The sequence below is a fragment of the Dasypus novemcinctus genome, chromosome 18 (genome assembly GCF_030445035.2).
Source record: "Dasypus novemcinctus isolate mDasNov1 chromosome 18, mDasNov1.1.hap2, whole genome shotgun sequence".
NCBI lineage: Eukaryota > Metazoa > Chordata > Mammalia > Cingulata > Dasypodidae > Dasypus > Dasypus novemcinctus.
The window spans coordinates 57052038-57340395 of NC_080690.1; the positions used below are offsets into that span (position 1 = coordinate 57052038).

Consider the following 288358-nt stretch of genomic DNA (forward strand, 5'->3'; position numbering starts at 1 on the left):
TCTGAAATATTGTGAGAATTATCAAAAAACACAGAGACATGGAGTGATGTTGGAAAATGGCATCAATAGATTTGTTTGATGCAGGGTTGCCACAAACCTTCAATTTGTAAAAAATGTTATATCTGCAGAGCACACACACAAAAAAGAAACACAATCAAGCAAGGTATGCCTTTATTAATAAAATTTCAATGACTTTTGCTATTTTTAAACCTTTAGGCTCTCTATAATTTATTTCTGTAAGATTTTTGCAAGTTGGGGATCTACTTCTTTTACACTTGGATAATTAGTGGTCACCTGATAATTTTATATGCCACATCCTAATACCATGGTTTTAATATGGTGCCCTTCCTGAGAGCCTCCATGTTGCTCAAATGTGGTCACTCTCTAATCCAAACTCAGCATGTAAATGCATTACCTTCCCCCCGCCCCCAGCATGGGACATAACTCCCAGGAAAGAGCCTCCCTGGTGCCAAGGGATTACTACCAACCACTAACAGGTGATTCAACTAGAAAAAGACCTTGAATAAAATAAATGGTAAAAACAAATGAGTTTATATGGCTAACAGTCTTCAAAAAAGAGTTGGGAGGTCATCAGAGGGGTTGCACTTATGCACACCTCAGCAGGATCCCAGAGACAGCCAAAGTAGATGCAACCACAGGTACTAGTGCTCCTGAGGGGTATGGAGACACACAGGTTCTTGGGTCATGGCTGATGGCTCTAGAGTACAGTGCCTTGTCAGTGGGTCCTACTTTGTGACATCTGTTCCTGAGTATGATGTAGTTGGACTCAGATATGGCCTTTCTACACATGCCTCTTCTGTCACTTTTACTGGTTGGCACTGGGGTTGGAGTGTATTCAGGAGACTTGAATCTCTGGAGTGGCCATGTGCCAGCTGGGCCCTGAGCCTCTGGAGAGTTGCAACTCCTACTCTCTGGTTCGTTAGACCTACCCAGGTCAGCTAATAAGGAGGCGAAGATGGTCAACCACCACACCAGGGAAGATCTGAGAGTGCCTGCAACTCCAAGCAGGAGAATTGCATCCATCAACCATGTGGAATCTAAGCCCCTTCTCCATATAGAGGTGGAGTGGACATCACCATCCCAGGGTCCTCAGGATGGAGGAATAAAATATGGATTAGAGTGGACTTGCTGATAATCTACTATAGAACTATTGTGACTAGTATGGAAGAGACTGTAACATTGATGTGGAGAAAGTGGCCATGGTAGTTGCTGAGAGCAGGGAGAGGGAAAAAGAGATGTGATGTGGGGGCATTTTTGGGACTTGGAGTTGTCCTAAATGATATTGCAGGGACAGATGCTGGACATTATATATCCTGCCATAATCCACTGAATGTACTGGGGGAGAGTGTAAACTACAATGTAAACTATTATCCATGCAGTGCAGCAGTGCTCCAAAATTTATTTCCAAATGGAATGAATGTGCCATAATGATGAAAGAGGTTGTTGATGTGGGAGAAGTGGGGTGAGGGAGGGGTCTACGGGAACCTCTTATATTTTTTAATGTAACATTTTTTTGTGATCTATGTATCTTCAAAAAATAAAAATAAAAATAATTTTTAAAGAACTAATTTTTAAAAAGTGGGGGGTGTGGGGGTGGGGCATATGGGAGTCTCATATTTTTTAATTTAACATTTTGTGTGATCTATGTATCTTTTAAAAATACATTAAAAATTCATTAAAATTAAAAAAATAATAATGATGATATCATGCCACGGAGGCCACCATGAAGAAACAAAGGAAGAAAAGAAAATTTTAATAATGGGTGAACACAAAACTTCACCACTGGTTTAGGGCCGTGATGGCCACTGTAAATATTGTGGTTCACCTCCCATTTAACGCAAGTACTGGATGCCATGGGTACCTGCTTCCGTTTGCCAAATTCCACTTCATTCTATCTAAAATTTAACTCTTCTCCCTTCTTTTTTAAAAATTTTTATCAAATTTTTATTTTTTAAAGGATGCTTAGATTACATAAATGTTACATAAAATCGTAGGGTATTCTATGGAGAAGCATGGGAAAAATACAACTGGAGTGACCTGTGGACTGTGGTTAACAGTAATAATGTAATAATCATGTATCTATGCCAAAGATTTACTGTGTTGATAATGGGGAAGTATGGAAAAAGTATGCCAAATGTGTGCTATGGACCTGGTAATAGTCTTATGATATCATCTCATAATCTTAACCTGTTCTATCACAGTGTGGTGCATTGATAGGGGGGTGTTGTTTAGGAATCCTGCACATGTACATAATTATTTTATAAGTTTACAACTTCTGTCATAAAAATATATTTAAAAAATAATAACAGGGTGGGTTGGGGGAAAATACACCAAATGTAGAATAAGGACTATAATTAGTAGTAAGATTTTGACAATATTCTTTGATAATTTGTTTTTATTTATTTATTTATTTAATTTCCCCCCCTCCCCTGGTTGTCTGTTCTTGGTGTCTATTTGCTGCGTCTTGTTTCTTTGTCCACTTCTGCTGTCGTCAGCGGCACGGGAAGTGTGGGCGGCGCCATTCTTTTCACGCTGGGTGGCTTTCCTCATGGGCGCACTCCTTGCGGTGGGGCTCCCCCACGCGGGGGACACCCTTGCGTGGCACGGCACTCCTTGCGCGCATCAGCACTGCGCATGGCCAGCTCCACACGGGTCAAGGAGGCCCAGGGTTTGAACAGCGGACCTCCCATATGGTAGACGGACGCCCTAACCACTGGGCCAAAGTCCGTTTCCCTCTTTGATAATTTGTAACAAATGTCTCACAACAATGCAAGGTGTAGGTGGTGGGCTGATGTATGGGACCCCTGTATTATGTTATGCGTGTTTGCTTTTCAGTTCACAACTTTTACTTTATACTTATTATTTATGCATGTTCATCTATAAATGATATAGTAGTAATAATAATAATAATAATAGGCTAGGTAGAGGGAAAAAATCCACCAAATGTAAGATACTTTGATTAGTAGTAATATTTTGAGGATGCTCTTTAATCATTGGTTAAAAATGTTTCACAACAATGCAAGGTATTGGTGGTAGGGTGAGGTGAGGTAGTGAGAACCTATATGATGTTATGTATATTTGTTCACAACTATTACTGTACATTTATTGTTTATGTGTGAGTGATATACTTCAATAAATTTTTTAAAAATGAAAAAAATATATAGGGGATTCCCACATGTCCCACTCCCCACATCTCTCATGCTTTCCCACATTAACAACATCCCACATTAGTGTGGTATATTCATTGCAATCGATGAACACATTTGGAGCATTGCCACTAAGCAAGGGATTACAATTTACATTGTAGTTTATACTCTCTCATACACAATTTTGTAAGTTATAACAAGATTTATAATGGCCTATATCTGTCATTGCAATGTCATTCAGGACAATTCCCAAGTCCCAAAAATTACCCTGTATTACACCTGTTTTTCCCTCTCACTGTCTTCAGAACCTCCAGTGGCCACTGCCTCCACATCAGTGATATAGTATTTCCATTGCTAGAATCACAATAAGTCAATAGTAGAATACAGTAAGTCTACTTTAGTCCATAGTTCATTCCCCAATCCTGAGGGTTCTGGGCTGGTGATATCCACTCCACCACTAATTGAGAGGGGGCTTTGATCCCATAGGGCCAATGGATGGGACTCTCTTGCTTGCAGTTGTAGACTCTCTCAGTTCCTTGGTATGGTGGTTGTCTATCATCACTTCTTGTTAGTTGTCCTGGGTGAGACCAGTGAACTGGAGAGTAGGTGTTGAAACTCTGTTGAGATTCAGGGCCTATCTGGCACATGGACAGCCCCAAAATTTAAGTCTCTTGAATGTACATCTACCAATTCTAGTACTAATTATAGGTCCAAATAGGACAGAAGAGCCATGTGTAGGGAAACCACAACTGAGTCCAACTCTGTCACACTAGGATTTTCTCCCTTATTGGTACCCTTGTATCCTTGGAAATAGTAGAAGAGAAAATAATTTTTTGGACAGTGTAAATTTGATCTGAGCAGGATGAACAATTTCTAAAAATGAAAATATTCCCTACCTAAAATTAGGGACTTGGCAAAATGTTGCATCAGTAAATAGAACCTCTAGGGTTGTAGATAAATATGGATATGTACAGGCATATGAATTCTTTTTTTTTTTAAGATTTATTTTTTATTTATTTTTCTCCCCTTCTCTGCCCTTCCCCCCCCCCCCCCCCCCCCCAGTTGTCTGCTCTCTATGTCCTTTCACTGTGTGTTCTTCTATGTTCACTTGTATTCTTGTCAGTGGCACTGGGAATCTGTGTCTCTTTTTGTTGCATCATCTTGCTGCATCAGCTCTCTGTGTGTGCAGCGCCACTCCTGGGCAGGCTGTGCTTTTTTCACGCTGGGAGGCTCTCCTTACGGGGCGCACTCCTTGTGCGTGGTGCTCCCCTACATGGGGGATATCCCTGCCTGGTACGGCACTCCTTGCATGCATCAGCACTGCGCATGGGCCAGCTCATCACACAGGTCAGGAGGCCCTGGGTTTGAACCCTGAACCTCCCATGTGGTAGGTGGATGCTCTATCCGTTGAGCCAAATCCACTTCCCAAATTCTTTGCACTATAGTTGTGGCATCTCAAAAGGGAGCAGGAGATGGACCTGGTGAAATATTTAGCAAATCAATAGAGTGAGGTGATCCCCAGAAATACTGTATTTGTCTGCAGTGGTGTTGGGCCATTTTGGGATCCCTGGATCTCATTCTCTAAGTCTGCTGTCTTGAAATGTGTTAATTATTTTGTATAATCAATGTATAATCTCTTAATTGGCCCAAACATTTTTTTATACCTACTGATTCGTATACTGAAGACCATCAGGCTAAGAAGAAAAAAACAAACAAAAAACTAGCTATTGTATGCTGCAAGTACCAGGACATGCAATTCCCTAATCAGCACAGGAGATAACCTTAAATTCTGTTTCTCAACTCTTTTCCCATCATTTTTTCCAGAGATCTCTCTCACCTTTTCCCCAAAGACAAGCACAACCAGTTTGCACCTTAAACCATGGATATTTTTCCTCGGGGGCTTCAAATACTTTGCTATGCAACATGTCTTGTAGCACAAATCAAATCGTAAAAAGAGTTGGAGTAAGGTTTATTTGGATATTTAAACCTGTTAAGTATGTATGTATGTTTTCTGTACCTTACTAAACTTTAAATAAAACAAAAATGAAACCTAAATAATAATAATAATAGGAAAGCAAAAAAATATTTTCTTCCTAAGTAACTCCTGAACAGTTTCCTAACATTTGAACTCAGGGGTGATCCTTTGGTCATTAAAGATGACAAAGATTTAGGAAATTGACCATTCTCTGATTAATACATAGTGACAATAGCCATCAAATACTTAGCCCATTTTTCAGTAGTATTAATATTATCTGACCAGTAATTATTTTCATTTATATTTGTGGAGCCTAACTGTCCTGCTTTATCTTCTTTTGTACATATTCTTTTTTCTTTATAATTCAGAATAAATTCAACAAATAGTTATTATAATTTATAGGTATTACTATAAATTTTTCATTATTCTTTTTCAGAATAAAGCAGGGTAATATATATAGAAATGCTATATTAAAGTTGAGAACAGATCTTTTAGGTATGTAGCAGTATTCTAGAAAAGTGTGTGTGGTGGCTAGAATGAGCTGTGTTTCCAAGAATCCATGTGCTGTATGTTCCTATCTTGTGTGAGATTTGGAGAGCAGAAACAAAACAGTAGCTATTCTGTACCTCAAATATATTGCTGCTTATCTGTTGACTCACCTTGATGATGTTGACCTTCCCTGCATCCTCCTTCCAGTTCCCTAACTTCTCTAACTTCTGGACCAGGTGTGTGTGTGTTTAGCTTTGTGATAAAAGAGCCCTGGCTTCTGTAGGGCATCCATACCGTCAAGATTAGAGGCAAGAACATCTGTCACAGGTTTTGGCTCTTTCTTGTGAATTCCAGCTCCTGCTTGTAGGTTCCAACTTGTTCTTGCACTTCCTTACTTTATGCACATTTCCCCTTCCTGACTGCCTCTCCTATGACCTTCAAGCTCCAGGATCAGAAGCAAAAACAATAGCCTTATGTAGACTGCTTAACCAGCTACCACAATTGTGTAAAATCAAACCCCTGTAACAAATCCCTTTATATGTATAAATGAGTATTTTATATATATATATGTATGTATGTATGTGTGAGTGTGTGTGTATGTTAGTGTTTGTGTGTTTCTGCATTTCTACTGAATTCTTATGGTATTGGAGTTTATAAATAAGTCAGATCACCAAGATTTGTAAGTCTGCTTAGGCTAACACAACTTTCTTTTTTTTTTTTTAAGATTTATTTATTTATTTATTTATTCATTTATTTATTTCTCTGCCCTTCCCTCCCCCACCCCGGTTGTCTGTTCTCTGTGTCTATTTGCTGCTTATTCTTTGTCCGCTTCTGTTGTTGTCAGCAGCACTGGGAATCTGTGTTTCTTTTTGGTGCATCATCTTGTTGTGTCAGTTCTCCGTGTGTGTGGCACCATTCCTGGGCAGGCTACACTTTCTTTTGTGCTGGGTGGCTTCTCCTTACGAGGCACACTCCTTGGTGGGGGTGGGGGGGCTCCCCTACGCGGGGGGACACCCCTGCGTGGCAGGGCACTCCTTGTGCACATCAGCACTGCGCGTGGGCCAGCTCCACATGGGTCAAGGAGGCCCGGGGTTTGAACCGCGGACATCCCATGTGATAGACAGACGCCCTAACCACTGGGCCAAGTCCACCGTCAGCACAACTTTCTTAAAAAGTTCCCTCTGACTCTAATAATTAGAGTTCTCTTCATGCCTCCAAAGCCACATTTACAATTTTTTTTTACTCAGACTTCTTTTTAATTTGGACGGAATGTCAGGGTGCTTTGGAAACACACCTTTAAGATTCTCAGAAGCTCTTTTATCTAGATGGTTTAAATACTTCTGAAGTCATAAAGAATCTTCTTAGACCCATCTGCTTCTTTAATCTTTACCCTGATGCTCTTATCTTACTTTGAAAGGTTTTTCTACATTTCCTCTAAAATATCCTTTAAACTAAATAGTTCTATCTTTAGCCTATCTCTTTTACTGTGTGTGATCAAAATAAGCCAATTGTCACTTATTCTGCCTATAAATGTTGTTAGCCAGACTTACAGGTAATTAAGTATATTTTCTATTTTCCAAGTTACTGCAGATGACAATTTGCCAATTTTTTCACTACTATAAAATCCTTATCACCATCATTCCAGTTTCCAAAAGCAGTTTCTTCACCATTCCCCCTGCCTTCATCAACACAGTTTTTTTCCCACTTTTATATCCTTTCTTTGCCAACCATCCAGTCTCAAAGCCAATGCCACATATTTTAAAATTTTTGTAATGGCAATGCCCTATGTGTAAGTACCAATTATCTATTGCTGCATAACCACCTTAAAACTTAGTGATTTAAATAACTACCACTTATTTGTTTAAGGTTATATATAACAATTTGGACTGGACTTAGCTGGTCTCGCCTGGGATAATGCATATGATTATAATCACCTGACAGCTGACACAGGCTGGATGGTATCACCCAAAGAGGGTATCAAAGAGGTATCACTCTTTGTTCCTGTGATACCTCTGTTCTGCCTGCCTCTCACCTTTCAGAAGAGTAGATGTGGCTTCTTCATGTGGTAGCAGATGCAATTCAAGAGGGAACCCCAATAGGTAATGTTTTATTTTGCTACAGGGCTGCTAAGACAATATACCAGAAATGGGTTGGCTTTTATAATGGGAATTTATTTGGGGTAGAATCTTACAATTCCAAGGCTGTGAAAATGTCCATATCAAGGCATCATCAAACATGCTGTCTTACCAAAAGGTCATTTGCTGGATCCTGGACTCTTTCCACATGGCAAGGCAAAATGGTGGGTCTGCTAGTCTCTCTCTGCCTTCTCCTCCAGTTTCACCTTCTCTTTCAGCTTTAAACTACAACATGGGCCTAACTTTTTGGTACCTGTTTGCTTTAGCTTCTCCACTGATTCCAGTTTCTGAATCTCTCTCAGCCTTTCAGGGTTTCTCTGTCTCTCTGCAGTTATTTGTGATCCTGGAGTCCGCTCTCATATGGCAGGGTAAAATGGCAGCTGTCTTTCTCTGTGCATTTCTGCCTTCATTTCTCCACTTATATAAATACACAGCAAGAAGTCAGAGACCCAACCTGGGTTACACATCTCTGACATAGTCCAATCAAAGGCCCTAGAGCAATCTAATCAAAAGTTCCCTTAACTGAATCTAATGCAGTCAAAGGGTTCCACACTCACAGGAATGGATTAGTTCCAAGAACATGATCTTTTCTGGGATCCACAAAACTTCAAACTGTCACAAGGAAGTGTTTTTCAAACCTCCAATTGCACCGTGTTTACTGAAATACTCTTAGCCAGAAGAAAACAAAAGCTAAGCCCAGCGACAAAAATGTAGATCCCAAAAGGCGTAATTCAGTGGGACCCATTAATGTACCAGTCTACCACACTGGACATATGGGTAGTTTCTGTTTTAGTGCCATCATTAATTTTGCTGTCATGGACATTACAGAACATTTTTTGGATGAACATTGTATAATATCTGTAGGATATATAAATGTAATTTTTGACTCACGTGGTCACATACTACATTTCTTTTTTTTTTTCAATATTTTTTTAATTAATTAATTATTTATTTTTTTTAATTACATTATGAAAATTATGAGGTCCCATTCAACCCCACCGCCCCCGCCCCCCACTCCCCCCACAGCAACACTCTCTCCCATCATCATGACACATCCATTGCACCTGGTAAGTTCATCTCTGAGCATCATTGCACCCCATAGTCAATGGTCCACATCATAGCCCAGACTCTCTCACGTTCCATCCAGTGGGCCCTGGGGGGATCTATAATGTCCCGTAATTGTCCGTGAAGCACTATCCAGGACAACTCCACGTCCCGAAAACGCCTCCACATCTCATCTCTTCCTCCCGTTCCCCACACCCAGCAGCCACCATGGCTACCGTTCCCACACCCATTCCACATTTTCTCTGTGGACATTGGATTGGTTGTGTCCATTGCACATCTATGTCAAGTGAGGGCTTAGATTCCATATGGGTACTGGATGCACTCCTCCCGCTTCCAGTTGTAGACACTCTAGGCTCCATGTTGTGGTGGCTGACCTTCTTCAACTCCATGTTAGCTGAGTGGAGTAAGTCCAATAAATCAAAGTGTAGGAGCTGAAGTCTGTTGAGGCTCTGGGCCTGGGTGTCATATTATCAGTCCAGAGATTCGAGTCCCCTACATATATCTTAAACCCAGCACCGACTACAATTCCAATAAAGTAGCATGCAAGTCTTGTGAAAAGAGATCCCCTCTGAGTCCAATTCCATCACACAGAAACACCAGCTCCAAAGAAGGGCTATCTGTCATGGCAGTGAACCCCTTCTGCCATGACCATAGAACCCGTGGGTCTCTTTATCCCTCAAAAGAACCAATACATACTACATTTCATTAGATATTGCCAATTTTCCAGAGTGTTTCTACCAATTTGAATTCCTACCAATATATGAGGACTCTGGTTCTTTACATCTTTGCCAGCATTTTATATTTTCTACCCCCCCCCCCCATTTTGGCATATGTGATAGCTGTATGGTATTACAACAGATTGGTTTTAATTTGCATTCCCTCAATATCTAAAGTTAATTAACTTTACATACTTATTGTTAAGTGCTTTTCAATTTTTGCTCATTTATCTTGGGTTGATTCTTCTTTTCTTATTGATTTGAGGGAGATATATATTCTGGATGAGGGCTCTTTGCTTGATGTATGTATTATTACTATATCGTCCCTTATTGGAGGTTGCTTTTTCACTCTCTTAATGGTGTCTTTTGATAATCAGAAAACCTTAATTGTATAATGGTCCAATTTATTGACCTTTCCTTTATACTAATTATTTTGTTTCCTGTTTAAGAAATCTTTGCATTCACCAAGGTTCAAAGATTTCCTCATTTTACCTTTCTAATTTAGATATCCAATCTGTGTGAAATTAATTTTTGTTTATGGTATGAAGTATGGATTAATACACATACTTTTCTATTAGGATATCCATTTACTCAACACCATTTACTGAAAAGACCATAATTTCCTTATCATACTATATAAAGTTGTCTGTGTCATAAATTAGGTATATATTTGGCAGATTTCTAATATGGTCCCCATGATCACTTCCTGATGCTGCTCCTGTGATAATGTTATGTTACATGGCAAAAGGGATTTTGCAGATGTAAATAAGGTGTTATTAATGAGTTGACCATATGATAGGGAGATTATGTGGGTGAGCCTAACCTAGTCACATGAGCCCTTTAAAAGCTGGCTGGTGGCAGAAGAGTAGTCACATATTTGAAGCATGAAGGGCATTTGACATACCGTGGGGGGAGGGAGATGAAGGGCCACATGGGAAAGGACCTAAATGTGATGCAGGGGAGCTGAGAGAAGCCTCTTAGCTGACAGCTAGCAAGAAAATAGTGACCTAGTCCTATAACCGTAAGCAACTATACTCTTCCCCACAACCTGAATGAGATTGGAAGCAGACCTTTGCCCAGAGCTTCCAAATAAAAGTCCAGCTTAGTGGACATTTTGATTTCCAGCTCTATGAAACTCTAGGAGACTATAAACAAGCTCATTGCTTCTGACTTAAAGAATTATAAGTTTGTGGTGATTTGTTATAAGCAGTAGAAAACTAATACATCATATGAGTGTCATCTACTTCTGGATTCTATTGTTTCATTTCTAGTTAGTCTATATTTGCACAAATACCACACAGTCTTAATTATAATCTATTTATATAATAGCTCTTCCTACCTGGTAGTGTAAGTATTCTGACTTGCTCTTCAAAATTGTCTTGACTACTCCCAGCACTCTGAATTTCCATATGAATTTTGGAATCTACTTCTCAATTTTCACTGATAAATATATTTTTATAAACTGCTAAAATTTTTATTGGGTAGAGATTATTTGGGAATATTTAACCTCTTTACAACATTGACTCTTCCAAATCATTAACATGGTATATTCCTCCATTTATTATTTTTAATTTCTCTTAATATTACTTTGTGGTTTTCAACATGGAACTCTTGCACGTCTTTTGTTAAATATACCCTAGGTATTTGACCTTTTTATTGCTTTTAAAATAGTATAATTTAAATTTTTTGTTTTCTGATTGTTTAATACTTATATATATACACGTTCAGTTGATTTTAAAAATTTTTATTTGAGAAGTTGTGGTTTTCTAGACCAACCACGCATAAAATACAGAATTCTCATACATTACCCCAACAACAGAATCTTGTGTTGGTGTGGAACATTTGTTACAATTGTTGCTAGCACTTTTTTTAAATTGCACTAATTTTTTTGAGGTACAGGGGCAGGAATTGTAACCCAGACCTCATATATGGAAAGCCAGCACTCAATCACTGAGCTACACAGGCTCCCCTGAGTTGGTTTTTCATTTGTTTTCCTTGTTTGTTTCATTTTTGTCTTTAGGAGGTACTGGGGATCGAACCCAGGACCTCATATTTGGGAAGCATGTGCTCAACCACTTGAGCTATGTCTGTTCCCTGTACTAATTTTTAACAGTGGTTTCCTTTGTTACAATTGATGAAAATTATTAAAAATGGTACTATTAACTATTGTCCATATTTTACATTGTCTTTTTCCATATACCACCCTATTATTAACAACTGGTATTAGTGACATACATTTGTTAAAATTCATGAACGAACATTCTTATAATTGTACTGTTAACTATAGTGCATCGTATACAATAGGGTTCACTGTATTATACAGTCTTGTTCTATCTTTTAATTTTTATTCTAGTAACATATAGAACTTAAACATATTCACCCATTTAATTCAGAGCTGTTAATTACACTCACAATAATGTGCTACCATCATCACCATCCATTTCCCAACCTTTACAAACAGCTTAAATAGAAATTCTGTACAAATTAAGCATTGACTCTACCTTCTCTAGCCCCACTCTATGCCCTGATAGACTATATTCTAGATTCTAACTCTAGGAGTTTGCTTATTATAATTAGTTTATATCAGTGAGATAGTAAAATATTTGCCCTTTTGTGTCTGGTTTCTGTGACTCAGCATAATGTCATCAAAGTTCAACCACGTCGTTATTCCTTTTTATGAATAATATACCATTATATGTATATACTACTCTTTATTTATCCATTTATTGGTTGATGAACACTTGGGTTGCTTCCATCTCCTGGCAATCGTGAATAATGCCACAGTGAGCATTGGTATGTAAATATCTGTTCAGGTCCGTGCTTTTAAATCTTCTGGGTATGGTCATAGCAGTGGGACTGCCAGGTCATATTCTATACTTAGCTTCCTGAGGAACTGCCAAACTGTCTTCCACAGGGCTGCACCATTTTACATTCCCACCTGCAATGAACGAGTGTTCCCTATTTCTCCACATCTTCTCCAACACTTGTAGTTACTGTTGTTTTCTTTTTAAAATAGTAACCATTCTAGTGAGTGTGAAGTGGTATCTCATTGTGGTTTTGATTTGCATTCCCTAACAGCTAGTGATATTGAACATCCTTTCAAGTGTGTTATAGCCATTTGAATATCCTCTTCGGGGAAACGTGTGTTCAAGTCTTTTGCCCATTTTTTAAAAATTGGATTATTTGTTTTTTTATTGTTGGATTGTATTATTTCTTTTTTAAAATATACTTTCTATTTCTTTTAAATAAGATACTTAGATTACATAAATGTTACATAAAAAATAGAGGGGATTCTCATATGTCCTGCTCCCAACCCCTCCCACATTTTTCCACATTAACAACATCCTTCATTAGTGAGCTACATTTGTTACAATTGATGAACACATTTTGGAGCATTGCCACTAAGCATGGATTATAGTTTACATTGTGGTTTACACTCTTTCCTGCACAATTTTTAAAGTTATGACAAGATATTTAATGGTTTGTATCTGTCATTGCAATATCATTCAGAACAATTCCCAAGTCCTGAGTATGCCCCCATATTACACCTGTTTTACCCTCTCCTTCCCCTCAGAACCACCAGTGGCCACCATCTCCACATCAATGATAAAAGTTCTTCCATTGCTAGAATCACAATAAGTTTATACTAGAATACCAGTAAATCTACTCTAGTCCATCCCCAATTCTAGTTCATTCCCCAAATCTGATAATTCTGGGATGGTGATGCCCACTCCACCTCTAATTGAAAGGTGGCTTAAATCCAATGGGACAGATGCATGGAACTATCTTGCTTGCAGTTGCAGACTCTTTCCATTCTTTGGGATGGTCGTTGTCCATCATCATCTCCTTGTTAGTTGTCCTGGGTGAGTCCAATGAACTGGAAAGTAAGTGTTGAAACTCTGTTGAGATTTAGGGCCCAGCTAGCACAGGGATATATTTGGATATTAAACCCTGATCAGGTATATCAAGTAAATTTGATAATTGGCTTCTCTGTTTCTGCAAAGTAGGCTGTAGGAATTTTGGTTGGGATTGTGTTGAATCTGTAAATAATTTTGGGCAGAATTGACATCTTAACCATATTAGGGCTCCCAATCCGTGAACATGGAATGTCCTTCCATTTATTTAGATATTCTTTGATTTCTTTTAGCAATGTTTTATAGTTTTCTGTGTACAAGTCCTATACATCCTTGATTAAATTTATTCCTAGATATTTGATCCTCTTAGTTGCTATTGCAAATGCAATTCCTTCTTGATTTCCTCCTCTTCTTGCTCATTACTAGCATATAGAAAAACTACTGATTTTTGCACATTGATTTGTACCCACCACTTTGTAGAATTTGTTTATTAGCTATAGTAGTATTTTTTTGTTTTGTTTTTAAAGATTTATTTATTTTATTTTTTTCTCTCCCCTTCCCCCTTTCCACCCCAGTTGTCTGTTCTCTGTGTCTATTTGCTGTGTCTTCTTTGACCGCTTCTGTTGTTGTCAGCGGCATGGGAATCTGTGTCTCTTTTTGTTGCATCATCTTGTTGTGTCAGCTCTTCGTGTGTGCAGCACCATTCTTGGGCAGAGTGCACCTTCTTTCGCGCTGGGCGGCTCTCCTTACAGGGCGCACTCCTTGTGCGTGGGGCTCACCTACGCGGGGGACACCCCTGTGTGCATGGCACGGCACTCCTTGCGTGCATCAGCACTGTGCAGGGGCCAGCTCCACATGGGTCAAGGAGACCCGGGGTTTGAACCGTGGACCTCCCATGTGGTAGACGGATGCCCTAACCACTGGGCCAAGTCTGCTTCCCAGCTCTAGTAGTTTTGTTGTCCATTTTTTCAGGGCTTTCTATATATAGGATCATGTCATTTGCAAATAGTGAAAGTTTTATTTCTTCCTTTCTAATTTGGATGCCTTTCATTTCTTATTCTTGCCTAACTGCTCTGGTTGGAACTTCCAGTGCAATGTTGAATAAGAAAGGTGACAGTGGGCATCCTTGTCTTGTTCTGGATCTTAGAGGGAAAACTTCAGTTTTTTTACCATTAAATATGATGTTAGATGTGAGTGTTTCATATATGCTCTGCATCATATTGAGGAAAGTTTCTGGTATTCCTATTTTTTGAAGTGTTTTTATCAAGAAAGGATGCTGAATTTTGTCAAATGCCTTTTCTGTATCAATAGAGATGATCTTGTGGTTTTTTCCCTTTATTTTGTTGATGTGATATATTAAGTTAATTGATTTTCTTGTGTTGAAAACCCTTGCATAGCTTTGATAAAATCCATTTGATCATGGTGTATAATTCTTTTGATGTGTTGTTGGAATCAATTTACACATATTTTATAAAGGGTTTTTGCATCTATATTCATAAGATAAATTGATCAGTAATTTTCCTTTCTTGTATCTTTATCTCGCTTTGTTATTAGGGTGATGTTGGCCTTATAGAATCATTTAGGTAGTGGTCTCTCCTCTTCAATTTTCTGGAAAAGTTTGAGCAGGTTTGGTATTAATTTGTCTTGGAATGATTGGTAGAATTCACCTATGAAGCCATCTGGTCCTGGGCTTTTCTTAGTTGGGAGGTTTTAATGACTGATTCAATCTCTTTACTTGTAATTGGTCTGTTGAGATCTTCTGTTTCTTGTTGAGTCAATGTAGGTTGTTTGTGTGTTTCTAGGAATTTGTCCATTTCATCTAGGTTCTCTAATTTGTTGGTATGCAAGTGTTCATAGTATCCTCTTATGACCCTTTATATTTTGGTTGAATCAGTAGAAATATCCCCCTCTCACTTCTGATTTTACTTATTTGCATCTTCCTTTTTTGTCAGTATAGCTAAAGCTTTTTCAACTTTACTATCTTTTAAAAGAATGAACTTTGATTTTGTTAAATTTCTCTGTTTTTAATTCTCAGCTACATTTATTTCTACTCTGATCTTTGTTATTTCTTTCCTTCTGCTTGCTTTGGGGTTGTTTCCTGTTCTTTTTCTAGTTCCTCCAGGTGTGCGGTTAGGTCTTCGATTTCAGCTTTTTCTTCTTTTTTTAATGTGTTTAGGGCTATAAACCCACACTGCTTTCACTGCATCTCACAAATGTTGATATATTTTGTCCTCATTTTCATTCAAGATATTTACTGATTCCCCTTACCATTTATTCTCTGACCCTCTGATTGTTCGAGTGTGTTATTTATCTTCCAAATATTTGTGGATTTTCCAGTTCTCTGTTATTGATTTCCAGCTTCACTCCATTATGATCAGAGAAGATGCTTTGTATAATTTCAATCTTTCTAAATTTATTGAGACTACTTTTGTGACCCAACATGTGGTCTATTCAGGAGAATGATCAACGTGCACTTGAGAAGAATGTATGTCCTGCTGTTCTGGGGTACAATGTTCTGTATATGTCTGTTAGTTCTAGTTCACTTATCATATTTTCAAGTTTTCTTATTCCTTATTGATCTTCTGTCTATATATTCTATCTATTGATGAGACTGGTATATTGAAATCTTCAAATATTACTGTAGAGTTATCTACTTCTCCCTTCAATTTGGCCAGTGTTTGCCTCATGTATTTTGGTGCACCATGGTTAGGTGCATAAATATTGATGATAGTTATTTTTTCTTGGTGGATTGCACCTTTCATGAATATATAGTTCCCTCCTTTGTCTCTTATAACAGCTTTTGACTTAAAATCTCTTTTGTCTGACAGTGGTATAGGTACCCCAGGTCTTTTATTCTTTACTTTTTATTTTTGTGGTTACTATTTGTATGGAATATCTTTTTCCATCCTTTCACTTTCAACCTATTTGTGTCTTTGTGCCCAAGGTGGGTCTCTTTTAAACAACAAGCAATTGGATTGTGCATTTTATCCATTCTGCCAATCTGTGTTTTTTGGTTGGGAGTTTAAGCCATTAACATTCAGCATTATTAGTGTAAAGGCAGTACTTACTCCAGCCGTTTTGTCCTTTGGTATTTTTTTAAAGACTTATTTTTATTTATTTATTTATTTCTCTCCCCTTCTCTCCCCTCTCCACCCCCGCCCCCAGTTGTCTGCTCTCTGTGTCCATTAGCTGTGTGTTCTTCTGTGACCACTTCTATCCTTAGCAGCAGCACTGGGAATCTGTGTTTCTTTTTGTTGCATCATCTTGTTGTGTCAGCTGTCCGTGTGTGTGGCACCATTCTTGGACAGGCTGCATTTTCTTTTGCACTGGGTGGCTTTCCTTATGGGGCACACTCCTTGTGCGTGGGGCTCCCCTATGCGGGGGACAACCCTGAGTGGCAAGGCACTCCTTGCACACATCAGCAGTGCGCATGGGCCAGCTCCACACGGGTCAAGGAGGCCCTGGGTTTGAACCACAGACCTCCCATGTGGTAGGTGGACACCCTATCCATTGGGCCAAGTCTGCTTCCCTTGGTTTTTGTGTCATATCTTTGTGCATATGTTTCTTTTTCTTTACTGTAACTTTCATTTCTGTGTAGTTGATCTATTGTGATATATCTGATCCCTTTCTCATTTCTGTTTCTGTATATTCTTAAAATGCTTTCTTTGTGCTTACCTTGGGGTTTATATTACAAAACCTACATCTATAACCTAATAATTTGAAAAGCTACAATGCCCTATACATTCTATGCTCCCATATCCTTCTGTTTCCATTATTTATTTTGTTTTTGTCCCACTTTAGTACTTTATATTTTGCACATCTGTTACAATGAAATATTTCTTTTTTCTTGTTCAACTGTGTTCTGATTCTTATAGGAGGTAAAGAGTAGAGTTGTATATTGAGGATAGAATGCTATTGGTTTTCGCATTTACCCTTTTAGTTGCCCTTACTGAGGATCCTTATTTCTACACATTACTCCAAGCAACTTTCTCTTGTCTTTGCCTTTCAACCTGCAGAAATACCTTTCATAAATCTTACAGGAAAGGCCTCTTGTTCATGAACTCTCTCAGTTTTGGTTTATCTATGAATATTTTAAACGCTCCCTTATTTGGAAAGACATTTTTGCCAGATAAGTCTTTTTTGCTGGCAATGTTTCTCTTCTAGAGACATTTTTGCCAGATAAGTCTTTTTTGCTGGCAATGTTTCTCTTCTAGTACCTTAAATATATCATGCTGTTGCCTTCTCACCTCCATGGTTTCTGATGGGAAAGTAGGACTTTGTGTTATTGAGGACCCCATGTATGTGATAAATCATTTTTCTCTTGCTGCTTTCAGAATTCTCTGTTTATCTTCAGCATTTGCCATTCTTATTAGTATGTTTCTTGAGTAGGTGTACTAGGATTTATTCTGTTTGGAGTTCACTGCACATCTTGGACTTCTATATTTTTGTCTCTCATAAGAGTTGAGAAGGTTTTGACCATTATTTCTTCAAATATTCTTTCTATCCCCTTTCCCTTCTTTTCTTCTTCTGGGACACCCATGATGCAAATGTTTGTACACTTTGTGCTGTCCCTCAAATCCCTGAGTCCCTGCTCAACTTTTTCTATTCTGTTTCTCTGTCCTGACTGAATTATTTTGATTTCCTATCTTCTAGTTCACTTATTCTTTCTTCTACCTATTCAGATCTACTGGTGCATACATTTAGTGTATTTTTTCATCTCTTATTGTGCCTCTCAACACCATAATTTCAGTTATATTTTTTGTGTACTTTCAAATTCTTTATGCTCACACACTGTCTTCTTAATATCCTTCATCTCATTATACATAGTTTCCTTCATCTCCTTGAATTGATTTAGGGGATTTGTTTGAACTACATTGATTAGTTGTTACTAATTCTGTGTCTCCTCTGAAGTTTTAATTTGACCTCTTGAATGAGCCATGTCTTCCTGTTTCTTACTATGGCTTATAATTTTTTTAAACTGATGTCTAGACATCTGATTATTTTGATGAGTTAATTCTGAAAGTCTGTTTCTACCTCTTTTCCAGTGTTTTATTGTTGAATGTCTTTGTATAAAAGCTTTTCTTTGGTGCTTGGTCCACTTATTCTAGACCTTTACAATAGCCTGTGTTTGTTCATATTTTCTCAGCCTTTCTTCATCTAATTCTTCCCTGGATATATTATACAAACTTTTTTCTTAGCTGTATTTTTTTACATCCCTGTTTATTTTGATATATAGCCAAGTGAATTTGAAGTTATAGTTATCTCAAAGTACCCAGAAATTACTTAGATTAGCCTATAAATGAAACACCAATAAAAGAATATCTAACATATTATTTAAGGACTTCAACATAATAGAATTCTCTTTCTCCAGCTTTTAAAACTATTTTTCTCATCTAAGCCACTATATATTTGATATTTGGGTTATATGTACATATAAAAACAAATCTGTTTGCTGAAGTTTGCAGAAGATAAAACAGCATTCAGTGTCCTTTCTGGACATAATTAAATTTTCAGAGGTAAAGTGGTCAACATGGGAGCTAAAAGCTGACTTCCTTATTAAATAGACTAGATAAACATAAAAATTAAGAATAATCAAAGATGCTAAATATTAATTCCATAAGTCTTTCTCTCTTTCCTAGCCTTTTAACATACAAATGTGCACTAAAGGTGTGTGTGAATTAGAATACTTCCAATCAAGACTCTGAACTCCTATGACTAGGGGTATGTAATTCAATAAAGTGCCCTGGGATAAAAAGAGGTAGTATAAGTGCATAGAGGACATTTGTCCATCAAGTTGCCATCTCAGCTTACTGAGGTGGCAGATTATTTAAAAGTCTCAATGGGCTCAGATATTGACTTGGGCCTTAAAGTGATGTTTTATTTAATTATTTGTTAAGCTCATAATTAATCATATTAGAATGCTAGCTGCCACTGGATTGGTACCTTAAGATTAAACACTGTAAAGAAATTACTGTATTGCAAAACACATACAAAACATTATATTTTGTGGTTCTACTATTTGTCTATTATTATTTTTAATTGGGACAAGATAAGAGGTTCAATGGGATCTAAGCCCTCTCTCAATCAGAAACAGAGTGGGCATTACTGTCCTAAAATCCTCAATATTGAGGAATGAACAAACATAAGGGGGAATGAAACTATGGACTCAAGTAGACATTTTTATTCTAGCAATGGAAGTACTTGTAGCATTGATACAAAGGCAGTGGCCACCTGAGGTTCTGAGGGGAGGGAGAGGGAATAATAGGTGTAACATTGGACATTGCGTTGTTGGGACATTGGAATTGTCCTGCATGACATTGCAGTGATGGATACAGGCCATTATACATTTTTTAAAAACCTATGGAATTGTGCTGTGCAAAGTGTAAACTATAAACTATTGACCATGGTTAGTAGCAATGCTTCAATATGTGTTCATGAGTTGTAACTAATTACCACACTAATGAAAGATGTTGTAAATGGAGGAAAGTGGGGGGAGTGGGGAGGGTAGGAAATATGAGAATCACCTATATTTTTGATGTAACATTTATGTAATCAAAAGCTTATTTAAAAATAAAAAAAATATTTTAAAAAGAACATTTAATGTACCCCAGACTGTCCGAATCAAGTATTTTTATTAATTCTTCTGCCAAACACAACATTGATTTCCATCGCAATTATGTAATAAGATGAGAAATAGTAGGTCATTTGAAGAAAAACAGTTGTGGCCTTGAGCTACAATTTTAACACAGCAATTGACTGAAAACTCTAGAACATCTCTGTAAAAATGTTAATCATTGTTGGCCTTCAGCAATGAATGGATGCAGCTTTACTGTGACTTCTCCAAAAATGCTTTGCAGCACTTAACATACTGCTGGTACATGGTCTCAAAGTCTGAGTCATTCTAATAATAGGGATCTTCAATAATAAGCTGTGTTTGTGGATCATAGCTTCCAAGTAGTTCAATTTTGTCTTTGCGGTTTTTAACTTGATTACCTTTGTTTTTCAAATCTCTCAAGTTGTTTTCATCCATATTTAGTATATAATCAAATGTGACAAAGTCTTCTATGGTAACCTGCCAGTCAACATGATTCATAAGAATATCACGCTTCTTCATGCAATTTTGCCCTCAATAATCAGGAAGGTTTTCTTTCTCAAATGTGGATGTTGCAGGACTCTCTATCCTCCAATTATCTGAAATATTTTGATCAGTTACATGTTTTCTGAAAACTGCTTCTGCAATGGCTGATTAACAAATGTTTTCTAGACATACAAACAGCATCAACCTGGATGCCTGCTCTGCCGTCTTCTCAGATGCAAAGAGAGGTACAGAGTCTGTGGTACAATTTTTATGATTGCATTTTTCATATAATTGTTTCACCTCCAGGAGAAAGTTTTCTTTCCTCTGTTCCTTCTCTGGAAATTTTGATCTATTCTGTTTGTGTTTGTGCAGAATTCTTCCCCAGGTCCTATGATTTGTTTAAATTTTCTCTCTTATTCAGTGCTCTGCTTTCCTTCTTCTTCTCAGTTCTGGGTCCCTCCTGTCTTACAGTTCAATTTAGCCCCCTCCTCTTTGTAACCTTCCTCCCTCCCTCCCTCCCTCCCTCCTTCCCTCCCTCCCTCCCTTCCTTCCTTCCTTCTACCATTAGGGTATCCTGCTCTGGAGGAGCCAGATGAGTTCAATTCAGAAAGTTTATGTGTCACTCCAGAAAAATCCATTTTGAGTTTAGGTAGTCCAGTCAACAGAAACTGGATTGAATACTGCAGTTTTACTGAGATCTCTCTCTTTTTATTCCCCTTGTCCCCCAAAGGCCCTTTGGAATACACCTTTCCTCAATGGCTTGTGTTTCTTCCTGGATCTCTGTGGACTTGGGTCCCTATGCCTGGATATGTGTGGGGTTCTAACTTCCTGCTCTGGGCTCTAAAGTCAATGGCCCCAGTGGCAGTTGGGAGGGATCTGGGCCACCCTGTCTGGGCACCTCCCCAGCTGTGCAGGACCAAGTGAAGGAGAGGGAATGGACCTCTGGGTCTGGGATGGAAGTTTCTCAGCTTATATTTTTCTCTTTCTTTGATTCAGTTTGTGGAGTCCTTCTCCAGTTTCTACCATCCTCCTGAGTTCTAAGCAAGTGGGATTTTTCCTTTTATTCCCTGTATCTCTGAGGAGGTTTTTCAGGGGGATGGCTTATGTCACCACATTAATGACATCACTCCCATTCAGTTGATTTTTGTGTACTCTTATTTCCATGACTTTGCTAAATTCAATGACTAATTTATTATTTTTGAACACAATCATTTCACCCCAGAAATCAAGACAGATTTATTTCTTCCTAGTCAAACGTTATACCTTTTCTATCTTCACCTTGCCTTTTTTTTTTTGCCCTGGCTGCATTCTCTAATACAGTGTTGAATAGAAACATTGTTTGAATAGTAAGCATCCTTTTCTCAGTCCCAATCTCTAAGAAAAACATTTTCATTATTTTCCTGTTGAATAAATGTCTAACCTATGATTTTTGCAGAATCTTTTTTTTTTTCAGGTTTAGGAAGTTTCATTCTATTACTGGTTTTGCTAAGGATTTTTGTTTTAATCATGAAAGAGTTTCGCAGTTTTAATTGTTTTTTCTTCATCTATCAAAATATTTTTAGTTTCGTTTTTTGTCTGTTAATAAGATAGATGGCATTAATTAATTTTCAAGTACTAAATCATCTATCCATACCTAAAATTAATCACATTTGGTCATGATGTATATTACCCTTTTTGTATATCACTAGGTTTGTTTTGCTAATATTTTATTAAGGATTTTTGCATTTATCTTCAAAAGACAGATTTGTCTGTTATGTATTAGATATTCCTTAGATATTCCTTTCTAGGTTTTGGATTCAAGATTATGGTGCCTCATTAAAATGGGATTATAAGTATTTTCTGTATTTCTATTCTTGAAAAAATATGTGCAATATTGACATTATTGCTACCTTATATTGCTACCTCATATATTTGTACTAATTTGCAGATAAAGCCCAGTGGTTATTAGCCTTTCTTTATCAATAAGGTTTTTTAAAAATAATAGATTCAATTACTTTACTATATATCAGATTTTTTATATGTCTGTAAATTTTGGTAAGTTGTATTTTTCCAAAAATTTCTATTTTTATCTAATTTGTCAAATTAACTTGTGTAAAGTTCATAATTTCCTCTTATTCTTTTCAATATCTATATGATCTATGGTGGGTGTTGGCAGTTTTAAAATTATTGATACAGCTAATGCTTTGTCACCTCTATTAATCTTTTTAATCTTTTTCAATTCTCTAGATTTTAGCTTGTTTTTGTTGTTGTTGTTGCGTTTGTTTGTTTTTACCATTGTAAAGGCTTTTATTTACTTTCTTTTATGATCAATAGCATACACTTGGTATATTTTTTCAATACATCCCCTGTTATTGTCACTATGTATTAGTATTGTGTATTTGCCATAGTTAATGAGAGAACATACTCATATTTATGCTGTTAACCACACAGTTCATCTTCCACCACATGGTTCATTGTGTTACACAGTCCCATGCCTTGTGCAGTCTATCCAAAGTATACAGTCAGTGGCTCTCACTTTCATCACCGAGTTCTGCAGTCATGGCCCCAGTAAACCTTTGAATGTTTCCCTCAGTCCAAAAGAAAAAATCTCCACCCCCCCCCTATTATTGATATAGTGTTAATATAGTACCTTCTTTGACATTGGTGCAAGAATATTACAATATTGCTGTTAACTACAGACCATAAGTTAAATTAATTGTATTTTTCCCATGCATCGCTATATTCTTACCACATTGTAATAGTGACATACATTTGCTCTAGTTCATAGAGCATTCTTTTCTTTGTATTAACCAGAATCCTCACCCACCTCTGGGTTCACTATGATATTCAGTCCCTAGAGTATTCTCTAGCTTTCTTTCAACCAACATTTACATTCCTAGACTACCCCCTTCAGCCACAATCCCATTTATAAACCAGCCATGTTAGTTATACTTACTATAATGTGTTACCATCAACTTTATCCATTTCCACACTTTTAAAGTCAAGTCAATTGAAAATTCTGCATACATTAATCATAAGTACCCCTTCTCAGTCCTCATCCTATCTCCTGTAATCTATAGTCTAGGTTTTAACACCGTGTGCTTAGTCTTCGTATTTAGTTCATGTTAGTGAAGCCATACAATATTTGTCCTTTTGTGTTTGGCTTATTTCATGTAACATAATGCTCTCAAGGTTCATCCATGTTATCATATGTGTCCCAATTTCATTTCTTCTTGCAGCAGAATAATATTTCATCATATGTATATACCACATTTTGTTTATCCATTCACTGGTTGATGGACATTTGGGTTATTCCCATTCTTTCGGCAATTGTGAATAATGCCACTTTGAACATCAGTGTGCAAATCTCTGTTCACATGATTTATTTCAGCTCCTCTGGATATTTTTCTAGTAGAGGGATTGCCATGTCATACAACAATTCTGTATTTAGTTTCCTAAGGAATCACCAAATTGTCTTCCACAGTGTCTGCACCATTCTACATTCCCACCGACAGTAAAGGAGTGTTCCTATTTCTCCACATCTGCACTTTAAAAAAAAAAAAAATGGCCATTCTGTGAGGCATGAGGTGATGTTTCAATGTAATTTTGATTTGCATTTCCCTAATAGCTAGTGTTATTGAATGTTTTTTTTCATGTACTTTTTTACTATTTGTATTTCCTCTTGGAAGAAATGTTTCTTTAAGTCTTTTTGCCTAATTTTTTTATTGGATTGCTTGCTTTTTTATTGTTGAGTTGTATGGTCTCTTTGTATAGCATGGAAGTCAAAACCTTATTGGATATGTGGTCCCCAAATATTTTCTCCCTTTGAATAGGTTACCTTTTCACCTTCTTGACAAAGTCCTTTGAATCACAAAAGTATTTAAGTTTCAGGAACACCCATTTATTCCTTTTTGGTGTTGCTCATGCTTTCAGTGTAAGGTTAAGAAACCATCACCTACTACCTGGTCTTGAAGATGTTTCCCTACATTTTCTTCTAAGAGTTTATGGTTCTCGCTTTTATATTTGGTCTTTTATCCATTTTGAGCTAATTTTATATAAAGTATGAGGTAGGAATCCTCTCTCTTTCTTTTAGCAATGGATATCCAGTTCTCCCAGCACCATTTGTTAAATAGACTGTTCTACCACAGCTGGGTGAGCTTGACAGCCTTGTCAAAAATCACTTGACCATAGATGTGAGGGTCTGTTTCAGAACCATCAATTCATTTGCATTGGTTTATATATCTATCTTTATGATAGTGCCATGCTGTTTGTTATCACTGTAGCTAGGTAATATGATTTAAAGTCCAAGTGAGTCCTCAAACTTCATTCTTCCTTTTTTAGATGTTTCTGGTTATTCCAGGCCCCTTACCCTTCCAAATAATTTTGATAAGTGGGTTTTCCATTGCTTTTTAAAAGGCTGTTGGAATTTTTATACAGATTGTATTGAATCTGTATATCAGTTTTGGTAGAATTGACATCTTAATGATATTTAATCTTCCCGTCCTTGAACATGAAATGTTTTACCATTTATTTAGGTTTTCTTTGATTTCTTTTAGCAATATACTGTAGTCTTCTCAATACAAGTGATTTATGCCCTTGGTTAAGTTTATTCCTAAATATTTGATTATTTTTATTACTATTGTAAATGGAATTTTTCCCCTGACTTCCTCATCAGATTGCTCATTACTAGTATATAGAAACACTACTGATTTTTGCATGTTAATCTTGTATCCTTCTCCTTTGCTGAGTTCATTTATTAGCTCTAGTACCTTTGTTGTAGAATTTTTGAGATTTTTCTAAGTATAGGATCTTATCTTCTGTGAATAGCGAAGGTTCTACTTATTCCTTTTCAATTTGGATGCATTTTATTTCTTTTCCTTGTCTGATTGTTCTAGCTAGAACCTCTGGCACCATATTGAACAAAAGTAGGGGCACTGGGCATCCTTGTCTTGTTCCCAAATACAACAGAAAAGCTTTCCGTCTTTCACCATTGAGAACAATGTTAGCTGTGGGTTTTTTCATATATGCCCTATATCATATTGAGAAAGTTTCCTTCAATTCCTATCTTTTGTAGTATTTTTATCAAGAAAGGATGCTGGATTTTGTCAAATACCTTTTCTACATCAATCTATAGGATCATGTGATTTTTCTTCTTTGATTAATAATGCGGTGTATAACTCTGATTGATTTTCTTGCATTGAACCACCCTTGCATGCCTGAGATAAAACCCACTTTATCATGATGATTAATTCTTTAAATGTATTATTGGATTTGATAAGCAAGTATCTTGCTGAGGATTTTCACATCCATATTCATTAGAGAAATGGGACTGTAATTTTCCTTTTTCATTATATCTCAACCTGGCTTTGATATTAGGGTGATATTGGCTTCATAGAATGAGTTTGGTAGTGTTCCTTCCTGTTCAATTTTTTGGAAGAGTTTGAGTAGCATTGGTATTAAATTTCTTTGAATGCTTGGTGGAATTCACCTGTGAAGCCATCTGGTTCTGGGCTATTTATTATTACAAGTTGTCTTTTTGACTCTTTCAACCTCTTTGCTTGTGATTGGTTTGCTGAGGTCTTCTATTTCTTCTAGGGTCAATGTAGGTTGTTTGTATGTTCCTAAGAATTTTTCCATTTCCTCTACATTGTCTAGTTTGTTGGCATACAGTTGCTCATTGTATCCTCTTATGATCTCTTTTATTTCTGTGGGGTCAGTAGTAATGTTCCATTTTCATTTCTGGTTTTATTTATTTCATCTTCTCTCTAGTTAAGGGTTTCTTAATTTTGTCGATCCTCTCAAAGAACAAATTTTGGTTTTATTAATTCTCTCTATTGTTTTGCTGTTGTTGTTGTTATTCTCAATTTCATTTATTTCTGCTCTGATCTTTGTTATTTCATTCCTTCTGCTTGCTTTGGGAACAGTTTGCTCTTCTTTTTCTAGTTCCTCCAGCTGTGTAATTAGGTCATTGATTTTAGCTCTTTTTTTTTTTTTAATGTATGTATTGAGGGCTATGAATTTCCCTCTCAGCACTGCTGATGCAAAATACCAGAAATTGGTTGTTTTTTTTAAAGATTTTTATTTTATTTTATTTTTAAAATTTTATTCCCTGCCCCTGTTTCCCCCATTGTCTGCTCTCTGTGTCCATTCACTGTGTGTTCTCCTGTGTCTGCTTGTATTCTCACTGTATTCTCATTAGGCAGCTCTGGGAACTGATCCTGGGATCTTCCAGAGTGGGAGAGAGGTGATTACTCTTTAGCACCACCTCAGCTCCCAGTTCTGCTCCATCTTCTTATTTTCTCTCCTTTGTGTCTCTTTTTGCATCATTTTGCTGTGCCAGCTCTCTGTGTTGGCTGGCATTCCTGCACAGGGCAGCTTTCCTGTGCAGGGTGGCATTCCCTTGTGGGGCAGCACTTCTGCATGGGGCCGTATTTCCATGTGGGCCAGCTCGCCATGCGGGCCACCTTGCCTTGACCAGAAGGCCCTGGCCTTTGAACTCTGTACCTCCTATATGGTAGACAGGAGCCCAATTGCTTGAGCCACATCCATTTCCCTGGTTGGTTTTTATAAAGGGCATTTATTTGGGGTAGAATCTTATAGTCACAAGGCCCTAAGGAGTCTAACTCAAGGTACCAGAAGAGGTACTTTCTCACCCAGAGTCTGTTGCCACATGTTGATGCAAGATGGTGGGCAATATCTGTGAAGGTTCAGTCTTCCTTCTCCTCCCAAGGCTCTGTGGCCCCAGCTTCTTCCAATCTCAGCCCCAGGCTGGTCAAGTCTTGTCTCTCTCACGGGAATGGTTTCTTTCTGGGCTCAGCTGTTCTGCTCTCTCCACAAGGCCAATTGTAAACTGTCAGGTGAATGGCTAGTCTCTCTTTCTGGGGCCTCTGTCATGTCTAATGGAGCCTTCTCTCATATCTGTTTCTCTGTGTGCTTACTTCCCAGGCTCCAGAATCAAAACTCCAACTGTCTCCTCTGTCATGTTGTTTTCTCTGTGAGTCTCCGCCCACCAAGGAGGTGGGGACTTAACATTCTACTGACCTGGCCCAATCAAAGCCTTAATCATAATTTAATCAAGTAAGACTTAATCCTCTGAATCCAATTCATTCTAATATGCCCAGAGGCCATTTTATAGACAGAACCCAATATCTATTTTTGGAATTCATAAACAATGCCAAACTACTACAGTTGTGTTCTGAATTTCATTTGTCTTGAGATATTTACTTATTTCTCTTGCTTTTTCTTCTTTGGCCCACTGATTATTTAGGAGTGTGTTGGTTAATATCCATAAATTTGTGAATTTTTCCTTTTTTGTTAGTCACTGATTTTCAGCTCTGTCCATTATGATCAGAGAAGTGCCTTGTATAATATCCATCTTTTAAATTTTATTGAGATCTAATTTGTGACACAACATATGGTCTATCCTGGAGAAAGATCCATGAGCACTTGGATTTTTCAGGAGTATGCTCTTTTGAGGTGCAGTGTTCTGTCCATGTCTCTCAGGTTTAATTCATTTACCATATTATTCAAACTCTCCGTTTCTTTCTTTTTTAAAAAATATTTATATATTTATTTATTTATTTACTCCCCCCCTTGCTGTTTTTGCTGTCTGTGTTGTCTTCTCTTTTCATTTTCTCTCCTCTAGGATTCACCAGGATTCTATCCTGTAGACCTCTGATGGGGAGAGAGGTTCCCTGTCAATTGTGTGCCACCTCCTGGTTTCTGCTGTGCTTCACTTTGACTCTCCCCTTATCTCCCTTTTGATGCATTGCGGTCACCCCTCGGGCTGAAGTGTGGTTTGCTGGCCTGGCGAGGGGAGTGGCCGCGGTAGGCCTAATTCCGCTGCCCCCATAATAGGGTGGTTGGTCGGGCCCACCGCCACCCCTGAAGGAAGCTCGGCATGGGCGCAGAGTGCCCTCGGGTCTCCCCTTCTCGGCAGCCATGCTTCCGCGGCCGCCCCTCTTCCCGGATGGCGCCACACGATGCCTTGTGGAGCGGCACCCTTCTTCTTCCTTTTCCCTGCGCAGGCGCAGGGCGGAAAATTCCAGTCTGCCCTTTTCCCCTCCCCCGACAGCAGCAACAGCCAGGCGTGGGCGGAAAAATCCAGTCTGCCCTTTTCCCTCCCCCCGACAGCAGCAACAGCCAGGCGTGGGCGGGAAACTCAAGTCTGCCCTCCACCCCAGCAACAGCAGCCACCAATCCCTAAACCCTGCCCCTTCCCCCAGCAACAGCGACAGCCAATCCCTAACCACCACCCCTCCCCCGTCCAGCACCGCCCACTGACCTTTCTCCGGCAACCAATCAGAACAGGGCGTGGCTTTGACCAATCAGCCTTCCCCAGCCCCTATAAAACTGTTGCCTCTCCCTCAATAAAGTGGACTTGCGTGTTTACCTTGTCTCCGCGGTAGTTCTTCTGCCGTGCGCCCTCCAGTCCTGAGAGCCCCCGACAAGGGCCTGGCCTCCCTTGTCCCCAGTTCGTCGCCTGCTTCGCCGGGCGACCCCGTCAGCCGAACCGCGCAACCCCTGTGAGACCGACCCCTCGTCTGCTGCCGGACCGACCCCTCATCCCAAGCGGGACCGACCCCTCTTCCTGAGCTGGACCGACCCTTCGTCCGCAGCCAGACCCCACCTCTACCGACCGAGCAAGCCGCCGCAATGCATCATCATCTTGCTGTGTGACTCACCTGCATGGGCACTGGTTCACCATGTGATACTCATGCGGGCATGGCTTCTTGCATGGGCACACTTTCTTTTCTTCTTTTTCACTAGGAGGCCCCAGGGATCAAACCCAGGTCCTCCCATATGGTAGGTGTAAGCTCTATCACTTGAGCCACATCCACTTCCCTCTGTTTCTTTATTGCTCCTCTGCCCAGATGACCTATCCAGTGATAAGACTAGTGTATTGAAGTCTCCAATTATTATTGTAGAGACATCTATTTCTCCCTTCAATTTTGCCAGTGTTTGCCTCATGCAATTTGGGACATCCTGGTAGGAGCATATATATTTATTATTGTTATTTCCTCCTAGTGAGTTGCCCACTTTATTAGTATATAGTGACTTTTCTTGTCTCTAATTAAAGCTTTGCTTTTAGGGTCTATTTCATCTGATAAAAGTATAGTTACTCTGGCTTTTTTCCCCCTTACTATATGTGTGGAATATATTTTTTTCTAAAAGACTTTCACTTTCTATCTATTTGTATACTTGGGTCTAAGGTGAGTCTCTTCTAGACAGCATATAGATGGTTCATATTTTCTTAGTCATTCTGCCAGTGTGTGTCTTTTGATTGGGGAGTTAATCATTAACGTTCAATGTTATTACTTTAAAGACAGTTTTGTCACCCATTTTGATCATTGGGTTTTATCTGATATATCTTATTTCCACCACTCCTTTTACACATTTAGTTACTTTTGGTGATATAATCTTCATTTCTAAACTTTCTTCCAATCCACTCTCTCCTGTCATTTCTTTTCAGGCTGTAGCACTACCTTTAGAATTCTTTGCAAAGCCAGTCTCTTCATTACCAACTCCCTGATTCTATTTATCTGTGAATATTCTAAATTTGCCCTCATTTTTGAAAATCTTGCCAGATATAAGATTCTTGGCTGGCAGTTTTTATCTTTCAGTATCTTAAATATATCATACTTTGCTTTCTTGCCTCCATTGTTTCTGATGAAAAAGCACTTAAACTTAATGGGCATTCCTTGGATGTGATGCATCGCTTTTTTCTTGCTGCTCCCAGAATTTTGCCTTTGTCTTTGCATTTGACATTCTGAGTAGTATGTATCTTGGAATAGGTCTATTTGGATTTATTCGGATGGGAGTACATTGTGCTTGTTGGGCATTCATGTCTTTGTCCTTCAATAGGGTTGGGAAATTTTCCACCATTATTTCCTCAAATATTCTTTCTGCCCCTTTTTCCTACTCTTCTCCTCATGGGACACCCATAATACATATGTTTGCATGTCTCTTGCTGTCATTTAATTCCCTGAGACCCTGTTCAATTTTTTCCCATTCTGTTCTTTACCTGATCTTTTGTGTTTGCTTTTGGCAGCCCTGTCTTCAAGCTCACTGATCTTCTCTTCTGCCTATTCAAATCTGCTGTTATATGCTTCCAGTGTGTGTTTTTAATTTCATTTATTGCACTGTTCATTCCCATAAGATCTGCTATTTTTCTGTTTATGCTTTCAAATTCTTCTTTGTTCTCAGCCAGTGTCTTCTTAATATCCTTAATTTCATTAGCCCTCTCACTGAATGTATTAAGGAGATTTGTTTGAACATCTATGATTTGTTGTCCTTAATTCCTTAATGTCATCTTTAGGCTTAGTTTGTTCCTTTGATTGGGTCATACCTTCCTGTTTCTTGGTATGGATTATACTTTTTTATTGGTGTCTTGGCATGTGATTTACTAGATGTATTTACTCTTGGCCCCTTTTCTCTCTTTAGTTTTCGGCTTTCTATCTTTGTGCTGTAGCCCCTCTTTAATACTTGGTTCAATTTAATTTGGAAATTTACAGTGGCTCATGTTTAACCAATCTGAAAATTTTCAGCTCATTTTTATCTGTTTTCCACCCTTTCTCTCTTGCTGGTTACAGAATAGGAGCCGAGAATGTGATTGGTATTGTAAGTCATGGAGGGTGAAGCTGCCTGTGTTGCCCCAGGAACTGATGAAATCTCTCCCATCTTTCTCCCCTGCCTGGTGTAGGGATGGAGCTTCAGCCATCTGTAATAATCCAAGCCATGCAGGCCAAGATGTCTGTAGTTGCCTAGCGAGACTGATGAAGCTAGTCACCCCTACCTCCCCTGTCTGGGCAGGGTTGAAGCCACAGGTGTGGGCAGCAAACTAAACCATGTGAGTCAAAACTGACCATAGGGTAGTGGAGTTGGCCCAGTGAATGGGGCATCCATCTACCACATGGGGGGTCCGTGGTTCAAACCCCAGGCCTCCTTGACCCGTGTGGAGTTGGCCCACGTGCAGTGATAATGCACAGCAAGAAGTGCCTTGCCACACAGGGGTGCCCCCGCATGAGGGAGCCCTACGGGCGGGGTATGCGCCCCATAGGGAAAGCCACCCAGTGCAAAAGAGGATTCATTCTGCCCAGGAATGGCGCTGTGCACACGGAGAGCTGACGCAGCAAGACGGATGCAACAAAAAGAAATACAGATTCCTGTGCCACTGACAACAACAGAAGCAGACAAAAGAGGAACTAGCAGCGGATGGACACAGAGAGCGGACGGCTGGGGTGGGGGTCGGGGAAGGGGAGAGAAACAAATAAAAAATAAATCTTTAAAAAAAAACAACAACAAAGAAACGGACCACAGTTGCCCAGGTAGACTGATGAAGCACTGCCCCTCTCCTCCCCTGCCAGCGGCACAAATGGAACCTCTGGTGCACCCAGTAATCTTGCAGGCTGAAAGTGACTGAAGTTGCACTGAGATTGTGAGGTAGCATTGTCCCTCTTCCTGCTTTGTCAGGGAAGGGTATGAAGCCACATATATGTCCAATAATCTAATTTTTGTGGGCTGAAAGTGTCAGCAGTTACCCTGAGAGGCTGAGGAAGCATGGTCCCATCATCTCCTATTGGTAGCAGAGATGCATCCACAGCTTTGCCTACCAATCTAGTTTGTGTATGGAAAAAGTGACTGCACTTGCCCAGAGAGGCTGAGGGTGCACTATTCCTCTTCCTGGCCTGTCAGGGGCAGGAATCAAGTCAGAGTTGTGTCCAACAGTCTAGTCCATGCAGATTGAAAGCAGCTGTAGTTGTCCAGAGAGAGTGAGGGAGCACTGTTCCTTCTGCCCTGTCAGGGTTGCAGGTGGAAACACAGGAATGCCCAACACTCTAGTTTGTGTGGTCTGAAAGCAACTGCAGTTGCCTGAAGAAGCTGGTGCAGATACCTGTATCTTCCTCCCTGCCAGAGGTGAGGCTGGAGCCTAGGTTAGGGCTGCAATTTGACCTGGGTGGAAAGAAGCTGGTCCCTATCTTCACTGTGATTTTCAATCAACCCTGCTTCCCCTCAAGTCAGGGACAGTTAAAATGGAAGCTACCCACCTTTAGCTTTGACAGTTTCAAACTTTAGCCATTCTTAGGATTGGACTTTAGTCAGCCAAATTTACTAATCAGTAGCTGAAATCAGTGTATGACCATCTCTTCCTCCCCCATTTTTTGGAGATGGAGCTTCCAACTCCAGCCAGTAAATAGCTCCTGAGGCAGCTTGAGTCACAGGGGGTGGGGGTGGGGTGGGGGGGATGGAGATGGGCTCTGGCCTCTATCCTGTGGAGTGCCCTATTCAAGAATCTTCACTTTAAATAGGTAGTCTCTTTCTTCTGTTTTTCCAAGGATGTTGCAGGATGCTATTTTCGTCTCCCAGGTTCCCCAAAATGGTGATTTAGATAGCTCTAGATGATTACTAACTGTACTTCAGGATGAGTTGAACTATTGGAGTCCCTTACTCTGTTGCCATCTTATCCCCTCCCAGCTTTTTAAAAACTATTTTTGTTTTCTGTTTTGTTGATTTCAGCTCTTATCATTGTGTGTGTGTTTTTTTTTTTAAAGATTTATTTATTTATTTAATTCCCCCCCCTCCCCTGGTTGTCTGTTCTTGGTGTCTATTTGCTGCGTCTTGTTTCTTTGTCCGCTTCTGTTGTCGTCAGCGTCACGGGAAGTGTGGGCGGTGCCATTCCTGGGCAGGCTGCTCTTTCTTTTCACGCTGGGCGGCTCTCCTCACGGGGCGCACTCCTTGCGCGTGGGGCTCCCCTACGCGGGGGACACCCTTGCGTGGCACGGCACTCCTTGCGTGCATCAGCGCTGCGCATGGCCAGCTCCACACGGGTCAAGAAGGCCCGGGGTTTGAACCGCGAACCTCCCATATGGTAGACGGACGCCCTAACCGCTGGGCCAAAGTCCGTTTCCCTCATTGTTAATTGTTCCTTGATTTTACTTGATTTTTCTTCCCCATTTCCCACTCCCATCCCAGCAGCTTGAAATGAAATCTTAAGTCATTAAGAATCATTTCTTACTTTCTAATCATTTCTTCTTTTCTAATATATGCATTTACAGTTATCACCCTTCTTGACATTGATTTAGCTGAATCCCATCAGTTTAGTATCCCATTTTTATTACCATGCAGTTCAACATATTTACATTTTTTCTGTTGTAACACTTTTCAGCCATAAATTATTTATAATTATATTGCTTGATTTCCAGACAGTTTTCTGTGTTTGAAAACTTATTTATTTCTAGACTAATTCTATTGTGTTCAAAGAACACTACAAATGTTTTCAATCTTTTGAAATTGATTAGGCTGTGTTTTCAAAATATTCTGTATTTTCTTGAACATGAATAGCATTATATTGTTGCATGTTCTGTATTAGTCAGTGAAGTTTAGTTGGTTAGTTGTGTTGTTCAAATCTTTTATGTCCTTGTTCAAATCTTTTATATCTTTTGTGATTTTTTTTTGGTGCTGTTTTTGTGCATGTATTAAGGTCACTTATTATAATTGAGATTTGTCTATCTTTCATATCTGTTAAGCTTTGCTTCACATGTGTTTTAAGTTTTCTTATTGGATGATATATATTTTAAATTGTGATAGCTTCCTATTGGAGTGACCCTGTTTCCTTATTAGATTTACCCATTATCTTTAGTGTTATTTCTTCCCTTAGTCTACTTTGATATTGCTATAGCATCGCCATCCATCTTTTGGCTATTACATGGTTTTATCTTTTTCTATCCTCTTACTTTCAACCTTTATCTCTTATTTTTTAATGTGTTTCTCTTATTAGCAGCATTGTTTATTTTAATACATTCTGAAAACTGTACCCCTTAATTTACCATAGTTGGTAAATTTGCCTTTAGTGTAGTTGGGTTTTGGTCTACTATCTCATTATTTGTGTATTTTTTTTTCCTTTTTTAAAATTAACTTTTAATTTTGAGGTAATTGTAGATTCACATGCAGCTGTAAGAAATAACAAAAATAAATGTACCCTTTACCCAGTTTCCCAGAATGGTAGCATCTTGTAAAATTATAGTACAGTATGACAACCAAGATATTTATATTGATACTGTCAAGATGCAGAATATTCCCATCACCACAAGGATCTTAATCTTGTCCTTTTATAGCCACACCCACTTACCTCCCATTCATCCCTCCCCCCCCTCCCTTTGTAACCTCTGGCAAACAATAATCTATTCTCCTTCTCTATAATTTTTACCTTTCACATGTTATATATTTGGAATCAGTATGTAATATTTTGGGATTGGCCTTTTCATCAGCATAATTCTCTGTAAATTCATCCAAGTCATTACATGAAACAGTAGTTCAGTTTTTTTATTGCTGAGTATCATTCCATGGTGGATGCACCACAGTTTGTTTAACATTCACCCACTGAAAGATAGGTGGGTTATTTCCAGTTATTGTCTATTGTGAATACATGTGTTATAAATATTCATGTACAGGTTTTTGTGTGAACATAAGTTTTTGTTTTTGTTGTATAAATACTAGGTGTGTTTTAGAAGGAATTTGTCTATTTGTACCAAAAATACCCTAACTGGAATTTTTGTTGTTTTTGTGTTGAGTGTATAGATCATTATGGAGAGGACTGACATCTTTAAAATGATGAATCTCATGATTCATCAACATGATATGTATCTCCATTTCGATTTGCTTCACTTTCTCTCAGCAATGTTTTGTAGTTTTTAATGTACAAGTCTTGAAATCTTTTGTCAGATTTATCCCTAAGTATTTCAGAGTTGAAATGGTTTCTCTTAAAATTTCAACTTCCAATTGTTCATTGTAGTATACAAAAATTACAATTGATTTTGTAATTAATTTTGCTCCCTTTAACTTTGCTAAACTCAGTATTTCTAGTAGATTTTTGGAGGTTCCATTGGATTTTCTACATAAACAATCATGTCATCTCTAAAAAAAAACCATGGTATTGATCTAGCCATCTTACAAGAACAGAATAGACGTACATTCCAAATTTGATTCAGATGTGGAAACTGATGACACCACATACACACACCAAGAAGTTATGAAAAGATTTGTTACTCATGCAGTGAAGCTTTCTGGGCAGGTTTCTCAATCAGGTCTGAAAATGGCTTGAGACAATAAGGAAAGGAGATTGGCTTGTGGTTTTTATGATGGTTATGGGATGGGGCTGGGGCGAGAGTTCCCACTCCAGTTGGTTTAAACCTCCAGCTGTCAGGGGAAGGAGTACATGGGCTTTCTTATCAGCTTGCTAAGATGTAGGGCACAAAGAGGGAGGGTGTAGGCTTAAAAACTGTCCACAATCAAACATGAAAAAATGGAGTTAGATTCTATTACACTATTAATCTGCATGCTGTTTATTTCTTTTTCTTTTCTGATTTCACTAGCTAAAACCTCCAGTATAAGACTGAATAGAAGTGGAAACAGTGAATATCTTTGCCTTGTCTCTGATCTTAGAGGGAAATTAATAAGTTTTACTCCATTAAGTGATATGGCAGTTGAAATTTTTCTGTATATACCCTTCATTGGGTTAGGGAGGTATTTTCTTTTCCTAGTTTTCTATGAGTTTTATAAGGAATGGATGTTGAATTTTGTCAGATGTTTTTCTACATCAATGAGATGGTTATACGGTTTTTCTCTTTTAGCTTGTTTATTGTTATTACATTGAGTTTCAAATCTTCAACAAACCTTGCCTTCCTGGGGTAAACACCACTAGGCCATGGTACATTACCCTTTTTAAAAAATACATACTTTTAAATTAAAAAAAAAATGCTTAGATTACATAAATGTTACATAAAAAATAGAGGGGATTCCCATATGCCCTGCTCCCTACCCCTCCCACATTTTCCCACATTAACAAAATCCTTCATTAGTGTGGTACATCTATTACAATTGATGAATGTATTTTGGAGCATTGCCACTGAGTATGGATTATAGTTTACATTGTGAGTTTACACTCTCTCCTGCACCATTTTGTAAGTTATGACAGGATATATAATGGCCTATAACTGTCATTGCAGTATCATTCAGGACAATTCCCAAGTCCCCAAAATGCTCCCATATTACACCTATTTTTCCTTCTCCCTTCTCTCAAAACCTCTGGTGGCCACTGCCTCCACATCAATGATACAAGTTCTTCCATTGTTAGAATCACAATAAGTCTAATGTATAATAACAGTATGTCTACTCTGGTCCATCATTCATCCCCCAATCCTGAGGATTCTGGGATGGTGATACCCACTCCACCTGTAATTGAGAGGTGGCTTAGATCCCACGGGGCAGATGAATGGGACTATCTTGCTTGCAGTTGCAGACTCTTCTCATTTCCTTGGGATGGTCATTATCTATCATTGTTTCCTTGTTAGTTGTCCTGGGTGAGTCCAATGAAATGGAGAGTAGGTGTGGCAACTCTGTTGAGATTCAGGGCCCAACTGGCACATGGACAGCCCAAAGATTTTAAGTGTCTTGGACATACATCTATCCACTCTAGTACTAGCTATAGGTTCAAATAGAAGGGGCAGAAGAACCATGTGTAGGGAAACCACAACTGAGTCCAACTCTGTCAAACTGGGGAGCATAAATTCCAAAATAGGGCCCACTGGCAGGGTTCCAAACTCCTGAGCTGTTTGCCCTGCCTAGAGTGTCTGGATATCTTGAGAGCCCTCAGGAGCCCTGCTATTTGAGACAATATTTGCTTTGGCAGTCAATGAGATCCTGCTGAGACATGCAGAAGCGCAATCTCTGGAATGACCTCCTGACTCACTTTGAAGTCTCTTAGCCATATAAACTCATTTGTGTTTTGGTTAAGGTCTTTTTCTGATTGCATTGCTAGTTGGTGCTTGGTAGTAATCCCTCTGTGCCAGGGAGGCTTATCCCTGAGAGTCATGTCATTGGGGGGAAGGTAATGCATTTATATACTGAGTTTGGCTTAGAAAGAGGCCACATTTGAGCAAAAAGGAGGCTCTCAGGAAATAACTCTTAGGCAACCTATACTACTAGGCTAAGTTTTAATATCAAAATTAAAGGTTCGTAAGTATAGTCATCAATATCAAGGGCCCATCAGTGGTCCATTGTCCTTCACTAGCCACTGCCCCTGTACTCAGGGGATTCTTGCTGTCCCATTAGTGATGTGGTAGAGTTCCCCAAGAATGGAATTCTATATTCTTAGGGTTACTGTGTGAATCTCCACCCACCATGACAATGCACCATGAACACTTGAACACATTCATATGCCTTATAGATATGCCCCAGTTGGACATCCTCCCATGCATCCCCCATCACTGACATGTCACACCAGTGATCCTCCCTTGCCACAGTAGTAACCCTTCTGTGCTCCAAAACTTCTTAAAAAATGACACCAACAAAATAACCAAATACAATTAATAAGAAAATGAAGTAATAATGATAGTTTTAAAAACATAAAATAAAATACAATTTTTTAAAAAAAATTTGAAATAAAAATCTTAAAAATATAAAATTTAAAAAGTTTTACATTATGTCTTTCATCACTGTAAGGTCTATTGTCTTGTATGTACAGAACCATTTTTTTCCCATTTATTCCCCCAGTGTACATCACTGAATTCAATTTGCTAACATTTTATTAAAAACTTTTGAAAAGAGATTAAGGAGGATACTGATCAATACTTTACTTTTTAAATAATGCCTTTGTCATAGATAACTCACAGAATGAATTGGGAAGTATTCCCCACTTTTCAGTTTTCTGGAGAGTTGTTATAGAGTTATTTTCATTTTTTCCTTAAGTGCTTAATAGAATTTACCAGGTGAGCCATTTGGGCCTGGTGTTTTCTTTGTAGAAAAGATTTTAAGTACAAACTCAATTTCTGCTGTACAGAGCTATTCAGGTTAACTACTTCTTTAGTAAGTTTTGATAATTGTTTCATTCAAAATACTTTCCAATTTCTCTTTGATTTCTTCTTTAACTCATGGAGTATTTAGAAATGTGTATGCTTCCAATAATGAGGAGTTTTCCACATATTGTTTAGTTATTAATTTCTAATTTAATTCCATTATGGAAAAAGGCTTGTTTTGTGATCCAGAATATGGTTTTTCTTTGTAAATGTTCCATGTGCACTTGAAAACAATGAATAGTCTGCTGTTGTTGATTGGAGTGATCTATAAATATCAATTAGATCAAATGACAGTATTTTTCAACTCTTCTATTTTCTAACTGGCTTTCTCTTTACTTGTTCTAGCAATTATTGAGAGAGTGGCATTGGAATCTTCAACTTATAATTGTGGATTTATCTCTCCTTATAGTTCTGCTGGTTTTTGTTTATATATTTTGATACTGTTATTAGTTGCATAAACATTTAGGATTGTTATTTCCTCTTGATAAATTCTAATTATCAATATGAATTGACCTTTATCCTATATGGCAGTTTGTGATTATTTATGTCTATTCCTCTGGGGGTTTTAACCTTTGACTGATTTAAATTCAAAGGCTTTAAGTTTACTTGATTAAATCAAGATTAGGGCTTGGATTTTACCACATCATTAGGGCATGCAAGGTTGAGTCCATGCCCTCTTGGTGGGCTATATAAACACTCAATCAAGGAGAACACAGAAGTACACAGAGGAAGAGAGACAGCACCATGGACACAGCAGAGGCCCCAGAAGAAAGATGAGCCATTTGCCTTATGTTTGCAGCACTGAGAAAGCCCTGGGGAGGTGGGGGTGGGGGGTGGGGAGAGGAGCCCTATGCTAGTTTACAGCTGAGATCGGAAGAAGCTGGGACCACAGAGCCTTGAGGGGAAGAAGGAAAGCCAAACTCTTACAGACATTGGCAACCATCTTTGGTGAGAAAGTACCTCTTAAGATACCTGGAGATGAACTCTTTAGGGCCTTGAACTGTAAGGTTCTACCTGAAATAAATTCCCGTTATAAAAGCCAACAGATTTCTGGAATTTTGCATCAGTACCCCTTTGGCTGACTTATACATCCTGTAATATTCTTTGTTCTGAAATCTACTTTGTATGACATTAATAAGGTCACTCCAGCTTTCTCTTGATTAGCGTTAGCATGGTATAGCTTTTCCATCTTTTCACTTTTAACCTATTGGTATCTTTAAAGTGAATTTCTCATAGGCAGCATATGGTTGAATCTTGCTTTTTTCATCTAGTCAATACTCTTTTCCTCTTACTTGGGGTATTTAGATCACTGATATTTAATCTGATTATTGATATAAACCTTCCATCTTCCTATTTTTTTCCCCATCTATTCTTTCTTTCTTCTCTTTCTGACTTTTTTGGGATTCCATTTTATCTCCTTGGTTAGATTATTAGCTATAATTCTTTGTTTTGTTAGTTAAGTGGTTACTTCAGAGCTTAAAATATTCATCCTTTGTTTACCACAGTGCATATTTGAGTGATGTTATATTACTTCACATAGAGAGAAGTGCCTTACAATAGTTTGCCTGCATTTACTTTTCTCCTTCCAGCTTTTGTTGTGGTGTTGTCATACATTTTGCTTTTCTATATGTTATAAACCCTTCACTATACTGTTATTTTTTTTTAACAGTAATATTTCTTTTAGTGAAATTTAAGGAAAAAAACATGTTTACTCTGTAGTTACCATTTTTGTTGTTCTTCATTTCATTGTATAGATGAAGATTTCCATCAGGTATCCAATTACACGTATATTAAACTTCTCAAAGTTGTCCTTCAGCTCACTAACACTATTTTATTTACTTTTATTTTTTTAAAGATTTATTTCTTTCTGCCCCCTCCCCCATCCCCACCCCCACCCTCACCCCCACCCCCACCTCTGGTTGTTTGTACTTGCTGTTTGCTCCCCTTTTAGGAGGCACTGGGAACCAAACCCAGGACTTCCCATGTGGGAGGGAAGCGCCCAGTGGCTTGAGCCACCTCTGCTCCTACTTGTGTCTCTCATTGTGTTTCCTTCTTGTGTCTTTTCCTTGTGACATCTTGTTGCATAAGCTTGCCATGCTGGCCTGTCGCATCAGCTCCCTGTCTTGCTCGTTTCCTTTAGGAGGGACGGGGAAGAACCTGGGACCTCCCACGTGGGCGCCCAACTGCTCGAGCCACTTCTGCTTCCCTCTATTTACTTTTTTTTTTGGTCTTTTTTCACTGTGTCTAACTCAAGCACCTAAGACATCATCTGGCACACAGTAAAGGTACAGGGCAGAATTCCACACACAATCCCACATTCATTAATCTAATCCTATTAGTCACAGTTTGCTACACATACTATCATACCATATCCTACTCCACTCTCCTTCAATCAGCCCCTTTCTATCCTAACACAGTCTCACCAGTCAGAAAATGTCACACACATAGTCAGACATGGAACAAGTTCATTCCCAAGACACAAAGTTTTATACACACCCTCAGAAACACACACACAGAATTAAAAGATCATGAACCACTCACAAAATCCCAATGAGATGACAGAACCTTGTTGTGGGAGGACAATAAACAGCAAATTAAAACATAAATACTATGCGTCCTAAAGTGGTAAATGCGATGAAGGAAGGAGCCATGACATGCCAGGGGAGAGATGTGATCAAGAAAGGCCTGTTAGAAGTTGTGACATTTGTTTCTGAATGTAGGGAACAATGGAGCCTTGAAGATACCTGGTAGAAGGGTCATTTTTGGAAGGGGGCGCACATCCATACCCATCAACGCAAATTACAAATTCAAGAACCCCAGGCAAAGAGTGACACTCTCTATCCTAAACCCGCCTATCCTGTCTCTAAGGTAACCCTCAAGGGAGCAAGAGCCGGGCACTGGGCAGCAGCCTAGTGCGCCTGCGCACTCTACCCCCAACTTCTTTCGGGTACTCGGCGCTACGGTGGACACTCGCCCCTCATCCATTTTAAGTCCAAACGCGCGCGCACATAACAAACCCCATTCCCTGCGGGTAATCCTGCGGCTCTAAATTCCCTGCGGGAGTTGCTAAGGGAGGCTGGCAAAGCGCTGGTGCCTGCGCGTTTCGATCCTGCACTGTCTTGTGTAGGACTCTGGGTCGGTTCCCGTGGCGCGGGTCGGAGCTGAGTGGAATCCCAGATTCTGGACTCCATTCAGGAAGGCCGGAGCGAAGCGGGAGCGGGAGGACCCCGGGGGCGGAGCGGGAGGTGTTAGGAAGCCGGAGCGCAGCTAGGCCGCTGCAGCAGCTTTTCTGCCCCGGACTACATCTCCCACTGGTCCCCGCGGGCGCCCGGCCGGCCGCCCCTTTGTGTTCTCCGGGGTCCGAGGCAGCGGAGGCGCTTCTTTCCGCGTCCCCCGTGCCCCCCGGCCTGGTTCCGTCAGACTGGGAGGGCAGGGGTGAGGCCCGTTTGGAGATTTCTCGGAGCACTCGGGCGGGGACGGATCTTCCGGGAGTTCAGTTCTGAAGGTAATGTGTGGACTGAGGTGGGGCCTCTGGGTCACTAGGACGCCGGTCCCCGCTGCCTCTGTGGCTCTACATGTGAGAGGATGGTTGGTACGGCACCGTGTGAGGCTGTCACCCGAGGTGCCCGTACACGTAGCGTCTGTGTGACTGTGGGTGCGAGTGAGACGATGCTTTGTGCCATAGTGTGGGACTGAGAGGAGGGGCTATGTGTGTGTTGGTACTCTGCCACCCAGTGTGCCTGTACCCGCAGCCTCTTCGTGACTGGGTGTGTGAGTGAGGTGGTCGGTTGTGATACCTGAGTTTTTGAGGCTGGAGATATGGGAGAGGGTGACCGTGTGAGACAGTCTCTAGCCATGTCTTCTTACTGTGGCGTAAGACGGTGGTTGGCGCTGCAATTTTTAAGATTCTGTGGGTTTGTGAGGGGCCAAACGATGCCTGTGCTGCCAAGTTTCAGAACCACTGATCTAGAGGAGAGGAAGATGACTGGTGTCGAGCAGATCTTTATTTGATCTTTCTAAAAATATTTACTTTGTTTTCATTTTTTAACAAATCAGTTTCATTGATACGTGTTAATAAATCATACAATTTATCCATAATCAATGGTATTTGGTATGATGACATAATTGTGCATTCATCACCTTAGTCATCAGTAGTACATTAGTGCATTTTCATTATTTCAGTAATAATAATAAACAAACTAGCAAGAAAATTCTTCACCATTTGATCTCTCTATGCTCCTCCTGCAGTACATAGCTGCTATTTCTGGCTATTCTTGCACAATTATTTATTTTTTAAGCAGTTTTATTGAGATATATTCATACACCACATGATCTATCCAAAGCTTATAATCAGTGGCTTTTAGTATAATCACACTGTTGTGCATATACCACCACTAAATTTATTTGATCTTCCTGCTGTTATTTATTAGCTATGTGTCTTTATGTAAATGACTGTGTTCCTCAGAGCCTTTATCTGTAACATATAGATTAACTATATTGTTAAAATAATAAGTTAGAAAATGAGTTAGGCATGTTTAAGTTGCATGCAAGCAAACTCTTAGGTTTCTCTTATTCTGTTTGAGAGAAGTGTGGAACAGAAAGAAAGAGAAACCTAGAAATTCTAAGCTGGTAATTTGGATGCGGTAAAGAAGACCTAGTTTCCCATGTTCTCTTCCCCATCACAGTTATCTAAGGACACTGCCATTTCCCAGGAGAAGAGCTAGAAGGAGGAGAGAATGTCTGTTGGGCTTTTCAGAGCCATGTACCAGGTGAGTTGGTGTTTTCTTTCTCTTCCCTGAGATACGTTCCTGCTTTTCCAAACAAGTACACATTAACTTTACTTCTATCTTGCTAACTAATCCTGTTACTTCTCAAAACCCTCCAATGGCTTCCCACTTCATTCACGATAAATGCTGAAGTCCTTGTCTTGGCCTGTAGGGTCCTGCATAATCTGGTCCCTGATCATCCCTCTCACCTCATCTAATTCCTCCCATTCTACTACTTGTTCTACTTGGGGTAGCAGAGGACAAAAGTTGGAATATAGACAGGGGAGGTCAGAATAGGGTAATGAATATGGAGATTATGGAGGGTTTGGAACTTATTGGTAATGTCAAGGTCTAGGGCATGGTCATGGAAGTGAATCACTGAACAAGTGTGGAGAACAAGATTATTGGAAGAAAGAGGAGCAGAGAGCTGTGAGGCCAGGTTGTTGAGATCATTTAGATAGTATAGGCAGCGGACTTGGCCCAGCAGTTAGGGTGTCCGTCTACCACATGGGAGGTCCGTGGTTCAAACCCCGGGCCTCCTTGATCCGTGTGGAGCTGGCCCATGTGCAGTGCTGATGTGCGTAAGGAGTGCCCTGCCACGCAGGGGTGTCCCCCGCGTAGGGGAGCCCCATGTGCAAGGAGTGCACCCCATAAGGAGAGCCGCCCAGCACGAAAAGAAAAGTGCAGCCTGCCCAGGAATGGTGCTGCACACGTGGAGAGCTGACACAACAAGATGATGCAACAAAAAGAAACACAGATTCTCAAGCCGCTGACAACAGAAGTGGACAAAGAAGACGCAGCAAATAGACACAGAGAACAGACAACCGGGTGGGGGGGTGGTGGGGTGGGGGTGGGAGGGGAGAGAAAAAAAAAATCTTAAAAAAAAAAGATAGTATATTAGTCTGCCAAAGGGGTGCTGACACAAAGCACCAGAAATCTGTTGGCTTTTATAAAGAGTATTTATTTGGGGGTAAAAGCTTACAATTATAAGGCTCTAACGAGTCCAACTCAATGATGCTTTCTCACCAAAGTCAGTTGCCACGAGGTGAAGCAAGATGGTTGCTGATCTCCATGAGGGTTTAGCCTTTCCCTCTGGTTTCCTCTCTCTCAGCTGCAGGCTGATATGGGGCTTTTCATTCAGGATTTCCTCTCACTCCTGGCATAGGGCTTACTTCTTTCTGGGTCTTCTATAGCTTTCTCTTCCAAGGATCAGCTGCATGCTATCAGGCAAATAGCTCCTGTAGGGCCCCAGGATAAAAAATGACAGAGCTCTTTCTTTCAGCATCTTTTTGAGTGAGTGTCCATTTTTATCAGTTCACCAAGGGGGCAGGCACTCAACCTGAGTTATGCCTTACTGACATAGCCCAATCAGAAGCCCTAAATTTATTTTATCAAGTAAACTTAATCAGAGGCCTCTCACTGAATTTAATGTAACCAAAGGGTATCACAACCAGAGGAATAGATTAATTTACAAACATAATCTTTCTCTTTTTGGGATTCATATATATCTCAAACTGTCATAGATGGATATTGAAAAGACTGCAGAATTTGACAGAAATAGCATTGGGGAGAATGACAGTGAGCCAGGACTGTAGTGTTCAAGAAATGATAGAGAATTGATATTTACCAGGAATTGGTAGATAACTATAACAAGGATGGATAGCGATTGATAATAGGCTGATTTAATGAGATTTAAAACTAGGCACCTTTTAGGGAGAAGGGAGGGAAAATGGTATGGAAACAAACGTGAGGAGCAAAGAAATCACCTCTCTCACCTCCAGTTGCTGTGGTACAAGTGATGTGGGAAATTAAACAGTAATATGACAGGGCTTCAGTGAACGTAGTCTTTTCATTTGGGAACTGTATTTCTGTAAGGGTAAGAAGGGAACTGTTGCTATGCTTCAGACTGGTTTGGTTATAATTATGAATGGATTTTGAAATCACACATTATTGTTGTTTATTAGGGGTCAGATATTTTAAGATTAGAATTTAAGGTCTTTATATTGACATTGTAATTATTTTTGTTGTCTATATAAGTTAACTTAAATCAATGAATGAAAAAATATGTCTTATGGATATATATGTAAATGTTTATATAGTATATATTTTTATATTTATTCTATATACTTAAATATAGGAAAACATTTTGGAAAGCATATATACCATAAAAACCAAACTGGTAACAGGAGATCATTTCTGCAAATTTGAGGGGTGTTATTGTTGGGGCAAAGAAAGAGATATTCACTTAGTACTTCATATAATTAAATAAGAAAAAGGGTTACTGAGTGTTGAAAATCACTTGAAAAATTTTACTTCTATATAGTTTCTTTAACTATGACAAAATTGTATTAAATGAAAAAAAGAAATCTTGTCTTCTGTTGCCTTGACAGATTTCACCTCTTTTAATTTTGTAAAATAAAACACAAATACAAATACATAATGTTTGCTAGTTTTATCAGCAAGTGGACATGTTATAGAAACCTGGAATCCACCTGAATCCCAGTATTGCTCCAAGTTTTATAGGAGTCTTTGCCCTGCCACTGTGGGCTGAAGCAGCATTATAACTGAAGTACCCATTTCTTTACATAAAATTTTACGTACTCTGCATTAAACTGAGTTGTAATTGGAGTTGCTGATTTGCTCTTTTTCGTCTAGCACAATTTTCAGAGATACAGCAAGTACTTTCGGGTGTCATTTGAACCCCTTATAGCTCCTTGAATTTTTCAAACCACTCATTCATTAATTTAATTTATTCAATAAATATTTGAATGCCTCATTTATGCCAGATATTGTTCTGGTAACTATGGATGTAGCAGTAATTAACACAAAAAATCTGTCCTCATGGCACTTATATTTTAGTGCATGTGGTCGTGGGGCAGATAATAAATAACTAAATAAGTGCCGTGGGGGAAAAACAAAGCAGGGCTAGGGAAATAGGGACCAGGAGAAGGTGTATTGCTATTGTATATAGTATAAACTGAGAAGTTCAAAGACCCTGATAGGGAATTTGCTTGGCATATTTGAGGATGTAATATCAGGGAGAGAATAGTATGCTTGGGGCAGAGTGAGTGAGGTGAGCGTGTTAAGAGGTGAGATGATTTCATTTCACTTATTTATTTCATTTCAGGAGTTGGTAACCTTCAGAGATGTGGCCATAGATTTCTCCCAAGAGGAGTGGGATTGTCTGAATTCTTCTCAAAGGCATCTGTACAGTAATGTGATGATGGAAAACTACAGGATCTTGGTGTCACTAGGTAAGGCTGTCTTCCCCTTGCAAAATTCAGCATCTGCTTCCAAGGGGCCCTTTGCCTATCACATTGTGAATTTTGGGATAGCATTTGCAGTGCTTGGCTGAATGACTGAATGCCTGCTTCCTATGTCAAAGAAATGCTTTAATATTTGTGGAGTTGGCCGTAGATAGGTCTATTATTAATCTATGCCTAAAGCTTCATCTTCCCTATCCTTCTAATATATGTCCTTTACACAATTTTCTCTGGCGTACTATAAACTCCCTCTTCTTTGATAATCAAAAGATTGGATGTGAACTCTAGAATATCTAAAGCATGACTAAATTCTCTTTCTTTTCATGTATACAGGACTTTGCTTTTCTAAGCCAAGTGTCATATTAATGTTGGAGCAAGGGAAAGAGCCATGGATGGTGAAGAGAGAACTGACAAAAGGCCTGTGTTCAGGTGAGTGAAAAGGAAACAGGCAGGCAAAAACCTTTGCAGGTGACTGCTCATCTTGACTCAAAAGTATCACCTCTTCACTTTTCCTTTTTGGCATGTTCTTCTCAAATGTTCTAATAGAAACTTGGGGCCTTTTAGGATATTCTTCCCAATTTGCTGTTTCTCTCTGTCTCTCTCCTCACATTTTGCCCCATTCTTTCTAGTAATTCATTAATCTGTTATCTGAGTTCCTCTCCTTCTGAGTTTCATAAGCCTTTTGAGTCTTTAAAAAATCTTTTCCTAGTCTGATAAACTCTTTTTGAAACTTTTTTTTTCTTTTAGAGAAGTTGTGTGTTTATCTGATAAACTTTCGAGCCCTAAGAACAACTGCAACTGAATTACCAGGTTCAAATCTTGGCACTTACATGTAGTGGAATTTGGACAAGTCATTTTACCTCTCTGTGCTTATGGTTTATTATCTGTAAAATGGGACAATACTTATAAAGTGCTTTGAACAAATTCTCTTATATAATAAGATCTCTGCAGATGTTAGCTGCTATTATTATTGTTGCTATTGTTGTTATTTTTATTATTTTACCTTCAGATGCCTCAGTTTTCTTTGAGTCATCAGTTCATTCATTCTTCCATTCCTTTAACTAACATTTATTGAATCTGTACTTTGAACAAAGTACTTGCAGGATGCTGGTGTGTTATATATTTATATAAGTAATCAAAGAATTGTCAGATTGGTAGCAGAGAAACTATGTAGTTATAGATGGTATATATGAAGAAAAAGCTGACTTATAGGAACCTTGGAGAATATGAGAGGCAAAGAAGTCTGGGTAACTGGGAAAATAATGGTCTTTAACAACAGGAGTCAGAAGCAGGAAGACATTTGAAGGAGAAGAGGTGATTAGGAGATTAGTTTTGTGGTGTGAGATGGATTAAATGGAAGTCTAAAATTCAGAAAAATCAGTTAATATAAACATCTCTGTCAACACCACTCCCAGCTTACCACCACACCTCTGCCCATCTCTTCTCCCAGTCATTCATGTGCTTGTTCTTTTCCTAAAAAACATTTTTGGTGTGGAACTGTAATGTCAAAGGGTATATGGTTAGATTTTATTTATCTGTAGTAGTAAACAAATCACACACACATTATTAGGATAAGTATACAGTTAATAACAGAACAAATACTCATGTATCTACTTCTTAGCTTAAGAAGTAGAAAATTGTCAATGCCATTTGCCTAATGATACACCACTCCACCACCCCCTATCCATGTTTTACCCCTCACTCCTTACTGGCATAACCATTACCCTACAGTTTTGTTTATCATTTGCTGACTTTTCTTTATAATACAGTATCACATATATAGAGAACCCTAAACAAAATATTTATATTTGCATGTTTTCAACTTTATATGGATAGAAATATATTGTGTATGTATTCTATGACTTTTTCCATACAAACTTATGTTCCTGAGGTTCATCTAAGTTGATTTTCATAGATATGGATCATTGATTTTTCTTTCACTCCTGTTGTGTAGATCATAATTTATCCATTCTCCATTCAAATTGTTTAAATTTTTTGCTATTATAATTATTATTATGAACCTTCTTATATGTGACTGCTGGTACACATATGCTGGAATTCATGTAGAGAATAAAACTAGGAATTTACTAGTTAATGCTTGTATTATTTTGTAAAGTATTTGTGTAAAAGTACCCATTGCTCCACACTCAGAATTGACAGATTTAAAAAATTTTTGCTAGCCTGGTAGATATGAAATATTCTTTCCTTATAATTTTGATCTTTATTTCATGATTATTTAAAAAATTGAGATCTTTTCATATTTATGTTAGTTATTTGGGTTTGTTCTTTTGCCTTTTCAAGTCTTTTCCCCATTTGGGGGAGGTTGTCTTTTTCTTAATAAATAATAGGAATTCTGTGTATATATGTATATATGTGTATATATGTATTATATTATATTTTAATGGACTTGAATTTTTAAATTTTTTCCTTTGTAGTTTATGTTTTTTATACTCTGTTTTAATATATAATTTGAGGTCATATAGATATTCCCAAATTGCCTTTTATTCTGTTTTAATGTATACTCTGAGGTCATATAGATATTCTCAAACTGCCTTATAAAGATTTTAAAGATTTTCCTCCAATATTTAGGTCCATAATCCAACTGGAATTTATTTTGAGGATTATTTGAAGTAAGAATTTAAATTTCTTTAGACTTATTGAAAAACAAAAATACCATACATTTACTGAATGAACATAATCACTCTTTGCCCACTATTCTGAATTAAACCTCTAAATATATATAGGTTTAGTATATCCATGGGTCTGATTTTGAGCTCTATTCCATTCCATTGGTGTATATTTTATTTCCTCATACCAGCACCACATTGTCATAATAAAAATGCTTTATTATAAGACTGACTATTGTTAGGATAAGTCCCTATATCTTATTTATCTTCTTCAGAGTTACTTGTGTGCTCTTTGGCTTCTAAATAAGGTTTAGGGTCACCCTGACAAGTTCTACCAGAAAACATAAAAAGCTGGTGGCTTTTTAAAAATTTTTAATTTTATTGTAGTAACATACAGAACATAAAAATTGCCATTTTAACCATTTTTAAGTGAATATTCAATGGCATTAATGACATTGACAGTGTTGTGCTACCATCACCAAAACTTTTCACTCATCCCAAATAGAAATTCTGTACCCATTAAGTGAACAGTGAATAATGCTGTTATAAGCATTGGTGTAACCCATTCTTTCCTTCCCAAGCCCTTTGTAAACTCTAATCTACTTGCTGTTTTTATGAATTTTCTTTTTCTAGGGATTTCATATCAGTGAAATCATATAATATTTGTCCTTTTGTGTCTGGCTTATTTCATTTAGCATAATGTTCTTAAGGTCCATCTATTTCATAGCATCTATTAGTACTCCTTACCTATTTATGGTTGACTATTACTCCATTTTATTTATAATATCACATTTTGTTTATCCATTCATCTGTGGGAACATTTGGGTTGTTTCCACCATTTGGTCATTGTGAATAACGCTCTTATATATTGGTGTATGTGTAACTGTTCAAGTCCCTGTTTTCAATCCTTTTGGGCAGATACCTAGGAGTAGAATTGCCAGGTCATCTGGTAATTCTGTTTAACTTTAGGATGAAGCAAAAAACTGTTTTCCATAGTGACTGCGATTATTTTCTGTTCCCACCAGCAATACACAAGGTTCCAGTTTCTCTATATCCTCACCAACACTTGTTATTTTCCATTATTAAAATAGCCATCCTACTGAGGGCAAAATAGCATCTCACTGTGGATTTGATTTGTATTTTCTCAATGACTAATGATAGAGTATTTTTTCTTGTTTATTGGCCATTAATATTTTTCTTTGGAGAAATATCTATTAAAGCCCATGGGCCATTAACATTTTTTCCTCTTTTCATTGTTGTGTTGTAGCTCAGGTATCTGGTATACACCTTTACCAGCTATTTGATGTGCAACTATTTTTCCCATTCTGTAGGTTATCTTTTCACTTTCTTGCTAATGTTCTTTTTTCAAAAACAAATCAATTTTATTGATATGTTTTATTTTATTTTTTAAAAATTTCTTTCCCCTTCCCCCCCATTGTCTGCTCTCTGTGTCTATTCACTGTGTGTTCTTCTCTGTCCTCTTCTGTTGTTGTCAGCGGCATGGGAAAATGTGTTTCTTTTTGTTGCGTCATCATGTTGTGTCAGCTCTCTGTGTGTGCAGCGCTATTCCTGGGCAGGCTGAACTTTCTTTCCCGCTGGGTGGCTCTCCGCACGGAGACATTCCTTGTGCATGGAGCTCCCCTACATGGGGGACACCCCTGCGTGGAAGGCACTCCTTGCGTCACTGTGCTTGGGCCAGCTCCACACAGGTCAAGGAGGCCTGGGGTTTGAACCGTGGACCTCCTGTGTGGTGGACGGACACCCTATCCCCTGGGCCAAGTCCGCTTCCCCCTTGATCCATTTTGAACTAAGGTATATGTAGGGTGTGAGATAGGCTTCCTCTTTATTTCTTTTGGATATGGATCTCCAGGTCTCTTGGCACCATTAGTTGAAAAGACTGTTCTGTCCCAGCTGGGCAGGCTTGACAGCCTTGTCAAAAATCACTTGACTGTACATGTGTGGGTACATTTCTGAGTTCTCTGTTTGGTTCCATTAGTCAATCTGTCTATCTTTGTGCCAGTACCATGCTGTTTTTACCACTGTAGCTAAATTATATGCTTTAAAGTCAGGAAGTGAGAGTCCTCCAACTTTGTTCTTCTTTTTAAAGACATTTTTGGTATTTGGGGCCCTTTACCCTTCCAAGTAAATTTGATGATTGGCTTTAACATTTCTACACAAAAGACTATTGGGATTTTTATTGGGATTGCATTGAATCTCTAAATCAGTTTGGGTAGAAATGACATCTTAAATATACTTAGTTTTCCAATCCATGAACATGGAATATCCTTCCATTTCTTTGAGTCTTCTTTGGTTTCTTTTAGCAACGTTTTGTAGTTTTCTGAATACAGGTCCTTTATGTGCTTGGTTAAGTTTATTCCTAAATATTTGATTCTTTTAGCCGCTATCATAATTAGATTTTTTCTAATTTTCTCCTTTGATTGCACATCAGTAATGTATAGAAACACTGTTGATTTTTGCATATTAATCTTGTATCCCACCACTTTGCTGAACTTGTCTATTAGTTCTTGTAGCTTTGTTGTGGATTTTTCTGGAGATTCTAGGTATAGGATCATATCATAAGCAAATAGTGCAAGTTTTACTTCTTTCTTTCCTATTTGGGTGCCTTTTATTTCTTTAGTTAGCCTTATTGCTCTAGCTGGAACTTCTAGTACAATGTTGAATATCAGGGATGACAGTGGGCATCCTTGTCTTATTCTTTCACTGTTGAGTATAATGCTAACTGTAGGTTTTACCATATTGAGAAAGCTTCCTTTGATTTCTATCTTTTAGAGTGTTTTTATTAAGAAAGGATGCTGTATTTTGTCAAATGCGTTTTCTGCATCAATCGAGCTGATTGTGTGATTTTTTTTCTTCTTAAATTTTTCAGTGTGGTTTATTACACTAATTGATTTTCTTGTGAACTTACATACTTGGGATAAAACCCACTTGACTGTGGTGTGTAATTCTTTTAATGTGCTTTTGGATTCTGTTTTCAGACATTTTTCACTTCACTGATTTTCTCTAATTTATCTTTTGAAATTTTATGTACTTCTCTTTATTATTTCATTCAGTTTACATTTACTTATCCTATTCTTTTGTTTTTAACTTTTAAAGTTAGATACATAACTCATTGTTTCCAGGCTTTTTAAAATTATAATTATATAAGGATATATAAGGATATATTAGCAATATCCCAATTGTTCTGATATGTAGTATTTTTGTTACTATGTAGGGCTAGTCATTTCTGATTTTCTAACTGATTTCTTCTGGACCCATGAATTACTTGGAGAATTTTTGTTATTGAGTTATAATTTAATTGCATCATAGAGAAGGCAATATGTTTCATATGTCGTCTTTGCAGTTTTTTGAGACTCACTTTAAGTCTTGGTGGTCAATTTTGCTAAATATTCTATTTGTCCTTAAAAATAATATGTATTTTCTTGTTTTTGAGACCAATATTTGATACGTGATCCTTGGTTCATTAATTGTGTTAGTCAAATTGATACTGAGCAAAAGTGGGGTTCTTTGCCAGATGCACTTCAGTTGACCAATTCCTGAGACATTGAGGTTTCAAAGAGAGAGAGTTTATTGCTAGTGCATAGCAAGGTGCTCGGATGGCCCTAATGGCCTAAAATGTGTTAAAATAGGGTAGGGTGGAGTGGTTACCATCACAATAGCAGCTATATACAAGGGTGAGACTACGCTAGAGTTCCCATAATTTCAGGTATTAACTTTTGGCTATTCTATAATATATTGGAAGTATAAGAATAAAGCATCTATATAAGTCTCATTTGTTAATTTTTAACTCTTGGTTACAACTCTCCCCTTTTGTTTGTTCCTTTCCTAATCTTAAGGATCTCTGGATAACCACTGCTCTGATTTCTTCATGCTGAAAAGGTGCATTGACCCTAGGAGTTGGGGGAATGGGACTTCTTAGATTGTAGTTATACATATTATTTTTTGTTTGTATATTCTTTAACTTCAAGTTTTGCCTGGGGTATTAATGTTGTCTCAATAATTCTGTTATGACAAGGCTGGGTTAAGAGACAGAGACAAGTTTTAAAGATAAATATGCTTGCCATTATTAGTAGTAATATCATTAGTCCTGCTTGTAATATTGAATGACACCATGATCCTATTCCCGTGAGAAGCCAGCTAAATAAAGCAAATATACCAAAGTGGGTGGCTGGGGATGGTAAGCATCTATTGCATTAACTTGACTTTTCATATGTTCTAATATTTTAGTTACATTTTCAAATTCATTAGGCATATAGGAACAACACTCAGTTTTTATTTTAGCACATATCCCTCCTTGTGAAACTGTCAAGATATCTAAAGCCATTATGCATTAGAGTAATTTCTGTATATAAGAAAAATATACCGTTGAGGCTATTATTTAAAGCAAGTTGTGTAAAATTATTTAAGCCTTCTATCTTAAGTGTGATATCCTCTGTACCGAATGATGGCAGAAATATAGCCACTAGGTGATTGTACCAATGAAGTCCCATCAAACTCTTAATAAAGATAGATTTGCTCCTGATGGTAAAGTTTTATGAATAGTTTCTTGATGCCAGGGTAATTCTAAAGTGCAGCTGCCTATCCAACTTAGGGACATCCAGCTAATAATTTTATGCATTATTCTGTCTACTGGCTACAAGTGAAAGTATTCCACTCATTAGGCAACATACATCTATTAAAGTTTTGGTGTGTTCAACAGTACTCATGCAAAAATCAGTGCCCTAATAATTATCATTTCTTATCTGTTCTCCTGATCATGTATTTTAAATCTTTTAGAGGTTTACAATGATACCTGTCTGCTGGATGTTTGTCAGCTTCCTCTCCTTCTTTGAGATCTCTAACAGTTTGTTGATATTTGCTCTGTGAAGGAGTCTAGTAGTGCAGGATTGGTTAGAGGGTGCTATTTTTATTTTTATTTTAACCTACTGTGGTGTTTCCATAGTTTTACACCAATCAGTTTGACAGAGGTCATAACGACCTTCCCACTTAGGTTCCAGCTGGTCTATTGGATGCAGACTTTAAATTTCCTTAAAAGAACTCAGTCCCCAGGCTTAAAATGATATAAGGAAACATACTTAGTGTCTGAGGCCTAGTGGTGAATTGCCTCTAATATGGCCCCTAGTTTCTGAATACATTTTTTAGTTTCTAATTCTTGGATTTGTTCCGTCTAATATACATACTACCTTGTTTTAGGAATGGTCTCATATACCATTTCAAATGGGCTCAAAAGGTGCCTGTTTCTGGGTGCTACTCTTACCTGCATCAGAGATACTGGGTGTACCTTGTCCCATCAAAGTGTAGTCTCCTGACAGAGTTTAGCTACCATTTTCTTCAGAGTATGATTCATCTTCTCTGTTTTCCTGGTAAATTATGATCTCTATAATGCATGTAATTTCCAGTGTATGCTCAGTGCTCCAGAAAGTTCCTATGGAATTTTTCATGTGAAAGCCCCTCCCTGCCTTTTCACTTTGTATTGAAAATAGAGATCTAAATTATGAGATTATTTCCTTCAAAAACACCTTAATTTACTTCTGTGGCTTGTTCTGTCCTGCATAGCAAGGCTTCTCCCTATCCTGTAAACGTGTCTACAAAAAGAAGATATTTACAATTTCCAGGTGCTTTTTGCATAACAGTAAAGTCTATTTGCCACTCCTTACCTGGTGTTGTGCTCCTTGCTTGAATTCTTTTTATAGGGGGAGAAGGCCTGAGTTTTGGTTGTTTTTAGCACAAATTAAACAATTTTATGTTATTTTCTGAATGGTTGTTTTGGATTTTAGGTCCTATAGTATAATTCTTCAGCCACTAATACATGATGTCTCTTCCATAATGAGTGCTTTGATGTAAAAAAGAACTCTTTCCATTAAATGTTGACAAATAAGAATTACTCCATCTTTATTTTAAAACCATCCTTCCTCAATTCCTCTGTATGGAAGGTTTGATTGAGACTGACATCTGTTCTTCAAGTCAAAGCCCCATTCTCTTGCTCTGAATAGATGGTGAGCTGAATACTTAGAAAAAATTTTTTAGTCTTATATCCAGTATCAAAGAAAGTACTAATGGTGGGGATGGAGGTTTTAATTTGCTGCTTCTGTTTCTAAATTTGCTATTCAATTACCTTTTTTTGTGTGTCTTTATTTATTTTTTAATGTTACATTAAAAAATATGAGGTCCCCATATATCCCCCACCCCTCTCACCCCACTCCTCCCCCCATAACAACAACCTCCTCCGTCATCATGAGACATTCATTGCATTTGGTGAATACATCTCTGAGCACCGCTGCACCTCATGGTCAATGGTCCACATCATAGCCCACACTCTCCCACAGTCTACCCAGTGGGCCATGGGAGGACACACAATGTCGGGGAACTGTCCCTGCAGCACCACCCAGGACAACTCCAAGTCCCCAAAACGCCCCCACATCACATCCCTTCCTCCCACTCCCTAGCCCCAGCAGCCACCATGGCCACTTTCTCCACACCAATGCCACATTTTCTTTGATTACTAATCACAATAGTTCATGAATAGAATATCAGTAAGTCCACTCTAATCCATACTCTATTCCTCCATCCTGTGGACCTTGGAATGGTTGTGTCCACTCCACATCTATATCAAGAGGGGGCTTAGATTCCACATGGATGCTGGATGCAATTCCCCTGCTTTCAGTTGTAGGCACTCTTGGCTCCCTGGTGTGGTGGTTGACCTTCTTCACCTCCATGTTAGCTGAGTGGGTTAAGTCCAATAAACCAGAGTGTAGGAGTTGCAAGTCTGTTGAGGCTCAGGGCCTGGCTATCACACGGTCAGTCCAGAGACTCAGGTCCCCTGGGTATACATTAAACCTCAGCACCAACTACAGTTTCGGTAAAAGTACAGGAGAGACTTGTGGACAAAGATTACATCCAAGTCCAGCTCCATCACACAGAAACACAAATTCCAAAGTAGGGCCAACTGAGATGGCACTGAACTCCATCTGCCATGACCACAGAACCTCTGGGTCTCCGCAGCCCTCAGAAGAACCAATACCTGGGGTTGTATCTACTTTATCTGTGTCTGGGACTCTGCTCAGGTGTGCATGAGGGCAACCCCTCTGATAACCTCCCAGCTCTTTTTGGAGACTCATAGTCATATAAACTTATTATTATTATTATTTTTTAAAGATTTATTTTATTTATTTAATTTCCCCCCCTCCCCTGGTTGTCTGTTCTTGGTGTCTATTTGCTGCGTCTTGTTTCTTTGTCCGCTTCTGTTGTTGTCAGCGGCACGGGAAGTGTGGGCGGCGCCATTCCTGGGCAGGCTGCTCTTTCTTTTCACGCTGGGTGGCTTTCCTCACGGGCGCACTCCCTGCGCGTGGGGCTCCCCCACTCTTGGGACACCCCTGCGTGGCACGGCACTCCCTGCGCGCATCAGCACTGCGCATGGCCAGCTCCACACGGGTCAAGGAGGCCCGGCGTTTGAACCGCGGACCTCCCATATGGTAGACGGACGCCCTAACCACTGGGCCAAAGTCCGCTTCCCCATATAAACTTATTTGTCCTTTCCATTTCCCCCTTTTATTCAGGTCAAAAAGCATTTTTAACTCCTTCAATTACCTTTAATATAGTCTATTTTTCTTTTCTGATGACTGTAGCAATGTATTATGGCAACTTCTTTAGGTAACAGTACTGCTTCTAATAAGGCAAAGATTATGTATGCCTGCCTGTTTAATTTCTTTTTTATCAGATGTTAAGGCTCTCTTTCCCTCCAGATGGCTCCATGTGCATGAACTATATTAAAATCATACTTAAAGTCTGTATGTATGTTTATTCACTGCCCCTTTCCCAGATGTAAAGCTCTGGTGAGTGTAATAAGTTCTACCCATTGTGCGGATATACCTGGTGAATTACCACTGCATAACTGGGTTTTCAAAGTTCGTGGTCCATGAAGTTGCTTCCATAAGTATACATCTCAGCATCTGGATGTTCTAAAGACTGGTCGACTAAAGCTGGTTGGCTGGAACAAGCTTTATCAATTATTTGTATACAATCATGCATGGGTTTCCTTTTTTCACTTGGGAATAACATAGCTGGATTTAAACTAGAAGCTTTTAGGGTGGTGTTTGGATTATCTATTAATAGCAGAATAGCTTGATATTTACCTAATCATCCAGCGGTGAGCCGGTATCCACCTTTCTGTTCTAACAATGGCAGTACACAATGAGGCGTATGCACAGGGGTGGATTGTCCTAGTGTGAATTTTTCTGCTTCTTTGAGAATGTCACAAGTAGTGGCCATCCTTGGATAGTGTTGCCCAGTTGTTTAGAAAAATAGGCTACTGTATACATGGTATTTCCTAATTTTTGAGTAAGCATCCCTAATCTAATTCCTTGCCTTTCATGTATGGAAAGGTCAAAATGCTTTCTTGGGTCTGGGAGCCCTAGGGCTGGGGCTGTTAAAAGTTCCCTTTTTATTTTCTGGAAGGCATTTTTACATTCTGTGGTCCAATCTAGAGGTTTCTGCCTAGACCCTGTCAGGACTTTATAAAAGAGTTTTGCTAAGACTCAAAAATTAAGTATCCAGATTCTTCAGAATCCTGCCATTCCTAAGAATCCTTGAAGCTGCCTCCTTGTAAGTGGCTCTGCAATTGGGCTAAAGCTTCCCTCCAGTCTGGCAATAGATTTCTCTATCCTTTAGATATTGAAAGGCTAAATATTTTTACTGAGACTTTGTAACCTCAATCTGCCAAGAAATTCAGAGTTGGGATAGTGTTCTTGTCTGATGATTTTCTGGCTTGACTACTGGCAATTAAAATATCATCTACAAACTGTAATAATACTCCTTGTACATGTAATTCCCTTAAATCTTTAGCTAATGCTTCTCCAGATATTGTGGGAACATTCTTAAATCCTTGCAGACTAGTTCAACAATATTGTTGTTTTACGTTAGTAATAGGGTCTTCCCATTCAAAAGCAAAAAGTTCTTGAAATCCCTGGTAAAGGGGTGTGCAATAAAAAGTACCTTTAAAATCTAAGACCATGAACCAACAGAAATCTCCACATAATGTAGTGAATAACATATATGGATTTGGAACTACCAGGTAGATGTCTTCTGCAATTGGATTAATAGCTCAGAGATCTAGCATAAATCAAGTTCACTTAGGGTGCCTGATTCTGTACCAGTAATAATGGAGTGTTCTATGAATATCTCTATTAATGGAACAATTCTTTCTCTGAAATCTAGTTTAAGTGGGTATTGCTTAATATGACATATAGTACCTAGATTTCAGAGCTCCACTTGAACTGATTTCACCATTTTTGCAGGTTGGGGTTTTCTATTAGCTCACACCTCTCATTTTAGAGCTTTCAAGATTTCTAGTAGGATAGGTGTGATCTTCTCATCTCCCCCAGAAAACTGGAGTGCTGCTTGTAATACATAAGCTTGCCCTGGAGGCACTTCTATTTCTTGAAACTTTTCTTGTTTCTTGGCTTTTTTTCCATTTCCTAATTTGAAAGTTATGTTACTGGATTTTGTTGAGGTTCTTGGCTATGCTGCAGAAATGAATTTCAAGAGCACACTGGGTGAGTTAGGCCAGTAATTTATTCAGGTAGGGAGGGAAGAGAAATGGGAGAAAATAACAGAGCAGAGGTCCCACATAGAGAGGAAGGGGGTGAAAAGGGATAAAGAGGACTGATTTACAGATTACAGTTCCCCGTTATAGGTTATAAATGCCCAGGTTTACCTGTGTGGCCATTTGGCAGAGGAAAAATGGCAAGAGCGGTGCACAGAGGGCAGGACTGGGTCCAGAGGCAAGAGACCAGGATGAGAGCACTCAGGCCTCTCGGTCTGCTTTATAAACTATTAATTATTCCACCCCTTTGCTAATGGCAGGGGAGGGGTTTCAGCTTTTGCTGTTTTGATCAATTAACCCACCCATCAATCCCCCAGTGAGGACCCAATGATAAAGTTGTTGGGGAATACCCAGGGCTTTTCCTTGCTTCCAGAAGTCTTAGTTCTGGATAGCAGAATCTTGGGGGTTACTGATGTCCATGTGGACTCTCTGCCAGGTTCCAGATTTGTCTATTAATTCCCTATCTTACTAGCCTGCTTCAGTTATACAACTTATTTCTATTTTTGTGCTGGTTCCCTTAGAAAATTTAACATTTATAATCACCTTAAAATATAATAATGTTGGAATATTTTGACTCCACTTATTCTCATTTCAGTTTCCTTTTTTTAATCCCATAAACTATTACTTGTTTAATTAAGTTATAAAATTAGATTATTACTTTGTTTGGTCACTATTATTTAGATTTACCTACATGTCTATCATTTTATTTGCTCACCATTCTTTCCTGTATCTCAAAACTCTTTCTAGAGGAAAACGCTTTATAAATTCCTTGGGACTTTACTATTTGTATAAACTGTTTCGTTATTGTTATTGTCTTGTTCATTTGTTTTGCTTTCATGTATATAAGAACCTTTTCTGTGTATATAATCAGAGGTTGATGGTTATTACTTTTATTTGTCCTTTGAAAATATCATTTTATTCTTTTCTGGCTTCTCTAGTTGCTGTTGAGAAATAAGTTCTCATTAACATTTTCTTCCTTGCTACTTCAAAGAACTTCCTTCTCCTTGTCCTTGTTGTTTTGTATTTTCACTATGATGTATATGGATATGAAATTCCTTTTACTTGCTCTATTTGTGATTTATTGTGATTCTTGTGTCTGACCATTCTGGTCTTTAATGGTTTCTAGGTAATTTTCAGCCATTATCTTTTCACATACTGCCATCTCCCCCATTCTCTGTATTTTCTCTTCCAGAAACTCCGGTGTTTGTCTTATGTGTCTAAGACTTTATTTCTCAGAAATTGCCTGTCTGTGTTGTGGAGTCTTTTTGAACTCTGGGAGTTTAATTTCTTGCCAACTTGACAATGAATCTTAAAAAATAAAGAAATGTTTTCTATATTTTATACATTTTAAGTTGTTTTTTCGTTGTTTTTTTTTTTTTTTACCAGGCAGATTTGTCATTATATCTAGTCTACTATGTTGCTAAATGGGGATCCTCTGCACAGCTAAGACCTTTGGCTCCTCACTGCCAGTTGCTACCTTCAATAATATTCTCTGAATGAGAAAGAGTTCCTTTGCAACTTTTGATAATATGATACATTACATATAAGTTTTCAATACTTTCCCCACTTATATTTCTTTGAATATTTAAGAGGTTGAACACTTGCTAATCTACTTATTACCCAGTTCTTATTTTTAAAGTTGTCCCTTCCTATACTTTGCCTAATTTTAATGGACTTTTTGTCCTTTTTATTTATTTGAAAGGTCTCTTCCTTCCTTAAAAATTTTACTCCTTTATCTTATATTAGACAGATTTTTTAAAAATTTAACATATATAGAATTTTTAATAAGGTTTACTGTAAAAGTATGGAAATGAATAGTTGATGGTATATCTAATACTGCTGATTATAAATGTGATTTTGGCTGGAAGGAGTAGTCTGTAAATGTCAATTGAAAGGAAGCTAGAAAATAATTAATAACATTAATAAAAATGAATGTTCCTGTGAGCCTTATGGAGATCATATTTGAAATCTGGTTCTTACAGAGTTTTTCTTATTGTCATGCTCATAATCTTCATTTTACATTATAAATACATTTACCTATATGTATTCTTGTTTTGCTTTCTTCTGTGGCATTTTTTTCCTCTTTAAACCTTATATTTACCTGAAATTTATTTTGGAGTGAGGAAGAAAAACATGGTCCAGATTTTTACTCTTGGCAAATTAGTGTGCTTCTTTTTTATCTTTGTTCATGATTTACTGTATAATTTTTCTTTTAGACTTACTTTATTCTGATTACAAAGGAAATGTATGAATGTCAAAAATATTTTAAAAAGTACAAAAAGCAGGTAATATAGTAAATGAAAATACAACCCCTAGAAATAAGCACTATTAATAATTTTATATATAGTTCTCAGGTTTTTTTCTTAAATAAAATTTACTTAAGTATTCATACATGAACATACATAAACAATAAGTGTATAGTAAAAGTTATAAATTTATAAAACAAACACGCATGTCATCATACAGGGCTCCCATACTTCACCCCATCACCAACATCTTGCATTGTTGTGAAACATTTGTTAAAAACTATGAAAGTGGGAAGCAGATGTGGCTCAAATGATAGGACTTCTGCGTACCACATTGGAGGACCCAGGTTCTATCCCTGGGGCCTCCTAGTGAAAAAGAAGAGAAAGCGTGCCTGTGCGGTGAGCCAGTGCCTGCGCGGTGAGCTGAGTACCCACAAGTGCCTATGTGGTAAGCCAAGTGCCTGTGCAGTGAGCCGAGTGCCCACGCGGTGAGCTGAGTGCCTGTGTGGTGAGCTGAGTACCCGCGTGAGAGTGCCTGCATGGTGAGCCAGTGACTGTGCGGTGAGCCAGTGCCTGCGCGAGGGAGTCACGCAGCAAGATAATGATGCAACAAAAGAGAGACAAAGGGAAGAGTCAAGGTGAAGCGCAGCACATACCAGGAATTGAGGTGGCGCAGCTGACAGGGAGCCTTTCTCCACATCAGAGGTACCCAGGATCAAATCCTGGTGAATCCTAGAGGAGAAAAAAATGAGAAGAGAAGACGAAAAGAGAAATAGATACAGAAGATCACTCAGTGAATGGACAGATAGCAAAAATAGCAGGGTAGGGAGAAGGGGACAGGGAGAGAGAGAGGAATGGGGAAAATAAGTAAATAAATAAAATCTTTAAAAAAAAGAAAAACTATGAAATAGCATTGTCAAAATATTACTACCAACTATAGCCTGTATCTTATATTTGGTGTATTTTTCCCCAACCCACCTAATTAGTAATACTTGTATTAGTATTATATTTTTGTTACAGCCCTTGAGAGAACATTCTCATATTTGTTCTGTTAACCACAGTCCATCTTCCACCACAGGATTCCCTGCGTTATACAGTCCCATACCTCCTTATACCACCCATTGTTGTCCCTTAGTATTGAAAAATATCTTCTTGCCATTGCTGCAAAATATTACAATATTAACTGTCAACCATAAGTTACATTAGTTGTAATTTTCCCATGTATCGCCATATTCTTAACGCTTTGTAAAAGAAGAGCATTGTTATATTTATACAGTTATCCAAAATCTTCATCCACCACTGAAATCCCTATGCTATCCATTCCCTAGATTGTTCTCTAGCGTTCTTTCAATTGACATTCATATCCACAGACTAACCCTTTCAGCCACAATTGCATTAATAAATCAGCAGTGTTAGTTATTCTCACTATAATGTGTTACCATCAACTATTCATATCCATACTTTTAAAATAAACCTTACTAAAAATTTTACTTGTGTTAAGCATCAGCTCCCATTCAGTTCTGAGGTTTTTTATGATTATATGTTATTAGTAGCAGTCATATTGTTTTTATGCAACTGTGGTTTGCCTCTCCATGTTAGTATGTTTTAAATTACTGTATTATTTTAATAACTCTCTAGTGTCCCTTTATATGAATCTATAAAAAATTGTAAACAATTTCCTTTTTAATGGTTGGTAGAATATATGATAGATAAATATTCCCCAAAAAGTCATGTAATTATAAATTCTCACCCCCACTTCCCTTACTTATCATCACCAGCTCCCCTCTCAATCCTCTCCTTTGGTTATTGTTTTTAGTTTTTGCTTATGTACAGTGTGTATGTTTGAAATTTTTTATTATTCATTATTGTATATATTTAGTATATTTAATTATAAAAATAATATAATTATTTTACACATTAGTGGTAATTAGCTTTGTGTTTATGGTAGCTTTGCCAAATGGAAGTTTTCTTGAACATATTTATAGTCAAATATTTTAATCTTTTCCTCAATAATCAAATTGTGTCATACTAGGAAAGGCCATCCTCATATGATTATTCACTTATATATTCTTGCAGTATGATCCTGATTTCCTTTCAGAACCTTTCAATTATTAATTCATGATTTAATTACGAATTATGAGTTGTGTTAGTTTAAGGAGTGCTAAAGCAATGCAGCTTACTCTTTCCATATGCCTAGATTATTATATCAGTTTAATTCACTGAATAATATATTCTCACTGATTTTTAAGTGTTTTATTTTTTAAATAATTATAGATTCATAGGAATTTGTAATTGTTAAGTATAGAGAGATTCCATGTATCTTTCACCAAGTTTCCCCTAATGTTTACATCTATGTAACTACACCACAATATCAAAACCATGAAATTGACATTATACAATGAGTGCATCATTCTATGCCATGCTGTCAGGTGTATACGACCTTCACATCAAGATACAGAATTATTCTGTTACCCTAAAGATCTCCCTCATATCTTTCTCCCCTCCAATATCCTTAATTCCTGGCAACCACTAATCAGTTCTCCATTGCTACAATTTCATCACTTTAAGAATGTTATGTAAATGGAATCATACAGTGACTTTTGAAATAGATCTTTTCTTCATTTAACATAATGCCCATGAGATCCATCCAAGTAACTGCATGTATAAATAGTTTATTCCTTGTTATTGCTTATAATGTTCCATCATTTGGATGTACTACAGTTTGTTTAACCATTCACCTGTTGAAAAACATTTTGGTTGTTTCCGGTTTTCAGTTATTACAAATAAAGCTGCTGTGAGCATTTGTGTACAGGTTTTTGTATAGATGTAAGTTTTCATTCTCTAGGATAATTTCTGGGGTGCAGTGCAGTGTTATATGATAAATATATGGTTAGTTTTTAAAAATATTGCCAGATTCTTTTACAGAGTATTGGTACCATTGACATTATATTTTATTTTAGCTCTTCTAATAGGTATGTACTGATATCTCAATATGGTCCTGTTTTGCATTTCCATAATGGCTAATGATGTTGACCATTTTTTTCACATACTTATTTGCCATCTGTACATCCTCTTCAGTGAAATAATGTCTTTTGCCTATTTTCTAATTAATTTTTATTTGTTTTTGGTTTGTCTTACTGCTGAATTTTGAAAATTCTTTATATATTCTACATATGAATGCTTTGTAAAAGATGTGGATTAAAAATATTTTCTCCAACTCTGTAGCTTGTTTGTTCATCCCTTTAACAGGGTGTTTTGCTGAGCAAAATTTTTTATTGTTATGAAGTTCAATTAACCTATTTATTTCTTTTATGGATCTTGTTATTGGCATCTATCAAGAACTCATAACCAGCCCAAGGTCCTGAGGTTTTCCCCACTATTATTGTTTTTCTACAAGTTTTATAGTTGTACAATTATTTGCTCCATTTTGAGTTCTTTTTTGCATAAGGCTGGGGGATTAGATTGTGGTTCACTTATTTAGCCTTTGGATAGCCAGTTGTTCCAGCACCATATGCTGAAAAGTCGAGCTTTCTCCATTGAATTATTTTTGCCCCTTTGTCAAAAATCAGTTGGTGTCCTTGTATTGTCTATTTATGGGTTCTTTGTTCTGTTCCATTGATTTATGTGTCTGTCCCTTGGTCAAAACCATGATGTCTGGATGTTTTTTAGCTTTATAATAACTCTTTAAAAATTGAATGTGATTCCTCCAAATTTGTTCTTCATTTTCAAAGTTGTTTTACTTATTTTAGTTCCTTTGTCCTTCCATATAAACTTTATACTTGATGTCAAATTGTGCCCTGCTAGGATTTTTACTGAAATGGCATTGAATCTATAGATCACTTTAGAGAGTACTGACATCTTTACTATGTTGTTGGGTCTTCTAATCTATGAGCACAGTATTGTTTTCCATTTTTTAGGTCATCTTTGATTACTTTCATCAGCATTATGTACTTTTCTGCTCTCAGATTCTTTACATGCCTTGTTAGATACTTAACCTGTGGTGGTTTGAGTCTTTTGTGGACCCTAGAAAAATCCTGTTCTTAAAGCTAATCTGTTCCTGTCCATGTAAACCTGTTGTAAGTGGGGACTTATAATTAAATTACTTTAGTTAAGGGCCTTTGATTAGATTGAATGACCCAGGATGGGTCTTAATCCTTTTACTGGAGTCATTTATATAGAGAGGAAAAGAAAGCCACACACACAGAAAAGAGCTGCAGAGACAGAGAGAAATCCAGAAGCTTAGAGAAGCTGAAATCATTGGGAACAGCAAAGCTGAGATGAAGCCACTTTAGCCAGAAGCTGAAAGCAACTTGGCCTGGGGGAGAAGGGAGAGATGAGCAGACGCTGCTCTGTGCCTGATTGCCCACAGCTGCAGCTCAGTAAGAAAGCACCTCCTAATGATGCATTGACTTGGACATGGTCATGGCCTCAGAACTATAAACTCATAAGTTAATAAATCCCCATTGTAAAAGAAACTCATTTCTGGTGTATTGCTTTGGCAACATTTAGCAAACTAAAAAAATAACAAAACGTTTTGTGGGGGGGTGAATCGTAAGTGGTATTTTGTTTTATATTTCTGTTTCCAATTATTGGCTACTTACAATTTAAAAAATTGATTTTTGTTTGTTTACTCATATCCTATAACATTACTAAATTCACTTATTGACTTTTGAAGTTTTTTAAGGATTCCTTGGTATGTTTTATGTAGACAGACACACATCTGCAAATCTGGGCAGTTTTGTTTCTTCCTTACCAATTTCTTTTTCTTTCCTTATTGCACTGGAAAGGACTTCCAGTACTATATTGAATAGAAGTAGAGAAACTGGACATCTTTGTCTCATTCCCAGTCTTAGGGGTACAGCATTCACTCTTTCACCAGTAATTATGATTTCAGTTGTAGGTTTTTTGTAGGTGCCTCTTTATATATAGAACCTTCCCATGTATAGGAAGGTCCTATATATGAATGCTTGTAGCAGCTTTATTCATATAGCCAAAAACTGGAAGCAACCCATATCTCCTGCTCTGATTGAATGATTATACAAACTGTGGTGCATTAAAAATGAATGAATTATTGATATGTGCAAAAACCTGGATGAATATCCAGAGAATTATAATGAATGAAAAAGCCAACCCCAAAGGGTTACATATTCTATGATTTCATTTATATAACATTTAAAAAATGTCAATCATAGAAGTAGAGAGTGCATTAGTGCTGCTGGGATTAAGAAGCATGTGGGGGGCACATGAGAGGGTAATAGGTATAGCCATAAAAGGATAATAGGAAAGATCATTGCAATGGAAATGTTCTGTATCTTGACTGAACCGGAATCCTGGTTGTGATGTTTTATTGTAGTTTTGCAAGATGATGCCATTGTGGAAACTGGGTAAAAGGTACATGGGATCTCTTTGTGTTACTTTTGAGAACTCCATGTATATCTGCAATTATCTCAATATAAAAATTTTGATTAAAAAACTTTAGTTGACCCTCATTGTGGTGGTCTATTTCTAGGTCCTCTATTCTGTTCATTGATCTATGTGTCTATCCCTCTGCCAGAACTACTGACTTGATTACAATAGCTGTGTATCTTAAAAATTGGGTAAAGTGATCCTCCCACACTTTATTCTTTTTTAATATTATTTTAAAAATTTATTTATTTTTATTTATTTCTCTCTCCTTCTCTCCCTGCCCCACCATTGTCTGCTCTCTGTGTCCATTCACTGTGTGTTCTTCTGTGTCTACTTGTATTCTTATCAGTGGCACTGGGAATCTGTGTCTCTTTTTGTTGCATCATCTTGCTGCATCAACTCTCTGTGTGTGCTGCACCACACCTGGGCAGGCTGTGCTTTTTTGTGTATGCAGGGTGGCTCTCCTTACAGGCCACACTCCTTGTGCATGGGGCTCCCCTACGCAGGGGGCACCCCTGCACAGCAGGGCCTCCTTGCGCTTATCAGCACTGTGCATGGGCCAGTTCACCACACTGGTCAGAAGGCCCTGGATTTGAACCCTGGACCTCCCATGTGGTAGGTGGATGCTCTATCAGTTGAGCCAAATCCACTTCCCTTTAATATTGAGGATAATATTTAATATCCTCTACTTTTCTATGCAAATTTTATAATAAGCTTATTATATAGTTACAAAAAATCTTGCTGGTATTTTGATAGGGATTGTCTGAAACCTATTTTCCCCAAATTGACATCTTTATGTTGTGTCTTTCAAACCATGAACATAGTATGTCTCTCCATTTTTAAAATCTTCTTTGATTTCTTTCACTAGTATTTTGCAGTATTCAGCATACAAGCCCTGTACATGACTTGCTGGATTTATAACTAAATAATTTCTTTGGTCAATTGTAAACAGTTTCAATGTGCTCATTGCTTGCATATAAAAATAAAATTGAGTTTTCTATGTTGATCTTGTATCTATGACCTTGATAAATTCATGTATCAGTTCTAGGAGTTTTTCTCTTTACATTTTCTTTGTATTTTCTACACAGAATATCAATTCATCTTAAATAATATTTTTATTTCTTCTTTCTTATATTTATGCCTTTTATTTCCTTGTTTTAGTGCTCTGACTAGGACTTCCTGTACTATGTTGAATAAGAATGGTGAGAGCAGATATTCTTGCCTTAGGTAGAAAGTGTTTAGTCATTTATCATTTAGTATGATGTTAGCTCAGGGTTTTTGTAGCTGTTCTTTATAAAGTTCAGGAATTTTCCCTGTGCTGTAGTTTTCTGAGGGTTTTTAAAAATCATGAATGGGTGTTGAATTTTCTCATATAATTTTTCTGTGTTAATTTGTTGAAGTTTTTTTTCATGGCTTAGTATGTAGTCTATCTTGGTGGATGTGGGTGCTTGAAAAGAATGTTTTCTTCTGCTCTTGAGTAGAGTGTTCTATAAATGTAAATTAGATCCTGCTAGTGGATGGTATTGTTGAGTTCTTCTATATCCTTGCTGGTTTTCTGTCTACTTGTTCTGTCAATTGTTCAGAGAGGAATGTTGATATCTCCAACTATATTTGTGGATTTGTCTTTTTGTTTATTTCAGTTCTGTCAATATTTCACATATTTTTCAGATCTGTTGATTATTACATACACATTTAGGATTACTATGCCTTCTTCATGAAATGACCCTTTAATCATTATGTAATATCTTTCTCTGTCCTTGCTAATTTTCTTTGCTCTGAGGTTCGCTTCAGGTGATATTAATATAGCCATTCTTTCTATTTATCCCTTTTACCATGCTTTTACTTTCAGCCTACCTATATAATGATATTTAAAGTGAGCTTTTTATAGGTCACATATAGTTGGGTCTTTTTTTTTTTTTAATACATTTTGCCAATTTCTGTCTTTTAAATCATTGTATTTAGACCATTTACATTTAATGTAATTACTATATTGGGACTTAAATCAGCTATTTTATTTTTATTTTATTTTTTCCTGTTTCCTTATTTTCTTTTTCCTCCTTTCCTGTGAGTTACTTGAACATTTTTAAAAGACTCTCATTGTGATTTATCTGTAGTAATTTCTAGTGTATCTCTTTGTATAGATTTTTAATGATTGACCTACGTATTATATTGTACAAACATAACTCAACATAGTCTAATGGTGTCAACATTTTACCAGTTCAAATGTAGAAACCTTACCTTCCTTGAAGTCCCTTAACCCTTTTCCTTTTATAATTGTCTTAAATATTTCCTTTACATAATTGATAACCATATCATTTTGCTTTAACCATCAAACATAATTTAGAAACCTCAGGAGAAGTTAAGTCCTTTGTGTTTACCCATATATTTATTATTTCTGTTGTTCTTTCTTTTTTAAATATAATTCCCTTTCTGTTTCAAAAACCTCTTTTAGCTATTCTTTCAGGGTAGGTTTGCTGACAAAAAAATTCTCTTAATTTCCCCTTTTTTGATAATATCTTTATTTTTCCTTCATTCCTGAAGGATATTTTTACTAAATATAGAATTCTTGTTTGAAAGTACTTTACTTTCAAGTTTCTTTCTGCACTTGAAATCATGGCCTCCATGATTTCTAACAGGAGTGGATTCACTCCAATTAAATTGTGTTTCCCTTAGAGCAGGGGTTCTTAACAAGGGGACCATGAGCTTGAATTGAAATTCAGAAAAACATTATTCTTGTGGGGATGTGTTGGTGCAGGTGTGATATATATATATATATATATATATATATATTAAATAATACACAGTATAGTGTGGACTTAGTAAGGGGTCTGTGGTTTTCACCTGACTGGTAAAGATGTCCATGGAACAAAAAAGGTTAAGAACCCCTGTTTTAGTGTGTGTGTGTATGGGCATGTGTGTGTTTTATGAATTTGAGATATTTTCTTCATTTTAGTTTTAAGAATTTTAACAAGATTTGTCTTGGTGTGGATTTCTTTGAGTTTATCCAATTAGGGGTTAGCTTTGCTTCTTGAATCTAGGTTTATATCTGTGGTGGTTAGGCTAATGTGTCAATTGGCCAGATAATGGTGCCTAGTTGTTTGGTCAAGCAAGCACTGTGCTAATTGTACTGCAAGGACATTTTTTGGACTGTAATCATCAGTGAATTGATTGCATAGATGGCTGATTACATCTACAATCAACTGAGGATATTGTCTTCAGCAATGAGAGATGTCTCATCCAATCAGTTGAAGGCCTTAAAAGAAGAAGTAATTTCAGCATTCAGAGAGAGACTTCCCAACTCTACCTCAGACAGACAGCTTTTCCTGGGAATTCGTTGAGGACCTTCATAGGAATTCCTGGCTTGCAGCCTGCCCTACAGAATTTGGACTTGTGCAACCCCACAGTCACATGAGACAATTTTATAAAATCTCATAATATTTACTGATATGTCTTGTCAGTTCTGTTTCCCTAGAGAAACCTGACCAATACAGCTTGGTGCCTGGAATAGTTCTTGAGAAACAGAATCTTAAAAATGGGATTTATGAATTGGTTATTGGGAAATTGCAATTGGATCTGTACCCTGATTAGATTCAAAGGTACTAATGACTGTTTTTCCAATAATCAAGAGACCACTGATAGTCCATGTTGTGAGGTGGGAACAGAGATATGCAAAATATTACCACTGGATATGGCTACTTCCATGCTTATAAGAGACAAAGTTCTGGGTGAGAGTGTTTTTGATACCATAACAGAGTTTTATGGAGTTAAAAGGTACAGTGATGTTTACTAGTTTTTCCTAAATGTGCTGGATAAAGAAAGGGATGAGTTCAAATTTGGAACTTAAGCACTGCATGTATGCTGTGAAAGTTTCTATGTGTGCCCTGAATGAAAATCTTGTTTCGTGCAGCTGCAGACTTGAGATCTCTGAAAATAGACCCGTATTTTCATTGGGTGAGTAGCAGTGTTAATAATAGAAACTAAAATCTCAACCTTGCAGGGTGTCTGCTGTTAAAGTGAGGGCATTGATTGGAAAGGAATGGAATCCTGAAGATTGAGATGGAGACATATGCGTTGATAATGTTGGCAGCAGGGGCACTGAAATCCTAAGTTCTGCTGAATCTTTGCCAGATTAACCTGTAATGGTCTGCCCTGAGAAAACACCTTCCCGGCCTCCAGTCTGTCCTAAGGTACAGCTTCCACACCTTCAGTCTACCCTGAGGAAACACCGTCCCCACCTTCAGTCTGCCCTGATGAAACAGCCACCTGACCTCCACTTTGTCCCAAGGAGTCTGCCATCCAACTCCCACCTGAAGAGATTAATCCTCTCACCAGATGAAACTACAAGGGAATGCCCTGAGGTAACTAGCTTATGAGACACTTTTAATGTTTCTCCTTACCCACACACCCCCACCCCTCTTCTCTTCCAGAGACCTATAACTACATTAAAGTCACAACAACCCCCCAAAGATGAAGTACAAAGTGTGACCCATGAGGAAGTATGCTATACTGCAAAAGAACTGCATGAATTTTCTAATTTATATAGACAGAAATCAGGAGATTATGTGTGGGAATGGATATTAATGGTGTGGGATAATGATGGAAGGAATATAAAGTTGAATCAGGCTGAAGTTATTGATATGGCACACTAAGTACAGATTCTGGATTAATTGTTGTAGCTCAAGGGATTAGGAAGGGCTTTAACAATTTGTTTGGGTGGCTGACTGAAGCATGGATCAATAAGTGGACAATCTTATCTGAGGTTGAGATGGCAGAACTGTCCTGGTATATTATAGATGAGGGAATCCAAAGGCTTAGAGAGATTGGAATGTTAGATTGGATTTACCATGTAAGGTCTGCTTACCTACCCAAGGATTGCCCAGAGGGCACACCTTTCACCAGGACTGTTAGGAATAAAGTTGTGAGACTAATTATATCTTCCCTAAAGAACTCTATGGTTGCTCTTCTCTGTAGGTCATATATTACCTTGGGAAATGCTGTCATTGAACTAGGTTCCTTAAATACTATGCGGATGATCAGATCCCAGGATGGCTGAAGCCAAAGCTGAGGTGGATGTGGCTATCACAGTGAACAGCAAACTCAAAGCAGCAATCAGAATAGTCTGAGTCACAGAGACCTATGTCGCTGAGTAATATGTCATGGGGTACCTAGAAGTAAAATAGATGGGCAGTCTCCTAAATACCTACTTGATCTGCATAAGCAGCAGAGTTCTAGGTTGAGTGAACAAAAGTAACTTGAATTACAGAAAGAGAGTTACAGCCCCTTAATCAATTCCCAGACATGAAACAGTTTACAGACCCAGAGCCCCTTGAATGAGGGGAAGCCTGGGTCCCCTTGTAGAAGGACCTTGTTATACTGCTGTTAAGTTTGTACTGTTAAACTTCTTCCCTGCTTTCCCCAAAGAGACCTATAGCCTTTTACCAGAGTAACTGTACATTGGATAAAAGGAAATGATCAGACATTTTGGGGATTATTAGACACTGGATCAGAAGTGACATTAATTCCAGAAGACCCAAAATGTCACTGGAACACCTGTCAGAGAAAGGGCTTATATAGTTCAGATGATTGATGGAGTTTTGGCACAGGTCCGTCTCAACAGTAGATCAGGTGTAGCTGACCCACTACATTAACTCATTCTGTAGTTATTTCTCCAGTTGCAGAATGCATAATTTGAATAGACATTCTCAGCAACTGGCAGAATCACCACATTGGTTCCCTTACTTGTGGAGTGAGGGCTATTAGGAAAGGCCAAGTGAAAGCCACTAGAACTGCTTTTACCTAGCAAAATAGTGAATCAAAAGCAATGCTGGGGAACAGATGTGGCTCAAGTGATAGAACTTCTGCCTACCATATGGGAGGACCTGGATTTGATCCCTGGGGCCTCCTGGTTGAAAAAGAAGAGAAAGTGTGCCTGCATGGCAAGCCAGTGCCTGTATGAGGGCCTGCGTGGTAAGTCAGTGCCCTTCACAAGTGAGTCACACAGCAAGATGATGATACATCAAAAGAGAGACAAGGGGAGAGTCAAGGTGAAATGCAGCAGAGATTATAAGGAACTCCCCAAGAGGCCATAGCTGTGGGGTGGAAAAGAGAAGGTAATGTGGCAGGAGTGCTGGTCATTGGCATTTGGGCCACTTCCTCATGTAGTGATAAATATGAACTACAACCAGTGACCAGTTATAGAAATGAAGACTGTAATGGACATGAATACTTATTTGTTTTAATGAATATGTAGATATAAATACCTTCCCTATTTTAGCTCCTTATTATATGACATAAGTTGTATTAGTTTCATACTGTAGCATTTAAATTATAGAATATCAAGTTTAAAAGTGAATATTACCCAAGTACTTGCACCCTATTCTGGATGGATTTAGTACCTTTCCAGTTGTATGCAGAACAGTTGAGTATTGTTAGGCAAAAAAAAAATTATGTCTGTTATTGTTTTTATTTGGAGATTAAGTATGCCTTAAGGTGATGTGTATGGCTTCCAAGTTGACAAGAGGTGGACTGTGAAGGTTAGACTAATGTGCCAACTGGGCCAGGTAATGGTGCCCATTTGTCTGGTCTAGCAAGCACTGTGCTAATTACAATACAAGGGCATTTCATAGGCTTTAATGATTAGTAAATTGATTGCATAGATGGCTGATTACATCTACAATTGAAGAGATTGTCTTCAGCAACGAGGGATGTCTCATCCAATCAGTTGAAGGCCTTAAAAAAAGAAGTGATGTCAGCAGAGAGAGACTTCCCATCTCTACTTCAGACAGCTTCTGGGGAACTCATTGAGGACCTTCATCAGAATTCCTGGCTTGTAACCTGCCCTATGTAATTTGGACTCAAGTATCCCCATGGTTGCATGAGCCAATTTTATAAAAATCTCATAATATTTACTGATATGTCCTATCAGTTCTGTTTTCCTAGAGAACCTTGACTAATACGGTATCTTTTACCAAATTTGGGAACTTTCTGGCCGTTATTTCTTCAAATACTTTTTTTTGGTCCCACCTCCTTTCTCCTCTCCTTCTAGGATTCTGATAATATAAATGTTAGATGTTTTGTTATAATCCCACAGATACCTGAGGCTCTGTTAATTTTTTCTCAGTCTGCTTTTCTCTGTTGTTCAGTTTGGGTAATTTGTATTTGTTCTTTCTCAAGGTTACTTATTATTTCCTCTGGCATATTCAATTCTTGGTCTATTCACTGTGTGTTCTTCTGTGACCACTTCTATCCTTAACAGTGGCACTGGGAATCTGTGTTTCTTTTTGGTGCGTCATCTTGCTGTGTCAGCTCTCCGTGTTGCAGCGCCATTCTTGGGCAGGCTGCACTTTCTTTCGCGCTGGGCAGCTCTCCTTACGGGTTGCACTCCTTGTGCGTGGGGCTCCCCTACGCGGGGGACACCCCTGCGTGGCACGGCACTCCTTGCGCGCATCAGCACTGCACGTGGGCCAGCTCCACATGGGTCAAGGAGGCCTGGAGTTGAACCGAGGACCTCCCATGTGGTAGGTGGACGCCATATCCATTGGGCCAAGTCCCCTTTCCAGAATTTTTAACTTTCGTGATTGCATTTTTCAGTTCTAAACTTTCTGTTTGGTTCTTCTTTAAATCTTCTATTTCTTTTGCTGAGAGTTTCTATTTGTTGTTGTTGTTTCAAGTGTATTTGTTCATTGAAGCATTTTTATGGTGGCTACATTAAAATTCTTGCCAGCTAATTCCAATATCTGTGTTATCTTGGTTTCCTATTGTCTTTCCTCATTCAAGTTCTTAGTTAGTATAAGGAGTGATTTTTTTTTTATTGTATCCTAGACATTTGCATATTATGTTATGAGATTCTGGATCTCATTTAATGCTACTGTTTTAGTAGGTTTCCTCTGACCCATACTGGTGGTGAAAAGTGGATTCTGTCTCATTAATGCCAGGGGTACATGGAAGTCCAGATTCCTTACTTGGTCTCCACTGACACCCCTAGGGAGAGAGGAGTGCCTCATTACTGCTTAGCAGAGGTGGGAGCTCAGTCTCCTTCCTAGGCCTTTGGTAGCATTCCCCTGACTGGGAGCTGGAGGGAGGCCTCATAATTGTTTCCCATAGGGCCTCCACTGACATTGTGTGTGTACGGTCTGAGTCATTGGAAGTTAATAGAAATCTCAGTTTCTCACTTGGCTTCCTTTGACACCACCCCAGCAGGAAGAAATTTGGCGGGGGGGGGGGGGGGGGAGACGGACTTCATTGCCACTGGGTGGAGGTGGAAGTCAAGATTCTCCACGTGGCATCCACTGAAACTGTGGGAAGTGATGGAGACTCATTACGTCTGAGTGGTAGTGAAATTTCTGGTTCTTTATTAGGCATTCTTTGACATTGAGGGTAGCAGGGCACTCTGTTACCCTAGGCAAAGGTGGATGTCTGAGCTCCCTACTCTGTCTTTTCTGCTGAGGCTGAGGGGCTATGTTTTTTCCATCGTGTTTTTTCCATTTTCCATTGTGGAGTAGGGTGGATACTGTCTAAAAGTTTTCTGTCAGAGAGTATCTAAAAGTTTACTCTCCTTTCTTTGGCTAGAGAGAGCAGACATTCCTCAAGGCTTTCATTGTCGGCTTTTATTGGCATTTCCAACTTGTGGCTTTTCCACAACCCAGTCCGGGATATATGAGGCAAAAAGAAAACCCAGAGAATTTAACTCATGATTGTTCCTTTAATCCCAGATCCCTAGCTGGTCTGCTTTCCTCTCCCTATTTTCCAGGGTCTTCTGAATGTTTGCTTTATGTATAATGTCTAGGGTTTTTAGCTGACTTTGTGGGAGCAATAAGAAGTGTGTCTACTCCATCTCTCCCGGAACTGGAAGTCAGCCCCTATAGATTTCTTTTTCATTTAAAATTTTTTATGAAAACAATACAGGCATATGGTTAAAATTACCCATTGTTATAGAATAGCTTAAAATGGAAATCACAGTGCCTGCACTAACCTATCTTACCTTTCAGTTACTTTTAACTGAAAAGTTACTTTTAACCATTTTTCTTTTTAGGTATTCCTGTAGTTACCTCTAAAACTAAATAAGACATGCATATTTACATCTAATTTACAATCTTAAGCAATAAAATATTGACCTCTTGATAGGAAAGATAAGAATTTAACACATAACTACCCATCTCTTCTTTCCCTTTGTTCTAAAATGTCCATTTTTTACTTCATAATATTGGACAATATTTTTTATTTCTTATGCTATCAACTATTAAGATTATCTCTTGAATGTCAACTTTGTAAGGTGAGCATATTAGCACATGTACTCTTGCTTTCACTTTTCTTCTTTCTATGTCTCCTCTCATGATTGCATTTACATGATGGAATAGTCCATACTTTGTCTATAATGGACTAAAATATTTGAAAACTAGTAAAGATTAATTATACTATCACGACTATATTAACATTATTCACTGCAATTCCAAGGATTAAAGAGGTATTACATTTTTTTTAATTTTTTTTTATTTTTATTTTTTATTGACTTTGTAATAATATTACATTAAAAATATATATGTGAGGCCCCATTCAACCCCACCCCCCCACCCCCCCTTTCCCCCCCCAACAACACTCGTTCCCATCATCATGACAGGTATTACATTTTCTCCTTTGTAAATTCCAATGCCATGAACTGTGTACTACATCAGAATGATGTTGAAATAGATTCTTGTTTCTTATATTTCATGACTTGTTCAAAATTATCCTGTATTTTATTTTGAATCACACTTGAATTGTGACTTTCTTTTACAGTTTTTTTCCTGATGTGTGATTGCTTTTCTTTTTAGCAGAAAAATTATATAATTTCCCCTTTCATTTCTAAATTCCTCCAGGTTATAACCAATTACTGTCTCTTGAAATTCTTCCATTCTTATCAAAGACCTCTGACTCTGTGTTATATTTAAACTGTAGTTTTTCCCAACTTTTTTCTCTATTTTCTTGTGTTCTATAACATAGCCTCCACCTCTAACAGGGTCTCAATAAAATTATTCTAGTGAGTCTCCTTTATGTCCCAGAGATAGTTCCCAGAGCTCTTTGACTTACTCTTAACAGCTCTTAACAGCTAGACTGATTTTTCTGGGGCATCGTGCGTAGCTATTAAATCTTAGGTTTTCCTATTACCATTCTCTTAGGTTATAGTCCCTATTTCCTAATCCTCATCTTACTTTCCTAGTTTTTTCACCTCATTTTGCTGGAGCAAATTTTAAGTAACTTCCTAAGAAAGAGTGCATAAGAAGTAAACTTTTTTATTTCTCATATCTTAGAAAGGTTTTTATGCTATCCTTTACTTAATTGGTAATTTCACTGCATACAGAATTCTAGGATGGTAAAAATCTGCTCTCAGAATTTGAAAGGCATTTTACATTTTTATTTAGCATCTGGTATCACTTATGGTTTATATGATGCCAGTCTGACTTCTGTTCTTTTATTGGTGATCTGTTATTTTCTTTTACTTCAGTAAACTTTTAGGACCTTCTTTATATCCTTGGCATTTAAAATTTTTTCAGCAATATGTCTAGGACTCAGTCTATTTTAAATTCATTATCCTTGGTACATAGCAAGACCTTTCATGTTCCTATTTGTCTGGGAAAATTCTTTTATTTTCTCACTTTTCTATTCATTATTGATTATTGTTTATTCTGCTATTTGGTTTTGAATTGATTTCTTATTCTTCTTACCTTTTCTTTCAAATTACCCTGTCTTTTATCTTCTGGTTCTGGGAGACCTCAGCTTTTATCTCCCAACTCTCCTCCTGAACTTTCCACTTTATTAACGTTTTAAATTTCCAAAAGTGCTTCTTTTTTCACAGAGTTTTTGTTTTGTTTTATTAATGTAATTTTTAAAATTTCTGAGAATACTGTTTTTATAGTTATTTTTATTTAGCTCTCTACATTTCAATCTTTTTACTCTATAATTATATCCTTTTTTAATGTATTTTATTACAGAAGTTGTGAAATCACAAGACAGTCATGCACATGTGTAGAATTCCCATACAACAACCCTTTGTCATCACACCACACCGTTGTGGAATATTTGTTATAGATTATGAGATAATATCATCAGACTATTACCACTAACTCTGGGCCATAGCATACATTTAGCCTATTTTTTTCTATACTCCCCTATTATTAACACAGTACATCTTTGCCATTGATTAAAGAATATTACATTATTGGTGTTAACTACAGTCCATAGGTTATATTGATTATATTTTTCCCATGCTTCTCCACATTCAAACACCCTGCAATATGACATACATCTGTTCTAGTTCACAGAGGGTCATTCCTGCATTTGTACTATTAACCGCAATTCTCACCCACTCAGGGCTCACTGTTATTCAGTCCCTTGAATATTCTCTGACTTTTTTTCAATTGACATTTATGTCCCTAGACTACCCTTTTTAGGCACAATCCCATTTATAAACAGCTGATACTCACTATAATGTGCTACCATCAACTTTATCCATTTCCACACTTTTATAGTCAAGTTAATTAAAACATACAAACATTAAGCATCAATACTCCTTCAGAGCCCTCCTCTTTGCTCCTAATGCATATACAGTAGGTTTCAGCTCCACGGGTTTATTCTTCATATTTTGTTCAAATATGCAATATTTGTCCTTTTGTATCTGGCTTACTTCATTTAGCATAATGTCTTCAAGATTCATCTATGTTATCATATGTGTTCCAATTTCATTTTTTCTTACTGCAGCATATTATTTGATCATATGTATATACCACCTTTTGTTCATCCATTTGTTGATTGATGGACACTTGGGTTGTTTCCATCTTTAGGCAGTTGTGAATAATGCCATTATGACATCAGTGTGCAGATGTCCATTTGTGTCACAGTTTTCAGTTCTTCTGGATATATTCCTAGTAGAGGAATTGCTGGATCATATGGCAGTTCTGTGTTTAGCTTCCTGAGGAACCACCAAACTGTATTCCACAGAGGCTGCACAATTTTTCATTCCCATCAAGAGTGAAGGAGTTCCTATTTCTCCACATCATCTCCAGCACTTATTATTTTCTGTTTTTGTTTTTTTAAAAAATAATGGCCATTCTATGAGATGAGAGATATCTCACTGTCATTTTGGTTTGCATTTCCCTAATAGCTAGTGATATGGAACATTTTTTCATGTGCTTTTTCACTATTTGTATTGCATCTTTGGAGAAATGCCTATTTAAGTCTTCTGCCCATTTTGTAATTGGATTGCTTGCCCTTTTATTATTGAGTTGTATGATCTTTTTATATAGAATGGAAATCAAATCCTTATTGAATATGTAGTTTCCAAATATTTTCTCCCGTTGAGTGGGCTGCCTTTTCACCTTTTCGATGAAGTCCTTTAAGTCACAAAAATGTGTAAGTTTGAGGAGGTCCCATTTATCCATGTTAGTCTTTTGTTGCTCATGCTTTCAGTGTAAGGTTTAAGAATGCACCACCTAACACCAGATCTTGAAGATTTTTTCCTACATTTTTTTCTAGGAGCTTTATAGTTCTAGCTTTTATACTTAGGTCTTTGATCCATTTTGAGTTAATTTTATATAAGGTCTGAGTTAGGGGTCCTCTTTCTTTCTTGTGGCTATGGATATCCAGTTCTCCTAGAACCATTTGTTGAATAGACTGTTCTTACCCAGCTGTTTGGGTTTGACTGGCTTGTCAAAAATCACTTGACCATAGATATGAGGATCTGTTTCTGAACCATCACTTCAGTTGCCTTGGTCTATGTGTCTATCTTTATGCCAGTGCCATGCTGTTTTTTGTCTGTTTTTTTTTAAAGATTTATTTATTTATTTATCCTGTCCTCCCCATTCCCCTCATTGTCTGTGTCCATTCACTGTGTGTTCTTCTGTGTCTGCTTGTATTCTCATTAGTCAGCTCCGGGAACCGATCCTGGGACCTCCTGGAGTGGGAGAGTGGCAGATACTCTCTTGTGCCACCTCAGCTCCCTGTTCTGCTACATATTCTTATTTTCTCTTCTCTGTGTTCTTGCTGTGTCATCTTGTGCCAGCTCCCCAAATCTGCTGGCACTCCTGTGCAAGGCAGCTTTCCTATGCAGGGTGGCACTCCTACGTGGGGCTGCATTCCCACATGGACTGGCACTCTGTGTACGCCATCTTGCCATGTGGACCAGCTTTCCCTTACCAGGAGGCCCTGGGCATCGAACTCTGGACTTCTATATGATAGATGGGAGCTCAATTGGTTGAGCCACATCTGTTTCCCAGTTCCAAGCTGTTTTTACCACTGTAGCTAGATAATATGATTTAAAGTCTGGAAGTAACAGTCCTCCACCTCTGCTTTTCCTTTTTAAGATGTTTCTGGCTTTTCAGAGCCCCTTACCCTTCCAAATAAAATTGATATCTGTGTTTTCTATTTACTTAAAAATGCTGGTGGAATTTTTATCAGGATTGCTTTGAATCTGTGTATCAGTTTGGGTAGAATTGACACTTAATGATATTTAATCTTCGAATTCATGAGCATGGAATGTTCTTCCAATTATTTGGTCTTTTAAAATTTCTTCCAGCAATCAATTAAAATTTTCTGAATAAAAATGCTTTATATTCTTGATTAAGTTTATTCCTAAAATTTGATTCTTTTAGTTGCTATGATAAATGGATATTTTTCCCTGACTTCCTCCTCAGATTGCACATTACTGTATAGCAACACCACTGATTTTTGCATATTGATCTTGTATCCTCAAACTCTACTGAAATCATTTATTAGCTCCAGCAACTTTGTTGTAGGTTTTTTGGGACTTTCTAGGTATAGGATCATATCATCTGTGAATAGCGAACCTATTTGCTATTCCAATTCGGATGCCTTTTTATTTCTTTTTGTTGTCCAATTGCTTTAGGTAGAACCTTTAACACTATATTGAAAAACAGTGGTGACAGTGAGCATCCTTGTCTTGTGCCTGATCTCAGTGGGAAAGCTTTCAGTGTTTCATGACTGAGTACAATTTTAGCTGTGGGGTTTTTTACATATATATGTAACCTTTTTCATGCTGAGAAAGTTTTCTTCAATTTCTATCTTTTGTGTATTTTGTGAGATGCCTTTTCTGCATCAAACGAGATGATCATGTGGTTTTTCTTCTTTGTTTTATTAATGTGCTTTATTACACTTCAATATTCTTGTGTTGAACCACCCTTGCACGCCTGGGACAAGCCCACTTGATTTTAATGAATAATTCTTTTAATTTGTTCTTGGGTTTGATTAACAAGTATTTTATTGAAGATTTTTGCATCTGTATTCATTAGGGAAATAGGTCTGTAATTTTTTTTTTTTTTTTTGTAATATCTTTACCTGGCATTGGTATTAGGGTGATATTGGCTTCATGGAATGAGTATGGTTGTGTTTCTTCTTGTTCAGTTTTTTGGAAGAGCTTGAGTAACATTGGTACTAAATCTTTGAATGCTTGGTAGATGTCATTTGTGGAACCATCTGGTCCTAGGCTTTTCATTTTGGGGAGTTGTTTGATGAGTGTTTCAGTCTCTTTACTTGTGATTAGTTTGTTGAGGTCTTCTATTTCTTCTAGGTTCAGTGTAGGTTGTTTATACATTCCTAGGTATTTTTTTAATTTCATTTACATTGTCTAGTTTGTTGGCATACAGTAGTTCATAGTATCCTCTTATGACTTCTGTTATTTCTGTGGAGTCAGTAGTAATGCCCCCATTTTCACTTTTTATTTTATTTATTTGCATCATCTCTTTTTCTTTGTCAGTCTAACTAAGGGTTTGTTGATTTTGTTAATCTTGAAAAACTAACTTTTGGTTTTGTTAATTCGCTCTCATTTTTTTGTTCTCAATTTTATTGGTATCCTTGGGTCCAAACTGACTCTCTTGTAGACAGCATATAGATGGTTCATATTTTCTTATCCATTCTGCCAACCTGTATCTTTTGGTTGGGGAGTTTAATCTATTAACATTCAATGTTAATACTTTAAAAGGTAATTCTTATGTCATCCATTTTGACCTTTGGGATTTATCTGTCATATTTTATTTTCACCATTCTGTTTACACCTTTGGTTACTTTTACTAATATAATCTTCATTTCTAGACTCTCTTCCAAACCTCTCTCTCCTGTCTTTTATTTTCAGTCTGTAGTACTCCCTTTAGTATTTCCTGCAGAGTTAGTCTCTTGTCTATAAACTATCTCTTTTCTGTTTATCTGTGACTATTCTAAACTTGGCATCATTTTTGAAAGACAATTATGCAAGACATAAGATTCTTGGCTGGCAGTTTTTCTTTTGCAGTATCTTAAATATATCATACCACTGCCTCCTTGCTTCCATGGTTTCTGATGAGAAATTAACACTTAATCTTATTGGGTATCCCTTACATGTTATGCATCATTTTTCTCTTGCTGCTAGCAGAATTATGTTTGTCTTTGGCATTTGACAGTCTGATTGGTATGTGTCTCAGAATTAGTCTATTCGAATTTATTTGGATGGGAGTACATTGTATTTCTTGGACATAGATAGCTATGTCTTTCAATAGGGTTGGGGGATTTTCTATTATTATTTCTTCAAATATTCCTTCTGCCCCTTTTCCCTTCTCTTATCCTTCTGGGACATCCATAACATGTATGTTTACATGTCTCTTGCTGTCATTTAGTTCCCTGAGACACTATTTGATTTTTTCCATTCTTTATCTCTTCTTTTATATGTTTGCATTCCAAGGCCATGACTTCAAGTTCACCAATTATTTCTTCTGCCTCCTCAAATCAGCTGTTATATACCTCCAGTGTATTTTTTTAAATTTTTCTTTATTTCTCTCCCCTTCCCCCGCCACCCCCTCCTTGTCTGCTCTCTGTGTCCATTTGCTATGTGTTCTTCTGTGTCTGCTTGCATTCTTGTCAGGTGGCACTGGGAATCTGGGTCTCTTTTTGTTGAGTCATCTTGCTGCATCAGCTCTCCATGTGTGTGGTGCCACTCCTGGGCAGGCTGCACTTTTTGCATGGGGTGGCTCTCCTTGTGGGGTGCACTCCTTGCACATGGGGCACTCCTACGCAGGGGTCACCCCTGTGTGGAACGGTACTTCTTGTGCATAGCAGCACTGTATGTGGGCCAGCTCACCACACAGGCCAGGAGGCCCTAGCTACTGAACCCTGGACCTCCTATATGGTAAGTGGACGTTGAATCATTTGAGCCACATTTGCTTCACTCCAGTGTATTTTAAAATTTCATTTATTGTACTTTTCATTCCCATAAGGTCTGCTATTTTTCTATGTATGCTTTCAAATTCTTCCTTGTGCTCACCCAATGTCTTCTTAATATCTTTAATCTCTTTAGCCATCTTAATTTATTGAGAAGATTTGTTTGAACATCTATGATTAGTTGTCTCAATTCCTTTATGTTATCTGGAGGTTTAGTTTGTTCCTTTACCTGGGCCATGTCCTCCTGTTTCTTGGTATAGATTTTAATTATTTGTTGGTGTTTGGCATCTGACTTACTAGGTGTATTTATTCTGGGTGCAGTTTCTCTCTTTAGTTTAGGGCTTTCTTGCTCCTTCCCCCTTGCTATAGGAGCTGAGGATGCAGTTGGTACGATAAGCTGTGGAGACTGATACTGCCCATGTTGCCCCAGGGACCAGTGAAGCTTCTCCCACCTTTCTCCTCTGCCAGTGATAGGGACAGAGCTGTAGCCATGTGTAATAATCCAAGTTGTGCAGTTGCCCAGAGAGACTGGTGAAGCTTCACATCCCTTCCTCTCCTGCCTGGGGTGGGGATGGAGCAGCAGGTGTGAGCAATAATCTATGCTGTGCAGGTCCAAAATGACTGCGGTTGCCCAGGTAGACTGATGTAGCACTGGCTGCACTCCTCCTCTGCCAGGGGAGGGGATGGACCCTCTGGAGTGCTGAACAATCTAATCCATGTGTGCTGAAAATGCCTGTAGTTGTTCTGAGAGGCTGAGGGAGTACTGTTTCCTCTGTTGTGTAGGGGGTGGGGATGGAGGAACAGGAGTCCAACAGTTCAGTCCATGTAGGCCAAAAGTGCCTATCATTGCCTGGAGAGGCTTTGATGAAACACCTGCCCCCTCCTGTCCTTTTGAGGGGAGAGGGTGGATCCACTGGCACCAAACAGTTCAGTCCTTGCTTGCTGAAAGTGCCTGCCGTTGCCCAGAGAGTCTGAGGAAACACTAGGCCTCTCCTGTCCTATTAGGGGAAGGGGCTAGATATGCAGGTGCCCAAGAGCCCACTCTGTGCAGGCTGTAAGTGCCTGCCATTGCCTGGAAATGCTGAGTAAACACCAACCCCCTGCTACCCTATTAGGGGGTAGAGATGGATACATAGGTAACCACCAATCTAGTCCGTGCAGGCCAAAAGTACCTGCAATTGACAGGAGAGGCTGGTGCAGGTCCCGCCAGCTTCCTCCCTGCTGGAGGTGGGGCTGAAGCCTAGGCCAGGGTCCGATGTGGGTGGAAAGGAGCCAGTCCCTATTATCACTGTGATTTTCAGTAAGCCCTGCTTCCCCTCATGCTGGCAGAGTTAAAATGGCAGCTACCACCCTCTTTCCAACTTGGACATGTTCAAACTTGAGCTGTTCTTAGGATTATACTTTAGCCAGCCAGATTTACTAATCAGTGGCTGAAGTCAGTGGCCAACCATCTCTTCCTCTCTTGTTTTTGGGAAATGGAGTGTCCAGCTTCAGCCATGGTAGCTCCCAAAGTGGTCCACTGCCAGTGGAGGATGAGCAACATCTTCCACAGCATGGAATGCTCTACTCATGCTGCTTCACTGCAGATGGGCAGTCTCCTTCTTCCATTGTTTCAAGGATGTTGCAGTATGCTCTTCTGGTCACCTTGGTCTCCAAACAGGTGCGTTAGATAGCTCTGGGTGATTAGTAACTGCCCTGTAGGAATAGCTGACTCTTGGAGCTCCTTACTCAGCTGCTATCTTGCCCCTTCCTGTATAACTATTTCTTTTCTATTTTTCTTGGTTTATATTTCTATCATGTTCCAGGATTTTATTAAATGTCTAGTGATTCTTGGTTAACTGTTCATATTATATCAATTTTAAATGCTCACATTGTTATAAATATAAGTACCTCTTGATATTCAAATTTCTCCTGGGTTCAGAGAACAGGAATTTGGATAGCAAAAGATACCCATTTTCAAAGTTGGTTCCTTAGTTTTAGATTATGAGTAGTGAAAATTTGGATTGCATGGAATATCTTACTTAATTCCTATATACAGTACTTTTTAATTATAGGCAAGGTTTCCTTGCCCTGGACCCTGGGCCCTGGGCCTTAAAAGACCCCACTCTATCGCACCTCTGGCTACTTCCTCACTGCAAGATGAGGAATCCATAGAAACAAGGGGATGTATTCCTCTGGAGCTTGCACCCTCCCTTTTTGATATGTTTTGAGTGTCTGGAACCTCAGAATTCCCTAACAAAACAGTCCAAGGCTACTTTCTGTGCTTACATGGGCCTCTTCTGATACATCTTCCTGAGGGTTACTGCTGCACAGTGTGTGTACCATTAGCTCAGGGATGGATAAGAGGTGGCTGTGTATAGAGTATTGACAGGGATTAGACTGTAGACTGGGATGTCCACATGTTTGTATAGAAAGCCGCCTCATGGGGTAGGAGTTTGCCAGGCTGAAGATAAGGGGAGTAGCAAAGAATTCTGAATTCAAATGTGGCATTCCAAGACATTATCAAGGCATACATTTCAAGGTAGAGCAGAATAAATTATATTTGTTTCCAACATGATTTACATGTTTCTGGTGTTTAGATATATGGTATATGGGCCTCCATTTGCATTCTACCTGGTTGCCCCACATGTAAGGGGCAGGCCTGCTTTTTTTTTTTTTTTTTTTTTTTTAAGTTAGGCCAGTAATTTATTCAGGTAGAAAATAACAGAGCAGGGCAGGGGTCCCAGGTAGAGAGGAAGGGAATGAAAAGGGATAAAGAGGACTGATTTACAGACGACAGTTCCCCATTATAGGTTATAAATGCCCAAATTTTACTTGCGTGGCCACATGGCAGTGGAAAAATGGCAAGAGCGGTACACAGAGGGCAGGAACAGGTCCAGAGGCAAGAGAGAGGGGCACGAGAGTGCTCACGCAGGCCTGCTTTTGTATTCTTTGGTCTGTTTCTACATTTTCTGTTTGCTACTGTTAATATTACAGTGCCAGAACCATGTTTCATTTCTCCTGCTTCACAAAATAGTTTATAGTCCTTCCATATTCTTTTTTTTGGAATGTTCCAGTCAGTTATTTTTTATTTTTTCAATCAGCTTGAGGACTTTTTAAAAAATCACAATGACACTTTGATTAGAATTGAATGCTAATAATAGTTGAATTTAGTAAGAATTAATGTCTTTACATGATTGATTCTCATATTCCAAAAACAAGCTGTGCATCTTCCTTTATTCAAATCTTTATTTTTTAGTCCCTTATTAGAATTTTAAAGGTTTTGCTCATTTGTAAAGTTCATTTCTAGAGTGTATGTCCCTTTTGTTGTTGTTGCCATTGCTAATGTCATCTAATGTTAAATTTTTTTTTGAGTTCTTTTGGTTTTTAAAATTGATTCAAAAATTCCAAAATAATACATTCTTAATTGAAAAACTGTGAAAGAACAAATAGCACAGCGTTATCCCTCAGAAACCCTGAAATTCTATTATGTGCCTTTTTTTAAATCTAATGATGTATTTGTGGTGTTTTTCCAAGTGACTACATACAATTATTTCTTTTTATAATAACTACTATTATTAGCTGTTGTTATTAATTATTTTTGTAACATTTTTCAATATGTATATTGTGGTGAAGGATTTTACCCTTTTTCAATATAAAGCATTAAGAAGTTGATTTTATTTTAACTTTTAAATCAACATCATGTGGTATTAATGTTTTCAACCCTGGTTTCTTTTTTTTTAAAGATTTATTTTATTTATTCTCTACCCCTCAACTGCCTGTGCTCGCTCTCTGCTCTCTGTGTCCATTCACCATGTGTTCTTCTGTGTCTGCTTGTCTTCTCTTCAGGAGGCACTGGGAACCGATTCTGGGATCTCCAACATGGGAGAGAGGCACCCAATCTCTTGAGCTACCTCAGCTCCCTGGTTTGTTGTGTCTCTCATTGTCTTGCCTCTGTGTCTCTTTTTTCTTGTGTCATCTTGTTGCATCAGCTTGCGGCATGGGGGCCAGATTTGCCTTCACCAGGAGGACCCAGGAACTGAACCCAGGACCCCCCCCATATGGTAGATGGGAGCCCAGTCACTTGAGCTACAACCGCTTCTCCTGATTTCTTTTTGTTTTCTTTTGTTCCTTAATCTCTTTTGCTGATGTCTTCTCTTCTCCAAAATATCTTAATGTTGACTTGCTCTGGGGTTCAGTCCTTACTCCTCCCCTATTCTCTTTCTCTATACTCATTCTCTTGGTTATATAGCCTCTTTAAAAACCACAAGTGATTGCCTGCTTCCTTTGTACAAGGTTCTGGGTTCAATCTCTGGTACCTCCTAAAAACAAACACAAACAAACAAATAAAAAAAACAACTCTCATTGGGGAGCAAATGTAGCTCAGTGGTTGAGTGCCTGCTTCTCATGTATGAAGTCCTGGGTTCAATCCCCAGCACCTCCTGGGGATTAAAAAAACAAACAAACATTTACATGTTGACAATTCCCAATTTTAAATCTGTAGTCCAGGCCTCTCTCCTTAACTCTAGTCTCATATGTCCAGCTGCCTACTCAAAGACTAAAATCTAAAAGAAACCTCAAGTTTGTTATGTTCAAAACTGAATTTCATACCCTTCCCCCAAACCTGCTGTACTCATGGCCTTCCTCATTATTTTCCCATTTCTCAGATCAAAAACTTTAAAGGAATACTTGTCTCCTTTCTTTCTGTCACATCCCACATTCAAGCTGTAGTATATCCTCTTCACTCTTATCTATAAAATATTATATAGAGAGTCTGACGATCTCACCATACCTCCATTGGTATCTCTTAGGTCTGAATCACTGTCACCTCTTACCTGAATTACTATAATAGCAGGTCTCCTTGCTTCTCCCCTTGCCCCGCCCCCACCTTCCATTATATCATGACAGTAACCAGATATTAGTTCTCTACTCAGAACAATTCAGTAGCTTTTCATCCCACTCAGCGTAAAACCCAAATTCCTTAGAAGGCATGTGAGGCCTAAATAATCTTGTTGCCTTTACCTCCCTAATTTCCTTTCCTACTGCTCAGATCTCTCAAGTCATACTCCTTACTGTCCTCAAACCCAGCATGTTTCAGATTTTGGGCCTTTAACTACTCCCTCTAACCAGAATGCTTTCCCTGAATATCTAAGCAACTAACTTCTTAACTTCCCTCAAAGCTTTTCTTAAATGTTAATTTATTAGTGATTCCTATCTTAGACTTCCCCCACACTCCTGACCTCCCTTACCCTGTATATTAGTCAGCCAAAGGGGTGCTGATACAAAATACTAGAAATCTGTTGGCTTTTATAAAGGGTATTTATTTGGGGTAAAAGCTTACAGTTACTAGGCCATAAAGCATAAGTTACTTCCTCACCAAAGTCTATTGCCACATTTTGGAGCAAGATGGCTGCTGGCATCTGCCAAGAGTCCAGGTTTCCTGGGTTCCTCTCTTCCTGGGGCTTGTTTCTCTCCAGGCTCAGCTATCCTGCTCTCTCCACAAGGCCAGCTGTAGACTATCAAGTGACCAGTTCTGTCTCTCTCCCAGGGGCTCAATTCTCTCCAGGCTTGGGTGCTCTGCTCCTCTGTATTCTTACTTCCCAGGCTCCAGCTCAAAACTCCAACCTCCCTTTTCTGCAGTGTAGTTTCTTTGTGAATCCCTGCCCACCAAAGGGCCAGAGACTCAATGTCCTACTGTTGTGGTGCAATCATTAATTATTATTAATTCAAGTAAAAGTGAAACCTCTGAATCCAGTATAATCTAATATGCAAACAGGCCAGATTGTAAACATAATCCAATATCTATTTTTGGAATTCATAAATAATACCAAATAGCTACACTCTGATTTTCTTTTTCTCTTTCTTTTTCTTTAGCACTTAGTACCTTCTAATGTACAATAAAATATATTTATTTACCATTTATTTTCTAACTTTCCCAAAAATATAAGGTCCATGAAGATAAGGATCTTTGTTTTGTTTACTGGGTTATTGAAAATATCCAGAACCTGGCACAAGGCAAATATTTGTTCAGTGAATGTTTTTGAATGAAGCATCTATAAGAATGGAGATTATTTTAGTCCTGTATTATTAATACAAGCATAAAATTATAACTGACCCCAGCTACCTCTATAATTCCTTCTCACCTTGACATTTACCTTATAATTCCAATCATTCCTTCTCAGATTTCTGCAAGAGCTATTTCACTTTCTATTCTTGCCCATGTAAGAGCTTTGAAAGCAATGTTCCTATGGTTTTATTTGTTATTAAATTTGCATACTTTGCTTTATGAAATGTTCTTTCTTTTAATAGAAGAGACTTTTTTACTTCTTACTTTTCAGGCTGGGAATCTATGTGTGAGACTAAAGAAATAACCCCAAAGAAGGACATTTATGAAGAAGAGTCATCCCAGAAGATAGAAAAATTTACAAGCTATGGCCTTGAGTACTATAGTTTGAGAGAAAATTGGAAATGTGAGGGCCATTTTGAAAGGCAATCAAAAAATAAGAAGGCATTTTTCAAGGAAGAGATTATCACTCATGAAGAAACCTTTGTTAATGAAAGAGATCAAGGATATAACAAGTCTTGGGAAAGTTTCCATCAGAACATACTGCTTCATACACAACAGATAATCCCCAAAGAAGAAAAAGTATATAAGCATGACACACATAAGAAAAACTTTAAAAAAAAATTAATGGCCTTTAAGCCCAAAAGTATCTATGCAGAAAAGAAACTTTTGAAATGTAGTGACTGTGAAAAAGTCTTCAGCCAGAGCTCATCCCTTACTCTTCATCAAAGAATTCATACTGGAGAGAAACCCTATAAATGTATAGAATGTGGGAAAGCCTTCAGTCAGAGATCAAATCTTGTTCAACATCAGAGGATTCATACTGGAGAGAAACCCTATGAATGTAAAGAATGTAGGAAAGCCTTCAGTCAGAATGCACATCTAATTCAACATCTCAGAGTTCATACTGGAGAAAAACCTTATGAATGTAAGGTATGTAGGAAAGCCTTCAGCCAGTTTGCCTACCTTGCTCAACATCAGAGAGTCCATACTGGAGAGAAACCTTATGAATGTATTGAATGTGGGAAAGCATTTAGCAATAGATCATCCATTGCTCAACACCAGAGAGTTCATACTGGAGAGAAACCTTATGAATGTGATGTCTGTGGGAAAGCATTTAGCCTTCGTGCATACCTTACTGTACATCAAAGAATACACACTGGAGAGAGACCCTATGAATGTAAGGAATGTGGGAAGGCCTTCAGCCAGAATTCACACCTTGCTCAACATCAGAGAATTCATACTGGAGAAAAACCTTATAAATGTCAGGAATGTAGGAAAGCATTTAGCCAAATTGCATACCTTGCTCAACATCAAAGAGTTCATACTGGAGAGAAACCTTATGAATGTATTAAATGTGGGAAGGCTTTTAGCAATGACTCAAGCCTTACTCAACATCAGCGAGTTCATACTGGAGAGAAACCTTATGAATGCAATGTTTGTGGGAAGGCCTTTAGTTACTGTGGATCCCTTGCACAACATCAGAGAATTCATACTGGAGAGAGACCCTATGAATGTAAGGAATGCAAGAAGACCTTCAGACAACGTGCACACCTTGCACATCACCAGAGAATTCATATGGGGGAGTCACTCTCACCACCTAATCCAGTCAATCACCAAGTCATGTAATGTTATCTTTTAAATTTGCTGGAATCTGTCCTCTTTTCTCCATCTCCAATGTTGTCACCCTGGTCTAAGATACATCTCATCTGGACCACTCCTATAACTGTCTGTCAGGTCTTCCTATATCCACTTTTGCTCTCCTTAAATCCATTTCCCACACACAAAAAAATACTGATATTTTTAAAGTACAAAAACACACATTACTGCCTCTAGTTAAAACTTTTGGCTTGCTGTTGTTCTTAGCTTAACATCCACAGCTAAAATTATCTATGAGTTTCTCCATTATTTCATTCTTACATACCTTTCAGCCTTATTTTATTCCAATATTCCTCTCTGGTAGCTAGACACTTCCCAAGACTAAGAGCTTAGATTTTGGAAAATCATAGCTCTGCCACTACTGTGGCACTGTGTGACTTTGAGCAATCTGCTTGGCTTAACCTCAGGATCTTTAATTTTAAAATTTGGATAATAAAGATATTACATTATAGAAATGTAACATTAAATGAATAGTGTCTTGTAGATTGATGCATATTAAGTGAGAAATTTGCATGTAAAGTTACTTTACATAGTGCTTAACATATAGCAGATGTTCAGTGATTAATAATAATAATAATAGCATACATGTATTGAGTGCCTACTATGCACCAGGCACTGTTCTAAATACTTAACATATATTAATTCATTTATCCCTCACAGCCGAGTCAGGATTCCTTAGTGGACAAAATGGAGCATCCCTGGGAAGCATCAGGTCAGGAATAGGAAAACTTAAATATTTAAGAATGCAAGTGGGCATCTTTGTACTCTAGGTGGGTAATCAAAATATACACAGGTGGTAGAATTACAACTCATAACCAACTTTTTAGAAGTTTCTAAAAAGGATGAACTTGATAAACCATAAAATAAAGAAAATTTTGATTCAATAAGAAGAATGCAGACTTTGTATTTAGATCAGAGAAAGTAGAAATTATCACAATTCTAGAACAATAAACATAGAAATTCATACTTTCCCATAAATAGGCATCAGGCCAAGGTAGTTGTATTGGTGAATTTAGGTTCATTTCTAAAGCATTTCAACTATTCCAGGTTATAAAAAAGGGGAAAGTTCCTAAGGTTTTTTTCCATTGGTTGCAAAACTGAATTCAAAAGGGGATTTAGGGAGGAAAACTACAGGCAAATTTGTATGTTACTATAGGCTTGCATTGATTCAGTGAATATGGATTACTTTTTACCAGACAATGTTTTAGTCATGAAGTGATAACAATGAGAAATAAAGACCATGCCTTCATGAAGCTAAATTCCAGAGGCTGAGACATTTAATTGATACTTTACTATAAAGCAATGGATAGTCTAAACCCAGAAAACAGAGGAATACAGAAATTAAATCAAGAATCATTATACAGTCTCAACTAAAGAGACTCAATATAAGTTGATGGTTCTTCCTCATAAACATGTTCATTGCAAGTCCAACCAAAATTCCTGAATGGAACTTTTTTCCCTTTTGTTCCCAAATTCTCTGAATATAAATTCTCAAGAATAGCAAGGAAATTTTTGACTCTGATCTATTTGTAAGAATTATGTATATGATAAAGATGGTACTTCCTAACAGTAGAGAAAAGATGGATTTGGGCATGTTTGAGTAATTTAGTATATATATCAGTAGTAAGAGAAATGAATTATAACAATTTGGCAATATCTAGTAAAGTTGAAGATCTGAATATTCTTTGACCCAGCAATTACCCACTTAAAAATACCCCTAGAGTCCCATGTGGGCAGGGAGATGTACATGAAGGTCTACTGTGAGAATGAAAAATTAAAAGCAATCTGTAATAACTGTTAGGCAGAATATGTTAGAATACAAGGTAGAATGAATGAACAAGGGATACTTGTATCAACATGGATAAATCTCAAAAAATGTTAAATTGAACTAGAGAATATTTTATAATATATAGTACCACTTATTTAAAGTTTGAACACAAACATCAGTGCTATGTGTCTTTTCATGGCTAAATGCTATATATTACAGAAATAATGTAAAAACATTCATGGAAATAATGACCAAATTTGGACCTGTGGGGAGAGAGAAAAATGAGATTGGGGCAAGGGTTCAAGGAAGATATATATCTTTAGTATTTTATTCTTTTTAAAAATAAGCAAACATGGCCAATTCATGTGATTTGATAAAAGTGATTGTGGGTATATGGGTATAGATTCTTATTCTCTGTACCTTTATGTATATTTAAACCATTTCATAATAAAAAGTAAAGAACATTTATATACTTGGTTTTGTCAGTCATTTCCTTACTATACTCCAGACTTGTGTTCCTATAATATTCACCATTTTCTTCAAAAAGAAGCTCACTTAACAATGAATTTCAGAAGCAACCACTTTTAACAGTTTGGTGTGAATATGCCCCCACATTTAAGTTTTTGAAAATGACTAAACGGTTGCACAGAGGGTTTTACTGCCTATTTATTACACTTCTTTTCTATCGCCAGATTTGCAGGGCTCTTTTCTGTATGCACTATGATTTATTAATCAATTCCCTATTGTTTCAACCCTAAATGTGTAGAATGTTCATGGACCAATTACTATCATTTCTGATGTTAAAGGGAACTAATTTAAGAAGAGGCTGTGGCTCAAGCAATTGAGCTTCTTTTTACCATATGGAGGACCTGGTTCCATCCCTGGGACCTCCTGGGGAAAAAAAAAAAAAGGCTTCCCAGACCTGCTCTGTGTGGCGCAGGCCCCTATATGGCAAGGGAGGCACCAAAAAACAAAAAAACAAAAAACCAGAATGCAATCAGGGAAAAAAAAGAGGGGGTGGGGGTGGGGATGGGGGTGGGGGGCAGGAATAATTCTACCTTTGTCATAGAACTGTTACATGAATTTGTCCCAATATACATTAAATGCCTACTAGTAATTAATGATTATTTTAGAAAATATACTGGGAGTGGAGGAGCAAACTGGGGAAGGGAAATAGTGTTAGGTCATTACAGTAGAAACTGGGTAGAGACACCTTTACTTGAGATAGGTATTTAACATACAGGAAAAAGGATACAGAATAACTCAGTCACTATGGTTGCACTCAATATTCAGCGGGATTTTAAAATTTTAATGTCAATTATTTTAAATTGTAGTTTTCTAATTTATGGTGTCTAACGGGAAAATAAGCGATTAAGACTCAAATTGCGCACTGATTGAGCACTGAGGCTGGTCCCTCCTCTCGTCTTCTACTCTCTGTTGGCGGAAGGCGCCGGGCTAGCCCCGTCTAGAAGCAGAGCCACTGTAGTTGTGGTGTGTGGAAGCCGGAACGGTACCTCACGCTTGGCCCCGCTGGCCAACTGGGCGCCTCAGGTGAGAGCTGCCCCCATGCCAGCACCAGCAGTTCAGCCTCCAGCAGCCTCAGCGCGCGGTCTGATCGCCCAGGTGGCAACCGCTGCAGTTGGCGTGGCCGTGGGCTCTGCTCTTGGGCACTCGCTGGGCCATACCATCACTGGGAGCTTCAGTAGAGGGAGTAATGGTGAGCCCTCAAGGCCTGACATCACTTACAGGGAGCCTCAGGGAGCCCCGCCCGCATAGGAGCAGCAGCAGCAGCAGTTTGACACTTGCCTCTATGAGGTGAAACAATTTTTGGAGTGTGCCCAGAACCAGGGTAACCTTAAGCTTTGTGAGTGTTTCAGCGAAGTGCTGAAGCAGTGCAGATTTGCAAATGGATTAGCCTAATCAAGAAGCTGAAAACGAAATAGAAAATCTGCTTTCAGGACCAAGCTAATTTAATATAAAACTATAATTGATAGTGAAAGTATAAAATGTAAAACCACCAGCTAAATCTGTCCTCTATCAGTAATAGCTTCCTTGCTTCAGAATCACAATGGGAGAGGGTTTTCTTAATGTATAGAAGTCCACTGATAAGGTTAGAGTTTAAAGCTGGACAAATATTGATGTGGCCTCTTTAAGCCAGTTGCTGTGATGTTATTATCTGTGAACTAATTAGAATAAAGTGATTTTCTCCCACAACAAACATTTTTTTTACCACTCTTGGAACTTGAGAGGCCTCACACTACATACCTAAATGACTGAGCATCTCTACAGGAAACAGAATTGCAGAATGAAGGAAAACACTTGTCTACCACACTCCAACAGCACAGTGAAGTGAAAATTAGTTAATGCAGTAAAAAGAACGTTAATTCTGTCCTCCCCTTTCCTATCAACCTCATTCACATTCTCAGCATTGAGATGTATGTGCTATCCGAGCTAGTTAAGGAAATATATCCTGAAGGTATGTACTTTTGTCATAGGTCTGTAGCATCACTATGCTGCTTAAACCAAATATTTATAAATAGCTTTGAAGTGGGCTGTATTCACCAGGCAGCCAGTTGTTGAACAGGCATCTACTCCATGGATTTTAGATTTTAAGGTGGGTACCCATGAGAGATTTGTCAAGTCTCAACTTCCCATCACTTAAAGCAGTTTCTCTCTTCATCTACCACTATCCCTACTCAATTAAAAAAAAATCTTGGATCAGTAAGTTATCAGAGAATATATGGAATAACTAAGCTCTTGCCTTTTATCTGGAGCCATTCCAATCTCTGATGGTAACCTTTTCAGTTATACATTCAGAGCTAACTAGACCTGGGCTGCCCAATAGAAATATGAGCCACATATATAACTTTAAATTGTCTAGTTGCCACATTAAAAAATAAATAAAATGAAACAGGTAAAAGTAGTTTTAAAATATTTTATTTAATCAGATATAGCCAAAATAATACTATTCAACATGTAATCAACATTAAAAATACTAAGACATTTTACATTCTTTTAATTCAGAGTAGCCTCCTTTCAAGTGCTCAATAACCACACATGGCCAGTAGCTAACCATGTTTGAGAGCATAGAAAGAAACCTTTACCAAAAGTAGTGATAGAGAAAAATCATTAAACATAAGAAAATACTCACAGGAGGACAAGAGAAGGATACTAATAAGAGCATATTATTCTTTCTTGCTGATGTGTAAATATGCAATGGATTTTTGCTTATTAATTTCCCACAATTACCTTATTACTTATATTTTTTCCTATACATTTATATTCTCATAAGTTTTCTGTATCTTCTGTGAGTCATACAAGTACTTAGTAAACTTTATAGCCTGCCTGCTATGAATGTGGAATTGTTTCAAGGATACCACCTTCACGATCACCACTAGAGGATGCTGGAATAAGGTAAAAGGGTACGCAGTTTCCTGAGCTGCATTTTTGTACATAGACAATTAGTAAAACTGCTGTAAGACTTTTTAATGCAGCACATTATTTCTAATAATTTTTGAGATATTCACGTGCAAGAAAATTTAGTGGACAATTCAGTATTTACTATATTCACAAAATTCTGCAACTATCACCACTAGGTAATTTCACAAAATTTTTATCACACCAAAAAAGAAACAACAATTGCTTCTGATTTTCCCTCAACCACTGTAAGATCTATTTTCTCTCTCTATGAATTTGCCTATTCTGGATATTTCATAAAAATGGAGTCATATATGGCCTATTGCAACTGGCTTCTTTCATGTAGCATAGTTTTCAAAATTCAACAATGTAGCATGTATCAGAAATTCATTCCACTTTTTTTTGGTAGGATGATATTCTATGTGTATACTACATTTTATTTATCCACTTATCAGTTGATAGACATTTGGATTGTTTCCACTTTTTGGCTATTATGACTATTACTGTTATGTACATTTGTGTACAAGTTTTGCATGGACCTATGCTTCACTTTTCTTGGGTATATGGCTAAGAAATGAATTAAGTCATGATAATTCTATGCTTAACTTTTTGAGGAGCTGCCAAAATGTTTCCCAAAGCAACTATACCATTCCCATTAGCCATGTAGCAGGATTCCAATTTCTCTATATCCTCATGACATGTATAATTGACAGTCTTTTTTATTATAACACAATATTATGGTTTGAATTATGTCTTCCAAAATGATATCTTCAAGCACTAATCCCCAGTCCTGTGACTGTGAACTTATTTGTAAATTGGATCTTTGATGATTTTACTAGTTGAGGCTAAACTCTATTAAGACTGTATTTGGGTTTGCCTTCTAATGCAGTATGACTGGAATTATTACCAGGACATTTGGACACAGAGGCAGACACATAAGGGAGAAAGCCACATGAAGACAGTGAGAGACTGAAGTTACACAGTTACAAGCCATGGAATGCCAAGGATTGCTGGCCACCACTAAAAGCTACAAAAAGGCAAGGAAGAATTTCCCCTAGAGCTGTTGAAGATAACATGGCCCTGCTGACTTCTTGATTTCAAACTTCTAGCTTCTATAACAATGAGAAAATATATTTCTGTTGTTTTAAGTCATCAAGTTTGTGGAACTTTGTAATCACAACCCTAGGAAAGTAATACTGTGAGATATCATTCTCTTACCTTTAGTTTTTTAGACATAGTTTACTTTAGTTCTAGATCATATTTAAAATAGTTTATTTAATGTCTTTAGTAAGTCCAAAGGCTGGGCCTCCTCAGGGACAGTTCCAACTGCTTTTCTTTTCTGTGAATGGTCCGTACTTTCTTGTTTCTTTGCATGTCTCATGATTTTTTGTTGAAAACAGGGCATTTTAAATGATAAAATATAGTAACTCTGGAAATCAGGTTTCCCCCACTCACCAAGGATATTATTTTTGCTGCTGCTATTTAGTGAGTTTCCTGAACCAAGTCCAGTAATGACTGTATTTTTATTTTAAATTTTTTAATGTTTTGCCATCTGTAGCCACTGGAGCATCTGTTTGGTTAGCTTAGTGGTCCATGAATTGTGTAAGAGAGAATTCCTTAAGCATTTTTTCTTGAATCAAGAAATTCCTTTGAGTTGATAATGGACTCAGAGTGTACATGTTGGAGAATTTTCCTTGCAGTTTACAGCTCTGATTTTTTTTTTCCAGGAAAGTCATGCAGAAAATAAAGAGCACCCATATGTTCCCGTCTATCATTAAGTTTTCTTTATTATTAACAATTTTTATTAGCATGGTAACTTTGTTACAGTTGGTGAAACAATATTTTCATAATTATGCTATTAATATAGTCCATAGTTTACATTAGGGCTCACTGTGTTGTACAGTCCTATGCATTTAAAAAATTTTTAAATTTTTGTAGCATGTATACAACCTAAAATTTCCCCTTTTAACCACATTCAAATATATAATTTGGTAGTGTTTATTACATTCACATAGTTGTATTATCATCGCTAACATCCATTACCAAAACTTCCATCACCCCAAATAGAAACTTCATACCAATTAAGCAATAATTCCTCATGTACAACCCCATCCATGGTAACATGTATTCTAGTTTCTGACTATGAATTTGCTTATTCTAAATACTTCATATCAGTGAGATCATAAAATATTTTATTTTGCTCTTTCTCATTTCTTGAGACAGGGACTTAAATTATTGGTTTGAGTCCTTTCCTTTTTTTAAAGGCAACATTCAGTGCTATAAATTTCTCTCTTTGTACTTAAGCTTTAGCTGCATTCCACAAATTTTGATATGTTGTATTTTTACATTCATTCCATTCAGTGCATTTTTGAGACTTCCTTTTTGGCTAGATGTTATTAGAAGCATACCTTTAATTTCAAAGAGTTTGATGAGTTTCCTCTTGGTTTTCTGCTTTTATTGATGCTAGTTTGATTCCATTATAGTCAGAGAATGTACTCCTTATGATTTCAACTCTTCTACATTTGTTGAGGTTTGTTTTGTGATCCAGCAAATAGTCCATATTAGTGAATATTCTTGTGTACGTAAAAGAATTATTTTGCTGTTAGTGGGTAGAGTATTCTATAAATAATATATTTAATTATAGATCTAAGACTAAAACAAATGTAAAACAATGTCATTAGGAGCAAACTTACATTTATGTCTGATGTACCAGTGTAAGTTTTCTCCAGGGGATATATTTATGATAAATGGATAGATCTGTATGGTGGATCATAAAGATTGTACATCTTAAAATTAGTAGGTAGTGCCTGTTTTTCCACAAGTTATGATTTCCCTCTCAATAGATGAGAATTCCCTTCTCCAAATCCTCACCAGTCCTTGATAATTATCAACTTTATTTTTGTCAGTAGACAGTAATGCGATTGTATCTTAAATAGTTGTGAGTTGCATTTTCCTGATTATTGAGAATGAGCAACTTTTCATATGTTCATTGGAAATTTCTCTTCTGTGAAATGCCTGCTTTTGCATTTCTTCTATTTTTTGATGAGCTTTCTTGAGTTTATCTGACTCAAAGGAGTTTATATTTTCAAGATCTTCATCCACTGTTACGCCTGTTATCAATTTATTGCCCCAAAGCTCCAAATTTAGCCTTCAATATTTGCTCTGTCATAATGGACTGAACTCTTTTAAGTATTTTCTCCTTGGGTGTGGTGAGAATGATGTTAAGCTTTTCAAAGTGGTAGAACATTATGGGTTCTGGTGTGTGGTACTTTGTTTTTTCTTGCTTTTCCTACAGGGCTTAACTTCGTGGGTGTGTAAGAACATCCAGTGGTACTGCACCCCAGGCATGTACGTAGAGTGGGTAGTCCCTCAGTTTCTATTACTGCCCCAGCCAAGGCCAACAGTCTGCCTTGTGATATGAATTGTAGTTCTTAGACCCACAGTGGCCACTGACTCCCCATGGGTTCCCACCCAACTACTGTGACTCATCTATGCTGCAGAAGTTCCTTTCCTGCCAACTCTCCCAATGCAGACACTAGTGTTCTCCAGGCTTTGTTTCTGCAGCTCACCCTCCCTACCAGTCACATCTTAACCCTGTACAAAAGGTTTGTTTCTCGCTTGCCCAGACAACCCACCTAAATTCTTCACCATCCAGTAGGTTGTAACTACACCCTTCCTGAGGTCTGAACTCCAGACTTGGAGAATGCCCCTTCTAATCCTTCTTTTGGAATTCTCACTCAGTCCTAGGTTATTCCTTATAGAGTTTTCTTTCCTCTTATACCCTTTTACCATAATTTAATATTTATAATTTCTATTTTGATCTGGAACTATAAATAAATTACATCTCTTAATAGTATCATTAAATATTTACATTAACTGTAATTACCACTGTTAGGATTTATATACTTTACTGGAAGTTACTTTTTAAGCAAATGAGGGGGAAATTGCATATATCATTTCTTTTTTTTTTTTTTTAAGATTTATTTTTATTTATTTATTTCCCCTCCCCTCCCCCGGTTGTCTGTTTTCTGTGTCTTTTTGCTGCGTCTTGTTTCTTGCTTCTTTGTCCGCTTCTGTTGTCGGCAGCGGCACGGAAAGTGTGGGCGGCGCCATTCCTGGGCAGGCTGCTCCCTCCTTCGCGCTGGGCGGCTCTCCTTATGGGTGCACTCCTTGCGCGTGGGGCTCCCCTACGCGGGGGACACCCTGCGTGGCGCGGCACTCCTTGCGCGCATCAGCACTGCGCATGGGCCAGCTCCACACGGGTCAAGGAGGCCCGGGGCTTGAACCGCGGGCCTCCCATGTGGTAGACGGACGCCCTAACCACTGGGCCAAAGTCCGTATCCCTGCATATATCATTTCTGATAATATTTCATTTAGTCATGGAGCCACACCTGACAAAGGCAAATGGGATGTTTTGTGCCTAACTGTGTAGTCAGGTATCCAGAAAGAAAATGAGAATTTTGGCATTTTTCTAAAACTATGGTACATCAATTAAATATATAGCTATAATAATAATATACAGTTACAAAAAGAATGAGAAAATGCTTCATGTATGAGAGGCTCTTTGGGACAAAATGTGCTTTCCAAAAATGGATGGCCTCCAAAATATATCCCATCCCAAATGCTTTTCTAACAACCAGACCCTCCTCCCATCAAGGTGTGACTGCCTATACCAAAAGAGAATGGCAGAAGTGAGGATATGTGACTTCCAAGAATAGGCATGGAAATACCTTTAAGGCAGATTGTATTTTACAAAGATGGCCACCACAATATGTCACAGTCCACAAGCTCTTAAAATTTGACATCTTCCACTGAGATGTGAATGACATGTACTTCCACCTTTTTCTTTCGGGAAACTCAATCTTAGGACCCAGACACCATTCTGAGAGGAAGCTAAGAAGCCACAGAGAGACACCACAACTAGGTATTCTGGCTGACAGCCCTATCTGAGGCCTAGCTAACATCCAGATTCAGTGTGAGCAAGGGAACTTTTAGATGATTCCATCCTCCAACCACCGAGTGACCACTAACTTCCAAGTCATCCCATTTGATGCTGCATGGATCAGAAATGAGCTGTACCTGCCAAGTCTGTCCAAATTTTAGATTTGTGATCTAAATAAGTGATCATTGTGTTTTAAGACTGCTTGATGGTGTTATCCAAGCAAAAGAAACTGGAAAAATCACCAACATATGTAAGCGAAAAAGCAATCCAAACAATATTTTATAGAATATAACATACATGTTTAAAAAGCAAATGGAAAAAGACTACATTCCAAGTATGCTAAGTATATAGATATGCAAATAATGATGCAAACATGTTTTTGGAAATATTACATATATGGGTCAATTTCCTAATGGACTTGTGTGGAGAAGTGTATTAGAATCACAGGTTGATTCAGGATAGAATTGGGTCTTGTTGGCAGTGTATTTCCCTAATGAACTCAATAGGCTCAATAGGCTTACAACTATCTGCTTTTTAATTATAAGGCCAAAGATTTTGTCTAAATAGTTTTTAGGTCTGGTGAGTCATTCTGTTTACTGGCCCTTTTGCTCATTGCCTTTTCTAGTTTTTAAATGTTCCCAGGCAATCGTATTATATATATCCCTAGCCCATTAAATATCTCATTCCACTTTAATGATTATTTCATATCTCCTCTCTTAAACTCCAAACCTTTCATATTCCCTGCATTTCTCAGCTGATGACTTTGCTTACCAAGGATAGTGCCTGGGATGCGGCAAACTCAATAAATATGACTAACTTGATGAGGCTTGAGTAGGGCTAGCAGACTCACTGCCTTTGCATGGATGGGCAATGTTCTCATTTCCTGGTCAAGCTGCTACTTTACCTCACCACAAATGTCTTCAGTTAAGAACAGAGAACCAGTATGGCCTTTTCAATCCTACAAGGTTCAAAATTTATGAAGCTTAACCAGGATTGCACACTTGCAGGCAGAGAACATCCCTTATAAAGCGATTTTGGCCAATCTCTATTAGCAGCCTAGCTAACTCTACATTGAATTAATTTTTCTCAGATCCTCATTCCCACATCAGAGGTTTTTTTTCCAACTGCACCCCTTCCAGGTACAAAATTGTATATCCTTAAGAATTTTAATGTCAATAACTGAGAACTACAACAGCATCAACAAATAAAAGTTTATTTTAATTTTATACAAAGACATACAGGAAGCAGGTAGACCAGAGTTGCAGACTACTGTTTTTCTGCTCCACCATACTTAATACCCAGCTACCATTCTCAAAGTCTCCACAAGACTGCTGGAACTTCAACTTAGAGGTCAACATTGTAGATGGGGAAAAAAAAAGAAAAGAGGTAAAAAGGGATTCCCAAATGTCCTACCCATACAATTACCACTAGCATCTTATTGACCTGCAAGGGAGGCTGAGACAGTTTTTTGGCCCAGAACTCAATTACTTAAAAAGGGAAAATGGATTTTGGGTAGGGAAAAAGCAGTTTCTGATGCAAGATCTCATTGTTTTTCATTTCAAAATAGTCTGCAAAATCAATGTAATTCAAAAGCTATCCATTCAAGTTTTTTAAAATTTCCTAGTGGAAAGATTTATTTTGGCTATTTTTTCATTTCAAAATAATGTTCTTGAATTGTGGTCAGAGTTGATAGAAATGAATTTTTGGACTTTGTTACAAATTACTTCAGAACTCTCCCAAATTCTCTAGCAGCTATGCTCAACAATCTACTAATTAAATCCACAGGGGTTCTTCCTATATGAATTACAGCATACAGTCTTCCCCCAAATAATCTGTGATACATGTTAATGAAAGATTTTTCAATATTCATTATACTGAGTGTCCTCTGGTCATGCAAATTTTCTCTAAAATAACAATGGTAATGATAATGCTATGTCAAGGCACTGTTCTAAGGCTTTACACGTAATAACTCATTTAATACTTCCAGGAAACTTGTAAGGAAAGTATTCAGGATTATATTACAAATGATTAAACCAAAGCAGAGGTTGATTATCATGATAAATGTTATAAAGGAAATAAACCGGTGGAGCCAAGATGATACTGTATAACATATATGCTATGGCTAAAGACTTATTATAATTTGCTAAAGCTTAATATGTTTTCAATAAGGATAGAAGGGCTTTCTAAGTGGATTAAATTAACATTACTTCCCCCTCATATAAATTCTATGATGCTGAGCTTTATGAGGCAAAGGTACTCCCATATTTACATTTGTAATAATTCTTTAAAGGTAATGGATGGTCAAAGAAGGCCCTCTATGTTAACCAGTCAGATACTCATATATAAACTTGTGAACTATGACTAAAGTCCATTCCACATTCCTTAAATTCAAAAGATTTCTCACTGATATGAATTCTCTGATGTTGCGTTAGTTGTGAGCCACGAGTAAAGGCCTTCCCACATTCCTTACAATGATATGGTTTTTCACCAGTGTGAATTCTCTGATGTCGAGAAAGATGTGAGCTTTGAGTAAAGGCCTTTCTACATTCTTTGCATTCATAGGGCTTCTCACCAGTATGGATTCTCTGATGTAGAGTAAGTTGAGAGCCATGACTAAAGGCCTTTCCACATTCCTTGCATTCATAGGGTTTTTCTCCAGTGTGAATTCGCTGATGTTGAGTTAGCTGTGAACCACGAATAAAGGCCTTCCCACATTCCTTACACTGATAAGGTTTCTCACCAGTATGAATTCTCTGATGTTGAATAAGCAGTAGGCCACGAGCAAAGGCCTTCCCACACTCATTGCATACATATGGTTTCTCACCTGTATGAAGTCTCTGATGTTGGGAGAGGTGGGAACTCTGAGTAAAGGCCATTCTACATTCTTTACATTCATAGGGTTTCTCACCAGTATGAATTCTCTGATGCTGAGTAAGCTGTGAACCACGAATAAAAGACTTCCCACATTCCTTACATTCATAGGGTTTCTCACCAGTATGAATTCTCTCATGTTGGGTAAGTTCTGAGCCACGACTAAAGGTCTTCCCACATTCTTTACATTCATATGGCTTCTCACCAGTATGAATTTTCTGATGTCGAGTAAGGAGTGAGCCACGATTGAAGGCCTTTCCACATTCCTTACATTGATAGGGTTTCTCACCAGTATGAATTCTCTGGTGTTGTGTAAGTTGTGAGCCATGACTAAAGGTTTTTCCACACTCCTTACATTCATAAGGCTTCTCATTGGTATGAATTCTCTGGTGTTGAGTAAGTTGTGAGCCACGGATAAAAGCCTTCCCACATTCTTCACATTTATATGGTTTTTCACCAGTATGAATCCTCTGATGTTGCATAAGTAAAGAGCCCCGAATAAATGCCTTTCCACATTCCATACATTCATATGGTTTTTCCCCATTATGAATTTTCTGGTGCTGAGAAAGCTGTGAGCCACAAATAAAAGCTTTCCCACATTCCTTACATTCATAGGGTTTCTCACCAGTATGAATTCTTTTATGTAGAATAAGTTGTGAGAGCTGAGTAAAGACCTTTCTACATTCTTTACATTCATAGAGTTTTTCACCAGTATGGAGTCTCTGGTGCAGAGTAAGTTGTGAGTTCTGAGTAAAGGCCTTCCCACATTCTTTACATTCATAAGGTTTTTCACCAGTGTGAACTTTTTGATGTCGGGTAAGTTGTGAACTACGAATAAAGGCTTTCCCACATTCTTCACATTTATATGGTTTTTCACCAGTATGGATTCTATGATGTAAAATAAGTTGTGAGCTTTGAGTAAAGGCTTTGCCACATTCCTTGCATGCATAGGGTTTCTCACCAGTATGAAGTCTCTGATGAAGACTGAGCTGTGAATCACGACTAAAGGCCTTCCCACATTGCTTACATTCATAGGGTTTTTCACCAGTATGAATACTCTGATGTTGAGTAAGGTGTGAGGCTCGTCTGAAGGCCTTCCCACATTCCTTGCATTTATAAGCTTTCTCAATAGACTGACATCTTGGGTGTTGAGAAAAGTAAGTATGCTGGTTGAAAATGGACATTTTTTCATGTGTGATCATCCCTTCCCTGAAATATTCCTCCTGGTTTTCTTTTTTCCTCTCCAATTTCCTTTTGACTTCCAAATAATCTCTAGAACTGAACTTCTTAAGATCACAGCTTTCAAGCCTGTCAGTCATTTACCATAAGGATAATTCTGTTTCATAACTCTCCTTTCTTAAAGGTGAGTCCTTTCTTAAAGTTCTTGAAGGCAAGTCTGAAAAATAAAAGCAAACATTTTTGTTACTGATGTAGGAGAAACAGAATTTCTACAGTAGAAAAGAGAATAAAAGAAAAATAATACTCATAAGAAATAAAAAGGCTGACATCAATGTTTTCCAAATTGTTTACTAAGAGCTATAGTAATACTACAACACCCACCCTGTTTTCTCTTCTATTTTAGATTTTAGATAGAAAAGATTCTAGTCTTTTCTATTTTTCCTCTCTTACACACACATGCAAGTATGTGTGCACAAAGATGGTTAACATGTTTTTACCTAGAGTTTGAAAAAAATATTAAGTTAGAATGATCTCATATATTAATATGTAAGAAGGGCATGGGAGGGAAGCGGCTGTGGCTCAATCAGTTGGACTCTTGTCTACCATATGGGAGGCCCTAGGTTCATGTCCTGGGGCCTCCTTGTGAAGGCAGGCTTGTCCACATGCTGCAGAGCCACCTGGCCCGCAAGCGCCATGGAGTACTGCCCAGCCCACAGATGCCACAGAATGCCATCCGGCCCTCAAGCACCACAGAGAGCTGACTCAAGCAAGGTGACGCAATAAAAAAGGGAGACAAGCAAAAACACAGAAGAGCACACAGTGAATGGACAGAGAGAGCAGAGAGCAAGCAAGCCACAAGGGGGGGAAAAATAAATATAGACACAGAAGAATGCACAGCAAATGGACACAGAGAGCAGAGAGCACACAAAAAGCCACAAGGGGGGGTGTATATATATATGTGTGTGTGTGTGTATAAGGGCATGGGAAAGAGCTGAGAATAATGAAACTGATCTGAGAAGGGAAGAGATAAAACTTTTAAGGTCAGTGATTTTGGTGGAGATCAAAATCACCTGGGGAGCTTATTAAAATTAAAGATTCCCAGATTCCCCCCTCTCCCCACCAGACTAAATGGATCTTGTCCAATGAATCAGGAAGAGAACATGGAGATCTCCAGTTTTAGTACTTTCTACCAACTGATTCTAATTCAGGTTAAGATAGAGATTTGCTATTTCTGTTAAAAGCTTTTTACTAGCTTTCAAATTACACTTAAAATCCAAACTCCTTTCCATGACGTTGACAAAGCCCTCCATGGTCTTTCTGATGCCTGCTTATGTATCTGATTTTCCACATAAGCCATTTTTGGCATTGCTTATTATTTGACAAATATTCTAGCTTCCTTTCAGTTCTGAGAAAGCCACAAGGTTTTTCCCAACTTTAAACTAGCCAGAAACATCTCTTTGGACTGCTCTGTATGAGACTTTTTGCAAACTGGCTCTTTCTCATTGGTTAGATCTCAATGTAAAAGTCAGTTCCTGAACCTGAAACATCCACATTCTGGTAGCAGACAATTTGGTTAGTTGGTTATCTATCTATCTAATCAATCTATCTATCATTCATCTATCTATCTATCTATCTATCTATCTATCTATCTATCTATCTATCTATCTATCTATCTATCTATCATCTATCTATCATCTATCTATCATCTATCTATATCTATCTATCTATCTATCTATCTATCTATCTATCTATCTATCTATCTATCTATCTATCTATCTATCTATCTATCTATCTATCTATCTATCATCTATTTCCCCTTCCCCGCCCCACCCCGGTTGTCTATTCTCTGTGTCTACTGCATCATTTTCTTTTTGATATGTCATCTTGTTGTGTCAGTTCTCCGTGTGTGCGGCACCATTCTTGGGCAGGCTGCACTTCCTTTCGCGATGGATGGCTCTCCTTACGGGGTGCACTCCTTGTGTGTAGGGCTCCCCTACGCGGGGACACCCCTGCGTGGCAGGGCACTCCTTGCATACATCAACACTGCGCGTGGGCCAGCTCTGCACAGGTCAAGGAGGCCCGGGGTTTGAACTGTAAACCTCCCATGTGGTAGACGGACACCCTAACCACTGGGCCAAGTCCGCGTCCCTATTTATTTTTTCATTTTTGTCTTTAATTATTTTTTTAATGTTATATTCAAAAAATGAGGTCCCCATATGCCCCTCACCCCTTTCACCCCACTCCTTCCCCCATAACAACAACAAAAATATGGAATGCTTCACGAATTTGCGTGTCATCCTTGCACAGGGGCCATGCTAATCTTCTCTGTATTGTTCCAATTTTAGTATATGTGCTGCTGAAGCGAGCACCAACTAGGTAATTTAGACCAACCTTCCTAATGAGAACAATAGCACAAATTGAACAAAATATAAAAAGTACCTGACTGAAGGCATAAAGAATTGGTGGACCTAGAGCAAAAAAAATATGAAAACTTAGAACAATGAACACAGCATTTGGGGTCACTTTCCCCCTCAGGGATATCTTCTGATGCTAGAAAAGGCAAATAAAAGGTAGAGAAACAAAGCAGTGTTTCTGACAGTTTTATAGGCCTTGGCAACAAGAACTGGAGAACAGGATACACCATAAACTCTATAGGATGGGCTGGGAATCCTCAGAGCTACAGCAAGGAATAACGGTGCCCAACAGTTGACCAGCCTAGGCAGAGTCTGAAGCTCATCTTTAAATCACCTCAAACCCAGAAATCTGGATTAAGGTGATTGCCATAAGCATACTTAAATATTCATTGGAGATGTATAGCATCTTCAAAGGCTTCAAGTCACTTTTGTACTTTTCAAATAATATATAATTAAATATAACCAGAGTAAATGAAGGTACAAAACTAACTAAAAAACAGGACAGAAAAGACAAGAGAAATAGACCCCATGTCTCTAACACCAAATAAATGATACTGCTTACATACTAGCCATGACTATCTTCTTAAGCTCTCCCTACTTTTGTCAACTAAGATACTAAGATGCTTTTATCTGTCTTTATTTCAGTCTGTTTTTTTCCTTCATGCTCTCACACTTTCCCTTCCTATCCCTTCTATCCAAGGTCAAATCTATTTGTTCATTCTGGAAGGAAAGTTTTATCAATTCCCAAGCACTGCTACAGGTATAAGATAAAATGAAAGGCCTCAGAGGTATTGGGGATGTTGAGAGAAAAACTTAACTATTTTTAATATAGGAGAAGGAGTCTGGAATTGCAAAGTACCAGGGATTATGTTTTGGATATAGGCTTATTTGATGGAAAAAACATAACTGATGGCAATATAGATCAAGAATGCAGATAAAAAAACAGAACACAAAAAGTCTCATACACTGTTGCTGGGAATGAAAAAATAGTATAACCACTATACTACTTTTAGTATAGTTTCTTATAAAATTAAACCTACACCTAGCATATGACCCAGCAATTGTATTTACACTTATGTTCAGACAAAACCTGTACTCGAAAGGCTATAACAGCTTTTACTCATAATTACCCCACACAGGAACAAACCAGGTGCCCTTCATTGGGTGAATGAATCACCAAACTCTGGTACATCCATACAATAGAATACTAGGCAACAATAGAAAGGAATGAACTACTGATTCATACAACAACTTTGACAAATCTTAAATTTATCTTGCTAAGTAAAAAAATGCTAGAACCAAAAGGTTACATAATTTGATTCCATTTATATGACATTCTGGAAGACACAAAACTTAGAGTTTGAAAATAGACCAGTAGTTTCAATTAGTAGATGGTGGTGTGAAGGGTTGACAACAAAGGGCTGCATGAGGACACCTGAGGGGTAATAGAACTGTTGAGTAATATGACTGTGGCAGTAGGTATACTTGAGATATAAATGGTGCTCAAGATTTCCTGAAAACACCAAGGAAGCTGGATAAAATGAGTCAATCTTAAAAGAAAGTAAAGAATACCCAGAGGGACTAAAATAAGTGTTAACCAGGAGCTAGAGAGGTAACCATGCTTTGAAGACACAGTTACGGTGGGACCTTTCATGTTGAACTGACTAAATATGTGCATCTTAATGGTCTGACAAAATCCAGGAGACAAGACCTTGGGTTCACAAAAGGTCAGGGATTTAGAAGTGAACCTCTTTACAAAATTGGAACCATCTAGGGCCAACAGTTCAGGAGAAGGAAAACAAAAATCCATCTAACTTGAAATGAAAATGATAAACATTTCAGCCTTGGCCATTTTAAGGAATTTTAATTTTCTCTGAGATAAGGAGCCATTGAGGGGCTGTGAGAAGCATGGCAAGATCTTTTATTTTTAAAATGAGTCATTCTGATTGTTTAAAAAAACCACAACAAAAAGATTACTGGAAATTGCAAATTCAGAGAAAGAGAAAGTAGATTACTGGAGATGGGAAGAGGAGGGAAGGGGGGATGTTTAGGGAAAAAACACAGATTATTAGGAAGGAAAGTATAGAAGCAAGTTGGATAGAAGTTAGATAACTATAGCAATAACTCATATGGTTCACACCAGATGATTGTGGAGGGAGAAGTGATGGAAGTGAGATGTCATTGGATTCTGGACATATTTTAAAGGTATACAGAAAAGGATTTGCTGATGGATTGGGCATGTAATATGAGAAAGGTGAGACAAGGATGGACTCCACGTGTTTTGCCTGACCACCTAGAAGAATGCAAGTGTCATGTAAAAAGAAAACTGGTAGAGGCAGGTTTCAAGAGAATATCAAGAGGTTGGGTTTCAACATTTTTATATCCTAGTGATGATATATACCGAGTAGACCAGTATGTATACAAGTATGGGATTTAGGGAAGATACATGAATTAGAGATATAAATTTGGAAGTCATCACCAAAAATATGACATAAACTTTATGAGAGTTGATGAGATTAACAATGCAGTGTCTTTGGATAGAGAAGGGAAGGGAAGGGAAGGGAAGAAAATGTAAGTTTGAGGATTAAGCCCTATAGCACTTGAATATTTAGAGGTAGAGTAGGTAAGAAGAAGCCAGAAAAGAAAATAAGGAAGGATTCAAGGTTGGAGGAAAATTAAGAATGTGTGGAATCCCAGAGGCAAGTGAAGACAATGTTTTAAGGAAGAATAGCCTACTGTGTCATTCTGGAAGATAAGATAAATGGTGACTTTAAATTTAACAAAGGCGGGGAAACGGACTTGGCCCAGTGGTTAGGGCGTCTGTCTACCACATGGGAGGTCCACGGTTCAAACCCCGGGCCTCCTTGACCCGTGTGGAGCTGGCCCACGCATAGTGCTGATGTGTGCAAGGAGTGCCCTGCCACTCAGGAGTGTCCCTTGCATAGGGGAGCCCCACGCGCAAGGAGTGCACCCCATAAGGAGAGCTGCCCAGTGCAAAACAAAGTGCAGTCTGCCCAGGAATGGTGCCACACACACAGAGAGCTGACACAACAAGATGATGCAACAAACAGAAACACAGATTCCCGTGCTGCTGACAATAACAGAAGCGAACAAAGAAGACGCAGCAAATAGACACAAAGAACACACAATTGGGGTGGGGGGAGGGGAGAGAAATAAATCTTTAAAAAAAAAGATTAGGGCTTTGAATTGATCCACATCATTAGGGCATTCAGGGTTGAGTCCCATCTCCTTGATGGGTATATAAACGGACATTCACTCAAGAAGAACACAGAAATAGATATGTGAGAAGAGAGCTCCATAGACATGGAAGAGGAACGTGTGGTCCTGGGGAGAGAGATAAACCATTTGCCTGACAGTATACAGCTGACCTCATGAAGAGAGCAAAGGCGCTGAGCCTGGAAAGAAATGAACCCTCCAGCCTAGAGGTGAGATCAGAAGAAGCCAGGCCCACAGAGCCTTAAGAGAGGAAAACTGAATCCTTGCAGACACTGCCCACCATCTTGTGTCAATACGTGGCGAAAGACTTTGGGTGAGAAAGTACCTCTTATGGTACCTTAAGTTGGACTCTTTAGGACCTTGTCACTGCAAGCTTTTTTTTTTTTTTTTAAAAGATTTATTTTTTTTTAAAAATTTATTTAATTCCCCTCCCCTCCCCCGGTTGTCTGTTTTCTGTGTCTTTTTGCTGCGTCTTGTTTCTTTGTCTGCTTCTGTTGTCGTCAGCGGCACGGAAGTGTGGGCGGCGCCATTCCTCGGCAGGCTGCTCCCTCCTTCACGCTGGGCGGCTCTCCTTATGGATGCACTCCTTGCGCGTGGGGCTCCCCTACACGGGGGACACCCCTGTGTGGCACGGCACTCCTTGTGCGCATCAGCACTGCGCATGGGCCAGCTCCACACAGGTCAAGGAGGCCCGGGGCTTGAACCGCGGGCCTCCCATGTGGTAGACGGACGCCCTAACCACTGGGCCAAAGTCCGTTTCCCTCACTGCAAGCTTTTTACAAATAAAAACTCTTTATAAAAAACAAAAGATTTCTGGTACTTTCCATCAGTACCACTTGGACTAATATACTTGTTTATAATTTCCTCAGTACTTTATTAATTTTATTGATATTATATGTGAATAGGAATTTTTTTCTATGACATTTTCTAAATGGTTAAGATGAAATGTAAGTATACATGTATGTAAAGTATTGATTTGTATAAGTTGGTAATTATAAAATAAAAATAATGTCCATTTTGGGAGGATAAAAGAAAACAGAACCAGATATCCATATCAATAATGTCTTAGGAGAGAATCAAATATAAAGCAGTCTAAGATTCTTACATTGCTCTGGGGTAAGGTACATATTATCTTTAAACTTTATTAGGTCCATATATGTTATGTGACAAAAACAGAATAATGATAATGATTAAAGGATCTAAAATGGGAAGAAATACCCCACAAATATTTAAACTCATGAGTAATTAAAGAAATGTTACTCCATTTTCTTAATCTATAGATTGATGAAGATATTTCTAAGTGATAATATACAATGTTGGTAAAAGCATAATAAAGTAGTACAGTCATACATAGGTGGTAGACTCCTGATTTTGCGACAATGAAATATATATTGGACATAGAGATGTCAATCTCTCATCTCTCTATAGAAAGTCAACTGACTGCCACTACACTTACCAATTTATTTCATGGTAGCACTACTTTGTATCTGTGTTTTTCAAATTGTTGGCCATGAAATACTTGAAGAGCCATATAGTTCTTTTTTTTAAAATAAATTTTATTGATACTTTTTAATAAAGCATACTATTTATCCAAAACGTACAATCAATGGTATTTGGTATAATCACATAGTTATGCATTCATTACTTCAAACATTAAAGCATTTTCATTATTTCAGTAATAATAATAAACAAAAAACAGACCAACAAATAAGGAAATTCCTTACCTTTGAATCTGTTTCCCCTGCTGTACATAGCTGCTATTTCTGGCTATTCTTGCACAATTACTTATTTGCTTATTAAGCAGTTTTACTGAGATATATTCACATACCATATGATCTATCCGAAGTATATAATCAATGGCTTTTGTTAGCTGTTAGAAAGTTCTTTATTGTAAAATTGTAAAATAAATAGAAAAAGATCGAAAGGAATTACAAATTTTAGAAGAGAGTGCAAGGTCAAGTTAGACTTAATATAATAATAAAAAGTAAACAGCACAGCAACAAACATTTGTAAATATAAATAATAATTCAAATATAATGGAAATTAACTATAACATAATTATAATTTTTATATTACAACTCTATTGTACAAAATAATCTCTAAGAATGAAATAAATTATTGGTTTGGTTATTTAATTTCCATTCAGGCCATAATTCTTTCTAGATAATCAAATTCCTATTTGGTGATTCTTCACATCTTATTGAAATGAATTACAGCAGATAATTTGTCAACTCATAAAATTTTATGAGGAAGAAAAACTCAAAATCTTGAACAGTAGTCATGCCTAATCATTTTTGAACTTGATAGATTATTTTTAAAAGTATGAATAAGAAAGGGTTAAAGAAAAATGAAGTATCCAAAAATATACCTCTTCTCCAGTCCTCTTCAATGAAAAGTATTGCTTTTTTATGAAGAAAATTATAGAGTACTGATCAGAGGAGCAATTTGCCAGTTGTACTGAGTAATTATTGTTCATATACTGTAATATTGTTATTTTACATTTATCTGGTCTACTCCAGCTCTTTTTGGTTACTATTTGCATGGAATACCTTGTTCCAATCTTTCACTTTTAACCTGGTTTTGTTCCTAGGTCTAAAGAGGGTTTCTTGTAGACAACATATAGACAGCTCATACTTTTTAATCCATTCTATTAGTCTATGTCTTTTGATTGGGGAGTTCAATCCATTAACATTCAGTATTATCACTATAAAGGCATTACTTACTTCATCCGTTTTGTCCTTTGGTTTTCTGTTGTCATACCATTCTTTTGTCTTCTTATCCTTCAGTTTACTCTTCCTACTAATCTTAATGTCTAAACTCCAAATATCTCGCCCTTGTTTTTTCCTTTAAGGCTGCAGCACCCCCTTTAGTATCTCCTGTAAACCTGGTCTTTTGATAACATATTCTATCAGTTTTTGTCTGTGAAGACTTTGAACTCACCCTCATTTTTGAAGGATGGCTTTGCTGGATACAGAATTCTTGGCTGTTAGTTTTTCTCTTTAGTACCTTAAATACATCATGCCACTTTCTTCTCTCCTCTGTGGTTTCTGATGAGAGGTTGGCACTTAATTGTATCAAGTTTCCCTTGTAGGGAAACGGACTTTGGCCCAGTGGTTAGGGCGTCCGTCTACCACATGGGAGGTCCGCGGTTCAAGCCCCGGGCCTCCTTGACCCATGTGGAGCTGGCCCATGTGCAGTGCTGATGCGCGCAAGGAGTGCCTTGCTACGCAAGGGTGTCCCCCGCGTAGGGGAGCCCCACGCGCAAGGAGTGCACCCATAAGGAGAGCCGCCCAGCGCGAAGGAGGGAGCAGCCTGCCGACGAATGGCGCCGCCCACACTTCCCGTGCCGCTGATGACAAGAGAAGCGGACAGAGAAACAAGACGCAGCAAAAAGACACAGAAAACAGACAACCGGGGGAGGGGAGGGGAATTAAATAAATTAAAAAAAAAAAAAGTTTCCCTTGTAATGATGCTTTGCCTTTTTCTTGCTGCTTTCAGAATCTTCTCTTTATCTCTGATACATTTGTCATTCAGAATAGTAGGTGTCTTGGGGTAGGTCTATTCAGATTTATTCTGTTTGCAGTAAGTTGTCCTTCTTGGATATTGATATTTATGTCCTTCACAGGGTTGGGAAGTTTTCAGTCATTATTTCCTCAAATATTCTTTCTGTCCCTTTTCCATTCTCTTCTCCTTTTTGGACACCAATAATGTGAATGTTTGTGAATTTCACACTGTCATTCAATTCCCTGAGACCCTGTTCTATTTTTTTCATTCTCTTTTCTTTCTGTTCTCTTGTCTTTTCCAGTTCAGATGTTGTCTTCAAAATCACTAATTCTGTATTCAAGCAATTCAAATCTGCTCTTATGTGCCTCTAATGTATTTTTTGGTGTCATCCAGCATGTCTTTAATTCCCATAAGGTCTGCTGCTTTTCTTTGCAGGCTTTCAAATAGTTCTTTTGCTTTCCCAGTGTCTTAATATCCTTATTTCTTTAGTTATATTTTCTACAAATTCTTCGAAGTGATTCAGGAGGGTTGTATGGCTATCCCTGATTGTCTTAAATCCTGTATCTCTTCAGGATATTTGGTTTGTTCTTTTGGTTGGGCCATCTCTTTCTGTTTCCTAGGTTGGCTTGTAATTTTTTGCTGATGCCTAGGCATCTGAATATGTTGGTGAATTTAGTCTGATGGCCAACCTCTCTCCTTTGCCCATTGCCTTCTTCACAGCTCTTCTTTGATATCAGCTCAACTCACTCTCAGTCCACAAAACTGCCCAGCCGAAGTCCTCATAATCGGGCCAGAGACTCAACAGTCAGGCACAGACCTTCTCCCAGCGGTTGGACACAGACAGTGCAGTTTTTGCCCATGCAACCTCCAGTCTGGTCAGCAGATGGTGCCAGTCAGTGCACCCTTCCAAGGAGGTGTTTCAGTCTTGACTCTCTTGTGTTCCTTTGGTAAACCTCCAGATGGGGATATTCAAAGCAGGCTCTGCTGGCCAAATTCACTGAAGAAAAGCACCCTGACCTCACCTTCCTTTTCCCATGAAACAGCTGACAGGGAGAAAAATGTCTGTTCCCCTCTCAGTTACAATAAGCAAGGCATTCCACCCCAGCTCAATATCATGGAAAGGGGGAGAGTACCCCTGGCAACCCTCAGGGGCCTGGCAACCCTCACCCGTCATCTTGGCTTCCTTGTCCCTCTGTCTCCTACCATTCCAGGAGCTATGCAACACTACCCCAGTCCACTGTCCCCTGGACAGCTTCTGACTCCCTCTCCACTGTTTTTGTGAGAGCATTCAGCTCTGCCTGTTAGTCCATCACTATCTTTCAAAGGGCATATAGTTTACTATAATACTTCTGCAAAGCAGTATGCAACCCAAATATTTTATGTTGGCTGAATAAATACAGTGTTGCAATATAATATGTACAATTTTTTGAGCACCACTACAATGAATAAAACCTGCAAAATTGCATTTGCATTAAAAAGAAGTGCACGATAAAAAGTTAAGTATAACCATTAAAAGTATAAAATAATGTATGTCTTCCAAACCAAAAAAGGGAGAAAATGATGTTTAAAAACCCAACTGAGGAGCGAATATAGCTCAAGCAGTTAAGTGCCTGCTTCCTACATATGAGGAGCTGGGTTCGATCCCCAGTACCTCCTAAAAACAAAAAGTAATAAACAAATGAAGAAACTAATTCAGGAAAGCCTATGTAGCTCAGTGGCTGAGTGCCAGCTTCCCATATATAAGGTCCCAGTTCAATCACTGGCCCCAGTAACTCAAAAACAAAAAACAAAACAGAAACAAAAGAAAACAAAACAAAACAACCCAACTGCATCTATTCCAAATAAGAAAAGATATTAAAAAGGGAAACAGATTACCAAATGCAATGGATATGTCAAGATGATGGGAGAGAGTGTTGCTGTGGGGGGAGTGGTGGGGTGGGGACAGTGGGGTTGAATGGGACCTCATATTTTTTGAATGTAATATTTTTAAAAAATAAATAAAAAATTAAAAAAATTAAAAAATAAAATAAAAAGACAAAAATATGATTTGACATAAGAAAACCAAAGAATAAAATGGTTGAAGTAAGAAAAAAAAAAAAGGGAAATAGAAAATAAAAGAGTAAACAAAAAGCATAAAAGAGAAATAAATCTAAATATATTGGCAATAACCATCAAATGGAGTGAGTCTACAAATTTAAAAAATTGATTCTCATCTATTGCAGTGGGTTACCAAGTATCTCTGAGTATTTGAATAGTGAAGATTAAAAATATTGCCTTTCAAAGACCAATAAAGATGGATGGTCCAACAATGAGTCCTTGATTCTGATGGCTCCAATTATAAGCCTGTGTGCCTGAAATATGAACTAGGCCTATAGCTGTGGGGTGCCTAAGAGTTACCTCCTGAGGGCCTCCATGTTGCTCAAATGTGGCCACTCTCTAAGCCAAATCAACATGTAGATGCATTACCTTTCCCCCAGCATGGGACATGACTCCTGGGGATGAGCCTCCCTGGCACCGAGGGATTACTACCAAGCACCAGCTGATAATGTAACTACAAAAAGACCATGAATAAAGAGGTCAAATCAGACCAGCAGAATATCTCAGTCTACATGTAATATCAGGTGTTAAAAAAATTGTTTTTTGACTTTCGATTAAAAAAGGGGGAAATGGAAAGGACGGGTGAGTTTATACGGCTAAGAGTCTCCAAAAAAGAGTTGGGAGGTCATCAGGGGGTGATGCTTATGCATGCCTCAGCAGGGTACCAGAGACAGCCAAGGTAGATGGAAACCCAGGTGCTGGTTCTCCTGAGGGCTGCAGCAACCCACAGGTTCTATGGTCAAGGCAGATGGCTCTGGAGTTCAGGGCCATGTCAGTTGGCCCTACTTTGGAGTTTGTGTTCCTGAGTGTGATGGAGTTGGACTCAGATATAACCTTTCTACACGTCTCTTCTGTTACTTTTACTAGACTTGTGGTTGGCGTTTGGGTTGGTGTATACTCAGGAGACCTGAATCTCTGAACTGTTCATGTGACGGCCAGGCCCTGGGTCTCAGCAGACTTGCAGCTCCTACCCTCTGGTTTCTTGGACTTACCCTAGCCAGCTGACAGGGAGGTGAAGACGGTCAACCACGACATGAAGGAGCCAAGAATGCCTACAGCTGCAAGCATGAGAATTGCACCCATCATCCATGTGGAATCTAAACCCACTCTTGATGTAGAGGAGGACTGGACATAGTCATCCCAGGTCCACAAGATGGAGGAATAGAATATGGATTAGAGTGGACTTACTGGTGTTCTGCTGGGGAACTATTATGATTAGTAAGTGAAGAAACTGTAGTAGTGATGTGGAGAGGGTGGCAACAGTGGCTGCTGATGGTGGGGAGAGGGAAGAAGAGATATGGTGTGGGAGCATTTTCAGGATTTGGAGTTGTCCTAGGTGGTGCTGCAGGGATGGATGCTGAACATTGTGTGTCCTGTCGTGGCCCACTGGGTGGACTGGGGGAGAGTGTGAACTACAACATGGACCACTGTTCATGTGCTGTAGCAGTTCTCCAGAATGTATTCACCGGGTGCAGTGGATGTGCCACAATAATGGAAGAGGTTGTTGATGTGGGAGGGGTGGCATGGGTGGGGTGGGGGGTATATGAGGACCTCATTTTTTTCTATGTAATATTTAAAAGAAAATAAAGAAGAGAAAAAAATATTGCCTTTGTCTCACCACAAAGATTGTGATTTAAATGGTCTGGGATGTGGCCTGGGCTTTGAAATTTTTAAAATGACCCCCTCCCCCAGCTATTTCTAAAGTGCCTACAAGTTTGGGAAGCATTCCCATATTGTTTTCCAAAGTAGTTATACCAGTGGCTATTGCCATAAGTAGGCTAGAGAGGATTAAAAGCAACAACGAATCAGCTTTACTGAGATGTAATTCATATACTTAAGGGTTCACTCATTTAAAATATACAATTCCATAATTTTCAGTATATTCAGAGTTGTACATCTTCAAAATCTAATTTTATAACATTTTTATCACCAGAAAAAACTCCATGCCAACAGCAGTCACTCCCCATTTCCCACTTCTCACTACCCAGACCAAGGCAACCATTAATGTATTTTCTGTCTTTAGATTTGCCTGTTCTGGATATTTCAAAATAGAATCATATAATACGTAGCTTTTGGTATTTGTTTTCCTTCACTCAGCATAATGAGATGAACTCAAGGTTCATTCATGTTTTAGCATATATCAGAACTTCACTCCTTTTTCTCTAAATATTCCTTTTTCTCTGAATATAATCCTTTTTCTCTGAATATAATATTCCATTGTAAGGATAAACCATATTTTATTTATCCATTCATTAGTCAGTGGATATTTACATTGTATCCACTTTTTGCCTATCTTGATTAATGTGGTATAGAGTTATCAACATTTTGCATTGTTAGACTTAATTTTCATCAACTTAAGGGATATAAAATAATTATATAAAGCTTCATTATTTTGAAACAATTTCCATAATAGTAGTAATAAAATAGCAATAATAATCAAATGAAACTTTGAATTGCATTTCCTGATTGCTATTGAGGTTGAGCACCTTTTTATGTTTATTGACTATTTATATTGTTTATAAATACCTTTTGCTCATTTGTCAATTGGATTTACTTTTTTATCAACCTGTAGAAACTTTTCATATATTCTGGATACTAATTGTTGGCTATATGAATTGTAAATATTTTTGCCTGACTTATGGCTTGATATTTAGGTTTCTTTATGGTGTCTTTGATAAAGGCAATAATTATTATGTAGTCAAATTTACCAATATTTCATCCTTAGTGTGTGGTTTTATTTATGAAATCTTTCCTTATAACAGTTGTAATGATAGTTTTGTATATAGTCTAAAAGTGCTGCTGTTAACATTTCAGTATTTTATGTATGATGTTAGGTAGAGAACAAAATCTTCTTTGATATCATTCATTATAGATAACCAATTGTCCTACAATCTTCTATTGGACACTCCTTCCTTTCCAAAATGATCATCTTTTAGAAAGTTTCCATAAATGTAGAGATCTGCTTCTGGACTCTTTCTTCCACTAATCAATATATTTATCCCTGCATCAAAGTATAATAGCTGTATACTATCTTTATGTCTCACGCAAGTCTTGCCCACTTTATTCCTTTTGGAGAAGTACTCTCTGGATCTTTGTTTTGTTGTTGTACTTGTTTGCTTTTGACTTCATTTCCTATTAATTGCTGAGGTACAGATATACACTTGATCTCTGCATATCGTTCTTATATTCAGGCTCTTGCTGTTTTTTATTAATTTTAATTTGCTTGTAGATTCTTTGGGATTTCCTACATAGTCAAACATCTGTGGAAAATGATTTTCTTTTTTTGCTTCATTCTGCTTCTTCAGTCATTCTTTTCCTTCAATCAATTTGCGCTTATTTCTCCTCCTTGTTGTGGTATGCTTACCTAACACTCCCATACAATGCTAAATATAATCAATGATAGTGGGTACTTTTGTCTTTTTACTGGCTCTAATAAGAATGTCTAACATTTTCACATTGAAAAAAAAAGTTTGTTCAAGATTTTTCGAGGATGTCTTTAAGAGAGTTCCCTTCTCTTCCTAGTTTATTAAAAACTTTTCTTTCAATAGTTATTATGTCATCAAATGTTTTCTCTATATCGATTGAAATGGTCACATGGTTTCTCTCTATTAAACTGTAAATGTGGTGAATTACTTAAAGCTTGTTAATTGTGTAGTTTTAATCTTTTATTGCTGTTACATTTTTCTCTGCCTATTCAATGAATAACTGAAAACAAATATGTCAAAATCTTCCATCAGATAGTATATTTGACTATTTCTACCTGTAACTGTCAATTTTTGCTATTTTGGGCTATGTTTTAGGTGTATATACATTAGGAATTTTGATATATTCCTATTTATCATTATGTAAGGTCCTACTATCTTTTATAACAATTTTTAATCTTAGAACGTATTTTAGTCAATATTAAATAGCTTTCTTTTGATAGGTTGCCCCACTGACATTTTATTTTCAAGTTGTCCATGATTTTATGTCTTAGGTTTATCTCTTTTAAAGAGCATGTAACAGGATTTTTTTTTCTTTAAACCCACCATCTAGTCTTTTAAAGAGCATGTAATAGGATTCTTTTCTTTGAACCCACCATCTAGTCTAGTAAGGGAGAAGAAGGGATTTAGACTATCTCTGCTTTACAACTGGGTTTTTTAACCCAATTTCTCTTGTGATTGATGATATATTTGGATTTTTGACTCCATTTTACTTTGTGTTATCTGTATTATCTTTTCTTTTTTTTTAGATTTATTTTTTATTTATTTCTCTCCCCTTTTCCACCCTACCCCCAGTTGTCTGCTCTCTGTGTCCATTCACTGTGTATTCTTCTGTGCCCACTTGTATTCTTGTCGGTGGCACCCGGAATCTGTTATTTAGTTTTGTTTTTTTGTTGTTGTAGTTGCCTTGTCTTGCTGCGTCAGCTCTCTGTGTGTGCGGCGCCATTCCGGGGCAGGCTGCAGTTTTTTCACGCTGGGCGGCCCTCCTTATGGGGAGCACTCCTTGCGTGTGAGGCTCCCCGATGCAGGGGACACCCCTGCTTGGCAGGGCACTGCTTGCACACATCAGCACTGTATGTGAGCCAGCTCATCACATGGGTCAGGAGGCCCTGGGTTTTAACCTTGGACCTCCCATGTGGTAGGGAGATGCCCTATCCATTGGGCCAAATCTGCTTTCCTGTATTATCTTTTCTATGCTTCCTTTCCTATCTTATCTTTTGTTCAATTAAATTGTTTGTGTTGCTTATTCTTATCCCAATCTTCCCCCTTCTACTGGTTTGGAAGTAACATACTCTTTGTATTTAATTGCCCTTGTAATTTTACCACTCATACTTAAACAGAGTTTTTAGTTTAATTAAAACCCTGACTCAATATATAAGCACCTTAGAACTCCTTTTGTTAATTAGGAGCTGTGACCAATATTTTAGTTTTCTATTAACTCCAACAATTATTCAATTATATTATACAGAAAATGTTGATTTATATTTACCTAATTTATCATTCTGTCTACACCCAGACTTTCATCTTAGAAGTTTTTTCCCTTTCCAAAATAATACCCTTTAAGAAGTCTTTCATGAAGGTCATTTGGTGATTAACATTCTCAGTTTTTATTTTGAAAATCAATTTGTCTTCATTCATAAAATAGTTTCCTGGGTACTCAATTGTGTTGCTCATAAGAAGTCTACTATGATTCTAATTGTTTTTCCTTTATAAAAGATCTGTCTTTTCTCTCTTTTTAGATATTTTTTTTCTTTTAAATTAAAGTACAATATACAAACAGAAAAAAACATATATATAAAAGTTGAATGAATTTTTTGCAAATGGAATATAGGCTAGATGCCCCCTCATGATCCCTTCTAGTTATTACCCACTAAAACATTTCCAAGGGTAACCATTATTCTGACTTCTAAATTAGTTTTGCATGTTTTGGTTCTTCAAATATATGAATCATACAGAAGGTATTCTTCTGTGACTAGCTCCTTTTGCTCAACATAAATGATTGTGAAATTAATCCATACAGTTGCATGCAATTGCAGGCAGTTATTTCCTCTCATTGCTGAACAGTATTTCATTATGTGAATATATCACGACATACTAATTCATTCTCCTGTTGAAGGGTATTTGGATAGTTTGCAATTTGTAGCTATTATGCACCATGCTGATATAAACAGCCTAATTAATGGTTTTTGGTGAATATATGGATACATTTGTGTTGGGTACATATATAGGAGTAGAATTACTGGGCTATAGAGTATGTATATGTAAGTACTATGCTGTGATTCTTTTTAGGACCTCTTTTAAGTGTTGGACAATTTCACTACATTGTATCTAAGTTTGTATTTCTTTTATTGATAGTTTTTGTAAATGCTTTTTCTTATTTCTGTGGAATAATGTCTTTTATCATGTCTGCAATTTCTTTAATCAAATGTCTAATCTCATCCATTCTCCCTACTTTCACCCTCAGGAACTGTGATCAGATGTATGCTAAGTCTTTGTATTTGACAATTTTGTTTCAATCTTTCTTTCATTCTTTCTGTTTTATTGCCTCTCTATCCTGAATTCCAGTTAATTTCTTCAGCTATATCTCCCATTTCCCTAGTTCTAATTACAAATGTGATGAATATGATGTTAAAACCTTCAAGTAAAATTTCAATGATTTTTTTTTCTAATGTGCTTTTTAAAAAGTTTATTGAAGTGAGGGTATATTACTCATACATAAACATACATAAACAATAAGTATATAATAATAGTTGTAAACTTATAAAACAAACATATACAACATCATACAGGACTCTTATAACTCACCCTACCACCAATAACTTGCATTGTTGTTAAACCTTTTAACTAATTATTAAAAAGCATTGTCAAAATATTACTACTAACCAAAGTATTTATCCCCAAACAATTCTATTATTATCTTTATGTCATTTATATATGAACATACATAAACAATTAAGTGTATAGTAAAAGTTGTGAACTTACAAAGCAAACATGCATAACATCATACAGGGGTCCCATACATCAACCCTCCACCAACACCATGCATTGCTGTGAGACATTTGTTACAAATTATGAAAGAATATTATCAAAATCTTGCTACTAAGCATAGTCCTTACATTTAGTGTGTTTTTCCCCCAATCCACCCTATTATTGTTTTTTAAATATATTTTTATGACAGAAGTTGTAAACTTATAAAATAATCATGCACATGTGCAGAATTCCCAAACAGCACCCCTCTATCAACACACCACACTGTGGTGGAACTTTTGCTACAGATAAGATAATATCATCTGATTGTTACCGTGTCCATAATGTACATTGGCTCACATTTTCCATATTGCCTCCTCATCAACACAGTACATCTTTTGCATAGATGGAAGAATATTATATTACTTCTAAGCACAGTCCATAGGTCACTCCAGCTGTATTTTTTTCCCATGCTTCTCCACATTAACAATACCCTGCAGTAGTGATGTACATTTGCTCCAGCTCACAAAGGACACTCTTGTATCTGTACCATCAACCACGATTCTCATCCACCTCTTGGTTTACTGTGCTATTCAGTTCCTAATTATTCTCAAGCATTCTGTCAATATGCATTTACATACCTAGACTACCATTTTCAGCCACATCCCCATTTATAAACTAGCTGTTATTCACTATGTATTACCATCCACTCTATACTTTTCCACAAAGTGAATTAAAACTTCTACATACATTAAACATTACAGTCTATCTCAGTCCTCCTCTTATCTACTTTAAGAATCCACCACCAAGTCTTGAAGATATTTTCAAGTCTTGAAGATATTTTCCTACAATTTCTTCTAGAAGTTTTATGGTTCTTGCTTTTAGGTTTTTGATCCTTTTTTTTTTAAAGATTTATTTTTTTATTTTTTAAATTTCTCTCCCCTACTCCCTCCCCATGTTGTCTGCTCTGTGTCCATTCATTGTTCTTCTGTGTCTGTTTGCATTCTTGTCAAAGACACCAGCAATCTGTGTCTCCTTTTTGTTGGGTCATCTTGCTGCATCAGTTCTCCGTGTGTGTGGTGCTCCTCTTGGGCAGGCTGTGCTTTCTTCATGCCAGGCAGCTCTCCTTGTGGGGGTGTGCTCCTTGCGCATGGGGTTCCCCTACATGGGGGACACCCCTGCATGGCATGGCACTCCTTGCGTACATCAGGACTGCTCGTGGGCCAGCTCACTACACAGATCAGAAGGCCCTGGTTTTGAACCTGGATCTCCCATGTGGTAGGAGGATGCTCTATCAGTTGAGCCAAATCCACTTCCCTTTGATTCATTCTGAGTTAATTTTTGGATAAGGTGTGATGAGGGTTTGCGTTTCTTTTTACGATGTTTCTGGCTATTCAGGGCCCCTTTCCCTTCAAAATAAATTTGATAACCGTGTTTTCAATTTTTTTTTTTTTTTTTGCTGGAGGAGTCTTTATTGGGATTGCATTGAATCTGTATATCAATTTGAGTAGAATTGACATCTTAATGATATTTAGTCTTCCAATCCACAAGCATGGAATATTCTTCCAGTTATTTAGGTCTTTTTTTAAATTTAACACTAAGTTGCAGTTTTCTGAATATAAGTGCTTTACATCATCAGTTAGGTATATTCCTAACTATTTGAGTTTTATCTGTCATATTTTATTTTCACCACACTCTTGGCATTTTTACTTATTTTTATTGATATAATCTTCATCTCTAGACTCTCTTCCAGACCTTTCTCTCTGTCTCTTCTTTTCAGGCTCTAGCACAGCCTTTAGAATTTCCTGAAAATCTGGTCTCTTGGTTAGAAATTCTCTCAGTTTCTGTTTATCTGTAAATATTCTAATCTTGCCCTCATTTTTGAAAGACAGTCTTGCTGGATATAAGATTCTTGGCTGGAAGTTTTTCTCTTGTAGTATCTTAAATCTATCACACCACTGTCTTCTTGCTTCCATGGTTTCTGAGGAGAAATGAGCATTTAATCCTATTGGGTATCCCTTATATGTTATGCATTGCTTTTCTCTTGCTGTTCTCAGAATTCTCTTTGTCTTTGGTATTTGACATTCTGATGATATGTGTCTTGGAGTTGGTCTATTTGGATTTTTTCGGGTGGGAGTATGTTGTGCTTCTTGGACAAGGATATCTATGTCCTTAAATAGGTTGGGAAATTTTCTACCATTATTTCTTCAAATATTCTTTCTGCCTCTTTTCCCTCCTCTTCTCCTTCTGGGACACCCATGACACATATATTTGCATGCCTTTTGCTATAATTTAGTTCCCTGAGATCTTGTTCAATTATTTCCATTCTTTTCTTCATATGTTCTTTTGTATGTTCACTTTCAGAGGCCATTTCTTCAAGCTCACCAACCCTTTCTTCTGCCTCCTCAAATCTGCTATTATATGATTCCAATGTTTTTAAAATTCCATTTATTGCACCTTTCATTCCCATAAAATCTATTTTTCTGTGTATGCTTTCAAATTCTTTGTGCTCATTCAGTCTCTTCTTAATATCCTTCATCTCTTTAGCCATCTCATTGAATTTATTAAGGAGACTTATTTGAACATCTATGATTAGTTATCTCAACTCCTTTATGTTATCTGGAAGCTTAGCCTGTTCCTTTAACTGGGCCATAGCTTCCTGTTTCTTGGTTCGGATTGTAATTTTTTGTTTGTGTCTTGGCATCTGGATTACTACAGTGTTTATTCTGGGTGCAGTTTTACTCTTTAGTTTAGGGCTTCCTGCCCAATCCCCTTGTTTGTTGTGCAGTAAGAACCAAGGTTGTAATTGGTGCTATAAGCTGTGGAGGCTCAAGCTGCCCTCATTGCACCAGGGATCAATGAAGCTTCTCCTTACTTTCTCCTTTGCCACAGGTAGGGACAGAGTCACAGCTGTGTGGAATAATCCAAGCCATGCAGGCTTAGACTGTAGTTGCCCTGAGAGACTGATGAAGCTTCATGCCCCTTTCTCCCCTGCCTGGGGTGAGGACAGAGCTGCAGGTGTGGGCAGCAATCTACACAGTTCAGGTCCAAGATGACCACTGTTGTCCTGGTAAACTTCCAATTTTCAGTCTGTGCCAGCCAAAAGTACCTGCAGTTACCTGGCTAGGCTGCTGCAGGGCCCGCCAGCCTCCTCCCTGCCAGAGGCAGAGTGAAACCAGTCTAGGGCTGCAGGCCGATCTGGGTGAAAGAAACTGGTTCCTACCATCACTGTGATTTTCAGTCAGCTGGGCTTCCACTTAGGGTGGAGGCAGAGTCAAAATGGCAGCCACTGGCCTCTTTCTGACTTGGACAGATTAACACCCCAGCTGTTCCCAGGGTTATATCTTAGCCAGCCGAGTCTACCAATTGCCAGCCAACCATCTCTTCCTCCCATTTTTGGGAAATGGAGCTTCCAATTCCAGCCACATTTAACTCCTAGGGCAGGTCATATTGCCAGAATAGGATAATTACCGACCTTCACAGCTTGGCTGTTAATTTCCTGGAGAGGCTGGCGCAGGTCTTGCGGCTTCCTCCCTGCTGGAGGTGGAAATGGGTCCTAGCTAAAGCTGCAATCTGATCTGGATACAAAGAAGCTGGTCTCCACCAGCACTGTGATTTACAGTGCCAGGCACAGAGTTAAGATGGCAGCTACCGGCCTCTTTCTGACTTGGACAGGTTCAAACTTTAGCTGTTCTCAGGATTATACTTTAGCCCGCTGAATTTACTCATCAGTAGCTAAAGTTGGTGTCTAACCGTCTCTTCCTTTCCCGTTTTTGGGAAGTGGAGCTTTCACTTCTACCTGCGGAACAGCTTCCAAGGCAGCTTGTGCCTCCAGTGGAGGATGGGCACTGGCCTCTGTGGTGTGGAGCACTCTACTTACGAATCTTCTCTGCAGATGGGCAGTCACCTCCTTCCATCCCTTCAAGAATGTTGCAGGATGCTCTTCTGGAGCCCCCAGCAAGTGCTTCAGCTAGCTCCACATAGCTCTGGGTGTTTACTAACTGCCCTGTAGCAGGAGATGACTCTAGGACATCCTTAATCTTGCTGGCTGTCCCTGCAGTGATTATTTTTGAAGAACAGAACTTTTAGAAATGTTTCATTTGGTTCTCCTTCAAAGGTTTTCCTTTATGAAAATCTCTTACTGCCTGCCATTCTTGTGATTTATTTATTTCTTTAAATATTTCACATAGTTTATTTTCGCATCTAATAATTACAATATCTGAAGTCTTTTGCCATGTAAATCTGTTGTTTCTTTAGATTATCTATCACTCATCTCTGACAAGTTTCCTTGTAGGCTTGATATTTTTTTATTTATGAGTTCACTTTAATTTATCTTAAGTTATGAGAAATATAAAGGCTTCTTACCTTTATTGCAGAGAAAACTGACATGTGCTGCAGCCAGGAGTCAAAGGACACCATTTTAGAGAATAAAATTTTTTGTGTGTTTGTGGTCTTCTTTTTTTATTCTTTTTAAAAAAAGATAAATAGATCACACAAAATGTTACATTAAAAAACATGAGGTTCCCATATACCCCACTCCCCACACTCCTTGCTCCTCCCATATTGACATCCCCTTTCATCAGTGAGGCACATTCATTGCAGAGAATAAAAATTTTAAGTCCTTTTGCCTATTGCCTTCCTCTGTCTTTATTTTTTATCACTCCCACATAATAGACATAATATTTTTGTTTATTTATTGTCCTACTCAGCAGAGTAGGAATCTTGTCTGTCTCCTAGATCATTACTTCCCTAAGGCCTACTACAGTGTTTGTTTAAAAGTAGGTCTCCAATAAATATATATATATATATATAAAATCAACTTTACTGATATATATTAATAAAGCATACATTTCCTCCAAGGAATAAATATAGTTTTGAGTGAAAAAAATTTTTAAGAATGTAGGCAATTATATAAATTTAAATACAAATATAAATTTGGGAAGGAATTGACGCCTAAGATTACGTAAAAGGTTGCCTTGGGAAAGATGAAAAGTCCTTCCCTCCTTTAAAGGTAAGAAGGATTATAATAAATGACTAATAGGGAGAGGAAAAAATAGAAATTAGGTGGGATTCCTTTGGGAAATCATACTGAAGAGCCTTTGCTTTTCTCCTCAAGTCTTAGGCCTTTTCCCCATGTAACTTATGGCCTGCAGAGAAGAATATCAACCAGTAGCTTAATAAAGCTTTCATAGTAAAGAGGGATGAAAAGGCAACAAACAGTCATATTTCAGTGACTCAAGGACCACAAAGAATAAAGTGATTATCTAGGTGTGGCTATTACTTGCTATAGACTCAGTCCCTTATTTTACTGTATGGAAAAAAAAAAAGACATTTTCTTAGTTTCTTCCTGAGTTACTTTTCAATAAAAGATGATTGTGGCATATTCATTCAATGGCAAATGCAAAGTTCCTAAAGAATAATATTCAATCACAGAACACATATTAAGAGAATATGCTTGTTGTAAGTAATGAATTGTTGCTCTCTTGAAGTGTTACTGGAATATATTGATCTACCCTATCACTATATAAATGACATAAGCTCCTCTGAGAGGTTTTTGTATCTATTTTTTTAATCTATAATTTATAATTGAGCTTGCAAATTATTTAGAGCACTTCTAGATGATATAACTGGAACATTACATAGTCTGGTTTTTCTGACAATATTTCAAGTATTCCAGAATTCAAATCTAGCCCCTTGATCATCAAGAAAGGTAACTATAATGCAGTTTTAAGGCTTTCTGAAGGATAGAGAAGATAAAGGTACCCTATAATGCTATCTGTATTTCTTCTAGTAATTTCAAACTATCCCTTAGAGAATAATAATAAAAAAATCAGTTAATAACTTAAAAGGTAACCTTTTAATAGCACAGAAAGAAACTATTCCAAAGATAGATACTGAAGTACCAGATGCAGATATCCTTACCTAGAGACATCAAGCTGCTATAGTTCTCTAACATCACATCTGTAACAAATCTCTGAGCAGAGTCCAAGAATTCCCAGTCTTACTGAGAGAAGTTGATGGCAATATCACTGAACATCACTGATTTCTAAAGCTACAAAAATATTAATTGTGGAAATGAAGAAAACATTTTCCAATGGAAAGTGGGATGATGTGAATGCTCCATGAAGGTGATAACAAAGGAAATAGGCTGGGAAGTTTTTGATACTGATGATGAGAGACAGTAAAAAAAAGTGGTACTTCTGAAATGTCAGCATGTTACTGATTACTCCTGTTACTGTCGATACTCCCTGCATATAGAACATCTCATTATACAGGTAAGTCTGGGAGTTAATGAAGTAAATGCAACATCACAATTAAAAGAAAGAGCTAACCCTAAGTATCCTGTACAATATGTATTTTGTACATAATACTTTCTCAAAAAATGAGAATTCCTCATTTTTCTTTTCTAGTTAAGGAATAAGAAAAAGTAACTAGAGAAATATTTCTATAAAATCTTTTATAAAATTTCCGGCGGCAGACTTGGCCTAGTGGTTAGGGCGTCTGTCTACCACATGGGAGGTCCGCGGTTCAAACCCCGGGGCTCCTTGACCCATGTGCAGCTGGCCCATGCGCAGTGTTGATGCGCACAAGGAGTGCCGTGCCACACAGGGGTGTCCCCCGCATTGGGGAGCCCCACACGCAAAAAGTGCGCCCCATAAGGAGAGCCGCCTAGTGCGAAAAAAAGTGTATCCTGCCCAGAAAGGTGCCGCACACACGGAGAGCTGACACAACAAGATGACGCAACCAAAATAAACACAGATTCCCGTGCCGCTGACAACAACAGAAGTGGACAAAGAAGATGCAGCAAATAGACACAGAGAACAGACAACTGGGGTGGGGAAGGAGGGGAAGGAGAGAGAAATAAATAAGTAAATCTTTAAAAAATATATTTTATAAAATTTCCATCTTATAAAATAGAATTTGTATAAAAGTAAAGAATTTATTGATGCTTCAGGTTCATCATATCAGAATATTACATCATAAGCATAATCATATTAACAAATAATTTAGTATTCTTATTGGCTGCTGAATGGACTATTATAACAAATATGTCTGACAAAATAACTGCTCATTAAAAAAAAATTTTCCCCATTCCCTCTTGTGGCTTGCTTGCTGTCTGCTCTCTGTGTCTATTTGCTGTGCACTCTTCTGTGTTTTTGCTTATCTCCGTTTTTTTGTTGCATCATCTTGCTGAGTCGGCTCTCCGCAGCGCTTGCGGGCCAAGCGGTGCTCTGCAATGTCTGTGGGCCAGGCAGTGCTCCGTGGTGCTTTGCGTGCAGGGCTCCTCAACATCTGCAGGCCTGGCAGCACTCCACAGAGCTTGGGAGCGAGGCAACTCCTCGCAGCGTGCAGGCAAGCCTGCCTTCACAAGGAGGCCCTAGGATGCGAACCCAGGGCCTCCCATATGATAGATGGGAGCCCAAGTGATTGAGACACAGCCGCTTCCCTAACTGCTCATTTTTGAACATTTAGGTTATATAAAAATTTGATAAGCATATTTTAGTGATAGGAATTTATAACTCTCAATGCTCAAGCATGTAAATGATGTACTTTCTTGTCACTATTCATCACTCCAAAAAGTAACTTTTTCTTGTTCTGAGCAACAGAAAGGTGAAAAAGGTATCTAAACCAACACATTCAAGATCAGAGCAATAAAGTTCAACCTCAAAATGATCTATATTATTGGTACTCATCAATTATGAATTCCCTGGATTTTTCTGTACCCAACTCCTAACTATGTTCCCTCTCAATCTTAAAAGTTCATAAAAAATGAGCTCTTGCCACATACTAAGTTTGAACCCAGGGAAGACCAATTTCATTTTGTCTAACCAGGAAACTTAGGTCTAAAGAGAAGTTCAAAGTTTTCTTACATGTAGTACCATATAACATATGTCTTTATTTTTTATCAAATCAGGGAATCTGTTTTTGTTTCATCAGTGCTCCTAGTCAAAGATCCTGAATGCACTGGTGAATAAATATCTAAAATATAGATTAGATAGCAGAGAGGCACTTAGGGAAGGTACTATTATTTACAAAAATGGGATAAACTGGGGAGTACATTTCTGAGTGGAAGGTCACTTAGGAAGTTTCAGGAATAAGGACTGCAAACAAGCAAATACTCTGAAAAAAAGTGACCAAAAGAGGCATGAGGAAACAATACCTTGCCTGAGCCACTAGTTTTAGAGTTGGATTCCTATCTTAGAGAAGCACAGAGTTGGGAAAGGGCAGAGCTAGGGAGGGGAAAACAACCATGACACCAGGATTTTTGCAAAGTGCCAAATGATTATTAGAATTACCTTTGTTCTTCTCTTCCTTTCTCTTGTTCCCACTCCTACCCACAAAATATACACTAAAAGGTGGGAAAATATATAAGTGGTGGTTCTTGTCCTAGTCAAACTCAATGCACTCTCTAAAAAAAATTTGTAACAACATTTCTACCATTTTTGAAATGAAACTTAGAAATAATGTGACACATCTTAACACATTATGGCAAAAATAAATTGAGATAATGTGACCAACCATTAAGAGAGACATATGGATGTTCCCATTCCTGACAGGGCTTAAATTTAATTGCATAATAATTACATCAAAGAAAAATAGTCTAATCACTCTAATAAAAGGACAGTATCAGAGAAGATTTTAAAAAAATCAATTTCCAAGTATATGCTATCTCCAAGTAACAAATTTTAAATATAAATACATAGGTAGTTTGAAAGTAAAATGTTGGGAAAAGCTATACAATGCAAACTTAAACACAAGAAAGCTTGTGTGGCTATGTCAATAAAAGACAAAATAGAATTTAAACAGCAATACTAAAGAAAAAAGAAGGTAAATTCATCGAGATGACATAGCAATCCTAAATGTGCAGTGATTTATCAACAGAGCTTCAAATCACAGGATGAAAAACTTAATAGAACTAAAGGTACAAACAGACAAATTCACAATTCGAGTTGGAAATTCAAGATTTTTTTCTCTTAGGAGCTGATAGTGGGGCACTGCATAATGTAAATCAGTTGATTCTCCAAGATAAAAATGATTAATGTGTATATGTGGGCAGAAATTCAGTAAGGATATAGTTGAACTGAACAGCATCATCAATTGGTGGGATCTAATTAACATTTATAGAATACTTCATTCAACAGCAGAATACATATTTTTCTTAAGCTCACTAGAAGATTTACGAAGATAGAACACATTCTGTGCCGTAAAACACACCTAAACAAATTCAAAAGAATAGAAACCATATAAAGTATGCATTCAGATCACAATGAAATAGGACAACTGGAATATCTCCCAGTGTTTGAGATTAAACAACATATTTCTAAATAATATGAGTCAAAGAAGTCTCAAGAGAAATGTAAAAACATTCTGAACTAAATGAAAATGAAAGTAAGACATCAAAATTGGTGATATACAGTAAAAGCAGTGCTCAGAAGGGCATTTCTAATACTGAATGCATAAATAAGAAAAAAAAGTTCTAAAATCAGTAATGTAATCTTTCCCCTAAGGAAATCAAAAAGAAGAAAGCAAATTAAAAATCTAATATCCACAGAAGGAAAGAAAGAATAAAAGTTAGAGGAGAAATCGGTGAAATAAAATAAAAAAAAATAGAGAAAATCAACAAAAGCAAAAGATGGTTCCTTAAAAAGACCAATAAAACTAATAAAACTCTAGCTGGGCTAACCAAGAAAAAAAGAACAAGGAGACACAAATTATGGTATCAGAAATGTAAAAGGGGCCATCACTACTGATTCCATTGGCACTGAATGGATAATAAAGGAATGTTATGTATAACTCCATGCCTACAAATTTGATGCTTAGGTGAAATAGACCAGTATCTTGAAAGGCACAATCTATCAAAACTGACACAAGGAGAAATAATGTGAATAGGCTTTTATCTTTTAAGTCAATAATTAATAACTTTCTAAGAAATAAATCATGAGGTGAAGATGGTTTTCTTGGTGAATTCTACCAAACATATAAGGAAGAAATGGTAACAATACTCTAGTCTGTTTCAGAAAATGGAAACAAAAGGAATACATTCTAACTCATTCCATGAGGTCAGCATTACCTAATATCAAAACCAGACAAGACATTACAAGGAAGGAAACTATAGACCAATATCTCTCATGAACATAGATGCAAAAATCCACAACAAAATAGTAGCAAATTGAATCAAATAGTGTATAAAAAGAATAATCAACAAAGATTTATCCCAGATATACAAGGTTGTTTCACTTGAAAATCAATTAATGTGATCCATAACCCATCACATCAAAAGGCTGGAAAAAAAAAAAAAGCACATACTCATATCAATAGATGAAGAAAAGCCTCTGACAAAATCCAACCCCCACTGATAAAAATTCTGCAAATCAGGAGTAAGGAAGAATTTCTTCAATTTGATTTAAAAAATCTCCAAAAACCAAACAAACCTCTGGCTAACATCATACTTAATGATGATAAACCAGAGCCTGTAAAATTGAGAATAAGGTAAGAATATACCTTCTTACCACTTCTACTCAACATTGTACTGGAAGTCCAAGTTAATGCAGTAAGACAAGTAAAGGAAATAAAGGTGTAGTTATTGGGGTGGAAGAAATAAAACTTTGTTGGGGGAAGTGGATGTGGTTCAAGTGATAGAGCTTCCCCCGACCATTTGGGAGGACCTGGGTTTAATCCCTGGGGCCTACTGGTGAAAAAAAGAAGAGAAGGCTTGCCCACGCAGCAAGCCAGTGCCTGCACAGCAAACTAGTGCCTGTGTGGTGAACCAGTGCCCTTGCAACTGAGTCAAGCAGCAAGATGATGATGTATCAAAAGAGAGACAAGGGGAGAGTCAAGGTGGAGTGCAGCAGAAACCAGGAAGTGTGGTGGCACAATTGACAGGGAACCTCTCTCCCCATCAGAGGTCTCCAGGATTGAATCCTGGGGAATCCTAGAGGAGAGAAAATGAGAAGAGAAGACAATACAGACAGCAAAAAAAAACCCAGCAGAGCAGGAGGAAGGGAAGGGGCTGGGGGAATAGATAGATGATAGATAGATAAATAGACAGATAGATAAATGTTTAAAAAAAACAGAACTTTCTTGGGCAATTAAATGACCATCTATGTAAAAAATTCCAAAGAATCAACAACAACAACAACAAACCCTCCTAGAACTAATAAGCAATTATAGTAAGGTTGAAAGATGCACAATTAGTATACAAAAGTCAACTCCTTTCCTATATATGAGCAATGGACAACTGATTTTGAAATTTAAAAATACAACACCATTTACATTAACACCAAAATAAGATATGTACAAACCTAACAAAATATATAGGTACAAACCTAACAAAATAACTACAAGATCTATATGAGAAAAAACACAAAAGACTGGTGAAATAAATGAAGAGCTAAAGAAATGAAGAGATACACCATGTTCACAGATAGGAAGACTCAATATTGTAAATATGCCAGTTCTCCCCATATTCATCTACAGATTCAATGCAATCCCAAACAAAATCCCAGCAAGTTCCTTTGTGGATATCCACAAACTGATTGTAAAGTTTTTATGGTAACACAAAAGACCCAGTATAGTCAACATAGTATTGAAAAAGAATGAAGTTGGAGGAGTGATGCTATCCACTCCAAGACTTACTATAAAGCTACAGTAATCAAGGCAGTGTAGTAAGGGCAAAAGAACAAATAGATCAATGGAACAGAAAAGAGTGCCCAGAAATAGACCCACACAAATATTGTCTACTGACTTTAGAAAAAGGAGCAAAGAGATTTCAATGGAGAAAGTAATGTTTCCATAAGTTGAGCTGCATTTTATTTTTTGAATTTGAAATAAAGTTCAAATAAAGAACAACTGGACATCCATCTGGGAAAAAAAAAAAGATTCTAAGATTCTAGAACTGACTCGACACCTTTCACAATAAAATTTACTCAAAGTGGATCATAGGCCTAAATGGAAAATTTGAAACTGTAAAACTTCCAGAAGATGACATATAATAAAAGCATGATAATGAATGAAAAGAAAAATGTTAATTTAGACTTTATCAAAATAAGAAACTATTCAAAGAAAAACAGAAGAATAAATCAAGGAGAAATTCAAGTATTTACCTACAGAGGGAAGGAAGAAATGGTGTGGAGAGGATAGGAATGGGTGCTAGACTTTTTTGAATTCATATTGTTGTGTAGTTTTGATTTTGGAGCCATGTAAATGTTTTATGTAATTTTTTTAAGAAAATTAAATTAAAGTGGGGAAGGGAGGAGTAGTCCCTAAAAGCAGAAATCAAGATGAAATAAATTAGCCTAACTCTGACTCAGGTTGGTGGCTAAACCACTAAAGGTGTTATTTTTGGTGACTACTAAACAAAATAATGTGATTAGAATACTAGTGAGTTATGTCCTATTGATCAAAAGAATTTCAAGAAGTCTTGACCTCTTGACCATTTTGTGTATTCATAAGGTCAGCAAAAATACTGGTTGTAAAAAATTTTGAATGTCTCTCTCTCTTTCTTTCAATTAATCTAAACAAAACAGCAGGCAAGAAGAAATAAAGAACAGATGGAACAAATGTAAAACAAATCACAAGATGATGAAGTCAAACCTAATACTATCAATACTCACATGAAATATAAATGGTCTAAATACTCCAGTTAAAAGACAGAGATTGTCAAATTGGAATTAAACAAAACCCAACTGTATGAGGTCTACAAGAAATGCACTTTAAATATCAACACAAATAGATGAAAGGAAAAAAATAATTAGGGAATGATATACCATAGTAGCATTTGCTAGCTGGAGTGGCTACATTAAATATCATTCAGAGAGCAAAGAATATTGCCAGAGTTAAAGAAGATCATTTCATAATGATAAAGGGTCAAATTATTATGAGAATATATAATCTTAAACATTTATGCATCTAATAACAGAGCTTCAAAATACATGAACCAGAAAATGATAGAAGCTGCAAGGAGAAATAGATAAATCCACAATAATAGTTAAAAGATTTCAATACTCTCTCTCTCAATTGATGAAACAAGGAGAACATCAGTAAGGGTATAGAAGATTTAAACAACACTATGGGCCTACTTGGCCTCACTGACATATATGGAACACTGGACTCAATAACAGCAAAATATACATTCTATTCAAACTCACACAAGACAGACCATATTCTGGGTCATAAAAGAAATCTCAGAAAATTTAAAAGGACTCATGCCATACAAAGTGAATTCTCTGAAAAAAATGTATGGAAATCAGAAATCAGTTCAGAAAGATCTCTGGAGGGACTCAAAATATTTGAAAACTAAATAACACTCATCTAAATAACCCAAGAATCAAAGAAGAAATTTAAAAAGGAAAATTAGAAAGGATTTTGAACTCAAGACAGATTAAATGAAAAAGATTGACATGTGATAACTTTTGATGCTGGTTCATTACACTTTTGTTTATGGTGGGAAACTTCCATGTAAAGGTATAAGCAAAAATTTAAAAACAGAGCAGTGTTGTATCAAAATTAACACAAAGAGGTTTCCTTTTAAATCCATAAATTTCAAATCCATCTTCCTCAACTCAAGTACTATTTGGAAGCCTGCATGACAATGAACCATACAATTTTCTTACTCCCAGTCTACAGAAAATTGTCTTGCCTCTCCATCATTCAAGAAGGCTTAGATAGGAAATTTCAAAAGGAAAAAAAAGATTCCTATTCCTGGAAAAATAAAGGCATTTCAGGAAACATCTTCTCACATTGGATTTTGCTTCTAAATACACAAAAGCCATTCTTTCCACCTCTAAATTCTAATCTTAGGGAAAGAAAACAGAATTACAGTGGTACCTCAATACTCAACATTAATTGGTTCAGGGAGGTACAACAAGTACCAAAAACGGCTAGTACCAAACAAATTTTTCCCATAAGGAATACTGTAAATAAATTTAATGCATTCCTAAACCAAAAACAATGCACATTTTTAAGGCAATATGTAAAAAGATAGGGTTGTATATCATTATTTTACATGAGAAATAAACCTAAAAATTAATAAATACTCGAGAGTATAAAGTAAAATCTTCACTTTACCTGTACTGAGAAGAGTCCATGGCCTAATGGGATGGTGGGAGGAGAGTGGTGAGGAGGAGAGGTTACATGGAGTGTTGTTTGGAAGGAGTGACCACCCTCAGGCACTTGCACTTCAGGTGTTCTTTCTCTTTTCTGCCTTCTTTTCAACCCACACCACAGGCTGTGACATACTCTTTGTCACCTTCACTAAAAATTTATCCAATGAAGACTCCATCTATCTTCTTTTCAGAATTCCTCGAAAGTGTGAAATTGTGTGGTCATTCAATAAATTCACATTTCTGCTTGTGACAGCTTTGTCTGGATGGTATTTCTCCACAAAGTTTTGAACTTCTGCCCATTTTGCACACATTTCTTTTATTAAGGAGCTACGGACATCCTCCCTTATCTCCTTATCACCTGAAATCTCTCCAGCCACCTCTTGTTGCTGCTCCTTATGTAGTTCCTGCAGCTCCTCAGTGCGGAGCTCTTCATGATGTTCCTCCACTAACTCAACATGAGCAGCATAGACCTCCAGACCCATGGATTGGCCCAAAGATACAATATCCTGCACAACTGTACCCTCTGTACCTGCAGGCTTGGGGTCAGCCTCAAACCCTTTGAAGTCTCTCTGAGTCACAGCTTCTGGCCACAAATTCTTCCATGCCAAATTCATTGCCCTACAAGAAACTTTGATCCAGGCCTTATCAATAAGGTTAAGGCAATACAGGATTTTGAAATGCTCCTTCCAGAATTCTGTGAGGGTCAACTGGGTGTCCAAGGTGATCTCAAAGCACTTCTGGAAAAACGTCTTGTTGTACAACTTTTAGAAGTTTGAAATGACCTGCTGGTTCATGGGCTGGATGAGAGAAGTAGTGTTGGGGGGAAGGAACTGTACAGTGATGAAGCTGAACTCCTCCAGTAAGTCATTCTCCAAACCACTGTCCAAAAGTAGGAGAGCTTTCAGAGGCAAATCTTTCTCCAGCAAATATTTTTTCACTCAGGTATTAAACACTTCATCCACTCGGTGAAAAATTGACTCATGACCCACACTTAGCTGGTTTGCCCTCCATATCACATGGAGTTTGTTTTTTATGACATTATGCTTTTTAAAAACTCATGGGTTTTCACTCTGTTGAACTAGTAGAGGCTTAAGTTTTAAGACCCCACTTAAAGTCCCCAAGACTTAAAACTCTATTCCCACATAACAATAGAGTGAGCCTTTCATTCGTTTGTGGCCTAGTAATGCCTTCTCTTTTGTGATGTAGGTTCTACTGGCATTTTTTTCCAAAAAACTCTGGTCTCATCACAGTTAAAAACTTGGTGGGGAATAAAACCTTCAGCCTCTATATAATCTTGAAATTCACTGAAAAATTCATCAGCAGCCTTTTTATTAGCACTTGCTGGCTCATGACACTATGGATGCCAGTCCTCTTTTTAAAATTATTAAACCAACCATGGCTGGCCTTAAAAACTTCAACACTCTCATCACTTGATTGCAGTTTGTTTTTCAAAAGATGAGCATGCAATCCTTTCACTTTTTCACATATCATGGATTCCAATACACTGTCGCACAGTAACTGCTTCTCGTTTACCCAAATTAATAACAGCTTTTCAACTTCCTAGAGTGTTTGGGAACACTGCTTTGTTACTTCTTTAACTCCTTTTGCAACATCAGCCTTTTTTTATAGCATCTTTATTCTTAATAATGATGGAGACCATTGTTCTAGGCATACTATATTCCCTAGCAAGATCAGTAATGTGAATACTCATATTTACCTATTATTTCTTTGTTTTGGCTCAATGGTGGTGCAAAGTAATTTTCTTTTCTGCTCAGCTTTATCACTACTCATTTTCTTAGGACCCATGATGAGAAAAAAATGCAAAAATACACAAAAGGCCATAGAAGCTAAGATATGCAATGTGATGCGCACAGGGCAAGAGCTACCACGTGACTAATAACGTGAACCTCTGTTTTGGCTGGAAAGGGTGGCCAATCACGAGGCAACCGACACTGGCAAGTTTTAGCTTATGCATCGAGGACCAAACCAATGATGAGTATCGGGAGAAAATGTTAACATCAAAATGTGTCAAGTACCAAATTCGACAAGTTTCAAAGCAGTCGAGTACCAAGGTATGACTGTATAGGATTCTAGAGCACTCTTCCTTCATCCCCAAAACCAACCCTCATTTAATATACAGTAATGTCCAAAGGAGACTAGAACAATCCTGCACCTTCCAAATCAGAAAAAAGGTCACAGGTTTCTTGGACTAGAATCTATTTCCTCACTGAAAGCTGTACACTGACGGCAGAGCCCTGGAATGGGGTTGTTTTTGTTCTGAAGCATGGGACTAGCCCTTCAGCACTCCCACTGGAAATATTCCCATGCCCGGGGTCTGGTTATATTTCCAAGATGATGATCTTGCAGGTGCTATAACTTTTAAAATTCTTGACTCAAGGCCAGGCCTATGTCTTGGAAATAACTCCTTTTCTTCACTCAGAGGCTCAAATTTCTAACTTCCCTCCTGCCTGCCATTTCTCTGTATTCAAGGCCTTTCAGGCTACAAGGGGAAGCAGCCGGGATCATGTTGCTACAGTCCCAGAGTTAACTGAAGATGGATACAGAAATCAATCAACCCAGTCCATGTGTCAGTTGGTAGAGGGAAAGAAAGCTAGGGAGAGTGTGGCAGTTTGAGGCTTTTATGGACCCCAAAAATCCTGTTTTTAGGGCTAGTCCTTTTCTGTGGGTGTAAGCCTATTGTAGGAGGAACTTTTTTACTAGATTACTTCAGTAGGGTGTGTCCCAGGGTGGGTCTTTATCCTCTTACTGGAATCCTTTATAAAGAGTGTGAATATGGAGAGACAGGAACAGGAGAAAGCCACAGAAGCTGAGAGGGAAAGCTAGAAGAAGCCAGAAACTGAAGCAATGAAGCCCAGAAGAGAAGGGAGACCAGCAGATGCCACTATGTGCCTTGTCATATAAGACAGGAATCCAGGATTGCCAGAGGCTGGTCTTATGGGGAGAAAGTATCATCTAATGATGCCTTGATTTGGGCATTTTTCTCAACTTCAAAACTATAAGCTTACAACCTAACAAATCCCTGTAAAAGCCAATCCATTTTTGGTATATTGCATTTTGGCAACCTAGTAGTCTAAAACAGATTGGTAGCTACTATGATCAAAATGGGAAAAAGTCAAGTGCTTAAAGGAATACAAAGCCACATGGGACTGATGATCCATACACATAATCAGGCCCAGAACAAACAGCAGAATGAAACAAACTTTACCGCTGTACCTCACTAAATTCCCATAACATGACAGTATAAAAAGTTATACAAATGACCACACAAAGTCACACACAATCCCATTTCCCATTTCCACACTCACACATCTAGAGTCACAATCACCAAGGTAATGCTTTATTGTCAGACTACCTAGTCACAAACAAAATCCAATCATACACAGGGAATGCATACAATTACACAGCCACACAAGTATATCCAAGCATCCTTTCAGAGGCATATATGGCTGCAAACACCCTTTCACAGCAGCACTTTTACTCACTTCACACAGGCACAAACAAGTAACCCCAGTCATACACATAGCACACACACAATGAGATAATCAGACAAGCACAACCAAATACAGGGTCAAGGAAACATATGGTCAAACACATCCTATTACAGCACTACTGTCATACATCTCTAAGGAACAAGGCAAACCCCAATCACAGGCAAGATACCAGTCACATACACAACCTCACAGTGAAGAAGCACATGCAAACACCCTGTCGCAAAAGCAGTTATACAGCCGCAAACAATCCCGAGTCATACAAGCGGTACACACCCAATCGCAGGCGGATAAGCACATACAAGCAGGCATGCAGGTTAAGCACACACACAAACACCCTATCACAAGCGGTACTATCGCACTTTTAGAGTCACAAATAATCCAAACTCACGCACGCACTCACACACAAAAGCCACGGTCGAAACGCACGATTGCCCACACAGTTACCGAGACCATGCACCCTGTCTCACACATATAAAACCGCACTGGACACGGTCACACACGCAATTCCAACGACCCTTCCTTCGCGCTTTTCCGCACTGTCACTCTAGACCCCTCACCTGGACAGACGGTGCAATTCAGGGTCCAGGATCTGGCAACCCGACCAAAGTACCTTTCCGCGTCCGTCAGCCCAGCGGGAGCTGAACTAACCTCCTACCACCAGACGCGGCCCTCACGCCACGCGAGGTCGCCAAATCTCGAGAACGAACGGAAATGAAGCAGCGTTCGGGGCGCGTTCCTCTGGGAAATGTAGTCCAGCTCCAGGAAGACCATCGCGAGCCAGTCAGGATACTAGGACGCCCAGTTCTCTTACCCTGGGCCCGCCTTCCGGAAGCTGGCGTTCCCCAAGGCAGCTACCGGAAACTTCCGGGAGTGGCTGTCCGTGTTCAGTGCGCAGGCGACGGACGCGTACTGCTCAGATGGTTAGGCGTTCAGATCCGGAGTCGCGTGTGGACTCTGGGGTCTCGCGCTGATCTCAAGGAGGTGGGCCAGCCAGCCGGAAGGTGGAGAGGAAAGGACCCTATGCTGAGGTAGGGACCAGGCAGCACTTCGGGCTGTTAATCAGATCTGCTGTATGCTTTGCGTGGCCCTTGTTATGCAGTTAGTCCGTGTGTGTGTGTGAATTCTTATATCAGATTTTGTATCCGTAATTGAACGTAGTTGCGTGACTGCGCGGTAATTTGTATTTATATGAATGTCCTTTTTTTGTGCCTGAATTTCAGAATTTCTGTGAAAGTTCAACCATAAAAGCCTGTGTGTGACTGTGTGGAGGAAAAAAATCAAGTTGTCTTCTAGTTTGTGCTTCTACTTTCATGACCAGTTTCCTTTGCGTTTAGAGGTTTTTTATTCATATTGGATTGAGGTCCGCCCTCATTTAGTTTGGCCAAATCCTAACGAATAACAACTGTCTTCAGAAGTCCAATTGATTAATGGATTCATCACGGACAGAACGGGGTGGGGGTGAGGTGGGGGGTAGGCTGAGGGAGGGTTAGTGCTTAACCACGTCGTTTATGGGGAAAATGAGTCAGTCCCCGGCAGCATCCATTCTCTTATGGTAAGGGGGCATTAATGGGTAATATTGATGGACTGTGGACTGAGAAAATAAGAAAATAGTTTTATAGAGAGAGAAGAGTGAATTTTAGTAGAGAGTACAGCATTAATCAGATTTCCTGAATTCTAGGTGACACACTGGTACCCATTTTCTGATAAGCAACCCTGGGCTTACAGAGAGAAAAGGAAAAAAAGCTGTTCAACTTTTTGTCAAGTCTGAGTTTCTCATTTTCTTCAAGTCATCGTGGCCCTTTTTTTTTGTCCTTTTTAAAAATTTTGACAAACTTGTGAAATTCCAACAGAGAGTAATTACACAGTTGTAATTTTGCCACTCTTCAAGTGAAAAAGGTATAATTAATATAACTGGCTCTGAGTTTCAGGGCTAATGTTTAGTGACCAGAATTGTTGAGTGAAAGAATCTGTGTACATGATCTGGTATAGCTGTGTGAAAAAAAGATGGTCACGTGGCTCTGACATCTGGTGGATTAAGCAGAGCACGAATTTTGTCAAAGTAAACATGGGATTGTGGAGTGTTTTTTTAAAAAAAAATTAGGGGGTGACATTCTGTTTTGATGTTGGTTAGCATGCATTGTCTCAAGCCATGTCTGCTTCATTTTGGGTTGTCTCCTTTTTGTTTGAATAGTTGTGATTAATGCTTTCAAGAAGGAGGCTATTGCTTAAAAGTGAAAAACAGGAATTGTTAACCTGAGATGAATACATTCGTGTGCATGGGCTTCCTATTGTATTAAATTTGTGACGTTTTGTATGTATGAATTTAATGTGATTTTATTTTGGAAGAAAATACAGCAGTTCAATCAGATTCACAAAGATGTACATTAACCTTAAAAAGTTAAGACCATTAGAATACGGATGGCAGGAGCTGAGGAAGCCTTTTTATTTTTTTCAGCATACCATGTGATTGGTATGTTAAAAAACAATAGTATTATATACTTTGTGGTGGGATATACACCAAACTCCTATCAATGGTAATGTTTGGGGTGCAAAGACAGGGCTTAGGTTAAGCAAGGAGAGGTGTTGAAGGGGATTTCAGCATTATTGATAGTATCTCTTTTTTTTAACAAGAAAAATGTATTACTTGTGTATTTTAAAATGAATCTTAAAATAAAAAAGAAAACAGAGATGATGACCATTTTGGAGTAAGGAAATTAGCCAAGGAACCTAAATCCTGAAAGTAGACAAAATCTAGAAAAACTGCCTTTTAGGAAAACTGGAGAGAGAAAACTTGCCTAATATTTTTCATATGCCTGAAATACCTTCTTTATCAACGTTGAGTTCCTGATTTATGTCCTTATGACCCATTTTAATCTTTCAGACATTCAGAAATGAGTCATCTTGTCAGCCCAGCAACTGGGTTCAGCTCTGTGGTAGAGGCTGACCCTGAACAGCATTCTTGTTCTTCTCTTTCCTAGCACTAGGTTATTTTCTTTGAAAGTCTTTGTTGATGTTGGCAAAAAATTTTGGCCTTCTTCAAGAGATGGTGTTTATACCAGTACATGTAAGTCAGGCATTTAATCAGCAATCCTGGGAAAGTATTCATGGCACTCTGAGATATTTATAATGTTTTTCCTTAAGTATTTGATTTGAAAAATTTAAAGCTGTAGAAAATTAAAAGTTTCGTATAAGGAGTTAGAGTGCAACTGCAAATTTGAGGAAAATGTCCAAACAAGACCACTCTCATTTCTGATAGCAAATTAGGTTTGGAGTTTCCCAAACGACCCTCAGGTTTGACAGTGCAATGGAAAAACTCAAAACTCACTGAAAATTGTTATATTCACAGTTACGGTTTATTGCAAGGATACAGATTAAAATCAGCCAAGGGAAGAGACACATAGGTTAGAGTCTAAGAGGAGGTAAAATGCAGGGCTTCCACTAGTCCTCACCTGGTAGAATTATGGTTGGCATTACTTCCTCCCAGCTACAATCTGTGATTATACTCATACACTCTTGCCAACCAGAGCTCACCTGAAGCTTTGGTGTCAAGTTTTTATTGGGGCTCAATCACTTATTGTTCTTTTGGCTAACCTTTATCTCCAACCCCTCATGGAGGTCAGTCATTAGTGTCTTTGGAAGTTGAAACTGGTACCACTTAGGCCAAAGCCTCCATCATAAAAGATAACTTTAAACTCTCTGGTGGCCAAAGCCCCCAGGCAAACAAAGACAGTCCTCTTGTGCAGGACATTCCAGGAGCCTGAGAGGACTTTCCGTAGCTGAGGGGAAAAGCCAGTCCTCTCTTTGGGTAAGGTTAGTTGCTCTCTACACAAGTAGTATAATGATGTATGCTTGTATGTGCTTCACCTAGATTTGCCAGTTTTTAACATGTTGGCACCATTTGCTTAATTTTTGTATATATATTTTTGTTAGTTTTTTTGCTCTTTTAAGAGTAAATTGCAGACATTAAAATTCACGACTACATATTTCTTTAGCATACATCTCCTAACAAAAAGGTCATTCTTCTGCATAAGCCCAGTGTTATCAATCCACATAAGAAATTTAACATTGATTTCCAATATCATAAATATACAGTCCATACTCAAAATTTCCCAGTTGTTCCCTAAATGTCCTTTAAGCCTATTTTTTAAATTCAAGAGTCTAGAACATTTGTCTTGTAGAATAGTCAACATTCAGGATTAGTGTAATTATTTTGCAGTTAGTTTCAATTCACATATATTTGACCATAATACTGTGGATGATGTTCCCTTCTTCCTATTGTATCACATCAAGAAACACATAATTTCTGTTTGATCCATTATTGGTGATTCAAAGTTTGATCACTTTTCCACAAGTAGTGTGTGCACCTTGTGTACCTGATTTCTCTATGGAAAAAGATACCATTTTTTTTCTTTGTATTTAAGAAGTAATCTGGTGGGGATACCTTGAGATTGTTTCACATAACACTTTTTTTTCCCCTTTATTCGAGAAGTTTTGGATTTATAGAAGAATCAAGCAGAAAATACAGGATTCCCATTCTTCATCCCACCACTAACATCCTGCATTGGTGTGGACATCGCCACAACTGATGATAGCACATTTTTGTAATTATACTATTAACTAAAGCCCAAGGTTAACTTGAGGTGCACTGTGTAGTATAGTTCTATGGATTTTTTAAAAAAATTTATTGTTACTATATATACAATCTAACATTTTCCCCCTTTAGTCACATACAGATATGTATTTCAGGGCTGTTAATTGTGTTCACAATATTGTGTCACCATGTAGTATCATCACTTCAGATAGGAACCCTGTATATGTTTAGCCTTAACTTTCTGTTCCCTATTCCCACTCTGTCCCCTGGAAACCTGTATTCTAGATGCTGATGTATGGGTTTGCTCTCTCTAATTGTTTCCAATCAGTGAGATCATAAAATATTTGTCCTTTTGCATCTAGCTTATTTCACTCAACCTGATGTCTTCAACATGTTGTCACATGTATCAGGACTTCATTCCTTTTATGGCTGAATAATATTCCATTGTATGTCTATATCTTATTTTATTTATCTATTCATCAGTTTTAGTCTGTGCTTTTCTTTATCTCTGGTATCGTAATCTAACTTTGATACGAAGGTGATGTTGGCCTTGTGTAATAAATTATGGAGCTTTCCCTCGTCTTGAATTTTTTGGAAGAGTTTGACCAGGATTTGGAATTAAGTCTTCTAGAGTATTTGGTAGAATTCCCCTATGAAGCCATATGGTCCTAGGCTTTTCTCAGTTGGGATGTTTTTGATTATTCAATCTCTTTACTAGTAATTGGTTTGTTGAGATCTCCTATTCTCTTTTTTTAAAATCAATTTTATTGGTACATATTAATAAGTCATACAGTCCATCCAAAGCATACAATCCATCCCAAGTATCCAATCAGTGGTATTTCTTCTTGAGTCAATATAGGTAGTTTGTTTCTAAGAATTGTCCATTTCATCTAGGTTTTCTATGTTATTGGCGTACTGTTGTTCATTGTCCTTTTAATTTGGCAAGGTCAGTAGTAATGTCACCCTTTCAGTTCTGATTTTCGTTATTTGTATCCTCTCTTTTTTTTTTGTCAGTCTAGCTAAATGTTGATTTTATTGATCTTTTCAAAGAACCAACTTTTAGTTTTGTTGATTCTATTTTCTTAATTTTGTTTTATTTTTCTATTTAATTTATCTCTGCTCCAATCTTTTTCATTTCCTTCCTTCTGCTTCCTTGGGTTTAGTTTGCCCTTCTTTTTCTGTTTTTTTCAGTTTTGAGGTTAGATCTTTGATTTGAAGTCTTTCTCCTTTTTAAATGTAGGCATTTAGAGTTTTATATTTCCTTTTCAGCATTGCCATTGCTGCATTCCATAAGTTTTGGTATGGTGTATTTTCATTTTCATTTGCCTCAAGGTATTTCCTAATTTCCCTTCTGATTTTCTCTTTAACCTATTCATTGTTTAAAAGTATGTTGTTTAATTTCCAACTATTTGTGAATTTTCTATTTCTCCGCATTGATTTCTGTATTCATTCTGTTGTGTTTGGAGAATATACATTGTATGATTTCAGTACCTTTTAATTCATTTAGACTTGTTTTGTGAACTAACATGTGGTCTATCCTGGAGAATGATCCATGTGCACTTGAGAGGAAAGTGTATCCTGTTGTTGGTGTTCTATATATATCTGTTAAGTCTAGTTGGTTTAGACTATCATTCAAGTCTTGTATTTCCTTACTGATCTTCTGATTAGATGTTCTGTTCATTATTGAGAGTTGAGTATTAACGTCTCCTACTATTAATATAGAACCATCAGTTTTTCCCTTCAGATTTGTCAGTATTTCCTTCAGATGTTTTGAGGTTTTGCTGTTAGGTGCATTTATATTTATAATTGTTACATATGTTGAATTGACATCTTTATCAGTATGTAATGACCATCCTTGTCCCTCATGACCGTTTTTTTAAATTAGAAAAGTGAGTTTACAAAACAATTAGGCATACCACACAGAATACATTGCTCTTCCACCAACACTTTGCATTGTTGTGGGACATTTGTTACAAATGTTAGAAGAACATTGTCAAAATATTATTAACTATAGTCCATATCTTACATTTGGTGTATTTTTCCCACAAACCACCCTTTTATTGACACAGTTTATTAGTATTGTATATTTGTTATAGTTCATGAGAGAACATTTTCCTGTTTGTACTGTTAACCACAGTCCATCATCACAGGGTTCACTGTGGTGAAGTCTCAAGCCTTGCACAGTCCATCCCAAGTGTACTGTCAGTGACTCTCAGTTTCAACTAATATAACTTATGGACTATAGTTAACAGAAATAGTGTAATACTTTTGCAGTAATGGCAAAAAAGATACTGTATCAATAAGGGTCAACAGTAGGGGTGTATATGGGGGCATGGGATTTTTCTTTTTGGAGTAATGAAAATGTTCTAAAAGGATTGTGGTGATGACAGCACAACTCTGTGATGAACTTCATGACTACTTTTGACTTAAATTCTATTATATCTGCTATTTGTTTAGCTACCTCAGCACTGTTTTGGTTACTATTAGCATGGAATATTTTTTCCCAGTCTTTGATTTTCAGACCACTTGTATCTTTTGATTTAATGTGCATCTCTTGCACACAGCATATAATAGTGTCATGCTTTTTAAGAATTTTTTATTAAAATATTCATGCACATACATAAACAATATATGTATAGTAAAAGTTGTGAACTTACATAATAAATGTGCATAACATCATACAGGGCTCCATACATCACCCCACCACCACAACTCTGCATTGTTGGGAAACATTTGTTACAAACTATGCAAGAGCATAGTAAAAATATTACTACTAACTATAGTTCATATCTTACATTTGGTGAATTTTCCCCCCAACCCACCCTATTATTTTTTAAAAATATATTTGTATTACAGAAGTTGTGAACTTATGAAACAATGATGCACGTGTGTAGAATTCCCATACAACACCCCTTAACCAACACACCACACCATGGGGGAATATTTGTTACAGGTTATGAGATAATATCATCAGACTATTTACCACCAACCATGGTCCACAGCCTACATTTGGCACACTTTTTCCATACCCCCCCATTATCAGCACAGTACATGTTTGGCATTGATGCAAAAATATTACAGTATTGCTGTCAACCACAGTCCATATGTTACATTAATTATGTTTTTCCCATACTTCTCCACATTCCTACCATCCTACAACAATGTACATCTGCTCCAACTCACAGAAGGGCACTCTTTATCATCAGTACCATCAACCACAGTTCTCATCCATCTGTGGGTTCACTGTGTTATTCAGTCCCTAGAATATCCTCTAGCTTTCTTTCAAATGACATTTACATCCCTATACTACCCTTTTCAGCTACAACCCCATTTATAAACCAGCTCCTACTCACTATGTTACCACCAGCTCCGTACATTTCTATACTTTTATAGTCAAACCTACATACACTAAGCATCAGGAGGCCTTCTCAGCAGTGTCATGCTTTTTTAATCCATTCTGCTAATTTCTGCCTTTTGATTGGAGAGTTTAATCCATTTATATTTAAAGTCACTACTGATAATACGGGACTTCTGTCATTTTGCTATTTATTTAGCCTTGTGAGTCTATACCTTTTTTGTCCTTCAGTTCTTCTATTAATTCTTACTTTTATGTTGATTGAGGTCTTAATGTCATGCCTTGGTATGGGTACATTCCCATTTCTATCTGGATATAGTTTTCATCTATTTTCCTTGTGGTTACCTTGGAGTTAAAATTTAACATCCTAAATAAGTAACAGTGATACTTGGTGTATTAGTCAGCCAAAGGGGTGCTGATGCAAAGTACCAGAATCTGTTGGCTTTTATAAAGGGTATTTATTTGAGGTAAAAGCTTAGTTATAAGGCCCTGAAGAGTACAACTCAAAGCTGCTTTCTCACCAAAGTCTATTGCTACATGTTGAAGCAAGATGGCAGACAATTTCTGCCTGGTCTCTCCTTCCTTCTCTTCTGTGGCTCTGTGGGCCCAGCTTCTTCTCATCTCAGCTGTGGGCTGGCATAGGGTTCATCTCTCTTCCCAGGGCTTTAGCTGTTTGGGCCTTCTCCTTTCTGTCACATGGCAAGACTGAAATGACCGAGTTCTCTCCTCTTCTATGTGTCTTCTTGAGAGAGTGTCCATTTATATCAGCCCACCAAAGGGGCAGGGACTCAAACCAGTCATGCCCTGCTGACAGGGTAGAATCAAAGCCTAATCTTAACATAATTTAATCAAAGATATCTTAGCTGAATCTAATACAATCAAAGGGTATCTCACCCAGAGGAACAGAATAGTTTACAAACATTATCTCTCTTTTGGGGGTTCATAAATCATCTCAAACTGCCACACTTGGTTTGATATCAGCTTAACTTCAATAACATGCATAAATACTTTTCTCTACCCCTCCATCACTCCACCTATTCTTTTTCTATTTGTTACCACTTACATTGTTGTGCATTTGTCCAAAACCTTAGATTTTTCATTACTTTTTATGCTTTTCCATTTTAGCAACTGGAGGAAGTAGAAGTGGAGTTACATGCCAACCAGTACAATTTTACTGGCATTTCAATTTTCCCAAGTGGTTACTTTACCACAGGTCTTTATTTCTTATGCTGCTTTGAACCACTGTCCCATGTCTTTTCCTTTCAATCTAAAGAACTCCCTTTAACATTATTGGTGGTGGAGACCTAGTGGTGAACGAACTTCCTCAGCTTTTAACTGAGAATGTTTTAATCTCACTCTTTTTTTTTTTTTTTACCTCATTTTTTAAAGACTCGCTGGACATAAAATTCTTGGCTGGCAGTTGTTTCCTTTCAGCCCTTTAAGTATTTCGACCTGCTGCCTCCTTGCCTCCATGGTTTCTAATGAGAAATCAGCACTCAACCTAATTGGCATTCCTTTGTACGAAATGCATTGCTTTTCTCGAGGCTTTTAAAAATTTGTCCTTCTCCTTTTCATTCACTAGTGCTATCAATATATAGTGGAGTGTATTTTTCTTCATATTTATCCTGTTTGGTATTCTCCAGGCTTTTTGGATATGCATATTCACTTCTTTTGCTAAATTTGGAAAGTTCTGTCTGTTTTTTTAACGTTCCTTCTGCCCTTTTCTCTCTTCTCCTTCTCAAACTCCCACAATGTGTATATTGGTATGCTTAATGATATCCCAGAGGTGTTTTAGGCTATTTTCTCTTTTAATAATTCTTATTTCTTTCTGCTCATTATTCTGATTAATTTCAATTGTCTTGTCTCCTATTTCACTGATTTTTTCTTCTGCCTGCTCCAGTCTGCTCTTGAAACTCTCCTGGGAATTTTTCATTTCAGCTATTGTGGTCTTCAACTCCAGCAGTTCTCTTTGGCTTCATTTTAAAATTCCTTTCTCTTTACTCTTTGCTGATATCCTTTAATTCTTTCTCTGTATTTTCCTTCATCTTCTTGACCGTTTTTTAAGATGACTTTTTAAAAGGCTTTGTTTGGTATGTCCACATTCTCATCTTACTTGGTCTTTTGTGGATTTTTATCCTTTTCCTTTGGATGGGCCATCATTTCCTGTCTCTTTGTTTATCTTGTAATCTTTTTTTACATGCTTATCTTTTAATATTTTAAAATGATAACTCTGGAATTTATTGCCTGAGATATGTTTCTTGATTTTGTAACCAGCTAGTGATAGGACAAATATTCTTGAGCTTTAGCCCTCCTATCAGGAAGGTCTGCCCAAGGTGAAGGTAGTGGGCAAGTTTTGCCCCATCCTTCTGAGCCTGTGTCTTATGTTGGGATTTTGCTTGTTAGTTGTTTTTGTGTTTCCTTATTTACATGAGTTTGATTATCTATCTCGTTTTCCGGGAGACAAAACACCTTCCTGGTGTTCGATGCTGGCTGGCCTTTGTCCCAAATTATTCCCTTCTGTATTTTCTTATACTCATTTCATTGTCTGAAGTTGCTTTTGCCTGGAGAGCAAATTCTGGTAGGTAAGGCATACCCAAGTCAGTATTTCCCAGCAGAAACAGGACCGGGGACCCTTGAAGGGGATACAGACCAGCTTCAAAATGTCCTGGGGTGGGAATCGGAAAGGTTCTGAGAGCTCTCCATTGGCTCCCCAAATCTGAGCCTTCCTGGTCTGCCCAATAAATCCATCCCTTCAACTTCCTGCCCCCTATAACCCTGGGAATCACAGCATCCCTAAGTCCCCACCACCACTGCCCCTGTCCAGGGAAGTTTGAAACAATGGCTGCTGCTGCCTTGTTCGGGACTAGTTGAAACAATGGCCTCCCTCAGAGCTGGCACCCCAGCAATCTGAATCTTTAATCAAAGGCCATTGACGAACTTTTGTCACTTTTAGATGAGATGAAGGTTCCTGAGAAAGAACTTTTTAGGAGTAATGTTCCCATAAGTTGTCAAGCTCCTTTTTCTGTTTTTTTTTTTTTTTGTGAATTTGAAATAAAGTTGTTAATTAAAAAAAAAAATGCTGATGATCAATGATTGGCCATGCCCACCCCTGATCTTGGGGAAGAGGAGTTTTATGTTCCTTTCTGTCACCAGCCAGGGACTGGATTCCTTGGTGGCCTTCTTGAAGAGTAGGGGATGGGTACTGGTAGCTGCTGCTCAGAGAAAGCAATTTCCTCTTCTTTACTGTAATTTATCATCCTCATCCTCCTGCTCTTCCCTGGATGCTGTACATTGTTCTTTTGGCCTCCAGAATTTCAAAACAGTTGTTTCAGATATTTCCTGCCTGTTAGTTGTTTTGGTGAAGAATTGAGTCTTGTAACTCCCTACTCCACCATCTTCCCTCAATCCTCCCAGAAATGAACTTTTAAAATTTCTAATAAATATGATGTATACTTCTTAAAATTTTAATAGGGTTAATGTTTTATTTTGACATATATATAAATCTAATAGATTGAGATAATCTGCTTTTATGTCATATTTATCAAATGTTTCTTATAGCTTGTACATTTATAAATTTTTGAGTATATGTTTTGTTTAGTTTTTTCCAAGAATTCCTTCTCTATTCCAAGATCATAAATTCAGTCTCTTATATTATCTTCTAAAAGGTTTATAGTTTTGTCTTTCACAACTTCTTTTTTAAATCCCTTAGAATTCATCTCTTTCTGTAAGGGAAAGGAGAAATCCTTTTCATATGTGGGGGTGGGTATACATGCAGGCGTATGTGAGCAAATACATCAGTTATCCCAATAGATGAAAAGGCCATCATTACCTGCTTATTGGCAGTGCAAGTTGTTATAAATCAGATTCGCATATATTTATGGGATTTTTGGAAGCTCTTTACCTAATTCCATTGGTTAATTTATTATTCTCTTCACTATTACCATGCTTTTAATTAACATAGTTTTATAATATTTCTGGTATACAGAATCATAAGGACATATTTGGGACTTTATTAGTTCTTTCTACTATATAATCTTTTTTATTTCCTTTATATTTGCTGTTATATTTTTACTTTCTTTTACTTTCTTTGGGTTTACTGTGTATATATAGAAACTCTGTGTATTGTACATTCCCTAGATTATTCTCTAGTTTCTTTTCAGTTGACAGGCTACCCCTTTCAGCTACAGTCACATTTATAATCAACAGTGTTCTGCTCACTATAATGTTTTACTATCAACTCTATTCAATTTCCAGACTTTTATTAATAATGCTACCAGCTCCCATTCTCAACTCATATTCTATTTCTTAGTAACCTATATTCTAGTTTACTTCTTTTTTTTAAAGATTTATTTTATTTATTTCTCTCCCCTTCCCCACTGGTTGTCTACTCTCTTGTGTCCATTCGCTGTGTATTCTTCTGTGTCCGCTTGCATTCTTGGCAGCACTGGAAATCTGCATCTCTTTTTGTTGCGTCACCTTGCTGTGTCAGCTCTCCATGTGTGCAGTGCCAAATCCTGGGTGGGGCTGGACTTTTTTCACACAGGGCAACTCTCCTTGCAGGGTGTACACTCATTGTGCATGGGGCTCCCCTATGCAAGGGACACCCCTATGTGGCACAGCATTCCTTGTATGTGGCAGCACTGTGCGTGGGCCAGCTCATTACATGGGTAGGAGCCCTGGGTTTGAACCCTGGACCCTCCATATGGTAGGCAGATGCTGTATCAGTTGACGCTGTTTCAGTTGACGCTGTATCAGTTGAGCCACATCCGCTTCCTTAGAGTTTACTTTCATGAGTTTACTCATCATATATAGCACATACATACTTAAATAACTCTATGTATGTAACTGTACGTACTATTCATATAACTATATATGTGTGTCCACAGACACACACACACGCGTAAAACTAAAACATATTGTAACGTATAAGTCAACAGAAGTGATGAAAGTATTCCAACATCATTATATTGCTGGGCAGGAAATAATGTTAATTTAGAGTTTTAATATTTAAGTATGTTTTGTTAAATATTCAGCACTAAGCATAAGCACTAAAAATGTATGCACACACATATAGATATTCTCATACTTGTTTTGTGAACTGAGTATTTAATTACCCATCAGTTTTCTACTTCCTTTGCTCATCCTTTCTTATATCACTTTCCTCCTGCTTGAGGTACAACCATCAACAGTCTTGTTTAGTGAGGGTCTGTTATTGAAAAACTCTCTCAGACTTTATCTGTCTAAAAACTCCCTATTTTTCAAAGTTTTTTAGGTAAAATTTAAATACAATGGGAAGCGGACTTGGCCCATGGATAGGGTGTCTGTCTACCACATGGGAGGTCCGCGGTTCAAACCCCGGGCCTCCTTGACCCGTGTGGAGCTGGCCCATGCGCAGTGCTGATGCGCGCAAGGAGTGCCCTGCCACGCAGGGGTGTCCCTCGCATAGGGGAGCCCCACGCGCAAGGAGTGCGGCCCGTTAAGGAGAGCCACCCAGCGCGAAAGAAAGTGCAGCCTGCCCAGGAATGGCGCCGTACACACGGAGAGCTGACACAAGATGATGCAACAAAAATAAAGAAACACAGATTCCCGTGCCGCTGACAACAATGGAAGCTGACAAAGAAGAACATGCAGCGAATAGACACAGAGAACAGACAACTGGGGCGGTCAGTGGGGGGGGGGGGGCGGGGAAGGGGAGAGAAATAAATAAATCTTTAAAAAAAAAAGTGGTTATGGCTTGGATGAAAAAATAAGTAAATAAATAAATACAAATACAGTGACGTACAATAGTCTTAAATTTACTGTTTGAAGAATTTTGACAAATGCATACACTTGTACAAAGCAAAATGCTATGAAAATATAGAAAAATACCGTCTGCCCAGAAAGTTCCTTCATGTTCCTAACTGGCAATCCCCACCCCCATATCTAGTAGCAACAACTGTTCTTGTATTTTCCTGCCGTAGATTAATTTTCTCTATTCTAGAACTTCATGTAAATGGTATTATAAAGTATGTGTTCTTTTGTGTAATGCATCTTTCACTCAGGACAATGATAAGAGATTTGTTCATGCTGTGGTGTGTGTTTGTATTTGTGATGTATCTTAATACATAAGCAGAGTTATATTCTGTTGTATGACTGTATCACTGTTTATCTTTTTTCCTGTTGTTTGACTCCTGGGCTATTTCCAGGTTTTGGGCTATTATGAATAAAGCTGCTCTAAATATTCCTGTACATGTTCTTTTATGTACTTAAGTTTTATATATACATATTTTCATTTCTTTTGCTTAAAAACCTAGGAGTGGGACTGTTTGGACATAACATATAGTGTATATTCAGTTTTATAAGAAACTGGCAGAACTTTACCAAAATAGTTGTACCATTTTTATGTTCCTATCAATACCAAATGAGAAATAGAGGTTCCCTACATCTTCTCCAGCAATTGGTATTGTCATTCTGGATATATATCTCCCTGATGTCATGTATTATCTCATTGTAGTTTTTAATTTGCTGTACCCTAGTGACTAATGAGGTTGGCCATTTTTCCATGTCCTTTTTGATTATTTGACTTCCTTTGTGGAATGTCTTCTCAAATTTTCTGCCCAATTTAAATTTGCTTATTTTTTAAGTTGTTGAGTTGTGGAAGTTCAAAATTTTTAATTTTCATGAAGTTTATTTTTTCAATTTTTAAAAAGTAGTTATTGCTTTCCTATAACCTAAGAAATTGTTGTCTACTGCCATGTTGGGAATGTATTTAGATATTTTCCTATAGATTTTTAAAGAAGCTTTATAGTTTCGGCTTTTTTTTTTTTTTAGCAAATTTTTTATTGTCTTTTTTTTTTAAAGATACATAGATCACACAAATGTTACATTAAAAAATAAAAGAGCTTCCCATATACCCCACTCCCCACTCCCACACACACTCCTCCCATATCAACAAGCTCTTTCGTCAGTGTGGCACATTCATTGCATTGATGAATACATTTTGGAGTACTGCTACACCACATGGATTATAGTTTAATTGTAGTTTACACTCTCTCCCAGTCCATTCAGTGGGTTATGGTATGATATATAATGTCCTGCAGGACAACTTATATTATGTCTAAAATTTATCCTGAATTAATTTTATTTCATGGTGTAAAATAGAGGTAGAAGTTCCCTTTTTTCCATATGGATATCAAGTTATTCTAAACAATTTGTTGAAAATACCCCAGTAGAAGTCTCTGGCTTCTTGGTTGAAAATGTTTTCTCTTGCTGCCCTAACAAATTACAACAAACTTAGTGACTTGAAACAACACAAACTTTACTATCCTACAGTTCTGTAGGTATGAGTCACACTGGCTGAAAATCAAGGTGTCATTAGGGTTGAGTTCTTTTTTTGGAGGTTCTAGGGGAAAATCCATTTCCTGCTCTTTTGGGTTTGGGGCTCATTTTTTTGCTGGCTGTAAACTGAGGACTATTCCCTTGTTCCAGAGGCTACCACATTCCGTGGCTTATGGCCCCTTTCCTCATCTTCAACATCAACAATGGTGAGTTGAGTCCTTTTCACATTGCATCTCTTTCTGACCCAGCTGGGAAAGGTTCTGTGCTTTTTAGGGCTCATGTGACTGTGGGAACCACCTAAATAATCCAGTTCTCCCAATTTTAGCACCCTTTATCACATCCAAAAGTCTGTTTTGCCATAAGGAAACATATCGACAGATTCTGGGAATTCAGATGTGGACTTCTTTTCCAATTTTCATTACCTGTTTATAAAAATATCCTTGATTTTTATACATTGACCTTGTATCCTGCAACTTTTCTGAATTCAATTTTTAGTTCTAGTAATATATATATATATAACTTAAGATTTTCTGTGCAAACAATTATGTCACATTAAAATAGTGACAATTTTGTTTCTTTTCCTTGGCTTACTATACTGGCTAGGGCTTGCAGTATAATGTTGAATAGAAATGTTGAAAGCTGACATTCCTTGCCTGGTTCCAAAAATTGGGGGGAAAGCATTCAATGTTATTTCACCATTATATATGACAGTTGTTGGCAAATATTATCTTATAGGGCCAGATGGCTGCTGATTAATTCAGGAACCATTAATTTGTCCTCTGCATTCCACTTTCAAAATATTGTCTTATTATCTTATCTGCTACTGTTATTATCTACCCTATTTTGATTCCTTCCTATTTTCTACTCTTAAAATAGTACTACAGAGAACATCCTTGAATCTTTGTTGTCTATAATTATTTACTGATGATAAACTCTTAAAAGTGAAATTTCAGCATTAAGGGAATAATAAATTAGAAAAATTTCATGGGGCACCTTCATATATAAATTAAAAATATCCATGTCTTTCCCCCTCTTCCATTTTTCTGTTCCCCCCCCCCTTCCTAACACTTCAACCCTGACAACATTAGGTGAGGCTGAGAAAGGTAGGCATATGTGCCTGTGAAGCCTCGGTAGCCTTAAACACTGCTGGAGCCTGTGCACGGTGAGGAGGTCTATATCCAGTGAGAGTATAGTGGTTGCAATGGGATTTAGTTGTATCCAAGAGGACTGATCCAATATATTGCATGCATACATGTGTGCGTGCACACACATGCACATTTAAGGATAATGGAACCAAAATTTCTCCTCTCAGAGAAGGGAGTTACACATATAAGAAGGGAGAAAACTGGAATGAACTCTGTGGTTACATATATTTGAATAGTGGGTATTAGTGTGAACTCAGTTTTTATTATATATGCATAGAAAAAAGATGAATATAGACGTAAATGTGTGCATGCAATTTATGTGTGTGTGCATATATATATATATATATATATATATATATATATATTGTGTACTGAGAGAGCCTGGGAATAGCAACATTACAATAGCCATAAACACACTAGTAATCTTGGCCTCTAAATACCATTCCTTCTGCTAATAGGAACTAGGACTCCCTGAGGAAAATTACTGATTGCAGTTGTGGGGCAGTCCAGATAGTAGGTGAGCTAGAATATCTTGTGCAAGAAAGTAAGGAAGTACCTAAACAATGTTAGGGACCTGTCAAAAGGACATGGAAACCAGATGGAAGGAGCTCCTACTTGCGAAATCTGGGACTAACTGAGCATAAAACATAAAAAATAGTAAAAACTTTTGAAATAGTAAATTACAAGTCCATATTGATATAAATTAATAAATTGGAAGTTTAATGTTTACATTAGAATGTTCACATATTCACAGAGTACCTCCCCATAAAATCTTAATTAATTTCTAAGGGGAAAGAGTAATTTTATAGTGGATAAGCCTGGCAGACACCAGGTGATCAAAGTGATTGTCACCAGTAATAAGATAAGATTTCATCATGTGACTCTTGATATTCCCTAAGAAGAATGCAACACCACTTCTGTGATATTTCTTCGAAAAAAAACATAACCAGATTATGAAGAAACATTAGAGAAAAACAAATTGGAGGGATATTCTCCAAGGAACGGCTTGTAATCATAAAAAGTACCAAGGTTTTAAAAGTCAGGGTAAGTCTGAAAAACTGTTCATGAAAAGGTGATGAAAGAGAAATGGTATCTAAATGCAGTGATTTTGACTTTTGCTTCTGAACTATATTCTTTACTGCAGAAGACATTATGGGATCATTGGTGAAACTCGAATGGGGTCTGATGAATACATATGTCAATGTTAATTTCTTGATCTTGGTAATTGTATTATGGTTATATAGGGATTGTTCTTGTTTGTGGGAAATGCATGTTAGCATATTCAGGGGTAATGTGGCATTAAGTCAGGAATTTACTCTCAAATGGTTCAGGAGGGAAAAGTTCTTCGTACTATTCTTGCAACTTTTCTATGACTGAGAATGTTTAGATAGGTAGGTAGGTAGATAGAGTCAGAGAAAAAAAAACAAAAACAGAAGTATAAATAATTATGTTAAGGAAATTTCTTTGAATTATCCTTTTGATTTAATAAATAATAAGTCCATGTTGAAGCCTAACAGGATCTTCGTGATCTTGTCACTCATGCTTACATCCTTTAGTGCCTCCAGTTAGTGTGGTTATTCTTACTTTTTGATGGATCTTAAGATTGTTCCCCCACCAGATTGTTGACTATCTGCTTGGCTATTTCTAGTCTGGCTTTTCTAGAGCTACTAAGCATTGGATTTCTCATGTTTTTACTTTTATTTTTTTACCCATCTCCCAGGTTGGCCATCTCAGAACTCTACTATCCCAGGAAGGAGAAATGACCAAATCATACGTGAGTTCTAAATGATATATTTGTGTGGTTTTTTAAAAATTTATTTTTTATTATTATTTCTCTCTCCCCCTCCACCCCCTGCAGTTGTCTGCTCTCTATGTCCATTTGCTGTGTGTTCTTCTGTGTCTGCTTGTATTCTTTGTCAGCGGCACTGGGAATCTGTGTCTCTCTTTGTTGCCCCAACTTGCTGCGTCAGCTCTCCATGTGTGAGGCGCCACTCCTGGGCAGGCTGTACTTTTTTTGTGCACATGGGGCTTCCCTACACGGGGGACACTCCTGCGTGGCACGGCACTCCTTGCACGCATCAGCATTGTGCATGGGCCAGCTCACCACACAGGTCATGAGACCCTGGGTTTGAACCCTGGACCTCCCATGTGGTGGACGGACACTATCAGGTGAGCCAAATCCGCTTTCTGATGTATTTATTTTACTATCTTATTCTGCAGTGCAGATAAAGTAGATTCCAACAATAAAATGAAAAATTCTAAAGAGATAAAAATTTGCCAGGAAAAATTATAAATGATTAAGACCAGGGGAAAATTGGAATTAGAATATGCAGAAATAAGTTCATTTAGAATTGAGCTTTGAATATGATTTACATAAAAAAACATTAGGACAAAAAGTTCAAATAAACTTAATTCATTACAGAGTTTGCACTATCTGATGACAAAGCCTATCAGATTCTCAGAAAAAAATAAGATTTTCATGGGTGCCAAGTAGAATGCTTTGGCAGCATTTTGAAGTTGTGGTCCGTAGTTCTCGCAGTATTTATTCTGGCCTCAGAAAATGAGGTGTACCGTTGCTCAAAGAAATGTCTTCTTTCTTCCTCATCCCATATTCAAATATATTAAATAGTTCTTTCTTCCTTTTACTTTTTATATCATTACTTTTCTTTATTAGAGAAGTTGTGGGTTTACAGAACAATGATGCATAAAATAGAGGATTCCCACGTCCCACCCCAGCACCAACACCTTGCATTAATGTGGAACATTTGTTAAAATTGATGATAGCATACTCTCGTAATTGTACTATTAATTAAAGCCCATAATTTAACTTAGGGCTCATTATGTAATATAATTCAGTGAATTTTTTAAAAATTTATTCTTTTATCATATATGCAATCTAACATTTCCCCTTCTAATTGTGTTCAGATATATTTCAATGCTGTTACAATGTTGTGCTACTATCACCACTTCCATTACCAAAACAGTTCCATCATTCCAAATAGGAACGCTATACATTTTAAGCCTTAACTTCCCATTCCTTATTCCCAACCCGTCCTTTGGTAACCTATATTCTGTATCAGAGGTTCTTAACAAGGGGTATATGTGCTTGAAATGAAATTGAAAAAAAACACAAAAACCAGTGTTCTTGTGGGAACATGTTAGTGCATGTCTGATATATTTGTTAAATAATACAGTATAGTGAGGACTTAGTAAGGGGTCTGTGGTTTTCACCTGACTGGCAAAGGGGTCTGTGGAACAAAAAAGGTTAACCCCTTTTTTAGATTCTGATTCTATGAGCTTTCTTATTCTCATTGTGTGAAAATAGTGAGATAATACAATATTTGTCTTTTTGTGTCTGTTTAATTTCACTCAACATGATTTCTTCAAGGTTCATTCATGTTGTCTCATGGATCAGGACTTCATTCCTTTGTACAGCTGAATAATATTCCATTTGTGTATATATACCACATTTTATTTATTGACTCATCAATTTATGGACACTTGGGTTGCTTCCATCTTTTGGCAATTGTGAATAATTCTGCCATGGGCATCAGTGTGCAAATTCCTGTTTGAGTCCCTGCTTTCAATTTTTAGGATATATACTGAGTATTGTGATTTCTGGATCATATGGTAGTTCTACACTTCACATTTTACATTACCATCAGATTTTTCCTCATCCTCTCCAACCCTTGTTTTCATTTTTTAAATAGCAGCCATTCTAATGGTTGTGAAATGGTCTCTTTCTCATTGGTGGTTTGATTTGCATTTCTCAGATAGCTAATGATATTGGTCATCTTTTCATGGGCTTTCTGGTAATTTGTATATCTGATTTGGAGAGATACTATTCCAGTCTTTTGACCATTTTTCAATTGGGCCGTTTGTCTTTTTGTTGTTAAGTTGAAGGATTTCTTTACATATTCTGGAAATTAATCCTTTATTGTATATGTGGTTTCCAAATTTTTCTACCATTGTGTCAGTTGTCATGTTAACTTTCATGAAAAAGCCCTTGAGGAACAAAAGTTTGATTTTGATGAGATCCCATTTATTTATTTTTTTCTTTTGTTGCATGTGCTTTGGATGTAAAGTCTAAGAAATCATTGACTAACAAGTCCCTGAAGATGCTTTCCTAAAAGAAAACGTAAGGAAAACATTTTCCCAGCACCATTTGTTGAAGAGACTATTCTTTCCGAATAGAATAGTCTTTGCCCCCTTGTCAAAAATCAGCTGGCTATTAATGTGAGGGTTGATTTCTAAGCTCTCAGTTCAATTCTGTTGGTCTGTATAACTGCCCTTGTGCCAGTACCAGGATATTTTGATTACTGTGGCTTTGTAATAAGTTTTAGGATCTGTTAATGTGAATCTTCCAGCTTCATTCACCACATGGTGAAATAAAATAGGAGCCGATCTCTCCCAACGCCCCTGCCTTCTCCTCCAGAATCTACAGTCTCCGGAATCTCCACTGCGGGCAATCCGGCATTGGACTTGTCTCTTTCAGGGCCTCCTCTCTCAGTCTTGACTGCTCTCCATTTATATAAAGCTCCAGTAAGAGAGTGGAAACCAAACCTGAGTCATGCGTCACTGATGTAGTCCAACCAGAGGGCCCACACCAACAGGAATGGATTAGTTCAAGAACACAATCTTTTTCTTTTAGGGGATTCATAAAATAACTTCATACTGTCACGCTTGCCTAATTGCTCTGACAATAACTTCCAGTACAGTGTTGGAAAACAGTGGTGACAGTGGGCATCCTTTTCTTGTTCGTGATTTTAGAGGAAAAGCTTGCTGTATTTAACCATTCAGTAGAATGTTAGCTGTGGGCTTTTTGTATATGCCTTTATTATGTTGAGGAAGTTTCCTTCTATTCCTATTGTTCTAAATGTTTTTTTATCACAATAGGGTGTTGGTATTTGTCAAATGCCTTTTCTGTATCAATTAAGAAGATCATATATTTTTTTTCCTTCATTCTTTTAATGTTGTGTATTACATTGATTTATTTCCTTTGTGGAACCAACCTTGCATACCAGGGATCAATCCCCCTTTATCATGGTGTATGCTTCTTTTAATATGTTGGATTTGGATTGCTAGTATTTTGTTGAGGATTTTTGTATCTATATTCATATGAGATACCAGTCTGTAGTTTTCTTTTCTTGCAGTATCTTTATCTGACTTTGGTATGAGGGTTATGTTGGACTCATAGAATGAATTAGGTAGTATTTGCTCCTCTTCAATTTTTTGGAAGAATTTGAGTAGAATTTAAGTTAAGGTTTCTTGGAATGTTTGTTAGAATTCCCCTGTGAAGTCTTATAGTCCTGGGCTTTTCTTTGTTGGGAAATTTTTGATTACTGATTCAATCTCTTTTATAGTCATTGGTTTGTTGAGATTTGTTTCTTCTGAGTCAATGTGAGTAGTTTATGTGTTTGTAAGAATTTTTCCATTTCATCTAGGTTATCTGATTTATTGCTATACAGTTGTTCATAGTATCTTTTTATAGTCCTTTTTATTTTAGCGGGGTCAGTAGTGATTACTCTTTTTCATTTCTGATTTTCGTTTTTATATTTTCTCTTTTTTATCAGTCTAGCTAAAGGTTTGTCGGTTTTATTAATCTTTTCAAAGAACCAACGTTTAGTTTTGTTGATTCTCTGTATTGTTTTTTTGTTTTCTGTTTCATTTATCTTGGCTCTGATCTTGTTGTTTCCTTCTTTCTGCTCAATTTTGGTTTAGTTTGCTCTTTTTCTGGTTCCTCCAGTTTTGAGGTTAGATTTCTGATTTGAAGTCTTTCTCCTTTTTTAATGTAAGCATTTAGAGCTATAAATTTCTCTCTCATCATGGTCATTGCTGTATCCCATAAGTTTTGGTACCTTGTATTTTCATTTTCATTCACATCAAGATATGTCCTAGTTTCATTTCAGATTTCCTGTTCACCCAATGGTTGTTTTAGAGTGTGCTGTTTAATTTCCATATATTTTTGAATTTTCCATTTCTCCCTCTGTTACTGATTTCTAGTTTTATTCTCTTTTGGTTGGAGAATATACATCGTCTGATTTCAATATTTTTTTCTTTTATTGAGACTTGTTTTGTGACCCAACATATGGTTTATCCTTGAGAATGATCCAGTTGTACCCAAGAAGAATGTACATTCTGTTTTTGTTGGGTGCGGTGTTTTATATATGTCTGTTAGGTCTAGTTGGTTTAGAGTATCATTCAATCCTGTGCTTCCTTATTGATATTTTGACTAGATGTTTTCTCCATTATTGAGAGTCATGTGTTAAAGTCTTCTATTGTGCACCAATTTCACCCTTCAAATCTTTCAGTTTTTGCTTCACTTATTTTGGGGAGCAGCTATTAGGTGCATTTATACTTACAGTTGTCACATTGTCCTGTTAAGTTACCCCTTTTATAAGTTTATAATGACCATCTTTGTCCCTTGTAACTTTTTAATTGGAAGTCTACTTTATCCAATATTAGTATAGTCACCTCAGGTCTCTTTTGGTTACTATTTGCATGGCATAGATTTTTTTCCCGTTCTTTCATCCTCAACTTTCTTGTATCTTTAAGGATAGTCTCTTGTAGAAAGCATGTAATTGAGTCATGCTTTTTTAATCCACTTTGCCAATTTCTAGCTTTTGACGGGAGAGTTAAATCTATTACATTTAAAGTCATTACAGATAATACATTATTTTTCTCCCATATTTCTATTTAGCCTTTGTACGTCTTACACCTTTATTGTCCCTTGCTTCTATTAAAGCTTACTTTTATATTTATTTGCTTTTTTGGGTTGTACCATATTAAGTTCCTCTCATTTCTGTCTGAATATATTTTTCATTGTGGTAACCTAAGGGTTATAATTTAAAATCCTAAATACGTAACAATTATATTTGGTTTGATACCAACTTAATTTCAGTAGCATGCACATACACTTTTCCTATATCCCTTTATCTCCCCACCATTTTTTTATACTGTTACGACTTATATCTTTGTAAATCATATGTCCAAAAATCTGGATTATCATTACTTTCAATCCATTTGAATTTTAGCATCTGTAGTAGGAAGCCCAGTTATATACCAAGCAATACAATTCAATGATTTTGACTTTTATAATTATCTAAATGGTTACCTTTACTACATGACTTTATTACTTTATGCTACTTTAAACCACTGACTAGTGTCCTTTGCTTTCAATCTGAAGAACTCCCTTTAACATTGTTTGTAGGGCAGGTCTAGTGGTGAAGAACTCCCTCAGCTTTTCTGAGAATGTCTTAATCTCTCCCTCATTTTTGAAACAGAGTCTCTCCAGATATAAAATTCTTTTAGCCCTTTAAGTATTTCACCCTACTACCTCCTTGCCTCCATGGCTTCTGATGAGAAATCACCTTTCAATCTAATTAGTCCTCCCTTGTTCATAATGTGTTGCTTTTCTCTTGAAGCTTTCAGAACTCTCTCCTTGTCCTTTGCATTTAATGTTGTAATCAATAAATATATGCCAGGGTATATTTTCCTTTGTGTTATGCTGTTTGATGTTCTCTGAGTTTCTTGGAAGTGCAAGTACACATCTTTTGCTTAGTTGGAGGAGTTCACTGTCATTTTTCCTTTGACTGCTCCTTCTGCCCCTTTCTCTCTTCCTTCTCCTTCTGGGACTTCCATAATGTGTATATTGTTGTGCTTAATCATGTCCCATATTTGGTTTAGGCTGTATTTATTTCACTTTCATTATTTCTTTTTTCCTTCTATTCTTCAGCCAGACTCATTTCAAGTGCTTTGTCTCCAAGGCCACTGATTCTTTCTTCTGCCAGCTCTGATTTACTCTTGAAACCCTCCTGGGCATTTTTCATTCCTGTTATTGTGGTCTTCAACTCCAGTAGTTCTCTTTGGTTCCTTTATAAAATTTCTGTACCTTTACTTAGCCCCTCATATTGTTCATCATTGTTTTCCTCATATCCTTTCATTCTTTCTCTGTACTTTCATCTGCTTGAGCATTTGTAAGAATTTTTTAAAGGCTTTGTTTGGTGTACCCACATTTTTGTCTTCTTCATTAGGGTTTTCTGTATTTTCTTTGGCTATGTCATCACTTCCCTTTTTTAAAAATGTGTCTTGTACTCTTTTGTTGCACACCATACCTTTCGATATTTTTAAATGTTTACTAACTAATGTTAGTTAGTCTCTGGGACATCTGTTTCTTGGTTTTGTAACCAGCCAGTGATAAGATAAGAGATTTTCTTGAGCTTTAGCTCTCCGATCAGGAAGGTCTGCCCAAGGCACATGCGGTACACATGGTTTTCCTTGTCTTTCTGGGCCTCTGTCTTATGTTGGGTTTGTTGTTTTATTTGTTCATTTTTCTTTTTTCTTTTTATTAGAGAGGTTGTGAACTTGCAAAACAATCATGCACATGTGTGGATTTCCCATACCACACCTCTCCACCAACATACTACATTGTTGTGGGACACTTGTTACAGATTATGAGTACATCTTTGGCATTGATTCAAGAATATTACAATATTGCTGTTAACTATAGTCTGTAGGTTATATTAGTTGTATTTTCCCCATGCTTTTCCACATTCTTACCAACTTGGCAATAGTGATATATATTTGTTCTAGTTACTAGAAGGGCATTCTTATATTTGTACTGTTAACCATAATTCTCATCTACCACTGGGTTCACTGTGTTATTCGGTCCCTAGATTATTCTCTTGTGTTTTTGTGTTTTCCTGATAACAAGATTTTGGTTGTCCTCTCTTTTCCAGGAGACAATCCGCTCTTTCCCAGGTGTCTGAAGTTAGCAGACCTTTGTCCCAACCTGTTTGCCTCTATAGGAGGACGAGTTCTGGGAGGTAGATGGCCCTGGAGAGGACTTTCCCAAATCAGTCTTTCCCAGCCAAGTAAGAGCATGCAGACAACTCCAGAGTTCCCTGGGGAGGGATCAGGAAGGGCAAAGAAAGCTTCCCTGATGGCTCCTCAGATCTGGGCTCTCCTGGCCTACCTAGCAAATGCAGCCCTTCAGGTAACTCTCTCCCACAACCCTGAGGAAGTGCTGCATCTTTAAATCTCCACAGCCTGCCTCCCTGTTTGGGGAGGGTTGAAAAAATGGCTCCCAGTGACTTTGTCCAAAACAGGTTGAAACAGTAGCTGCCCTTAGAGCCAGGACCTAGCAATCCAAATTTGCTATTCAAAAGCCATGATCAGGGAAGCGGATGTGGCTCAAGTGATTGAACTCTTGCCTACCACATGGGAGGTCCAGGTTCAGTTTGTGGTGCCTTCTAAGGAAGACAAACAAGACAGCGACCTGGCACAACAGGCTGGCTTGGTGAGCTGACACAACAAGATGATGAAACAAGAGATACATGGAGGAAAACATAATGGAAGACCCAACAAAGCAAGGAACGGAGGTGGCTCAAGTGATTAGATGCCTCACTCCCACGTGGGAGGCCCCAGGTTTGGGTCCCAGAGCCTCCTAAGAAAGGAGGACCAACACACAACACACACAGTGAATGCAGATAACGAGAGGGTGGGGAGAAATAAATAAATAAAATAAATCTGTTTTTTTAAAAAAGCCATGATCAGTGATTTGTCGTGCCCACCCCTGGTCTTGGGGCAGAGAATTTTTGTATTCCTTTTTGTCATCAGCAGTTAGCCAGGAGTTGGTCTGAGAAGGGATAAGAGCACCACCAACCACCAGACAGAGAGCAATTTACAGTTCTTTACTGTAACTTATCATCCTCTTCCTCCTGCTTTTCCCTGGGTGCTATACAGTATTCTTCTGGCCCCTGGAGTTTCAAAATATTTGTTCCAGACAGCTCCTGCCTGTTTAGTAGTTGTTTTAGTGGATATATCCTGGAGCTTCGCACTTTACCATCTTTTGAATAGTTGTTTTTTTCCTATTTTATTTTCCACATCCTGGGGAGAAAATGAACAAACAGTAACTGTTTTGTCTGCGTGTCCCCAGTAGCTACTTCTGACAGTGTAGAGATCAAGAGATCAGACATTAGAGATAAAAATATGTGGCTTTCAATTCTGGCTCCATCAACTACTAGCTGTGTAAATTTGAGTAAATTACTGAAACACTTGAAAAAAACCAGTGCCTTGGTTTTCTCACTTAAAATGATGCTAAATCCTCAGGCAATAGTTTTTGTGACTGTTATAAGCTGCTGAGAGCAGAACTACAACATTTTGTAGTTCAATTAATGTTTGCCTCATTTCTTTCTCAGCAACAGTCCTTTTTATCTCCTTCTGTTTCTACTGATTATGCAAGAAAGTCCTCAAAGGTATGATTTCTGTGATTGCCTGACTTTCTTCTTTCCGCATGATTTTACCCCTTATTTTCTTTATGTCTTTTTGTATTGTAATTTATTTATATCTGGTTTATTTATTGGTTTGTTGTTCATTTATTTGTTTTATGAGAGGGGAAGTTAAAATTTGCTCTTAATGACCCACTTCTTTTTAGAAATCTGAGATTGTATTCTTGGTTTCATCAGGTTTTTCATGATGCTAATTAAAATTCTCTGACTACTTAAAAAGAATTTCCCCTTAGTGAATACTTTTTCATTGCCTGTTTCTTAAGTGGTAGTTCTCCCTGTAATTCTGTTGTTGACCTCCCTTCTCATCCCATTTTGCATAGGTTCAGTGAGTTAGCACATTCCATTACAGTAGCTTCAACTATTAGTTATAGATGAATGATTGTCAGTTACTTATTTCCATTCCAGTACCTAATTGAGGTTCCAATTTACATATCCAAAGTCTGTTGGTTATCTTTCCCTGGTGCTTTCTTTTGCTAGGCTGCTGAAATGCAATATACCAGAAATGAGTTGGCTTTTACAGTGGGGATTTATTGGCTTCCAGGCTTATATTTCTGAATCTGTGAAAAGGTCCAATCAAGTCATCTTCAGTGATGCTTTCTCCACAAAGACTGACTGCTGGCCATCCTGGACTCCTCTGTCATATGGCAAGGCACATGGCAGCATCTGGGCTCTCCCTTCTCCTCCAGATTCCTTGTCTTGAGCTTCCTACTTCTGTGGCTTTCTTTCTCTATCCATATTCATCCTGTTTATAAAGGACTCTGGTAAAGGTATTAAGACCTACCCTAGGCAATGCCTTAATTGAAGTAACCTATTCAAATGGCCCTTAACTAAAGTAACATAATCAAAAGTTTCCATCCACAGCAGGTTCATACCCACAAGAATGTGCCAGCTTTAAAAACATGATTTTCTGGTATACATGCAGTCTCAAACTACCACAACTGGTTTTATTACACAGACTTTGAGTTTTATATGTGTAAAATTTGACTCTTTATCTCCCTCCTACTTCTTTCTGCCTCCAACACCTTTTGCCATATAGCCCCTGCCAGTGAATCACATAGCCATTTATTCTACATTATCATCCCCAATATAAGATCTCCTCCACATACAGCAGATGATGAACATGTAAATTGACTGAAGCAATGAATAAATTTGTACTTAGAGAAAATATTCTAGTATGACTTATTCTTTCTTAGAGTATTAGTTAAACTAGGTAAATATTAGGCACTTATTATGTAGCTTTTTATGAACACTGATTCCTGAATGCTTTCAGAAGATGTCACCCTTAAAGATATCACTCTTAAATTGATTAGGAATCTGTTGTTACAGGAAAGAATAACATTTAAAGATGTGGCTATTGACTTTACTGAGGATGAATGGCAACAATTGAAACCTGCACAGAGGAATTTGTACAGGGATGTGATGCTGGAGAACTATAACAACCTATTAACAGTGGGTAAGGATAATATCTGTGAAAATCAAATTATGCATTTCTGAAATGTGAGAGGACTTTATATGTCGATAGTGAATAGTTTTGAGGGATTAAATGATTCTTATTTCCTTTGTTCATATAATATATGCTTCAACCATTGTTGTACTTTGCAGAAAACTTCCTTGTGCATCCTTAGAAACCAAACCTTACTTTTTAATCAGAAGCCCTGAAATTCTCTGTACTCAACCTAAATTCTGTGGTGGTTTTTTGTCCCAATCATTAAAATCCAAGTCATATTTCTTCTAATAAATAGGCTATCAACTCATCAAGCCAGATGTCATTTTCAAGTTGGAGCAGGAAGAAGAGTCATGCATTGTTGAAGAAGAAATGTTAAGGCAACGTTCTGGTGAGTTAAGTGAGGCATTTGTGAATGGTGCAAAGTCACAAGACAGTTTTTCTGAGGGTAACACTTGTTTTAGTTTCCTTGCTGCCAAAACCAGTATCATGAAATGGTTTGGCTTAAACAATGGAAATTTTTGGCTCATGGTTTTGAGGCTAAGAGAAGTCCAAAATAAAATTGTCATCAAAGTGATGCTTTCTCTTGGAAGACTGTCATTCTGGGGCTGGCTGCTGTCCATTCTTGGTCCTTGGCTTTTCTATCACAAAGCAATATACATGTTTGCTTCTTTTAGCGTCTCCTTTCTCTTCCAGGTTCTGTTGACTTCCGCCTTCTGGCCACTGTCTCTGTCTTCTGTGTGTCTGAATATCATTCTGCTTATAATGGACTCCAGTAATAGAATTAAGACCCATCCTGATTTTGTTGGGCCACCCTTAATTGAGGGAACCTCATCAAAAGGTCCTATTTACAGTGCATTCACACCCACAGGAATGGATTAAATTTAAGAACATATTTTCCTGGGATACATATCTCCAAACCACCACAACACCTCTGAAATGTTTTTCAAGGTGGTTTTCTTAAAGATCATAGTCTTTAGAGTGACAGTTAGTATAACTTCCCAAGATATGTAGACAAAACTTATAGTTATTTCTTACATATCAAGTCTCTCTTTTTATTTCAATTTAGAGAATTATCTATTAATCTTATTTGTATTCTGGATACCAAATCTCCTCACTTCCTTTGCAACTTATTTAATGATTATTGTCCCTTTTACTTGCACCCTCATTCACTTCCACATGCTTTTATGCAGTCATTTGCTTATGTATTCAGTCTTTCAGAGATCAATAGGCCTTTAAAAACTGTTTGACATTTAGGTTCTATATAGTATTAAAAAACTTAAATGACTTCCATTTCTTTTGTAAATACTGCAGTAACTCAATTCAATTCAGTTCAATTCTGACTTAACTACCCTGAGTTAGGCAGACCCAACAGTTAAGGGCAGTCCTTTACATGATTGCCCTTTAGGCTCCATTTGCAAGTTTGGGGCCAGGCCTCATACTGTGATAAACTGGCTATAAATTTGGAAGCTCCCACCAACCCCCTGGGTTCAACAATTCACTAGAATGAATCATAGAACTCACTGAAAGCATATACTTATGATTATAGCTTTATTATAGTAAAAGGATACATATAAAAAGAAGAGGCATATAGGGCAAGGTCTGTGGGGGCTCCCAAACACAAACTTCCAGGGAATTGCGTCTGGAATCAAAACTCTCCTAGGACAGTGATGTCATTTTATAAATTGTGGAAGCTCATTGGAGTTTTATGTGGGGTTTTATTATTGATGATTTATTATTTATTTATTATTGATGATTGATGGAATCAGTTCCCAGATGGTTGAACTCTATTTCGAGTCCCTCTCCCTCCTAGAGTTCAAAAAGGTCCGAGGTCAACCTGTCATGACATGGCTTAAAGCCTCAATTCCCAAATCACATTGAATGGTCTTTCTAGTGTGGCCATCTCCCACTCTAAGACTACAAGTGTCTAGCCCCACCCTGCCATCTTATTAGTGTTTGAACTATTTTAATTCAGGGAATCATACACCATAATCCATGATAAATGAGTTTCAATCCTCATCTCCCTCTTCTTAATCCTAGTTGACCTAGAAGCAATATAAATTCATAGCTTTCTTTGCTGTTATCAGCTGTGCACAACCAATCACATAGGTGATTATTCAAATATTTTTTGGTGAGATACTTCAAACACCTTTTGTAAAAGGGCAAGTCTGAGTTTATAGTAATCTTGCTCTTGCTTCTTTCAATGGTTATGACTCCTCCACTGAGATTACCATTGTTTCCATTAACTTTTTTTTTTAATTAAAAAAAAATTTATTGACGTGTATCACTCATACATAAACATGCATAAACAATAAGTATACCATAATAGTTGTGAACTTACAAAACAAACATATATAACATCATACAGGACTCCACACCTCATCCTACCACTAATACCTTGCACTGTTATTAAACCTTTTTAACTAATCATTAAAGAGCATTGTCAAAATATCACTACTAACCAAAGTATTTTCCCCCAACCCCACCATTATTATTGTTATTACCTTTATATCATTTATATATGGACATACATAAACAATAAGTATCTAGTAAAAGTTGTGAACTTACAAAGCAAACATGCATAACATCATGCAGGGGTCCCATACATCAACCCTTCACCAACACCTTGCATTCTCGTGAGATGTTTGTTACAAATTATGAAAGAATATTGTCAAAATCTTGCTACTAATTATAGTCCTTATCTTATATTTGGTGTACTTTTTCCCCCAACCTACCCTATTATTATTTTTTAAATGTATTTTTTATGACAGAAGTTGTGAACTTATAAAACAGTCATGCACATGTGCAGAATTCCCAAACAGCACCCCTCTATCAACACACCACACTGTGGTGGAACATTTGTTACAAATAATATAATATCATCTGATTGTTACCATGTCCATAGTGTACATTGGCACACATTTTCCATACTGCCCCATTATTAACACAGTACATCTTTGGCATAGATGCAAGAATTTTATGTTATTGCTGCTAACCACAGTCCATGGGTCACTCCACTTGTATCTTTCCCATGTTTTTCCACATTCCCACCACTCTGCAATAGTGATGTACGTTTGCTCTAGCTCACAAAGGACACTTTTGCATCTGTACATGAACCACAACTCTCATCCACCAGTGGTTTACTGTGTTATTCTGTTCCTAAAGTTCTCTAGGATTCTGTTAATTGGCCTTTACATACCTAGACTACCCTTTTCAGCCACTTTCCCATTTATAAACTAGCTGTTACTATTTCTTGCCATCCACTCTATACATTTCTACACTTTTACATTGAAGCTAATTAAAAAACTTCTACATACATTAAACATCAATAGTCCATCTCAGTCCTCCTCTTATCTCCTTTAAGAATCCTCTACCTACCACCAGGTCTTGAAGATATTTTCGTACAATTTCTTCTAGAAGCTTTATGGTTCTTGCTTTTACTTTTAGGTTTTTGATCATTTTGAGTTAATTTTTGGATAGGGTGTGAGATAGGGATCCTCTTTCCTTCTTTTGGCTATGGATATCCAGTTCTTTCAGCACCATGTTCTGCCCAAGCTCTGTGGATTTGACAGGCTACTAAAAATCACTTGACCATATATGTGAGCATCTGTTTCTGAAACATAAATTTGATTATATTGGTCTGTCTTTATGCGAGTACCATGCTGTTTTCACCACTATAATTAGGTAATATAAATTAAAGTCTACAGAAGAGAGTTTGCTTTTCCTTTTTCAGATGTTTCTGGCTAGTTAGGGTCATTTAACCTTTCAGATAAATTTGATGATCATGTTTTCAATTTTTTTAAATTGCTGATGAACTTTTCAGTGGGATTGCATTGAATCTGTATATCAATTTGAGTAGAATTGACTTCTTAATGATATTTAGTCTTCCAGTCCATGAGCATGGATGTTCTTCCAGGTATTTATGCTTTTTTTGATTTCTTTTAACAGTGAGTTACAGTTTTCTGAATACAAGTGCTTTACATTGTTGGTTAAGTTTATTCCTGACTATTTGAGTTTTATCTGTCATATTTTATTTTTATCACTCTTTGACACTGTTAGTTACTTTTATTGATATAATCTTCATCTCTAGACTCTCTTCCAAACCTTTCTCTCCTGTCTCTTCTTTTCAGGCTCTAGCACACCCTTTAGAATTTCCTGAAAATCTGGTCTCTTGGTTAGAAATTCTCTCAGTTTCTCTTTATATGTGAATATTCTAAACTCATCCTCATTTTTAAAGGCAATCTTGCTGGATATAAGATTTTTGGCTGGAAGTTTTTCTCTTGTAGTATCTTAAATATATCACACCTCTGTTTTTTTTGCATTCGTGGTTTCTGTTGAGAAATCAGCACTTAATCTTATCGGGTATCCCTTATATGTTATGCATTGCTTGCTGTTCTCAGAATTCTCTCTTTGTCTTTGGCATTTGACATTCTTTTGAGTATGTGTCTCAGAGTTGGTCTATTCAGATTTTTTTGGGTGGGAGTACATTGTGCTTCTTGGACATGGATATCCATGTCCTTCAATAGGGTTGGGAAATTTTCTACCATTATTTCTTCAAATATTCCTTCTGCCCCTTTTCCCTTCTCTTCTCCTTCTGGGACACCCATGACACATATATTTGCATGTCTTTAGCTGTCATTCAGTTCCCTGAAACCTTGTTCAATTTTTTCCATTTTCTTTATCTGTTCTTTTATATATTCACTTTCAGAGGCCATTTCTTCAAGCTCACTAATCCTTTTTTCTTCCTCTTCATTTATTGCACCTTTCATTCCTGTAAGATCTGCTCTTTTTCTGTGTATGCTTTCAAATTCTTCTTTGTGCACATCGTGCATTTTCTTAATATCTTTAATCTCTTTAGCCATCTCACTGAATTTATTAAGGAGATTTGTTTGAACATCTATGAAATGGAGCTTTAAATTCCAGCTAGGGAACAGCTCCCGAGGCAGCTTTTGCCTCCAGTGGAGAATGGGCACCGGCCTCCACAGCATGGAGTGCGCTACTTCTGAGTCTTCTTTGCGGATGGGCAGTCTCCTCCTTCCATTCCTTCAAGGATGTTGCAGGATGCTCTTCTGGTCTCCTGGAGCCCCCAAACAGGTGCTTCAGCTAGCTCCAGAGAGCTCTGGGTGTTTACTAACTGCCATGTAGCAGGAGCTGACTCTATGAGCTCCTTACTGTGCTGGTATCTTGCTGGTTGTCTATATTAACTTTTTTTTTTTTTTTAATTTTTATTTCTTTATCTCCCTTCTCCCCCTCCCCCCCCCCCCCCCGGTTGTCTATTCTCTGTGTCTATTTGCTGTGTCTTCTTTGTCCACTTCTGTCTGTTGTTGATAGCACGGGAATCTGTGTTTCTTTTTGTTATTGTTGTTGCGTCATCTTGTTGTGTCAGCTCTCCGTGTGTGCAGCACCATTCCTGGGCAAGTTGCACTTTCTTTCGCACTGGGTGGCTCTCCTTACAGGGCTTACTCCTTGTGTGTGGGGCTCCCCTACATGGGGGACACCCTTGTGTGGCAGGGCTCTCCTTGCACACATCAGCACTGCGCATGGGCCAGCTCCACATGGGTCAAGGAGGCCCGGGGTTTGAACTGTGGCCCTCCCATGTGGTAGACGGACGCCCTAACCACTGGGCCAAGTCCGCCGCCGTATATTAACTTTTTAATCTTGTAGAAACTACTCAAAATTGGCAGCATCCATGATTCCATCTTCTGCAGGTTAGGTGCAGTCAAGAGTGAACTTCAGAACATGCTTCTTTTTTTTTTGCTTCCCCTTCACCACAAGCTTTTCACAATAACATGGTGGCAGTGGATGCAGAACGAAAAGCCCATTTCCTTTCATTGGCTGCCATAATATTTAAACTCTTCCTCACACCATCATTTTGCTATAAATGTTGCTACCTTCCTACTATCCCAATCCAGCTACCTGTCTACTTGTTTGTTGTGGGGTTTTTTGCCATTTATAATGTGAAATTTAACAGACACATCAAAATTGCAAAAAATATAAATGTATAGCTTTAGGAATTATCATTAAGTAAATATCAGTATAACCACTCCCCTGGCTAAGAAATAGGAATTGCCAGCAACCTAGAGCCTTTCCCTGATAACTGAGTTTTATGATAATCACCCCTTATTTATTCATAGTTTCATAACCTAAGTGTACATTCTTAAGGAGTATACTTTAGTTTTTTTGAGCTTTATATAAATGAAATAATATAGCTTATGTATTTTTTCCATACTTGACTCCTATTTGTTCAATATTGTAATTGCACAATTGATTTATCTGTGCTGTTCTATATTATTGTAATTTATACATTTTCATTGCTGGCTAGTTTTCCTTTTCATGATTACCCCACAATTTATTGATCCGTTCTATTACTGATGGAAATTTGAATTGTTTCCAGCTTTTAGTTCTTATTAATAATGCTGCTATGAACATTCTATATCTATTTCTAGGTGCATGTGTACATATGTCAGTTACATAGGAGTGGAATGTGTACATCTGTCAGTTATATACATAGGAGTGGAATTATGCCATAAGAGGTTATGTGTATTTTCACCTTTAGCAGACAATGCCAGACCATTTTCTAAAGTATTTGTTTCCATTTATATTTACAGAAGTGATTTTCTATAGGTTTATCAACATTTGCTGTTATTGGTCTTTTTATTTTCAGCCATTCTGGTAAAGGTGTAGTCCTAGCTCATTGTAGTTTTAATTTGCGTTTTCCTGATTCCCAGCGAGGTTGAACTCCTTTTTATATGCTTATTACACATGAATTTCCCATTTTGCTCTTTGCCTTCAAGCCTTTTGGTCATTTTCCTACTGAATTACTTTTTTGTTTTGTTTTGTTTTGTTTTTTGAGTTATTGAAGAAACTTTTCTTATACTGGATAAGAATTTTTTGTGACTTGAATGTATTGCACATATCTTCTTCAACTTCTTAGCTTGCTTTCTCCATCTCCTAATGGTATCTTATATTAACTGAGGTTCTTAACATTTAATACAATCAATTTTGTACATCTTTTCTCTTATAGTTAGTGCTTTGGATGTCCGTTTTAAAAATTGGCTTCCCAACTGAAGATCAGGAAGATATTCTCTATTATGTTTGAAAAAAGTTATGGTTTTTTCCTTAAAATTTTTAGTTTACATGGAACTGATTCCACCCCCCCACCCCACCCCCCCATGGCTCCCTCATCTGTTTGCTTGTTGATTTTGCTCATTGTTTGCACTTGTTGTCTGCTCATTGTCTCCTTTTTTTTAGTTTAGGAGGCACTGGGAACCGAACCTGTGATCTCTCACGTAGGAGGCAGGTGCTCAAATGCTTGAGCCACATCCACTCCCTGCTCCTTTGTGGCTTTTGTTTTTTCTTTTTTTTTTTTTAAAGATAAATAGATCACACTAAATGTTACACTAAAAAACATGAGAGGTTTCCATATATCCCACTCCCCACCGCACCCCCTGTCCTCCCACATCAACATCCCCTTTCGTCAGTATGGCACATTCATTGCATTTGGTGCACCCTGGAGCACTGCCACACCACATCGACCATAGTTTGCATTGTAGTTCACACTCTCCCCCAGTCCATCCAGTGAGTTATGGCAGGATATACAATGTCCTGCATCTGTCCCTGCAATATCATTCAGGACAACTCCAAGTCCCAAAAGTACCCCATATCACACCTCTTCCTCCCTCTCCCTGCCCTCAGCATCTCCCATGGCCACCAACTCCACATGAATGATACAATTTCTTCCATTGCTAGAGTCACAACAGTTCTATAGTAGAATACCAGCAAGTCTGCTCCAATCCCTATTATATTTCTCCATTTTGTGTACCGTGGGATGGCAATGTCCACTCCACCTCTAATCGAGAGGGGGCTTAGATTCCACATGACTGATGGATGAGATTCTCCTGCTTGCAGCTGTAGACACTCTCAGTTCCCTGGTGTGGTGTTACTATTCTCACCTTCCCGTCAGCTGACCTGGCTAAGTCCAACAAACCAGAGAGTAGGTGTTACAACTCTGCTGAGGCTCAGGGCCCAGCTGGCACATGGACAGTCCAGAGATTTAAGTCTCCTGAGCATACACAAACCCCAGCGCCAATCAGGTTCAGTAAAAAGTGATAGAAGAGGAATGTGTAGAGAGGTCACATCTGAGTCCAACTCTATCACACTCAGGAACACAAATTCCAAAGTAGGGCCCACTGGCAAAGCACTAAACTCCAGAGCCATTTGGAGAAGTCTGTGTGTCTCTGTAGCTGTCAGGAACACCAGTACCTGGGGTTATATCTACTTTGGCTGTCTCTCGGATCCTGCTGAGATATGCGTAAGTGTGACCCCTCTGATGACCTGACTCATTTTGAAGTCTCTTAGCCTTATAAACTTTTTTGTCTTTACCATTTTCCCCTTTTATTCAAGGTCTTTTTCTAATTGCATCACCACATGATGATGGTAATAATCCTTCGACGCCAGGGAGGCTTATCCCCATCCCACACTGGGGGGAAAGTAATGCATTTATATGCTAAGTTTGGCTTAGAGAGTGGCCACATTTGAACAATATGGAGGCTCTCAGGAGGTAACTCTTAGGCACCCTGCAGCTCTAGGTCTAGTTGAAATTTCAAGCACACAGGCTCATAAGCATAGTCATCAGTATCAAGGGCCCATCATTGGACCATCCTTCTTCACTGGTCTTTGCCATTGCACTTGGGGGGTTGTTGCTGTTCCATTGGGGAATGTGACAGATCTCCCCAGCACTCCCTCAGCTGTCATGTATAACTATCCACTGTGACAGTACCCAATGAACAGTTGAACATTTCAATATACCCTATATGCATGCCCTGGAGAACTCCCTCCCATCCATACATCCCCCATCAGTGACACCCCACATCAGTACTGCTCCCCTGCCATAGTTTAACCCTTATGTGATCCAAAACTTCTTCAAAAATGAAGCCAATTATATTGCCAAATTCAATTAGTAGGAAAATGAAATAGTAGTGACAGGTTTAAAGATTAGAAATAGAATACATAATAATTTAGAAAAACTAAAAGTAAAAAATAAATTGGGGTATTAAAAAATGAAAAATATTTTAAAACTTTGTTTTTGACGTCTTGGCTTTCATCACAGTAAAAGCTGTTGCCCTGCGTGTACCAATGGTAAAGCTCTCTCTTTTATTCCTTCCTCAGTGCCTATATCCTTTTTTTTTTTTTTTTTAATTTTTAATTTTGTCTTCTAAAAAGCTTGAGATCACAGTAAAATCACATACACAATATAGGGGACTCGCATAAACCCAACATCAAACCCTTTTCCCCCTTCTCCAGCAATGATCTTTTTACATGTGGATGTTATATTTGCTACAGCTGATGTACAGATATTGAAACATAGTTACTAACCATGATTCCATTATGGCTTACATTATGATTTATATTTTAAACTGTTTCAGGTGTTTGGCGGGGAAGGGCATCTGGCACAGGGTATGCCTGGGGTAGGCTTCTAGGGAGTGTGTGAGTGTTCATCTTGTCATAATGTGCTATATCAGTGGGTGGAAACATATGCAATAAGCAGGAAAATGTACCCCCATTCTGGAGAGGCCTGATATTCTCAAACAGAGGAGAGGGTGTCTCTCGAGAGCCTGGGTGGCACCCAATAGGGGAGGACAGACTAGAGTTTCAAGCCCTCAGTATTGTTATAAGTATCTATGAATCTTATCTTTCAAGCAGTGAAGCTTAGTTGTCACTGTGGGCCATGAGGGGAGAGGGGAAGAGGAATAGAATAGACGGAAGAGGGGGTAACTGGGGGCAATGGAAGTGTTTCACAAGATGGTACATTGATAAATATAAGCCCTGTTAAATTTCATCAGAAATTTATATAAGTGCTCCTTTGTTTTTGCTCATTGTCTATTCCTTGCTTTTGCTCAATGTCTGCTCGTTCTCAGCTCATTGTTTTTCTTCCTTAGGAGGCACTGGCAACTGAGCCCGGGTCCTTCCATGTGGGAGGTGGGCATGCAACTGCTTGAGCCCCATCTACTCCCTGGTTGGTTCTTTTTTTTATGTAAACAATAGAGTTTATACAAATAAAAAGTTAGGCACCTTCATTGCCATCACTCCAATAAACACACTCACTGAATTTAACATAAAATCTTAACATTTTTTGACAGTGTATAAATACATTAACAAAATAATCTGTTGATTAAAAGACTTGACCAAAATTTATAATACCTGCAACAGAATTTACAGATCCCTGTAATAGTTTGTAGACTGGTTAGTTGATATATATTGCTTTAAGAAATACCATTGGCAGCGGACTTGGCCCAGTGGTTAGGGCATCCGTCTACCACATGGGAGGTCCGCAGTTCAAACTCTGGGCCTCCTTGACCCATATGGAGCTGGCCCATGCACAGTGCTGATGCACACAAAGAGTGCCATGCCACACAGGGGTGTCCTCCACATAGGGGAGCCCCACGCTCAAGGAGTGCGCCCTGTAAGGAGAGCCACCCAGGGTGAAAGAAAGTGCAGCCTGCCCAGGAGTGGTGCCACACATGGAGAACTGACACAAGGTGACGCAACAAAAAGAAACACAGATTCCCGTGCTGCTGACAACAACAGAATTGGACAAAGAAGATGCAGCAACTAGACACAGAACAGACAGCCGGGGTGGGGGCGGGGAAGGGGAGAGAAATAAATAAATCTTTAAAAAAAAAAAAGAAATACCAATAATATAAATGAATGATTTAAATATCTCCCTAATAGAAATAGATTCACAAAGTAAAATATCTTTCAGGCATTCATTATGCCAAGTATTTAAATTATTATTCTCACTATGATATAAGAATAATACTCTTTTAGTGCTAAAAGATACATCTCATTAGGCCCAGTCCCACTGGGGAGCATCCAGGAAATTCCAAAGAAAAATCTGGTTATCCTTTCCATATAATAAATAGAACAGGAGCAATCTCTAGGTATCACTTAAATACACACTATGAAGATTCTGCTTATATTAACTGGGCCTTAAGTACATGATCTTTTACAAATAAAATAATTAGGTTTTTACTTGTTTGTGTACATGTAGGATAAGATGTTTCACCATGGAGTATGTAGTAAGTTGTAAAATTAATGGTTATTGGGGGTTTTTATATAGTGTGAAATACATATCAAGTTTCATTTGTTTCTGGGATCAGATGTTGCTCAAGCAGTTGAGTTCCTGCCTCCCATGTGGGAGGTCCTGGGTCTGGTTCCCAGTGCCTCCTGAAAAAAAAAAAACAACAAACAGCAAGCAAAACAAATGAAAAAACCAACTCAAGGAAGCCAGTGTGGCTTAATGGTTGAGCATCGGCTTTCTGCATGCAAGATCCCAGGTTCAATCCTTGGCTCCAGGTACCTCAAAAATTATTTTTTTCACTTATTTCCATGTGGATATCCAGATAACAGCAAATTTATTGAGAAGACTGTTCTTTCCTTACTGCTCTGGTATGTCACCTTTGCCATGAAACACCCTTGTATTTATGAATCTATTTTCATTATTCTTTTGGTCTCTCTTTTGCCAGTAGCAAACTAATAAGTGTTGATATCTGGTAAAGTAAGACCTTGCACTTTTTTCCTTCTTCAAAATTATGTTTTTTTAATTTATTTTATTTATTTCTCCCCACCCCCTTTGTTGTTTTTCACTGCTGTGTCTGTTCATTGTTTCTTTAGAAGGCACCAGAGCCAAACCTGAGTCCTCTAAAATGAGAGGGAAGTGCCTAATTTCTTGACCCACCTCTGCACGCTGCTTTTTGTTGAGTCTCTCATTATGTTTTTCCTCTCTGTGTCTCTTGCTGCGTCATCTTGTGTCAGCTCACAATGCCTGCCCATTGCATCAGCTCGCTGTCTTCTGTAGGAGCACTGGGAACCTCTTCTTACTGCTTTGTTGCATCTCTCATTATGCTTTTTCTTGTTGTGTCTCTTGTTGTGTCAGGTTGCCATGCCTGCCTGTCATGCTAGCTCACTGTCTTCTTTAGGAGGCACCAGGATCTGAACCTGTGACCTTCCATGTGGTAGACTGGAGCCCAGTCACCTGAGCCACAATCAACTTGCTTTCTTTTTATCATTGTGTTATCTTTTTATATAACATGGTAATTAAACCCTTATTAGATATGTGGTTTTCTGAAAATGTTCTCCCATTGAATAGGCTGCTTTTTCACCTTAACATTCATTTGAAGTACAAAAGTGTTTATTTTGAGGAGGTCCCATTTGTCTATTTTTTTTTTTTTTTTTTTTTTTGTGCTTTGGGTTTAAAGTTTCAGAAGCCACCATCTATCACAAGATCTTGAAGATGTTTTCCTACATTTTCTTCTAGGAATTTCATGGTTCTAGCTTTCATATTTAGGTCCTTGATCCATCTTGAATTAATTTTTATGTATGATACGAGTTAGGGGTCCTCACTTTTTCTTTTAGATATGGATATCCAGTTTTCCCAGCACCATTTGTTGAATAAACTGTTTTGACCCAACTGATTGGGTTTGACAGTCTTGTCAAAAATCACTTGACCATTGAAATGTGAGGGTCTGTTTCTGAGCTTTCAATTTGAATACATTCTGCAATCTGTCTTCATGCCAGTACCATGCTGATTTTATCACTGTAGCCATGCAGCATGCTTTAAAGTTAGGAAGTGAGAGACCTTCTTCATTCTTCTATTTTAGGATATTTTGGGCAATTTAGATCCTTTACCCTTCCAGATAAATTTGATAGTTGGCTTTTCAATTTTGGAATTGCATTGAATCTGTGTGATATTAGGCTAATGTGTCAACTCATCCAGGTAATGGTGCCCAGTTGTTTGGTCAAGCAAGCACTTGGGTAATTGTAATGCAAGAGCATTTCATGGACTTTAGTCATCAGTGAGTTGATTGCATAGATGACTGATTACATGTACAATCAGCTGAGGAGATTGCCATCAGCAGTGAGTTATGTCCCATCCAGTCAGTTGAAGACCTTAAAAGGAGAAGTGATTTCAGTATGCAGAGAGAGAATTTCCATCTCTACTTCAGAAAGCCAGCAACTCCTGAGGAACTCATCAAGGACCTTCATCAGTGTCCCTGGCTTGCAGCCTGCCCTGTGGAATTTGGACTTGTGCATCCCCATGGTCACATGAGACAATTTTATAAATCTTATACCATTTATAGATATCTATTGTCAGTCTATTTTCCTAGAGAAACCTGAATAATACCATAAATCAGTTTAGGTAGAATTGACATCTAACAATATTTAGTCTTGTAGTTCATGAACACATATCCTTCCATTTCTTTAGGTCTTCTTTGGTGTCTTTTAGCAATGTTTTATAGTTTTCTGAATACAGGTCCTTTTATGTACTTGGTTACATTTATTATAAAATAGTTGATGCGTTTAGTAGCTATTGTAAATGGAATTGGTTCCCCTGACTTCCTCCTTAGATTGTTCATTCTTAGTGTATAGGAACGTTATGATTTTTTGTGTATTAATCTTTTATTGTACCACTTGGCAGAAGTTGTCTTTTAGTTCTAGTAGCTTTGCTGTGGATTTTTTCTATTTTCTAGGTGTAGGGTCATATCATTAGTGAGCAGAGAAAGTATTACTTTTTTCTTTTCTGTTTGGGTGTGTTTCCTTTCTTTTTCCTGCCTGATTGCTATAGCTAGAACATCTAGCACAATATTGAATAACAGTGGAGACAATGGGCATCCTTGTCTTGTTCCCAATCTCAGCAGGAAAGCTTTCAGTCTTTTACTCTTGAGTACATTATTAGTTGTGGGTCTTTCATATAGCACGTTATCATGTTGAGAAAGTTTACTTCATTCCTATGTTTTGAAGTGTTTTTTTTTTAAATCAAGAAAGGATGCTGTATTTTGTAAATGCATTTTCTACATCAATTGATATGATCATGTGCATTTTTTCTTCTTCAATTTAATGTGTTGTATTACAACTGACTAGTTTTCTACTATTGAACCACCCTTGCATACCTGGAATAAAAACCACTTGATTGTGGTGTATAATTCTTTTAATATGCTTTTGGATTTAGTTGTAAGAATTTTGGAATTTTGCATGAGTAATTTTTTTTTTTTAAGATTTATTTTTATTTATTTCTCCCCCCCGCCACTTCCCCCCCCCCATTTGTCTGCTCTCTGTGTCCATTCACTGTGTGTTCTTCTGTGTCTGCTTGCATTCTTGTCAGGTGGCACCTGAAGTCTGTGTCTGTTTGTTGCATCATCTTGCTGCATCAGCCCTCCACGTATGTGGCACCACTCCTGGGCAGGCTGCACTTTTTTTGCGCAGGGTGACTCTCCTTACAGGGCACACTCCTTGCGCATGGGGCACCCCTGCATGGCACAACAGTCCTTGCACGTGGCAGCACTGCGCGTAGGCTGGCTCACTACACAGGCCAGGGGGCCCTGGGTACCAAACTCTGGACCTCTTAAATAGTAGGGGGACGCTCTATCAGTTGAACCACATCCACTTCCCTGCATGAGTAATTTTGCATCTATATTCATTAGAGTGATTGTCTGTAATTTTTTCTTTTTTCTTTTTTCTTTTTTTTCTTTTTCTTTTTGTAGTCTGTGGCTTTATTATTAGGGTGATTTTGGCTTCATAGTATGAGTTTGGTAGCATTCCCTTCTGTTCATTTTTTTTGGAAGAATTTGAACAAGATTGCTATTAGATGTTTGAATGATTGGTATTATTCACTTGTGAAGCCATCTTGTCCTGAACTTTTCATTTTAGGGAGATTTTTAATTACTGTTTCAATTTCTCTACTTTTGATTGGTTTATTGTGGATTCTGTTTCCTCTAAGATCAGTATGGGTTGTTCATGTGTTTTTAGAAAATTTTCCATTTCGTTTCCATTGTTTGTTGGTGTGCAGTTGTTCAAAGTATCCTCTTATGATCTCTTATTTCTGTGGAGTCAGTGGTAATGTTCCCCCCCTTTCCGATTTATATTTATTTGCATCTTCTCTCTTTTTTTCTTTGTTAGTCTAGCTAAATCTTTTCAATTTTATTTCTTAAAGAAATTTTGGTTCTGTGATTCTGTTTTTTCTTTTCTTCGCCATTTCACTTATTTCTGCTATAGTCTTTCTGTCAGCTTGCTTTAGAATTAGTTTGCTATTCTTTTTCTAGTTCCTCCAGAAGTATAGTTAAGTCTTCAATTTTAGCTTTTTCTTCTTTTAAATGTAAACATTGAGGGCTGTAAATTTCCCTCTCAGCCCTGCCTCCACTGTGTCCCATAGGTATGATATGTTGTGTTATCATTTTCACTCATCCCAAGTTATTTACTGATTTCTCTTGCAATGTCTTTGACCCACTGATTTAAAATCAAGTGTTTTTTTATCTTCATATATTTGTGAATTTTTTCTTTTTCCACCTGTTATTGATTTCCAGCTTCATTCCATTATGGTAAAAAAAAAAAAAGTGCTTTGTATAATTTCAGTCTTTTAAAGTTTATTGAGATCTGACTTGTGACCCAAGTACATGGCGTATTCCAGCGAAAATCCATGAGCATTTGACAAGAATGTATATCTTGCTGTTTCTGTGGTGTAATACTCCATAGATGTCTATTAGGTCAAGTTCATATATCATATTATTCAAGCTCTCTGTTTCCTCATTTAGCCTCTGTCCAGATGTTCTATCCAGTCATGATAGTGGTATATTGAAGTCTCCAACTATTATTATACAGATTTCTATTTCTCTCTTCAGTTTTGCCAGTGTTCCTCATGTATTTTGAGACACATAAGTTAGGTGCATACATTTTTATTACTGTTATTTCTTCTTGATGAATTGCCCCTTTTATTAATAAATAATGACCATCTTCCTCTCTTGTAACAGTTTTGCATTTAAAATTTATCATGCCCGATATTAGTATTGCTGATTACTGTTTGCGTGGAATATTTTTTTCCTACCTTTCACTTTCAGCCTGATCATGTCCTTGTGTATAAATTAGTCACTTGTAGACAGCACATAGATAGCTCATATTTTATCTCTGGCACTTGATATTCAGGATAGTAAATGTCTCAGAGTAGGTCTAGTCAGATTTATTCTGTTTAGGGTATGTTGTCCTTCCAGGATATTGATACTTATATCTTTCACAGTGCTGGGAAATTTTTTGTCTTTGCTTCCTCAGATATTCTTTCTGCCTCTTTCCTATTCTTTTCTCCTTCTTGGACAGCTATAACACCTATGTTTGTGCATTTCGCACTGTCTTTCAGTTCCCTTAGAACCTATTCAATATTTTCCATTCTTTCCTCTTTTCTATTCCCCTGTCTTTGCCAGTTCAAATGCTGTCTTCTTCTCTTTTTTTTTAAGATTTATTCTGTATTTATTTCTCTCCTTTTCCCCACCACCCCAGTTGTCTGCTCTCTCTCCAGTCGCTGTGTATTCTTCTGTGTCTGCTTGTGTTCTTGTCAGCGGCACCCAGAATCTGTGTCTCTTTTGGTTGTGTCATCTTGCTGCATCAGCTCTCCATGTGTGTGGCACCATTCCTGGGCAGGCTGCAATTTTTTTTGCGCTGGGCGGCTCTCCTTATGGGGCGCACTCCTTATGCATGGGGCTCCCCTATGCAGGGGACACCCCTGTGTGGCACGGCACTCCTTGCACGCATCAGCACTGCGCATGGGCCAGCTCATCACACAGGTCAGGAGGCCCTGGGTTTGAACCTTGGACCTCCCATGTGATAGGTGGATGCCTTATTTGTTGAGCCAAATCCACTTCCCAAATGCTGTCTTCTAACTCACTTATTCTGTCCTCTGCCAGAACATGTCTGCTCTTATATAATTCTAATGTATTTTTACTCTCATAGGTTTTCTTTTATTCCCATAAGCTGTTTTGTTTTTGTTTTTTTTTTTGCAGGCTTTCAAATTGTTCTCTATGCTCACCCAGTGTTGTCTTCTTTTTCTTTTTAATAAATAAATTCAGGTGCCTACAGGTACAAAAATTTGTAAAGCTGCTATATTATATAGGTATGTAGATAAGCCTTGCCCTCAGACGAGCTTAGAATCTAGGCAAATAGTCACAGTTACAACAATATTGCTTTAAGTAATCAGGTTCTTTAAAATATTCACATCCTTTGAATTCTTCTCTTGTTAAATATGCAAGGAATCCTTTCAACAGGAAAGCCAAACAGTGAGAAAAAGACTTTTTCATAGAATCAGGTAACCTTGCTTTTGCTTATGATTATCTTTCTGTTGCCCTTGCTTACTCTTATAGCTTTCTGAGCATCATTTCCTAACTGAACCTTTGTTTAGAGCAAGGATTCTTAACAAGGGGTCTGTGAGCTTGAATTAAAATTCAAAAAAATCATTATTCTTGTGGGAATGTGTTAGTGCAATATTTTTATTAAATAATATACAGTATAGTGTGGACTTAGTAAGGAGTGCATGGTTTTAACCTGACTGGCGAAGGGATTTGTGGAACAAAAAAGGTTAAGAACCCCTGGTTTAAGCCAACCCATTTTATGGTATTTGTTTTAGCAGCTAGGAAAGTGGAACAATGGTTTTCTTTCAAATTCCTTTTTACCTGTAAGTTACTAATGTTCTCACTTTTATTCTGATTTTAGTTATTTGCGTTCTATTTTGTCAGTCTTTCTAGAGATTTGTCAATTTTATTGATCTTTTCCAAGAACTAATGTTTGGTTTTGTGATTCCATTGTTTTTTTGTTTTCTGGAGGTATTTCCTTTTTCTGTGCTCTAACCTTTATTACTCATTTCTTTCTCCTCACTTGGGTTTGGTTTGCTTTTCTTTTTATAGTGTCCCAAGATGTAAAGTTAGGTTATTGATTTTTTGTTGTTTTTTAATGCAGACATTTGCAGCTATACATTTCCTTCTGATCACTGCCTTTTCTGCATCCCATAAATTTTCATATGTTGTTTTATTTTCTTTTATTTCTCTGTGTTTTCTAATTTTCCTTGAGATTTCTTCCTTGACTCATTAGTTTTATAAGAGTGTGTTTAGGTTTGTAGTTGTTGGAGATGTGAGCATCACTTTTTGGTAGAAGCGTGGGTGGCCATGACCTTTGGGCTGGGATGAACCGCGCTCCTTTTAGAGGCAGGGGAGCCAAGTGGGAGCTATGACCAGTACAGTAGTAGCAGTTGGACAGACCATTGCTGCTGCAGGACTTGCAGGCCATTATGTTTTGCAAGCCATGAAGCAGATGGAGCCTCAAGTAAAACAAGTTTTTCAAAGTCTCCCAAAATCTCCTTACTGCCAATAAAGGAAAAATAAGAGCTGCTCATCAATGAATTATGCTCTTAAATTCCCCAAACAAGGGAGGATCTCCTTATTTAGCAGCCAAAGTGAATGAAACTAAAGATTTACTAGAAGGTCAAGCTAAGAAATGAAGTAAATGTGTGATGAATTTTAAGTTCATATAAATTTATGTATATGATTACCAACTTTTTGTAATAAAATGCCTCAAAGCTGTAAAAAAACAAAAAGTCTGTTTAATTTCCATATATATATATGAACTTCCAGTTCTCCTTCTGTTACTGATTACTAGTTTTGTTACACTGTGGTTGGAGGATATAATTTCAGTCTTTTAAAATTTATTGAGACTTGTTTTGTGAGATCTTGTATGGTCTCTCCTGGGGAATGATCCCTCTTCCCTTGGGAAGAATGAATATTCTACCTTTAGTGGATGAAGTGTTTTATATATATTTAGGTCTGCTTGGTTTATTTTGTTGTTCCTTTATCCTCTATTTCCTTGTTAATCTTGTGTCTAGATATTATGTCCATTATTTGATATATTGGTAATGAGTATATTGAATCTCCAATTATTATTGTAGAACTGTCTATTACTCATGCTGTGTTTGCTTAATCTATTTTGGATGCTCTGTGTTTGATCCCATTTAATTAAAATTGTTATATATTCATGATGAGTTGCCCCTTTTAGCAATATGGAATGTCTTTCTTTGTTGTAGCAGGGTAACTTACAGTATATTTTGTATGATTTTAGTATAGCCTCACCAGCTCACTTTTGGTTACTATTTGCATGGAATATTTTTCTGTGACCTTTCAGTTTCAACCTGTTTTTGTCTTTGGATTTGAAAAATGTCTTGTAAACAGCTTATAGTTGAGTGATGCTTTTTTAAAATCCAATCTGCCATTCTCTGCATTTCGTTTGGATACTTTAAGCTATTTACATTTAAAGTAGCAAGTGGAAAGGTAAGACTTTCTTCACCCATTTTGCCATTTCCTTTTTTTTTTATTTTTATTTTTTTAAGTTTTTTATATGTAAGTGTTTTTTTTAATTGATTTTGTAAAAATATTACATTAAAAATATATATATATGAGGTCCCATTCAACCCCACCACCCCCACCCCACCACTCCCCCTCCAGCAACATTCATTCCCATCATCATGACACATTCATTGCATTTGGTAAGTATATCTCTGGGCATCTCTGCACCTCATGGTCAGTGGTCCACATCATGGCCCATACTCTCCCCCATTCCATCCCGTGGGCCCTGGGAGGATTTGCAATGTCTGGTGATTGCCCCTGAAGCACGATCCAGGGCAACTACAAGTCCCGAAGGCGCCTCCACATCGCATCTCTTCCTGCCATTCCCCATACCCATCAGCCACCATGTCCACTTTTCCCACTCCAATGCCACCTTTTCTCTGTGGACCTTGGATTGGTTGTGTCCATTGCACCTCTATGTCAAGAGGAGGCCCAGATTCCACATGGATACTGGATGCAATCCTCCTGCTTTCAGTTGTAGGCACTCTAGGCTCCATGGTGTGGTGGTTGTCCTTCTTCAACTCCATCTTAGCTGAGTGAGGTGAATCCAATAAATCAGATTGTAGGAGCTGGAGTCTGTTGAGGCTCAGGGCCTGGCTATCATATTGTCAGTCCAGAGATTCAAATCCCCTAAATATATCTTAAACCCCAACACCAACTACAATTCCAGTAAAGTACCATGAAAGTCTTATGAAAAGAGATCCCGTCTGAGTCCAGTTTCGTCATGCAGAAACACCAGCTCCAAAGAAGGGCCATCTGACATGGCAGTGAACCCCATCTGCCATGACCATAGAACCTGTGGGTCTCTTTAGCCCTCCAAGGAACCAATACCTGGGGATTGTATCTACTTTATCTGTCTCTTAGACTCTGCTCAGTTGTGCATAAGGGCAATCTTTCTGACAGCCTCCAGACTCTTTTTTAGAGACTCGTAGCCATATAAACTCATTTCTCCTTTCCTTTTCCCCCTTACATTAGGTCAAACAGCATTTTAAAGTTATGTTATTATATGTAGACAGGGATATTCTGCTGCTCCGCATCGCACCTTCAATTCAAGGTCATTTTCCAGTTGCATCATCAGTTGGTAGTTGATAGTGATCCTTCAGTGCCAGGGAGGCTCATCCCCAGGTGTCATGTCCCACGCTGGGGGGAAGGCATTGCATTTACATGCTGAGTTTGACTTCGAGACTGGCCACATTTGAGTAACATGAAGGCTGTCAGGAGGAAATTCCCAAGTACAGTGCTGCTCTAGGCCTTGTTCTTATTTCAGGCATATAGGCTCACAAGCATAGTCATTAGTATCAGGGGCTCACTGTTGGACCCTCATTCCTTCCCGGTCCTTGCCGCTGCACCTGGGGGACTGCCGCTGCTCCCCCAGGGACCACGACAGAGCACCCCTGGCCAGGAACCCAGTACCCCCCCCCAGCTGTAGTTTTTAATTGTTTCCACTATGAGTATATCCAAACATTACCATGCACCCTGGACATATGCCCTGTATAGCTCCCTGTCAGCCATATATCACCTGTCAATAGTATCCTATACCAGTATTCCTCCGCTGCCATTGTTGAACCACTCTGTGATCCAGAACTTCCTGAAAATTGAAGCCCAATATAATGTCAGGATCCCTTACTAGCAAAATGGCATATAGCGATGGGTTTAAGGGTTAGATATAGGATACGTGTTGACTTGGAAAAATTCTACATGCTATCTTTTTTTTTCCCTAATTATTGAACTTCTCTTCACAAGAGCCCTAGACCACAGCAATTCATATCTACAATATACAGCACTCCCACACATCCACCACAAAACCTTTTCCCTTCCACAGTGATACTCTTACAACCTATTCACATCATATTTACTTAAAGTGATGTACAGAGTCTGAGACAATAGCTTTCAAACAAGGTGACATCTGTGCTTACATTGTGGTGCATACTTTAGGATATACAGTTTTCTAAATTGTTAGTTATCCTGTGTTTTACATTATGGTTTACATTATCAGTCTGTCGTCCCCTATATGGTTATGGTGTAATATTACATGTTTTATATCCATCCTTGTGTACTCTCGCGAAACTCCTCTCTTACCCCAGATTTACCTTGGTTCCACACATTGAACATCCATTTTCCCATCCCCTTGGTGCCCACAGTGACAGCCAACCTCCGTTTCCCGAGGAGCCACGTCCAGAGATACTTGCAACAGTGTTCAGGGCCTAACTTGCTCAACTGCCCCAATGCCCTGGGAGCCACCCTTTCCCTCGAGAGATACAGTTCCCTCTATTTGATGGCATTAGTCTTCCCCAGGATGTGGGTCCACCCCCACTCTCATACTTGGGTCTCTACCCAATGGTACCACCCACTCTGGCAAAATGAGCATTCAGACATTCCTCAGGAGCCCATCCCGCATCAGACCATCCTCTCCGAGCATCCTAAACAGGTAACCCTCTTAATTATATTTTGATACGATTTTCTCAGCATTTTACTCTCAACCAACACCTGACACTCTCCTATATTCGTATGCTACCCCTCCCTCCCCCCACTTTTTGGGCAATATTACCCATCCGCCCGTCCCCACCCCCCTCAAACCCGCAAAGCCCCACCCAAAGACAACCCCTTGCCCCCATTTTATCTCTTCTTTGTGTTCATACTTACTGCCAGCTCATCATAAATTCCACCCCTGCAGACGTCGGCTCACATCCTTCCCCCATTCCCCGATTTCCTGTAAGCCTATCGTTCAGTCTCTTGCTCTCTGAGGCAGCTTGCTTATTTCATATCATTGAGGTCATGTAGTATTTGTCCTTCAATGCCTGGGTTGCTTCACTCAACATAAGGTTCTCAAGACTCATCCATGTTATCACGTGTGTTTGTAGTGTATTTGTTCTTACAGCCGAGTAGTATTCCATTGTGTGTATATACCACATTTTATTGATCCACTCATCTGTTGATGGGCATTTGGGTTGATTCCAACTTTTGGCGATAGTGAACAATGCTGCTATGAACATTGGTGTACATATATCAGTTTGTGTCCTTGTTTTCAGTTCTGCTGGGTATATACCCAGCAGTGGTATTGCTGGGTCATATGGCAAATCTATGGCTAGTTTTTTGAGAAACCGCCAAACTGTCCTCCAGAATGGTTGGATCCTTCTGCATTCCCACCAACAGTGGATGAGTGTTCCCCTTTCTTCACATCCTCTCCGGCATTTGTATTCTTCTGTTTTTTTCATAGCTGACAATCTTATGGGAGTAAGATGATATCTCATTGTAGTTTTGATTTGCATTTCCCTGATAGCTAGAGATATGGAGCATTTTTTCATGTGCTTTTTAGTCATTTGTATTTCTTCTTTGGAGAAGTGTCTGTTTAAATCTTTTTCCCATTTTTTAAATGGGTTGTTTATCTTTTTATTTTCAAGATATATGAGTTCTTTATATATGCAAGTTATAAGTTTCTTATCAGATATATGGTTGCCAAATATTTTCTCCCACTGTGTGGGCTCCCTTTTTACTTTCTTGACAAACTCCTTTGAGGTGCAGAAGGCTTTAATTTTGAGGAAGTCCCATTTATCTATGAGTTCTTTTGTTGCTCGTGCTTTTGGTGTGATATTCATGAATCCATTTCTTATTACAAGATCCTGCAGATGCTTCCCTACACTGCTTTCCAAGGTTTTTATGGTCTTGGCTCTTATATTTAGGTCTTTGATCCATCTTGAGTTGATCTTTGTATAAGGTGTGAGATGGTAGTCCTCTTTCATTCTTCTACATATGGCTATCCAGTTCTCCAGACACCATTTGTTGAATAGGCCACTCTCTTCTAGTTGAGAGGGTTTGGTGGCTTTATTGAATATTATATGGCTATATATGTGAGGTTCTATATCAGAGTTTTCAATTCGATTCCATTGGTCTGTGTGTCTCTCCTTATGCCAATACCATGCTGTTTTCACTACTGTAGCTTTGTAGTATGTTTTGAAGTCAGGTAGTGTGATTCCTCCAATTTCGTTTTTCTTTTTCAGTATGTCTTTGGCTATTCGGGGTCTCTTTCCTTTCCAAATAAATTTCATAGTTAGTTTTTCTAGTTCCTTAAAGAAGGCTGTGTTGATTTTTATTGGGATTGCATTGAATGTATAGATCAGTTTTGGTAGGATAGACATCTTAATATTCAGTCTTCCTATCCATGAACAAGGAATATTCTTCCATTTATTTAGGTCTTCTTTGATTTCCTTGAACAGTCTTGTATAGTTCTCGGTGTATAAGTTTTTTACCTCTTTAGTTAAATTTATTCCTAAGTGTTTGATTTTTTTATTTACTATTGTGAATGGTACTTGTTTATTGATTTCCTCCTGATCTTGCTCATTATTGGTGTACAGAAATGCTACTGATTTTTGCGCATTGATCTTATAACCTGCGACTTTACTAAACTCATTTATGACTTCTAGAAGCTTTGTTGTAGATCTCTCAGGGTTTTCTATATATAGGATCATGTCATCTGCAAATAATGAAATTTTGACTTCTTCCTTTCCAATCTGAATGCCTTTTATATCTGGTTCTTGCCTCAGTGCTCGAGCAAGTACTTCTAAGACAATGTTAAATAGGAGCGGAGACAATGGGCATCCTTGTCTTGTCCCTGAGTTTAGAGGGAAAGATTTTAGGATTTCTCCATTGTAAACAATGTTGGCTTTAGGCTTTTCATATATACTCTTTATCATGTTCAAAAAATCTCCTTGTATTCCGATCTTTTGGAGTGTTTTTATCAAGAAAGGGTGCTGTATTTTGTCAAATGCTTTTTCTGCATCTATAGATATAATCATGTGATTTTTTTCCTTCAGTCTGTTTATATGGTGTATTACGTTGATTGATTTTCTTATGTTGAACCATCCTTGCATACCTGGAATAAACCCCACTTGGTCGTGGTGTATAATTCGTTTAATGTGTTGTTGAATACGATTAGCAAGTATTTTGTTAAGTATTTTTGCGTCTAGGTTCATTAGAGAAATTGGTCTGTAATTTTCCTTTCTTGTGGTGTCTTTGTTTGGCTTTGGTACTAGGGTAATGTTGGCATCATAGAAGGAGTTGGGTACTGTTCTTTCCGTTTCGATGTTTTGGAATAGTTTCAGCAGGATTGGTGTCAGTTCTTTCCGGAATGTTTTGTAGAATTCACCTGTGAAGCCGTCTGGTCCTGGGCTCTTCTTAGTTGGGAGATTTTTAATGACTGATTCTATCTCTCTGCTTGTGATTGGTTTGTTAAGATCATCAATTTCTTCTTTCGTCAATATGGGTTGCTTATGTGTTTCTAGGAATTTGTCCATTTCCTCTAAATTGTCATTTTTGTTGGAATATAGTTTTTCAAAGTATCCTGTTATGATAGTCTTTATTTCTGTGGGGTCAGTGGTGATATCGCCTTTCTCATTTCTTATTTTGTGTATTTGCATCTTCTCTCTTTTTTTCTTTGTTAGTCTCGCTAAAGGTTTGTCAATTTTGTTGATCTTCTCAAAAAACCAGCTCTTGGTCTTGTTTATCTTTTCAAGTGCTTTCTTATTTTCTATTTCATTTAGTTCTGCTCTTATCTTTGTTATTTCCTTCCTTCTTCTTCCTGTTGGGTTACTTTGTTGTTGTTTTTCTAATTCCTTCAAATATGCAGTTCTTTAATTTTTGCTCTTTCTTCTTTTTTGATATATGAATTTATGACTATAAATTTCCCTCTCAGTACTGCTTTTGCTGCATCCCATAAATTTTGGTATGTTGTGTTATCATTATCATTTGTTTCAAGGTAGTCATTGATTTCTTTTGAGATTTCCTCTTTGACCCACTGTTTTTCTAAGAGTGTGCTGTTTAATTTCCAAATCGTGGTGTTAAACCTGGGCCTCTGTCCCTTGCAAATTTCCAGCTTGACTCCACTGTGGTCAGAGATATTGTTTTGTATGATTTCAATCATTCTGAATTCATTAAGCGTTTCTTTGTGGCCTAGCATATGGTCTATCTTGGAGAATGATCCATGTGCACTTGAGAAAAATGTATATCCTGCTGTGTTTGGGTGTAATGATCTATATATGTCTATTAGATCCAGCTCCTCTAATATACTGTTCAAATGTTTTGTTTCTTTAGTGATTCTCTTTTGAGATGTTCTGTCCAAGGTAGATAGTGGTGTATTAAAATCCCCCACTATAATTTTAGATGCATCTATTGTCTCACTTAGTTTTTCCAGCGTTTGCCTCACGTATTTAGAGGCACCCTTGTTAGGAGCATAAATATTTATGATTGTTCGATCTTCTTGACAGATTTTCCCTTTCACTAAAATGTAGTATCCTTCTTTGTCTCTCACAATTGTTTCACATTTAAAGTCTATTTTGGCTGATATTAATATAGCTACTCCTGCCTTTTTTTGGTTATTGTTTGCTTGTATGATTGTTTTCCAGCCATTCACTTTCAATCTCCATGCGTCTCTGGGTCTAAGATGTGTCTCTTGTAGACAGCATACGGATGGGTCATAATTCCTTATCCAATGTCCCAGTCTGAATCTTTTGATAGGTGAGTTTAATCCGTTGACATTCAGTGTTATTACTTTCAAGGAATTATTTGTGTTAGCCATATTTTGATTGAATTTGTGTTTGTCATATTTTGTTTGTATTTTTTTTCCTTCTATTTTTGTCTTTTTTTGTTGCTCTTACACTCTCCTCCAACTCTGCCTGTCCTGTTTTTTCCTTTCTTCCTGCAGAAGTCCCTTTAGAATTTCTTGAAGGGGAGGTTTCTTGTTGGTATACTCTTTCAGTTTCTGTTTATCTGTGAATATTTTGAACTCTCCATCATGTTTGAATGCTAGTTTAGCTGGATAGAGTATTCTTGGTTGGAAATTTTTTTCCTTTAGTACCTTGACTATATCATACCACTGCCTCCTTGCCTCCATGGTTTCAGATGAGAAATCAGCACTTAATCTTATGGAGCTTCCCTTGTATGTGATGGTTTTCTTTTCTCTTGCTACTTTTAGGATTTTCTCTTTGTGTTGAGCATTGGATAATTTGACGAGTATATGTCTTGGGGTGGGCCTGTTGGGGTTTATGACCAGTGGAGTGCACTCTGCTTCTTGCATATGTACGTCTGTCTCTTTCAGTAGATTTGGGAAGTTTTCAGCCATTGTTTCCTGCAACACTCCTTCTGACCCCTTTCCCTTCTCTTCTCCTTCTGGAATACCTATAATACGTATATTTGAGCGTTTTGCATTGTCATTCAGGTCCCTAAATCCTAGCTGGATTTTTTCTATCTTTTTATCGTCCCCTTCTACTATCTGTTTGATTTCTGATGTACTGTCTTCCACATCACTAATTCTCTGCTCTGCCTCTTCTAGTCTGCTGATATTTGCTGCAAGTGTATTTTTGATTTCTTGAACTGTGGTGTTCATTCCCATCATATCTGTTATCTTTTTGCGTATGTCTGCAATTTCCCCTCCAAGTGTTGTCTTCATGTTGTTAACCTCTTTCATTACTTCGTCAAATTTGTCGGTGATAAATGTTCTTAGATCTTTCATTGCTTGTGCAAAGTTCTGCTCCCCTTCCTGATTTTTGGTTTGTTGATTGGATTCAGCCATGTTTTCCTGATTACTAGTTTGGTTTGTAGATTTTTGTTGCTGTCTGGTCATCATATTATCTTGACGGGTTTAATCAGTTCCTTAGCTTCTTTGTCTATTCTTGGAGATTAATTAGCTGTTGTTTTGGCGTAAGTGTTATATCTTCTCTTTGTCTCTTTGTTCTTCTTATTCTAATTTCTTGTTGCTGGTTAAGTTCACTTTAAAGGAAAGTATTAGTGCCGGGGAAAGGCAATTGTGTAATCAAGGAAAAAGTGTAAAGTAGTATTGGTGATATATGTTAACAAAGCAAGAATATGAGATCTGGGAGGATGGAGGTTAGATTCATGTAAATTGTGTAGAGTTATAGCAGTGGGTAGAGTACCTATTATGAGGTAGATGACTGAATATGGGAGGAATATGGTATGAGCTAAAAAGCTATTGTTTTCATGAGAGAGGGAAAGAGAAAAGAAAGGTAATAGTTTCAAGAGTGGATAACAGACAGAAAACAAAACAAAGGTATTAGAAATTAAGAGTTAGACACTTTGTGGATCAAAGAAAGGGAGGTGGGAGGTGGAATATAGGAGAGACAGTAGATGATGGTGGATATCAAGATGTAGGGGAAAGGGGATAGTTTAGGTAGCCTAAATCAGTTCACAGAGAAATGAGGCAGTGGAGGATGAGAAAACCCAGCAAATGTGAGGTGTTTCCTGCCTCACCTATTGTATAATTGAGTTAAAATAAAATAAGTAGAAAATGAAGGACAAGAGGGAGAGAGAAAACAGAAAAAGGAAAGAAAAAAAAAAAGAAAGAAGAAAAGAAGGAAGAAAGAAAAAGGGGGTGGGCAAAGGGTGGGGAACAGGTAGGGGAAAGAAAAAAACAGATATACACGACCCACAATTGCTACACCAACTACAGCCACAACAGGAAAAAAAACCCTAAATAACTGAATTAAAAAAAAGACTTTGTGGGATACTCTGGGAGAAAAGACTAGGGGATAATGCAATATTAGCAATCAGGACATTAAAAAAAGTAAAAAAAATAAGATAAAATGAAAATGAAAACAAAACAAAATGAAACGATAAAGAAAAAACGCAAACGTTGTAGGCCAGGGCATTCAGGTACCTCAGATGGACTTCAGGGCATGATGGATTCAGGGGTGAAAAGTCTGAGATCTTGAAGGCTCAAGAGGTGTGAGACTCTGGGGTGTGGGCCACCAGAGTTTAGGGGATTCAGACCCGGCAACCTCAAATCTGGTCAACAGGAAGCCTAGGAGCCCCTCAGTGTAACACAGCCCTCAGGGATCCCTGCAGCTGGGTACCAGCCCTATGGGGGAAGTCAGATCTGCAAACTCTATATTGTGTCTGAACCCTGCAATTCACTTACTCAATAGGGTTAATTTATGTGGGTATATCGTCAATTCAGCTTTTTGACAGCTCCCACCCTGTGTTGCCACAAAATGGCCACGTGAGGGCGCCTCTACACTGCAGCCAATTTAATGGCGCAGATCTGAAGCTGGGCCCGTGGGTTGGGTTCCAGTTGGAAACGCGGAAAACAGATTCCAAAACCGGAATTCCCAGGGTTCGCAAAATATTCCCCACTCAGCTTCCAGACGTGTTCCCCTCCCTCACCGCACCCTGTAACAACTTCCCAATTACGTCCCTTTATTGCCAACAATCTAATTCCGTTGCAGATCAGCAGCCGGATTTGTGGGGGCGGGGCTCCAGGCGGAAGCGCTATTATTTGTGTCCGCAATCAAAAATTCCCCCGCTTCACAACAAAACACCATCTGTCTCCCCAAATTGATCCGCAAAGGCGTCCCATCCCTTCAACCTCCCAACAGCCCGCCCAGGACTCACGAACTCCCCAGCACCGCAGAGCCACCAAAAAGCGGAGCCACCGCGCTGGTACCGCAGCTCCACCCACCCCCAAAAAGGGAGCAGCCCGTGTGCAGGTCTCACCTCCGGGCACTAGTTCCCAAGTTATATCTTATAAACCAATCTTCTCCGTTACCTTTCCACCAAATCAATGTCCAGACACTTCCTGCCCTGCAAAAATCCTGAAAAAGCCCGGCCCCGGAGAACCTCCAATGGCGCCCAGCCACCTCTTCCCAGGAGAGACCGCAAGGCAAGTTCACTCAGCCACCATCTTGCTCCTCCTCCTCCTTTTTTCTAAATAACATGTTTCCTTCACTTCTTCCATTACTGCCTTTTTTGTGTTTTTGTGTTTAGTTGATCTTTTAAATTAAGATTTTTGATCTTCTCATTTTCTTTTCTGTGGTCTTAAAAACTCTTTTCTTTGAGGTTCTCATGGATTTACATTTAATGTACTAAATCTAAAATAGTCCAGTTTAAATTAATACCAACCTAACTTCAATAGCATATAAAATCTCTGTTCATGTACCTCTCCTTAATCTCTTTTATGCTATCCTCACAATTAAATTTTTGTACTTTGTCCAGTAACAGAGTTTTTTAATTACTTTTTTTATATCACTATTTTTGTTTAAAAGCAGTTTTATTTACACACCATACGATCCATCCAAAGTGTACAATCATTGGCTCTCTGTATAATCACAGAGTTGTGCTTTCATCACCACAGTCAATTTTAGAGCATTTCCATTGTCCCAAAGACAAAACCCCATGTTCCTTATAACCCCCCTGTTACTGACACTTAGCATTTGTGTGGTACCTCTTTTATAATAAACGAAAGAATATTAAAGTATTACTGTTGACTATGAGCCATACTTTGCATTTGGTGTATTTTTCCCATATACCACCCTATTATTAACACCTCATAATAGTCATATACATTTGTTCTAATTCTTGGAAGGATGTTTTTTATATTTGTACTGTTAAGCACATTCATTGTCTGCAGCACGTTGACTATATTTTACAGTCTCATGTTTCATCCTCTAGCTTTCCTTCTAGTGATATAAATGACTGTAAACCTCCTCTTTCAATCACAGTCACGTAATTCAGTGCTGTTAATTACATTCACAATGTGCTACCAATACCTCTATCCATTTGCAACCACTTACAATCAACCTTATTAAAAATTCCAGCACTAAATAGGATCAGTTCCCCATTCTCTACATTCAGTCTTATCTTCTCCTAACTTACATTTTAGATATTAATTCCTTGAGATTGTTCATTATATTCAGTTCATATTAGTGAGATAAACAATATTTGTCCTTCTGTGTCTGGTCTATTTCACTCAACATAATGTCTTCAAGGGTCATCTCCATTGTCACAGGCATCAGTTCATTTCTTCTTATAGCTGAATAATATTCCATTGTATGTATACATTGAATGTGAACTCCATTGTAAATGTGATCTTCAGAGTTCTTCTTAAGATGAGGTCAAGCTGAAACTGGGTGGGCCTTAATCTGTTATGAGGGCAGTTGTTATAAGCAGATTTAGGAGAAATCATGCCTGCTGACACTTTGATAATTGATTGGTAGCCTCCAGACTGTGAGCCAATAAATTCCTTTCTTAAGCCAACCAGTTGGAAGTTTGTTATAACAGCAAATGACTAACAAAGACAGTAGTATATTTGTTCAGTGTTACATCTAAACTGTTTTTGCAAAGGCTGTGGGTCACTGAAATCTCTATCCCATTTGTTTTATTCACCTAGTGTTATGATAGGGATTTCCCCTGAATCTATTCGATTTTTCCTGAAGAATTCTCCCGTCTTTTACATATAGGCATATTTCTAATATCAGTATTGAGGGATGACAAGAAGGACTGGAGGATTGGGGAGTCTCACCATTCAACATGTAAATTTTCACTTCAGCCTCCTAATTTTCTTCTGTTCTTAGAGCCTCTGTTATTCATTTTTTCCATGAAATATATTTTCCATATCCTAGTGTGGAGGAAAATTAACTATGGCTTCTGTAGGATGAGTGTTGTAATTGTTCCATATACTATTTTCAGCAATAGCCTTTATCCTCACCTTTTGAGGTACTTTATTCCACCATTTTTGAGGCAGAAATCAACATTTTGACATTTTCCCTTAAAAGTACTTTCATTTTGTTCCTCTCAGTTTTGCTGTCCATGGACAGTCTTCCTTCAATTTTCCAGTTTCTAAAAATATGCCATACCTCATGTACTTCTGTACTTTCAGTAGTTACCTTTGTTCTTGTTTTATATCTTCTTTATCTCTTCTCTTATTTAGTAGGATTTGAAGACTGAGTGGAAACAAATGCATGTTATTCAATCTGTTGTTTAGCTGCATGATTTGTTTTTTTGATGAGTCACCTGATCACTTGATTCTCTTTGTAGTCATCCTACATGGAGTCTTCCACTTGTATATAATTTTAGTCTTTAATTTTACCATATATCAATTTTTTGATCTGCTCATTTCCCTGATTTCTATACTGTTCAAAGCTATATTAAAAGTATTCAGAGATCTTTTAGATCAGTAAATGTTAGTTTTTCTATTCTTAGATCTTCTAAGGAGTTTTACTTCTGAAAACCAGACAATCTCAAGTAAATTTACATTTGGGATTGCTTTGATTTGGGGAGACATGTCCTGAAAGCAAAGAATTGAATCCACATTAGCTTATTTCTAAAACTTTATTAATAATATAATGCTAGAAATGTTATGTTATTTTTTATTATTTTTTAGAAGAAGACTGGGAAGTTGGTAAACTGATGGAGAGAGTACAGCAAGGATCTGTGAAAAGAGTTGGAACTATACTTCAGAAAACCCTGACAGGGTATAAAGGCAGTGAATTTAAAAAACTTGAAAAAATACCTTCTCTGAACTCCAACATTAATTTTACAAGGAAATGCCTCTATAAATGTGACTCTTCTGGAAAAAGTATGAAACATAATTTAGATTCACTTAATCATAATAATGGACAGAGGAAACATCATGAATATAAAAAGTCTGAGAAATGTTCCCCTAGGTCATCCCCTACAGTAATAGCTAGTTTTAAGTGTGCTCAGTGTAGAAAATGCTTCATTCAGGAGTTGGACCTCATCAGACATTTGAGAATTCATACTGTGGAGAAACCTTATGAATGTTATGAATGTGGAAAAGCCTTTATCCGGAAGGAATACCTTAATTCACATCAGAAAATTCATACAGGAGAAAAACCTTATGAATGTAATGAATGTGGAAAAGCTTTCATTCACATGCCAAACCTCATTAGACACCATAGAACTCACACAGGAGAAAGACCCTATGCATGTAAGGAATGTTGGAAAGCCTTCAGTCACAAATCTAATCTCATTGAGCATGAGAAAATTCATACTGGAGAGAAACCATATGAATGTAATGAATGTGGGAAAACCTTCAGCCAAAAGCGAAGCCTTATTGACCATGAGAAAATTCACACTGGAGAGAAACCATATGAATGTAATGAATGTGGAAAAGCCTTTTCTCGAATTTCATCCCTAACTATACACATAAGAAGGCACACAGGTGAGAAACCCTATAAATGTAATATATGTGGGAAGGCGTTCTTTCAGTGCTCAGCATTTATTTTGCATATGAGAAGTCATACAGGTGAAAAACCTTATGAATGTAATGAATGTGGGAAAGCCTTCTCTAGAAAGTCTTCTCTTACGGTACATGAGAGAAATCATACAGGTGAAAAACCTTATGAATGTAATAACTGTGGAAAAGCTTTTATTCAGATGTCAAACCTTACCAGACACCAAAGAATTCATACTGGAGAAAAGCCTTATGCCTGTGAGCAATGTGGGATTGCCTTTAGTAATAAATCAAGTCTCACTGAGCATGAAAAAATTCATACTGGAGAGAAACCTTATGAGTGTCCTAATTGTGAAAAAGCATTCAGATATAAGAAAAACCTTATTGAGCATCTGAAAATTCATACTGGAGAAAAACCTTATGAATGTAATGAATGTGGAAAAGCCTTCTCTCGAATTTCATCTCTTACTATCCACCTAAGAAGTCACACAGGGGAGAAACCCTATGAATGTAATGAATGTGGAAAAGCTTTCTGTCAAAGCTCATTACTTATGACACATATGAGAAGTCATAGAGGTGAGAAACCATTTAAATGTAATGAATGTGGGAAGGCTTTTTCTCAAAAATCATCTCTTACTGTACATTTGAATGGTCATACAGATGAGAAACCACAAGTGTAATGTATGTAAAAGGGCTTTCAAATTTCAACCCTTGCTCTACATGTGAAAACATATACAGATAAGAATACCTGTGTAACGAATGTGGAAAACTTTACAATTGTCATTCATACTGCATTAGATACCATCATATTCAGTTGGTATAAATCCTTTGAATGAGCATAAGAGAACCTTTAGTAGAGATTCATATCTCATACCTCATCAAAATACTCATTTTGCACTGATAGACCACCTAGCTGGAAAAGCTTTAAGCAAATTTTCAGAATTTATAAAGCACAAAGAAATTCATACTGAGGAAAAAGACGATTGGTACAATGGAAAACCTGTACCAATAAAAACCTGCAACATTGTACTTAATTATAAAACTCAGAAATATGAATATTAATGTAAGGAATAAGAGGGACATGCCTATCACTGCTATTTACTAACAGTAGCATTGGATGATATACTTAGAGAAATAATACAAAGAAATAAGTGATAGAGATTGGAAAGAAAATATAAGGTTAAGATCATATATAGTACAGGCAAACTGAAGATAAATTATTTCATTAACTTCACAATAACTAGAAACTGCATTACATTGAATTTTTGTACTCTACTTATGCCAGGCTTTCACAACTTAGAATTCTAATAATGCAGTTACATCATGTGACAATCAAAAGATTTTGTAAATCAAGGAGTATATATACTTCTTTGGTAAATATGTTTGTATATACATGCATCAAAATACTGAATTTTAAAAATAAATATTTAAGATCTGATATAACTCTTTTATTTTGTTTGAAATTGAGATCAAACTTTACCTATGTTTGAGAGAGACCCTGAAGAAAACTAATTGGTTATGTAGCCAGCATAAATTTTATTATTTTATTGTTGTGATTTTTGCTAACAATGTTTAATTGTGGCTTTACCAAGAATAAAGTTAAAATAAGCAATTAAGAAAAGGGTTGTATTAATGGGCCATACAATTTAAGTAGAGAAGTGAAAGTGTGAGAGGGAAAGGAAGTAGCTAGATTGTAAAATCAATAGATTCGGCAGCGGACTTGACCCAGTGGTTAGGGCATCCGTCTACCACATGGGAGGTCCGTGGTTCAAACCCCCGGCCTCCTTGACCCGTGTGGAGCTGACCCATGTGCAGTGCTGATGTGCGCAAGGAGTGCCATGCCACGCAGGGGTATCCCCCGCGTAGGGGAGCCCCACACTCAAGGAGTGCGCCCCATTCAGAGAGCCACCCAGCGCAAAAGAAAGTGCAGCCTGCCCAGGAATGGCGAGAGCTGACACAACAAGATGACGCAACCAAAAGAAACACAGATTCGCATGCCACTGACAACAACAGAAGAAGCGGACAAAGAAGACGCAGCAAATAGACACAGAGAACAGACAACTGGGGAGGGGGGGAAGGGGAGAGAAATAAATAAATAAGTAAATCTTTAAAAAAAAAATTCAATAGATTGTAGTTTTGTTTGGGATTCAAGACTATTTGAGCCAGATAGGATTTAGGAGTGAGATGGAAAGATGGTGATATTCATAGAGTTGTACACTTGAAAGTGAGTTGATGGCAGCATTGCAGTTATTAATCATGGTAAGATCCACATAGTCTAGGGATGAGTGGCTGAGGCATGATGCATGACATATCATTGGTGGAAGGGTGGTCATAGAACTAGAATAAAGACTGTTGGAAAGATAATACACATTGAAATGATAGAAATAGTCTTCAAAAGAGTAACAGTGATCCAGAAGCTAAAATCTTTAAGGAATCTGGGAGGTGCAATAAGGAGCAGAAATAGATAGTGATATTTAATGCCTTAAGAGCCAAAATGTGTGCATTTTTTAATAGCAGAAAGAATTAGAAGCAAAAAATGTGGAAAAAAAGAGCCAGCTACCTTGCCCCCAGTGCCCACTAGCATAATGTATGTTGTTATTAAATTGTATCCCCCACAAAAAGCATCTTAAGTCCCAACCCCTGTCCCTGTAGATATGAACCCATTTATAAATAGGCCTTTTGAAGATGTTATTAAGGTGTGCCCAAACTAAATGAGGGTGGGCCTTTATCCAATATAGGTGACATCCTTATAAACAAAGGAAATTTGATGAAGAAAAGGAAGCATGGGAAGAACAAGAAACCAGAAGTCAATGGAACCTGGAGAAGACATTGCCCTATTCACTGTTATGTGACAGAAAAGCTAAGGACCAAGGATTGTCCACAGCCAGCTCCACAATGCCTTTGGGGAGAAAACACTGCTTTGCTGATGCCTCGATTTTGGACTTCTAACCTCAAAACTATAAGCTAATAAATTCTCATTGTTTAAGCTAACTCATTATATTGTATTTGTTTTAGCAGCTGAGAAGCTAATATAGGTATGAAGAGAAAACAGCCATCTAGGGAGGAGGTCAAAGAAGCATAGTCTTTGGAAAGAGCCAGGTTTTAATTGGACAAGAAAGTGAAGGAAACATTAAGTAAAGTTGTCGAGGACATAGGGGATTGTGATGATAATTGAATGTGAAATCCATAGAGCACAGGTTTTCTAGAGTTGGGCATGGGTGCAAATGGAGTTAGAAAGGGGACTGTACAGATCCATCTGAGGTTAGTCTGAAGGATCAAGGATGACCTTGGAGTCTTTGGCTATTTGTGGTGATGGGCAGAAATCGAAATAGGAAATATCAGTCCTGTGAGTACTGGAATGGTAAAACAGTGGGATCTTTCATTAGGAGGTTGTTTTCCAGTGTTTGACAAATGGTGAGCATGCATAGGCTGTTAGCTCCATTCTAAATTCAATTCTTGAGACTCAGAAGTGAACATAAAATCCAAGGAATGAACAACAGCAATTAAAAAACAAAACAAAACTCTGAGATGGGACTGATGTGTTTGTATGGAGAGGGAGCACATGGGTTGGTAGCATGGGGCAGAGAGCTTTAGATACTGAAGAGAATCAATTAGGAGAGGCTCTAATTCTGCAGGTGCCTCTTGCCCACCTTATTTTGGGATTATTTTTATTGTCACAAATCAGCAAAAATCCAAGCTGCTCTATCAGTGGGGTAATTTCAGGGCATAAAAATATTGAGTTAATCATCCACCTTTAGCCATTTATCCACCCAGTTTCATTCTAAACCTCCAAGGCTGATGGATTGATTACCTTTGCTTCTTAAGAGTTTAAGGGATTCCTTGACTGGAAGAAGCAGCTGCAGTTGAGGCTCATCCCCTCCCCCCTTATTTAGACAAGTGCCTGGTTTGGTGTACTTCCCAGTACTCATTATTAGGTACATAAACTACCCTTTGGAAACATTAACTCATAGGCAAAAGTGACTAAAAATCTAAAGAATTGTTACATCAAACTGAACAAGATTTGACAATTCAAGCAAAAGTGTTAGTTCAGAAGAATTTAAAATGTTAATATATATCCTCTTAAGAGAGAAGGGAGGATTTTCATAATAAGTATCAGAAGTCATTAAAAGGTAGAAATATTTCATACAAAACAGCTGAAACAACATAATGAGATAGGTGGGATGAAATCAGAACAATTAATAAGCTGGAATGTCATCCAAATGTATTCAGAAAATAGCAAAACTGTTTTAAAAGGAATTTAGGAAGTAAGCAAAAAATATGGAGAGTAGCAGCATGTCAGTGTCTAGATAGAAGCCCCAGAACATTTGGGATAGTTCCAGAAGATTTGCAGACCAAATCTTCAAGCAGTTGTTCTTGCTGCAAGGCTGTCTTGAGTATATTTTCTTTGTTACAATCAAATATGATTTAATTAAGTTACCATTTTTAAGTAGTTTTTTTGCTTGGGTCACAAATGAGCCACTCAGAAACTTGCTTTGGTTGCAATCTAATTTTCATTTTTCATTTTCATGGAAAAATTCTGTGATGAGAAATTCTATTTTAAATCTGCCTTTTCTAGCCATTGCTTTACTGTGAGTTGGGAATACTATGATGAGTGACTAGCTTGCTAATGTTGATGTATAGTGTATACTTTTAGCATAGCTATGGTGTAAACACAATGCATTGCCGTCTAATTTGATAACAAACTAATCCACTCCATATGTGTAGTGCACTAAATGCAAAGTGGTGAGAGTACCACATATAATCTCTGCCACAACTACTCAGTTCTGCCATTATAGCTTGTTAGAGGTTGAATCATGTTTCCCAGAAAAACATTTTAAAGCCCTGTGCCCTATTTCTGTGATTGTGACATTGTTGGAAATATGGTCTTTGAAGATGTTACTAAGATCCCCAATAGGATTAGGGTGGGCCTTGATCAAATATGATTGGTGTCTTTATAAGAAGGGATGAATTGGAAGGACACAGGGGAGAAGGTCTTGTAATGACTGAGGCAGAGATTAAATCCCAGTAATTACTGATAAATCTCTAGAAGACAGGAAGAAGCAAGAAAGGATTCTCTCCCTTACAGCTTTTGGACTTCAAGTTTCCAGATCTTTGAGGCAATAAATTTCTGTTTTAAGCTATCTAATTTGTAGTACTTTGTTGACAGCCCCTAGAAACTAAGAAGTAGCTCAAAAGCAGCAACAAAATAATGGGTATGCCTGTATACCAATAAAACTTCACTTATATAGACAGTGAAATTTGAATTGTATATAATTTTCATGTTATGAAATATTGTTCTTTTCATTTTTCTCCAACCACTGAAAAATATAAAAAACATTGTCAGTTCACAGGCTGTAAAAAACAGAGAGAGGATTTAATTCATGGGCAATGTTTGCCAATCCCTGTTCAAGTCAAACATGTTCTCAGGTAAAGTGCTGGCTCCAACATTTTGTTTTTTTTCCTTTTTTGGTTACATATAGCCTCTACTTCCATCCTATCTGCTGCCCTTGCTTTGTCAGCTCAGAGATGCATTTAAAATATTTATTTTCTGTAAGAGTAGTCTTTTACCAGGATGCACATCTAATGTTGCCAGAAACAAAAAAAAATTAATACTAGATTAACTTGCTATTTTTCATTATAGATTCCAGTCTGTTGGAATTTCTTATTGAAATTGCATTGAATATGTAGATTATTTTGGAGATAATTTTAAATCTTTTCGATATTATTAACTATGTGGTCTATTTTTATATTTAGTTGCGTTTTAATATCTTGTTTTTTAATACTCCCTTAATTTTATTAAAGTAAGGGGAATCTGGATGCCTGAGAGAAAAACACAGAAAAGGAAGGAAATCAAGGAAGGTTAAATGAACTAAGGACTTTTAACAGAATGGACATGCAATTGAGTTAGCATTTGTGTATCATTCATAACGCTTAAATCAAGTACTCACTATAGATCTTTTGAATATATCATGGAAAAAAGCACAGAACCTTTGGTCTGTAAAAATAAAAACAGACCATATCTTAAGAAAATTATAACTTGTCAATCTAGTCGTCTTCTACTACCAGGTAATGAGTTTTAACATCCTCTGACAATTCAAACTTACACAGAAATATCAAGCATTTGTTACTACTGAATATATTCCACTTAAAACTAATTATCCAATATTAAATTCAGAAAGCTTTCTTTAATGGTATAAAACTCAATTTTTTAAAAAGATTTATTTATCCCCACCCCCACCCACCCCCCCATTGTCTGCTCTTTGTGTCCATTGGCTGTGTGTTCTTTATCTGCTTGTATTCTCATTAGGTGGCTCCAGAAACCGATCCTGGGACCTTCCACAGTGGGAGAGAGGCGATCATTCTCTTGTGCCACCTCAGCTCCCTGGTCTGTTTTGTCTCATATTCTCTCTCCTCTGTGTCTCTTTTTGTTGTGTCATCTTGCTGCATCAGCTCTCCACATGAACCAGCACTCCTTGCATGGGGCAGCACTCCACATGGGCTAGCTCACCACATGGGCTAGCTTGCCTTCAACAGGAGGCCCTGGATATCAAACCCTGGACCTCCTATATGGTAGATGGGAGCCCAATTGCTTGAGCCACATCCACTTCCCAAAACTCAATATCAGTTATTTTAGGTGCAATTCATAGAAAGTTACAGAAAAAAAGTATTTTTTGACTTTAAAAAATATAATCCTGTAACTAAACGCAATAAATGAAAGAAATCCTAGGATCCAGGGACAATATTTGAAAATACTTTGCTAGTTAAACCTCTCTGAGAAAATTGTGTCCTACCTCACAAGACATTGTTTCTAGAACCCATTAATTTGCTTAATTTTTTTTCTGTCTGGTTGCGTCATGGACTTGTTTTGATTTTTTACCAGGTCTTGGGGATGGAACCCAGGTGCTCCATATGGTAAACAGGTTCAATTGCTTGAGCCACAGCTGCTTCCGTCTTGTTTTTTAAAAAAAAAAGTTTTTAAGTAATACTTTGAAGGTCATGGTTTGAATATCCAAATACAGTAAGTTTAGTTATATGAGTGCTTCTTATTGAATAATAATATAACTACAGATGTTGAGATTGCTGTTTGAAAGTATATACAGGCAGGGATGATTCCTGTGCTAAAGAATTTGAATCCTATTAGTTATTTCCTCCAAGTAAAAACTGATAGCTTTCTGTAATTCATGAATGCAGCATCTTGTCTCTAAGGGAGAAAACATTAACATCCAGAAGGAATATTCCCCTCAAAAGGGGCTGTTCTGCTCCACCCAGAACCTTTAATAGATCTGTTAATGCTCATTAGAGCTATTCAGATCATTTTCTAAATTTTAGCATCTTCCTTAAGATATAAATCGCATTCCCTACAGTTCACCCATTTAAAGTGTACAATTTTATGGTTTTTAGTACATTGACAGAGAAGTGCAACTCACAGCACAATAAACTTTATTAACATTTTTAGCACTCCAAAAGAAACCCCATAACCATTTCCAGTTATGCACCATTTCCTTTCAACCTCTTCAATCCTAGGCAACCACTAATGTTTTAATGCCTTTTTAAAAGCACAATTTCTCCATCTGACCATTCTATAGTTGCATGCTATAAAAAATGTTATTTCAAAAAAATTGCATCTTATGTTTCCTCTTGTACAGAATTGCTAAACTTCTGTTTTTACAGACTACCTATTATCTGAGAATAAAAGGTTTTTCTTACTTGCTAATTCTTATACACCATGGGAACACTAACAATTCACCATTTTTATGAATGTTTGTCATTGGTTTTTGTACATACCCTTTGTATAATTAGGAAGTTTCCATTCCAAATTCAATTTTTTTTTTTATCATGAGCTTGTTAAATTGCTTTTTGTAATCTAGGATCTAATCATTTGGGGTTTTTCCCTTTTAATTTCCTAATTTGAAAAATTGTATGAATATATTTTATAATGTAAAGCACTTCATGCATTCATGGAAAAAGTCTAAGTTTGTCATCATTCTTTATCTTGTATGTCCTTTGCAAGATTAAGTTGGGCAATATTAGAAATTATGCATCTGTATTCCTGTAGGCTAATGGCCTGTAATTTTCCTTTCTCATCTGTGCTTGACTAATTTTGATATAAAGATAATAGAAATTACATAGAATTACAGCTTTTATTAATTGTAAGTAATGAGGTAGAGAATACTCCCTCATTTTCCTGTCTGGAAGAATTTTCTTTATTGGAAATATCTTTGCTTAAATGTTCATGGAACTCACCTGTAAAACCACCTATTACTTTGAATGTGTGTGGAAATATTTTAAACCTCTAATTCAGTATATTTAATGGTTTCTTAAATACTTCGGCTATTTCTTCTTGTGTCATTTTTGGTAAGTTAAATTAAGTAAACACAAGGGAACAAGCAACATGATCAAGAGTCAAAGGGAAAAAAAATACCCTGCAAAATCAGATGGTGAAGGGAAGTGCTGTGGCTTAATTGATTGGGCTACCATCTACCACATGGGAGGCCCTGGGTTCACGTCCCAGGGCCTCCTTGTGAAGGCAAGCTGACCTGCGCCAGTGGAGAGCTGACGGCCTGCACCCGTGGACATGATGCAGCAAAGGGAGACAAGCAGACACAGAAGAACACAAAGCAAATGGACACACAAAACAGACAGCAAGGAAGCTTCAAGGGTGGGGAGGGGAGGTAAATTAAATCTTAAAAAAAAAAAGGTGGTGAAGACTGCAGATAATGAAATCAAGTGTGTTTTCATAGTTAAAATGAAGGAAGGCATTAAAAGTATGAAGAAAGACCATCAAAATTATTTAAAAATAAATAATCTAGAAATAAATGAATTTTTAAAACAATATATAGTTGAAATGAGAAATAAAGAATTGATACAGATATGAAGAAATTACACAGCATTCAGCTCATAGAGACAAATGTCAATCATGAAAGAGAGGTCAAAAACAGGGAAGTTAGTGAAAATGTCTATTATATGATAATTATAAGTTCCAAAAGGAGAGAACAGAAAGAGAGAAAGCATTCAAAGAAATAAATGTGTGTGGGGATGGGGGTTATACAGGAACCTCTTATATTTTTCAGTGTAACTTTTGTGATGTATATATCTTCAAAAAAACAATTTACATAAATGATGTGGTGGGGGTGGGGAGTGGGTTATATGGGAAACATTTTTTTAAATGTTTTTTAATGTAACATTCCTTGTGATCTAACTTTAATAATTTTTTTTAATTTTAAAAATTTAAAGAAATGCTGGGAATTTTTCTGAACAGAAGAAAAACATCTGTGGATTCTACAAAGATGATAAATATAAAGCCATGAAAACTTAGAGGTAATTAATGAAACCCAATACAAAGCAATTATCACAAAAGAAGAAACTGGCAGATTACTTAGGCAAGAAAAAACCATTGACAGCTTACTGTATACCAAGTTGAAAATCTATGATGTATTCTGTCCAAAATGTTGAACTTAATCAGTCCTTTAAATCAAACTTCCCTATAGAGTCAAATGAGAGAGAGTCAAGTTTATATTTAATACAAGGGATAGAGGAACAAACTAAAAATAACCTGGTAAAGAAGCAATCAGACCAATGCAGAAGATAGGGCATTCTGTAAGATTACAGGGTGTTTTCAACAGGTCAGTCATGAAAAAAGGGACTGTTATAAATGTAAAAACTTTAAGGAAAATATATATGAAATGTATGCTTTACACAGACTGTATTTGTTTACTGTGGCTGGTCTAAATTATCACAAATATTGGGGCTAAAAACAATATAAATTTACTTTCTTATAATTCTGGAGGCCAGAAGTCCAAAATAGGCTTTAGTAGGTAGAAAATAATTTGTTGGTAGGGTTGCACTCTCTCCAGAGACTCTAAAGGAGAATCTGTTCCTTGCCTTTTGCAGCTTCAGGGAAAAGGCAGGGAAAAACAAGGATGTCCACATTCATCATTTTTATTCAACATTGTATATAAAGGCAAAATTTTGGAAGCAAAAACATTTCATCAGTAGGAAATTAGTAAAATGATACACAAACACAACCATTTAAAGATAATGGTATATCTTTACTGACTTGGAAAACTGTTCATGATGTACTCTATCATATAAAAGACAATTTAGGCGGTGGACTTGGCCCAGTGGTTAGGGCATCCGTCTACCACATGGGAGGTCCATGGTTCAAACCCCAGGCCTCCTTGACCCGTGTGGAGCTGGCCCATGCACAGTGCTGATGTGGGCAAGGAGTGCCCTGCCATGCAGGGGTGTCCCCCACATAGGGGAGCCCCACGCGCAAGGAGTGCATCCTGTAAGGAGAGCTGCCCAGCGCAAAAGAAAGTACAGCCTGCCCAGGAGTGGTGCCGCACACATGGAGAGCTGACACAGCAAGATGGCGCAACAAAAGGAAACACAGATTCCTATGCCACTGACAACAACAGAAGCAGACAAAGAGGATGCAGCAAATGGACACAGAGAACAGACAGCTGGGATTGGGGAGGGAAAAGGAGAGAAGTAAATAAAAAATTAAATTAAAAACAAGAAAAAAGGCGACTCACCTTTAAAAATAAATAAATAGACAATTTATGCAACTGTATATGTAATGTTATTTTCTTCAACATTTTCTGAAAAGACTTGCTTTGATAATTTGAGAGTGGTTATTATAATGGTTGACAGGATTAAAAATTTCTTTGTGCCTTTCAAATTTCTCTAAAAAAATTTTACATGATAATTTTAAAAGGCGCTCTCTTCAAAAAATGAGGTACAGTTCTGTTTATAGTAAGATATATAAAAACTAAAAACTACAATAAGGAGGTACAAGTACACTTACATACATATACATCATATATACAATACAATGCTTAAATCTTGCCCTGAGATTTAAACTTACACAAGCTTATATAATAATATATCACCAGACTGGCAGGGAAAGCAAATATGGAAAGATAAAATTAGTGATGGGTTCAGAATCTTGGAAAAAGGAAAACCAGCACAATAATTCACAACTTATAATGACAGATGACAGTACATATACATTAGAAAAAAATACCTAGAGTTAAATTAGGAAAAATTAAATTTTCAGGATTATCACTTAATAAATTCTCTGATGTTTAAGGTTGACATGCACCAAAAACTTTTCATTTTCTTCATTCACATTTATAAATTATTTGATATCAAGTAAAGAAGCTACTTGATCAAGGTTTTCAGACTTATTGTATTCTTCAGCAATTTAAGCTGTGGATGACAAAAGTGCCTTCATATTAATTATAGGATTTGTCACCAGCATGAACTCCTCTATCAAATTAACTAAAATCCATACCTGATGGATTTACCCACGGATTATTTTCATAGTTTTCCTACCAGCATGACCTTTTCTATGTTAAGGTTTGAACTGCATATGAAAACCTTCCCAAATTCCCTACCACATTCCTTCCCACATTTCTCACCATTATGAATTCTCTGATGTTGAGAAAGATCTGAGGAACAATGAAAGGACTTTCCACATTCCTTGCATTCAAAAGGTTTCTCACCAGTATGGATTCTCTGATGCCAAATAATGGCTGAACTACTACTAAAAGTTTTTCCACATTCCTTACATTGATTTGGTTTCTCACCCACATGAATTCGCCAGTGTTGACTAAGGCCTGAGGGATGGTAAAAAGCCTGCCCACATTCTTTACATATACATAATTTCTCACCTGTGTGAAACTTTCATAAGTATAGAACTGTTTTGAAAGGCCTTTCCACATGCTATACAAACATAGGGTTTCTCACCCATGTGAATCCTCTGATGTTCTATAAGTTTTGAACTACTGCAAAAGGGCTTTCCACGATCCTTACATATATAGGGTTTTTCACCAGTATGAACTCTTTGATGTCGATTAAGGGCTGAACTACTACTAAATGCATTAGCACAAGTGTTATATTCATAGGGTTTCTTACCAGTATGAATTCTATGATGTATTAAAAAATATGATGTATTCTTATAAGCCTTGCCATATTCCATACATTCATAGGGTTTTTCACCAGTATGCATTCTCTTATGTCTTTTAAGGTCTGAGGAAAAGTGAAAGGCCTTTCTACATTCTTTACTCATATAAGGTTTCTCACCAGTGTGAATTCTCTGATGTTCTATAAGTATTGAACTGCTACAAAAGGCTTTTCCACATTCTTTACATACATACAGTTTCTCACCATTGTGAATTCTCAGATGCAAAGTAATGGCTGATTTACTACTAAAGACTTTCCACATAGCATACATTCAGGGTTTCTCACTGGTGTGATGTCTCTGATAATAGGTAAGGTCTGAGGAATGATGAAAATTCTTCCCACTTCCTTTGCTCCACAGGGTTTCTCATATGTGTGAATTTTCTGATGTGCTCCAAATATTGAATCAGTGAACTAAAGGCTTTTCCACATTCCTTATACTCATAAATTTTCTCCTCAGTATGAATACTCTGGTGTTGTACAAAGTTTGAGGGCCCATCATATTCCTTATGTTCATAGATTTCACCAGTAAGAATAATCTGATCTTGAATATGTTCTGAACCTCTACAAATCACCTTCCCACATTCATTATGGTCATACATTTTAGCCAGTATCAATTTTCTGATGTGCAGATAGTTACAAGTGCTTTCTCTTCAATGTAAGTTTTTTGATATAAAAATAGAGATGGGTGCTGACTGAAAAAGTGTGTATATCTTCATAGTTGAATATAACTTGATTAAAATTTTCCACCTGATATCCTTGTTTTTTCTCAGCCTTTCCTTTACATTCCCAGTCCTCTTTGTAATGGGAACACTCAAGTCCATGTTTTGTAAATCTTCCCAGTAGAAGCCATTGGGATGATTCTATTTTATAAATTTCCTTCTTCAGAGATAATTCCTTGATTTCACAACTAGATTCATGGTCTGAAAGAAAACATAATAGAAAACATTCACTTAATTTTCCTGGAAGAAATGAAACTTTTACAGTGTAAATGGGAAAATTAAACTGAAATTAAAATATATAAGATGTGAATGACATATATTGATCAAATACACTGGTAAAATTTAATAAATGGGCTAAATACATCAATTGATGGGAAGTTATATTGGAAGGTGAGGTGATTAGGGAAATTTAAATGAGTGGAGCAAATTAAAACTACAAGGAGACAACATTCCTCACCTATCAGAATGGAAAACTCTAAATGTTTGACAATACAATGCTGTTGGTGAAGGTAGAGGGAAATTGGCATTCTCATTTATCATTGGGTGGAAGACAAAATGGTATGACACCTATGGAAGAGAATTCAGCACTATATAACAAACTAACACATTCATTTACCCTTATGCAAACTAGCAAGCTGAATTTTATGATGCAATCCCAACAATATTCTGACAATTTATAAAAGCAAATGGCCTGAACCAACCCAAATAGTCATCGATATGTACCTGATTGAAAACTAAGGTGTGTCTACTAAGTGGAATATACTCTTCAACTGTAAAAATAAAGGACATTTTTATACTTCCCTGAAATAGTCTTCTACATATAGTGGTAAGTGAAAAAAGGAAGATGAAGTAAACTGTAATAGTATGTTTCATGTAACTAAGGAAGTGAGGATATGAAACTACATTCATAATTGCTTTTATTTAAAACAAAAATGGAAAAATAAAACAAAAGTTTATTTTCCTCAATTTTCTTTTTTTCCTTTTTACTTAGCTATGTTATGAAATATTTAAAACATGAAAAACATTAGAGGTTGTGTAATGAATGCCTAATGTCCCTGTGGTAGTTTGAGATTATTTATGAATCCCAAAAAGAGAAAGATTATGTTTGTAAACTAATCTAGCCCTCTGAGTTTGAGACCCTTTGATTATATTAAATTTCAGTTCAGGGGCCTTTGATTAGATTACCTGTTAAGGCTGCTTTGAGGGCTTTTTGATCGAACCACATCAGTAAGGTATATGACTCAGCTTGAGCCCCCAAGCTGAGGGCCCAAGCTGGTGGGTCTGATATAAACAGACACTCACACAGACACACATAAACAGAAACACAGAGAAAGACTGACTGAGACAGACACAGGAAGAGAGAGTGCTGTAATTTTTGATCCAGCCATATGAGAGAAAGAAGGCGGCTCAAACAGCTGAAGCCCCAAGGAAAGATGGGTCATTTTGCTTGATAGCTTACAATGAGAGTGGAAAGAAAAGCCAAGACTGATATTGGAAACCCTATGCCAGCCTGCAGCTGAAATTTGAAGGAAGTAATATAGCTGAACCTGAGAGAGGATGCCCAGAGAAGAAGGCTGAAATTTTGTAGAGTTTGCCTGCCATCTTGCTTCAACACGTAGCAGCTGACTTTGATGAAAAAGCAACTGTGAGTTGGACTTTTCATGGCCTTGGGACCATAAGCTTTTACACCAAATACCCTTTATAAAAGCCAACAGATTTCTGGTACTTTTCATTGGCATTCCTTTGGCAGACGAATACAGTGCCCTTGACACAGCTTCAATAATTATTAAGCCATTCCTAATATTATTTCTTGTATAAGAATAATACCTGGAGTACCATGGGATTAGAAAATACAATTGGATGAGAAGCTGAAAAAGAAATGCCTAAAATTTATAGGAGGAAAATTGTGAAACACTCCTGAAAGATAAAAGTTAGTCTTGAACAAATAAAAATCCATAGTATATTCCTGGATTGGGAAAATTCAGTATCACAGAGGTGTCAGTTCCCCTTAAATTAATTTATAAATATTAAATGATCCCAAAATAAGTAAAATATTTTTTTAGCTACAATATTGGATTAAAAAGAGCAAATAAGCAACAATAATCAAGAATATCCTGAAAATGAAGAGCAAAAGTGGGATATTACAAGCCCTTTTAGATATTAAGATTTGTAACAAAGAGTCTATAATTAAAACAGTAAGGGACTTCTAGTTAGCCAAGATGATGGCATTGACCCTCCAGGGTACCATTCTCCCAAAGAATCTGGCAAAAATTGGCAGAGCCACCTTCCTCGAAACTCCAGAAAACAGCTAAAGGGTTTCAATAACTGGGTGAGTATAGAATTGTGGAACAGTGGCTGGCACCTCCACCATCCCCTCCCTGGCACAGTGTGACACCAGCCTCTGCTATAGTGTGGGTCCTTGGCCCTGTTCTGGCAATTGTAGAATAATCCCTATGCACCTACTGGGATATCTGTATGTTACTGCCAGTCTAGCAAGTGGCAGACTGAAAGTCTGAACCAGGAATCTCATCTCTGACTTGCCCTCCCAGAACTTATGCTGTAGGCAGAAGCAGCTTGCAGAGATTTAAAGCAGTGTAAAAAGACAATTTAAAGCTGCCTGGGGCAAAGGATTACCAGTTTTAAGACATAAAATACTGCACTTGGGAGAGAGGGAAAGTCTATTTCACAGGAAATAGAGGGGAAATTCAGATTCCTTTCATGGGAATTCCTAAGGCCACAAACAATGACTTTTAAAAAATGATCTTCAATATACTCAAGGAGATAAAAGAAAACACAGAGAACTAAAGGATATCATGGGTCCCAGGATCAGTTCCAGTGACACCTAAAGAAAAGACAGACACAAAAGAACACACTGCAAATGGACTCTGGCAGCAGACAACAGGGGTAGGGGTGGGGAAAAAAATAAATCTTTAAAGGATATCAGGAGAATGAGGAATGAACAATATGAGAAACTCAAAAAAGAGACAAATTTTATAAAGGAACTGGTGTATTGAATTGTATGCCCCAGTTTAGATATCTTCTTGGTCTTGGTCTGTATTCTGGTGGATATGGACCCATTGTAAATAAGATCTCTAGAAGAAGTTACTTTCAGTTAAAATGAGGCCCCATTGAATCACATTGGGCTTTATTCCAGATTATTGGAGTCCTTTATTGGAATATTGAAAGTTGGAGAAGCCAAGAGAGACTGCCATGTTACAGAAAATCCATGGACCAAGGATCTCTGGAAGCTACCCCCAACTGCCACAGTCTTCTGGAAGAAAGCATTGCTTTGCTGACACCTTGATTTTGGACTTTTCCTAGCCTCAAAATTGTGAGCCAGTAAATTCCCATTGTTTAAGCCAACCCACTGGATGGGAGTTGTTATTACAAGTCAGTAAACTGAAACAGGAACCAAACAAATACTGAAGTAGAAGAACATATAACTAAAATGAAAAATTCTCTAGAGAATTTCAGCAGTAGATTGGAACTGGCAAAAAAAAAAATCAGTGAACTAAAAAAGACAATTGAAGTGATTCAGGCTGAGCAGCAGAAAGAAAAAAGAATTAGAAAAAGTGAAAACAGCATTAGAAACCTGTGGGACACCATCAAATTTATCAGTATACAGACATATCTCATTTTATTGTGCTTCAGTTTATTATACTTTGCAGATATTGCATTTAGTCATCTGATTCTTGCCCTGCATACACAGTCCAGATTTTGAGATTGCACTATTTGTGCAATTGTTTGACCCCCAGGTCCTTTCCCCTGTTCCTCTTAGGAATGTTGATATCCACTGTTGTTACTACTGTTATTCAACATAGTGCTAGAAGGTCTAGATAGAGGAGTTAGGCAAGAAAAAGGCATAAAAGACATCCAAAGATTGTGGGATGATGGTATTAGACTAACAGGCAGAGCTCAGTGCTCTCACAAAAACAACTGAGAAAGGGCTAAAAGCTTTGGGGGTCAGCAGACCAGGATAGTGCTATACAACTCCCAGGAGGCTGAGAGACAGAGAGTTGAAGAACCTGAAAGTGACCAAGCCCCCACTGCAGCCAGGAAGGGCTGCCCTACCCCAACCCCAAGATTATTAAGCAGGGGTAAAACCCCTGGCTCACTGCAGCTGACTGAGAGGGGAATAGACATCTTCCCTTGTCAACTGTTTCAAGGGAAAACTGAAGGGAGGTAGGAGTGCTTTCCTTCAGTGAATTCACCCAGCAGAGCCCACTTTGAATCTCCTGTCTAGAAATTCGATGCAGGAACACAGGAAAGTGAGCCTGAACACCTCCAAGAAAAGGTACACTGACAAGTGCCATCTGCTGTCCAGTGTGGATATTGCATGGATTAAAATTTTCTGATTCTCTGAATCCTAACCCCTGAGAGAAAATCTGCATCCCATTAGAGTCCCTGGCCCGATTTTGATAACTTACACTGGGAAATTTTAAAGACTTATAATAAATTGAACCAAATATCAAAAGAGAACTATGGGGAAAAAATAGGCAAGAGAGGGAAACTGGCAATCAGAGTAAATTCACCAACATATTCAGATGCCTAGACATCAGCAAAAAATTACAAGACATACTAGTAAACAAGAATAGGTGGCCAACCAAAGGAAGTAACTAAATGTCCTGAAGAGATACAGAATTTGAGGTAATTAATCAGTGATAATCACACAACTCTCCTAAATCACTTTAAAGAATTTAAAGAAAATATGACTAAAGAAATAAAGGATATTAAGATGACACTGGTGAACATAAAGAACAATTTGAAAGCCTGCAAAGAAAAGTAACAGGCTTTATGGGAAGGAAAGACACAATGGATGAAATTAAAAATACATTAGAGGGGGGAAGCAGATTTGGCTCAACTGATAGAGCATCTGCCTACCACATGGAAGGTCCAGAGTTCGATCCCCAGCACCTCCTGACCCATGTGGTGAGCTGGCCCACGCACAGTGCTGAAGCACAGAAGAAGTGTTGTGCCATGCAGGGGTGTCCCTGTATAGGGGAACCCCACATGCAAGGAGCACGCCCCATAAGGAGAACAGCACTGCCCAGGAGTGGCACCACACACACGGAGAGCTGATGCAGCAAGATGACACAACAAAAAGAGACACAGATTCCTGGTGCTATTGACAAGGATACAAGCAGACACAGAAGAACACACAGCAAATGGACACAGAGAGGGAAGCAGACTTGGCCCAATGGATAGGGCGTCTGCCTATCACATGGGAGGTCCACAGTTCAAATCCCAGGCCTCCCTGACCCGTGTGGAGCTGGCCCATGCGCAAGGCTGATGCATGCAAGGAGTGCCCTGCCATTCAGAGGAGCCCCCCTTGTAGGGGAGCCCCACGTGCAAGGAGTACACCTCATAAGGAGAGCTGCCCAGTGCGAAAGAAAGTGCAGCCTGCCCAAGAATGGCGCCACACACACAGAGAGCTGACCCAGCAAGATGTGCAACAAAAAGAAACAGATTCCCAGTGCCACTGATAAGGACAGAGGTGGTCACAGAAAAACGCACAGTGAATGGACACAGAGAGAAGACAACTGCGGGGGAGGGAAATAAATAAATCTTTTTTAAAAATGGACACAGAGCAGACAAATGCGGGGGAGAAAATCAGAAAAAATTCCATTTATAATAGCAACTAAACAATCAAATATTTAGAAATAAACTTAACCAATGACATAAAGGACCTGTATTCAGAAAACTACAAAACATTGCTGAAAGAAACTGAAGAAGACTTAAGTTCATGATCATGGATTGGAAGACTAAATATTGTTAAGATGTCTATTTTACCCAAACTGATTTACAGATACAATGCAATCCCAATAAAAATCCTAAAAGCCTTTTTTTGCAGAAATGGAAAAACGAATTATCAAATTTATTTGGAAGGGTAAGGGGCCTCAAATAGCTAAAAAGATCTTAAAAAAAGAAGACCGAAGTTGGAAGAGTCTCATTGCCAGGATTTAAACCATGTTAGTTAGCTACAGTAGTAAAAACAGCATGGTCCTGGCATAAAGACAGACAGACTGACCACTGAAACTGAATCAAAAACTCAGATCCTCACATCTACAGTCAAGTGATTTTTGACAAGTTGTTCAAGCCTTCCCAGCTGGGCCAGAACAGTCTATTCAACAAATTGTGCTGGGAGAACTTCATATCCATGTCCCAAAGAAAGAAGACCCCTATCTCACACCTTAAACAAAAATTAACTCAAAATGGATCAAGGACCTAAATATAAAAGTGGCAACCATAAAACTCCTAGTAGTAAATGTGGGAATACATCTTCAAGATCTCATGGTAGGAGGTGGTCTCTTAAACCTTACACCCACAGTACAAGCAACAAAAGTAAAAAGTAGATAAATGGGACCTCCTCAAAATGAAGCACTTTTCCACCTCCAAGGACTTTGTCAAAAGGGTAAAAAGGCAGCCAACACAGTGGGAGAAAATATTTGGCAGTCACATATGCAATAAAGGCTTAATATCCATGATATACAAGAGATCATACAGCTCAAAAATAAAGACAGACTACCCAATTAAAAAATCAGCAAAAGGCTTGAAAAGACAATTGTCCAAAGCAGAAATACAAGTGGTGATGAAACATATGAAAAAATATTCCACATCACTAGTGGTTAGGGAAATGCAAATCAAAATTACAGTAAGATATCATTTCACACCTATTTGACTGACCTCTATTAAAAAGTCAGTTAATGTTGGAGAGGATGTGGAGCTAGAACACTTGTTCACTGTTGGTGGGAATGTAAAATGGTACAGCCCCTGTGGAGGACTGTTTGGCAGTTCCTAAAGAAGTTAGGACTTGCCATGTGGCCCAGCAATACCATGACTAGGTATATACCCAGGAGAACTGGGAGCAGAGACATGAACAGACATCTGCATACCAATGTTCATAGTGGCATTATTTACAATTGCCAAAAGGTGGAAACAACCCAGGTGTCCATCAACTGATGAATGGATTAATAAATTGTGGTGTATATACACAATGGAATATTATGCAGCTGTAAGAAGAAATGAAGTTGTGATGCATATGACAACATGGGTCAACCATGGAGGACATTATGTTGAGTGAAGAAAGCCTGACAAGACACAAAAGGAAAAATACTGTATGACTGAGCTGTTATGAACTAAATATTTGGGTAAAGTCATGGAGTTAATAATTAGAATATAGGTCACCAGAATATAGAAGGAGTATAGAAAATGGAAAGGGGAGGGTTAACCTGTACAGAATTGGTAGAAAAGGTTGTAAAACTTTGGAAATGAATAGAAATGGTGAAAACATATCATGGTGTTTGTAACTAGTAACTATGGGTATAATAATGGTTTAAAGGGAAAGTCTAAGTCATGTGTATTTCTAGGAGAACTAAAATCTGTAACTTGAGACTATTCTTGAGAGTAAAACCTCATAAGAAAACGAATATGGGTGATATTGCATATATGACTGTTTTTACAAAAATATAAATACAAATATACTAGAAAGAAAGAATAAGAATAATAACTATGTATGGCAGGGGAAGCACAGATAAACTGAGTGGTGATGAGTTTTATTTGTTTTTTATTATTATGGGAATAATGAAAGTGCTCTAAGAATGACTGAAGTGATAAATGCATGATTACACTAAATACCATTGATTGTACACTTTACATGGATTTATGCTTTATTAATATATATCAATGAAATTGATTTATTTTAAAAATATGAATAAAATAAAATTTTTAAAAGGCATCCAAATTGGAAAGAAAGAAGTAAAATATTTACTATTTGCAGATGACATGATCCTATATGTAGAATGTACTGAAAAAGTCAACAACAAAGCTCCTAGAATTAATAAACAAGTTTGGCAAAGAGGAGGGATACAAGATCAACATGTAAAAGTCAGTACTGTTTCTATACACTACTAATGAGCAATCTGAGGAGGAAATCAAGAAAAAATTTTCATTGAAAATAGCAACTAAAATAATCAAATATCTAGGAATAAACTTAACAGAGGATGTAAAGGACATATACATAGAAAAATACAAAACAATACTAAAGGAAATCAAAGAAGATATAAGTAAGTGGAAGGGCATTCCATGTTCATGGATTAGAAGACTAAATAAATGTATTTAAGATGTCAGTTCTACCCACATTGATTTATGGATTCAACACAATCCCAATCAAAATTCCAACAACCTATTTTATAGAATTGTTGAAGTCTATTAAGCCAAAAACATCTTGAAAAAAGAAGATGAATGTTGGATGACTCACACTTCCTGATTTTAAAGCATGTTACAAAGCTATAGTGGTAAAAACAGCATGTACTGACAAATACTGATCAATGGAATTGAATTAAGAGTTCAGAAATAGATCCCAACATCAGTGTTCAATTGATTTTTTTATAAGGCTGACAAGTCTACTCAACTGGGACAGAACAGTCTCTTCAACAAATGGCGCTGAAAGAACTGGATACCTATATCCAAAAATTAATTAAAAATGGATCAAAGACCTAAATATAAGAGCTAGGGTCATAAAACTTCTAAAAGAAAATGCAAGGAAACATCTTCAAGATGCTGTGGTAGACAGTGGTTTCCTAGATTTTACATCCAAAGCACAAGCAACAAAACAAAAAATAGATAAATAGGACCTCATACAAATTAAAAACTTTTGAGCATCAAAAGACTTTATCATGAAAGTGAAAAGACAGCCTACTCACTATGAAAAAACACTTGAAAATCACAGATCCAATAAGGGTTTTATATCCAGAAGATATAAAGAAATCAGACATCTTAACAACAAAAATTGAAAAATGGACAAGACTTGAATAGACATTCCAACCAAAGAGGATATACAAATGGCTTAAAAGCACATGAAAAGATGATCAACATCAATAGCTTTTCCAGAAATGCAATCAAAACCACAATGAGATATCATTTCACATCTACCAGAATGGCCAGTATTAGAAAAACAAACACTTGAAAGTGTTGGAGAGAATGTAGAGAAATAGGAACACTTATTCACTGCTGGTGGGAATGTAAAATGTACAGCCACTATGGAAGACAGTTTGGCGGTTCCTCAGGAAGGTAAGTATAGACTTGCCATATGATCCAGCAATCCAGCTGCTACTAGGTATAAACCCAGAGGAACTGAAAGAAGGAAGGCAAACAGACATTTGCATACCAGTGTTCACAGCAGCATTATTCACAATTACCGAAAGATGGAAACAACCCAAGTGTCCATCAACTGATGAATGGATAAACAAATGTGGTATATACATACAAGGGAATATTATTCAGCTGTAAGAATGAATGAAGTCCTGATGCATGCAACAATATAGATGAACCTTAAGGACATTATGTTGAGTGAAATTAGCCAAACACAAAAGGATAAATTTTATATGATCTCACTAATGTGAAATAAATATAATAAGCAAACTCACAGAGTTAAAATCTAGAATATAAGTTACCAGGAGATAGAATGAGGGCAGAGAATGCGGAGCTAATGCTTAATTTGTACAGAATTTTTAATTGGATTTGCTGTAAATGTTTGGAAATGGATAGAGGTGATGGTGGCAGATTATCGTGAGTGTAATTAACAGCTATGAATTATTTGTGTGATCATGGCTGAAAGGGGGAAATTTAAAGTCATAGATGTCTCTAGAAGGACAGCTAGAGGATAAAACATGTAACTGTATAACACAGAGAACCTGATTGTAGTCAGTAACTCTAGTTAACAGTACAAATCAGAGAAGGTTCTTTCATGAACTAGAACAAACATGTCACTATTACAAGCTGTTAATAATAGGATGGTATATGGGGAAAATATACCTAATGCAAACTGGACTATAGTTAAAATACCTTAATATTCTTTCATCAACTGTAACAAAAGTACCACTTAAATGCTAAGTGTCAATAATAGGGGGATATTAAGAGGAATGAGGTTTTTCTTTTTGGAGTAATGAATATGTTCTAAAATTGATTTTGGTGAAGAAGGTACAAATCTGTGATTATAATGAGAGCCACTGATTATACACTTTGGATGATTTTATGGTGAATATATCTCAATAAAACTGCTTTTTAAAAAAGTTATTAAAGAAAGTAAATTCTCTATACAAAATTGACATGACCCTATATATAGAAAATCCCAAAGATTCCACAAGAAAACTATTACAGCTAATAAATGAACTCAATAAACTTACAGGGTACAAGATTAAAATGCTAAAATCAGTTGTGTTTTTATATACTAACAATAACAATGTGACACAGAAATTAAGAAAACAATTCCATTTATAATAGCATCTAAAAGAATAAAATATCTAGGAATAAATTTAACCAAAGAGGAGAAAGACTTAAACACTGAAAACTACAAAACACTCCTGAAATAAATAAATGGAAAGATGTCCTGTGTAAAGGGATTGAAAGACTTATTATTGATAAGATGTCAGTACTGCTCAAAGTTATCTACAGATTCAGTGCAATCCCTATCAAAATTCAAGCAGTCTATTTTTTGCAGAAATGTTAAAACCAGTCCTCAAATTCATATGGAATCACAGGGGGTCCCAAGTAGCCAAGTCAATGTGGAAATAGAAGAACAAAGTTGGAGGTCTCACATTTTCCAATTTCAAAACTCGCCACAAAGCAACATTTTGATAATGTGATAAGGCATAAAGATAAACAAATGGGACAGAATTGCGATATACTTATGGTAAGCTGATACACTTATGGTCAACTGATTATTCAACAAGGGTTCCAGGTATGGGAAAAGAATAGTCTTTTCAATAAATAGTGCTGGGAAAACTGACTGTCCACATATGAAAAAAACAAAAATAAAGCCTTAGCTCATAACATATAGAAAACTTAATTAAAAGTGGATCAATGGCCCAAATATAAGAGTTCAAATAATAAAATTTTTATTGGGAAGCAGACATGGCCACATGGAGGGTCTGGGGTCGATCCCCAGGGCCTCCTGACCATGTGATAAGCTGGCCCATGGGCAATGCTGCCATGCTCAAGGAGCGCGGTGCGTCACAGGGGCACCTCCACATCGGGGTGCCCCCCGCACAAAAAGTGTGTCCTGCAAGGGGAGCTGTGCCACGTGAAAAAAGCACAGCCTGTCTAGGAGTGGCACTGCGCACACGGAGAGCTGATGCAGCAAGATGATGCAACAAAAAGACGCAGTTTGCGGTGTCACCTGATTATTCAAGCGGATGCAGAAGAACACAGAGCGAATGGACACAGAGAGCAGACAACAGCAGGGAGGGGGGAGAAATAAATAAAATAAATCTTTTTAAAAAATAAAAATAGGGAAACGGACTTTGGCCCAGTGGTTAGGGCGTCCGTCTACCACATGGGAGGTCCGTGGTTCAAGCCCCGGGCCTCCTTGACCCGTGTGGAGCTGGCCCATGTGCAGTGCAGATGCGCGCAAGGAGTGCTGTGCCACACAGGGGTGTCCCCCGCGTAGGGGAGCCCCACGCGCAAGGAGTGCATCGTAAGGAGAGCCGCCCAGAGCGAAGGAGGGAGCAGCCTGCCAAGGAATGGCGCCGCCCACACTTCCCGTGCCGCTGACGACAACAGAAGCGGACAAAGAAACAAGATGCAGCAAAAAGACACAGAAAACAGACAACCGGGGGAGGGGAGGGGAATTAAATAAATAAAAATAAATCTTTAAAAAAAATAAAAATAAAAATAAAATAAATTGTTATAAGAAAACAGCGAAAATCTGCATGACCTTGGATTTGACAATGATTTCTTAACTATGATACAGAAATCATGAGCAACAGAGAAAAATAAACAGGACTTCATCAAAATTTAAAACTTTCACCCATCAAAGGACATTATCAAGAAAGTGATATTCAACCTATAAAACAGGCGAATATATTTGGAATTCATATATTGTGTAAGCCTTTACTATCCAGAATATATACAGAACTTCTACAACTCAACAACAACAAAAAATCGACCCAATTAAAAAATGAGCAAAGGCCTTCAACAGACATTTCTCCAAGGAAGATACGCAAGTGATCAACAAGCGTATGAAAAGATGCTCAATATCATTAGCCATTAAGGAAATGCAAATCAAAACTACAATGAGATATCCATTTCATATTCATATTGTTTCTTCATTAAGCAGTTGGGTTATGCATATCCTGCTCTCTGCCTCAGCCTGATCATCCCTTACTTACCTGGAAGCAAATCCCTTGTTAGTTCTCTGTCAATCATCCAAGGCTCTTCTCCTTGCTCCAAGAAGGACACCACACCACATATGGCTTAAAAATGGTAAGTCCTGCTCCCAAAAGAAATGATACATAGTTTTGTTATTTAAGTCCTAAAACTCAAAATAAAGTAAGAAAGTTATTATTTAGAAAAGATTAAGTTTCAGCCTCAACTCCAAAGAATCTGCCCATTTTCAGGTCTACAAAGCCCAACCCTTTCTTTGGGAACAGGGAAAAGAAACATAGAGGATATGTGAAAGGTGATGACAAATTCTCAATGGTGTAAGCAAATATACCAGAGAGAAGACTAAACTTTGGACCAGATATGCTTACCAACAGAGACCAGGTTGTTGTAGTTTTCTAATACCACATTTATGTACAAACCTCTCTGACCAGAATCCAGGCATTCCTACTCCTGAGAAAAGTCTACAGACACATCTTTGAACAACACCAAACCCTGAAACAATAAATCTGTGTATTTAGGATATAATAAAAACAAATGCTTTTAAGAGGAAAAGTGCTTATATCAGCAGAACAGCTAGCTATTGGGAATAGGAGCTTGGGCAGGAGTGGGCAGACAGATGCAGTATGATGATGTAGCAATAGTTCAAGTTAGAATGTCCTGCTTAGCAGCTTGGAGAAAAATTTCAGCCCCTGGGAAACCTGTACAATCCTTTGTTAAACTTATCCAAGGAGTAAATGAGCCATATGTAGAGTTCGTAGCTAGGCTATGAGATATTATTCAAAAAACTATAGGAAATCCAGATGCTAGAGACTTGATTTTATTAACTCTTGCATTCGGTCAAGCAAATAGTGAATGCAAAAAGCTATTAGACCCATTAAGGCAGCAGAAGGGTCAATACAGGACTATATTAAAGCTTGCCAGGACATAGGTTCCACCACCCACCAGATGGCAATATTAGCTACGGCAATAAGGGGCAATCAGAGACCCCAGACTAAAAGAGGAAGTTGTTTTAAATATGGGAAATCTGGTCATTTTCAAAAGGGATTGCAGAGCAAATTTCGCTCAGCCACAAAATAATGGAGGAGGAAAAACCCCCTCTAAACTGTGCCCTATATGTCAAAAGGGCTTTCATTGGGCTAATGAATGTAAATTTAGATTTCATAAAATTGGCTCTCCCATTTCACCATCGGGAAACTGCTTTGCCAGCCTAGCTCAAGGACCTCAGATGAACAATATGAGCCTACAGAAAAGATACCCAGTCAGCAACAGCCAGCAGCATGCATCCCAGTTTCTGAATTAAGGGCTGCTACTTGAGGGAGCGCTGCTGTTGATTTACCTTCTACAGAAACTAAACTTATAACTCCTGCTATGGGTATGCAAACTATATTTACAGGTGTAAAAGGCACGTTACCTCCTAAAACTGTTGGCTTAATTGTAGGTAAGAGTAGGTTAACTATGAATGGACTGCTAGTACAAACTGACATTATAGACAGTGATTATAAGGAAGAAATTAAGGTTATGGTGCAGGCTGTTAATCAAGTACAAGTTACTTTGGGGCAACGTATAGCTTAATTATTACTCCTGCAATATTACAAACCATACACTCTTCCTTCTGCTAGAAATGGGGGATTTGGGTGTATGGGGAGTGAAATTTATTGGCAAACTTTTGTAGGCAATGATCGGCCTGAAGTTACTATTACTATTGATGGAAAAGTGTTTTTGGGATTAATAGACACAGGAGCTGATGTGTCCATCATTGCTAAACGATATTGACCTCAATCATGGACGTTACAAAAAGTCCCAACTGTCTTTACTGGCATTGGCACTATGACAGATATTTATCAGAGTACCTCTACTTTTGTTGTATTAGGACCTGATGGGCAAAAATCTACACTACAACCTTATGTTGCTGATGTTGGACTTAATTTATGGGACCATGATTTACTTAGTCAGTGGAGCTTTTGTTCACATTCCTACATTATCTGAGCAGGCAAAAGCTTTATTTATGGATATGCAGTATAACCCTAACATATGTCAACAAGGGGATCATAGAGGACTTGGTTCTATTACAGTGAGACAGGATTCAGAGATGCAAAATTTAACATAGGGACCATTGCAATAAAGGGCATTACTATTCCCATAACCTGGCTTACAGAAGCACCAGTGTGGGTTGATCAATGGCCCCTACCTGTGGAAAAATTCAATGCCCTTCATAGTTTAGTAAAAGAACAATTATCTCAGAAACATATTGAACCCTCAAATAGTCCTTGGAATTCTCCAGTGTTTGTAATAAAAAAGAAATCTGGAAAATGGTGAATGGTAACTGATCTAAGAGGTGTTAATAAGGTTGTGAGCCCTATGGGGGCACTGCAACCAGGGGTTCCACAGCCCTCTATGATTCCTAAGAATTGGTCTTTGATTATTATAGATTTGAAAGATTGTTTCTTTACTATTCCTTTGCATCCTTCTGATAAAGAGAAATTCACCTTTTCTGTTCCTGCTATAAATAATCAATCCCCTATGCAGAGATATCAGTGGTTGTGTGTTGCCTCAGGGCATGATAAACAGTCCTACCATGTGTCAATTATTCATTCATCAGCCTCTACAGGTGCTAAGAAAAAGGTTTCCAAAAGCTATGATTATTCATTACATGGATGATATATTATTTGCACATTCTTCAGATGACAAGTTACAGCAATTGTTTCAGTATGCTGAAAAGGTGTTTCCTGAGTATGGGTTACAGATTGTCCCTGAAAAAGTTCTGCAGAACGCCCCCTATTGTTATCTAGGTATGCAATTGGCAAATGGATGCATATGCCCACAGAAAATACAATTGAGGCATGATAAATTAAAAACCTTAAATGACTTTCAAAAACTTCTGGGGGGGGACATTGTATGTCCTCCCATGGCCCACTGGATGGAACGTGGGAGAGTGTGGGCTATGATGCGGACCATTGACCATGAGGTGCAGCGGTGCTCAGAGATGTATTCACCAAATGCAATGAATGTCTCATGATGATGGAGGAGATTGTTGCTATAGGGGGAGGAGTGGGGTGAGGGGGTTGGGGGTATATGGGGACTTCATATTTTCTGAATGTAATAAAAAATAAATTAAAAAATAAATAAATAAATAAATAAAAACTTCTGGGGGATATTCATTGGATTTGTCCTACTTTAGGCATTCCTAACTACATGTTGCAGCATCTATTTCAAATTTTAGAAGGAGAGCCTGCCCTCTTAAGTCCGAGGAAATTATCCTCAGAGGCAGAAAAGGAATTAAATCTCATTGAAGAACGAATTTCACAGGGACAATTGGCTCAAATAGATCCTGACAAAACCACAGACTTGGTGATTTTTTCTACCCTGCATCTCCTACCGCCCTGTTCTGGCAAGATGGCATATTAGAATGGATATTTATCCCCAATAATAAACAAAAAAGATTGCAAACATATTTACAAAAACTTATTTCTATTATTGCTAAAGGACGATTACGGCTCATGCAACTTAAAGGGACTGATCCTGATCGAATAATATGTAGTCTGTCTAATGATGAAATTAAATATCTTTATGCTACAAATACGCAATGGCAAGTTACTATTAGTGATTTTCAGGGAATTATTGATAACCATTACCCCACTTCTAAGCTGTTAACATTCTTACAGAGAACAACTTGGATTTTACCAAAAATAGTTAAGTCATTTCCAATTGAAAATGCACTTACTCTTTTCACAGATGGTAGTAGCAATGGTAAAGTGGCTTATGTCACTCCTTTTACGGAAAAAGTTTGGCAAACACCGCCTACTTCTGCACAATGTACAGAATTATCAGCTGTTCTCATGGTCCTACAAACTTTTAAAGAGCCTCTCAATATTATTTCTGACTCTGAGTATGTTTGCTTAACTGTTGCTCAGATTGAAACTGCTAATATCTTTGTAACTGATGAGCTTTCTCAAATGTTCCTGCAATTGCAGGCACTCATTCATCAATGAGTAAATTCTCTGTACCTTACCCATATTCGATCACATCTGCTTTACCTGGTCCCTTATCCACACATAATACGCAAGCAGATATTCTGGTAGGGTCTATACAGGATGCTGCCAAATATCATGCTCTAACTCATATCAATACTAAGAGATTGCAACATAAATTTCCATCTTTAACAAAACTACTAGCACAAGATATTATAAAACATTGTTCTACCTGTGGCCCTCTCATGTCAGCACCATTTGATAAAGGCACTAATCCCTGAGGGCTGGCTCCAAATCAGATCTGGAAAATGGATGTCACACATGTTCCAACTTTTGGCAAATTGCAATATGTTCATGTTTGTATTGATACTTATTCTCACTTTGTCTGGGCTACAGTGCACAGTGGGGAAAGGTTTTGTCATGTTCGTTCACATTTGTGGTCTGCATTTGCAGTTATGGGACGCCCTACAGAAATCAAAACTGATAATGGTCCAGCTTATTCTGGCAAACAGTTTGCAACATTTTGCTCTAAATATTCCATTGCTCATGTCACAGGAATTCCTTATAATCCTACAGGTCCAGCCATAGTTGAAAAGTCGCATCATACCCTTAAGCAAATGTTATTAAAACAAAAAGGGGAAGATGATGGCGTTATAGTACCAAAGGACCAATTGGCAAAAGCTTTATTCACTTTAAATTTCCTTAATGTATATGATTCAATAAAACCTGCTGAATGGCATTATGCATTGAATAAGAATAAAGAAAAGGTATTGTGTGACTCAGCTAAACATCAGCCAGTATATTGGAAAGATGTACTAATTAACACTTGGCAAAAGGGAAAGGTTAAAGTATGGGGGCAAGGATATGCTCTTGTCATTACAGAAGACGGGGAACAAATTTGGCTGCCAACTTGACGGATTAAACCGCAGATAGAGAAGAAGAAAGAGAATTTTGATGATGATTTCTCCTCTTCTGGTCATTTTAATGATAACTCTGGGTCATGCAGGTGAAAATCACACTTATTGGGCATATATTCCTAACCCACCTCTAGTACATGTTCTAACATGGAGAGATCCATCATTTCCTGTATTTTTTAATAAAACACATGTGTTTCCTGGGCCTATAGATTACAGACTACCCTTAAAACCTGATGAAGAAGGGAAGGAAATACATAATCTTTTCCTTCCTTTTGATCATAGACCATTATGTACTGGAAAAAGTCCCCCTTGCATGCAAACAAAAAATCGGACTATGGTTATCATGAAAAATAATGGTACAAAATTATTAATAACTTTGTTTCCTTCATATAATTCCTCAGTAACTAAAAAGCAAAGTTATAATTGTCCACCCCAAAAACCTGAAAAGAAAAAGGGATGACAGGAATGCCATATAGAAAGAAGATCTGTCCTTTTTAATGATTCCTATGGAACAGTGTGGGAAAGTGCTCCTATGGGGGCTCCCCAAAAATATAAAGGCAGATTTATATGGTATGGACTTAACAACAAGGGTTGAGTTAATAATATGCAATATCCTTTTTCAGAACCTCTATTCTTGGGTGAACAAGTGGTATATACTAACAATTTTACTATTTGGAAATGTAAAGGAAAATGGTTACCAACCCCTTGGATAATGACACCTATAATCTTAATATACATAAAAATTTGTGGAAAGTATTTCTTGGAATTGCCCCTACTTATGAATGAATTGGTAATTACAGTCAAACAGGTCAATATCTACAACTAAATCAAACTTATCAATTGAAAGCATGTGTCAGGGATCCTTTCGTATTCATTACTGGAAAAGTAACTATAAAAGATAATGCCTTGTTTTATAAGAATTGTGCCTTGTATACATGTCTGTCAGAAAGTGTGTTGCAGGATGGAGACACTGTCACAATAGCCTGAAGACGACGAGGTATATGGATTCCTGTCCAAATGAACCGAATATGGCAGTCATCACCTGAAAGTCAGCTATTGCTCCACATGGTGCAAGGGATCATGAAACGGACAAAAAGATTTATTGGACTCCTAATAATTAGTATAATGGGACTAATTGAAATCATCACAGCTGCTGCAACTGCTGCTGTCACCTTGCATGAGACCATTCAGACTCAACAATACATGCATGATTGGCATAAAAATGCTAGTGATTTGTGTCACAGCCAAGAGCACATTGATGAACAGTTAAATAATCATGTTAATGATTTATAATCTGCTGTTTTGCATATTGGAGATCAATTACATACTTTAAATTTGTTAAGGGGATTGAAATGTGATTGGAATGAAAGCAACTTTTATATTACTCCTCTTGCCTATAATTCATCTGATATAGAATGGGGAAAAATTAAGAATCATTTGCTAGGCCATGAAAGTAATATCTCTCTGGAAATAATGGAATTACAAAGAAAAATATTAGAAATGTCTCAAAATCAAATTCATGTAGCCAATAATAAGGATATTTTCTCAAATATGATTTCACATATTACAAAATTTAACCCAGTTAATTGTGGAAATCACAGCATTTCCTGTCAGCTTTAGGAATAGGGTTAATCATATTTGTTCTGTTGCCCAAGATTCTCACCTGTGCCAGACAGTGCTTTCAAAGAAAATTGCAAAGCTTAACAGCCATGGGACATGCAAATAATCTGGTGCTAGCAAAAGCACTTCAATAATTTCCCCAAGTCAGAGAGCTTGGCCAGTAGTCAATGACTGGTAAGACTCTCAGAGGTGGGCAACCTAAGACAGGCACGGTCACCTCAACAACTGAGACACAGTGGCCTCGCAAGAGAGACATGCTGTCTCCATGCTAGTGCTGTCTCTATGGCTACACTTGCAACCTAAGGAATGCAGTAATTAAGAGTTCCCAGCAGCAGACTTGGCCCAGTGGTTAGGGTGTCCGTCTACCACATGGGAGGTCTGCAGTTCAAACCCCAGGCCTCCTTGACCTGTGTGGAGCTGGCCCACATGCAGTGCTGATGCGTGCAAGGAGTGCCGTGCCACACAGGGATGTCCCCCACGTAGGGGAGCCCCACAGGCAAGGAGTGCACCCGGTAAGGAGAGCTGCCCAGCACAAAAAAAATGCAACCTGCCCAGGAATGGTGCCATTCACACAGAGAGGTGACACAACAGGATGATGCAACAAAAAGAAACACAGATTCCCATGCTGCTGACAACAACAGAAGCGGACAAAGAAGACAACACAGTGAATAGACACAGAGAAAAAAATAACTGGGGTTGGGGAGAAAGGGAGAGAAATAAATAAATCTTGAAAAAAAAATAAAGATAAAAAAATTAAAAAATAAGAGTTCCCGGCAAATGGAATGAAGCTGTTAAAGGCTGAAAGAAAAGATGAGCACATACCTTTTGTAGTGAATAGAACACTTAGACTTTGTACCTTGAGATAAGATTTTTTTAAATTCCTTAGACTATGGGTAATGCTGCTTGATGTCACATAGGCTATATGTTACTGCTTGTTGGCACGTAGGCTACGTGGTCCTGCTTGTTGTCACATACACTGGGGTATATAGAGAGCTCCTTGTAAACAATAAAGTTGTCTAAGGAGTTATTACTCACAGACCCCCTGATCCCAGCTCTCTCGCACGTTCCTTCCCCCTTTTTCTTTCATTCCTGATACCCTTTGGGTCCAAATCTCCAACAATTTTCCTATGCTGCACTTCTGCTCCATTAAAATTCCTTGTCCAGGAAATAACGACTGATATACCCAGAAAAGTCAACACTTTCAGGCAATGAGCAGGGCACCTAGGGGTGATTGCTGGGCTGCTGGAATGGAAGGAAATGGTTAGGAGGCCCTGAACAGCCTTAGTCTTGCCCAGGAAAGGTCAGGATAAAGAAAGCAAATGCTCATGTATTTCAGGAAGCAGCAAAAAAGCATCATCCCACCTGGGTCATGGCTTTCAGTCTTGCAGATGCTCAGAACTCCTCTTCTGGAGAAGGGCAGCTTCCTTAGACTGCAGGGTTGGCAAGGCAATGCCGGCCTCAACCCAGAACAACCCAGTTCGAACCGCCATCCTTCACCCTGCCCCAACCCAGTCCACTCTGCCCACTCCACACAGACACACTAAGGAAGATGGGGGAGTAAATGGGCAAATCCCGCCCCTTTACTAATTACAAAGCTCCAAGCTCCAACTCTTGCAGAATGGGCTTTGGGCCACAAACACCCACTATCCCACATTGTCTTCCATCTCCTGAGAATCCCCAGGTCCTGCTATGCCTGGCAAGGGCTCTCCAGTCAGACCAGACCCACCTCCGTCAAAATCCCGAGCTCCAAGCACCCAAGCTGAGGTCCCGGATCAACCGTTGGAGGGCCCAGCTTCCTCCAAGGAAGTCATCTCTCCCCCCCACCACAGCAGGTAAGTACACCCCCAACCATAGAGCCCACCCACTGGAAGTTAACAGTGCCGCCCACTGCTTGCGAGGCCCAGTTCCCAAAGACCACCACCACAACACGCAGGAACAGGGAATAGGATTTACCCAAGACATTCCTATCTGAAGGCGATGTTTTATGCACTGTGGAATCTGGGCAGAAGGCACACTCCCGTGGTTGTAGATCAGGCCCCGCGGGACTGAGCCCGGCAAAAGCCCCAGGCATGGAAACCAAGGTTACTGAGAATGCTGGGCCGGCTTTACCACTGCTCTTCTGTGCCTGCGCACCTGGAACACTTTCGCGGACTTAACTACAGTCCCCAGAATTCCTTGAGTTCTGACTCTTTTCACCCCAGGCAGGACCGTGGGGGTCTATCCCGCTGAGACAGGAACTGTGGGGTGGGCTGATGTCTCTCAAGACTCTCCTCTTGCTACCAGACCGCTAGTATTATTTAGGGACCACTGTCTTTGTGAAGGAGACCACCAACGGCCTTGGCTTATTCAGTACCTGGAACCCAGGCCCAGAAAAGTACAGCTAGAAAATGTAAGAATCATATTAAGGTCCACCATTTATAATTGTTTTATTTTTATCAGAGGAGATGGGAGTTTACAAAAAATCATGCATGAGATACAGAATTTCCATACATCACCCACCACCAACACCTTGCATTATTGTAGAACATTAGTTTCACATGAAAAGAACATCATCAAAATATTTTTGCTAACTACAGTCCGTAGCTTACATTAGGTGTATTTCCCCCATAAACTACCCTATTGTTAGCACCATATATTAATATTGTATATTTGTTACAGTTTATGAGAGAGTGTTCTCATATTTGCACTGTTAACCACAGTCCATTTTTCACCTGAGGGTTCACTGTGTTATATGGTGCCATGCCTTGTACAATGCATCCAAAGTGTACCCTCAGTGGCTGTCATCAGCTCAGCCAATTTTAGAACATTTCCATTACTTTGAGCGAAAAATTCCATACCCCTAATACTCCTCTTTTATTGACTCTTAGCATTGATATAGAGCCTTTTTTTTTGCCATTGATGCTGAAGTATTAAATTATTACTGTAGGTATAGTCCATAAGTTACATTAGTTATTTTTTGCTATGTATCACCATATTCTTAATACCTTGTAATGGTGACATACATTTGTTTTGGTTCATAGAGAACATTCTTATATTTGTCCTATAAACAACAATCCTCATCTACAACCAAGTTCACTATGTCCCTAGATTATCTTCTAGTTTTCTTCAATTGTCATTTATGTCCCTAGACTAACCCTTTCAGTCACAATCACATTTATAAATCAGAAGTGTTAATTATACTCACTATACTGTATTACAATCAACTCTATCCATTTCCACACATTTACAATCAACCTTATTAAAAATTCTATATACAATAAGCATCCATCCCCCTCCTCAACCATCATTCTATCTCCTAGTAACTTATACTCTAGAGTTTACTCACTGTATTTAGTTCATTAGTAAGACCAGACAAGATATGTCCTTTTGTGCCTGGCTCATTTCACTCAACATAGGTCCTCAAATTTCATCCATGTTGTCATGTGACTTCATTCTTCTTAGAGCTGAATAGTATTCCACAGCATGTATACACCCCATTTTGTTTATCCATTCATCAGTTGGTGGACACTTGGGTTGCCTACATCTTTTAGCAATTGTGAATAATGCTCCTCTAAACATCAGTGTGCAAATATTTGTTTGTGTCCCTGCTTTCAGATCTTCTGAGTATATGCCTAGTAACAGGATTGCTGGATCATATGGCAGTTCTGTATTTAGCTTCCTGAGGAACCACCAAACTCTTCTACAGTGGCTGCTGTACCATTCTATATCCCTACCAATGGTGAATAAGTGTTCCTCTTTCTCAACATCCTCTCCAGCACTTGTGGTTTTCTGGGGGTTTTGTTTTTTGCTTTTCGTTTTTAATAATGCCAATCTATAATGTATGAAATGATATTTCATTGTAGTTTTGATCTGCATTTCTCTAATAGCTAATAATATTAAACATCTTTTCATGTGCATTTGGCTAGTTGTATTTCCTCTTTGCAAAAATGTGCATTCAGGTCTTTTGCCCATTTTTTATTGAGTTCCTTGTCTTTTTATCATTGCATTGTATGATGTCTTTATATTACATGGAAATCAAACACTTATGTAGAATTGTTGGAGATTTGAACCTGAAGGGTGTCAGGAATGAAAGAAAGAGAAAGGGGGAAGGAACGCATGAGAGAGCTGAGATCAGGGGGTCTGCGAGTAATAACTCCTCAGCAAGTTTATTGTTTACAAGGGGCTTTCTATATACCCTAGTCTACATAACAAGCAGGAACATTAGCCTACATGACAACAGGCAGTAACACATAGCCTATGTGACATCAAGCAGCAACATGCAGTTAACTATCAGCATTACCCAAAGTCTAAGGAATTTTAAAAAATCTTATCTCAAGGTACAAAGTCTAAGTGTTCTGTTCACTACAAAAAGTATGTGCTCATCTTTTCTTTCAGCATTTAACAGCTTCATCCCATTTGCCAGGAACTCTTAATTATCACATTCCTTAGGGTGTAAGCGTAGCCATGGAGACAGCATGTCTCTCCTTGTGAGGCCACTGTGTCTCAGTTTCCAACATCTCCCCCTTTTTGTTTCTATTGAGGTGACCATGCCTGTCTTAGGTTGCCCTCTTCTGAGAGTCTTACCCATCATTGACTACTAGCCAAGCTCTTCAACTAGGGGAAGTTATTGAAGTGCTTTTGCTAGCACCAGATTATTCACATGTCCCATGGCTGTTACGCTTTGCAATTTTCTTTGAAAGCACTGTCCAGCACAGGTGAGAATCTTGAGCAACAGAACAAATATGATTAACCCTATTCCTAATGCTGACAGGAAATGCTGTGATTTCCACCGATTAACTGGGTTAAAGTTTGTAACATGTGAAATCATATCTGAGAAAATATCCTTATCATTGGCTACATGAATTTGATTTTGAGACATTTCCAATATTTTTCTTTGTAATTCCATTATTTACAGAGAGATATTACTTTTATGGCCTAATAAGTGATTCTTAATTTTTCCCATTATATATCAGATGAATTATAGGCAAGAGGAGTAATACGAAAGTTGCTTTCATTCCAATCATGTTTCAATCCCCTTAACAAATTTAAATTATACAATGATCTCCAATATGCAAAACAGCAGATTCTAACTCATTAACCCAATTATTTAGCTGTTCATCTATGTGCTCTTGGCTATGACACAAATCACTAGCATTTTTATGCCAATCATGTACATATTGTTGTGTTTGTACTTTCATGTAAAGCTACCACAGCAGTAGGAGCAGCTGTAATGATTCCAGTCATCCCAAAATACTTATAATAAGCAGTCAAATAAAGTGTTTAGTCTGTTTCAAGAATTCTTGTACCATATGTAGCAATAACTGACTTTCATGAGTCGACTGCTAGGAGATGACTATACGTCATTCTCACAGGTATCCAGATGCCTTTTCTTCTTCTGGCCATTCCTATTGTTTCTCCATCCTGCAACACACTTCCTGATATGTATACAAGGCACCATTTTCATAAAACAATGAGTCATTCTTAATAGTTATCTTACCAGTTATGAAAACAAATGGATCTCTAACACAGGCTTTAAAATGATATGTTTGATTAAGGATTAAATACTGTCCTATCTTATTTATATTTCCCAGCCATTCATATGGAGGGTCAATTCCAAGAAATACTTTCCCCAAATTCTTTTGTAGGTTATGACTATGAGTTTCATTAGTCCAAGGGGCTGGTATCCATTTTCTTTTGTAATGTTAATGTTTCCTGCCACAGTGGCATAAGGAGAGAGCACACAGGCCCAAAGTCCATAGGCAGACACAAGCTGCAAGTTCACAGTTCCAGAAAGTAATGAATACAGCTCAAGTGTTTTTTGTTGTATTACTTCCTGGAGGGTTTGAATTGTGTATCTGAGGGCTCATTCCTCTCAAGAGCAGGAGGGATCTGATCTGATGTTTCGGTCATTGAAGTGAACATGAAGGGAGTTATGGGGATATCTATGAGCTGTTGGTGAATAACAGGCAGCTGGAACTGCTGGGCTAGGTACCACAAGGTTTGGTACTCATGATGTTTGCCTTTTCAGTGGAGCCACTTTGCCTTTTCTCAGGTTTCAGTGGTAGGGCCCTAGATCATCACAAAGGCATCTGCATCAACAGACCTAAAAGGGATATTAGTGGAGTGGGCAGGGATATGACAGACAGTCACTTGTTACTGCTAGCAGGTATCCCAGATATCTTTTCATAGGTCTGAGGGTGATTTACAACAGTCCATCATTTCTGTCTTGCTTTTAGTATTTGCAATCTACCCTTGGATAGGGATGGCAGTCTTTAGAGTGACTAAACACTATTGGGTTAAGTCTTTCACTTTTAGCAGGGCCTCCCAGGCTGCACACAATTGCTTTTTTATATTTTGCTTTTGGCCTCTTTTCAGAATTGTGATTAAAACCCAAGGTTTACTTGTTTAGAATTTTGCTTTTGCCACAAATCTACCCAAAGCCAATATTGGTGCTTGCTACATCCAATTCATAGGCTAAGTTAATGTCCACAATTTACCTTCCTTTTATTATTATTAAAAGCAGCTTGCTGCTTTTCCTACTTCCATGAAGGACTTTTCCCAATTAATACTTACAATGGTTTTAATATTTGAGCTAAGTGAGAGATGAAAGATTTTCAGTATTCCAACAATATTACAAACTACATTAACATGAGAAAACATTGTACTTTATCAATTACAGCAGGTTATAGTTTTGTTTTACAGAACTAAACATCATTGAAGAATTTGATAGAGCAGCTGGGACCCTGCAGCCTGTCCCAATTGTTTGCTTAATTCAGCCTCCTAAGATAAGATAGTGTCTCTGATGTTTCTTTTCATTCTGAAAAAAGGATTACTGGTTAACATAATGTCATCAGTAGAGTTTCAGTCACCAATTTTATGCAGCTAGATTATTATCACCATGCGAGGACAGATGGTTGGGCTATGCACACAGCCTTAGGGAAGCACTGCAAAAGTCCATTGTTGACTTTTCTACAGATAGGAGAATGCAGGCTGGCTTGACTTGCCTAAGGAAATACTAGAGAAAGTCTTAGCACATTTTAAAACAAAGTGATAGTGACATAGTTGGGTATTAATTTTTTGCAACAAACTAGCAATATTTGGGACTGCTGCATACTACAGTGTTATTATTTTAATTTATGATAAGAGATTGTTTCTGTGACACACCTTTTCATAATAATTAAAACCATAATTAACCACATTATACTTGTTTAATATTATGATGAAATATTGGTAAATTTATACACTCTTAAGTACTCATTTGAAACTTTTACTCATACAACTTTAATTAACAGAGGGTTAAAAAAATCCTGTTAATTTTATAACACTTTTAAACACCTTCTACTTATATTAGATGAATTCAACTATTACTTTAAATTTTCTTTCATGGTAAAAGAACAAGTCTCTTGTAATTAGTTTGAAAAAAAAAGCTACTTTTCAGGATTTGATTTTTAGAAAGCAGGTTTAAACATTATTTTCCTTTAAAAGAGATAAGACCCTTTCTTCTTAAAACACTGAGGAAATGATGAGGTTAAAGCACAAGAAGCTATTTTGATAAAACAGGCTTTCTTTGTATACTGATCATTCAAAATAGAAACTTTTCATAAACTTTCACCAAAACAAGCCAATGATTTGAGACACTTTGAAAAAGGACAAAATTTTTAACTTTGCATTAGTATTTGATACTAAACATTTTAAAACTTTATAGACAGACACATCAAATCTTACTCCATTTAAATCATAAAAATTTCTTTTCCACGAACCTTCTACACTTTCAGTATTCATTCAGGTTTTGTCCCACACTCTACTCTTTCCCAATAATAAATCATTTTATCTTATGACAAAATCATCTCCTATTTCCTTAACAATAAAAACACATTCCATATATCCCACATACTGTTACCAGGCAAACTTTTTACAATGTTTAATTACCATCAACACTAAAAAAGCTTGTTAAAATAATGAACTTTTCTTCACTTTAAATACTTAGTAGTACATAATAATAAAATAATAAACAGTTCCTTAGAAGCAAGTTGGCAGGGGAGACTGGCTGCCAACAAGTTTCCCTGTTATAAAATTATCTTTTATTAGTAGTGTTATCAATTCAGGTTTTATTTAATAGTGACTTTTTGAAATTAGCCATTTAAATACCTTAATTTAAACAATGCTTCATTAAACTAATAATTATTTATAATCATATAGACTATAATTATATTATTTTAAGACAAATTTTACCTTCACAGAACACATTCCCTTACTTAAAGTTAGTACAATACCTTCTACAACTTGCCACATGCATTTAAGTCCTAAGAGGTTATGAAAATTAGCCATCCTATTTTAGGATAAAACACACCTTTTTGAAAAAACTTATTAAATTTCAGTCAGCATTCCCTCAAACTTTTAACTTTCTTTAATATTCATTTAAGTTTTACATCCCTCCTTTTATCCTGTGAAGAAGAATAAACTATTCATTTCAATCTAGGCAAGAACAACTTTTTATGAAGACTTATTGTAATTTTGTTAATCAAGACTTAAAATTTTTATCATTGTAGAGATCTTATTAACATTTAAGCTTATGTATTAATATAAATGCTTATTTAATTTTTGGCCATTTGAATAGAGCTCTTTTAGAAATTTTTACTTATTAATTTATATTACCATCCAGAGGTATCAAAATATACACTGACAATGAACAAACAGACAAACACAAAACAATTACAACACATTAACAGAAACATACAGTTTACAATTGACTCATAATTCTTACTTTCTTGGTATAGCTGCTTTTAAGTTCTCCGTTATATCACATTTTAGATTTTACTTTTTAAGATTTCTTCTGGAATCCATGTTGCCTGTAACATGCAAGCTTGTGCTTAGAAACATTTTTATTAGTTATCAGCAATCAGTTAGATAACTTGAGCAGCATAAATGTAGTTAAGTTCTTATTTAGCAGTTTAGACAGATCATTAACACACAATTTTGCATTACTACTCTGTAAGACTATACTGAGACTTGAAGTTCAGGAGTAAACTTGATTTAAAACTGAAAATTTCTTTTAACACCTTGATAAAAATTTTGTACTAATTTTATTATTTTGGTTAAATAGGCCCAATCAGAATTAGCATGGAAACAAAACAGAACACTAATTTTGCCATGTGTTTATCTTTTTTCAAGTGGCTTAACTCTATTAACCCCCACTAGCCCACAGCTACCTTGTCTTGTAGACAGCAGGGGGTTTGCAGAGTTGCTGCCAGAATAGTTTCCTTATCTTAGTTAACACTTTAACAGAGAGTTTTCTTACAAGCCTGATTTCACTAACAAGGACTTTATTTAGTATTTTTGCCTGTTTTAAATCTTTCAATAGTTTAAAAAGTATTGGCTCAGGATGAAACTCGACACCCCCTTGTGGATTATTTGTATCTGGTGGTATCTTATGTAATGTTACTGGGAAAGCAGATAATAATTGTTTAACATATGGCCAAGCATCAGAAACGTCTGAAAACATTTCTAACTTAGGCTTAGTAACAGAAGGCAATTCAGTAGGTGCAGAGGGTTGTACTGGATACACAGAAGATGTTTCATTAGGACACTTCACTGAGCTTTTGTTGATGAAAGGGTTAATATCAGGATGAGGGGAAAAACCTGACAGTTCCCTATTCACCTCAAGCTTCTATTCTTGTTCTGATTTACTTTCTTTCATTTTAAGTTTACTTATGGGCTTAGAAAATATAGTAATTTCATCTTTCTCTCCTTCTTCAGACTGTAAAGGATCTAAAGCTGCTGCTGTATGGTGGCATAAGGCCCATACTGATAATGGAATGAATTCTCTTTTTTGATATGCTCTTTGTAAAGCTTTCATTATGCATCTCCACTGTTTCAAATTTAAAACATTATGCCCCTGAGGCTGAAGCCAGCAACAATGCTTTTGTATTAAAGTAAACAATTCTAGTAATTTATAGCTTTTTACAGGCACCCCATTAACTTTCAGTAAAGTTTTTAACACTTGTGAATATGCTTCCACACGTCCCATTTGATTACCCATTACCCTCATGACTTCAGGGAAAATGTTACTTACTTAAAAGAAGACTCAAGTCACACTGCTTTGGACATCACACGACCCTCAACAAGGTCTTTTCCACAGTTCCTGATACTGATTTGGAAGACTCACTAACTTCTTCGGGCCCCACGTTGGGCACCAGATGTTGGAGATTTGAACCCAAAGAGTATCGGGAATGAAAGAAAGAGAAAAGGGGGAAGGAATGTGAGAGAGAGCTGGGATCAGGGGGTCTGTGAGTCATAACTCCTCAGACAACTTTATTGTTTACAAGGGGCTCTCTATATACCCTAGTCTACATGACAACAAGCAGGAACATGTAGCCTATGTGCCAACAAGCAGTAATACATAGCCTACATGACATCGAGCAGCAACAAACAGTTAACTATCAGCATTACCCATAGTCTAAGGAATTTTTAAAAATCCTATCTCAAGGTACAAAGTCTAAGTGTTCTATTCACTACAAAAGATATGTACTCTTCTTGCAGCCTTTAACAGCTTCATCCCTTTTGCTGGGAACTCTTAATTACCGCATTCCTTAGGTTGCAAGCATAGCCGTGGAGACAGCATGTCTCTCCTTGTGAGGCCACTGTGCCTCAGTTTCCAACATAGGATGTTGTTTTATTTTCATGATAAAGTTCTGTGAGGCACAAAAGAGTTCAATTTTGAGGAGCTCCCATTTATCTATTGTTTCTTTTGTTGCTCATGTTTTGGGTGTAAGGTTTAAGACAGGATAGTGCTGCAAAAACAGGAGAGAGAGACTTGGAGAAGGGTGTAGAAATCAAGATTATTAGTAAGAATAACTAAAGGGTAAAAAGACTGACAATACTAAGACATGACAATGGATTTTAAAACTGAGCCTTCTATCTCCTGTCTATAAGAGACTCACCTTAGACAAAAGGACACATATAGGCTGAAAGTGAAAGATTGGAAAAAGATACCCCATGCAAATTGGAACAAAAAAAAGAGCTGGAGTAGAAACACTAATATCAGACAAATTAGATTTTAAATAAAAAACTGTTATAGAAGATAAAGAAGTTCATTATATATTATTAAAACAGGAAATTGACCAAGAAGAAAAAAAACATAATAAATATTTATGCACCTAACCTGGGTGTTCCAAAATATGTAAGGCAAACACTGACAAAACTGAAGGGAGAAATAGACATCACTACAATAATAGTTGAAGACTTCAGTACACCACTCTCATCACTGGATAGAACATCTGGACATAGAATCAATAAAGAAACAAGGAAACACAGAGCTGGAATAACATGACATATGTACTAGACCTAACAGACTTATTTAGAATATTGCACACAAAGAGGCTTTTCGGCAAGATGGTGGCTGCGTGAGCTTACCTGGTAGTGTCTCTGCAGGGGGCGGCTGGGCAGCGTTGAAGGCTCTTTGAGACCGCGCTGTTTCGGGGATTTTTGCTGGTTGGAAGGTGTCTGGACGTCAATTCGGTGGGAAGGTAACAGAGAGGATACATCTATAATATATAAACGGAGGTCCCAGCTGGGCTCGGGAAGTTCCCTCCTTGGGTGGGCGGAGCCGCGGTAGCGGGTGCTCCTGAAGCTCCGGAGCCGCGGCGGCCAGGGTTTTTGGTTTTTTTTTTCCTTTTACTAGAGGCTTTGCGGTGCTGAGAAATTCGCGGATACTGGGCTGGCTGGTGAGGGATTGTTGGGACAAGACTCCTTTGCAGATTGATTTGGGGAGACAGACGGTGTTTTCTTGTGAAGCGGGGGACGTTTTTGGTCGCCGGACAGGGGGGGCAGTGCTTCCGCCTGGAGCCCCATCCCCACAGGTCCGGCTGCCGATCTGCAACGGAATTGGATTTTGGACAATAAGGGGACACAATTGGGAGACTGTTGTAGGGTGCAGTGAGGGAGGAGGACACGTCTGGAAGCTGATTGGAGGATATTTTGCGAAGTTTGGGATTTCGGATCTTAGAGTCTGTTTTCGGCCGTTTCCAGCTGAAGCCCACCCCACCCGGCAGGGCTTGGGATCTGGGTCATTGAACTGGCCGTGGTGTAGAGGCGCCCTCAAGTGGCCGTTGCGAGGGAGCACAGGGAGGGAGCTGTCCAAAGGCTGATACCCTGAGGAGTTAGGTGAATTTCAGGGATCAGAAATTCAATATAAAATTCGCGGATCTGGCTTCCCCCACAGGGCTGGCACCCAACTACGGGGATCCCTGAGGGCTGTGTTGCACTGCGGGGCTCCTAAGTTTTCTGTGGACCAGATTTGAGCTTGCCAGGTCTGGGTCCCCTGAACTCTGGCGGTCCACACCCCAGACTCACACCTCTTGAGTCTTCAGTGTCTCAGACTTTCCACCCCTGAATCCATCACGCTCTGGGGTCTACCTGGGGTCCTTGAGTGCCCTGGACCTCAACGTTTGCATTTTATCTTTAATGGTTCATATTGTTTTGTTTTTATTTTCACTTTATCTTATTTTTTACTCTTTTTGACGCCCTGATTGCTAATATTGCATTATCCCCTAGTCTTTTCTCCTAGCGTCTCCCCCAAAGTCCTTTTTTTTTTTTTTTACAGATATTTAGGGGTTTTTTTGGTTGTTGTTTTAGATAGTGTTGCAATTGTGACACGTGTATACCTGTATCTCTCTCCCCCCATCTGTTCCCCACCGCTTCCCTATCCTCTTTTTCTTTCTTCCTTTCTTCTTGTCTTTCTTTTTTTCTTTATTATAATTAGTGGTTGTTTTATTTTTCGGTTCTCTCTTTCCCTCTTGTCCCTCATTTTCCACTTATTTTATTTTAATTCAAGTACACAATACGTGCTACAGGGAACACCTCACATTTGCTGGGTTTTCCCATCCTCCACTGCCTCATTTCTGTGTGAACTGATTTAGGCTACCTACACTATCCCTCTTCCCCTGCATCTTGATAACCACTATCATCTACTGTCTCTCCTATATTCCACCCCCCACCTCCCATTCTTTGATCCACAAAGTGTCTAACTCTTAATTTCTAATACCTTTGTTCTGTTTTCTGTCTGTTATCCACTCTTGAAACTATTACCTTTCTTTTCTTTTTCCTTCTCTCATGAAAACAATAGCTTTGTAGTTCATACCATATTCCGCCTATATTCAGTCATCTACTTCATAAAAGATACTCTACCTACAGCTATAACTCTATACAATCTACATGAATCTAACCTCCATCCTCCCAGATCTCATATTCTTGCTTTGTTAACATACATTACCAATACCACTTTACACTTTACCCTTGCTGACACAATTGCCTTTTCCCAACACTAATACTTTCTTCTAAAGTGAACTTAACCAACAACAAGTAACTTGAGTAAGAAGAAAAAAGTGACAAAGAGAAGATATAACACCTATGCAAAAATAACAACTAATTAACCTCCAAAAGCAGACAAAGAAGCTAAGGAACTGATTAAATTCATCAAAATAAAGAGATGACCAGAAAGCAACAAAAATCTACAAACCAAACCAATAATCAGGAAAACATGACTGAATCCAATCAACAAACCAATAATCACGAAGGGGAGCAAAACTTGGCACAAGCAATGAAAGAACTCAGAACATTCATCACCAACAAATTTGATGCAGTAATGAAAGAGGTTAACAACATGAAGACATCACTTGGAGGGGAAATTGCAGACATACGCAAAAACATAACAGATATGATGGGAATGAACACCACAGTTCAAGAAATCAAAAATACACCTGCAGCAAATATCAGCAGACTAGATGAGACAGAGCAGAGAATTAGTGATGTGGAAGACAGTACCTCAGAAATCAAACAGATAGTAGAAGGGGTCAATAAGAAGATAGAAAAAATCCAATTAGGATTTAGGGACCTGAATGACAATGCAAAACGCTCAAACATACGTATTATAGGCATTCCAGAAGGTGAAGAGAAGGGAAAGGGGTCAGAAGGAGTGTTGCAGGAAATAATGGCTGAAAACTTCCCAAATCTACTGAAAGAGACAGATGTACATATCCAAGAAGCACAGCGCACTCCACAAGTCATAAACCCCAACAGGCCCACCCCAAGACATATACTTATCAAATTATCCAATGCTCAAGACAAAGAGAAAATCCTAAAAGCAGCAAGAGAAAAGAAAACCATCACATACAAGGGAAGCTCAATTAGATTAAGTGCTGATTTCTCTTCTGAAACCATGGAGGCAAGAAGACAGTGGTATGATATAGTCAAGGTACTAAAGGAAAAAAACTTCCAACCAAGAATACTCTATCCAGCTAAACTAGCATTCAAACATGATGGAGAGTTCAAAATATTCACAGACAAACAGAAACTGAAAGAGTATACCAACAAGAAACCTCCCCTTCAAGAAATTCTAAAGGGAGTTCTGCAGGAAGAAAGGAAAAAACAGGAAAGGCAAAGTTGGAGGAGAGTATAAGACCAACAACAACAACAAAAAAGACCAAAAAACTATACAAACAAAATATGACAAACACAAATCCAATCAAAATATGGCTAACACAAATAATTCCTTGATAGTAATAACACTGAATGTCAACGGATTAAACTCACCTATCAAAAGATTCAGACTGGGACATTGGATAAGGAAATATAACCCATCCATATGCTGTCTACAAGAGACACATCTTAGACCCAGAGACGCATGGAGATTGAAAGTGAATGGCTGGAAAACAATCATACAAGCTAACAATAACCAAAAAAAGGCAGGAGTAGCTATATTAATATCAGACAAAATAGACTTTAAATGTGAAACAATTGTGAGAGACAAAGAAGGATACTACATTTTAGTGAAAGGGAAAATCTGTCAAGAAGATCGAACAATCATAAATATCTATGCCCCTAACAAGGGTGCCTCTAAATACGTCAGGCAAACGCTGGAAAAACTAAGTGAAAGAATAGATACATCTACAATTATAGTGGGGGATTTTAATACACCACTATCAACTCTGGACAGAACATCTCAAAAGAGAATCACCAAAGAAACAAAACATCTGAATAGTATATTAGAGGAGCTCGATCTAATAGACATATATAGATCGCTACACCCAAACACAGCAGGATATACATTTTTCTCAAGCGCACATGGATCATTCTCCAAGATAGATCATATGCTAGGCCACAAAGAAAGGCTGAACGAATTCAGAAAGATTGAAATCATACAAAACATTATCTCTGACCACAGTGGAGTCAAGCTGGAGATTTGCAAGGGACAGAAGCCCAGATTTCACACCACGATTTGGAAATTAAACAACACACTCTTAGAAAAACAGTGGGTCAAAGAGGAAATCTCAAAAGAAATCAATGACTACCTTGAAACAAATGATAATGATAACACAACATACCAAAATTTATGGGATGCAGCAAAAGCAGTACTGAGAGGGAAGTTTATAGCCATAAATTCATATATCAAAAAAGAAGAAAGAGCAAAAATCGAAGAACTAACTGCACATTTGAAGGAATTAGAAAAACAACAACAAAGTAACCCAACAGGAAGAAGAAGGAAGGAAATAACAAAGATAAGAGCAGAACTAAATGAAATAGAAAATAAGAAAGCACTTGAACAGATAAACAAGACCAAGAGCTGGTTTTTTGAGAAGATTAACAAAATTGACAAACCTTTAGCAACACTAACAAAGAAAAAAAGAGAGAAGATGCAAATACACAAAATAAGAAATGAGAAAGGCGATATCACCACTGACCCAACAGAAATAAAGACTATCATAAGAGGATATTTTGAAAAACTATATTCCAACAAAAATGACAATCTAGAGGAAATGGACAAATTCCTAGAAACACATAAGCAGCCCATATTGATGAAAGAAGAAATTGATGATCTTAACAAACCAATCACAAGCAGAGAGATAGAATCAGTTATTAAAAATCTCCCAACTAAGAAGAGCCCAGGGCCAGATGGCTTCACAGGTGAATTCTACAAAACATTCCGGAAAGAACTGACACCAATCCTGCTGAAACTATTCCAAAACATCGAAACGGAAAGAACATTACCCAACTCCTTCTATGATGCCAACATTACCCTAGTACCAAAGCCAAACAAAGACATCACAAGAAAGGAAAATTACAGACCAATTTCTCTGATGAACCTAGACGCAAAAATACTTAACAAAATACTTGCTAATCGTATTCAACAATACATTAAACGTATTATACACCACGACCAAGTGGGATTCATCCCAGGTATGCAAGGATGGTTCAACATAAGAAAATCAATCAACGTAATACACCATATAAACAGATTGAAGGAAAAAAATCACATGATTATATCTATTGATTCAGAAAAAGCATTTGACAAAATACAGCACCCTTTCTTGATAAAAACACTCCAAAAGATTGGAATACAAGGGAATTTTTTGAACATGATAAAGAGTATATATGAAAAACCTAAAGCCAATATTGTTTACAATGGAGAAATCCTAGACTCCTTCCCTCTAAACTCAGGAACAAGACAAGGATGCCCACTGTCTCCGCTCCTATTTAACATTGTCTTAGAAGTACTTGCACGAGCACTGAGGCAAGAACCAGAAATAAAAGGCATTCAGATTGGAAAGGAAGAAGTCAAAATTTCATTATTTGCAGATGACATGATCCTATACATAGAAAACCCTGAGAGATCTACAACGAAGATTCTAGAACACATAAATGAGTTTAGTAAAGTCGCAGGTTATAAGATCAATGCGCAAAAATCAGTAGCATTTCTGTACACCAATAATGAGCAAGATCAGGAGGAAATCAAGAAACAAATACCATTCACAATAGTAAATAAAAAAATCAAATACTTAGGAATAAATTTAACTAAAGAGGTAAAGAACTTATACAACGAGAATTATACAAGATTGTTCAAGGAAATCAAAGAAGACCTAAATAAATGGAAGACTATTCCTTGTTCATGGATAGGAAGACTGAACATTATTAAGATGTCTATCCTACCAAAATTGATCTACACATTCAATGCAATCCCAATAAAAATCAACGCAGCCTTCTTTAAGGAACTAGAAAAACTAACTATGAAATTTATTTGGAAAGGAAAGAGACCCCGAATAGCCAAAGACATACTGAAAAAGAAAAACGAAATTGGAGGAATCACACTACCTGACTTCAAAACATACTATAAAGCTACGGTGGTGAAAACAGCATGGTATTGGCATAAGGAAAGACACATAGACCAATGGAATCGAATTGAAAGCTCTGATATAGAACCTCACATATATAGCCACATAATATTTGATAAAGCCACCAAACCCTCTCAATTGGGAGACAGTGGCCTATTCAACAAATGGTGTCTGGAGAACTGGATAGCCATATGTAGAAAAATGAAAGAGGATTACCATCTCACACCTTATACAAAGATCAACTCAAGATGGATCAAAGTCCTAAATATAAGAGCCAAGACCATAAAAACCTTAGAAAGCAGTGCAGGGAAACATCTACAGGACCTTGTAATAGGAAATGGATTTATGAATATCTCACCAAAAGCACGAGCAGCAAAAGAACTAATAGATAAATGGGACTTCCTCAAAATTAAAGCCTTCTGCACCTCAAAGGAGTTTGTCAAGAAAGTAAAAAGGGAGCCCACACAGTGGGAGAAAATATTTGGCAATCATATATCTGATAAGAAACTTATAACTTGCATATATAAAGAACTCCTATATCTTGAAAATAAAAAGATAAACAACCCATTTAAAAAATGGGAAAAAGACTTAAACAGACACTTCTCCGAAGAAGAAATACAAATGGCAAGAAAGCACATGAAAAAATGTTCCAAATCTCTAGCTCTCAGGGAAATGCAAATCAAAACTACAATGAGATACCATCTTACGCCCATAAGATTGGCAGCTATGAAAAAAACAGAAGAATACAAGTGCTGGAGAGGATGTGAAGGAAGGGGAACACTCATCCACTGCTGGTGGGAATGCAGAAGGATCCAACCATTCTGGAGGACAGTATGGCGGTTTCTCAAAAAACTAGCCATAGATTTGCCATATGACCCAGCAATACCACTGCTGGGTATATACCCAGCAGAACTGAAAACAAGGACACAAACCGATATATGTACACCAATGTTCATAGCAGCATTGTTCACTATTGCCAAAAGTTGGAATCAACCCAAATGCCCATCAACAGATGAGTGGATCAATAAAATGTGGTATATACACACAATGGAATACTACTCGGCTGTAAGAACAAACACACTACAAACACATGTGATAACATGGATGAATCTTGAGAACCTTATGTTGAGTGAAACAACCCAGACATTGAAGGACAAATACTACATGACCTCAATGATATGAAATAAACAAGCTGCCCTAGATAGCAAGAGACTGAACAATAGGCTTACAGGAAATCGAAGGGTGGAGGAAGGATATGAGCCGATGTCTGCAGGGGTGGAACTTAAGATGAGATGGTGGTAAGTATGAACACAAAGAAGAGATAAAATGGGGGCAAGGGGTTGCCTTTGGTTGGGGCTTTACGGGTTTGAGGGTGGCTGGGGAGGGACGGTTGGGTAATGTTGCCCAAAAGTGGGGGGAGGGAGGGGTAGCATACGAACACAGGAGAGAGTTAGGAGGTGGTGGAGAGTAAAATGCCGAGAAAATAATATCAAAATATAATAAAGAGGGTTACCTGTTTAGAATGCTCGGAGGGGAGGGTCTGATGCAGGACGGGCTCCTGGGGAATGTCTAAATGCTCATTCTGCCAGAGTGGGTGACACCATGGGGTAGAATCCCAAGTAGTGAGAGTGGGGGTGGACCCACATCCTGGGGAGGACTAATGCCACCAAATAGAGGGAACTCTATCCCTCGAGAGAAAGGGTGGCTCCCAGGGCATTGGGGCAGATGAGCAAGTTAGGCCCTAAACACTATTCCATCTATCTCTGGAAGTGGCTCCTCAGGAAACGGAGGTTGACTGTCACTGTGGGCACCAAGGTGGAAGGGAAAATGGACGTTAAATGTGTGGAACCAAAGTAAATGGGGGGCAAGGGAGGAGTTTCTTGAGAGTACACAAGGATGGATATAAAACATGTAATATTACAACATAACATATAGGAGACGACAGAGTGATAATGTAAACCATAATGTAAAACATAGGAGAACTAAAAATGTAAAGAACTGTGTATCCTAAAGTATGCACCATAATGTAAGCACAGATATTACCATGTTAGAAAGCTAATATCTCAGACTCTGTACATCACCTTAAGTAAATATGATGTGAATAGGGTGTAAGAGTATCGCTGTGGAAGGGAAAAGGTGTTGTGGTGAATGTATGGGAGAGCTGTATATTATATATATGCATTGCTGTGGTCTAGGACTCCTACGAAGAAACGCTGAATAATTGGGGGGGGGGGGAAAAAGGATAGGATATGGAATTTTTTCAAGTCAACATTCTTTATCTAAGTTCTTTATCTAACTTTATCCAAGTTCTTTATCTATCCTTTAAACCCATCGCTATATGCCATTCCCTAGTAAGGGACCATGACATTATATTGGGCTTCAAATTTCGGGGAGTTCTGGATCACAGAGTGTTTCAACAATGGCAATGGAGGGATACTGGTATGGGATACCAATGACAGGTGATATATGGCTGACAGGGAGCTGTACAGAACATATGTCCAGGGTGCATGGTAATGATTGGATATACTCATAGTGGCAACAATTAAAAACCCAGCAGGGGTGGTACTGGGTTCCTGGCCAGTGGTGCTCTGTCGTGGTCCCTAGGGGAGCAGCGATAGTCTCCCAGGTACAGCGGCGGGGACCGGGAGGGAGTGAGGGTTCAACAGTGAGCCCCTGATGCTAATGACTATGCTTGTGAGCTGATAAACCTAAAATAAGAACAAGGCCTAGAGCAACATTGTGCCTGGGAATTTCCTCCTGTCAGCCTTCATGTTACTCAAATGTGGCCAGTCTCGAAGCCAAACTCAGCATGTAAATGCAATGCCTTCCCTCCAGCATGGGACATGACACCCGGGGATGAGCCTCCCTGGCAATGAGGGACCACTATCAAATACCAACTGATGATGCAACTGGAAAAGGACCTTATATGGAAGGTTCAATGCGGATCAGCAGAATATCCATGTCTACATAAAACAACATGACTTTAAAATGCTGTTTGACCTAAAGTAAGGGGGAAATGGAAAGGAGAAATGAGTTTATATGGCTACGAGTTTCTAAAAAAGAGTCTGGAGGCTGGCAGAAGGATTGCCCTCATGCACAACTGAGCAGAGTCAGAGAGACAGATAAAGCAGATACAACCCCCAGATATTGGTTCCTATGAAGGCTAAAGAGACCCATGAGAGTTATGGTCATGGCCGATGGGGTTTACTACCAGGGCAGATGGCCCCTCTCTGGAAATGGTGTTTATGTGTGATGAATCTGGACTCAGATGGGATCTCCCTTCATAAGACTTTCATACTAATCTGCTGGAGGTGCAGTTAACGTTGGGGTTTAAGATATAGTTAGGGGATTTGAATCTCTGGACTGATAATGTGATAGCCAGGTCCTGAGCCTCAACAGACTCCAGCACCTACAATCTGATTTATTGGACTTACCACACTCAGCTAAGATGGAGTTGAAGAAGGACAATCACCACACCATGGAGCCTAGAGTGATTACAACTGAAAATGGGAGGATGGCAGCCAGCATCCATGTGGAATCTGAGCCTCCTCTTGACATAGAGGTGCAATGGACACAACCAATCCAATGTCCACATAGAAGAGGTGGCATTGGATTGGGAAAAGTGGACATGGTGGACGATGGGTATGGGGAAGGGCAGGAAGAGATGAGAGGTGGGGGCGTATTTGGGACGTGGAGCTGCCCTGGATGGCGCCTGGGGGGTGATCACCGGACATCGTGGATCCTCACAGGGCCCACTGGATGGAATGGAGGAGAGTATGGGCCATGATGTGGACCATTGTCTATGAGGTGCAGAGGTGCCCAAAGATGTACTTACCAAATCCAATGGATGTGTCATGATGATGGGAACGAGTGTTGTTGGGGGGGGAGAGGGGGGGTGGGGGGGTGGGGTTGAATGGGACCTCACATATATATTTTTAATGTAATATTATTACAAAGTCAATAAAAAAAAAATATTGCACACAAAAACAAGATGTACATTCTTCTCATATACTTATGCATCTTTCTCCAGGGCAGACCATATGTTAGGTCACACACAGGTCTTAATAAATTTGAAAAGATTGAAATTATACAAGGCACCTAGTCTGATCATAACAGAATGAAGCTGGAAATCAATAATAGGCAGAAAAAGGGAAAATTCACAAAAATATGGAGAGTAAACAACAGACTCTTAAATAATCAATGGGATAAGAAGAAATTGTATGAGAATTCAGTAAATATCTTTTTTTCTCTTTATTTTTTAATAGTAAATATCTTTTTTTTTTAAGATTTATTTATTTATTCTCCCTGCTCCCCCCCCCCCCCCCCGTTGTCTTGTTCTCTGTGTCTATTTGCTGCATCTTCTTTGTTGCTGTCAGTGGTACGGGAATCTGTGTTTCTTTTGGTTGCGTCAGCTCTCCGTGTGTGCGGCACCATTCCTGGGCAGGCTGCACTTTCTTTCGTGCTGGGCAGCTCTCCTTATGGGGCACACTCCTTGCGCGTGGGGCTCCCCTATGTGGGGGACACCCCTGCCTGGCAGGGCACTCCTTGCATGCATCAGCCAGGCACATGGGCCAGCTGCACACAGGTCAAGGAGGCCCCGGGTTTGAACTGCAGACCTCCCATGTGGTAGACAAATGCCCTAACCACTGGGCCAAGTCCGCCCCCCCAATAGTAAATATCTTGAGATGAATGAAACCAAGAACACAACCACATTTTTCAGCCAAAGGGATGCTAATGCAAAGTACCAGAACTCTGTTGGCTTTTATAAAGGGTATTTATTTTGGGTAGAAGCTTACAGTTGCCAAGCCCTAAAGAATGCAACTCAAGGTACTATAAGAGGTACTTTCTCACCCAAAGTCTGTTCCATGTGTTGACACAAGATGATGGGTGATGTCCACAAGGGTTCAACATTCCTCCTTCTTCTTAAGGCTCTGTAGACCCAGCTTCTGATATCTGTAGGCTGGCATAAGGCTAACCTTTCTCCCCAGGGATCATTTCTTTCTGGGCTCAGCTACTCTGTTCTCTCCACAAGGTCAGCTGTAGACTATCAGGCTCATCTCTCTTCCTGGGGCTAAGCTGTAGACTATCAGGCTCATCTCTCTTCCTGGGGCTATGTCTATGGAGCACTCCCCCTTCCTGCATATCTCCTTCTGTGTTCTCCTTCTCCGTGTATTTACTTCTGTGTGAGAGTCTGTTTTATCCCCACGAAGGGGGTGGGGACTCAACCCTGCACACCCTAATGTCATGGTCAAATAAAAACCCTAATCTTGATTTAATAAAGTAAAAATGAAATCTCTCAATCTAATACAATCTAATATGCCCTGAGGAACAGACCAGTTTACAAAAACAATCCAATATCTATTTTTTTAATTCATAAACAATATCAAACTGCTACAACAACATAACAAAACTTATGGTATGTAGTGAAGGCAGTATTGGGAGGGAAATTTATAGCCATAAATGCCTACATTTTAAAAAGAAGAATGAGCTAAAAGTAAAGACCTAACTACACACCTGGAGAAATTAGGGAAAGAACAGCAAACTAATCCCAAAGCAAGCAGAAGAAAGAAATAACAAAGATTAGAGCAGAAATAAGTGAAATTGAGAACAAAAATTAATAGAAGAAAAAAAAACAAGAGTTAATTCCTTGAGAAGATGAACAAAATCAGTGCCTTAGCTAGACTAACAAAGGAAAAAAGAAAGAAGATGCAAATAAATATCAGAAATGAGAAAGGGGGTCATTACTACTGACCCCATTGAAATTAAAGAGATCATAGGAGGACACTGTGAACAATTATATGCTACTAAACTAGACAACATAGACAAAGTAGAGAAATTCCTAGAACACACAAACAACCTACACTGACCCAAGAAGAAATAGAAAGCTTCAACAAACCAATCACAAGTAAAGAGATTGATACAATCATCTAAAACCTCCCAAAGATGAAAAGCCCAGGACAGATGGTTCCAATCATCAAAGATTTAATACCAATCTTGCTCAAACTATTCCAAAAAATTTTACAGGAAGGAATGTTGCCAAATTTATGTTAGGCAGCCAACATCACCCTAATAGTAAAGCCAGAAAAAGATAAAAAGAAAAAAAGAAAATTATAGACCAATATTTCTAGTGAATATAGATGCAAAAATCCTCAACAAAATAATTGCTAATAGAATCAAAAGCATATTAAAAGAATCATATATCACAATCAAGTGGGTTTTATCCCAGGTATGCAAGGGTGGTTCAACAGTAGAAAATCAGTGTATTAATACAGTAATATATTAATACATGAAAGAAGAAAAATCACATGATTATCTCAATTGAGGCAGAAAAGGCATTCAATAAAACTCAGCATCCTTTCTTGATAAAAACAAAACACCCTGAAAGATAGAAATAAAAGGAAACTTTCAACATGATAAAAGGGACTATAGGAAAAACACGCAGCTAGCATTGTACTCACTGGTGAAAGACTGAAAGGTTTCCCTCTGAAATTAGGAACAAAACAAGGATGTGCTAGAAGTTCTAGCTAGAGCAATTATGCAATAGAAAGAAATAAAAATCCCCCATATAGGAAAGGAAGAAGTAAAACTTTCTCTATTTCCTGATATGATCCTATACTAAGAAAATCCACAATAAAGCTACCAGAACTAATAAATGAGTTCAGTAAAGTGCCGTATAGAATACTAATATGCAAAAATCAGTAGCATGTCTATCCACTACTAATGAGCAACATGAGAAGGAAATCAGGAAAGAAATTCCATTTATGATAGTGACTAAAAGAATCAAATATTTAGGAATAAACTTAACCAGGGACATAAAGGAATGTATTCAGAAAACTACAAAACATTGCTAAAAGAAACCAAAGAAGATCTAAATAAATGGAAGGACATTCTGTGTGCATGGATTGGAAAACTAAATATTGTTAAGATGTTAATTCTCCCCAAACTGATTTACAGATTCAATGCAATCTCCAAAAAAGTCCTACACTTTTTCTTTGCAGAAATGGAAAAACCAATTATTAAATGTATTTGGAAGGTCAAAGGACCCAGAACAGCAAACATAACTTTAAAAAGGAGAATGAAATAGGAGAACTCTCACTTCCTGGCTTTAAAGAATATTATAAAGCTACAGTGGTAAAAACAGAATAGTCCTGGCATAATGATAGGTATATTGACCAATGGAATTGACCTGAGCATTCAGAAATAGTCATATCTGTGGTCAAGTGATTTTTGACAAGACTGTCAAACCCACCATTGATTTTTTAAAAAAGATTTATTTGTTTGTTTGTTTGTTTGTTTGTTCCCCTCCCCTTGTGGCTTGTTCTATTTGCTGTTTGCCATCTCTTCTCTGTGTCCATTTGCTGTGCTTTTTCTTTTTTCTTTTTTGTATCTGCTTGTCTCCCTTTGCTGCATCATCTTGCTGCACCAGCTCTCTGCAGCGCATGGGCCAGCCTGTCTTCACAAGGAGACCCTGGGACATGAATCCAGGGCCTCCCATATGGTATATGGGATCCCAACTAGTTGAGCCACAGCCGCTTCCCCCACTATCAATTTTTAATGATTTTTAAATCTTGTTCATAGTGAAAAATTGGTTGACTCATTTTCACATTACAAAATTTAAAAATAGAAAGTAATATAAGATAAAAAAAAAAAGAACAGCTTGCATCCTTATCCCCAGGCTTTCTAATATTCTTCCCCAAATAACTAGTACACTCACCCTCCCAATGTATCATTAATGCATGTGCGTGTGTTCACATGTGCCTGAAGCATGTGTAATGCAAATATATATTTAAATGCATACTTCTTTTACAGAAGTTGTGAGCCAACAAAACAATCATTCATAACATGCAAGCTTCCCATACATCCCCCTTCTACCAATGCTTTGTATTGTTGTGAAATATTTGTTACAGATAATGAAAGAACATCATCAAAATTTTCCTTCTAGCTATGGTCTGTAGCTTACATTTGGTATAATTTTTCAATATACCCCACCTATTATTAGCACCATATATTAGCATTGTATATTTATTATAGTTCATGCAAGAATGCTCTCATATTTGTACTGCTAACCACAATTCATTATCTGCCATAGGGTCCACCGTGTTATAGTACTGTGCCTTGTACAATCCATCCAAAGTGTACACTCAGTGGCTCTCACCTTCATAACAGAGTTGCAGTCAGTAAATTTTTTAACATTTTCCTTACTCCAAAAGAAAAAAATCCCATACCCCCTTTAGCAGTTTGATATTATTTATGAATTCCAAAAAAGATATTTGACTATGTTTGTAAACTGGTCTGTTCTTCTGGGTGTGATACCCTTTGATTGTATTAGATTCAATTGAAATGCCTTTGATTAAATTATGCTAAGATTAGGACTTTGATTACACCACGTCAGTAGGGTGTGCTGGGTTGAGTCCCTGTCCCTGTCAGTAGGCTATATAAACTGATGCTCAATCAAGAACACCAAAGGTGACACACAGAGAAGAAATACAGAGGATCCTGTGGCCTGGGAAGAGAGCTGAGCCTGATAGTTTACAGTTGATCTTCTGAAGTAAATAGAGCTTCTCACCAGAAAGAAACAAGCCCCAGGAAGAGACATACCTTATGCCAGCCTACAGCTGAATCAGTTTATGTGAGCTGCTATTCCAAGTTAGCAACCCCTGCTGTGGGCTGCTATTCTAAGTTAGCAACCCCTGCTGTGGGCTGCTATTCTAAGTTAGCAACCTACGAGGACCGGGCGGGCTTCCACGGCTCGGCGGTGAGCCCCTAGGCCAACACGTAGGCCTAGCTTCTCCAGGCGTGGGGGACGCGCGGTAAAAACTACGGAGACAGCCTGTGAGAATGAGCTAGTCTAATTTATTGCGGAAATACACTTGATTATATAAGGTCGGGTCAAGGGAGGGGTAGGAATTGGGGCGGGTAAACTACGGGGCGGTAGTGGATAGGCGGAACTGTGCAGGCAGCTATGAAGTAGGCGGTGATTAAGAAAGGGGGCAGATTATGAGTTGGCTAAGTGGACGGGACTGGCGGGAAGGATAGCAACGGCTGGAAAAGGGAGATAACAAAGGCAAGGAGGAGGGGTGAAGGGAGGCAGCAACAAGTTTATATTCCTGAGGACTCAAGGGCTACCCAGGGCAGAGCCCCTTTCCAACTGCCAAAGGAACCAAGGCTCATGAGGTCAGGATGGAGGACTGGGTCATCTTCTTCCCCTGGTGTGTGAGTTCATTCCATTATTCTTTTTTTTTTTTTTTTTTTCTCTTCTAGTTGACCAGAAGTTAGCATTTGATTTACCTTTGCTAAGGTAGTGGATGTTTGGTTACAGTGGGAGAGACTTTGGTGGGTTTTAGTCCCACTCCCTCACTCCCTTAAAGGGGAAACCTGCTGTTTGGCTTTGGCTAACTGCAAGTTAGCATTTGGTTTACCTTTACTAAGGTGGCAAAGGTTTGGTGGTAGTGGGAGAGGTTTGTTGGGTTTGAGTCTCACTCACTCACTCACCTAAAGGGGAAGCCTGCTGCCTTTTGTGCCTTTATTTTGGCTGTTCTCTCTCATTCTCTTTCTGCTGCTATGGGGAACAAGGCATTGGTACCCAAGTGCTCCCCACTAGGATGCATTCTGAAAAATTGGTCTAAATTTGGGGGGTCTTGGTTACAGAAAAATAATTATTTTTTGTAATGAAGCTTGGCCTAGATATAAATTAGACAGAGAAATTTGACCAGAAACTGGGTCTTTGAATTTTAATACTATACTGCAATTGGACTTGTTTTGTAAACAGCAAGAGAAATGGGCAGAAGTCCCATATGTTCAAGTCTTCTTTGAGTTGTGAAAAGATAAGGAAACCAGAAAGAGTTGTGAGTTAATGTTTTGTGGGTCCCCTTCAGCCCTGTTATGAAAACAGTTAAGGTCCTGAGATCCCCTTTCTTAGAGCCCATTGATGAACTCCTTGACTTTAGTACCCCACCCCTTAATTATTCTGGACCACCTCTACCTCCTTTTCCACCGGGTCCACTGCCAAAACCCATACCTCCCTTAGAGGTATCAGGCCCCCTTTCCCTCCCACAGGGGCCTTTCCTCCAATCTCCCTTCCATACTCAGAGTGGAGCTGTTTTCAACCAGGGTAGCCCCCCCAACCCAAAGGAGACTGTAGGTCAGTTCCCCCTCCAGCAAGTTCCAAAAGGAATTGATGATCAAGGACAACCCAGAGGCTTTCTTTTCATCCACACTCCTTTCACCACCTCTGATTTGTTTAATTGGAAAAATAACCCTCCGGCTCATCAAGCAGATCCCAAGAAAGTAACAACCCTGTTTGTTTCCATTTTTGCCACACACAACCCAACCTGGGATTGTTGCAGCAAAGCCAGAAGTTCTGAACTGCAGAAGAAACCCAAGATGGTGCTCAGAGAGGTGGAGGAACAGATTTATTATGCATGGGCCCAGAGGAGAATCAATCTCTAAATTCTGAACCCCATTTTTCAGTTTTCATAGGTTTATATAGGATTTTATGTGGGATCAGCATGATTTTCGCTCTTTGGTTAACAAATTGCTAGGCAAAATTTTGCAAGCAGGGTTACAGAAGCAGAATGCAGGTGCAAGGCCATGCTTTTGCAGGCTGATTTACAGAAGCAGGGGGCAGGAGTGGTTTGTTTGACATTCTCATGCAAAGGTCATGTTCTCATAGGCTGATTAAAAGAAGCAGGGGCAAGAGTGGCTCATTAGATATTTTTTCTGCAAGGTTATACTTCTTATTTCTCAACAATTCCCCCATTTAATGCCCTTATAATTTTTATAGGGAGTTACTTGAGCTAAGTGGAAAAACAATTTAAAGTAGTAAAGCATTGTACAAAACACAAGTACATTATTAAGATTAGTTTTTTTTAAAGATTTATTTATTTATTTCCCCCCTTCCCCCAGTTGTCTGCTGTCTGTGTCCATTCACTGTGTGTTCTTCTGTGACCACTTCTATCCTTATCAGTGACACCCTGTGTTTCTTTTTGCTGTGTCATCTTCCTGGGTCAGCTCTCCATGTGTGCAGTGCCATTCTTGGGCAGGCTGCACTTTCTTTCACACTGGGCAGCTCTCCTTATGGGGCACACTCCTTGCGCATGGAGCTCCCCTATGTGGGGGACACCCCTGTGTGACAGGGCACTCCTTGAGTGCATCAGCATTGCGCATGGACCAGCTCCACATGGGTCAAGGAGGCCCAAGGTTTGAACCGTGGACTTTCCATGTGGTAGGCAGAAGCCCTACCAATTGGGCCAAGTCCGCTTCCCAAGATTAGTATTTTTTAAACTACATTCCAGTCTCTGGGAGCTGTAATTGTTAGTTCAGTTCCAAACAGCAAGCTGAGCAGTTTGAAGAGAAGTAGGAACTATAGGGAACAGAACTCCATCTAGTCAGGTGATGGCAATTCTCAGTGGCTCCAATTCAGATTTTCAAGGGACAGTCAGGTACAGGGTCTGTTGTACAGTTGTCTTGTTTTTTGGTGGAGTGTACCCTTTTAACTTTAGTATGATGAATCCAAGGACCAATACCTGAAACTTTGAGAGCAGTGGGGGTTACAAGGATAACAGTATATAGGTCCGTATAGGTGGGCTGGAGGGGCTTTTTTTTTTTTTTTTTTTTTTTCAGTCTTTTACCCAAACTAGGTTTCTGGGCAAGTGTGGGTGTACTGGGTGGCCTAATGAGATCCGGAGACAGGACAGTTTTGTGTATTTGCACTAGGGTTTTTTTTTAAACTGCTGGAGGGTAGAATCCTGACCAATTTTTCTGAGGAGTCTGAGATTTCCCTTGAAGATTTGAATAATTGGGGGTGATTGTTTAAACAGAATTTCAAAAGGTGAATAGCCTGAGGGTCTGGGGGCGCATCTGACTTTAAGGAGGGCTAATGGGAGTTGATTTACTTTTTGTTGTTGTTGTTGTTGTTGTTTTACAGAACTTAGCTATGGTGGTATTGAGTTTGATTTATGCGTTTTACTTTCCCTGAGTTCTGGGACCTATATGCTGTGCGGAGTTTTCACTTAATTCCTAACATTTTGCTAGCTCTTGGACGACAGCTGCCATGAAAGGTGGGCCATTGTTGCTTCTTGTGGATAAAGGTATCCCATGCCAGGAAATTATCTCTCGGAGCATAGCTTTGGTTACTTCTCTTGCTTTTCAGTGTGGGAGGGAAAGGTGTTGACCCAGTCCAAGAAGGTACACATTATTGCTAATAAGTACCTATACCCTCGACTTGGTTTTATTTTTGTAAAATCCATTGTTAAGTGTTCAGAAGGGACAGTTCCTGTGTGTTGGATGCTGGCCAGGGCCTGGGGACCTTGGGAGGGGTTGTTTTTAGCACAGGTTTGGCATCAGCAGCTAACGGTGGTACAGAGTGAGGTTATCTGGGTAATGTACTAATATTTTCTGAGCAGGGCTTTTAAAGCAGTTTTTTCCAAGTGGATGAGCTGGTGGTGTTGTTGAACAAGGGTGTAGGCAACCCCCTTTGGGATGAAGACTCAGCTATCCAGGAGTAGCCAGTTTTCCTCTGGGATTTGGTGCTTTTTCTTCCCCCACTCCTATTTTTCCTGGGTATAGTTTAGTTTTTTGATGTGTTGCTCTCAAAGGGACAGGTGAGGCACTGGTGTTGGGTCTTGCAGTTTGAGGGGTTTTTTTGGCTGCCAGTCAAGCCACTTCATTGGCTAGTGTTTTGTTTTTTTTTCTTAGTAACTGCATCTGTTTTTTTTCTGATGTTGCCAACAGTGGATGACAGTGATTTTGCTTGTTTTACAGACTGCCTCTAGCAGTTGAAGGATTTTTTCTTATTTTTCTTTTTCCTCTGTAGTTAGAAATTTCCTTTCCTTAAAAATTGCTCTATGGATATGCACAGTAGTGAACATATACTTAGAGTTAGTGTAAATGTTTAATGTTTGTCCAGTGGCCAATTGTAGGGCTCAAATTAGTGCCCAGAGTTTTGTTTGCTGTGCAGATTACCCTTTAGGGTAGGGGAGCTGCTTTTATTACTTGTTTAGCTGTGGTGACTGTGTATTTAGCAAGCCTTTTTTCATTTCTGATAAAACTGCTGCCATTTGTGAATAGGGTTTGATCTAGGCAAGGAAGTGGCCTAATTCTGGAGGTTGGGGCAGCTGATATACACTTTTTCTGTTTTGTTAGCCAGCAAGAAGTTATCTATGTACTGAGGAGAGTATATTGTAAGTTCTTCCATGGGTGGCAAGCCAAATTTACCATGAGGGCTTCTCCAAAAGGGGTGGGGGAGTTTTGTTGTTTTTTTTTTTTTAAGCCCTGCTGGAGTTGAGTCCAAGTTAATTGAGTTTTTTGTTGAGTCCTGGGATTCTCTCATTCAAAAGCAGATAAAGACTGGCTCTGGGGAGCTACCCACACACAGAAAAAAAAGTGTCCTTTAAATCCAGACATGTAAACCAGAAAGCCCCAGCAGTACTGGCAGCAGCAAGGAGTTTCAGGGCAAAGTATTCCCCCCTGTTGGAGGTGGCCTTTATTGATTAATTGGGTCTGGATTCTTTAAGGCTGTTGCTAATTGGGAGACCTGCTATTTCATTCACTTTTTTGCTTCCCTCTCAGCAGTTTTGTCCTGATTGACAAATACTTTGTTTACAACTTTGAGGAGCTGGGAGATGTTTATCTCTGTGAACCCATTTAGCTTCTGAAGTTTTTGTTTGATGTCCAGTGCTGCCTGGGCGATGAAAGCTGCATTGACCATTCTCTGGCTTTCTGGGGTTTCTTGGTTGAAGGGGATGTAAATCTTGAAGGCTTTGCAGAGTTGCTCATAAAAATTTCCTGGAGGTTTTTCCAGGCTTTTGAGTGATGGAGGCCATTTTGGACATGCTTGTGGGCCACCTTGCTCCTTCCCATACCCCTCTGAGGAGGGCGTCTTGAGACTGCTAAAGGGCAGCCCATCCCTGATTTGTGTTAAAGTTCCAAGCTTTTGGTGCCATTCCTCAGGCTCATTCCTCTGACTCCAAGACACCTGCAGAGGCCTGTTTTTGTAACTACTTTTTGGCTTCTGTGAGGATCTGGTGTTTTTCTTCTGTATTGAACAGGGTTAGGAGGACTTGGCGGCAATTATCCCAAGTGGGGTGGTAGGTTTGGAAAATGAACTCCATGAGGTTGATAAGAGCCTGAGACTTTTCTGAATATGAAGGGGTGTGGTGCTTTCAGTTTAAGAGATCTGTAGTTGTGAAAGGTTGATAAAACAGGATTGGCCTTCTGGGTTGGGCTGTTCCACCTTCACTGATCTGGGCTGGACCTTGTGTTTCATGGCGGGACCTCTGAAGTGCATGTTGCACTGACTGGAGGTTTTTTTGTTTTGTTTTGTTTTTTGCCAAAGGGATTTCAGGATCCCCCTCAGGGGCAGGGTGTACTGATGGGCCCAGGGAGACCAAAAGTGGAGGCGTTTCTGGGAGATCAGCTTGTGGAGACTCTGGGGCAGGGAGATGTCCTGGAATGGCTGGAACATACAGGGGGGGTAGTGTGTTTTCTTCCGGAGACTTTTGTAGAATAATAGGATTTCGAAGTCTGGCCGTTTGAGTTACTAGGACCCTATTCTGACCCTTCCAACACAGAATTGAACCTAAGGGGGTGGGGTTTAGGCTATTTCTAACCAGGAATTGATGTAGGGAAACTGATCAGCATGACTGGGGGTCCCAGTGACTACCTGCCAAACTGCATGAACCTTGGCCACTTCTAGGGTTCCTTCTGAGGGCTAGTCAACACCAAACTTAGGCCACTCTAATTTGACAGAGTCTGGAGAGTTATGGGGGATATACAGACACCATAATCCCTGGAAAAGTCTTTTTTGAAATTTTTAACATCCAATTTAAGACTGTGAGTTTGGATTGTGATGATCCTATCCCTGAACCAGTGATGCAGAATAAAGGAGGGGAGCCTCTCACGAGGCTACTCAGATGCCATGTCTCTGTGAGAACTTAGGCTCACCTTAGCTAAGGCATCCATGTAGAGTCCAGATTAGGCATTATGCTGTATGACATAGCTGCATAGTGCAGGTTTGGGCCCACTTGGACTCCATAGTGTAGGCCATGGAGCCACAGATTGGAATAGCAGAGGCAAGCATCTGCAATTCCCATTCATTTAATCACTCAGAGGTTACACAGCCCCACCCAAGGGACTACCCTATCCTGGGATCTCAAATCTTGAGATTTGGGGAGGTGATTGGTCTCCTGACTGGGACTCAGAACCCTGGGGCCTTACCTTTCCAGCATCTTCTGATGTTGTTCAATCCACCTCTCCACTGAGTCATGTTGGGCCAGATGATGCAGCCCACAGGGATCCCCGCCCCAAAGGAGGCCCCATCAAGGGGACAGGTGGTGCCACCTCATTCATGTGTGGAGATCTCCACTGGCCGTGCCCACCAATCCCAAACCGGAGACTCAAAGGGCCAGTGTGATTGGGTTTCCCAGTTAGGGAACCAAATGTTGCAGCAAAGCCAGGAGTTCTGAACTGCAGAAGAAACCTAAGACAGCACTCAGAAAGGTGGAGGAACAGATTTATTATGTGTGGGCCCAGAGGAGAGTCAATCTCCGAATTGTGAGCCCTGTTTTTCAGTTTTCATAGGTTTATATAGGATTTTATGTGGAATCAGCATGACTTTTGCTCATTGGCTAATGAATTGGTAGGTGAAATTTTGCAAGCAGGGTTACAGAAGCAAAATGCAGGTACAAGGCCATGCTTTTGCGGGCTGATTTATAGAAGCAGGGGCAGGAGTGATTTGTTAGATTACAGAAGTGGGGGACAGGAGTTGTTCATTTGATATTCTCCTGTGAAGGGCCTGTTCTCACAGGCTGATTTACAGAAGCAGTGGCAGGAGTGGCTTGTTAGATATTTTTTCTGCAAGATTATGCTTTTTTTTTTTAATGTGTTGTTTATTTTTTTTATTTTTGAGTTGTAGGATTTCTTTTTTTTTTAAGATTTATTTATTTATGTCTCTCCTCTCCACCCCCCCCCACCCCAGTTGTCTGTTCTCTGTGTCTATTTGCTGCATGTTCTTCTTTGTCCACTTCTGTTATTGTCAACAGCATGAGAATCTGCATTTCTTTTTGTTGCATCATCTTGTTGTGTTAGCTCTCCATGTGTGTGGTGCCATTCCTGAGCAGGCTGAACTTTCTTTCACTCTGGGTAGCTCTCCTTTTGGGGTGCATTCCTTGCACATGGGGCTACCCTATGCGGGGGACACCCCTGCATGCCATGGTACTCCTTGTGTGCATCAGCACTGCGCATGGGCCAGCTCCACACGGGGCAAGGAGGCCCGGGGTTTGAACTGGGGACCTCCCATGTGGTAGATGGATGCCCTAACCACTGGACCAAGTCCGCTTCCCAAGATTATGCTTTTTATTTCTCAACAAGATATACAAGCCCTTATGAATGTCCTCTTCACCCCTGAGGAAAGATGTATGGTCCTTGAGAAAGTGCAATAAAAAGCCAAGGCATTGCAGCAGGCAACACATCAAAACCCTTTTTATAGCCCACAAATGAGGCAGTCCCTGAAACTGATCCTCATTGGAATCCTAATGACCAAGGCCACATGAACTGCCTTGACCATTATAAAGTCTGCATTCTATCTGGGCTGCAGAAAAGTGCTCCAAAGCAAAAATCAATCACTAAATCACAGGAGGTCCAACAAGAACCACAGGAAAATCCCTCTGCCTTTCCTAAGCTTATCTTTAATGCTTTCACAGATACACAGACAGAGACCCAAAAAAGCCTGAAAATGTACATATGGTAAATTTAACCTTTATTAGTCAAAGTGCCCCTGATATTTGTCAGAAATTGCAGAAATTAGATGGAGGGTTTGGTATGCCTATCTCACAATTAGTGGAAATCACCTTTAAAGTATACACAAATAGGGACCAAGCCATGGAGGAAAACAGCAGAAGCAATGAAACATGAAGCTGTGCTATTGGCAGTGATGATAGTGCAGGGGAGCCCAACAATCTTTGGCACACAAAGCCAGGATGGCAGAAGAGTTCTGAGTGCCTAAGTTTAGGACCACAACAGTGTGCCTATTGCAAAGATAAAGGCCACTGGAAAAAGGAGTGCCCCAAGCAGGAAAACCCCAAATAATGGTTGCTGGGGAAACCCATAGTGACACTGAATGACGGGGCCCAAAGCTCTGGGACTGGAGCCTCCCACCCAACATCCCCATCTTAGAACAAGAGCCCCAGGTAATTGCAACAGTGAGAAGGAAGCAAGTCAAGTTTCTCATGGGTACAGGAGCTACTTACTCAGCAGTTCATGAACAACCAAGCCCTCTTACTAAAAATGAAACCACCATTTCTGGATCTATGGGTAAAACTTCACAACCATGGTTTTTAGCCCCATTAAGCTGCCAAATTGGGAAAGACCAGGTTCATCACCAATTTCTCTACATACCTGAGTGTTCAATCCCCCTTTCAGGAAGAGACCTTTTAGTTAAACTGCAAGCTGAAATAACTTTTTTTTTTTTAAGATTTATTTATTTATTTCTCTCCCCTTCCCCCCACCCCGGTTGTCTGTTCTCTGTCTATTTGCTACATCTTCTTTGTCTGCTTCTGTTGTTGTCAGCGGCACAGGAATCTGTGTTTCTTTTTGTTGCATCATCTTGTGTCAGTTCTCGGTGTGTGTGGCACCATTCCTGGGCAGGCTGCCCGTTACTTTGCGCTGGGCGGCTCTCCTTATGGGGCACACTCCTTGTGTGTGGGGCTCCCCTATGTGGGGGACACCCCTGCATGGCAGGACACTCCTTGTGTGCATCAGCACTGTGCATGGGCCAGCTCCACACAGGTCAAGGAGGCCTGGGGTTTGAACCGCAGATCTCCCATGTGGTAGATGGACGCCCTAACCACTGGGCCAAGTCCGCTGCCTGAAATCACTTTTTAAAAAGAATATGTAAGTGTGAGTGTCCCAACAAACCAAACATGGACCCTCCAGGTTGCCCTCTTAGCTGAAGCAAGAGGAAAGCATGAAGAGAATAATTAGCTACTACCTTCAAATAGACTCTCAAGTAAATGCATCAGTTTGGGCAACAGAATTCTCCAGCCACACTGTGCATGCAATCCAGTAAAAATACAGTTTAAACCTCACACCCAGCTAATTTGCATCACAGTATCTGCTTCCTTTTAAAGCAAAAGTGGGGCTAGCTCTAATAATTCAATGGCTATTGGTGGTGGAACTGATCCAAACTTGCAGATCACCATATAATACTCCAGTTCTACCTGTTTTAAAGCCTGGTACAAGAAGGGAACACCTGCTTGTCCAAGATTTAAGGGCTATAAATAAAATAGTTGAAAATATCCACCCAGTTGTGTCAAACCCATATACCTTCCTTACTACTCTCAATGCAAAAAAAAAAAAAAAAAAAAAGAATGGTTTTCAATATTAAAAGATTCCTTCTTTTGCAATCCTTTAAATAGCAATATTTTCAGTGTGTAAATGACATTTTAATTTCAAGCCCAACCCAAGAGGAATGTGTTAAAGATACAACTGAAATGCTAGAGGACTTCCGGCAAGATGGTGGCTGAGTGAGCTTGCCTTGCCATCTCTCCTGGGAAGAGGCAGCTGGGCACCGCTGGAGGTTCTCCGGGACCAGGCTTTTTCAGGATTTTTTCAGGGCAGGAAGTGTCTGGACATCGATTTGGTGGGAAGGTAACGGAAAGGACTGGTCTATAAGATATAATTTGGGACTTTTCAGGAGGGGGAGGCAAGATGGCGGCTGAGTGAACTTCCCGGTTACTAGCTCCTGGGGGGAATCGGCTGGGAGGCGTCGGAGACTCTTTGGGACCGGCTGTCTCGGGATTTTTCCTGGTCCGGAGGTGTCTGGACATCGATTTGGAGGGAAGGTAACAGAGAGGATCCATCTGTGAAATATACACGGAGATCCCAGCTACGTGTGGAGGACTCCCTCCTTGGGTAGGCGGAGCCGAGGCAGCTAGCACGGCGGCGGGTGGCGGGCGGGAGAGCCGAGCCGCGCTGTGCCGTGGCGGGCGGCGGGCGAAGGAGACAAGCCCAGCCGAGCCTAGCCGTGCCGCGGCGGGCGGTGGGCGGGGAAGCCGAGTCCGGCCGAGTCCGGCCGAGCCCGGCTGAGCCGCAGCGGGCGGGGGGGCCAAGCCCAGCCACGCCGCGCCGGGCGGCGGGCAGGAAAGCCGAGCTCAGCCGAGCCCAGCCGAGCCGCGGCGGGCGGCGGGCGGGGGACCGGAGCCCAGCTGAGCCCAGCCGAGCCTGGCGGCGGGGTTTCTGTTCTTTGTTTTGTTTTTTTTGTTTTTGTTTTTTTTTATATTTATTTTTTGTTGTTGTTGTTGTTCTTGTTGTTCTTTTTTTTTTTTCAATCCTCTCTTTCTTGTCCCCAATATTCTTCTTATACTATTTTACCTTAACAATACAATAGGTCCTACAGGAAATACCTCACATTTGCTGGGTTTCCTCACCCTCCACTGCCTCATTTCTCTGTGAATAGATTTAGCCTATCTACACTATCCCCTTTCCCCTACAACTTGATATCCTCCACCATCTGCTATCTCTCCTATATTCCATCTCCCTTTCTTTGATCCACAAAGTGTCTAACTCTTAATTTCTAATACCTTTGTTTAGTTTTCCATCTGGTATTCGTCCCTGAAACTATTACCTTTCTTTTCTCTTTCCCTCTCTCACGAAAACAATAGCCTCTTAGTACGTACCACATTCCTCCCATATTCAGTCGTCTACCTCATTATAGGTACTTTCCTACTACTATAACTCTACACAATTTACATGATCTAACCTCCATCCTCCCAGAACTCATATTGTTGCTTTGTAAACATATATCACCAATACTACTTCACACTTTTTCCTTCCTTACACAATTGACTTTCCCCAGCACTAATACTTTCCTTTAAAGTGAGCTTAACTAGCAATAAGAAATTGGAATAAGAAGAACAAAGTGACAAAGAGAAGATATAACACTTACGCAAAAACAACAGCTAATTAATCTCCAAGACTAGACAAAGAAGCTAAGGAACTGATTAAACCCGTCAAGAAAAAATGTTGACAAGACAGCAACAAAAATCTACAAACCAAACCAGTAATCAGGAAAACATGGCTGAATCCAATCAACAAACTGAAAATCAGGAAGGGGGGCAGGACTTCGCACAAGCAATGAAAGATCTCAGAACATTTATCACCGACAAATTTGATGAAGTAATGAAAGAGGTTAACAGCACGAAGACAACACTCGGAGGGGAAATTGCAGACATGCGCAAAAAAATAACAGATATGATGGAAATGAACACCACAATTCAAGAAATCAAAAATACACTTGCAGCAAATATCAGCAGACTAGAAGAGGCAGAGCAGAGAATTAGTGATGTGGAAGACAGTGCATTGGAAATCAAACAGATAGTAGAAGTGGTCAATAAAAAGGTAGAAAAAATCCAGATAGGACTTAGGGACCTGAATGATAACGCAAAACGCTCAAACATACGTATTATAGGCATTCCAGAAGGAGAAGAGAAGGGAAAGGGGTCAGAAGGAGTGTTGCAGGAAATAATGAATGAAAACTTCCCAAATCTACTGAAAGAGACAGATGTACATATCCAAGAAGCACAGCGCACTCCACTGGTCATAAACCCCAACAGGCCCACCCCAAGACATATACTTATCAAATTATCCAATGCTCAAGACAAAGAAAAAATTCTAAAAGCAGCAAGAGAAAAGAAAACCATCACATACAAGGGAAACTCCATAAGATTAAGTGCTGATTTCTCATCTGAAACGATGGAGGCAAGAAGGCAGTGGTATGATATAGTCAAGGTACTAAAGGAAAAAAATCTCCAACCAAGAATACTCTATCCAGCTAAACTAGCATTCAAAAATGATGGAGAGTTCAAAATATTCACAGATAAACAGAAACTGAAAGAGTATATCAACAAGAAACCTCCCCTTCAAGAAATTCTTAAGGGAATTCTGCAGGAAGAAAGGAAAAAACAGGACAGTCAGAGATGGAGGAGAGTGTAAAAGCAACAAGAAAGACAAAAATAGAAGGGGAAAATAAAATAATACAAACAAAATATAACAAACACAAATCCAACCAAAATATGGCTACCATAAATAACTCTCTAAACGTAATAACACTGAATGTCAATGGATTAAACTCACCTATCAAAAGATTCAGACTGGGACACTGGATAAGGAAATACAACCCATCTATATGCTGCCTACAAGAGACACATCTTAGACCCAGAGATCATGGAGGTTGAAAGTGAATGGCTGGAAAACAATCATACAAGCAAACAACAACCAAAAAAAGGCAGGAGTAGCTATATTAATATCAGACAAAATAGACTTTAAATGCGAAACAATTGTGAGAGACAAAGAAGGATACTATATTTTAGTGAAAGGGACAATTTGTCAAGAAGATCGAACAATCATAAATATTTATGCTCCTAACAAGGGCGCCTCTAAATATGTGAGGCAAATGCTGGAAAAACTAAGTGAAAGAATAGATGCATCTACAATTATAGTGGGGGATTTTAATACACCACTATCAACTCTGGACAGAACATCTCAAAAGAGAATCACTAAAGAAACAAAACATTTGAACAGTATATTAGAAGAGCTGGATCTAATAGACATATATAGATCATTACACCCAAACACAGCAGGATATACATTTTTCTCAAGCGCACATGGAACATTCTCCAAGATTGACCATATGCTAGGCCACAAAGAAAGGCTTAATGAATTCAGAAAGATCGAAATCATACAAAACAATATCTCTGACCACAGTGGAGTCAAGCTGGAAATTTGCAAGGGACAGAGACCCAGACTTCACGCGACAATTTGGAAATTAAACAGCACACTCTTAGAAAAACAGTGGGTCAAAGAGGAAATCTCAAAAGAAATCAATGACTACCTTGAAACAAATGATAATGATAACACAACATACCAAAATTTATGGGATGCAGCAAAAGCGGTACTGAGAGGGAAATTTATAGCCATAAATTCATATATCAAAAAAGAAGAAAGAGCAGAAATTGAAGAATTAACTGCACATTTGAAGGAATTAGAAAAACAACAACAAAGTCTAACCCAACAGGAAGAAGAAGGAAGGAAATAACAAAGATAAGAGCAGAACTAAATGAAATAGAAAATAAGAAAGCACTTGAAAAAATAAACAAGACCAAGAGCTGGTTTTTTGAGAAGATCAACAAAATTGACAAACCTTTAGCGAGACTAACAAAGAAAAAAAGAGAAAAGATGCAAATACACAAAATAAGAAATGAGAAAGGTGATATCACCACTGACCCCACAGAAATAAAGACTATCATAAGAGGATACTTTGAAAAACTATATTCCAACAAAAATGACAATTTAGAGGAAATGGACAAATTCCTAGAAATACATAAGCAGCCCATACTGACGAAAGAAGAAATTGATGATCTTAACAAACCAATCACAAGCAAAGAGATAGAATCAGTCATTAAAAATCTCCCAACTAAGAAGAGCCCAGGGCCAGATGGCTTCACAGGGGAATTCTACAAAACATTCCGGAAAGAACTAACACCAATCCTGTTGAAACTATTCCAAAAAATCGAAACAGAAGGAACACTGCCTAATTCCTTCTATGATGCCAACATTACCCTAGTACCAAAGCCAAACAAAGACACCACAAGAAAGGAAAATTACAGACCAATTTCTCTAATGAACCTAGATGCAAAAATACTTAACAAAATACTTGCTAATCGTATTCAACAACACATTAAACGAATTATACACCATGACCAAGTGGGATTTATCCCAGGTATGCAAGGATGGTTCAACATAAGAAAATCAATCAATGTAATACACCATATAAACAGATTGAGAGAAAAAAACCACATGATTATATCTATAGATGCAGAAAAGGCATTTGACAAAATACAGCACCCCTTCCTGATAAAAACACTCCAAAAGATCGGAATACAAGGAAACTTTTTGAACATGATAAAGAGTATATATGAAAAACCTAAAGCCAACATTGTTTACAATGGCGAAGTCCTGAAATCCTTCCCTCTAAAATCAGGAACAAGACAAGGATGCCCATTGTCTCCGCTCCTATTTAACATTGTCTTGGAAGTACTGGCTCGAGCACTGAGACAAGAACCAGATATAAAAGGCATTCAAATTGGAAGGGAAGAAGTCAAAATTTCATTATTTGCAGATGACATGATCCTATATATAGAAAACCCTGAGAGATCTTCGACAAAGCTCCTAGAACTCATAAATGAGTTTAGCAAAGTCGCAGGTTATAAGATCAATGCGGAAAAATCAGTAGCATTTCTATACACCAATAATGAGCAAGATCAGGAGGAAATCAAGAAACAAATACCATTCACAATAGTAAATAAAAAAATCAAATACTTAGGAATAAATTTAACTAAAGAGGTAAAAAACTTATACATCGAGAACTATACAAGATTGTTCAAGGAAATCAAAGAAGACCTAAATAAATGGAAGAATATTCCCTGTTCATGGATAGGAAGACTGAATATTATTAAGATGTCTATCCTGCCAAAACTGATCTACACATTCAATGCAATCCCAATAAAAATCAACACAGCCTTCTTTAAGGAACTAGAAAAACTAACTATGAAATTTATTTGGAATAAAAAGAGGCCCCGAATAGCCAAAGACATATTGAAAAAGAAAAACGAAATAGGAGGAATCACACTTCCTGACTTCAAAACATACTACAAAGCTACAGTAGTGAAAACAGCATGGTACTGGAATAAGGAGAGACACACAGACCAATGGAATCGAATTGAAAGTTCAGATATAGAACCTCATGTATATAGCCATATAATATTCGATAAAGCCACCAAACCCTCTCAACTGGGAGAGAATGGCCTATTCAACAAATGGTGCCTGGAGAACTGGATAGCCGTATGTAGAAGAATGAAAGAGGATTACCATCTCACACCTTATACAAAGATCAACTCTAGATGGATCAAAGACCTAAATATAAGAGCCAAGACCATAAAGACCTTAGAAAGCAGTGTAGGGAAACATCTACAGGACCTTGTAATAGGAAATGGCTTCATGAATATCACACCAAAAGCACGAGCAGCAAAAGAACAAATAGATAAATGGGACTACCTCAAAATTAAAGCCTTCTGCACCTCAAAGGAGTTTGTCAAGAAAGTAAAAAGGGAACCCACACAATGGGAGAAAATATTTGGCAATCATATATCTGATAAGAGACTTATAACTTGCATATATAAAGAACTCATATATCTCGAAAACAAAAAGATAAACAACCCATTTAAAAAATGGGAAAAAGATTTAAACAGACACTTCTCCAAAGAAGAAATACAAATGGCTAAAAAGCACATGAAAAAATGCTCCAAATCCCTAGCTATCAGGGAAATGCAAATCAAAACTACAATGAGATACCATCTTACTCCCATAAGATTGGCAGCCATGAAAAAAGCAGTAGAATACAAATGCTGGAGAGGATGTGAAGAAAGGGGAACACTCATCCATTGCTGGTGGGAATGCAGAAGGATCCAACCATTCTGGAGGACAGTTTGGCAGTTTCTCAAAAAATTATCCATAGATTTGCCATATGACCCAGCAATACCACTGCTGGGTATATACCCATCAGATCTGAAAACAAGGACACAAACCGATATATGTACACCAATGTTCATAGCAGCATTGTTCACCATCGCCAAAAGTTGGAATCAATCCAAAAGTCCATCAACAGATGAGTGGATCAATAAAATGTGGTATATACACACAATGGAATACTACTCAGCTGTAAGAACCAATACACTACAATCGCACGTGATAACATGGATGAACCTTGAGAATCTTATGTTAAGTGAAGCAACCCAGGCATTGAAGGACAAATACTATATGACCTCAATGATATGAAATAAGTTAACTGCCTCAGAGAGCTAGAGTCTGGAAAAGTGGCTTACTGGAAATCGGGGGGTGGAGGAAGGCTGTGAGTTAATGTCTGTAGGGGTGGAATCTGTGATGAGCTGGGGGTAAGTATGAGCACAAAGAAGGGACAAAATGGGGGCAAGGGGTTACCTTCGGGTGGGGTTTTCTGGGTTTGAGGGGGGCTGGGGATGGGAAGAGGGGTAATATGGTCCAAGAAATAGGTGGGAGGGAGGGGCAACATACAAACATGGGAGAGTGCCAGAAGTTTGTTGAGAACTAAATGTTGAGTAAAACGTATCAAAGTATAAGTAGGAGGGTCACCTGGTTAGGACGCTCAGGGGGTATGGTCTGATGCGGGACGGACTCCGGAGGGAATAGCTGAAGGCTCATTTTGCCAAGGTGGGTTCTACCATTGGGTGGGGTGGACCCATATCCTGGGGAAGACTAATGCCGTCGAATAGAGAGAACTGTATCTCTCGTGAGAAAGGACGGCTCCCAGGGCATTCGATTGGCAGGCGTTGTGGGCCCTAAGGGGAGGGGAAAATGGACGTGCAATGGATAGAACAAAGGTAAATAAGGGGGCAAAAGAGGAGTTATGTGAGAGTACACGAGGATGAATATAAAACAGCTAATATTACACCAAAAACATATAGGGGACGACAGACTAATAATGAAAACCATAAGACAAAACATAGGATAACTAAAAAATTTAGAAAACTGTACAACCTAAAGTATGGACCACATAGTAAGCACAAATGTTACCTTGTTTGAAAACTAGTTTCGGAATCTGTACATCAGTTTCAGGAAATATGATATGAATAAGTTAAAAGATTATTGCTGTGGAAGGGAAAAGGTTTTATGGTGGATCTGGGGAAATACTGTATATTGTATATATGAATTTTGGTGATCTAAGACTCTTCTGAAGCTGACATTATGTTGGGATTCACTTTACGGGAAGTTTTGGATCACAGAGTGGTTCAACAATGGCAGCGGAGGAATACTGATATGGGATGTTATTGACAGGATATATATGGTTGACAGGGAGTTATACAGGGCATATGCCCAGGGTATATGGTAATGTCTATATATACTCATAGTGGAAACAATTAAAAACAACAGCGGGGGGGTACTGGGCTCCTGGCCGGGGGGTCACTGTTGTGGGCCCTGGGAGAGCAGCGGCAATCCTCCAGGTGCAACGGCAAGAACCAGGAAGGAAGGAGGGCCCAACAGTGGGCCCTTGATATTAATGGCTACACTTTTGAGCCTATGCACCTGCAATAAGAACAAGGCCTAGAGTAGCATTGTGCCTGGGGGTTTCCTCCTGACAGCCTTCATGTTACTCAAATGTGGCCACTCTCACAGCCAAACTCAGCGTGTAGATGTGATGCATTCCCCCCAGCGTGGGACATGACACCCGGGGATGAGCCTCCCTGGCACCGAGGAATCATTACCACATACCAGCTGAAGAAGCAACTAGAAAATGACCTTGAATTAAAGATTCAATGCGGAACAGCAGAATATACCTGTCTACATATAATAACATGACTTCGGGAAGCGGTTTGACCTAATGTAAGGGGGAAATGGAAAGGAGAAATGAGATTATAAGGCTGTGAGTCTCTAAAAAAGAGTCTGGAGGTTGTCAGAAGGAATACCCCTATGTACAACTGAACAGAGTCTAAGAGACAGATAAGGTAGATACAACCCCAGGTATTGGTTCTTTTGAGGGATAAAGAGACCCACGGGTTCTATGGTCATGGCAGAAGGGGTTCACTGCCATGACAGATGGCCCTTCTTTGGAGCTGGTGTTTCTGCGTGATGGAAATGGACTCAGAGGGGATCTCTTTTCACAAGACTTGCATGCTACTTTATTGGAATTGTAGTTGGTGCTGAGTTTAAGATATATGTAGGGGATTTGAATCTCTGGACTGATAATATGACACCCAGGCCCAGAGCCTCAACAGACTTCAGCTCCTACACTTTGACTTATTGGACTTACTCCACTCAGCTAACATGGAGTTGAAGAAGGTCAACCACCACAGCATGGAGCCTAAAGTGTCTACAACTAGAAGCGGGAAGAGTGCATCCAGTACCCATGTGGAATCTAAGCCCTCACTTGACATAGGTGTGCAATGGACACAACCAATCCAATGTCCACAGAGGAAATGTGAAATGGGTGTGGGAACGGTAGCCATGGGGGCTGCTGGGTGTGGGGAACGGGAGGAAGAGATGAGATGTGGAGGCGTTTTCGGGACGTGGAGTTGTCCTGGATAGTGCTTCACAGACAATTACGGGACACTGTAGATCCCCCCAGGGCCCACTGGATGGAACGTGAGAGAGTCTGGGCTATGATGTGGACCATTGACTATGGCGTGCAGTGATGCTCAGAGATGAACTTACCAGGTGCAATGGATGTATCACAATGATGGGAGAGAGAGTTGCTGTGGGGGGAGTGGGGGGCGGGCGCGGTGGGGTTGAATGGGACCTCATATATATTTTTTAATGTAAGTAAAAAATAATAATAATAAATAAATATTTAAAAAAAAAAAAAGAAAGAAAGAAAGAAAAAAAAGAAAGAAATGCTAAATAGCTTAGCAACCTTAAGGTACAAGGTCTCAAAGAGTAAAGTGCAGTTAGTCCAGAAACCAGTTTGCTATCTTGTGTTTGAACTAAAGAAAGGAACAAAGACCCTGACAACTGCTAGAGTAAAACCTATTTTAGAAATAAAAAGCCCAAAGAACCATCACAAGCTGCAGGGATTTTTAAGCATGGCTAGGTTCTGCCGAATTTGGATTCCAAATTTGGGGCTAATAGCTAACCCCCTGCACACAGCTTTGGTTGTTGTGGATGCAGAGACCATCCAGTAGACCTCTGACTATAAGGAAGCCTTTTGCCAACTGAAGAGGGAGCTAATGAGTGCCCCTGCCCTGGGATTACCAGACCTCAGAAAACCTTTTGATTTATTTCCCATGAAAAGCAAACTGTAGCCCTTGGAGTATTAACCAAGAAATTGGGAGGTGAGCATTATCCAGTAGCATACTTCTCAAAATTGCTAGACACTACTGCAAATGGGTGGCCGGCATGTTTAAAAGGTGTTACTGAAACCTGTGTTGCAGGAAGCTGAAAAAAATTTTTTTAAGATTTATTTTTTATTTATTTCTCTCCCCTTCTCTCCCCCCCCAGTTGTCTGCTCTCTGTGTCCATTTGCTGTGTGCTCTTCTGTGACCACTTCTATCCTTATCAGCAGCACCAGGAATCTGTATTTCTTTTTGCCACATCATCTTGCTGTGTCAGCTCTCCATGTGTGCGGCACCATTCTTGGGCAGGCTGCACTTTCTTTTGCACTGGGTGGCTCTCATTACGGGGCACACTCCTTGCACGTGGGGCTCCCCTATGTGGGGGACATCCGTGCGTGGCAGGGCACTCCTTGTGTGCATCAGCACTGCACATGGGCCAGCTCCACACAGGTCAAGGAGGCCCGTGTTTGAACTGTCAACTTCCCATGTGGTAGGTGGACACCCTATCCATTGGGCCAAGTCCACTTTCCAGGAAGCTGAAAATTTTACATTAAGACAGCCCCTCACTTCACACCTGCTGTCAAGTACTCACACTGCTTGAGAGGAAAGGAAATCTTTGGCTAACTGAAGAAAGGCATGGAAGATACCAAGCAGCACTCTTAGACAACCCAGAAGTTAAATTAAAAGGTTGTACAACCTTAAATCCACCTCCTCTACTTCCATCAAGTACTGAGGAAATACCTATACAAGATTATATAGAAATGCTAAAGGAAGTCTTTTCTTCCAGGAAAGACTTGCAAGATACTCCTCTACTAAATCCAGATTTAGAAATCTTCACAGATGGAAGTAGCTTCATTTCAGGGGGTGTTCAAAATGTTAGATATGCTCTTAAACTGTGGGGGAATTACTAGAAATGGCACCACTTCCCCCAGGGAGCTCTGCACAAAAAGCTGAGCCTGTTTCTCTTCTTAGAGCCCTCCAAAGGGGGGATGGAAAAAGAGCAAACATTTATACTGACTCAAAATACACTTATCTTGCATGGACATGGGGCCATTTGGAGAGAAGACTTTTGTCATCTGAACAGAAATACATTAAGCATGCCACACAAATAATTTAACTTTTAGAAGCAGTAAAAGTACCTGCAGAAGTAGCTGTAATGCACTGCTGGGGACACCAAAAAGGAAACTCCTACATAGCCCAAATGAACAGGCAAGAAGACCAAGTGGCAAAAGAGATCAGAAGAAAAGTCTACTCTCCTAGTAAGGTAGCTATGTCACCAAATTTTGTCTAGGTTGTTGACTGTGCTGCAGAAATGAATTTCAAGAGCATATCTGATGAGTTAGGCCAGTAATTTACTCAGGTAGGGAAGAATGAGAAATGGGAGAAAATAATAGACCACAGGTTCCAGGTGAAGAGGAAGGGACTGAAAAATGATAAAGCAGGCTGATTTACAGACTACAATTCCCCATTATAGATTATAATGGATTTTACTTTCATGGCAACCATGGCAGGGGAAAAACAGTGAGAGAAGGGCACAGAAGGCAGGAACAGGGGTCCAAAGGCAAGAGAGAGTGAATTCAGGCCTTGCTCCTGCTTTTGAACCATTAATTATTCCACCCCCTTGCTAATGGCAGGGGAGGAGTTCCAGCTGCTTGCTGTTTGGATTGATTACACCCTGCAACAGTTTGATATGGTTATGAATTCCAAAAATAAATATTGGATTGTGTTTGTAATCTGGTATATACCTGGGCATGATTAAGTTATGATTGGGGCTTTGAATGGGCCATGTCATTAGAGCATTGAGTCCCTACCCCTTGGTGGGTGAGGACTCACAGGTAAAAGGCATGGCAAAGGACAGAGTTGAGGGTTTTGGATATTGGAGTTTGATACTGAAGTCTTCAGCTGGAGCTCCAGGAAGTAAGGACACAGAGGAGAGAGAAGTAAGACCCTGGAAGGGAGGAATCCAGGAAGTCCAAAACCTTGTAGATATTAGCAGCTCTCTTGCTCCAACACATGAAAATAGACTTTGGTGAAGGAAGAAACTTATGCTTTATGGCCTGTTGTCTGTAAGCTCCTACCCAAATAAATACCCTTTATAAAAACCAACCAATTTCTGGTATTTTGCATCAGCACCCCTTTGGCTAACTAATACAGAATTTGGCACCATGAGTAGGGTAGTGCTTTTGCAATTACCGAAATGCTGGAGTGTTTTTATAAATGGGTAAGGGGTATTTTTTGGAGGAATTGTGAGATGTTTGGAAGAAAAGACCTCCAGTGCTTTGAAGAGACTGTTGATAGTAATATGGGTGCTAAAGAGACTTTTTATGATGCCTTCAAAGTGAATGATGAACCTATTATAGGAAATTCGAAGAAAGGTGGTCCATGTTTTAAAGTTGTGGAGAACTTGGCAAGATTACCTACTGGTATTTTATGGAAGGCAGAATTTGAAAATGGTGAGCCAGGGCATTTAACTGAAGAAATTTACAAAGTAAAACTGAAGAATGCAGCTTGGCTTTTTCTTGCAGCTTATAGCAAAAGGCTAGATGAAGGAGATATACTGAGGACTGAACTGTGAGGCACAAAGAAAACAGAAACTGATTCTGGAAATTCCAAGCTTCTGGAAATCTAGCTCCCAGATGAAAGTGCACCATTGGAGGACTTAACTAAATCTGGAACTTGTAAATCAGGATTGAAGATACAGTTATCTCAGAAAGACTTGTGGAAAATCTTACTGTCTGATGGCTTGGACCCCTGCTTCTTGCATGCAAAACCAATGTTTTTGAGAGAGCTGTATGAACAAAATCACTGTCAATCTGGACTAAAAAGGACATGGAAAGGAGAGATTGAAGGAGAAGCAGCTTTAAGAGGAAAACCATAGAAGCTGAGGTCTGAAATTAAAACATCACCTTGGGCCAAGAGAGGAACTCCACTGATGTGTACAGAGAGGGTGAGTTTGCCCCAGCAGTTGAAGAGGGTGGATGTTCCTGCCTGATGTTCTGGGAGAGTTTTGCTGCCCCAGGGTACAGAGAGGGTGGAGCACATTCCCCAAGGATTAGGGTAATTAATGTCAGTACCCCACAGGTCTGAGTGGGATAGACCTGTGCCCCAAAGGTTAGGGAAGGCCATGTGGTCAACTCATTGCTCTGAGAGGGTTGAGCCTGTATGCTAAATGTTAGGGGGGATGTTGTCATCATATCACTGTACTAGGGGGGTTAAGACTCTAACCCAAAGATTGGGTAAGGTGTGGCAAACACCCCAATACTCTTGGAGGGTGAGGTCTGGAGCTTGGTTGACACCCAATGCTTGATGAGGGTGAAACCAAGAAAATGGCTATTGGGAAAGCCTGGGAAGAGGATGGGTTCCCATAAGACACCAAGGAAAAGAAACCATCATCTTAAGAATGACTCTCAGACTTTGAAATCGAATAGAGAATGCCCTGCATGTCTACTGAAAAGTAGAGAAACTGTGACTCATGTTTCCCTCCCAATTGCTCCTTATTGTAATAAAAATGTTTATCCTTTCCCTATCCATTTGTGTATTGGAAACAGATAAATTGTCTTGTAATTTCAGAGATCTACATCTAGGTGGGACTTACCCAAGCAAACTGCATTCTAAAAAATTGATTGTGATATGATTTAGTACTTGCATTGTTACTGCTTTAAGGGTTTTTTGGAATATTGTAATGTCTTTTTGGAATTCAGAGGGTGGAGTGTAACAGTTTGATATGGTTATGAATTCCAAAAATAATTATTAGATTGTTTGTAATCTGGTCTGTATGTGGGCATAATTAAGTTATGATTAGGGCTTTGATTGGGCCATGTCCATAAGGCATTAAGATAAAAGGCATGGCAAAGGACAGAGCTGAGCATTTTTGATGTTGGGGTTTGATGCTGAAGCCCCAGGAAGTAAGCGCACAGAGGAAAGAGAAGCAAGACCCTAGAAGGGAGGAACCCAGGAAGCCTGAACCCTCACAGACTTCGGCTGCCATCTTGCTCCAAAACATGAAAAGAGACTTTGGTGAGGGAAGTAACTTATGCTTTATGGCCTGATATCTGAAAGCTCCTATCTCAAATAAATACCCTTTAGAAAAACAACCCAATTTCTGGTATTTTGCATCAGGACCCTTTTGGCTGACTAATACACTCCCCCATCAATCCCCCATTGATAAGCCCAATGATAAAGTCCTTGGGAAATAACTGGGGTTTCTCCTGGCTTCTGGAGGAAGTCTTGTTCTGGATGGTAGAAACTTGGGAAGAGTCTTCCAGCAGCCATCTTGGGGGTTATTGATGTCCACGTGGACTCTCTGCCAGGTTCCAGACCCATCTATTGATTCCCTATCTTACCAGCTGACTTCATTCCCCCCTCAGAGAGTTTACACCTTTATTCTTAAAGGGGTGCTGAAGGGAAATGCTCTTTCTTCTGTAGCTACTTCTTGCTGGTTAGGGGCAGTAGGCCCTACCTGACAATGTGTAAAACCCTCCTGCTATTTTATCTCCATTGGAGGAAGATGGATATGACATCCTGGGTCAAGCTGGATGAAGTTACCATGTGGCTAACAAGATGTTGATTCTGGAAGAAATAAACTTAATTAGAAGTTTGAGATTATATGGTCCCACTAAGAGGCTATTGGGCCACAGAAGTAAAAAAGGTCAGGTGCCTGCAGAGGTTGCATTTTCCCAAAGTTGGTGGGAAACAGTATTCTTCCTAGGGTTATTTTATGCTGTTGGTCAACTCTAGAGAGAAATTGCAATAGACAACAGAGTTAGGTATAAATTACCAATCCTAGGTCCTATGGCAGAGGAGATCAATGAGAAGAGGCATTGCCCTTTTTACTTAAGGTACAGGAGATGAAAACAGAGATTTTTAAAAGGGGTGTCTGGTTTGCCCTCCCCCTAGCAATAGGCATTTGGGCTAAAGTTACAGGGAACAGCTGACTTTGACATAACCACTACTTAGCTTTTTCTCTTGAAGAGGTATTTCAAGCCATCCAAGGGCTGGCATTTGTACATCCCATTCGGTGCTTCTGGTGAGCTGACACTGTCTTGGGCAGCTGGCTTCACTCAGGATTAGTGCACCAAACTGCAAATTCCATTGACTTTAATAGCTGTGGGAAAGATCAGAACAGAGTAAAGTTCCTTATATTTTGGCTCTAATTGAGAATGAGGCTTGTTTTCTTGCCAAGTTTTGATCAGAACCTGGTTTGCAGGTCCTGGGTGAGGAAAGATTTTTCATGGACAGTCTCAAAGGGGCTGAGCTGAACTGGGTCCTAGTCACCTTGTTTGCTGTTTGTCTTCTGGTGGGAAAACACTTTGCCCTGGTAGGATGGCATGTGGATCTGCCAGTCCTCCCCAGGGTACGAGGGAGACCTAAGCTAAGCATGTTCATTAACTACTTAGAAAATGACTTTTATCAGGACTTTTAAGATATTCAATAATTCTCTGTATATGATCTAGAATAGAAAAGATACCACCATAATCATCAGGCATATATCTGGAATAGGATATAGATACAGTACTTTATACTAATCAATGTACTATGCAATGTATAAGTTTCTCTCACATGTTATCTCTCCTTGGGAGCAGGCCACAATGCCAATTGTTTAACTTCTATTCACAGTACACTGGTGATCATTGCTGCATTTGTTATGTTCTTCACACAGCCAGCAAGCTGCAGCACTGTTGACCCTAGAGAGAAGCTAGGAAGGTAGGTTCCAGTATTCCACTGGCCTGGTGCATAGCACCCTTCAGCACTAGGAAACAGTGCCATTCTGGAGACAATATCAATTGTACATTTGGCTATATTGAGCCATCATTGGCTACTGCAGGAGTTTGAAACCACAACATAGTCTCAATCGACTTCAGGAGCACCAGAGATGTAGTAGATACCTTTATTGTTTTAGAGGTCAGGGACCAACTTAGTCAATAACTCAAATGGAGAGGCAACCTGCAGTGTATTGAAGGCCTGGTTTGAATGCACAATGCTGAAGTCTATCGACTTTTATACACTTTTTAAACACTTCCAATGCAATGTGTAACATATCAAATGAACTTTTTAGTACTATGCTTCTTACTTTTATACTTTTGCCTTACAACATTAATTAGCAGGTATTTTACTTCAGCGGTAGAGGAAAAACTACTTCTTTTATTTTTTGAAATGAAAAAACTGAAAATTCCCAATGGAATCAAGGTAACTTTTCATTACCACCACTTGAATATGCACATTGAGGTAACTTCCAGAAAGGTTTCACTGCTATGAAGTTACTTTTTGCCATTAATATCAGTTTAGGTTTCTAGTTAATAATGGCTTCTTGGAACTAGACATTTAAATGCTTCCATTTAAAAAAAATGTTTTTACAAACTATAATTGACCACAACCACATAGACTGGTTAACTTACCTTAGATTACAATTAGCAACAAATGGAATTTACTTTAGGTATTTAAAAGAGTGCAGATTTACATTTCTTTAACTCAATTTCATTAAATATGAACTCAGAATGTTCATCTGTTAATTTGATATTATCATCCTGATGTATGAAGTTATATACTGAGCAAATAGACAGACATGAATAGTTTGACACAGAAACACAGGACTCACTGTTATAATTTTCATTCTTTTATAAAATAAGTTTAACTGTAAGATAACATTTAAAAGATTTCTTTGAAGCCTCCTTTTAATTACTTTAATTTGCACTGTGACCATGCAGTTTTGCACAAGAATTTTGTTAACTAATGGCTTATAACCAAAATGTCCCCAATGCTTTAATACAATTTTCCTTTGCTTCAGAACTTTATTTTTTTACTTCAATTTTAGCAGACCTTGGATGAGCAAGACTAATTCTATGTATTTTCACTGATGCTATCAAAGCCTCAGGGAAACTGGTTTCTCTTGTGAATTGCCACTTTTAGGAACCCAGACAGTCAAGGCAGGAGGCCTCCTTCACTTCCCAGTCATCCAAGATAACAGGACTCTGGTGGCTGCTGGACTGAAAGAGTGGACATTCAATCCTGAGGGTCAAGAATTCCACCAGGCAGCAATTTCATCCTCACTTGGGGCCATGAGAGAAAGCAGAGTCACTAATACCAGTAGTACAGGAGACAGGGATGTCTCAAGTTTGCTTTCCCCTGAGCCATAGGGGCAGAAGCTGTTATGAAATAACCATAAACAAAGGCAAGGTGTGAGGCTAGGTTTGAGGTGACCATAAATGAAGGTAAGGTCAGTTTAGAATTTACACTTACAACAGTAGGTTTAACCTAAATCTAACCAGTTATAATCCTCCTGCTGTCTTATAATATAAGGGAATTTATAAAGATCTTAACTTTTGGTTACAGTTTCTAGTAAGTTTTTACCTTAAGGTGAATTGGGTACTTTTATTAACTAAGGCACAAGAATTTTATTAGTTACAACTTTGCAAATTTTCTCTGCTTTTCCAGCAGTTGAATTAATTCCACTTGTGATTTATGCATTAAATCCTCTTGCAAGACAGTATTGACACTTAAAGAGGTTACCTTTCACATTATCCAATTTATAACAGGTGAACCCCAAATCTGATTTCTTAGGCACAAGCAAAATGAAAAGTTAAATGCAGATTTTAAAGTTGAACACAAAGTTAAGCACAGATTAAAGCAGAAGAATTTTATGCCCTTAGCATTTCTAGGAACTCTTTGACCTTAATTGATGGCATATGAGGTTTTTTATTTTTCCAGGAGAGGTTTAGTACCTGATTTAGATCTTAATCTCTATTCACACCTTTTATAGGCACAACCAAGTTTAAACTAATGTAGGTTTGAGGTAAATTTCCTCCTTTTCTTTAAGGAGACAAAACATGATGTTTCTGGGCCTCAGATCTATCTGCTTTCTTTTCTCACATTGGTTTAACTGGAATTCAGGATTCTATACAGAGGCTGCTCTTGGCTATACTGTGTTATATAAGCCAGCAGCAGGCAGAATTTCCTGATTCTTGAGAAGACACTCCTATGGGGAGTTTGCTGATATGCTAGAGGCTGTACCCATTATTCCATGAAGAATGAAGAAGCACCTTTTAGTTTACCAATCTGGTGTCCCAGAGTCCTAGTCTGACTAAAATGTTCACCACTCCATATAATTTGGAACTGATGCTCTGTTTCCAGTGTCCTGAGAATTTTAATTTTCAGTGCTGGCCTGGCCTACAGGCACCCCTGTGGGTAACCTAGGTCTTGGGGAAATCTGATTTCTGGAAATCAGATCAAAGCACCCAAGCTGAATTGGTGGGAGATGTTTTGAGCAGCTGCCCCAAATCAAAGCACCTGAGACATCTATCTCAGAGGATATTTGGCTGCCCTCTGAATGGATGGGCTCAAGGAATGGGGACCACTCAGAGTTTACTGCTCTGGTTCTCAGCACCCCTACATTCCAGGGTCTAAGACTGACTACGCTGTTACCCAAACATAAGTTCCTGAGTTAAATTTCAGGAAATGTTTGGCTGCTCTCTAAATTGAAGTACCCAAGCCTTCAAGTCTTGGGGACATTAAGAGTTAATTCTCTGGTTCCTACCACCCCAGGAAGCAGAGACCCTGCCACTGGGCATTTCCAGGGTCATTCTGGACTTGGAAGACAAATCAGATTTATCAGATGCCTTCTAAACCATATACTGCTCCTTCCTCAGAGAATGGGTAGAAAGATTCTTCCTTCTATCCTTCCAGAAGTCTTAGACACAATCCTAGTTTTATGACTTTACTGTCTAGTACTTTCCCAGTTAGACCAGCCATCAAAAGGCCATTAAGTGATTAGATATCAGTTGTTCTTGCTAATAGGCCTTGGGGCCCTGAGGCAATCATTTCCTTGCTAGCAAAGGCTTTTTCCCAGTTTCCCAGTTTTTAAGATATTCCAAAGCATTCTAACACAAACCTGTAATGAGAGATTCTATAGCAAGAAGTAGGAAGATAAAACTTGGATAAAGGTTGATTATTCAGGGGTATCCTGGCTTGTGACCCCTCTGGGGAAGGGGAACTCCTCTGACATCCATTTTGGCTCTGCCCGCTGCCTTCCGATTTCATCCCCCAGGTGACTAGGTGTGGTCGGATAGGAATGCCACTTGCAAAGTTGTGCACCCACTGGGAAGGGCAAGCCCCTGATTCTCCTCCATTGCTGTGCTGCCTCTGAGGGAAAAGGGTAGGAGAAGGCAATGGCAGCCAGGCCTGAGAACAAAGCCTCCAGCTGCTAAAAGGCCTTTGTAAAGAAGCTTCACAGTGCCCAGTGCTCTGCCAGTGAACCTCTGTCTTGGCAGAGCCATGATTTGAGCTGCTGCCTTGTGCCCCAGTCCTCCCTGCTGGGGTTGGATCTCACAAGGCTGGGCGTGCGGCACAGACACAGAGCATTCCAGTGCCCCAGCCTCTTCCCTCTCAGGATTACATCCTGTGGGGGCTCATAGGTGAACCCACTTAAAATGGAGAACCAAGGGAAGGCATTAAAAAGGCTGTAGTCCATAGTTTCATTCATCAATAAGCTCCTGGCTGGCTTGCCAAATATGTTACCAGATTTTGTCTAGGTTCTTGACTATGCTGCAGTAACGAATTTCAAGAGCATATCTGATGAATTAGGCCAGTACTTTATTCAGGTAGGGAGGGATGAGAAATGGGAGAAAATAATAGACCATGGGTCCCAGATGAAGAGGAAGGGACTGAAAGTGATAAAGTGGGCTGATTTACAGACTACAATTCTCCATTATAGATTATAAATGCCCAGGTTTTACTTGCATGGTGACCATGGCAGGGGAAAAAGGGCAAAAGCAGGGTGCAGAAGGCAGGAACAGGGGTCCAAAGGCAAAAAAGAGTAAATTCAGGCCTTACACCTGCATTTTGAACCATTAACTATTCCACCCCTTTGCTAATGGCAGGAGAGGGGTTCCAGCAGTTTGCTGTTTTGGTTGATTACCCTCCCATTAATCCCACATGAGGGCCCAATGATAAAGTCCTTGGGTAATATCCAGAGCTTCTCTTGGCTTCTGGAGGAAGTCTTGTTCTGGATGGTAGAATGTCGGGGAGGGTCTTCCAGCAGCCATCTTGGGGGTTATTGATGTCCACGTGGACTCTCTGCCAGGTTCCAGATCCATCTATTGATCCCCTATCTTACTAGCTGGCTTCAGCTGCACTCATTAAACCTCAGATTCCTCAAAATATAGAGGAAATTTTCTGTCCAGTCTATACCCCTGCAGACCTTGAACATTCAAGAGAATGGAGTTTTCAAGAAAATTCAGAGAAACTAGAAAAGGGGGTAAGTGACTGAAAAACAGCCAAGAACAATTTTTTTCTGTCTGAAAATCGAGGATATGCTCTAGTCTCTCTCTCTCTCTCTTTTCCCCCTAGTCTCTTAGTATCACTGTTGGAGAAAAACAGCATTCACTGGGACATGGAGACTGACTGATCACAGGTAGAAAATATATTTATTGAGGAGCTCTCCTAACAGAGGGGATCTGAAGAACAGACTTCACCCCCCACCCCCCAGCATGGTGAGGGTATGAAGAGAGACTTCAGCCCACTCCTTGAAGGGGGGGAGTGGGGACTTGAATTTATACAGAATTTTCCTAGGTGGGGAAATGATAGTTATTGGGAGGAGGGTTGAGGGAGTTTATGGCTTCTTGGAATGCTGCAGGAGCAGATGTTTCTTTTCCTCTGTAGGGATTAAAGGATAGGTAAACAGTGACATTTTCCATCTCTGTTTCTCTCTGATATGCAGGTAGAGGTAGTAAAGATTTCCATCTCCCTCTGATATGCAGATGGTGAAGATTTCTATCTCCCTTTATTTCTGTCTCTGTGAGGTTTCTTTATTTAACCTGTGGGAAAGTGCCTGCCATGTCCTCAGACACAGGGGTGGGGGTTTGCCTTTTCCCAGTGCATATCAGGGAAAAATGAGCTACAGCTTGTTAATTATTGCAAACCTCTAACAATTACCAAATTGGCTTTTCCTCCTTAGACCACCCTCTTACAATAGTTTCCTAAGAGATCAATGCCCATAATATCAGCAGGAAGTTGTTACAGAAGATCTGAGCTTTGTCCATTTCTCCTGCAATATGAATATCGCCAAAAACTAGACGGAGAGAATTGATGGATGGAGGATGACTGAATACCTGAAAGTAATTTGTTTCTCTCCCTGTTGCTAGGATATGAAGGAAAGAATTGTATGGAAATCAGAAGGTAATGAGATGCAACCCTCTATTTCTGCCAAATTCCACTTTTGGTGGTCAAGAATATCCTGTTGAAGCAATGAAGTATGAAAACCAGCTTCAACTGTGTGGCCAGACCTGCACCAAAGAACCCTCTTGCTGTCCTCACTTCAACTTGCTTAATTAACAGAGTAAATTTCCCACCTAGGGTGGAGTTATCCACTCCTTTTCTGATCATGCAATTATGGGCAATCATGATTTCCTGAACATACTAATCATACAATTATATAACCAGCTATGTGTGTTCATCTATATGCATGATCAAAGCAAATGCTAAGTAGTAACTTCGGTATTTAAGCAAGAGTGAAACTGCAGCATGGGGAGTTGGGTCTGAGTTACTTTAGGTTGATCTTGGCTTCTTACCTCGCAGATGTAATAAATGTGAGTTTGCCTTACTCTCATGTTGAAGTTTTCTGCATGCCATCTCTGGTTATCCATAAAGGCCCTGACTTGAAACCTAACATTAGTGAGTCCATACAATATTTGTCCTTGGGTATTTGCTTATTTCACTTAGCATAAGGTCTTCAAGATTCATTCATGTTGTCTTATGTGCCCCAATTTCATTTCTTCTTACAACAGCATAATATTCCATAGTATGTATATACCACATTTTCTTTATTCATTACCAGTTGATGGACTGATATCAGCTGATGGACTGATATCAGTTGAGTTGTTTCATCTTTTGGCACCTGTGAATGATGCCACTGTGAACATCAGTGTGCATATATCTGTTCATATCTGTTTCACTTCTTCTGGATATATTCTAGTAGAGGGACTGCCAGATCATATGGCAGTTCTATACTTAGCTTTC

The 288358-nt window shown here is 38.3% G+C and overlaps 3 protein-coding genes, 1 non-coding gene and 1 pseudogene across 10 annotated transcripts; 2 read left to right on the top strand and 3 right to left on the bottom strand.

Annotated features, from left to right (window-relative positions):
* Positions 1 to 20227: 20227 nt before the first annotated feature.
* On the bottom strand, positions 20228 to 23019 carry LOC131274162 (low molecular weight phosphotyrosine protein phosphatase pseudogene; annotated as a pseudogene).
* An 18211-nt stretch (positions 23020 to 41230) lies between these two features.
* Positions 41231 to 92351, top strand: ZNF570 (zinc finger protein 570). Of its 3 annotated transcripts, XM_071209565.1 has the most exons (6): positions 41231 to 41815; positions 42996 to 43079; positions 46204 to 46330; positions 46673 to 46768; positions 70235 to 70595; positions 88731 to 92351. In XM_071209565.1, exon 6 carries the CDS (start codon positions 88742 to 88744, stop codon positions 90083 to 90085), a length of 1344 nt encoding a protein of 447 aa, XP_071065666.1. In that variant the 5' UTR covers positions 41231 to 41815; positions 42996 to 43079; positions 46204 to 46330; positions 46673 to 46768; positions 70235 to 70595; positions 88731 to 88741; the 3' UTR covers positions 90086 to 92351. The 3 variants fall into 3 exon arrangements, with proteins under 3 accessions (XP_071065666.1, XP_004458858.1, XP_058135347.1); XM_004458801.4 differs by lacking the exon at positions 70235 to 70595 and having other exon boundaries at positions 41233 to 41815; XM_058279364.2 differs by lacking the exons at positions 41231 to 41815; positions 42996 to 43079; positions 46204 to 46330; positions 46673 to 46768; positions 70235 to 70595 and adding an exon at positions 83895 to 84073.
* Positions 92352 to 101439: 9088 nt separating this feature from the next.
* ZNF420 (zinc finger protein 420) lies at positions 101440 to 140342 on the bottom strand. 3 transcript variants are annotated; one of them, XM_023588864.2, is made up of 3 exons: positions 140168 to 140328; positions 126359 to 126459; positions 101440 to 104509 (listed from the first exon to the last, which is right to left on the bottom strand). In XM_023588864.2, exon 3 carries the CDS (start codon positions 104430 to 104432, stop codon positions 102579 to 102581), a length of 1854 nt encoding a protein of 617 aa, XP_023444632.1. In that variant the 5' UTR covers positions 104433 to 104509; positions 126359 to 126459; positions 140168 to 140328; the 3' UTR covers positions 101440 to 102578. The 3 variants fall into 3 exon arrangements, with proteins under 3 accessions (XP_023444632.1, XP_004458859.1, XP_058135313.1); XM_004458802.4 differs by lacking the exon at positions 126359 to 126459 and having other exon boundaries at positions 140168 to 140342; XM_058279330.2 differs by lacking the exons at positions 126359 to 126459; positions 140168 to 140328 and adding an exon at positions 106732 to 106760.
* On the bottom strand, positions 106555 to 106661 carry LOC111764220 (U6 spliceosomal RNA). Its single transcript, XR_002796887.1, has one exon. It is a non-coding gene; the product is annotated as a U6 spliceosomal RNA (small nuclear RNA).
* A 51-nt stretch (positions 140343 to 140393) lies between the features above and the next one.
* On the top strand, positions 140394 to 212656 carry LOC101417557 (zinc finger protein 568-like). Of its 3 annotated transcripts, XR_011646429.1 has the most exons (6): positions 140444 to 140638; positions 157739 to 157792; positions 167634 to 167760; positions 168050 to 168142; positions 199126 to 201789; positions 210181 to 212656. XR_011646429.1 is itself a non-coding variant. In XM_058279331.2 (5 exons), the coding sequence occupies exons 2-5, from the start codon at positions 157778 to 157780 to the stop codon at positions 200616 to 200618; spliced, it is 1728 nt and encodes a 575-aa protein (XP_058135314.1). In that variant the 5' UTR covers positions 140394 to 140638; positions 157739 to 157777; the 3' UTR covers positions 200619 to 203459. The 3 variants fall into 3 exon arrangements, 2 of the variants coding, with proteins under 2 accessions (XP_058135314.1, XP_071065660.1); XM_058279331.2 differs by lacking the exon at positions 210181 to 212656 and having other exon boundaries at positions 140394 to 140638; positions 199126 to 203459; XM_071209559.1 differs by lacking the exons at positions 140444 to 140638; positions 210181 to 212656 and adding an exon at positions 155028 to 155079 and having other exon boundaries at positions 199126 to 203459.
* Positions 212657 to 288358: the final 75702 nt, after the last annotated feature.

Excerpts from the sequence above, each read along its gene's own strand:
- ZNF570 (XM_004458801.4), top strand. The coding sequence starts at position 43,047 with ATGTCTGTTGGGCTTTTCAGAGCCATGTACCAG. Across the intron at positions 43,080-46,203 it reads TTTTCAGAGCCATGTACCAG|GAGTTGGTAACCTTCAGAGA; the intron begins GTGAGTTGGTGT and ends ATTTCATTTCAG. Across the intron at positions 46,769-88,730 it reads GACAAAAGGCCTGTGTTCAG|GCTGGGAATCTATGTGTGAG; the intron begins GTGAGTGAAAAG and ends CTTACTTTTCAG.
- ZNF420 (XM_004458802.4), bottom strand. The coding sequence starts at position 104,432 with ATGACTGACAGGCTTGAAAGCTGTGATCTTAAGAAGTTCAGTTCTAGA.
- LOC101417557 (XM_071209559.1), top strand. Across the intron at positions 167,761-168,049 it reads TAACAACCTATTAACAGTGG|GCTATCAACTCATCAAGCCA; the intron begins GTAAGGATAATA and ends TCTAATAAATAG. Across the intron at positions 168,143-199,125 it reads AATGTTAAGGCAACGTTCTG|AAGAAGACTGGGAAGTTGGT; the intron begins GTGAGTTAAGTG and ends ATTATTTTTTAG.